Source organism: Mauremys reevesii, linkage group 18 (genome assembly GCF_016161935.1).
Source record: "Mauremys reevesii isolate NIE-2019 linkage group 18, ASM1616193v1, whole genome shotgun sequence".
Taxonomy (NCBI): domain Eukaryota; kingdom Metazoa; phylum Chordata; order Testudines; family Geoemydidae; genus Mauremys; species Mauremys reevesii.
Window position 1 is genome coordinate 26,257,378 of NC_052640.1, and position 209,491 is coordinate 26,466,868.

At 49.9% G+C, this 209,491-nt stretch overlaps 7 protein-coding genes and 1 long non-coding RNA gene across 14 annotated transcripts; 5 read left to right on the forward strand and 3 right to left on the reverse strand.

Annotated features, from left to right (window-relative positions):
• Positions 1–7,480: 7,480 nt before the first annotated feature.
• LHX5 (LIM homeobox 5) lies at positions 7,481–21,238 on the forward strand. Its single transcript, XM_039505910.1, has 5 exons — positions 7,481–8,100; positions 10,658–10,881; positions 12,721–12,998; positions 15,636–15,801; positions 20,049–21,238. Exons 1-5 carry the CDS (start codon positions 7,928–7,930, stop codon positions 20,414–20,416), a joined length of 1,209 nt encoding a protein of 402 aa, XP_039361844.1. The 5' UTR covers positions 7,481–7,927; the 3' UTR covers positions 20,417–21,238.
• A 21,690-nt stretch (positions 21,239–42,928) lies between these two features.
• On the reverse strand, positions 42,929–63,298 carry SDSL (serine dehydratase like). 4 transcript variants are annotated; one of them, XM_039504436.1, is made up of 10 exons: positions 60,172–60,212; positions 59,463–59,559; positions 57,314–57,527; positions 55,232–55,417; positions 54,741–54,780; positions 53,405–53,544; positions 50,770–50,858; positions 48,837–49,064; positions 44,143–44,267; positions 42,929–43,342 (listed from the first exon to the last, which is right to left on the reverse strand). In XM_039504436.1, the coding sequence occupies exons 4-10, from the start codon at positions 55,397–55,399 to the stop codon at positions 43,149–43,151; spliced, it is 984 nt and encodes a 327-aa protein (XP_039360370.1). In that variant the 5' UTR covers positions 55,400–55,417; positions 57,314–57,527; positions 59,463–59,559; positions 60,172–60,212; the 3' UTR covers positions 42,929–43,148. The 4 variants fall into 4 exon arrangements, with proteins under 4 accessions (XP_039360370.1, XP_039360372.1, XP_039360369.1 ...); XM_039504438.1 differs by lacking the exon at positions 57,314–57,527 and having other exon boundaries at positions 60,172–60,206; XM_039504435.1 differs by lacking the exon at positions 60,172–60,212 and having other exon boundaries at positions 59,463–59,886.
• A 10,059-nt stretch (positions 63,299–73,357) lies between these two features.
• LOC120385934 (L-serine dehydratase/L-threonine deaminase-like) lies at positions 73,358–86,847 on the forward strand. Its single transcript, XM_039504550.1, has 8 exons — positions 73,358–73,533; positions 76,869–77,029; positions 77,753–77,792; positions 78,325–78,464; positions 78,657–78,748; positions 79,822–80,049; positions 80,817–80,941; positions 83,507–86,847. Exons 2-8 carry the CDS (start codon positions 76,877–76,879, stop codon positions 83,713–83,715), a joined length of 987 nt encoding a protein of 328 aa, XP_039360484.1. The 5' UTR covers positions 73,358–73,533; positions 76,869–76,876; the 3' UTR covers positions 83,716–86,847.
• Positions 86,848–91,203: 4,356 nt separating this feature from the next.
• Positions 91,204–107,287, reverse strand: PLBD2 (phospholipase B domain containing 2). Its single transcript, XM_039505356.1, has 12 exons — positions 107,001–107,287; positions 102,539–102,632; positions 101,563–101,721; positions 100,637–100,737; positions 99,080–99,294; positions 98,591–98,685; positions 98,071–98,231; positions 96,282–96,377; positions 95,096–95,167; positions 94,214–94,366; positions 93,112–93,274; positions 91,204–92,835 (listed from the first exon to the last, which is right to left on the reverse strand). The coding sequence occupies exons 1-12, from the start codon at positions 107,207–107,209 to the stop codon at positions 92,521–92,523; spliced, it is 1,833 nt and encodes a 610-aa protein (XP_039361290.1). The 5' UTR covers positions 107,210–107,287; the 3' UTR covers positions 91,204–92,520.
• A 10,868-nt stretch (positions 107,288–118,155) lies between these two features.
• On the forward strand, positions 118,156–136,110 carry SLC8B1 (solute carrier family 8 member B1). The gene is made up of 15 exons (XM_039504564.1): positions 118,156–119,421; positions 124,299–124,451; positions 124,789–124,841; positions 125,523–125,580; positions 126,594–126,699; positions 127,302–127,469; positions 127,648–127,755; positions 127,869–127,931; positions 128,330–128,460; positions 129,372–129,513; positions 130,408–130,529; positions 130,971–131,124; positions 132,066–132,146; positions 133,502–133,566; positions 134,085–136,110. Exons 1-15 carry the CDS (start codon positions 119,230–119,232, stop codon positions 134,280–134,282), a joined length of 1,794 nt encoding a protein of 597 aa, XP_039360498.1. The 5' UTR covers positions 118,156–119,229; the 3' UTR covers positions 134,283–136,110.
• Positions 136,111–136,170: 60 nt separating this feature from the next.
• On the reverse strand, positions 136,171–194,078 carry TPCN1 (two pore segment channel 1). Of its 2 annotated transcripts, none has more exons than XM_039504562.1 (27): positions 193,044–194,078; positions 171,901–172,031; positions 168,502–168,678; positions 167,047–167,160; positions 166,388–166,518; positions 165,734–165,822; positions 164,023–164,057; positions 163,108–163,166; positions 162,229–162,328; positions 161,604–161,720; positions 160,781–160,905; positions 159,044–159,092; positions 158,761–158,824; positions 157,419–157,463; positions 156,229–156,285; positions 156,087–156,140; positions 151,421–151,493; positions 150,936–151,043; positions 148,546–148,617; positions 147,231–147,320; positions 146,575–146,690; positions 145,577–145,623; positions 144,594–144,662; positions 143,868–143,952; positions 142,687–142,823; positions 141,395–141,475; positions 136,171–139,023 (listed from the first exon to the last, which is right to left on the reverse strand). In XM_039504562.1, exons 1-27 carry the CDS (start codon positions 193,153–193,155, stop codon positions 138,907–138,909), a joined length of 2,454 nt encoding a protein of 817 aa, XP_039360496.1. In that variant the 5' UTR covers positions 193,156–194,078; the 3' UTR covers positions 136,171–138,906. The 2 variants fall into 2 exon arrangements, with proteins under 2 accessions (XP_039360496.1, XP_039360497.1); XM_039504563.1 differs by lacking the exon at positions 193,044–194,078 and adding an exon at positions 188,900–188,979 and having other exon boundaries at positions 138,888–139,023.
• On the forward strand, positions 142,262–145,817 carry LOC120385950. The gene is made up of 3 exons (XR_005589448.1): positions 142,262–142,315; positions 143,378–143,525; positions 145,511–145,817. It is a non-coding gene; the product is annotated as an uncharacterized LOC120385950 (long non-coding RNA).
• Positions 194,079–194,662: 584 nt separating the features above from the next.
• On the forward strand, positions 194,663–204,738 carry IQCD (IQ motif containing D). Of its 3 annotated transcripts, none has more exons than XM_039504565.1 (5): positions 194,663–194,787; positions 195,412–196,285; positions 200,533–200,766; positions 203,001–203,072; positions 204,286–204,738. In XM_039504565.1, the coding sequence occupies exons 2-5, from the start codon at positions 195,563–195,565 to the stop codon at positions 204,556–204,558; spliced, it is 1,302 nt and encodes a 433-aa protein (XP_039360499.1). In that variant the 5' UTR covers positions 194,663–194,787; positions 195,412–195,562; the 3' UTR covers positions 204,559–204,738. The 3 variants fall into 3 exon arrangements, with proteins under 3 accessions (XP_039360499.1, XP_039360501.1, XP_039360500.1); XM_039504567.1 differs by having other exon boundaries at positions 194,730–194,787; positions 195,531–196,285; XM_039504566.1 differs by lacking the exon at positions 194,663–194,787 and adding an exon at positions 194,921–195,411 and having other exon boundaries at positions 195,531–196,285.
• The last annotated feature ends 4,753 nt before the right edge of the window (positions 204,739–209,491 follow it).

Sequence of the window (209,491 nt, forward strand, 5' to 3'; positions counted from 1 at the left end):
AGGCTGAAAGATCTGGCCCACCGAGTACATGCATTGCTCCTCTGTGTGTGTGACAGCTTCAAAGTCAGTAACTGAAATCACCCTAAAATACCGTTTGCGTCCGTCCCCCCCCCCCAGCCTCTCCCGAGCCCCCCGGATACACCAGCTGCTTAAATCCGAATCCAGCCACCCCGGAGGAGCAAACGAAGCGTGCCGAGGGTGGGTGGGTTATTTTCTTGTGGGTGTGTGGTGTCATTGTGTTGTGTTTGTCTCTCAAAGATCCAGGCGAGCTGTTTATTTTAAAAAGAGCCCAGCATTAATGTGCATCCGATTTTTACACCGGTGATAAAACACGGGGAAAGCCATGTCGTGCCTCGCCCTTCCGATTTTCTTCTTCAAACGGTATTGATTTAATTTGGTCTGTTTGAGTCTTTCTCTCCCCCGCGCTAGTAATTCAACCCTGCGCCTTTCAAAGTCCTGTTGGGGGCTTAGTTGGTTACCTTCATCTCCCACATCTTCCTCCGAAACAGACTCTGCGGGAGAGCCCGCGGCCGCTCGGAGAGAGAGAAAGATAAAGGAAAGGAAAAATGACACCCACCCACCCCCATCCTTTTTGTCTCGGTAGCACATTCATTCCGTAGGTGAAAGAAATGCCCATTTAAGGAGACAATTAATTACCAGGATTTAATGTATTTGATTTGGTTAATCTCCCACCCACCCCCGTACCCTTTTTCCTGGCATTAGAAATTTAAAAAAAAACGGAACGGAAGATGCCAAGAAAGAAAATCGGATTGGAATTCAGAGGTTGCAGGAGAAAGTCTCCCTAACACTGCAGACCTGCCCAGCTCCAAATGGCTGATGGGCTTCCAGATTCTTATCAAATATTAGTCCAGTTTGTATTTGCATTTAGCCTATAGAGAGAGACCATAGGAAAGACACAGAGAAACACATGTCCTGGGTTGGACAGAGAGATCTTACAAAAATGTGTGTATACACACTCAGGGAGAAAGCGGTCCCTCTGGACAGATGTTTAACTGCAAAGATCTGTTACAATATTTTGCTGTAAATTACTAATCTGAATGCTACCTTTAGAACTACACATTTATAAATATATATGCCCCACCCTGTGCAAAAACACGTGTGTCTTATATGCAGTATAATTATCTTGTTTTGTGTTTGCACATGTGTGTGCTGCAATCGTTGAGGAGGTACTGCAATTATTTTGTGTTGTATATGTGTGCATGCAAGGGTGGGTTATTTTCTTGTGGGTGTGTGGTGTCATTGTGTTGTGTTTGTGCATGAGTGGTGTGTGTGCAGTTATTATTTGGGTGTATGTGAAGACGTGTTATCCTGTTCTGCTTGTGAGTGTAGTGTCACTGATTTTTCTGGGTGCATCCATGTGGTTGCACATTATTATTACTTTGTTTTGTGTAATGTAGTAATGTTATAGTTCCTTGTTCGTAGGTATGTTTCTGTGTGCAGTGGAATTATTGTAGTGTGTGTGTGTGTGTGTGTGTGTGTGTGTGTGCACTGAAGTTCCAAATTCCCCAGCTGCCTTTCCTTTAACCTTGGTATTAATTTAGGACAGATCTCTTTAAACGCTCCTGTAATGCATTCATACGCTGTTGGGGGTTTATCTTTTTTGTACCGTGGGTTATATTTACACCCAAAACAAAATAATTACACTTTTGTTGGAAAAAGAGAGCTGGTGATTAGACTCCGGCTCTTTGCAGCAAAACCCTTTCTCAGTGGTACACCAGTACAATTTTTCACGGCTGGCTGAAATCAAACGCAGGAGGTAATGAATCCTGTGAGCAATTTAAATTTACAATTTGCAACGCAGCCACTCAGAAAGCGCCTATAGCCCAGCCACGAGATTCTTGCTGGGTTTGTTTAATGTTAAAAACTGCACCGTCCCTTTACCAAGGGAAAGGAGGAGATTTTAATGATGAAAATCATGCAAAAAATGTGTTGCCTCTCGAATGACGCAAGTGGGGAGGGGGGAGGTTTGCACAGCATTACCAACGAACTCAAATCGCTTTCACATCACCCTCTTCCAAACTATTATTCCAATGCTTCTACCAAAGCCACTTTTGCAAGAAGGAGCAAATGCAATTTCAATGCAAAATGGGGGAATCCGTCTCTCGGGTTTTTTTAACAGTATTTCAAACCTCCCAGTTGTTCGAGGGGAGCTGTCTTCAGAATAACACTCCCCTGCACAAAATCAACGCACAGCTGTTTAAAGTAACACGGCTAAGATAGACCATTGATGATGATGAACCACGACCAAAAAAAAAAATACTATGAAATATCAACAAACTCGTCTGTGGAGCATCCTAACAGATAGATAATTAATTACAAAACACAAGGGGGAATATGCAAACTGCATATTACAAATTCTACAGGGCTTAACTGATTGGAAACAGATTATTATCTTGTTTGTCTTTTGTCTGTTTTACTTATCCCTCTGCCGTCTGTTGTGTTGTAATGTTGATACACTTAACTCTTGAAAGGGGATTTTTTTTATATAGTAAATTCCATCAACATCTTGTATAAGTGACACTGCTTCTCCATGCATTACCCTGTTAAGACACAATAGGTTTATTAGTTACATATAGGAGGACATTATGTTGCCTGAATAACCATCTGTCACCACTGTTAGCATAGGGGGAATGTGCCCGATAGCTCTTGCTGGGGTTTTGGTTTCTGGCATAACTTGGGAGATTTCCCAAAGAGAAAGCAACCCCCTTTTCCCAAAGCGAATGGGGAAGAAGGGTTTGCTGAGGAAAGCAGTTGCGGGGGGGGGGGGGCTGATGGAAAGCCACAGAACCAAATGACGGTTGTTATCTGCTAGTTGCAGGTGCTGATTGCTCAGGCTAGAGTGACTGCATATTTATTCTCCACATTACCAGTCAAAATAAATACCAGGTGACACAGAGGGACTGGACCCGGGACCTGTAGAGGACACGTTTACTGCGCTGAAAGGAAAACTTCACCTGAGAGGACACACGAAAGAACGTGTGTGTGTGTGTGTGTGTGTTAGAATACTATGTGTGGGTGTCATGTTGCTTGTATCAATCTGTATATAGCATGTGGGTTTAACAGACACAACACCCTATTTGCACTGTTCTTGGCCCATAGTTCTGTTCTTTCTCTGCATTGGTACATACGCGCCAAGATGCAAAGGAACTCACCATGGGTCTAGATTAGTGTGCATATAAGGATGTATGCGTGTGTTTGTATAGAATAGGTGCAAGAACACAGGACAGATATCATCTGAAATGCAGCTGTACATATATAACCGTCTAGACACACATCTCTGCGGTTCATTTCTGCCTGTAGTCATCAGAAAATATTTATAATATATTAAAATGATAGCGAGAGAATTACAACATATGCAGTCTGATGAATACAGGCTGAAATGAACCTCGGATGTGTGTATAGACGGGTACATATCTATGTGCATTATAGGTCTGTATTTTACAGAGCGAGCTAAGACGAGTTGGATAATGGAGCTAGCGGGCTTCTCCTTTTATACCCTGGCAATTTAAACACGCCTCAGTTATTCGTCCGCAGTCTCTGCAAGGCCGAATGCAGAGCGGTCCCCCTTTCTATGGGTCAGACCCTGTGAAACTCTCTGCCCCAGCGGCTCCCCCTTCGCAGTAACGCCGGGCAGGGACATGCCAGCCACACACCGCGTAGTCCGTACGCGCTGCTCGTGGTGGGATTTTTCAGCCTAGTGCGTTTGTGGCCAGGATTAATGAGAAACCGAAATCAATCCGCCTCCTTTCATTTATGGTTTTAACGTCCCTGGATGTGTCCCTGGAAGTTAAAATGCTCCGTGTGAGGGGGGTCACCTGGAGCATATCAAAGACCACAATTACGAGTCTTCCCGGAGTGCGTTTCCTTGAGGGGGCGGGTGGAGGAAGGGCTCCGGTCATAAGACAATCAGTGTGAATTATTTCGTGGTAAATGAACGCACTCACAGACCCTGAGAATAGCTCGGACCTTGCAAAGTACCCGCAGGCTTCGCTTTAGCGGCCTTTCCTGCTCGCGTTATGTGCACACGATGGTAAAATAAATTCTTGGCGTGGGTATCTGGATAGAGCGCGGAGCAGCTTTCCGGGAGCTGGCTGGTGGGTGAAACGTGATGGCTATATAAGGTGCGCAGGTATAAGTGTTCGGATATTAGACATGTGGCCAAATAAACATGAAAAATCGGGATAATTGTTATATTAGGTTAGCTAGCAAATGTGTGTGAATATATGTATAGTAAAGTGTGTATGAATATGTAACAGCAGCGGGTTTAGACTACATACGTCTATAAATTATATATTAGTAAATATTTTATATGTACATAGACAATGAAGCAAACAGACCAAGGGGTGTGTGTGTGTGTGTGTGTGTATATATAATTGTGTGTGTATGTATATATAATTGTGTGTATGTATATATAATTATGTGTGTATATTATGTGTGTGTATATATACACACACACACACACATTGTGTATGTATATATAATTGTGTGTATGTGTGTGTGTGTATATACACACAATGTGTGTGTATAAAAATTGTGTGTGTTTTTTAAATATTCACACATTTGCTTTGTATCTCCAGGAAGAACTATTCCATTGCAAAGCAAAAAACAAAACCGAAAAAACCCACAGGAATTTCCGTGTTGCCCCGAGATACAATATTTTGACCTAACCATTGTAAAAATATTCCCTCCGATTTTTCTCTCCTCCTCCCTCGCGAGACTATTCCCCTGTTTGTGAATTTCAGACTCTGCTGTTTGCTCTGGCGAATGATCCGTTTGTTTATATATTGGACGCAGAACATTAATGGCTATTGACTTGCATTTATCCTACCAGGGGCACCTCTCCGCTACAATGGGGAATTTCCCTATTGACATATTAACTAGTGCAAAACATTCATGAAATACAGGTTTCTGACGTCCCGAGAAGGTGTCAGACACGTTTTTGGTCTCCCGACTTTTAAAAATACAAGAAAACCAACGAACAAGAAGAAACCTCTGTGCCTACAAATAGTTGGCAGGACGCGGTCCTGAAAGAAGACTGGGAAGACTCTCCAGGGGTTTTATTTCCCTTTCCTTTTTGCAGAAGGAGAACGGTATCACCAAACCTCAAGCCAATTACTTTGCCCTCGAAGAAGGGTTTTTAGGAAGTGTACAAGGGAATCTATTTCTCTTATCGAGCCAGCGATGCAGCTGACCGAAGGCTTCTCCCTGCACACCCACCTGGGTTTCTAACGGACCTCGTTTGCTGGTGGTGTTCAGGCGCTTGAGAGAGAGATTATTTTATTTCTAGCAGGATTGCTCCGAGCTGCGTTTAAACTCTGCCCCTCACCCGCTCCTGGCCCCACACGGCTCCCGAAAAAATGCTGCTCTCCACATTGGTGTCTCTTCATTACCAGACTTAATGAAATGACTAACTAAACATTTGGGCACTTCTCCATTAACAATTGCTTTGTGCAACACTTGTCCGGCCCTCCCCTTCTAGAGAGGTGGGAATGGGGGGGGGCACGGACGGAGCAAGAGAACCTTATAACTTAATCTATTGTGCCAGCATTGTCATTTGTCCCTCACATGACAAAAGGAGGAGGAAGCAGGGGATCGGCCTTCCCAACCCCCTCCTCCCCCCAGACACCTAAGTAACAACAACCAAATCCTGCAAACAAACCGTCCCCCCTTGTTTAGCAGGCCAGCTGCAGCCGGCCTCGCTCACTAAGCCATTGTGGATGGATTAATTGAAATACCTGTCTCCAAAACTCGGATTTACACACTTTCAATGCGCTCTTACTGAAACATTTGCAAATATTAGATTTATTAGGTTCAACAAGTACATTAATCCAACGATGCTAAGTGAAATGTACTGATGTCTCTATAGCTATACAGATTCACCTACCTCTAGGGAGATCTATCTATCTATCCATCCATCCATCCATCCCTGTACACTGATAGATTCATAGATTCCAAGGCCAGAAGGGACCATTGTGAACATCTAGTCTGACCTGCTGTGTAACAGGCCCGAGAACTTCCCGCAAAATTCCTAGAGCAGAGCTTTTAGAGAAAAAAAAATCTCATCTTGAGGTTCTTCACTATTGTTGTGCATTTGTATCTGTTTAACTGTATTTCCATCTATCCATCTATGGCTACACCCACTAATCTGTCTATTGTTATTTATTCTTATCTATCCTATATCGATTGCTGTACCTTCTCAGATGGTCTCCCCAAACATTCCAATCTACCTAACCATCTATAGACATTCTTCACTCTGGTTATACAGTCTGATCTAATTAATTTTCAGTCTATTTCTCTGTTGCTAGCTAGATCATCTATCAATAACATTTTATCATCTAATCTATTTTATCTATTGCTATAGCTTATCATTTATCTAATTGCTAGATAGATGATCTCTCAACATTTTATCATCTATCTATTGCTATACCTTCTCATCTATCTATCTATCTATCTAGCAGTTTAAGACAACAACTTTTATTTTAACTCAGACATATTTTCAGCTCTAGAACATTTCTTTAAAAAGGTTAATTCGTTCGAGCCATCACCTTGCGCACAAGGTGACTGGGTAATTTAAAAGTCCGCAGGACCTGAAATTAAAGAGAAAAATCATATACAACAGCACAAGAACAGCGAGGCTCTCTCTTTCCAAAGGGGGGTTGCTTTCCTGCTTCTCCTCCCTTCGTTCTCATGTTGACTCTGGTTTTAAAGATGTTGTAAATTACTCAAAGTAAATCTTTTTTTAAATGCCCCCTCCCGCCCCGCAATCTGTATAACAAAGGCCAACTAGCTCGCCAGGGGGTCAATTACCTTCATATCAGAGAAGTACAAAACAGATAACTTTTCATTCCAAGACATTGTCTGAACCTGCCTTCTCCTGGGGGGCCCTCCCCTCAGCATGCCAGTGGCCTAAACACCCCCTAGATCGGGGTCCTTTGGCTTTTCTCTTTTTTTATTTGGATTCATGGAGATTACTTGACAAAAGAGCAAGAATTTCCACCTTTTCTGCTTATGCAAAGAGGCCATTAGCTGCTTTCACTGGCTTTCTGTTGACACTGAGGCGAAACAGAGTTTGTTTTGCAGGTGCGGTGACCTCCCCGAGGTCTCATTCCCCCCAGCGCCCCCAGAAGAGAAAGATAAAATATTAGCCCCCCCCCCTCCACCGCAAAAAATAATTCGAATCTGCACCCACCCACCCCTGCAAACAAAATAAAGGTAAATACTTACTTAGCCCCCGCACCAGGTAAAACCTACTACTCAACAATAGTGGTGCCTTGTTTTTTTCCCTCTGTGCCAAGCACAAGGCTGGAGCCAATTTAGATATGCTATAAATTAAGAGGTTGCCATGGCCACCGCCTTCTCATTGGCCCTCGGCCTCGCTACGTTCCGCGAGACGTCACCAAATCTGAATAAGGATGCGCGAATTACTAAACTGGGAGACAAAGCTGAAGATGGGAACAGCGTGAAAGTGGAGAAAAGTCCCAACCAGCCCTCTCCACGCAGGAACACGGGGCTCCTGGCTTTTTATGGTGATTGTGTGTTGTTATTAATCCCGTTCGTGGACCGGCTGCTTCCACAGAGGCGCTGATGCTGCTCCAGGCCGAGATGCTGCTAAATTGAAAGGCACCGGGAGAGTCACCCCACCGGGATATCTTTGCTCGCCTTCCCCCCACTGAACCTGCTGGAAGAGGTGCGAGGGGCGTGGGGGAAGAGAGGCATCGGCCTTAGTGGAGGGGGTCTGGAAAGCCCTCGCGGCACTTGTCGGCTGCCCTCAGGGCGCCCGGGAGAAGAAGGCACGAAGCTGCTAGCGGTGTTCTCCGTTTCCACCCCCCTTGCGATCGCTTGCGGCGGCGGGGTGGGGGTTGTCTTCTGCTTTAGTTTGCCGGTCTCGCCTTCCTCTGCGGAGGTCATGATGGTGCATTGTGCAGGCTGCGAGCGGCCCATCTTGGACAGGTTTCTGCTGAACGTGTTGGACAGGGCATGGCACATTAAATGCGTCCAGTGCTGCGAATGCAAGTGCAACCTGACTGAGAAATGCTTCTCCAGGGAAGGCAAGCTTTATTGCAAAAACGACTTTTTCAGGTAAGTCCCGCAAGAAGGAGGCAAACCCCTTCCTCAGCTGCTTGGCTAGCATAGCGGGGCAAGGTTATCTAGCGATACCCTACTTGGGTGCTGCGCCTAGGTTCCTAGCCACACGCTGAGAGCTCTCGGTTATTGGCACATTGCTGGAGTCTGCTCCATCGGTCGCTGTGGACTGCTCATGCTGCAAAAGGTGTCAGATCTATATGCCACTCCATTGCCCCCAAAGGAACCCCATATGTTCCTATAGGGGGTATCATTTATTATCCGCCCGCCAGATCGGTTTCAGGGATTTTTAAAATCCGCGGTACCTATTGTCAATTTCCTCCTTTTGCGATATTCCCCAGAGTTTTCTGTACAGAAGGGAAGATCCTAGAACTGGGGGAGGGGGGCACATGACTCCAGGCTCCTTGGTCGCTCGGTAACCCGATTCGAATGTTTTTAATTTAGGTATATGCACGAGGTTGAGCCAGATCCGAGCTGATCGTATGCCAGGCGAGAGGGCACGGGTTTGTAGGTTACTTAAAAAAAAATCATTCTGGTGTGGAGAAGAATAAAACTTTTCTCAGCAGAAAACTGATTTTCGAATGCTCCGGGCTTTAAAAGCAAAGCCACCTCTATTGCGGAGAGGCAGAGCAGAAATCAGAATCAATCCCAACTAAAGTGCACAGAGAAGAGAGAGCGGAATATGGGGGGGCATCCACAAACTCCTTTGCCCCGACATTCCAGCCTGACTTGGGAATTCTCAAACGCACACGAAAGTTCCTAGCAAGACTTTGTGGTTTAATTGGCTGTGCATGCACAGAGCAAACTTGTCCTGCACCACCCCCCACACCCCTTTTCTTTTAAATCAACAAATGAACTCATTGAAAATGTAAAATCGCCCTAAATATCGCCTGGCCTTTTGTTTCTGGCTGTAATTGAGGTAAATGTGGGCATTTGTTTAGCTAAAGGGTGAAAAGCTCAGGGGGTGATTAATACAGAGGGGGGGAGACGGCAGTTTTCCTAGTCCTGTAGGCCCTAATGAAGGTGAATTTGAATAGGTTAAGTGTCACACTCGCCTTTACACATGTAAACTACTTTTAATGGCCCCTATGCATTCAGCACCCCTCCCGCTGCAACTCCTTAAATGCCTTTAATGATTTTTGATAAGGTGCAGATGAGCTAATTATGCTCCAGGATAAGACAAAAAAAATGACTTATGACTTCTAATGTTTTCACTAAATCAACGTCATGGAAAGTGAAGCGGTTCGAAGTTGTGTTTAAACAAGGGAGGGAAAAACAGTTTTATTTCTCCCCTTATCCCCCATCGTCCACCCCACTTCCACGAGTGCCCCCCAAACCTCCAGGGAGCCCGAATCAACGCCCCAAAGTGGAAACTAAAATATCTGCTTTGAAAAAACAGGTAGGATCCTGCTGCTTGATAGTGATCATTCACTAGGGAAAATATTCCCTTTCTGCAATGCAAAATAATCATAATAATAATTAATTAATAACAACTAATAAATAAATCGGAGGGGTCTGGAATGCTGAATAAAAGGAGGTCAAAACTCGAACCATTTTCAGCACTGGTGTGGGGAAGGGGGAGACCATTTTTAGGATCCTCACATCCCCTCTCCCCACCCGTGTTTTGAATTCCATAAGCAGCCCCCTGTGTTTCTCTTCTGGGTCTAACCACCCCGCTAACCAAAGTGTCCTGGTGGCCGAAAATGACATAATTGAAGAGAACACGAATATTCATACGAATTATGACTGTGCGGGAAGATCCATTGGTTACCTCCTGTGCCCTCGCGAAATGCAGCCTGACAAAAGGATGCAAACGCTCTGCCGCTTTCCGGTGCATACAACGGGGTGTAAAAATCGCTCCATAAATCCCGCGAAACCAAAGCGGGTCGTTATTTTTTACACCGACCCGTGGCTGCTCCTTGAAGCGGCCCACCCGGAGCACACGCGTTCTCGCGCCTAGATAAGAACCTGATCCCCTTCCCTCGCCTTCTGCGGAGCTGCAATCTAGCGCCCTATTTATGTCTGCCCCAAAATACAGCTCCGAAAATGGGCCCTTCGCCTTCCAACTTGGGCGCCCCGGAGAGAAGGATTGTTCCTTCCTCCGCGCCGTGTCTGAGCCAAAGCTGTAGGTAAGGTCGGGCCCGCTTTTTACCTGCCGCAGATATGGGGGGGACCAAACAAAACAGACACCCCAGAATATTTCCCGTGGAGAGGGAACTATTAAAGTGGGGGTGAGGGGGTGTCCATTTGTATGGAGTCAAACAAGGGCAGTCACGCGTAAATGCGAGTCCTCTCTTGGGCTGCTTGAGACGCGCTTTGCTCGCCACGAGAGGAATAATTTTGCGCACGCATTTTGCAGGCGACCAAATCCGCTTTCCTTTCATTGTCGCGATCCAGGCAATTGCTTTAATGGCCTCATCTCTCGCCCCCCTCCACCCACGCGCCTGCAGTTGGGGACGAGGCACTTATAGACTGGAGGGGACTCTGAGGCCGGGCCGCGAAGCACCCGGGTATTTATCTTCCTCCCGTCTCTCTCTCTCGCTCCGTTTTTTAGGAGGTTCGGTACCAAATGCGCAGGCTGCTCCCAAGGCATCTCTCCAAGCGACCTCGTCAGGAAAGCCCGAAGCAAAGTCTTTCACCTGAACTGTTTCACGTGCATGGTTTGCAACAAACAGCTCTCCACGGGAGAGGAACTTTATATCATAGACGAAAACAAATTTGTTTGCAAAGAGGACTATTTGAACTCGCCCAGCTTAAAGGAAGGGAGCCTCAACTCAGGTATGGAGCCTCCGCCAGCCTCTAACCCGGTGCGGGACCTTAGAGCATAGGTGTGAATTCAAAAAAGCGTCGGGGGGGGGGGTTAGTTTCAGATTCCAAGTCTTTTTTGTATTGGTCTCTCTCTCTCTCTCTCTCTCTCTCTCTCACACACACACACACACACACACACACACACACACACTGAGCTATAGCTGTCGGATACCCACAACCGTGGGTGTGTTGGGTGGGGGGAATCCTTTCCCGATTTATTATTTTCGATCTTTATACACACATCTGTCCCCCCCCCCCTTTTTTTTCTTTTGTCCTATTTCTGAAAATATTTGCGGTTCAGAGAGGGTGGAGGGAGAGTAGAAAAGTGGACTGAAAACTGGAGGGGAGGGGGGAAGGCGCTGGAGGGGAGGAGGATGGAGGCCTTCCAGGATTGGAAGTGGAAAACGAAGAGATATTTCCATTTTAAACAAAATCCAGGCCGCTCCTTCAGCGGGTGCTGGGGGAAAGCGGCCGTTGTCAATTGCATCTACAGACCCAGCCGGGAACGTGTGACCAGCCCGGGGAAGGGGATGTGGGAGTTTGGGGAGACAGGTGTTTTTTTCCGGGTTCCTGTTTGATTTGGCCACCAACATTACCTTCCCCTAAACTCCCCCCACGCTCTGCGATCTTACAAAAAGCCCATGGCCTGGGATATTTTCCCGGCTTCCTTACATGTGAAGAGAACCCAGACAAAGCCCCAAGCCCTCAGGGGAGCGATCCGGTCACGGCCATGGGGCTAACGGCGTCCGAGGCCTTCCACCTCCTCCCTCTACAGAGAAACTTCCTTCCTTTCCCCTAGAATCACATACAACTCCTCCGATTTTCCTTCCTTTCTTCCTCCCGCTCTGCCTTTCCCCCTGTGGCGCCAGAGCCCCTCAAGAAGGGATCTGAATACCCCAGCCCCCCAGCTCTGTTAGTCTGCTATGTCCGTGTCTCATCGGGGCGGGTGTGGACAGAACAGGCGAGTCACCTACCCATGAGCACGCGTTGTGGACCCGATCCTTGGAAGTTGTCTCTGCATCGGGGCGGCGGGATCGGGCCCTCACTGGCCCAGCGGTCTGTGCCTGGGGCCTGTGCTCAGCCCCTTTCCCTGGGCTCTGTCTCCTTTCAGCACCTGCGGCTGCATCTTGCCAGGCGAGCAGGGGTTGCCCGGCGGGCTTCACATTAGGGCCCTGTTTGGGGGTGGGCCCATTTCCGAGCCCGGGGTCAGGGGTTCGCTGGCTCCGAAGCGTGGGGGGATGAGTCAGGGCCAAGGCGGTGAATGAACTCCCCGAGGCCAGGTGGCTACAGCCAAGGCTTAAATTGTGGCGGTGGGTTCTTGGTCCCCAGACGTGGCTCGGTTTGTGCCTGAAAGGAAAACGCTCAGCTGGTCCAAACGAAAGCGCTTCCTTCCCCAGTGTGGGAGCCTCGGGCCTGGGACAGCTCCCTCTGAGCCAATGGGCTGCAAATCTGCCATCCGGATCCAGTCACCCTGGTGTAAATCCGATGCGACGCCACCGAAGCCAGGGGTTTCACACCGGAGTCACACCCTCTGCCTGCTCCAGTGGCAGAAAAGGCCAGGGGTGCTGTGCGGCCCTGTTGCCACATAGACCGAGGAGCCCGTTTTGCTGCTAATTCAGACCCCTCGTTAACTCTTGGTGGTGTTCACTGGGGAGTGATTGACTCGTGTTACATTAGCGCAGAGAGGCAGGAGGATCTGGCCTCCAGAGAAGTTCAACCCCCTCGGCTCCCCGGCCTGGGAGGGACAGTGGGGGTGAGGGTCCCATCTCTGCCCAGAGTCATCCATCTCCCCCTGCCTCTCCCTTGCAGTGTCCTCCTGCACAGACAGAAGTTTGTCCCCGGATCTCCAGGACCCCATGCAGGACGATACAAAGGAAACAGACAACTCCACCTCCTCGGACAAAGAGACCACCAACAACGAGAACGAGGAACAGAACTCGGGGACCAAGAGGAGGGGGCCGCGGACTACAATTAAAGCCAAGCAACTGGAGACGCTCAAGGCTGCCTTTGCTGCTACCCCCAAACCCACCAGGCACATCCGGGAACAGCTGGCCCAGGAGACGGGGCTCAACATGAGAGTGATCCAGGTACAGACAAGCCCGGCTACAAGGCGGGAAAAGGAGAAAGGATCAAAACCAGGGACTAGCGTGACCGCCCATAGCATCGCCATCTGCTTACCCAGCTGGGGCGAGCACTTGTACTAGCCATTCCTGCCTACCTCTCCATTGGGTCACAGCGCCCAGCCACCTGCTTTTGTTACATCACAGCCTGTCGCCATGGAGATGACTGTGACGTCCCAAGCGCAGCAGTGTGACTTCAGGTGGACCCGTGGGCTGTGAGAGGGGGGAGGAAATGGTGACATTTAAAGAAAAGGGATCTGGCAAGCTGCCAAAGTGTCGGAGGAAATTGGCATATAAACAAAGGCGAGGCCAAGCAGCTCTTTGCTGTGAATATCTCCCCTTTGTAAACATTACGCACGCCCCTTTAACAGGCTTTAGGAATGAGGTCACCCCCCATTTTACAGCTGGGGAAACTGAGGCAGGGAAGTGATTGGCTCAGGCGCACCCCTCTGGCTTGTGGCAAAGCTGGGACTCGAGCCCAGGGCGCCTCACTCCCACCCCACTGCTCAGTTCCTACTGTATCTCCCGCGGGGTTATCAGGATACTGAACGTTTCCTCTCGCCTAGCCAAGAGGCCAATTTCCTGTTGTCAATATTATGATAACAGGTCTAGTAACTGGTCACTGTTAGTACTGGCGATGGTGATCAGAGATTTTGTCTCTAGTTATATAATTGTTTTCTTCATCTGGCGCGTCCTCAGGCAAAACCCAGCGCTCAGTCTCCCTCTCAAGCGTTCTCCTCCAAAGCCCAGTGAACTCAATGGAAAGACTCCAGCCTCTGGCGCTGGCCCTTACTCCACCCACGCAGGCCTGGAGCTGTGGGACTCAGCCTCCTCGGTGGGAGCTGGAGCCCCCACGCACTCCGGACTCTTGAGTGAGCGCTCCAAAGTGGAGCGACTCCCATTGACTTCAGTGAGCTTTGGATCAGACCCAAGTTCCCTAAGGACCTGACTCAGCTCCCCTTGAGGTCAATGAAACGGCTCCGGTTGACATCAGTGGGAGCTGAAGCCAACGAAAATGGAGGCCATAACCAAGCAATGGTCCCCCCTGACTCCGGGTCTGCCGGCTGTATCTGGTGCTGGGTTACACCTCCAGCCAACAGCGGGTGGGAAGTTCTCCCAAGCGCGGTGCCAACCTGCAGCCTCAGCCTCCCTTCGCTTTCCTGCTGACTGATCTGAAGCCCTGTCAGTTCTTCACTAAAATCTCTTGCTCCTGTACTTGCCTGGAGGAACTTTCAGGCTAAGCCAGTCAGCGCAAGAGAGATCAGAGCCCCTCCCCCCAAAAAACATATTTCCATGAATCATAAATTACAAGTATAAAAAAAACCCTTTGTAAAGCATAGTGGGGTCTAGAGAAGAAATTAACTCCAGTCCTTTCAACTGGGTCAACCCGAGAGCTGTCTCCATCTTGACATCTTGCAACAAGATATAGTTACAGAATTGGTTAAGAGAATCTGCACGTTTATATTAACGTGGAAATGGGCGGCGGGGGGGGGATAGACACAATCCCCAAAACAGAGGCAGATTGAGAAGAACCAGAGAAGTATGTTCGGGTCTCTTGCTACTACTAAAGTAATATACGCGTTTTTGCTGTACTGCGGGCAAATATACAGTGTTGAGCGTGTGAAAAAAAAATTGTCTCAGGCCAAACAAAAGGGGGGATGAAGGGTTCTGGATTTCATCTCTGAAATCTGCAAGATGGGAAAATGTCCAAGAATTCCCCCCTCCCCCCCCCTTTAGCATCGGGCGCTGTACATATTCATTCCTTTACCTAGGTCTCTGTGTTCTCATTGATCGCTATGCATTTCTGTCTCTGTTGCTCTACGTGTCTGTCGATGGCTGGATAGCTAGATTAGGAAAGCAGGCACCCCCACAGCTGTTTGTAGTTTGAAAAGTCCCTTTAATTGCCTTTATGAATATGTCTTCCAGGCTTTAGGGGAGGGGGGTGGGAAGCGCACTTCATTATAAACCTCTCCAAGGGTGTGCAAAAATCCTTCACTCTTGGATGGTTCTGAGTTCACTCGCAACTTTCCTCTTCTTTTTAATTCAAAGCCAAGCTGCTGCATTGGCTAAACTGCAGAGTTTAATCCCCCGGTTGAAAGTTTCTCCTCATTTTTCTTCAGAGCCTCTTCGCCTGCCTCTTGTAAAGGGTCCAGAAAGTACCCAGCCTGTCCAAAGCATGGAAAAGCGGATCTTCGGGGAGCCTGTCAGTTGGCGGGGGGAGGATGTGACTTGCTGCTGCCTTCATCTGGCAAATCCTGCAGGGAAAAACTTGGAACGTCTTGGGGCGATCATGTGGAGGGAACCCGCCTCTTAGCTGGCATCCTCTTAGCACCAGCTTCCTGCTCTGGCTGTGTATGTGTGCACCGCGGCAGATCCGCGCGCCCCTGCGTTACAGAGCTCAATCAGCGCGTTAGTCGATTAATCTAGAGACACATAGTGCAAGAGTCAGGCCGGGCCGGTTAAAAGCGGGCAGATCCGAACAAATGAATCACCTTGTGCCTGCCCCTCCAAAGCGCCCGCGTGGCTTGGCAGGGCCTTGGGAGACGGCTGGGCTGGGGGTGGGTGTTGTCACCACGTTGCTGAGGTTGTTGAATTTGCCCGCAGGTTTGGTTCCAGAACCGAAGGTCCAAAGAGAGGCGAATGAAACAGCTGAGCGCGCTGGGGGCCAGGCGGCACGCCTTCTTCAGGAGTCCGCGGCGCATGCGCCCGCTGGGGGGCAGGCTGGATGAGTCTGAGATGCTGGGTTCTACCCCTTACACTTATTACGGAGGTAACGAGCGTTTTATGGATCACTTCCGGGATGACCTCCTAACACTCCTGGTAGCCAAACATTGTAAAAAACCAGACACACACAGATCCCAGCGCAAACAAATGAAGGCTGCAGGAGCCTTTCTGTCTGTCTTCCTTTCTTGATCATTTTTCATTCTTTCACTTTTCTTTCTTTCATTTTTATTTGATCATAGTTCTATCTTTCTTTCGTGTTCATCCGTTCATTTGTTCGTTTGTATTTGATTATTGTTCGTTTTCATCTTTCTTTCTTTCTTGTTCATCCATTCATTTGTTAATTTTTATTTGATCATTGTTCATTCTTTCATTTTTTTCTCTCTTGTTAATCGATGTATTTGTTCGTTCTTTTCTATTTGATCATTGTTCTTTCTTTCTTTTGTTTTCCTTTGGGTCATTTGTCCTTTCTCTCTCGTTTCTGTTTATTCTTTCTTTTGCCACCTTTAGAAATGAAGCCTCTGAAGTTTGAACTCTACCGCATTTTAGAGCGTTTCACTGTGTCTTTTCAACGGGAGAGCCCGCTGCTCGCACCCTGTGGTAGCTGGCCGTGAGACTCTGGAGTTTGTCTTTAAGGGAAGGTCTTGATGCTTTCTCCCAATCCGGTTCACGCCCCTTCTTCCTTCCAAAGTGCTAGCTCCGGATTCTGTTCATTGTTTTCACCTTTCCCGGCTGGGCACGGGGGAAGGAAGTTGTGGGTCTGGTAAAGTTGTTACCTTCTGTGCCCTGAACCGAACCTCGTCCGAATCCAGCAAATTCTGGCGCGTAGGCCTTTGTCCGATTGCCGGGAGCCCCGCAGCCCGGAGAAGTCGGGGAGCGGGGTTTCTCCAGGTGTGTCTCCTTCTACTCCGAGGTTGTACATCGACGGGAGGAGGTGCGTTGGGGGCGGGGCTTTGCCTCCCGTCCCGTGCCCCTAGGGTTAGATCGCACCCATGCGCTGCCGTTGCAATCTGGGGTTCCCAAGAGAAAGGGACGAGTTAACCTCCGGCTAAAGCCCCTCTCCGTCCCGTGCTGGAAGGGGAGGCTCCGGATTTCACAGGAACTGTGCGGGGGGGGGGGGCACAGGGAAGCTCCGCTGTGATGCCGTAGGGCTCGCTCCTTCAAACTTTACTACGGGGAGTAAATTTACTACTCCGGCGCGCGATCCTGCCCTGGTTACCTTACTCCTGTCCACAGCCAGGGGCCGGATTCTGACCTCAGTTACCCCTGGTGTGAATCCGGAGTCACTCCGGTGTAGCCGACCCCGGATTCTGGCTCTGCAGGACTCGTCGCCCGAGTAAAGTTTACTCCCGGGAGTAAACGCTCCGGATTTAGACCCATAGCTGTTAAATGATCATGAAAACCGCCGCACAGACAGGAGGAGAAACATTCCTTCCCTGCGGCTTGGGGGCTGTTTCCTGGACAGAGGAGAGGCGCAGAGGGGTGGCTGTGTTTGTGTCGGTTCGGTTTTTGAGGCGGAAGGGGGTTCCCTTGTCTTCCCGTCCCTCCCGTAGAAATACATCGCATGGCAATGGAGCGCGCTCCTGCCCTGACACAGCTTGGGTGGGTTTTTAAGGAAGCAGCATCTTTAGAGAAAGTAACGCGTGAAAGGCGGGGGCCGCCCTGCTCTGCCGCTGCTCCCCAGCAGCGAAACCCGGGGGTGTTGGGAGTTCACTCAGCGCCCCGCTAGACTCGCGCTTCTGCAAACCCGCCGCAGGCGCTCGGCGTCCAGGGGGGCCGGGCAGCCACAGCCCTGGGTTGTAGCGGAAACTTGCTGGACCCCAGGAGTTTAAATACAGCATCTTCCCGGACTTCCCCTCTTCCCATCCCTGCACCCTTGTCTCTTTCCTTCCATCCCTCCACCCCTTCTTCTTTCCTTCTTCTCATCCCTTCCTCGTTCTTTCCATCCCTCCATCCCTTCTTCTCCCCATCCCTCCATCCTTGTCTCTTTCCTTCTTTTCACCCCTCCATCTCTTTCTTTCCATCCCTCCATCCTCGTCTCTTTCTTTCTTCTCATCTCTCCTTCTTTCTTTCCATCCTTCCATCCCTTCTTCTTTCATTTTCATCCCTCCATCCTTTTCTCTTTCTTTCCATCCCTTCTTCTTTCCATCCCTTCTTCTTTCTATCCCTCCATTCCTTCTTCTTTCTTTCTTTTCATCCCCCATACGTCTTTCTTTCTTTCTTTCTTTCTTTCTTTCTTTCCATCCCTCCATATCTTCCTCTTTCTTTCCATCCTTCCAACCCTTCTCCATCTTTCCTTCACTTTCTTTCCACCCCTCCCTCTCTCTGTCTCTCTCTTCTCACCCCCCCCCCCCCCGCTGCTCATTGGCCCGGAGATACCGATCACGGATCATTCTCGCCCAGAAACCAACGCGCTAAGGCCTCAACTGGCCAAGGCAGCGGGTAGGAGGGAAGGTGAGGGCCGGTTGCCATGACTTTGCCACCCTTCCTGTGGCATCTGTTTGAAGGGTCCCCCCCCGTACACACACCCCGCCCTCCCTCGCCTTGAATGCGAGCTCAGCTTGTCGAGATCCCCTCTAATCCCCCTGTTAGAGATTCCGTCCGGTCCTTGGCCAAGTTTGCACCCCTGCAGCAAGCAAGAAAGGGCCATTGTGATGAAGCTGTCTGCCTGAACAGAGCCCCGCTCCCGCCCGGCCCCCGCCCCCCCCGCGTGTGTGCCCGGGAACAAAGCTCCAGCTGCACCCTTTTGTACCTCTTTCAGACGGCATTTGTTCCAATTACCTCCGCGCTCCCGGAGCATATGGAAGGTCACTATCACAGGGGCCGGGCCCCGCGGGTTTGCTCGGTCTTTGCTCCCCCTCCCCGCTCGGGCCATGTGGCCCCGGGAAATCCGGCACTTTCCCCACATGCGGCGGCCGATCTCTCCCTAGCGGCGCCTGATGGGGTGCGGGGGGGGGGCACTGAAGGCAGCTTAGGATGTGGGGGGCTGCAAGTTGGAGCTAGCCCTAGCTGGGGGGTGCCAGCCGGCCTGGCTGCTGCGTGAGCCGAGGGCTTAGAAAAATGATCCTTCACTTGCACCCCTGCCATTGCTGAGCGGGGGGAAAACCCTCCTTTACTTTCCTTCTGTGCCAGCTAAATAAGACATTTCCCCCCATCCAGCCATTTGCACAACCCCGCCATCCTGTGTCTAGAGAGACCCCCCCTGCAGTTGTGAGTGTCGATTTTTTTTTTATAGACAGTGACACCTTTTCTAGTTCTTTTTAATTTTCGGTCAGTTACAATTCCGGAGACTATTTTGGTTTTAGGGCTGGAAAGAAATTCAGCGCGTTCAGCTCCTCCCGCCCCCAGCGGTTTCTAATCAGGTCCCAGATTTCGCGACTTCCGCTATTTTCAAAGATTCCGACTGCGCTGCTGCGGTTTTGGGGGGTATTCGGGAGTGTTCGCTTGTCAGGGTGACCGCGCAATCAGTGGCGATGTCACCGAGGCGGTTAATCGAATTAAACACGCCATCTTTTCCCACCCGCTCCTGTTGATTTCAAGCAAACCCTTTCAAAATGATAAGCTGACCCCCTCGCCCAGTTCTTAGACGGGTTTTTATCGTTCTCTCTCCTCCGCAAGAATTTCCGCTCTCTCTGGTTAGCGGAAGACGTTGGCTTTATTAACGGCTACACTCATTAGTGTCCGGTTAGGAATCTATTTAATCTGTTGTTTTGCACATGATGGACGGGGGCTACTCTGCAGCTTAGTGGCTTCCGAAAAAGCGTGCAAGTGTCCCATAAAAATCTCTGCCACTGCTCAAAATGTGCCGGGTTCTGATCCTAGCCCTTGCTGGCCCGGGATAATGGTAGGACCCCAGCAACGCGTTTGGTCCAATCCCTTCCTGGCTTTTATCACCGAATCTGGCAATCGGGGTCATTAGGCTGGGGGAGGGGGGGCAGCCAATGAAAGAAGCAGCCGGCAAATAAATGCCGATCGCCGAGCTCCACCGGAGAGTCGCTTTCATGAGCTGCTCTTCTGCGGTGGAGCAAAGGCGACTGGCCAGACGGGGGATCCACCCCTCTGCGGGCGAAGGAGCGGGGTGACCGGGCCCGCGGCCGCCTTTGTGGGCGCGTTGCAGAGAGGTGCCCGCCTGCCCCTCGGGGCGCGTCCCTACGCGCAGGCAGGTCGCAGCCGCTGCTGGGGGTGGGAGGCTGGGGGCCGCTAGCTCCGAGAACCCCTCGGGCTCTGCGCTGGGCTGGGGAAGCTCCGGAACGCCCCGGCCCCGCCTCACCCTCCTCTCTCTCTCCCCTGCTCCAGATTACCAAGGCGATTACTACGGGCCCGGCGGGAACTACGATTTTTTCCCCCACGGGCCTCCCTCGCAAGCCCAGTCCCCAGCAGACTCCAGCTACCTTCCGACCTCAGGGCCCGGCTCCACGCCCCTGGGGCCCCTGGAGCCCCCGCTGCCCGGACACCACGCCTCCGAAAACCAAAGGTACACCGACATGATCTCGCACCCCGACACCCCGAGCCCCGAGCCGGGCCTGACCGGCTCGCTGCACCCCATCCCCGGCGAGGTCTTCAGCGGCGGCCCCAGCCCCCCGTTCTCCATGTCCAGCAACAGCGGCTACAGCGGGCCCCTCTCGCACCCAAACCAGGAGCTGAACGAGGCAGCGGTGTGGTAGGGCTGAGCCAGCCAGCGCGGGGCGCGGGGGACCCCCGGATCCCTCTGCCCCAGGCAGATCCCGCCTCCTCGGCCCAGCCCCGGCTAAGACACCGGGAACCAAAACCGGCCGCCGGACACTGATGCCAAAATTCTCCGGGGTCCCCCCACGCCCCAAGCCAACAGGACCGCAGGCCGCTGGGGCTCCCCGCACTCAGTGTCTTTCTTCCTCGCCACGTGTTAGCGGGCACGGTGCCGAGACGTGCCAGTGCTGACTAACCTCTGCAAGCATCTGAAGCAGCATCTCTTGGACCAAAGCTGAACTGGACTGGATCACAGATTTCCTGACTGACTGAACTTCATACTTTTCGGGGGAGGGGCGGGGGCTTTTTCTTTCTTTCTTTCTTTTTGCTCCATCCAGAATTGCATCTTTTTTAATCTTAATCTGGAAAGGGGGGGGAACCCCTCGTAATCCACTTTTTTTTTTTTATTGGAAGGTTGGTTTTGTGGTGATGGAGGTGGGAATGGGAACTGGTGTGTCTTGCAAAAGGAAACCTTCACTGATGACAAGGCGCCCCCTCGTGGTTAGTTCTGGCTCAGCTTTCCAGGACTTTTAATGTTTGGAGAGACTTCCATTGGGGTTTGTTTTGTTTTCCACTGGGCAGAAATATAACTAAAACTACCAATAAAAAAGCGATCCAAGTCTGAATGTCTCTGGCAAACACCACTTCAAACCCAAAAGTTTATTGGAGGCTACACGGATTGAAGGATGTATTATAGTTTTTGCTTCTAGTTTCTTTATTTTGTATAAAGAAGAAACAAATAAAGTATGTTTTTGTGTTTACTGCTTATTTATTGTACTTTAGTCAACTAATGCGCCAACATTTTTAGAGTTTGAAGAGGGGGGTGGGAGGGGAGTGACAGGAAAGAGGTTTGCCGAAAACAAAAATAAAAAAGGTGAATCATTTTTTAAAAGAAAAGAAATTGTTTTTCCAAAGCGTTGTGGATTTCCTTTCACCACGGCCTCTTTCAGCTGGTGCCAGCGTGACTAGCTTATGTTGTTCAGGGTGAAAAAAACAAGCCTGTTAGTTAACTAATCCTCATTCACCTGCTCCCTTTTTTTAAGAAAAGGAAAATAGCAGCCGTGGTTTAAAAAATGCAGCCACGATAGCTTTAGCTTCTTTTTTCTAAGGTCTTCTTGATATTGTTGGAAAAACTCTGGCATGAGACCGTGTAACTAAAATATAGTGCAGAGATCATTCAGCTTTACAATATACTTTAATTACACTGCCTAGTGTCAGAGGTATTTATTCATTAGCGTTATTCTATCCCCGCTCCAGCACTCTGCAAGAAATGTATAGAACAGGTGGGGTTTAATCCTGCAATCCTGACTCAGCTGGGTAGCCCTTACTCATGGAAGTACCCAATTTCTATAGTCCCATTAAAACCCTTATGAGTCAGGAGAACTCCAATGACCCTGCAGGCTCGAATGCCAATTCATCATCCCTCAGAGACATTTGCCAGGCTTTCTTCAAACTGCCTGATTGTAGGCCTGAGCCCAAGCCCATCCAAGTCAAGACTTTCGTTGGCTTCATCAGTGGGCTTTGGCTCGAACCCCCTGTGAGATTCAAGGAGGAGCTGCTTTCAATTTGTTTTTGCCTCTTGAGATTCATATTAGCTTGAGGTCAATGCGTGCACAACACAGGCAAAGAGTGATAATAGATGTTTTGATTATCTTTTCATCTTCTGTGCAAACCTCTTCCCCCCCCCCCAAACAAGGCTGCAACCCTACCCAGACATTGAAGCTCTATAGGAATGATTTACCAAGTGAGCGCCGCACTTGTCACAATAGCCCGAGAAAAGAGCCGGAGTGAGACCATTTTAATTAGGCAGCCACATTTCTCTCCTCCTCATGCCGCAGCAGCCCTAGAGAAGCAGAAAGCCCGTTCAGAGAGGGATGAATTGTGCACATTCTAGCTCACCCAGTAATGGCGGAATCAGTAGAATAAAGCTGTGGGCTTATGTAACTTCTTAGTGCCGAGGCTCTATAACTAGCTAGGTAATCGTTTTTGTTAAAATAAAATTGTCTACAATGATTGGTTTAGAAGTGTGTGTGTGTGAGAGAGAGAGAGACAGACCTCAGTGTCTCAGCATGAATAGCTGAAGGATGGCATTCAATTGTTTTATACACATCATTTCTTTACATGCATGTACAAACGCACCTGACATAGATGCGCAGCTAGACACGCAGCCAGAGACACCCAAACCCCGCTTTTATTTTCTATGTTACTTTACAATTCTGGAAACAATTGCCCTGATTTTTTGTTAATCACCCCCATGCAAACAAGGCCTCACTCTGCTAAGAAGCAAACGCTGCCCAAGGGGTGTTAGGAGTGAGGCTTGGGGGTGGGGGTGGGATAGCATGGGGAGCTGTAAGACACGTGGATTTCAAACTAATGGTCGCGGCATGTCATAGGCGCGGCGTCAGTGCAGAGGTATTGGAAAGGCTGGTGCTGTTTCCAAAGGCTGATGGTGGTAGCGTCTCAGCCCAAGATGGCGGGAGAAGATGGGGGTACCTGGGAAACAAGAACTGAAAGCCCCAGAACCAGCGCTTAGCTTGTCAGTGTTCCTGGATCTTTCTTGCAGTTGTTTGTTAACCCCCTTGAGCTAAACTCATTCTGCCAAGGAGACGGGGCAGGGGAAACGGTGCAGAGACCGAGGCCTTTTTACACGGCTCATGCTCCCTTTCAGCGTGGGTGAAAAAGACCTTCTCCGGGCTGGAGCAGGGGTTTCTGCTGTTGGACACCTCCCCCCGCAGGGAGCCCAGGGCTGGTGCTGGCCCATACTGCCATGCGGTTGCCACAAGAAAGGGCAGCTCCCGCTCTGTGGGTGTTGGGGGAGGGGGTACAGTCAGCAGCCCCGTCACTGCTGGAGAAAGCGAGTGGGGCTGGTGTTGTGCCGTGCTCGTTGTCTGGGGTCCGGGCAGGGAAGGCGACGAGGAGGCGGCTGGGGCTGAGGGGTTGATGTGAAGTTAACCTGCAGTAGCCAGGAACCATCCCTGATCCTCCCCAGCCCAACGTTTGAGGGCATGTGGTTCTTGCGTATCCAGCGCTGTTAAAGGTTCCTTCTCTGAGGGCAGCCCAGCTGCCCCTCGTGCTGGAAATAGCCCCTGCCCCCGTGAGATAATCGAGGCACCCCTGGGTGAGGTGACCCTTTCTCGGGCCCGCACCGCTCACCAGTAGCAGTTGGTCGAGTAAACGATACAGCCTCACCCAGCTAGTCTGTCTCCTAGCCTGGGCCCAACATGGCGCCTGCAGGCGAATGGATGTGACTGACCCCAGGAAGGCCACGCGGGGCTTGTCGCAAATGCTGCTCCTTCACACAAGGCCTCGCTGGCCCCTCAGTCCTTTCGCTGGGGCCTTCTCCCCACTGTAGGCTGGGCTGACTTTCTCACAGGAACCCCAAACTGGTCACTTCCCTTAGGGCCTGACCCAGTGCCCCCTGAAATCAGTGGAAAGTCTCCCCGGCTCAGCAGGGCCCAGGAGACTCTCCGGGGTCCCCCATCCTGACCCGAAAAGAGGGCCCCAGATCAAAGACGGGAGAACTGAGCTTTTCACACTATTCTGGAGCTGGGGCGTTGGGGCACAAACCAGGCATCTGATTATGGCAGTCATCATCAAATTAATTTTGGACCATCACTGGCTATTAGCCAGGATGGGCAGGGATGGTGTCCCAGCCTCTGTTTGCCAGACGCTGGGAATGGGTGATAGGGGATGGATCACTTGATGATTCCCTGTTCTGTTTATTCCTTCTGGGGCACCTGGCATTGGCCAGTGTCAGAAGACAGGATACTGGGCTAATGGATCTTTGGTCTGACCCAGTATGACCTTTCTTTCTTTCTTTCTTTCTTTCTTATTGTCTTCTTCTCTTCTTTTTGTTCCTGATCTTTCATCATTATCTATCTATTGCTCCACCCACCCCACCCATATACCTTCCCACCTATCTCTCTACTTTCATCCTTCCATTCCTCCCTCTAATCTGTGAAATGACTTCAGAGGCCGGCAAGGCGGGGGGTGGGGGGGCACGTCTTTAACAAAACAAGGACCGTTCTAAGACAGCTGGCCTAGGTGCAAGGCTTTAAAGCCCAGAATCTGGGCGTTTTCTTTATCCTGCCTTGCACAGAGCTGTAATTCTTAATAAGATGTGGCAGTTAAACTACATCGATTCCAGCCCGTATCACTCACGCAGCCCTGCTGCCAAACAGCCAAAGAGTCTCTCCTCTTTTCTTTTTTTTCCGCCCAGAGATATAAATAAATAAAGGCCAAGGAAGGCTGCAGCTCTGAACTAATATTTAAAATGCAAAATCATTGTGGAGTTTTTTTTCCCTTGTCTTGCAGTAAAAAGCTATAAACAGAATAAATTACCTTCCCTTGGTGGATTATGAGAATACCTATCTCCTGACCTGAATTTTAAGTCCTAACTCGATTGTACCACCATGCACTAGTGATTTATGAAAACCCAGTCACTTCTCTGCATATTTTCTCTGTTCAGCCAAGTGATGGAATTTATCCTTCCTATATTATTAAAGATTTTTAACAACTGGGTTACCTATCGTTGTAAATGAGCCGTTCTAATGATGAACTGAAACCTACGGGATTCCTGAGGAATGCGATTGTGTTCTCACGCCTAGTTTGGCCAATGCGTCGCTTTTAGGCAGCACCTGTCTATTCTAGTACCTCAGGTGGGTGAGTGGCTTTATCCCATAATACTTAATACTTATTCCCATAATATAAGAACTAGGGGTCACCAAATGAAATTAATAGGCAGCAGGTTTAAAACAAATAAATGGATGTTCTTCTTCACGCAGCACACAGTTAACTTGTGGAACTCCTTGCCTGAGGAGGTTGTGAAGGCTAGGACTATAACAGTGTTTAAAAGGGAACTGGATAAATTCATGGTGGTTAAGTCCATAAATGGCTATTAGCCAGGATGGATAAGGAATGGTGTCCCTAGCCTCTGTTTGTCAGAGGATGGAGATGGATGGCAGGAGAGAGATCACTTGATCATTGCCTGTTAGGTTCACTCCCTCTGGGGCACCTGGCATTGGCCACTGTTGGTAGACAGGATACTGGGCTAGATAGACCTTTGGTCTGACCCGGTACGGCCTTTCTTATGTTCTTATCCCCGTTTTACAGGTGGGGAAACTGAGGCACAAGATGGCGCTGTGATTGGGTGGGTCAGTAGGAGACCTGAGAGTAGAACCCAGTGGCCTAATTTCCTGTTGTGTTACCCCCAGTTTTATGCTAGTGTTTCTTCAGCCTTACACCTGAATAAGTCTCCAGGTGCAGCTGACGCCTATACCGTGGCATAGCTACTGGGTACCCAACCCCCCCCCCAGCAGTCCATGCCTGGAAGGCAAGCCACTCTCGCTAGCAGGTTAAACACAGTAGAACCAGATCCTCAGCTAGTGTGTCTGCATCACTCTCTTGACATCTCTGGAGCTGCACCAATTTATACCCACTGAGGCTCTGACTCACTGGACTGCACCGATCTTGGCTCAGGGTTAAATAGAGCCCATTCCCCTTTTTCATGTTGTTTGTATTACTCAAGTAACAGGCATTTTTATAAGGGGACTGAGGCAAGTTTCAGGAGTTGTTAAATAACTTTTTTCAGAGCACTCATATGGTGATTATAAAGCAGAGGAGCAAGGTCCCTTCCCAGGTTATTAGCTGGGGACAGAACCTCAGGTTTTTATTTTGTCATTTTAAAATATATATATATATATATATTTATTTTTATTCTAAGGAACCAAACTGAGCTCCCCAATTTCAAGTGATTTTTAAGCAAAATGGGAAATTGGCACCCGCTTCATTGCAATTACTGGGGCTGCTTATTTCCTTCTCCGTCACCGTCCCCATCTCCAGCCGCACGCGTTTTCCAGCCCATGCTCCGGCTAGCCAGTCAGTCGGGCTCCGGTTCAGGGACACACATAAGGTCGTGCTTAGCCAGACACCTGGGAAAGAATTTGCTGCAGTAACTCAGATAGGCTGCACCAGGTCTTTTTGGCTTAGCATCCAAGGTTGGCCTCAGATCGCAACCAGGGCCTTTGCCGGCCCGTCAGAGAAAGGGGAGGACTGGATCGTTTCAGATCCCCCAGTCCTACTAGCCCTACATGGAGACCCGCAGGCCGTGGCAGCCATGTTTCACACCATAAGAACAGCCATATTGGGTCAGACCAATGGTCCATCTAGCCCAGTATCCTGTCTTCCGACAGTGGCTGGGCCAGATGCTGCAGAGGGAATGACCAGAACAGGGCAGTTAGAGAGTGAGCCATCCCATGTCATCCAATCCCAGCTTCCAGCAGTCAGAGGCCTGGGGACACCCAGAGTATGGGGGTTGCACATACCACTGCATTTCCTGTTGATACAGTGTGATGTACTGAGAACTCTGTTAAAATTGTGATCTATCACTTTAAATTCTCAGGGGGGTTCCTGCTCCTGCTTGCAGGCAAGAAGCTCTGCCGGGAAACATGTGATCTGGCCAAGTATTAGCAGTGGTCAGTTTGCAGCCAGGGTAAAGTGGGGTGAGTAGAGTGTCTCTATTTTTTTACAGCATCGCCTGCTTGGCTGGCTCTGTTTCGGGGTTCTTGTCCTGCATGCTAAGAAATAAAGTAGCCTTCTGCTGCAGCCTGCCAGCAAGAATGCTTATGTGTTATCTGACGTCTCTGTGGGTGTGCCGCAAACAGAACCGACAGAGTATGGCCAGAATATGGCACTGTGGCACAACAACAACAATAATAATAACAGGTGATAATTACTATAGGGCCTGATCTAGCGAGGGGCCAAACACCCTCAGTTCCATTTTGGCTTCAACGTGAATGTGTGCCAAACCTTCCAGCATAGTCTGCAGCCCATCCTGAAGGGCTCTGGGTACCTTGTCAGAGGATCACTGAAAACGCACTGCAATCAATAATGCTGATGTCAGTTTCTGAAGCGAGGGTGCGGACTAGTGGTTAGAGTAGAGGTGTGGGAACAGGGGCGTGCACAGGAATAAAAATTTGGCTGCTTTTGGAGGGGCATTTTCTGTGCCTCCCATGGCGGAGGAGCTGGCTGTCCCCTGACAGCTGGAGTAGCTGCCTTCCCAGCTGTGGTCCCGGGGCTGGTGGAGCTTGCTCTCACCCCAGCAGCCAGAGGGGCTGGATCTCCCCCTGCAGCCCCAGGGCTGGAGAAGCTGTCAGGAGTTCTTTGCCCTAACTAATTGGGGGCTGGGGGGCAGGCCCGGGCTTGCCGCCCCTTGTGCACGTCCCTGAGTGGGAGTCAAGTCTCCTTGGTTCTAAGCACAGAATTGTTGTTGGATTGGCGGATGACTTTGGGCAAATCACTTGACCTCTCTGTGTCAGTTTCCCCAGCTGCAGAATAGAGCGTTGTGCCCCATCCTACAAACACTGCTGCAGAAAAGGACCTAGGGGTTACGGTGGACGAAAAGCTGGACATGAGTCAGCAGTGTGCCCTTGTTGCCAAGAAGGCTAACGGCATTTTGGGCTGTATAAGTAGGGGCATTGCCAGCAGATCGAGGGACGTGCTCATTCCGCTCTATTCAGCATTGGTGAGGCCTCATCTGGAGTACTGTGTCCAGTTGTGGGCCCCACAAAGGATGTGGAAAAATTGGAAAGAGTCCAGCGGAGGGCAACAAAAATGATTAGGGGGCTGGAGCACATGACTTATGAGGAGAGGCTGAGGGAACTGGGATTATTTAGTCTGCAGAAGAGAAGAGTGGGGGGGATTTGATAGCAGCCTCCAACTACCTGAAAGCGGGTTCCTAAGAGGATGGATCTAGACTGTTCTCAGTGGTACCAGATGATAGAACAAGGAGTAATGGTCTCAAGTTGCAGTGGGGGAGGTTTAGGTTGGATATTAGGAAAAACTTTCACTAGGAGGGTGGTGAAGCACTGGAATGGGTTACCTAGGGAGGTGGTGAAATCTCCTTCCTTAGAGGTTTTTAAGGCCTGGCTTGGCAAAGCCCTGGCTGGGATGATTTAGTTGGAGGTTGGTCCTGCTTTGAGCAGGGGGTTGGACTAGATGACCTCCTGAGGTCCCTTCCAACCCTGATATTCTATGAGCTTAACTTTAAATGGGTGTATGATTTCAATGGGAAACATTGCTACATTATAACAGAATTTAGCAACACGGGTTGAGAGCAGGGTCCATTGTTCCAGATCATGAGACACTTCCTGCCCTGAAGAGCTTGCAAATTGAATACCCCAGAGTAGGAGGAGAAACGGTGTGGTGAAATGAATTGCCCAACTTATACAACACAGTAGTGACAGAACTGAGGCTAGACTCCAAGTCTTCTGGGTGATAAACCAATTTTTTAGGCATGGCCCCATTATGTCTCTTGAAAGCAAAGGCCTTTGAAAATTTCAAATGAGCCTCACTGTTATGACATCATTCCACTGCTAGCAATTAAAAGTGCTAACGACCTGATATGTAGGCTCCTACCCAATACAAAGTGACTTATGGTAAACCCATGCTGCCCGCTGATCCAGATGAGAGTTTTCAACATCGTTTTTAAGAGAAACTTTTTATATTTGTTCTGAAACATTTATGTTATTTTCTGCTTTTTTTGGAAGGGGAAGGATTGTGGAAGGTAGAAAATAATCAGTTTTTGGACTTAAGATAAAAAATTGCTGGAGTAAGTTGAGTTGACTTCTTATAATTAATGGCAGGCCTTGTAATAGGATTCTCCAGCCTTTGGCGCTCTGTGGAAACACCTTTTTACATAAGATATTGCCCATCATGGAGCAGCAGGGTTTTGATTTATGGGGTTCCATCCTCCGGAAAACATCTCCTCGGGTTGCCTGACCAGTAAAATTTATCAGGGGGGAAAAGAAGGGACATAAAGTAGGAAAGATCCTTTAGTGAGGGTTGCAAAGTAGGCCCCCAACAAAATCAACATCATTCAAAAAAAGAAAACATAGTAGATTGCTCCTCTTGTCATTTAGCTCGGAGAGGTCCGGCCTGGACAGCCACCGCTTGTGATCTTTCACCTCCAGATCTGACAGCAGCTCTCTCATGGGCAACAGCGTGAAATCTACAGCTGTTGTTGCTGTTTATTATTTGTATTACTACTGCCTGGAGATGCTGACTGAGACTGAGGCCTCCATTGTGTGAGGCGCTGTACATAAACATAACAAGAGAGTCCTAGCTTTCAAGGCCAGAAGGACGATGAAGACCATCTAGTCTGACGTCCTGTTTAATACAGGCCAGAGAACCCCACTTGATTTTTTTCCCCATCAAGCCCATGAGTTCTATTCTGCAGCATCTCTTTTAGAAAGAAACCCAGCCTTGACACAAAGACCATGAGTGATGGAGAATCCACCATGAAATTCCTGCCCTGGAGACCTTACAATCGAAATAGGCAAGACAGATAAAGGAAATATGACCCCCATTTTACAGATGGAAACTGTGACAGAAAGAGGGTAAGCGACATGACCAGGGACACACAGAAAGTCTGTGGCAGAGACAAATATAGATTCCAGGTATTCCAAGTCCAGTGCCTTAGATACCAGACCATCCGTCCTCTCTACTTGCACTAATGCAGAGGGACAGTCATAACAACAGCAGCATAAAACAATAATGGTAGATTATCTATCCTAGCTGGTATCTAACTTAGGTTTCCTATCATGCCTAAAGTGTGTGCACTGTAGTATCTAAGCACTTAGCAGATTTAATATCATCCTCACTGAGCACCAAATGCACTTCCCAATTACATGCAGACAGCCCCACCAAAAACTCCTTTGAGGGTGGAAGATATCAGGTCACGCAATCTGCTGCTGTTAACTAGCCTGCCTCTGGAGCATGACACCGGTGGATTCACTCTGTCACCCACTGCCCTTTTGGATACACCTTATCACCCACATTCTGCAAGATCCATGCACCGAGGCACACAGGGTTAGTATGCGGGAGAGATGGAGATGGTGTTGTTACTATAGGGTCGTACAGCGCCTAGCACAATGGGGCCCAACCTGGCTGTGCCCTTTAGGTGGAACATGCCGCAGGTAATATAGGCAGGTGAGTTTGCTGCAGAGAAGTAGCCCTATGGAAAGAGGGGGTTATAATGGGTGGGAGTTTGCCACGTGACCAGCGCTACCACAAGTACTTTATTAAACAGCCAGTGCCCCCAAACAAAGCCTCTCACTGGGCCCAAACATGCCTAGTGCAGAGGGCCCTGAAATACTAAGCAGCCAAACCCAAAGGAGCTCAGCAAACTCCAATGGGCGTCAGGCCCCAATAAAGGACTCAGGATCTGGCCCCTGAAGGAGCGCACACCATTCAGGATCAGGCCCACGGGCGTAACCGAGCAGAAAGAGGCTGCCCAAGCAGCAGTGTGATCGACTGTCACAGCCTGGCCCAATATCGCCCCGGAGCTGCAGCCAACCAACACGCCAGGGAGGACGCCACGGGCTGAAAGAGGGGCAGGGTTTGCCCCCCAGCCAGTGAGCATGTCATGTGCCAGCCAGCCCCGCTACCAGGAACTGACTGCGCCCCCCACAGGACAAGCGGCCTGGGCCCCTGGACTCCTGATACAGGCAGGACGCCTAGAAAATAGGTCCTTCTCAGCAGCACTTTGACGTCTCCTTGAGGTGTGGCCTTTGCTTAAACAGGCTAGGGATGGTCACATTGCAGCTTAACTGGAGTGAGCCAAACCTGGAGTGCAAGTTATTCAACTGGGGTGGGGCGGGGGGGGGGGGGTCCATGCCTGGGTAGAGGGGTTGGCTCTGTATGTGTCTGTGTCTGTGTGTTTAGAATGTGTCTGTGTTTGTGTGCATGGGTAGAGCGTCATGGGATAAGAGGGAAGATCCATTCATGGCTTGAGAACTGGTTAAAGGACAGGGAACAAAGGGTAGGAATAAATGGTAAATTTTCAGAATGGAGAGGGGTAACTAGTGGTGTTCCCCAAGGGTCAGTCCTAGGACCAATCCTATTCATCAATGATCTGGAGAAAGGGGTAAACAGTGGGGTGGCAAAGTTTGCAGACGATACTAAACTGCTCAAGATAGTTAAGACCAAAGCAGACTGTGAAGAACTTCAAAAAGATCTCACATAACTAAGTGATTGGGCAACAAAATGGCAAATGAAATGTAATGTGGATAAATGTAAAGTAATGCACATTGGAAAAAATAACCCCAACTATACATACAATATGATGGGGGCTAATTTAGCTACAACGAGTCAGGAACGAGATCTTGGAGTCATCGTGGATAGTTCTCTGAAGATGTCCACGCAGTCTGCAGAGGCGGTCAAAAAAGAAAACAGGATGTTTGGAATCATTCAAAAAGGGATAGAGAATAAGACGGAGAATATCTTATTGCCTTTATATAAATACATGGTACACCCACATCTTGAATACTGCGTACAGATGTGGTCTCCTCATCTCAAAAAAGACGTACTGGCATTAGAAACAGTTCAGAGAACGGCAACTAAAATGATTAGGGGTTTGGAACGGGTCCCACATGAGGAGAGATTAAAGAGGCTAGGACTTTTCAGCTTTGAAAAGAGGAGATTAAGGGGAGATATGATAGAGGTATATATAATCATGAGTGATGTGGAGAAAGTGAATAAGGAAAAGTTATTTATTTGTTCCCATAATATAAGAACTAGGGGTCACCAAATGAAATTAATGGGCAGCAGGTTTAAAACAAATAAAAATAAGTTCTTCTTCACACAGCGCACAGTCAACCTGTGGAACTCCTTGCCTGAGGAGGTTGTGAAGGTTAGGACTATAACAGGGTTTAAAAGAGAACTAGATAAATTCATGGAGGTTAAGTCCATTAATGGCTATTAGCCAGGATGGGTAAGGAATAGTGTTCCTAGCCTCTGTTTGTCAGAGGGTGGTGATGGATGGCAGGAGAGTATTGGTTGATCACAGGATGACTATGAGCCGCCAATGTGATATGGCCGTTAAAAAAGCTAATGCGGTTTTAGGATGCATCAGGCGAGGTATTTCCAGCAAAGATAAGGAGGTGTTAGTACCGTAATACAAGGCACTGGTGAGACCTCATCTGGAATACTGTGTGCAGTTCTGGTCTCCCATGTTTAAGAAGGATGAATTCAAACTGGAACAGGTACAGAGAAGGGCTACTGGGATGATCTGAGGAATGGAAAACCTGTCTTATGAAAGGAGACTGAAAGAGCTTGGCTTGTTTAGCCTAACCAAAAGAAGGTTGAGGGGGGATATGATGGCTCTTTATAAATATAGCAGAGGGATAAATATCAGGAAGGGAGAGGAATTATTTAAGCTCAGTACCAATGTGGACACAAGAACAAATGGATATAAACTGGACACTAGGAAGTTTAGACTTGAAATTAGGTGAAGGTTTCTAACCATCAGAGGAGTGAAGTTCTGGAACAGCCTTCCAAGGGGAGTAGTGGGGGCAAAAGACATATCTGGCTTCAAGACTAAGCTTGATAAGTTTATGGAGGGGATGGTATGATGGGATAGTCTAATTTTGGCAATTAATTGATCTTTGATTATTAGTGGTAAATATGCCCAATGGCCTGCGATGGGATGTTAGATGGGGTGGGATCTGAGTTACTACAGAGAATTCTTTCCTGGGTGCTGGCTGGTGAGTCTTGCCCACATGCTCAGGGTTTAACTGATCACCATATTTGGGGTCGGGAAGGAATTTTCCTCCAGGGCAGATTGGCAGAGGCCCTGGAGGTTTTTCGCCTTCCTCTGCAGTGTGGGGCCTGGGTCACTTGCTGGAAGATTCTCTGCACCTTGAGGAGGATTCTCTGCACCTTGAGGTCTTTAAACCGCAATTTGAGGACTTCACTAACTCAGACATAGGTTAGGGGTTTGATACAGTTGTGGGTGGGTGAGATTCTGTGGCCTGCGTTGTGCAGGAGGTCAGACTAGATGATCATAATGGTCCCTTCTGACCTTGAGTCTATGAAAGAGATCACTGACTTGATCATTACCTGTTAGGTTCGCTTCCTCTGGGGCACCTGGCATTGGTCACTGTCGGTTGACAGGATACTGGGCTGGATGGACCTTTGGTCTGACCCAGTACGGCCGTTCTTATGTATACATAGAAGGTGTGTCAGTATGAGTGTGTGATCAGAGGGGGGAGGGGTGTGTGTGTGTGTGTGTGTGTGCGTGTGAGAGAGAGAGATTGTGATGGGGGTTGTTAAGAATGTTTCTGTGTGGGAGTACAAATGTTTGTGTGCACGGTGCGTGTTTGTGTACACAAATGATGTGTCAGTGTGTGTGTATGTGTGATCAGCAGGTATGTGTGTTTAGAATGTTTTGCTGTGTGTATGCTTGTGTGCATGGTTAGAAGATGTGTCAGTATGTGTGTGTGATCAGAGGGGGTGTGTGTGTGTTTAGAATGTTTCGCTGCTTGTGTGCATGGTTAGAGGGATGTGTGTGTGTGTGCACACCTGCATAGCAAATGGGCATGTCTCTGTGTGTGTATATCATAATTTGTACTGCATGTCTGTGAATCTGTATGTGCAAATATGGATAGAGAGTTGGCTGTATGTTTGTGTGTGTCTTCATGATGAGAGAGAAAAGAGACTGTGTGTGTGTGTGTGTGTGTGTGTGTGTGTGTGTGTGTGTGTGTGCACACATGCGTGATTAGAGAGTATGTGTTGGTGTGCATATGGTCAGGGGGGTATGGGTGTCTGCTGCACGGTGACAGGTGGGTGTCTGTGGTGGTGGGGGGGGAGAATACGGGTGAGTTTGAAATATGGCCGTGTTTTAAATACTGCTCATGAACTCAACCAATAAATCACTGTAACAAGCAGGTCTCTGTGTGTTGTTCTCTTCTGACCAGAGACCGCACAGCAGGACTGGGAGAAGAGTGTAATAATTAATAATAATTATAATAAAAATGCAGAAAGACAGTGGCAAAGTAATTAAACTGAGCCAGAGCACTGGCTAATGAATGCAGGGAGCTGCAGTCTAAACAATCTGACTGAGGAGAAATATCAAGCGTAAGAAACAACAATACTCGCCCTGGCTCACAAGCCAGCACCAGTTACCGGCTGTACATGGGATGCCGTTGCTTTGACTGCTGTGCTACACTGGGAACTCCACTGAGTTCAGTGGGGCTTGGTGGGGACCTGGGAGGCTGGAGGGACGATATGAAGGAACAAACAAGGCTCTAAGAGCCTGCCTTGGGGTCTGTGCTATGATGCAGAGCACTCTGTTTATAAAGGGCTGCAGCCTCTCCCACGGTACATCTACACGGCAGCTGGGAGGCGATTCCTAGCTTGGGTGGACGTACACATGCTAGTGCTGGTCAAGCTCACATGTGGGCACCATGGCACAGGCTAGCCGCCCAGGCAAGGATCTGGGCTCGGATGCAGCACCGCCCATGCTGCAGCCACAGTGCTATTTTTAGCGCCTTGGCTTGATTGAGGCTAGCGCCTGTATGGCTGCGCGAGCTGGAAATCACACGTCCAGCTGCAGCGTAGAAATACCACCGAAAGGTCCAGGTTAGGCCGGAGAGTTGGATTCAGTTGGGATTATGCTATGGCTGGAGACCTGATAGCTCCGAAAGGTGCCCAGATACATCTGCCAATGGGTGTCAGACTCAGTGGAAAAACCCTGGTCGGTCAAGCCAGCGCACTGACTGTTCCTACCATGGGAAGTCAGCAGCCGGGGTGGAGGTGTTTGGTTAACTCCCAGGAGAGCTGAGTCCCACTCGTGACTGCACCACTGACTGGTGGTGTGCTCATGGGCAAAAGACACGTTGTCCCGTGCCTCAGTTTCCCCATCTCTAAAATGAGACTAATGATACTTACTTTGTTCAACGAGCTAACAGGAGGCTTCACTCATCGACAGGTGTGAAATGTTGTTCTTGTCCTAAACAATTGCATATCCATTGTGCTGTGCTATTAAACAGCTTATACAATCCACCCCAGAGGTAGCTGCTTTTCAGTGGGCGGCTCAGTGAGTTATGCATAGAACAAAGGCATAAACAAAGGGATGGTCTAGATAATACTTAGCCCTGCCATGAGGGCAGGGGACTGGACCAGATGACCTCTCAAGGTCCCTTCCAGTCCTATGATTCTATGATAAATAGGCCTATACATTAGCTAGCTAGACAGACAGACTGTAAAACACAGTATTTATATGACTGTGCTAGGAGCTGTACATACACATCACGAGACAATCCATGTCCCAAAGAACTCACAGTCGAAATAGACATGATAGAGAAAGGCTGAGCTCGGAAATGACACAGCAGATCAGTGGCTGAGTCAGGAATGGAACCCAGGTCTCCAATTCTAACCCCTAGCCCATGTGCTAATTGACAAGTTATATGTAGCATCAACGCCATAAAGTGTGCAGGATACACCTGGATGAAATGTGGAACCATAACATCGCATTAATTCACCCAACAACACGCCAGGGCCCCTGGCAACACACTCACTGAAGCCAGTGGTGTGATGCCAGTTTACACCAGCTGAGCGTGTGGTCCCATATATTTCATTATGTCAAATCACTTACCAAGAGACGCCTGGACACATGAACGTCCGCCATGATCTTAAAGGTTCCTGGGTGAAGCCGAACTGTGGAAAGGTATTGAGGAAAATTGGCCTTGCTAATTATTCACGTATCTCTATGTGAGTTTTAAGGGAGAGGTTTAGCGGGCATCTGAAAATCTCCCCTATTTCTAGACAACCGGCTCACACACCACTCACAAGTTATGCAGCGCTGGATCCTTGGTAATTACCGGCCGCCAATGAAAATTACCAGTAGAAATGCCAGTGAAAACATGCAAGAGATGATGGCTAGAACAAACCAACAGGCCAAGTTCTTCGGGAGAAGGCAAAGGATGCTGGGAAGGATGAGCCAACAGCCCACACAATCCTCTTGCACCGGCCCTGTTTTCAAGAGTCCGCCCTCTGCAGAGCTTTGCTGGTTCACAATCCCCGCCCGAGAATGGGAGAGTTGGTCTCCCCGCAACCTACCGCCTCCAGCAGCCCCATGCCCCACTCCCCTGCTCTTTCCGTCGTGTGAAAACGGCATCTGTTGGCTCAGGTGGACGGGAGAGGCAATAAAGCCGGGGCTCCCCGTGCTCCTGTACGTGAGCTCCATAAACAGGAGACAGCTGAGAACAGCTGTTGCAGGGCCCAGGGTTTCACACAGCAAACAATGGGGGAGCGGAAGCCTAGCAAACAGGTGAGAGGAGCTGTGGCGTGATTCATCCAGGAAAGACAAAGCCTCAGGAGACGAGAACGTGCAGAGGGGAGCAGGGCTGAGTTATTTTTATACCTTGGAACAACAAGCCGTCCTGGCATCAGCCGCTAACTGCGTGACACTCAGACGGACACGTGCCAGGTTTGCCCACTGTGCCAGCTACAGTTTAACCAGGGGGTTGGCTCTGCTATGCTGGCCTGTGTCCACAGAAACCAGAGTTGGCCTTAAAGTCAGTTGCGGACGGGGAGCTGGATGGTTCGTGAGCGCCAGGCCCTTTCGTCTGGCCCGTGCTCAGCGCAAGTCACGGGATGCCGGCCAAACCTCTGTGGGCTCCTAGTGGATTGACCAGGCCACAAAGCCACTGGTGCGGGTGGCAAGAACCAGCCGACCTGGTGACTAGGAATGGTGGGTGGGACCCACTGAAGCTACAGAAGGGGGGGCACAGAACTCAACTGCGTATGGGGTGAGGGGAACGAACAAACAGGAACCGGTGCTAGGGTGACCAGACAGCAAGTGTGAAAAATCGGGCCAGGGGGTGGGGGGTAATAGGAGCCTATATAAGAAAAAAAAAATTGGGAGTGTCCCTATAAAATTGGGACATCTGGTCACCCTAACCGGTGCAGATCAGAGGGTCAAAATGAGGAAACTAGAAGGGGTTAAATCAAAGGAGCAATAGAATTTAAATGTATCAGAGGGGTAGCCGTGTTAGTCTGGATCTGTAAAACAGATCCTGCTTTTACAGAATTTAAATGCTGTACTAGGCCTAGGTGGGATTTGAACCCAACACCCATTGACAGGCCTGACGACTTGTAGCAAAGAGATTCCAGGGAAAACAGCCGTGCAGGCTTGTCGCCATCCCCAACCCTGCTGTGGAAGGAAAACCTCTGCTTCCTTGTCTACACTGCCAGAATCTCTGAACGCCTCCTCACTTCAGTGTATTTATCCTCCCCACCCCCTGCATGGTAGGGCAGGGCTATCAGGCATAGAGAGACTTTGGGAACATCTATGCTGCAAAAAAACAACCACCCCATGGCAGCAAATCTCAGAGCCTGGCTCAACTGACCAGCAGTGCAGACATTCCTGCTCCGGCTGGAGCCTGAGCTCTGAAACCCGGCGAGGGAGGTGGGGCTCAGAGCATCCACACAGGAGGAAGCAATTATTGTTTGTCAAGGTCCAAAGTTCTTGGTCAAGGTACAGCCAAGGGCTACACTCCAGAGAAAACAATACAAAAATAACAGATGTTCCATTCAAAAGCGTCTGGTGGTCCCGATTTGGCCCATTAGGGATTATCTTGACATTATCTAATTAGATAATTAGGGATTATCTTGACACTGCTGTTTTTACCCCACTCTGGGAGCCCCACGAGCCTGAGTCAGTTGACCCAGGCTCTGGGTTTTGGGGTTTTTTTTTGGCTGTGTAGCCATACACGAAGTGACTTGCCCAAGGTCACAGAGGAAGGCTGTAGAACGGCAGAGAAATGATCCCAGCCCTGCTCAGTCTGAGTTTAATCCCCTGACCCAGCCTTCCTCCCACTTGCCTTTTCATCCTAAACTTTCCCATCACTGGTACATTTCCCCACCTGGAGGGCGGGCTAGGGTTGAAAGCAGTCGGGCAGCTGCTGTCATTTTACCCACGGTGTCACGTCGAGTTGTTGGGAGGCGCCAGCACGGCACTGGCTCGAATTTGTCTTGTTCACGCTGTCGATCTCGGGCTCATGTTTTCAATGCTGCTTCTAGAGACAAGCAGATGAAATAAGTGTCATATAATAAAATCAATACTAGCGCCTAGCTCTTGTGTAGTGCTTGTCATCAGCTGGTCTCGGCGCACTTCACCGGGAGGTCAATATCACAGCAGGCTTTGCTTGATCCCGCACAGGCATGATCATCTGAGACGGTCTCTATACTAGAGAGGTAGATACACCTCTATCACCCTTTTTGAAAGCGTGGGCTAGCCATTAGGGAAGATGGGGGAGAGGTACGCCTACACAGCAGTGTAAGCCTAGAGTTAGTGGGAGTCAAGTCAGCTGACCTGTGTCAGGGAACCCTGGCCTTGAGCGTCTACACTGCATTTTAACCCCGGGTTAAGGATTTTCTAATCCATGCTCAAATCTAAGGCTCTGGCACCCACACTGCAGTGCACAGATCCGAGTCAAAGTAATCCTACCCCGAGCGCCCAGCGCCCCCGCCCCAAGCGTGGACACTCTAGCCCTATGAACGTGTTGTACTGTGGGGAAACTCTACTGCTCCCCCGGTTTGCTAACTGCGGTGGTGCTATTGATGGGAGACGGGTGCCATACAGCACATCATGAACTCCATTGATGGCCGTGGCAGTCGTGAGAAGGCTTTATCCTGACCTACCATCTAACCCGAGAACTGGGCTCTGCACCCCTAGGTGGAGTCAGGCTGGCTGGAAAATGCCTGGGTGTGCCTGGCCTGAGGGTAATTAGAACATCAGGCCCCAGGGCTGGGAAACTAGTCAAATGAAACATGCAATTCTGAATTTTCAAACGGGCTGGTCAGTGAAGGGGGTTTGGTTGGTGGGTTTTTTTTATTTATTTTTGTCCAGTTGTGTTGAAGTTTGCCATGAAATGCAGGTTTCAGAGGAAAAACCCAGGCTGGCTGCTGCCGGCTGCGGCGCGGTGAAGTGCATCCCCAGGGCTCGGGGTGCAGTGTGCTCCAGCCACACCCCCCAGGATCCCTTCTCCCTGCCCCCACCCCAGCCTGAGAGGCAGGGCTGAGGGATCCCCGGGAGGCTGTGGGGGAGTTTGGGGGCTGGCACCCACTCCCCAGCCCGACAGTGCCCACTGCCTCAGCACTCACAGCCCCAGGGAGCATGGGGGGCCCAGGAGCTAGGGACAGGGGGTGTAGCAGGACCCACTGGCCACCCTGCAGAGAGAGAGAGCAGCAGAGCTCCCAGCTCGGCACAGCTGGGGGATGGATGACCCCCAACATCCTGGCAGCCAGGCGCCACCTCCCACCTGTCAGCTTTGCTCCCTGCTCTGGGCAAGCTCTGCACAGCAGCAGCTGGTCCCGTGGGAGGCTGCTGGGAAGTTTTAGGGCTGACTCCCACTCGTCTCCCTGACACCCCTGCACACGCAGTCCCAGGGATGGAGAGTGGCTGGGGTGTTGCGGGATCAGCCCCTCCATCCATGCTGAGCTGGGAGCTCAGCCACACCTGCTCCCAACAGGGAAGCTGCTTGGTCCCCACTCCACTTCCCCCCCGGGCAGGGGCATCCAGGCCATGTGCCCCAAAATCTGGCTGCGCTCTCGTGACCGGGCAGCAGCTCTCTTTGCAAAGAGTCTCTGATCAGCCGCCATCGCAAACCCTGGCGTGCAGCAGACGGTAGGTGGTTAACGCTGATCGGAGCTGCTGCCATCTGCAATAGAGTGCAATAAAGTGCACCCCAGATTGTTGGCATAGAGAGGACTAAGGAAATTGCCCCCAAGGAACTCTGGGATACATCTGGAGGACTGGTGGGACCCAAGTCAAGCTGAGCCCACATGCATACAGGAACAGGGGTTGGCCCCTAGGTCCCGCTTTAACACAGGCCTGGATCCTCCATCCCCTCAGGGCCCTGGGCCCCTAGGTTTGAGCGCTACCTTAGCACAATTGGTGCGTGGCCTCAAGGGGGGTTAGGCTGAAGCCTCGGCTCACACTGCTGTGGACACATACGTCAGGACTCTTGGGTCCGATGCTGTGACCCCGCTGTGCCTCCATTTCCTCCTTAAAAAGGGACAGTGAGACTTGCCCACCTAGCAGGTGGCTGCCTGCCTCAATCAGGGTTTGGGAAGTTGATGCAAAAGCCGCAAAGCATTATTATTATGACTGAGTCTGGAAATTAAAATGGGCCTGAAATGTATTCAAAGAAGGTCTGATTATTCCCAATTGTTTGCAGTGGGGTTGTAGCCATGTCGGTCGCCTTCCTCTGCAGCATGGGGCACGGGTCACTTTCTGGAGGATTCTCTGCAGCTTGAGGTCTTCAAACCGCAATTTGGGGGCTTTGATAACTCAGACATAGGCTAGGGGTTTGTTATAGAAGTGGATGGGTGGGATTCTGTGGCCTGCATTGTGCAGGAGGTCAGACTAGATGATCATAATGGTCCCTTCTGACCTTAAAGTCTATGAGTCTATGAGTCTATAAGGTGGGGGAGGTAATTTATTGGACCAAATTCTGTTGGGACGAGAGACAAGCGCAAACAGAAGCTGCTCAATAAGAGATACTGCCGCACTCACCTTGTCTCTCGAATTAGTCCCAAGACAAATATCAAAACTGGATCTGAATTGGCCACCCGCCCTAGTTCCTGAAAAACAGAAACCCTTAAGTTCCTCACTTACTTCTTCATATTTGGGGCAATTTTCTGCTCTTTGATCTGCTGAGCGGAACTCAGCCGTGTGCTCTGCAGGTATGGAACTTCCAGGTAGGAGAGACTCTGCTGCCCCCTTGTGGACTGAAATCGTATAATTTCCTTGCATCAAAAGCTTATTTCTTCTCTCCAGTACCTGCTGTGACTTCAGGGGAGTGTATAAAGCAGGTTTCTTGGGACCTGGGCCCAGCAGTCTGAGGGGATCTAATGTAGCAGTGAGGCAGTGGGAAAACCCTACAGGTCTGATTTTCAGAGATGCTGAGCTTCCACTCCTCTAATTAAAGACAGTGGGAGCTGCGAACGCCAAGCACCTCTGAAAAATCAGGCCCTGTGCGTCTATGAGGAGGGTTGAGGGAACAGTAGCAGGGAACAGAAGATCAAGGAGTACCTTGGAGGATACAGAGTGGGTGTGGCTTAAGAGGGAAGGCTATTTAGGGGAGTTTGGCGGAAGAAGATGATGTGTCTAGGGGTCATTACAAAGTTTTGGTGGATTTAATAATACAGGAGACGCACAAAGGATTCTGTTTAAATTTGTTTGAGTCCTGCTCCTTTCTCAGCCCTGAAAGGCTTTTGTTTTTAAATATTTTTTTTCTAGCTTAGAAATATAAGCAGTGTTGCAAACGCCAAAATGTGTAAGTTGCACTTTCATGATAAAGATATTGCATTATGGTGCTTGCATGAGGTGAATTGAAAAACACTATTTCTTTGTTTATCATTTTTACAGTGCAAATATTTGTAATAAAAATAATAATATAAAGTGAGCATTGTACACTGTGTATTCTGTGTTGCAATTGAAATCAATATATTTGAAAATAAGAAGAGCATCCAAAATATTTAATAAATTTCAATTTGTATTCTATTGTTTAACAGTGCAATTAAAAGTGTGATTTTTTTAATCGCGATTCATTTTTCGGAGTTAATCGCATGAGTTAACCGTGATTTATCGACAGCCCTAAAGAAAAGCACAAAATAGCATGAGACTTACAATAAAATCATCAGAATGGGCAACACAGTATCTGGAATAGCCAGGCCCGTTTTGCTAGAGGACTCCTTTAATGGTCTCAGAGATGGGTATTGTCAGATCTGACATCTTAGTTGAGCAGGCCGAGATGTTAGATCTTTAACAAAGACTTCCTTTCTCCCTAGTGTGCAGGCAACTGTTGAGTATTCATGAAAATGACCATGAAGCCAGAAGGGTTTCACAGATTTTTAGCACAAATATTCATTCATTGGAGCGTTTGGCCTGTGAATAGTGCTATGCAGACTCCATCAGTCACTTTCCTTTATTTGCTAGCTAGACAAGTTTCAGTCATCCAACCAGGAAGCAGGAACAACTCTATTATGACTGGTGACCAATCACCAATAACGAAGAGCTGACATGAACATTTTGCCTCACTGTCTGAGAATTATTCAGCAAATAAACCTCTGTGAATAACAGAAATCAGGGTCAGCCGTGAACGATTCACACTGAGAACGATGGGTTAAAACCACAGTGATGGATGGTCACAATCTATAACTTGCCTACCTCCAGTGAGTGCCCTAAAGTACCTTCCCAAATGGCACAGCTCAGAGAGCCAACGTTGCTCAGCTGACTCCTCCTTCATTCCTACCCAGGACATGCAGAGCAAGCAGCCACACCCAGCTGTATTAAAGCAGTCAGTGGGGAGCTCAGGATCCAAGAGTAGCTTGGTATTTATTCTATAAACTGCTTTGAATTCAATTAGATTCCACTTACAATAACCCAACAATATGATGTATTAGTGTCTGCCTGGGATCCCATGCACCCCTGCCCCGTGAGCTGTCCAGGCATCAGCATCCCAAGCAGGTGCTTGGGGCGGCACTCTGCAAGGGGCGGCAGTGTGAGTGTTTTTGCCGCCCCAAGCAGCGTGCCGAATTGCCGCCGGATGACGGGGAAAGTCCGTGTGCCATTAGGGCGGCTTGCACATTTTGCAGTGGCGGCAATTTGGCAGCAGCTGCTATGTTCAGTTGCCCATGGTGGCAATTCGGTGGCAGCTTCTGTCTTCAGCTGGAAGACAGAAGCCACTGAACTGCCGCTGCGGAAACGCGCGCGCCGCCCTAACAGCCCACGGACTTTCCCCGGCGTCAGCGGCGGCAATTCGGCGCGCTGCTTGGGGCAGCAAAAGCAGCAGAGCCGGCCCTGCCTGGGGTCGGCATCCGCTGTCATTTCATGCCCAGCTGGGTTTTCAGGGCCTGGAGCCCAGCCAGCTGGATGCTGCTTCCCCCGCACACGATGATGACAATGGAATCCAGGTCCGGGTTCAAGTGCCCTTCCCGCTGCAGCTGTTGAACACGACCCGTGTAGAGCAAGGCCAGAGGGGCGCCACAGGCCGGCTGGACCAGCATCCGCTCATCATCTGGGCAATGCCGGCAGGAAGGAGAAAAAAATCACAGAATATCACAATTGGAAGGGACCTCAGGAGGTCATCTGGTCCAACCCCCTGCTCAAAGCAGGACCCACCCCCAGATCCCTAAATGGCCCCTTCAAGGATTGAAGACTCACAGCGCTGGGTTTAGCAGGCCAATGCTCAAGGCATCGAGCTATCCCTCCCCCCATAAAGGAGGAACCCCGCTATGCAGCGGCAGTAGGCTGTTATCCTCACAGGGGGATGCCACTAGAGGGAGGAATGACCATCGGCACTAATTGGAGACTAGCCCTCAGCTGGTCTACTGCACATGCCACACACTTGATCTGTCCACTAACGTTCAGATTCCCTACCATTACACTGTGCTCCAAGCCAGTTGAGGAAGCCCGTCTCTGCACTTAATTTCTTCAGTCCTATGGCACAAGTCCTTTAGTGGCCATAGCACAGTTTGGACCCCTCTACTCGGGTGAAACCAGATATCCATTATTAGGATACATTAGGGCCACAGCTGGGCCGTCATTGCGTGGCACAGCGGTAGCTGTAACATAGATGGGTCTGCCAGTGCCTCTGATCCCTGGAGCCGATTTCCCCAGACCCATTTGACAGAAAAACAGTAACTAAACCTACGTTCCTATCCTGCAGAGAATTGGCAGAATCAAGGGTCAACAATTTCCCTCTCCAGAAGGGAGAACTCGGGGCACGAAGCACCTCTGACAGGCGTTAGGTGGTGCTGTTGGCTCGCCGCAGTCAGCCAGAGAGCAGCATCAGCACCCAGCATCTGCGTGACTTACCCAGGAACAGCTCTATGGCTTGGACTGCTTCCACATCCTCCACCAGCTGGGAGATGACCTGGCATTCGCGGGCACATTCCAGTGCCCGGGCAGACACCCTCTTGGCTCCCAAGCATTTGGCCACGCTGGGAAATGGATAGCAAAGGCGAGAGCCCCCATTAGCACTCCGGGCTGGGGACAGGGCGGCTCTAGGCACCAGCGCTCCAAGCATGTGCTTGGGGCGGCACTTTCCAAGGGGCGGCACTCCCGCCCTGCCCCCACCCTTTTTTTTTGACTTGGGGAGCAAAAAGCCGCTCCCGGCCCTGAACCAAGATGTTCCCTCTCAGCTGAGGCCTTCAGGCTGAGCGGGAATGACGCTGCAGTTCTGGCTGCCCTGCGGCTGGGGAGCCCGAGCATCATCCCCCGGAGCCGGCCCGGGCTGCGGGGCGAGAGGGGCTCAGCTCCGGGGGCGATGCTCGGGCTCCCCAGCGGCAGGGCAGCCTGGGAGTGAGGAGCCGGGGAGGGAGGGAGGGCAGCGGGGCCCGGGGTGCAGGGAGCGGGGCGGGGTCCTGCTGCCGCCACCGCTGCTGCGCTGCTCCGAGTCTCCCCAGGGCGGGCGGGCGGCGTTTCCCCGCGGGAGTGGGCTGGGCAGGGCGCCGCCGGGCTGGGCAGGGGGCGTGGCTCCCGCGCTGACGGGCCGAGTGGCTGGGCAGCCCGAGCTGCCAGGGAGCTGCCGCCTCCTGCCCCCGGACCCAGCCCGCTGCTGCCTGCCCTGGGCGGGGAGAGGCAGAGCCCGGCTCCGAGCCGGGCGGGGGGGGGGGTACTGCCCTGCCGGGGGACCCCCATGGCTCGGGCACCTCGGGGTCAGTGTCCGTCCTCTCGGCTCTGCCTGCACGGGGCTGGGGAAGCAGCTGTCAGCGCCTGCCCCTCTCAGCCCTTGCACCCCCCATCCCGCTCGCAGCCCCTCCCCTTGTACCTCCCTCCATCGCTCCTTCGCTGCACCCTTCCCCTTGTACTCTCCCTTCCCCTGCACCTCTGCCCCGTACCCTCCCCCAGCCCTCTCCTCCCGCACCTCCCGCTTCCCCTAGTACCCTCCCTTCCCCCGCACCTCTGCCCCGTACCCTCCCCCAGCCCTCTCCTCCCGCACCTCCCCCTTCCCCTCTTCTCCTGCAACCCTCCTGATACCCCCTCTCCTCCTCCACCCTCCTCTGCGAGTACATCACACCCCGCTTCTCTGCCAGTGTAGATCCCCCAAGCACCCCCACACCCACTCTGCTGCCTGAACCCTCTTTACTAGATCCCCATCCCTTTCGGGGTACAAGGTTTGAGGGTTAGTCCCTGTGCTTTCCATGTGCATTTGGAGCACTAAAGATGGGGTTGCGGGGGACAGGGGGTGAAATTTATACTAAAGTGAAATAAAAACAGAAGAAACAGTTTGATCCTCACTTCAAGTGTAAACGGGGATTGCTGTGGTGAACGAGGTCACGTTTGTCGGGGGGAGCCCAGGGCTGGGGTGGCAGGGAGTACGGGTGGGGGGGAGAGCGCCCAGGGCTGTAGCGGCAGGGGGTGCAGGTGGGGGAGTGCAGTGGTGTGGGGCGGGGGAGAGCCTAGGGCTGGGGTGGGGGGCAGCCAAATTTTTTTTTTTGCTTGGGGCAGCAAAGAAACCTAGATCCGGCCCTGGCTGGGGAATCCAGCCCAGGCCAGAGGGTGGGGAGAAATTCACCCCTTTATCTCTGCAGCTAGGACTTCGTGGTGGTGCAGGATTCTAGGCTGGCACCCCTTGAGGAACGACATTGACCAGACACAGCACGGGACAGCTGTGAATCCCACCAATGAGCCTCAGCCTTGAGTAAGAGGAAACCATCACAAGGCAGGAGCTTGGTCTCCAGGGCCCATTCAGTCTTTTGCCTCTCTGCTAGGATTGCCCCCAAGGTGGCCAACAGTGTTGCTGGGTTTTGGTGATGTGGAGCCCTGGGTTGAGGCCTGCCAACTCATTGCACGCAAGGGCCACCAAAGGGTCAACAGATGGAGTAAGAACTTGCCGTCATTACTGACTCAGGCTGGATCTGAACCCAGTGCCCCTAGAGGTGGAAGGTGCTGGAGCTCTGCAACGTTTGCATGCTGCTGCAGACCCAGAGCATGAGCAGCAGCCCAATCTATGTCTCACTTAGTGGTGTTCTGCAGTGCTTGTTACAAGTTGGATCACCCTGACTGCAGCAAACCAGAGCACTGTCCACTCATTTCATCCAGAGCAAAGAGATGGCCACAGGTGGCCTTTGAAGTCCAAGGCTGGGATTCCCGAAGGATCCTGCGGAGTTGGGCTCTTAGCTACCAAAAGGTATTTCCACAGTCCCTCTATTGTAGTGTCCGAACACCTCATGAGCGTCAATGGATCTGTCTTCACACCAGCCCTGGGCAATACTCTTAGCCCCATTGTCCAGGTGGGGAACTGAGACACACGGAGGCTAAGAGACTTGCTCGTGGTCACACAAAGTCTGCAGCAAAGGAGGGAACAGACCCTCTGTCTCCCCAGCCTGAGGCTACACCCCACCACTGACCCAGCCTTCCTCTCCTAACAGGCTCACGCTGTTCTGGAAACCCCAGCCCGGGGAAGGAAGGCTCAGGTGACTGGCTGGCTGGCCAGTTCGATCAGCTCCTCATGGACAAAATTCATGGCAGAGAAACTCTTACGGGAGTTCAGGAAACAGCCCCAGTATCTCCTTTGCTCATTTTGGCTGAGGACATGGTATTAGCTCCCCAGATCCCTGAGAAAACACCCTGCTCCAAATCTTAGCGGGTTTCTGGCCAGCTCAGTACCTGAGAGGCCACACCAGGCCCAGAGAGTGAGGAGGTCACTGAAGTCTGAAAGCAGGACCACCCTCACTTATCTACTACTACTACTACTACTGGTCACTTTTAAAAACCAAGGGAACATTGTGGGTTGTGGTTTTAAGTGCCTATCCTAGCACCTCCCTAAAGTTTTGACGTGTACAACACACTGATCTGTGTACAAGCCAGGGAATATAGTCCAGGGACACCTCTGAGATTCTCTCTTGAAGTGAATTGGAATTATCAATAATTAGAGGATTGGGCCAAAAGAAATCTGATGAGGTTCAACAAAGACAACTGCGGAGTCCTGCACTTAGGACGGAAGAATCCCAGGCACTGCTACAGGCTGGGGACCGACTGGCTAAGCAGCAGTTCTGCAGAAAAGGACCTGGGGATTACAGTGGACGAGAAGCTGGAGATGAGTCAGCAGTGTGCCCTTGTTGCCAAGAAGGCTAACGGCAGTTTGGGCTGTATAAGTAGGGGCATTGCCAGCAGATCGAGGGATGTGATCATTCCCCTCTATTCGACATTGGCGAGGCCTCATCTGGAGTACTGTGTCCAGTTGTGGGCCCCACACTACAAGAAGGATGTGGAAAAATTGGAAAGAGTCCAGCGGAGGGCAACAAAAATGATTAGGGGGCTGGAGCACATGACTTATGAGGAGAGGCTGAGGGAACTGGGATTGTTTAGTCTGCAGAAGAGAAGAATGAGGGGGGATTTGATAGCTGCTTTCAACTACCTGAAAGGGGGTTCCAAAGAGGATGGGTCTAGACCGTTTTCAGTGGTAGCAGATGACAGAACAAGGAGCAACGGTCTCAAGTTGCAGTGGGGGAGGTTTAGGTTGGATATTAGGAAAAACTTTTTCACTAGGAGGGTGGTGAAGCACTGGAATGGGTTATCTAGGGAGGTGGTGGAATCTCCTTCCTTAGAGGTTTTTTCAGGTCAGGCTTGACAAAGCCCTGGCTGGGATGATTTAGTTGGGGGTTGGTCCTGCTTTGAGCAGGGGGGGGGGACTAGATGACCCCTGAGGTCCCTTCCAACCCTGATATTCTGTGATTCTTAAGTTGGGCCCTGGACAGAGACCAGATCCATCCTGATTTCTGGCTTTTTCTGTCTTGAACTGCGAGACAGGGTGTGCAGGTCGCTGGCTGGCTGCTGGCATTCATAAATCAAGGGAGTTCAGAGTGGGACTATCATTCATAGAGGGAGGGTGGGACTCACATGGCAGGGCTGCCCCAGAGCTGCAGACCCTGGAATCCCAGGGTGACTGTCCCCAGCCCCAGGGCAGCCTGCATGGCGGGGCACTGCAGCATCCAGCCAGGCAAGCTGGCAGGGAACCACGCAGGTTCCCAATGAAACCAGGCCCGTGATTCAGCAAAGCAGGGGTGTGCTGCAGCAGCAGGAGGTGGGGAAGGGAAGCCTGCCCTTGAATATCCTATTTGAAAGCCAAGCAGAGGATTCCAGCCTCCAGAGCTGTCAGTCCAGGAGCTGATACCAGCTGCAAACTCCCCACAGGAGAGTGAGTGAGGGGCATCGGCCAAGAGGTGCAGGGGAGGGGGGAAATCGGGGTGACAGCCCCCACCACCACATTGGGTAAGGGCCACGCCTCTTCTGAAGCACTAGCTTGACTCTTATTGGTCCCCCTTGCTCCCTTCCCCACCCACCTGCTCGTATGTCGCATGCCATTTCCCTACCCTGTCATTGTAATGAGTTTGTACAGCCCCTAGCACAACAGCCAAGGCCCTGCACCCCCTGCAGATACTCCCCCCCACCTGCACCCCCTCTGAGTCCTTCCCCTCCCTGCACCCCCTGCAGATCCCCCTCCCCTGCCACCACCCCCTGCAGAGCCCCCTTTGCCATCAATTCCCTCCTGTCTCCGCACTCACCTGGTTATCTCCGGCAGGGTGACCAATCTCCCAGCCCTGAGCGCTGCATTGAAGCTGTCAGCTCCTTTGGTTTCCACAGCAATGATGGGTACATCCTGCCAACCCACATCCTGCAGGCCAGCCACTACTCCAGCCAGCAGCCCTCCACCACCCACCGCCAGGACGATGGCGCCCGGCTTGTGGCCTAGCAAATCCTTCAGCTCCCTGACCATGCTGGAATGGCCTTGCCTGTGGGAACGGGGGTGGGGACAGCGAACCGACTGTGAGAAACCAACCAACGGGCACTTGGGTGTGACGCGTCCCTGCCGGGCCGGGCTCTGACAATGGGCACGTGGCTGGGCACCCCCTAGTCCCAGGCCAGGGCACATGCTGCCAGCTGGGCCAGGCAGCGGCAAGAATCTTGGAGGTAGCAGAAGTCAGGAGAGGTGAGGCGGGGGCTTGGGACCATGAGAGGAGGGATGGATAGATGCACAAGCACAACCCGGGGGGGGGGTCGAGGGGCTCCCCAAATGTCCCCCTCAGAGCAGTGGCAGGATTTCAGGGTTTAGCCACACCCTGCCTAGCAAGTCTGCCATCGGTACAGCGCTGCCCGCCTCCATCCCGCCGTGCCAGCCTCGCATGGAACACCCGCTCCCCCAGAGCTGGCGGGAACCCCCCGCCCGGCTTCCTGCTCCTGCCCTCCGCCCGTTGGACTGGGCGGTGTCGGAGACGAGACCACGCGGGGCTGCTGCCCCAGGGTCTGAACCAAGGGCGGGGAGACCAGCCTGGCTGCGTGTGACCATTAGGAGGGTGCCCAGCCCTGCAGGAATGGGCCCAAGGGCAAGGGGCACCTGGGCCAGTGACTGAGGCCGGAGGGCCACTCGGTCTGGTTGTTTGCGGACAAAGCTGCTGGAGTGATTTGGGGGGGACTCTCGCCTCCCCGAAGGCTGTCAGAGGCAGGGGTGGGTGTTCGGAACAGGGAAGCCGCCCCCCCCTTTATTCCCTTGAGCCCCGTTCCCCCACACTAGCCCCTCAACTCGTGCTGAAGTTGCGCACCTGCTTCAGCCTCTTCTTCAATCAGGACCTACCAGGTCACGTTCTCCCACTGCTCTGGGGCAGAGAGACACTGGGGCGACTGGCAGGACAGGCCCAGCTAATTCCCCTAGGAGACACCCAGCTGGTGGGATTCCAAGACAACCCTCCTGACCCGACAGCTGCCCCAGAGAGCGGAGATCTGGTCTAATGAGCAGCTCCTTGCTCTGGAGCCGGGCTGGGCCCATGCCCTTGCCAGCTCAGTCGAAAGGGAGGACAAAAGGGCTTGACCCACCCACACTCCCACTGCACACACAGTCCACCGGGAGCAGCTGGAACGTGGAGAACCCAGCAACCTCGGGCAGTTCTCTCCCTCCCGCGCCACCTCTTGTGCACCCTGCCTGGCTCCTTGCTCATCTCACCACGCGGATCCCGCCGCAGCCCGAGCTCAGTCAGCCTGGGGCCGCTCGGCAGTAACCCCCTGGGGGCTGACGGAGAAACCGTGCAGTGGGAAAGGGGACACAAGCCCCAAAGCAGCACAGGGCAAACCCTCTGCAGCCTGATTACACCAACAGCACCCCAGCGATGAGCAGGGCATTTGCTTTGTAAAAGGAAGAAAGGGGAAGACACAGAGATTGAAGGTGGGGGGGTGGCAAGACCCCAGGTGTGGGCCGGGGGGATGGGAGGAAGGATCCCGGCGAGGCCCCAGGCGCGGGCCGGGGGGATGGGAGGGAGGATCCCGGCGAGGCCCCAGGCGCGGGCCGGGGGGATGGGAGGAAGGATCCCAAGGAGGCCCCAGGCGCGGGCCGGGGGGATGGGAGGAAGGATCCCAAGGAGGCCCCAAGCGCAGGCCCCAGGGAGCAGGGGAGGGATGGGTGTGGTGAGGCCCCAGGCCTGAAGAGACAAAGCGCCAACCTCTCACCAGATCAAAGGATGGTCGAAGGGGTGGACGCTGACCCAGCCGTCGGTCTCCGCTAACGCCAGGGCTTTTGCATAGGCATCGTCCCAGACCTGCCGACACAATGATGCAGGGAAGGATCCATGACCTGCCTGCCGCTGCCAGCTTCAGCCAGCCCTCGCTCCCCTGGCTGGCTAGGAACGGCCTGCCCACCACTTAGACTGCGTGCTCTGTGGGGCAGAGACTGTCTTTCCTTGATATGTATGTGCAGCGCCGAGCACAATGGGTGCTGGCTGGTCAGGGGAGGCTACGCACCAGGTCCTGGTTACCATCTCCTGGCAGGTCCCATCCAGTGCAATGGAGTTACACTGATGGAAAACTGGGGGAAGAAGAGAATCTGGCCCAGTGACTTTTAGCGGGTGCCTCTGTGTGTTTGGTCTGGTGCGTGGTTGTGCCTGGGTGTGAGAGGAGAATCAGGCCTCCAGCTCTGTGAGCACGTTTGTGTGCATGTGCCAGGCCTGGCGTTCAGCCCTGCTTCTGTGACTTGCACTGGGTTGCGTGCCCACGGGTGAATGAGGCTGGAATTTGGCCTCTTTTGTCACCTCAGTCCAGGGGTAACGGCTGTTTATCTGAATTTCAATTCTGCTAATAGCCTGTGTCCTCCCCACAACCCAGCCCTAGTGTGTTGCTCACCGGCTGAGTAACTAGCAGGAAGGCTGCAGAGCTGCAGGTTGGAAGGGGAAGCAGGGAGAGGGGAAGCAGCCGCAGGAGAGAGTTGCCGGGCTTCTGTTGGCCCCAACGCCCTGTTATCCAAGGGTGTCAGATCCGCCCCAGGCCATTCAGATAAATGGAATTCACCCGGATACCTTGTTACTAGCTCCCCATTAGCAATGTGGGGCAAGTTAAATGCCAGGCAGAGTGAAAACAAGCAGCTGGAGATGGACCCTTGGGGAGGTTCTGAGCCAGATGGAGCTATCCCAGAACCCCACTGGTGCCCATCGCTGGCCTCTAGCAGTTTTACTACCCACTGCCATTCTGCAGGGGTTTCCCGGGTGTTGTTTTCCCCCATTCCCAGGGCGCAGGCGTGACCAAGGTGAGAATTTTCTGTACTGTTTTTATGAACTATCCATATGACTCTCCCTGTCACTTTGGGATTGCTAGGCAGTGAGTGCAGAGGGGTTCAAACGCTGCTGGTGGGCAGACCAGGAGACACGAGGGGTTAGCTCAGGGGTAGGCAAACTTTTTGGCCCAAGGGCCACATCGGGATTGTGAAACTGTATGGAGGGCCGGGTAGGGAAGGCTGTGCCTCCCCAAACAGCCTGGCCCCCGCCCCCATCCACCCCCTCCACTTCCTGTCCCCTCAGAACCGCTGACCCATCCAATCCCCCCTGCTCCTTGTCCCGTCCCGGGATCCCCCGCTCCTAACAGCCCCTGGGCCCCCACCCCCACCCAACCCCCCTGCTCCCTGACTGTCCCGACCCCATCCATACCCCTGCCCCTGACTGCCCCCATCAGAACACCCACCCATCCAATCCCCCCTGCTCCTTGTCCCCTGACTGCCCCATCCTGAGATCCCCCGCCCCTAACAGCCCCTGGGACTCCACCCCCTATCGAACCCCCCACCCCCGCTCCTTGTCCCTGACTGCCCCTTCCCGGGATCCACCACCCCTAACTGCCCCCAGGACCCCACCCCTATTCAACCCCGCTCCCTGTCCCCTGACTGCCCCCTGGAGCCCTCTGCCCCTTATCCAACTCCCCACTCTTTTACCATGCAGCTCAGAGCAGCAGGAACTTGCAGCCACGCTGCCACGCTCCCCGGCAGGAGCGGCAGGCCAGAGCGCTGGCGGCACAGCGAGCTGAGGCTGCAGGGGAAGGGGGACAGCAGGGGACAGGCTGGGGGCTAGCCGCCCTAACCGGGAGCTCAAGGGCCAGGCAGGCCGGTCCCTCAGGATGGATGTGGCCCCGGGCCATAGTTTGCCCACCTCTGGGTTAGCGTCACATGGCTCTCTGGGATGATGCGACTAGGTCGCTGAGGACTGGCTAGAACCAACACAGATCAATGGAGGATCTGGGAAGCCAATAGGAATCCCAACGACTGAACCACTGACGGGTAGCGATGGCAAGATCCGGCAGGCAGAACATCTGAACTCAGCCTGGACCTGCAGGCTGAGGGCAATGGGCCGAAAGGTCTCAGGTATCTGGGGTAAGATCTGAGCCCATAGACACACAGGAGCTCTCACCCGGCACTGACAGACAAAGGGACAGAGAGAGAGAAAGATCCAAGATGGTTCCTCCAGCATGGCTGAAGCTTTGCCTCTCCGTGCTAACAGAAGGACTTTTGGATTCTGGAGGCCATGGGACTAAGATATTGTTACCGCGTCTGGAAAAGGCTGTCGCTGCAAATACTTCCTGGGAGCAGGGCGCCCCAAAGGGGCCGATACGAGCCTCCCGCCAGAGTCTGGCTCAGCTGCACTGGCTGCAGGAGCCACAGAGAGAGAGACAGAGATTGCTGGTGCCTGAAGGCCCAGTTTCAGTGTCATGGACTCCATGGACCTGCCCTGTGGTCCTTGGGGTCTGGCCTGCTACAGGGGTCACTCCCAAGGGACTGGTTACAAGCTGGGGCACAGACCAGACCCTGTGCATCCGTGACAACAGGTACCTTCCCAAAGACCTGCACCTCCGTCCCCTGCTCTTCCAACTTCTGCACTGTGGCCTGGGGGGTGCTCGTTGGCACGATGATGGTGGCAGGGATCCCCAGCTTCTTGGCAGAGTAGGCCGTGGCGAAGCCAGCATTCCCCCCTGTAGGGACAAGGAGACAGGGGTCGGTGACGAACAGTGGGGAGCTTGGGGACCCCACCGCGTGGCAACGGAACAATGATCCAGCGGGCTCTGGATTCGGGCCCCACTCAATGAATCAGAAACAGACCCAGGTCTCCACATCTGGGTCCACGCATGGATTCCGAACACACCGCAGATGAGGGCTACTTGGATCCAGGGCTTGAGTCAAGCTCCCCCCTACCATGTAGGGAACCCTAAATCACAGCATGAGAACCCATGCTGCTCCCTTGACACAAAGATCGCAGCATCAATCGCTGCCCCCTGCTGGCTTCAGGGGCAGAGCTGGAAGTGGGCGCGTGGAGACAGGCACCCCAGGTGGATACCGAAATGCGCAGTGAATGGCACCAGCGCATTGGCTCCAACCTGCGACAGAATCTGGATCAAGCAATTCAAATAAAAGAGCCTTGATGTGTCAGCCTGGAGTGGGCTCTAATCCCCAGCCCTCTTCAGTGACAGGTACCCACTCTCCCTGGCAGAGATCAGGCAGGCAGGCAAAGGGAGAATAGGATTGTCAGATCTGTTCGCCGTCACACAGCACAGAATAACCCTCTTTGGGGCTATTTCCCCACGTGGATTTACAGACTCCCCACTCACTGGACTGTGGAATGAGCAAGATCACGCCAGGCGCAGTATAATACGGACCCACCAATACAGGCCAAGCCCCCATGCACCCTCCCCCCAATATATCCTGCGGTCAGACTGAACTCGAGTGCAGGGAGTGTGGTGGCTAGCGCGGCTGAGAGGGTGAACGTCCGGCTTTCCACCCTTCAGATGACCAGCCGTTTCTCCTTCCCTCTGTCCCCCCAGACCAGCTGCTCTCTGTTTACTGCTGAGGCTAGAAAGCTGAGTCATGAGACTGCGTCAAGACACAAACATTATGCCCAGAAACGATCCACTGCATCATTTCACACCGCTTCCCTCTCCTTGGGTTCCTGGCTGAGTCCCAAATGTGTCTTCTGGCCTGGATCTGTAAGGCCGGATGCCCTCACCTGGGCCTTGGCAGGGTGAGAGCTGATGTCCCACTTCCCCTATGCTTTAAAGAAATCTGCATCCCCATGGAACGCCTAGCTCACCTCCCCAGGGATCAGGAGATGGAGCAGAACGGCCCTGTCTTGCTAAATATCCCACGGGAGAAGAATAGTTTGAAGTAAATTTACCTGTCGAACAAACAAAACGTTTGCAGCCCTTCTTGGCAGCCTGAAACCAACGAGAAAGAGAAAGTAGAACTTGGAATTCACTTAACTCACTTCTCAGGGCTGGTCCTGTACATCAGCCAACACACTTTGGCGGTAAAATTAGTGATACAATTACAGCTATAATACTGCAGCGTTTGGACTACACACCCACACCCGAATGCATTCTGTGCCATATACACACAGGCGTCTGCACCACCACATACACACCCCAATGCATATTGCACCCATCCTGCACACACATACACACTAATGTTTCCACACCATTTTGCAAGCACATACAAGTGTGTTTTACAACACGCACCCACGCTAGTGCAGTCTGCACACACCAATGCATTTTGCACCACCCTACCCACACATCCTTTTTCTGGGCATACTGATGGCACATGGTATCAGTCCCCAAGCTCCTCCAAAGATCACAAGAGCAAGGGCTAAGGTCCCAGTGCTGGGCTCACCTCCTGACAGAAGTAGCCAATCCCCCGAATCTTGAACGAGCCGGTAGGTTGGACGTTCTCCAGTTTCATGTAGACCCTGGTCCCTGCAGCCTTGGACAGGGCAGCACTTTCCAGCACAGGAGTGAGGATGTGGAACCCTCTCCCGTCTCTGTCCAACAGGGCTGCCATTGGTGTCAAAGGAAACACCTGAAGCACAGACAAGGCATGTCCCAAGGCAATGAGACAAGGCAAGAGATACCAGAAGCCAAATCCTACTCTCAGTTAAATCTGGAGCATTTCCACTGATTGGAAGTTAATGGATGGGCCGTCAGATATTGTGGTGCCCTACTCAGGCCTCCGCAGGAGGCGGGGTGTCCCCAGGCCTCCACAGGAGGGGAGGGCTGCGCCCAAGGTCTGTGGGGGGCAGCAGCAGGCTTGGGGGCAGGGGGGAGTGCCCCCAGCACGAGCTGGCACAGTGGAGCAGGTTGGGGCCGGCTCACTCCACTTCCTGCTGCCCGGTGATTGCAGGGCGGGCCCGACCCCACACTCACAGGGTGGCGGGAAGTGGCGTGACCCGGCCCCAGCACGCACCGCTCTGCCTCCCTGGCTCCCAGCCATGGGACTTGGGGGTCGGGAGGAACCGCCCCCGGCACTCACTGGCAGCATGGCTGGGAGCTGGCGTGGCGGAGCGGAGCGGGCTGGGGCCGGGTCACGCCACTTCCCGCCACCCGGTGAGTGCAGGGTGGGCCCAACCCCTGCTGCAGTCCCCTGGGACGTAGCTCAGGGAAAGGCAGGGTGGGGGCAGCTTTCCTGGCCAGCTCAGCCAGCCGAGGGATCGGGCTGGCCGCTGGAGCAGCACGCAATTGCCAATTGGTGCCCCAAATTTCCCAGTGCCCTACGCAGCTATGTAGTTTGCGTATGAGTAAGGACGGCCCTGGAACTACCCTGGATTTGCACTGGCGTAAGTGAAGGAATCCAGCCTTTCATGCCACGCATGCATAAGGGTGCAGGGAAAACCTAAGAGGCCAAAATCTGCTTTCTCTGCCCAGGGAACCAAGTAGGTAGGTGCAAAATGACTAGTACCAAAATACAAGGGCTTTGTCCTTGCACAGAGGTGTTGTTCCATTCTTCAGAGGGTCCATAGGCGCCAACTCCATGGGTGCTCCGGGGCTCAAACACCCACAGGGAAAAAAAAAACAGTGGGTGCTCAGCACCCACCAGCCACAGCTGTTCGGCAGGGCCGCCAATCAGCTGTTTGGTGGCTGCCAGGAGGTGCTTGTGGGAGGGTGGAGACAGTGAGCAGCGGCAGGGGCCTGAGGGAAGGGGGTGGAGCGGGGGCAGGGCCTTGGAGGAAGGGGTGCAGTGAGGGCAGGGTCTCGGAGCACCCCCAGGGAAAAATAAAAGTCAAGGCCTATGAGAGGGTTAGAGTTGCAGGATCTGGCTCCAAGGGAAGGATATGCCTTGCAAGCTATTTGCAAGGACATCTGAATGGCTGAAATTGGAACATTTTTGCAGTTCATTGCCAAGTTGAAATCCTCCCCACTTTTTTTTTCAAAAATGCCAAGAGTGAGCTATTTTGAGTGAAAAAGGGCCTCTGTATTTGAGCCAAATTGCTATCACTGTAACAACATGGCCTTTGGTAATTTTGCATGGCTTTTGCTGCTAAATTGTTGCTTTAAAAAAAAACACACACAAAAAATGACAGCACCACAAAAACAGATGAAATCAATACATTGTGGAACATGTCATGAACAAACTGCTTGAGAAATTGTCTGCCATTTGCCTAGTAATTAACAGAACCCAGATATTCTTGTTCCAGGAGCAGAACCTCTTCCCACTTACGCTAAAATTCAAGGAGACTCTCCTTTAGCGAAAGCAGTATAGGACATATGACACACACAGTTATGCAATTTTGATATCATGCAGTAGAGGACAGTGGTGACACCTGGACACTAGTCTGCTTATTACAATATAAAATGTAAAATAAAATTCTTCTCTTTTGGGGGAAAAAAAGAACATTTAACAATTATTTATTGCAGTTACTCTGGATAACTGCACTGACATCAATAGTCAATAAGTTGTTTCTTGGCTTTCTTTACTCACGTGGGACCAGACATTTGGCTATTATAAATCAGCAGAGATCCATTTACTTCCATTGTGCTTCGCTGATTTACGCCAGCAGAGGATCAGGCCTGTGTTCTTTCCAGATCCGAGCATCCTGCACAGAGCGCGCCCGGGTGCCAGTCTCACTTCCACCGATACGAACTGCCTCACTACCGGCCAGGGAGATCTCTCCAACAGCTGGGGCATTTAGGGCCTTAAGGATCAGACCCAGTACTTTAGGCTTGCCCCAGAAATCACTCAGCAGATCTCAGAGGGTGGGTGTTGTGGGCTCCCTGCGCTAGGCCCTGCTAACCGCAGCTCCTGTGTTCTGTGCTAGGAGCAATTTCCCAGTGGTCCTGATGTGCAGCCTCGCAACGAACCCTTGGCAATGATGGAGACAGGAAGGAACAAACCTAGGGATGACTAAGCGTGGCGAGCTCCCACGGCCGAAGGAAAGGACTGAACCTCTGAGCTAAGTGCAGGTAATAGGAAACGCGCATATCAGCAGCCGCAAGCTGGGAATCCAGCAGCAGCTGGGGATGGAACAAAGTGTCAAACCTCGGAGACAAGTGATAGACGCACCCTGTCAGCCATGGGTGCTGCTGCAATCTCTGCAATTTCTCCTGGCATGTTCCCTATCACCCCCCTGGTTCATAGCTAGCCAGCTGCCTCTCTGTTAGACACTGGGGGCTTGAGACTCAGTTAGTCTGCGCCTACTCTGCGGGCAGGAATGGGGGGCGGGAAGAGATTTTAACCATCTTTGTGAATCCTTTAACCAGCCATGTTTCTGGGGGCTCTGCAGGACCCTGTCCAGTCCCTGGTGTAAGTTAGAGCAGCCTCAGAGCTGCTCTGATTGAGGATTTGCCCCCTGCAGGAGCAGAGAGTAGTACAGTGCACATCAGCCATGCTCCCTAACATGCCCTCTATGGCAGGAGCTGGAAGTAGGGTCATTGCAGAGCTCTCACGCTAGTTCCACATCAACCCAGGAGAACCTCTGCACAAGGGGGTGTTTCATTCCTTGCCCCCTTACGCTGCCAAGAGGGCACTGGGGACATTAGAGTCAGACCCCAAGCAAGCCCCTCCGATGCACCTTGAGAATCAGAAATCTGTGTGTCTATCTAGCCCGTCACCGGAGTTATCAAACACGCTGCTGAGGGTGACAGCACTGCTGCAGAAAAGGGCACCAACTGCCCACCTCTCTGTCCCTGCCATTTCCTGAAGATCCTTGGGCCCCAATCCTCGAAGGTAAGTAGATGCCTAAATCTCTGTGAGGATCTGGGCCTGTCTGAGTCCACGCTGGATCCTTTCTCCTGATCCATTCAGGAGCTGCCCTTCATAGTCCCCAGGCAGTTTGCTTCGGAGAGCACACTCATGTGAAAGCTAGAAGATGGCCATTGCTAGCAGAGGCGGCTCCAGGCCCCAGCATGCCAAGCTCATGCTTGGGGCAGCAAGCCACGGGGGGCGCTCTGCCCATTGCCGCAAGGGCGGCAGGCAGGATGCCTTCGGTGGCATGCCTGCGGAGGGTCCGCTGGTCCCGCGGTTTCGGCGGACCTCCCGCAGGCGTGCCGCCGAATCCGCGGGACCGGGGACCTCCCGCTGGCAAGCCGCCGAAGGCAGCCTGCCTGCCGTGCTTGGGGTGGCAAAATACCTAGAGCCGCCCCTGATTGCTAGCCACACAGCTTCAGCCAACGTCACCCAGGGATCGAGGGCGGCTGCGGTCAGCGCGGCCTTCGGAACCGGGGAATTCTTGAGAGCAGAACCTTTGACCAGTCGTCAAAGGCTTGACCCGCCCGAGGGCTGAAGAAAGAGGACAGAGTTCACTCACTCATTTATTATTTACTGACGCGGAGTGTGAGCCCGGCACATATGCACGACCTACATGCACCTAGGGAAGTGCGTCAGACTCATGCAAGGGTTAACGGGTATAAACAGATAATCCCAGCCTAAATTGAAAATATTATCTCCCTAAAAGAACAAGGCTGTGTCCTTAGCAAATCCCTCTTGAGTTAGACACACCCCCTGCATGCAAGACAGGATTGGCTCCCTGATCTCAACTCTCCCCAGCTATGTCCTTAGCAGCTTTGCCTGTCAGTTGGGTTGCACAGCGACAGGCCTGCTGTGCCATCTGCTTCGTATTTGGAATATTTACCTTGATTCTGGCTGGGATCTCTTGCCTCCTCGCCCCAGGCCCGAAAGGCGATGCCCTTCCCCACGCATACAGATGGGGAGGAGCCGGTGATTCCAAACTGCAAACAGCGGAGCAAAGTTTAAGAAATGGAGGCGGGGAAACAGAATTAATGAGAGTTACATTAAAGAGACCCCGTCATCTGGACGAGCCTGCTTCTGTCCAGACAATGTTTCATGGGCTCTTGTTGCAAACATCACCGAATAAAACAGAACCGGACGAGATTAGAGAAGAACGGATTACGCTCTAGTCTCCAGTCTATTTACTTGGTGTTTTGCATTCTGTCAGTTTCACTGTTTAGTCAGAGGAACATTTTCCAAAGCACCTGAGTGACTAAGCTGCCAAAGCCCCATTTCCACAAGTGATTAGGGACAGGGCCGGCTCCAAGTTTTTTGCCGCCCCAAGCAAAAAAAATTTCCCGCACCCCCCTGGCCCTACCCCAACTCCAACCCTTCCCCGCCCCATTCCAACCCCTTCCCCAAATCCCCAGCCCCGCCTCCTCCCCCAGGCGCGCCGCATTTCTCCTACGCCTCCCTCCCAGGGGGGAGAAGCGGAGCCGCAGTGCGCTCGGGGGACGAGGAGGAGGTGAGCTGGCGGGGGGGGAGCAGTTCCTCTGCCCCCCCCAGGGTTACTTCCTATGGCCCTCCCCACGCCCCCCACCGCCGCAGCTCACCTCTGCTCTGCCTGCTCCCCTGAGCGCGCCGTCGCCGCTCCGCTCCTCCCTCCCAGGCTTGCTGCAAGACAGCTGATTCACACGGCAAGCCTGGGAGGGAGGGGGGAGAAGCGGAGCGGCAGCGCGCTCGGGGGAGCAGGCGGCAGTGGAGCAGAGGTGAGCTGGGGGGAGGGGAAGTTCCTCTGCCCCCCTCCCTGGGGTTACTTCCTGCGCGCCCCCCCCCCCCCCACACCTCCCACTGCCGCAGCTCACCTCCGCTCAGGGCCGGCTCCCGGCTTTTTGCACCCCAAGCAAAAAAAAAAGAAGAAGCCGGAGTGCCGCCCCTTGGAAAGTGCCACCCCAAGCACATGCTTGGAGCGCTGGTGCCTAGAGCCGGCCCTGAGCAGAGACCACATTTTCCAAGTTATTAGGTGTGTAACCTGGTGTGCCTGGGGCAGCCCTCACTGAAAATGCCAAGGGCAGCGCAGGCTGCGAAAAGGGGAGCAGATTCTCCCAAAACTGGCGGTTAACACGGAAGCTAAACTTACCAACCTGCCACAAACTGTTTCTGATCCCCCCATGCTGGTTATCAAGAAGAAGAAGAAAAAAAAGAAAGAAAGAAAAGAAGAAAAGAAAAAGAAATCACGCAGCCCCCTTTATTGCATTCCAGTTCTCTGGGTCCCAGTCAGCAGCTAGGTCCTGCACGGTGAGAAGTTATTTGAATACAAAGTGCTCTTCTGAACCCCAAAGGGCGTCAAGATTAGGTTGGATCTTACCCAAAATACCACGCTGCCAGCCAATCCTTTTGGGTTTAAAAAAGAAAGAACAAGAAAAGAGCTGTTAAACGATAAAGCACCTAGATCAGGGCTCGGCAGCCTCTCAGAAGTGCTGTGCCGAGTCTTCATTTATTCACTCGGATTTAAGGTTTCACGTGCCAGTCATACATGTTAACGTTTTTAGAAGGTCTCTCTCTCTAAGTCTAAACGATGGTTGTATGTAACGTAAACAAGTTTTAAAAAATGTTTAAGAAGATTCATTTAAAATTAAATTAAAATGCAGATCTTCTCAGTTTAGTGCCGTGGTTCTTAATCTGGGACGCAGGCACCCCCTGGGGCAGGGCCGGGGCAGGATATTTTGCCACCTAGGCGAAACTTCCACCTTGCACCCTCACCCCCCCGCACATCGGTTCATTGAGGGGCAAATCCCCAACAAGCCTTTATAGACCCCAGGGGCCAGCCGTGCCCAGGGGCTGCTCCCCAGACCAGGTTCCCCCCTCCCCACCCCCTGAACTCCCCTGGAGGGTGCACAGCCCCCCCGCGAGCCCTCCCAACCCCACCCAGGTGGGCCCCGCCCTGAGTCCACTCACTGGCCTTGCCGGGCTTGGGCCGCTGCAGCAGCTCGGCAGAGAGGAGCCGCCTTCCGGAGGCACCGGAGAGCCAGAGCGTCCCGCTTGCGGCAGCAGCGAGCCCCAGCCATGGAGGAGCCGGCACGGTGCAGGGGGGCAGGAGCCCTACAAAGGCGGCGCTAGCAGGGAGCAGCTGCGCCCCCCCCACCCCTCCTGCTCCCACGCCCCATCCAACCACTCCCTGCCCCCTGACAGGACCCCCAGAACCCCCAACCCATCCAACCCTCCTCCTGCTCCCTGACTGCCCCCCGGGACTCTCCTTACCAGGCCCATGCCAGTGTACTGAAGCAGCGGGGGAGGGTGGGGGGGAGCTGTGGGAGGGACAGCGGCCGCGGCAGCTCACACTTCCGGGAGCCGCAGAACCCAAGCGCGGTGAGGGGAGAGCTGGGGGGCGCGCCTGCCTGGGCTGTGGCCTGGTGCCCCCCCCCGGGGGGGCTCCTGCAGTGGATGCATGTGGACAGCGGGCCCTGTGCGCCCCCCGGCTCCTCCCTCGCCGCGCTCAGGCTCTGCAGCTCCCGGGAGTGTGAGCTGCCACCGCGCCTCCCGCAGCAGGCTCGGGTCCCCGTGCCCCGGCAGCTCACGCTCCTGGGAGCCGCAGAACCCGAGCGCGGTGAGGGGGGAGCTAGGGGGCGCGCCTGCCGCCAGTCTGGGGTCCCGGCCGCCGGCCCCGCTTCACTCAGCCGGCCGCACGTGCTGAGCGGGGCCGGCGGCCGGGACCCCGTCCGGCAGCCGCGTGCCAGGCAAAATTGGCTTGCGTGCCAAAGGTGGCACACATGCCGTAGGTTGCCGACCCCTGACCTAGGTACATACAGAGACTACAAAGACCATAGATCAGGGTCTTAGCAGTATTGATGAGTTTGCTGACTTGAAAGTCTCTCTGGAACACATCCCCAGCTGGGATGGGCCATTCAGTCCTTTGTTCAGAGCTTCAGTTTGTAGCAAAGTTCCTCCCGAGGTAAGAAGCAGGAATGAAGACAAAATGGAGATGATGCAGCTGCCTTTTTATATCCTTTGCCAATGTGGCTTGTACTTCCCGGGTCCTCCCAAACATGAGCTTCACAGCACATGGCATGGAAAAGCCTGAGAGTTCTGTCCATAGGCCTGCCCCTACATGCCTGGTCTTCTCTCAGTGGGTCTGTGCCACCTGCCATACTGGGGTTCCACCCGCCTGGGCTCCCTCACCATGTCCTGCTGCCAACACACCCAGGAGGGACACACCCAGCTGTAGAATCACACAGAGTCTGCAATCAGGTCTGTGTAGGAAGACTCAGCTCAGGGATTGCCCTGCACTCAAGTGCACACACTCTCTGGAGCGCAAACCCAAAATGATATTGTCTTGCGCTGTATAGAGATCTATACAGCGTCAGCTCGTGAAATTTGCTCCCTCCCTCAATGCGGAGGAAGATACTCACAGCTTTTTGCCCTCCCACCCTTATGAATTGCACAAACTGGGTTTTAGAAAACAAAACAGGTTTATTAACTACAAAGGATAAATTTCCAGTGATTATAGGGGATAGCAACAGATCAAAGCAGATCACTGAGCAAATAAAACAAACATGCAAACTAAGCTTAATACACTAAATTAACTGGTTAATAGAAGCAAATTCTCACCCTCAGTGTTGTTTTATGCAGGTTGCAGAGTTCCCTTGCAGTTTAACTCTCCAGGGATTCCTTTCACAGGCAAGATCTTTCTCACCTGGGCTCAGCCCCAGCCTAGTTCCTTTGTTTCTTCAGGTGTTTTCATCAGTCTTTCTTCTTGGGCGGGGAGGCAGTGGAGAAGACCAAATATTAACTCATTCCCCTGCCTTAAATAGGAGTTACATATGGTGGGAACCCTTTGTTTCCCAGTTTGACGCTCACCCCCTTCCAGTGGAAAAATACCAGCAGATCAAGATGGCTTCCTGTACCAGGTGACATGATCACATGACACTGCAGTGTCAAAGCAGCATCCCAGGAAGCTTCTCAGGAAGGTGAGAAATTAGTATCTTCAAAATCCTATCGTCCTTCCTAATGGCCCATCCAGGCTGATTGTCTACTGTCCGGTGGGCGCTCCCCAGGTGCAAGCACTTTTGTAATTGATACATAGTCCATATTCCTAATTTCAGATACAGAAATGATACATGTATACAAATAGGATAATCATATCCAGTAAATCAGAACCTTTCCAATGATACCTCATTTGACCCATCTTGCGTAAAACATCTTAGTCATGCCATATTCATATCATAACAGTGTTTCTATGAAGAATATGGGGCGTAATGTCACAGGATCAATTGTATAGTTGATGACCCTTGATGAGCCATCGAACAGGCTAGGCAGTGCTGATGCCAATGTGTCTGGAGGTGTCACCCAGAAACACAGCACAAGTTTGGAAATACAGATATACCCTACATATCTATAACAAAGGTGATGCAAACAAGATGATCATACTTGGCAAATCATAACATCTTTATAGATATCTTACATGGCATATCTAGCACGATTCATTGCAGTTTTATAATATTGGTACTAATAATATCATAATGTGTTCCACATATTCCATTCAGCATCACCAGGTGCCTAAAGATGCAGATAGGCACCTACGTGAGTTTTTTTAAAGCATTGAAATCAAGGGGAGTTTGGCACCCAGCTGCTTCAGAATATCCGCTAGGCACTGATCTGGATCTTTTGGTGCCTAAATACCTTTAAAAATCTGGCCCTCAGGACTTTCAGGGAGACTTAGGATCCTATAATTGCAAATAATACAGTATAAAAACAAATGCCCAAGTCACTTTTGAAAACGGGGTTTAATCTCCTAAATCACTTAGGTGCTTTTGAAAAATATCACCCTCAGTTTCTCCTCCTGTTTGTGTGGGTCTTTCCTGCAGCAGCAAGGGAGAGGGAAACCACAGAAAAATATGGCTATACATGCACGATTAGCACAGAGGAAGGGGATGCTTTGGGGGCAGATGTAGCACCAGAAACTACTTTGAACTCATTTTGTGAAATTAACCAGATTTCAGTTTGACAATCCCTCAGCAGCCATGTGTGGTCCATGTAACTGTCCCCCCTGCAATCCAAGAGCCACTCCTGATTTCCACAGTCTGGCCTAGTTCCTGCAAGCCAGGCTTTGCCCGGAAGTTAATAAAACTCTGGGTTTAGTTTGGAGCTTGTGACACTAAGCTAGGATTCATCTTCACAGCATCATGATGCAAAATTGCCATATGAGTACGCAAACATCCTGGCATCGTGCTCCAGTGACGGACAATTGCAACCGTTATTATTTTGCTCCATTGATCAATAGATGGCATTCCCTGTCAGGGCATCACAGTATTTTCCAGTCCTCATGCCACTGCTGCTTTGCCAGGCATGCACCAAATAGCCACGCAGCACCAAAGAATTTCCTCAACAATTCTAGGAACTTTAACCCCTTCACGGCTGGGTCTCCATCCTTCCTGCTGTCCAGCTGTTGTTCTATTAACATACCATGGGACTATTTAGATAGTGGGATGCACTTCCCAATATGTTCAGGAACTCAGCAGGTGCCTCCTATCAGATATCTCTGGAATGTTTGGCTGCACAGAAATAAACTAAAATCCATAACCGGGGTGTGGTGCATGTGCATTCATGAGGACAACGAGAGAGCCACATGTGCAATCCCCACAGGCATGCGTATGCCAGAGAACTTTGGTGTGCAAAACCTGCATTTGTGTGCACATGCAAAATGCAGGGAAGTGCTTGTGCACACATGCACACATGCAAACGCCACACGTAGCCATGCCAGCTAACATAGAGTTGCTTGGCAATATGCACAAGCAGATGCATAATTTGCTGGTGCCGCTTAAGGACTGAGTTTTGGAAATTTAGCTCTGAATGCTGCCAAACTACCGGGTCCCTAAGTCCACTTGTAGACCCTCCGGCTGCGGGCATTCCCAACAATGGGCAAGTTGAGGGCATCAGCTCAGCAACCAAAGACACAGGCCCTGCTCTGCTTTGTGAAGCGTGAAAAAAACAAGAGCGCCACACAAGCTCAATGCTGCAGCAGGGTCTGACCGACAGCTGGAGGGGCAGGTCTGAAGCAGGGAGGGAGGGATCACGTACAGTATAGCCAGGGTCTAGGTGCAAGTTATTTATTTGCACAATAATGCTTCAGTCTACACCATACACACAAGTGTACTTGGACGCTACAAGAGCTGCGTTTTCTAATCAGGCCCAGTGCATCAGGCTGGGTGCATCCAGTTTTCCTGAGCTGCAAAGGACGGGAGTGGTAATTATCTTTGCAGCCAGAGTACTCATGGTTTTGGCCTGTGGTTGTCACATACCTCAGTCTGAAAATCTTAACGTTCTGTTTGATCAGACATGCACACGAACTGTCCATCTTCTTATAAAGTAAACGATGCTTGTGCATTTGTGTGCATACATGTGTGACAGCAGTTGTGTGCATGTGTGTGTGCATATATGTTACTTGTGCGCACATATGTGTGCATGTGCATGTGTAGGTAGTGAATGTGTGGGCATCCACAGAGTGCAAGCTGGTGATTGTATGTGTGCATATGCATGGACGCGCCTTTTGTTCACGTGTGTATACATATATTTATACCATCATCTGTGTGTGTACATATATGTATGCGTAAATTTGTGTGCATGCATATTTACACGACTGTGTATGTGTTTATGTTTGCAAGCATATGAGGGCCTATATGCATGTGTGTGGATACATATATGTGCGATCATTTGTGCATGGATGAGTGTGTGTGTGTATGTGAGCATATGTAGGTTAATATGTGCAAATACATGTGTGTCAGCACCTGTGTTCATGTATGTGTAACAAATCAAGTGTTGTGTAGGGGCTTGTCTACACGGGGAAGTTGTTCCACAGTAACTTTAGTTTACTCAGCATAAACTGCCTCGCAGCTACACCCAAAGTGTTGTTTTCAATTTATCTGGAGTCTTAGCCCACTTTAATCAATCTGCTTTGAAAGGCAGCATAATGCTATTTCAGAATGAGTTGTACGGCGCTACGGTTCCTGTGAACCCACCCCTAATTTGGATAAACTATACAACCCCCTGCTATCCCATACTGCATTGCTTCACACCTGAAACAGCCCCTCCCTTTACCTGGGTGCCCCCCTCTGCTCATCTTGACCAGATGTCACCTCCTTGTTTAAATCCTGGCACACACCTTTGCGATTCCAGCTCCTGGCTGGTTCACATACCCAGAATACATTATAGTGACCACGCCCTGTGCTCCTGCACGGTTACATCTGAACAGGAGTCACCGAAATGCCAAGCTCTACAAGCAGCTACAAGCACAAATGCAGGGATGCACCCTGTACCAGGCCAAAGCCGGGGAGTTGAGGCAGAATTATAAAAACACTAGAGACAAAATGAGACCTCCCAGGACATTTGCTTATTACAGGGCACCGGATTTTTTGCCAGGGAGGCCACTACACCCCACTACATCGTGGACAGTTTGGAAGGCATCCAGGTGACTATGGGCTCTGAGGAGACCCTCTCCCTGCCCCCAAATAGAATCATAGAGTATCAGGGTTGGAAGGGACCTCAGGGGGTATCTAGTCCAACTCCCTGCTCAAAGTGAGACCAACCCCAACTAAATCATCCCAGCCAGGGCTTTGTCAAACCTCTAAGGAAGGAGATTCCACCACCTCCTTAGGTAACCCATTCCAGTGCTTCACCACCCTCCTAGTGAAAAAGTTTTCCCTGATATCCAACCTAAACCACCTCCACTGCAACTTGAGACCATTGCTCCTTGTTCTGTCATCTGCTACCACTAAGAACAGCCTAGATCCATCCTCTTTGGAACCCCCTTTCAGGTAGTTGAAAGCAGCTATCAAATCCCCCCTCATTCTTCTCTTCTGCAGACTAAACAATCCCAGTTCCCTCAGCCTCTCCTCATAAGTCCTGTGCTCCAGCCCCCTAATCATTTTTGTTGCCAAAAGTCTCTGTGAGCCACCCAACCCTGAGCCAGAGACGGTACCAGAGATGGTCCCCAGGTAAAGAGACAGCTGGACAGTGCTGCTGAGGGGGCCTCAACCAGCAAATATTATACACCTCTATCTCAATATAACACGACCTGATATAACACGAATTTGGATATAACGCGGTAAAGCAGCGCTCCGGGGGGGGAGGGGAGGGCCGGACTGCACACTCCAGTGGATCAAAGCAAGTTCGAGATAACGCGGTTTCACCTATAATGCGGTAAGATTTTTTGGCTCCCGAGGACAGCGTTATAGCGAGGTAGAGGTGTATCTTGTATTACAACTAAGCCTTTCCCCCTGTTTTTTCTAGGGGTTCAAGCCCCACAGCCCCCTGGAGTTGATGCCAGTGGTTTTATTGCTCACACTTAGCAATTCCTGTGGGAGGAACTCAAAGCACTTTGCAGCCATTAATAAGCGAAGTCTCACAACAACTCCAGTGAGACTCCAGAGTATCGTTATCGCCATGTAACAAAAAAGGGAAACCGAGGCACCATGCGGTATCACAACTTGCCCGAGACGGCTCTAGAACTGTAGGGCAGAGCTGGGACCACATTTTCTAGCATCTAGCCCTGCACCTAAACCACAAGACTATCCTCTTTCTGGGTATGAGCACCCAAGGTGTCTCAAAGCATGAGGCAGACAGAGGTGGGACCATGCCTGTGCACTCAAACACTCCCACCATGTGTGAGGCCTGAATCCCGTTCACTGGATCCGGCCAGATGACAGGGGTTATGCCCCTGTCTTTCTGAAGAGACCCATCTGAGTTTTAACTTCCACCATCATGGGCAACAAAGAGTTACTGCTCCCCTGCAGCATTACCCCACTGGGCACGAGCCCCGCTCTGGGAGAACCCATGATCCGATACCCGGATACCAAGCCACATTAGGGCAATACATAGAAATCCAAGAAACCCAAATTACTCTGATGTAGACGGGCCATTCCATCTTATTCACACCGGTGTTTTCTGTCTCTCTGCTCAGGCCAGCAATGACTTTCTGTTGCCAATACCCTTACTGGGGCTTTGTTTTGCCTTTAAATTTGTCACTGTTGATAGCACTACAATCAGCCATGCTCCTCCACCTCTCAGGCAGGAATATCACCCACCGTAGGTGCCGACTCCGTGGGTGCTCTGGGGCTGAAGCACCCATGGAAGAAAATAATGGGTGCTCAGCATCCGCCAGCCCCAGCTGTTTGGTGGCTGGGGGAGGGTGGAGAGCAGCAAGCGGGTGGGGGCAGGCGGGAGCCTCAGGGAGGGGGCTGAGCAGAGGCAGGAAGAGGTGGAACGAGGGCAGGGCCTCGGGGGGCAGAGTGAGGGCAGGGCCTAGGGGAGGGGGAGGAGCAAGGGCGGAGCACCCCCAAGGAAAACTAAAAGTAAGCGCCTATCACCCCCACAATCATTAATGTCCTTCGTCGACTCTTGCACATTATTATTATAGGCCGCACACCACCACCTATAGTTAAGGTTGCCCAACACCTTCCATTGTAAGCCCCTGTTTTCAGTTGCTTACAACTCGCCAAACTTTAATGATATTTTCCACACCAGGTGTTTGCCACAAGATGATTATTTTTTTTAAAGGTTTCAGAGTAGCAGCCGTGTTAGTCTGTATCCGCAAAAAGAACAGGAGTACTTGTGGCACCTTAAAGACTAACAAATTTATTTTAGCATGAGCTTTCGTGAGCTACAGATCAGTCGTTTCTGCCAATAAAGCTAGGGGCAAATATGTTGGTTTGCCCGCATTAAAAAATTCTTAGTTTCCCTGATAATACACTAACAATCTCCATTAAAGTTCACAGCTGCTTCCCACTGTCTCGGTGAGGCACAGACTACCTTAACTTCCCCTCCCCGCCCACAGAGCTTGGACAGATCCCTAGGTACTAAGAGGTCAAAAGTGTGTGACAGCTCAGAGAACTGACTCCCAACCAGCTCCTGCTGAAGTCCGAGGGAAAAACCTTTGGACCAGCCCAGGGCCAGGGGCAAATATTTATCTAAGCCGTTTAGTGCAGGATCCCTTAGGAAATGACATCGCTTGTCTCCTGTTTCGCTGGCCTGGTCCTGCATCTCCCGGCAGAAGGAGGGGGCTCCACACACTCAGCCCCTGGCTCAGGGCAGGTTTCCTGATGAGCTTTTCTTCTCTTAGCTCAGTTGTCAAGGGAGAGCGAGGCTGGCACAAGCAAATCCAGCAGCCCCAGCTTCCCTTCCGCCTCCCTCCAGCTGTGAGGCACAATGGTCAGAGGGCAGCACCTGGCATTCGACTGCTCTGCCATGCTAGCTGGGGTGGGGGTCAGTCCTGCAGGGAGAGGAGAGAGCGGAGGAAAAGTGGAAGCGGAGGAAGAGAGGAGATGGAGGTTGACTGTTAAACAGAAAGCTGGGGAGAACTGCAGTAAAGGGGGAGACACCCCGAGTCTGTAGGGGGGCCCCCAGTTAGCACGATGCAGCTCGCACTCTGCCCCATGGCGTATGAGCAGAATTATGACACTCCATCAGCTGGGTGAGAACCCCTGACTTCCCCAGGGCAGCCTGTCTGAGCTGGCCTGGAGGGTGTGTGCTCCTCCTTGGGGTTAGAAACGAAACATCCCCATTTGTCCCTCCGATGTCCCCACCGCCCTCTCTTTCCTTTGCCTCCTAACTCCTCAGCCCCCTCCTCACATTCCAGCCCCTGCAGCCCCCAGTAATGGCCTTCTCCCGGCAGAACAGCTCAGCAGGAAGGAGATGGCTTGAAAGCCAGAGCCAGATACTCACGTGGGGCAGCAGCCGGTGGCGGGTGCCCTGTGTCCGACGAAACGGGCCAGGTTTCGCTCTACTCTTGCATTGCAGCCACTCGTGGGATCCCCTGCTTCCCCCGATAGCTTCAAGCTACAGCACAATTAAGGCCTGTTCACTGGAACAGTCTCTCCAGGTGCCCTGCTCTCTATCCAGTCATGCACTGAGAACTGGGGCCGGGGTATGAAAGACTTGGGGATCCCAGGGCATGGGTATCTCAGTCCTGGAGACCTGCACTCTCGTCCTGCTCTAGGAGCTGTGGCAGAGTCTGAGCTTGAGGTGGGTCAGCAGTGGGGGACCCAGGGCAGGGAGAGCAGCAGGGGGGCTGCGGGCTGAGGAAGATGGCCAGAGCTACTGTAGGTGGGGGTGCTGGAGCGCAGTAGGGGAGGAAGTATTGTCTTGTGGTTAAAGCACAGAGCTGGGCATTGGGAAGTCCGGATTCTTTGCCTCTGTCTGCCACAGATATTAGGTGCCCCTGGGCGAGTCACCTCACTCCTGCTGTCTGTTGCCTCACGCTGTGCATTCCCCTCCCCTTGGGGATAATACAGCTCTTCCGAGGCAGGTTGATTTGCCGCGGCTTCGGGGGGGAAGCAAAGCACCTGAGCAGTCTTTGAGAACGACAAATTCCACAAGAGCTCGAGCACGGCAAACCCAGAGGGCCGACAGGGCACCCGCATGGAGATACCCAACAGGCACGAGCTGGGGGAGCAGCTTTGTTGGCGGACCCCATTCCCCTGCTCACAGCGAGATACAGCAGAGGCCTCCTGTAATGCAGTTCAGCGTCCCAATCAACAGAGGCTTACAGGGCAGAAGCCTAACGCAACTCTGAAGTGGAGCCTGGAATCCCCGAGCCCAGGAGCAAGGCGGGACTCTCATTCTATTCCTGGCGTTTCACTATGTCCAAGGGGGTTTCGGGCTGAGTGAGGGGTTGCTACTGCTCAAGCCCGGACAATGACACAATGGGACACGTTAAGGTGTACGGAATTCAGGGTGGAGAAGGTTGATCCAGTTGAATAATATTTGTATTTGATTCTGCCAACCACTGGATACTCCTGACCCCCCAAAAGCCATAACGGTGAGCGGAAGGGCCCATCAACAGCTCAAGACTCGCAGCCCAAGAGGGTAACTGGTCCTCCACCTGCACAGCCCTCAGCCGTAGGGCTCCAATCCCACCCCCATTGCCAGTCGCCACCTGCATGAGGCCGTGGGGGGAGCTGGGGAGATGCTCAGGGCAGCAGTGCCAGCAGGAGGCAGTATGCCACACTTCTGGCTATCGACGGCCCTATCTCCCCACTCGCTCAGCCAAATTCAGCCCCTGGATAAAGAGCAGCTGGCTAAGGCCGAATGCAGGCGAGACAGAGGGGAGGTCAGCAGGAAGGGAGAAGTGCTTTGAAGAAGCTGCTGCCTCCTCGGAGCAGGGATCACCTTTCTGTTCTGTGCCTGTACAGCGCCTGGCACAGTGAGGTGCTGGTCCGTGGCTGGCATTATGGTAACGCAAATAATAACAGCCTGCAACGTTCTCCACGATTGAGGGCACCTGCCCTCACACTGCCAAATCCTTCTGCAGCCTTACGATCTGTTTGGGCTTGTCAGTGCTCTTAGCTGCTCAAAGAGTGCCCGAAGCACCCACTTCCAGCTGCCACTGACCCGTAGACTGCATCCCAACCCATTGGTCAGAGACCTGCCCATGGCGAGCCGTACACTGGTGACATGTAGGCATGTGTATTGCAACTCACTGGACCAGAGTCTGGTCCCTACACCAGTGTCAATCAGGAGTGAATCTTCATGGAAGTCAGTGGTATTACACTGGGCTCAGAGTGGGGTAAGTGAGACGAGACTCCGGCCTCTATGTCTACAACACTCCCTGAAAAAGCACCAACTGGGACAAAATGCAGCAGCCCCCTGCTAGGCCATCATGTGCCCCCCCGTATCTGCTCTCTGTACCATGTCCCCACTGAATAGCAAGTCCAAGGCAAGGCTTCTCAGCACCCTCCCTGTGACTGGCCCAGGCCACCTGAGTGATGCCACCATCACAGCCACACAGAACAGCTAAGCCCGCCCAGAACTACATACCTGTGAATGTATATGGGGAGGCTCAGAGTGCAGGAGACAGAACTTTCAGACCAGCTGGAACGCAGACTTTGGAACTCCCTGCCACAAGAGATCCCAGGCTCACCTTTTTGAGAACTAAATTAAAAAAACTCTCTCTGACTGAGCTTTCCCTCAGTGTGTTCTTCCTATTCAATACACCCGCGCTGTCTAGCTCACCTCCCTCCCCAAACAGAATACCAAACCAATCCAGCATTTGCTTCTACAGGCTGGGAATGAACGGAGATTATTATTGCTTTTTCTCTTTTGAAATAGTTGGGAGGTGCCGGTAGATGGAGAGAGGAGGCCCAGCAAAGCTAACTGACTTGTCCCTGATCACACAAAATCAAGAGCAAATAGAACCCTGAAGTCCTGCCCCATTTAATCATTTCATGACACTGCCTCTTAAAAAGTAACTAACTATAGAGCTGCAAATGTTCCAAAGTCTGGTGGCGAAGCGGGAGTGAGAGAAAGTTGGGGGTAGGAGAGTGAATAAAAAGAAGCCAGGTTTGGAGAAGCAGCGATCTCCGGTTTATGAACTCCCTTCAGCTGTTCCACGGCTTACGTGCATTTCTCGGAGAAAGCAAGGGGACTGGCTGGCCTTGTGAAAGCAAAAGGCCCCCCCCCGTCTTTCCCCCTAATCATAATTCCAGACCTGGCTCCTCAGCCTGGTTTGAGCCGGCTCAGAAACATCTGACTCAAGGAACCTTTGTCTGAGCAATGTCCCTCCCCAGTGTGCGTCACCCTCCTTTGGGCATGGGAGCGCCTGAAATAGGCTCTTTTCCTTTTGCAAAGAGCCTGAAGAATTCCCCCTCCCTGACCTCTTCCTTTTGGTATTGTTGCTGCTGGTTTCCCTTTAGCTGGAATCTCTCTGCTGAGCAGGGGAGGGGAATGACATCAGAGGCAAGGGGGTGTGGGGGGGTGCCCCATTCCCCAATTGGCCACCAAGCAGAAACCATGGGCCTATAAAACTTGCCAAGGGACTAGCATCCTCCAATGAGACCGTGGCTCCACAGATTTCCCTGGCTGCTGAGAGGGGACCACAGGAGACCGGCAGCCTTGCTCACTCCTGCACTGAACAGCTGCAGCCTCCAAGCCATCAGGGCATACATTAGCTAAAGGCCCTGCCGCTCTGCTCTAACCGCTAACCGGTAAGTGCCTTCACTTTCTTCCTTTCCCAGCACTCAGTGAGATTATCAGCTGTTACTAACACATAAAAAGGAAGGTGGGATCAGAGCACAGGGCTGGGAGCACTCCTTCTAGGGTCGTAGGCAAGTGACTGCATCATTCCGTGCCTCAGTTTCCCCATCTACGCATTGATGATAACAGCATTTCCCTGGCTCGCAGGGCTGTTGGGTGGCTGGATTCAAGCTTCAGAAGAGAGGTTTGGTGAGCTGAATTAGGGAAGGTTTCGGAAGTGCTCCTACTCACCTCTTCTGCTTTCATCGCCTTAGCAGCTGAAGATCTTTGAAGACGAAGGACGGTCATTTTCAAAACTGGCCCCTGATTTTTTTTGATTGTCTCGGTTTCTTTGGTGCCTGACCTGAGATTTCTTTTAGGTCAGAATAAGTGGCCACTTCTTCACAAAACTGGCCCTCAACTGCTTTGTCCAGTGCAAGTCCGGTAATTACTGAGCGGGTTCCCGTGACGGGCTAGGCAGCTGCTCAAACCTATGTGGAGTCAGGCATCTCCACGGGGCCCCGCACACTTTTAACAGTAATACGCAGGATTCCAAAGGAGGTTGCTTCGCTGCCCCATGCCTCCCTTTCCCTGCTGGATCTCTGGGGACCCCTCCCCCATTCCTCTCTTCCTTTCCCAGCTTTTAACTCCGAAGTCCCTGCACTTCTGCCAGTGCCTGTCTAACCAAGAAGGACTCACTTTGGTGCCACAGTCAGCCGGATGGCCAGAGAAGATGCTGTGTGGCAATGGTGTAGCCTTCTCCTCTCTTCCCTCCTCACCCTCTGTCCCAGCCCCACGTGCCAAGCGACTTGCCTTCACGGGGATGGTCTGTTTGTGTTCCCCTGGCAAATGACCCTCCCGGGGGATCAGCTGCAAATGGGATGGCACTGAGTTATGGCCCAGAGCTAAGAGAAGGGTTTACAGCAACATTGCAGCAAGGGGGGGAGCTCTTTCAGCTCAGAGATGGTGTCCCCCCTGCAAATAGGTTGTCCCTGAGTTAGCAGCAGGATCTTTGCCTTGTTCATGTCTACAGAATGAAGTGCCCCGGTTGGACCCATGTCTGAAGACAGATGCAGTGCGGGCAGTAGCAGGGCTAGTTTCACACACACATGCCCCAACACGGTGCCTCTGTCTCCACTTCTGGGACGAGATAGGAGTTCAGAACCGTGGTATGGTCAGACCTCTACCTAGATGCTAACGAGGCCCAGCTAGGGGGGTGGGCTGCGGGACAGAATGGGACTGAAACCCCCAAGTCATTCCACCCAGAGCTAGGTGGGAATGCTACACAGGAGGCCCTGATCTCTACAGCTGGTTGGGAATTTTTCACCAAAACATCCGAAAATGCTGATTTGTCAAAACAGAAACTTTTCCTGGGAAAAGGTCAGTCTTGAGAAATGTTTCAACTGAAAAAATTTTTTTAACAAAGTTTCAAAATTGCCAAAATGTTTCATTTCGCCATGTTCTAAATAAAAAAATGTCAGTTTGCCAACTCAAAAGAACTTTGTTTCAACTTTTAAGCTAATTATAAGTAAAAAAAATGAACAAAACATGTAAATTGACCAGAACCAAAATTTGTTTCAGATTTTTAATTTGTGGGAATTTTCAAGTTAGTTGTTTTGTCCTGATCTGGGATGGGAAAATTTTTTGATATCGCAAAAGTTTTCATGGACCAGGAAAACCATAGTGCTGGCCAGATCTACTGTTTACTAATAATTACTGATTCGTGACACTGGTAACAACAACAACAAAAATCACAACTTCCCCCCCATCCCACAACAAACAATGGCTTTTTGACCAAATCAAAAAATTTTGTTTGGCTGAAATTTTTCAAAGAAAACTGAGAAACATTCATGTGTGTTTCTTTTGGATGCAGTGAGAGGCAAAAAGGGGGCAAAAAACCAAAAAGCATTCCATAAAATTCTGTGGAAAAAATTAGCACAAAATGAAAACAATTTCAAGTTTCTCATGGAAGCACTTTTTGACCAGCTCCACTGATACATCAATTCTGTGCATTCTAAGGAGATTATAGACAAAAATGAAGGGAGCTCTTTGCCCCACCGAGAACCTACCTTCCAGACATACAGATAGACAAGGGATAGGGGGACAGTGATTGAGGGTGCCAGGTTAACAACTTATGTCTTATGTCCCCCTCTAGTGGCTGGTCCATGTAGAGGATAAAAGCTCACTACCACTGTTAAGCTACTGTAACTCAAGTGGCAGCAGCAAGGACTTTTTTTGGTCCTGGAGGCCCCAATTTGCAATCTGGCTGATAGCCTGTGGTGGGGATGTTACACAGGCATCTTACTAGTTCCATGGTCTGCTTTGCGGGTGTCATTTACTACCCGTCATTGAGGGGGAAAGGGTGGGTTTATAGGCCTCGCCGTGTTTTGAGAAGATTATCGAAGGGTGAGAGAGGGCAGGAACATGGCAGACTGTGCTCACGCCTAGCAGGCCACGTGGAAGACAGAACAGGAGTGGAAGAAAGACACAAATGGACGATGGGGCTTGGGATACAATCTCCTGACGGACCTGGGATCACATGGGAGTGGCACTCAGGCCAGCTCTGGATTTGGCCTCTCAAGCTGAAAGGCTCCATATCCCGTTCCCCCCAGCGCAGTTCATCTTTCACACACAGGGACACAAAGTGCTTAGCCAAAGGGAGCCATAAGCTAAGGGGCAAAGGAAGGTTTTAATGTGAAAATCCACAGAGAGAATGGGACTCAGAGAAATCCGGCAGACACAGTCCAGCATGGCCTGCAGCTGGGGAGCACAGAGGGGACCAGGTCTACACCAAGAGCTGAAAAGAGGGAGTGGCTGGACCTGAGGCCGCAGTGGTTGGATAGAGGTGGCCAGAGAGAGACTTGGGAGGGTGACATTTTGGGCAGGGACCCATGTACTCCAGGGCAAGTTGGGTGTAGATTCTGCAACAAGATCCCTTGGTTATTTGATGTTGGTTTTCATTGTGACACAGATTTTTTTGCATTGTCCACGTGGGAGAAGGGAGAAGCTGGAACAGCTGGGTAGGGGGAGTTGGGGCTTTTTATGCCTGGGGAGGAGGTAATTTGGAGGTGAGGCATAAATAAATTAGCTGAAATGATCAGCAGTGAAACAGTTAACCATCCCGACATTTGAGCCATCATTAGGCTTCAGTGTCAACAGTTCATTGAAACGAATGGGCAGCTCACACCTCTATAAAATGGGGGCTGAGACCCCGGAGCATAAATCCATAATAAGAAGTGAGTTCCATGGTAAACCCACAGAATACCCTGGGTCCTGATGATGGGTCTTATTTCCCTTATTCCCTCAGAGCCCAGCATGACTTCTGCCAGGAGCTTGCATGTGAACACACCCCTGAGGGACAGCGTCCCGCTCTCCAAGGTGGCTGGCACCAATGTCTACCTGAAGCTGGACAATGCTCAGCCCACGGGCTCCTTTAAAATCCGGGGCATCGGCCACCTCTGTAAAACGGTACAGACACCAAGGGCACAGTGTTCGATTGGTGGGGAAAGAAGATTGCAGAGCCAAGCTGGAGGGGGCGGGGGCAGAGAGACAGCGGGTAGCTGGGAATCTGGGATCCATTTGCAGCAGGCACAGCAATCCAGTTCGGGCATTCCCTGCAGCAATCCCATATACTGCAGGGAGCATTAGTCCATGAAGCCTGACCTTTAACTAGTGGTGACTAAAGATAACCTGGCCTGGATTCCTGTGCCCACCTGGAATGGACTCTGGTGCAACCCCTGGGAGGGGAAGAACCTGGCCTGGATTCCTGTGCCCACCTGGAGTGGACACTAGCTATGCTCCCTACATCTCTCCAACTGGCTGCCGTTGAGCAGCAGACTACAGCAGTCCCATAGCAGAAGATACCTGATCCTGGGCATGCGCCCACCAAACCGTCTGCTCTCAGACTGGAAGAGGAGGGTGGAAATTGCTGAGACTCTGCATTATTGGGGCTACGGGAGCAGAAGGGAGGTTGCTGCTTGGCCTTGCGTGGTCATGGCGGCTTTGTTGATGATGCAGAGACTCTATGGAAGGGGCAGACGAGAGGGATAAAAGGAGCCCCCGGGGAGAATGACCTAAGTATCAAAGGGGTTGGAGGGGTTAGACTGCAGAAAGAGGAGCAGCTCTCGTGCGGTCACCGGCTGAGGCCACGTTCGCTCCCACTCACTCCTTCCTCTTGCTTTGTCTCCACAGTGGGCGGAGAGAGGCTGCAAGCGCTTCGTATGCTCCTCAGGTGAGATACACCCACCCAGGGCCCTGGCTCCCTGAGGGGGCTGGAGGCTATGTCACACCCAAGCCCATATTGCCCCAGAAACTCACGGGCACTGGCTCCTCTCCTTGGGCCTGGATGTAAATAATGCCCACTAGGATGGCCAGGAATCCAAATCCAGGCTGCATCCTGCTGGCTGGTGCTGCCATTGGTGGGACAATTGCCCAAAGAAGAGAAGCCCCAGGGATGGTATTGGTGTGGGTCATGCGAGGGTGGCCACAGCGCTTTAGACATCTTTGGTCACATGGGAAATGCAATGTTGAGTTCCTGGGAGGTTACAATCCTCCCCACCTCCCCGCCACACCCTGACACTGTCTTTCTGTTGGGGTGCTGCATGATTCCCACATCTCCTGAAACTCCTGGGCAACCCCCAGGCTTGGGGAGGGATGGAGAGGGCTGAAGGAGAAGAGGGCAGAGGGAGACACTGCTTTGGGAGGCACCGGAGGCAGCACCGTGGGATGCAGGAAACCATGAGGCCCAATGTGGTTGCTTTTAGGTGGCAATGCTGGCCTGGCAGCTGCCTACTCTGCCAGGAAACTGGGCATCCCAGCCACCATCCTCGTGCCCACGTCCACGCCAGCTTTCACCATCGAGCGGCTGAAGGACGAAGGGGCCACTGTCTGCATTGTGGGAGAGGTAGGTATGTGCATGGCTGGGTGAGGGGGTATACAAGAGAGAGCAGACTGCCTGCCTGGGGTGAGAGCCTCAATATCTCCCCCCACCATGACTGGGACAGATCTGCGGAGGGAGCTGCCCCACTGGCTGTGAGGTTCATGGTTCTGTGCATAAGCCGCTGCGAGTGGCTAATAAAACGTCTCTTCTCTGCAGATGCTGGATGAGACCATAGAACAAGCCAAGGAGCTGGTGAAGAACAACCCTGGGTGGGTCTATGTGCCCCCTTTCGATGATCCCCTCATCTGGTATGTAGCCTGAGGGAGGGGTGGACGCCAGAGGCTGGAAGGCTTCGCTTTAACCATTGCTGTCTATTAACCTCCCTGCTTGCCTGAGTCACCACGGGCCGAGATTAAAGCCGGCTGCATGCAGCCCCGACAAGGTCATTCTGTGTTGCACACAAGGGGGTGGACTATCTAAGCAGATTTCAGAGGGGTGGCCTTGTTACGCTGTATCAGCAAAAAGAACGAGGAGTCCTTGTGGCACCTTAGAGACTAACAAATTTATCCGGGCATCAGCTTTCACCCTCTGCTTAGACTGCGTTAGTGTGGCCACCATTTCTTGGCGCACCAGGTGTGGGATCCAGCATGAAGCTTGCTGGAGAGAGAGTGCACGTCTATTGACCACCCACTGTTGTGGCCTACGCACCACATGGGGAATCTCTAAAGTCAGCGCATCCACAGAAGCCGCTGCCACCACCCTAGCCTGGATAGCTGTGCATTGAACCTGGGCTGGGAGCTAAAGGACGTAAGAAAGGGAATCCAGGCCCATTTCCATGTTCATTAAGATCTGGGCTTCCCCGGCACCACTGCACTGATACGCCCCACCCCTGCCCTAAAAACAGCAGCTGCGTCTCAGTACCACTGGGACAAGTGCCTTAGAAATTCCTATAGCTGGGAAGCCTTACAGGGATCCTCCCATCCTGGACGGAGGCGGGACCTTAGTCTGCTTGTCCACACAACCCCTTGCCTTCTAGTTCTCACGCCTGGGCCTGTTCTGAGGTGTCACTCGTCCCCACAGGCAGCGAGATGCAGCCTGAGCCGCATGACTCTGGAGCGCAGCCTTTTAAAGCTGAAATGGTCTCAGGCTGCTAAACCAAAGTATCCCAGACGGGGGGAGACCCAGCTTCTCCGATGTTGGAGTGAACCAAGAGTAACTCCGCTGAACTCAGTGGGATGACACTGATGTCGCTGAGAAGAATCAAGACCTGTATTTTCCAGGTTCTTATAGAGAAACGTGGCCAGGACTGTTGATCTCGGGTCATCTCTAGCCATGGCCTTCCCTTCCCCTGGTCCCAATCCCTCTTGCTGTCTCCCTGTAGGGAAGGCCACACGTCCATAGTGAAGGAGCTGAAGGAAGACTTGGACTCCAAGCCTGGGGCGCTGGCCCTGTCTGTGGGAGGCGGCGGGATGCTGTGCGGAGTGGTCCAGGGCCTCCGGGAGGCAGGCTGGGAGGATGTGCCCATTGTTGCTATGGAGACCAAAGGGGCGCACAGCCTGAATGCTGCCATGGCTGCTGGGCAGCTGGTGACACTGCCAGAAATCACCAGGTGAGTGAGGAGAGGAGGGCGAACCGGAGCGCTCGGCCTGTGCCCCGATGTTAAGGGAGAGGAGCCGTGGCTTGGGGTGGCCTAGGCAGAACCACAGCTTGGGGGCTGATGGAGGAGAGACTCGAGGCGGCAGCCTCATGATTCCCCTTCCTTTTCTCTACTCTGCAGCCTACATGTCTTGGATGCTCTTTGGTTTTGGCTTATTCCTCCTATGGGGCTCCTCCACCCAGCCCCATCCTGTGCATAGCACAATAATGCTGCCCCACAGGGGCAGCGGGGGGCACAGTTCTCTGGGCACTGCAGATGGGCGTACGCACTTGGGCCCAGATCTGCAAAACTAAGCTCCTTTGTGCTCTAGGGCGAGGTAGGAACCAGGCTTCACCAGCCGGGAACTCATGCCACGGACAGTCGGTGGCAGCAGGGGAGAACCGAAAGGGCTGTCTGCCCAGTCAGAGACAGGGGCCAAGGAAAGATGCTCGGACAAGGGATTGCTCAGTGCTACCCAGTGTGGTAGCAGCACTAAAGCTGGGACACTCTGTCCTGTACAGAGAGATGCAGCATGAATGCAGGGATCCCTGCTCTGGCAAGGGGAATGTGGGGGTCAGTGGGGACTCCACCCCAAGATCCCACAGGGCCCTGCCTGAAAAAAACCTGTCTGCCTGCATGCTCACAGGGATAGGGAGCGCTGACCTTACAAGGGTACGCTGTGGGGACTCCATTATCACCAGCTGGCGTCTCTCTTTCCTCTTCTCCTCTCCTGGATGCAGCGTCGCAAAGACCCTTGGGGCTAAGACGGTGGGAGCGGAGACGCTGAAGCTGGCCCGAGAGCACCCCGTCTTCTCGGAGGTCGTCACGGACCAGGAGGCAGTCATGGCCATCGAAAAGTTTGTGGGTACGTAACAGCCCCCTCCCTGTGTGTGAGGCCTCACCACCACTCACAGACGCCACACGCCAAAGGTGGGTCCTTTGTTCCACGGCATTGCTGCTCCCCAGAAGTGAATAGTAACATTTATATAGTCGCGCTGACCATGGCCAGGGGTTCTAGTCGCATAGCATGGCAGGGACAGTCTGTGTCCCATTCATTTGCCAAGTCATCCCCACACAATGGCTGACCATCCCCTTGCAAGTTTCAGGCTCCTCACCCTTCTGCCCATCCCCAAGCAGGTGCTGCCCCAGTACCAGATTGTGCCTGTAACAGGTCAAGGTCTCCCGCTGCCTCCTAGTGGGAGGTACACATCTCTGCAGGTCTCACAAATCATTATAGAGCCCACTAGACTAGAGAGACAACATGGGTGAGGTCATAGCTGTCACTGGACCGACTTCTATTGCTGAGAGAGACAAGCTTTCCAGCTACACAGACAGAGCTCGTCTTCAGGTCTGGGGAACAAGTGTCAGAGCTAAATACAAGGTGGGACAGATTGTTTAGCATAAGTAGTTAACATCTATTTCAGGGGACCATTCAAGGTAAAGTGGCCCATTAACACCCCTCCAAGCATGGGAGGAAGGGGGAGAAGGCAGTGGGAAGGGGGGGTTGTTAATGGGTTACAGATTGCTGTAATAAGCCATAAATCTAGTGTGTCTGTTCGGTCCATGATTTTTAGTATCTAGCAAAGTGACGAATTTAAGCTCCCCCACTCACCGTTTGAAAGGGTTGTGCAGGTTTCCTTTGAGGAGGAGGGCTGAGAGGTCAGCTACAGAGCGATCACTTTGTGAAAAGTGTTCCCCCACGGGTGACAGGGTGTTTTAAAACCCACTGGAAGAACCTGGCCAGGGCTCCTTTATTGGGTTACAGGGGCCCTCTCCCAGCCCAAACCATACTCTTAACAAAAATTTCACCCGGGACTGCTTCTCCAGATCCTTCCTAAACCTCGGGCCACTCCCCTTCCTGATGTGCAGGAGCACTGGATTCTCCCCTTCCCAGTCACCCCGACAAATGAAGCTTTTAAACAGTCCTCCCCATGCCTTGGCTTTTAAACCTGAACCCCAAACAATTACTCCCACCCCCCCAGCTTGCCTCTGAGATGCTTTCTGCCTGCTGCCACCCAGACCTTTGCTCCAGGCATATATACACCAGAGGAGGCCAGCAGAGACCATCTCAGCCTGGGTCCTCTTTATAGAAAGCACACCTGGCCCCACCCAGCTGGGACAGATGCCACCAATTGGAGTAGAACCAGGTGGGCTAAATTGACCCCACTGAGAAGCAGCACAGGAACTGTTCCCCTTGCCTCTTAAAGGGGCAATGCATCCTCTGACCGCCAATGAGAATGCCTCTCCTGCCACCCGCTGTGTTCCCTAGAGCCACAGCTGTCCCCGAGTCCCTGACAGGCTAACAAGCCTCCCTCCAAGTGCTGATCCTATCCCCTCCCTCAGGGTCGGTGCAAAGATGTTTCGCGCCCAAGGCGAAACTACCACCTTGCGCCCTCCCCCCCGTGCCCCTGCCGTGAGGCGCTCCCCCCTCCGCCCTGAGGTGCCCCTCCACACGGCAGCTCCCTCCCTCCACCCTGAGGTGCCCCCATTGGGGCAGCTCCCCACCCCCCACTCTCCACCCTGAGGCACCCCCACCGCCCCAGCTCACCCCTGCTCCGTCTCCACCCCTAGCACGCCGTGGCTGCTTCACTTCTCCCGCCTCCCAGGCTTGCGGCGCCAATCAGCTTAGGCACCGCAAGCCTGGGAGGCGGGAGAAGTGAAGCAGCCACGGCGTGCTCGGGGAAGAGGCGGGGCAGTGGTGAGCTGGGGCGGGGAGTTCCCCTGCGTGCCACCCCCTCCTCCCCCATTACTTGGTGCGGGCGGCCCTCCCCGCGCTCCCCTGCCCCAGCTCCCTCCGCCTAAATGCCGGCGGCGACCGGGGCGGCCGAAGATCCGGCCGCTGCAGTCGCTGCCAAAGAAAATGGCGCCCCCCCAAATCCTAGTGCCCTAGACAACTGCCTGGGTCGCCTAAATGGTTGCACCGGCCCTGCCCTCCCTGCTTCCTCTCTCAGAAACGGCCTGTGGTGCAGAGGAGGGGAATCCGGCAGAGCAAGCGAGAGCGCCCCCTGCTGTTCTCATTACCCCAGGGGGTGGTCAGTTAGATCCGGCGTGTCCCTGACTGCAGGGGAGAGCAGTGGCTGCTTTGACCGTGGCCAAAGAGGTCATTCTCTCCTAGCTTTGCCCTCGTGGGGGGGGGGGGGAAGGAAGAACCCACCACAAGTTTTTCCAGCCCTGTTTCTGGCTTGTTCTCTCCATTGGCCCTTTCCCCGAGAGCTGTCATGGATAAGGCCAAACCCCCCACCCCCAATCGACGCCTTGAAGCTGGTGACACCCCTCCCCGTTCATGGGCCAGCAGCGAGCTCACCCCCCATGTTACCCCCCACCCTTGCTAGCTGAGGCCTCCTGCCCTGCGATGGGCGAGTGACCCCACGGCCGCCTGGAGCACCAGCTAGCCCCTCCCCCATCTCTCCTCCTTCCCCCCCCCGTGCAGACGATGAGAAGATCCTGGTGGAGCCTGCCTGCGGGGCAGCGCTGGCTGCCGTCTACAGCGGCGTGGTGCAGAGGCTGCAGGCGGAGGGGAAACTGAGCCGTGCCCTGGGCTCCCTGGTGATCATCGTGTGCGGGGGCAACAACATCACGTTGGCCCAGCTGCAGCGCCTCAAGGAGCAGCTGGGCATCCAGAATGTCATGGCGGCCTAGGCTGGCAGGGCACCACATGGGGGGGAGGGACGGGAGCTCTGGAGTTTTATCCAGGGCCTTATTTTAAGTGTAGGATGCTGGTTTTAATAGTCAGCACATTGGCAAAGATGTGCGTTTCTAACTAGTGGTCACGTCACGTCGCCTCGAGCGCTGGATCACACGGGCTGAGGCTAAACCTGGGGCTTCCAACCTGCCTACAGCTTCCAGGCATGGGTTTGTCCCCAGCCCCCGGGCAGGAAGGAATCTCCCCCAAGGCCCACACTTCCGCACACTGCTGTGCATTATCAACATCTGTTCCAGTAGCCCCTCCAGGCCTGCTCTGAGATCAGGGTCCCGACGTGGCAAGCGCTGCCTGGACGCGTAGCGAGAGACAGACCCTGCTCCCAGAGAGCTGGCAATCTAGCCCCACAAAGGATGGGAAAGAGGCCTGGAGAGAGGAAGTGACTTTGCCCAAGGTCACACGGCAGAGTCAGGAATAAACCCAGGTCTCCTAGCTCCTTATCCACTGCTCTGACCACCAGGCTATGCTGGGTAACCGACTCACCTTCTGCAACAACGGGGCAGGTTTAGTCTGAAGAAGACTTGGGGGGAGTCAGGGACCTGATCGCAGTCTTCAGATATTTTATAAAGAGGCTGTGATCACTGTTCTCCATGTTCACTGGCAGTAGGACAATTAGAACGGGGCTTAATCTGCAGGGAGGGAGATTCAGGTTAGATATTAGGAAAGACTTTCTAACACTAAGGACAATTAAGCTCTGGAATAGGCTTCCAATGGAGGCTTTTAAAGACAGGTTGGACCAACACCACTCGGGGTGGGCTAGGTTTACTTGGTCCTGCCTCAGAGCAGGGGGCTGGGCTCGAGGTCCCATCCCACCCTCGATTTCTGAGATTCTCAGAGGTGAGCTCCTAGGGCTGGAGGGACGGTAGCTCTGTTTTGGCATAGCCGGGAGACCCGCTACCAAACTAGATCAGCCACCGGGTTGGTTTGATCTGGCCTGCCGCAGTGGGCTGATCCTTACCTTGATGAAAGCTTGAGCTGGTGTAAAAGACCACTGGGATGCCTCGCCTAGCGGTTGCATAGCCTATGCCTTCTGGGGAGGGCCCTCATGCCTGCTGGCTTAGCATCGCTGTCTTACCAGCCTGGACCTCTTAGCACGGGGGCGGAGAGCAGGCCGGGCCAATCTCTCTGCAGCTACTACCTCTTTCACTTCACTGCCTACGCTGCCGGCTGCAGTTGTCAGGAAAGGTTTTGTGTAACGCGAGGTTAGTCTGAGGCATGAGTATTGGATGTTGTAGCCAGAATTCAGCACGCCCTAACATGCTGGCTTTTCTAATAGTGTCCACTATTTAACTTTTTGCATGTAAAAAAAATTCTGTATTTCTATAAGGCTGCGTCCCTCGTTTGTTTCCAGACAGAGCTGCACGGCCATTTTAAGTGAGGGTGCCCCGGTGTCACCATCTTGGGATTTTATCTCGCCTCTACTGCTTGGAGAACCTGAGCACCTCATAACAGCCCTGTGAAGCAGGGCAGGGCTGTTACCCCATTGTACACATGGAGATCTGAGGCAGAGAGAGATAAATGACTTGCCCAAGGTCATCCAGAAAGTCTGTGGCAGAGCAAAAAATGGAACTCAGATCACTAGCTGATACCCTAACCCCGGACCATCCTCCCTCTCTGTTGTGTAAATGTAACATCTCTTTTCCGTAGGGGTTTTAATCCAGAAACTTTTGTACCAAAGCACAGGCCCCTGCCACCTGAGTTAAGGGAGTAGCTCCATTAGCTATGGGCAGTAGTAGGTTTTTATCCTTTAAGTCAGTGGTTTCTCACTTTTGCAGCCTGAAGGCTGAACATATTGTGACACACAAGGTCAAGGGTCAGAGTTTATAATTTGGGGAGTAATTCTTGTGTCCTGATCTGCACCCTTTGTGCTGCTCAGTGGGGCAATGGGAAGAAAAGTCTGATTTCCACCCACACCCCAATGTAAGACTGTCCCCATTGGCACAGAGCCAGTGTAGCCGGCTCCTCTACCTCCCTCTTTGCAAGTCCTGCAGTGTTAGGGAGAGCGGCTGGTTTCTGGCTGTCTCCAGCTAGGAGGCTGTTGCCATTTAGTGAAAGGCAGAGCAACCCCAAGGCTGCTCAAACCAGAATTGAGGCAAAGCCTCTTTCCTCACCTCTCCTGTGATGGCCTGTGTGGGAGATAGGAGGTACTGTGTGCAAGGAGCATCCCTTGGCTCAGGCAGAGCCAGTAACCCTCCTCTCCTACTCTCCCATGGGCTCCCACAGCCCAGCAACAGAGCAGAAAGAATCACTCTCACCTCCTTCCCCCGCAATGCAGCAGGCCACCAGCTGGGGCAGTGCTGAGAAACTGCATTCCCGGCTCATGCAGTAGCTGCTACAGGGGCAGCAGTGGGAGATGGCTGGGGATGGGTGGCACCCCCTTCTGTTTCCCTGTAGCAATGGGGCTTATTTAAATCTTACAGCTTAAAAACAAACAAACCCACAGACCATGGCTCAGGGAACACACTTCCACTCACAAGGGCCACAGGTTGGACACGGTGGCTGTATATGGACCCAGCCACTAGAGGGAGACAAAACACACTCAGCCAGTGAGTCACAGGAAGTGACACAACAGCCATGCCCCTCCAGCATTTAACAGGGACAAACAGATGTGGGTGATGTTTAGTAAGTGACCAAACCCATCCTGGAGAGACCGCCCTGCTCTGTTTTCTCTCACCCAGAACCACCTGCATTTAAGGTGGGAGGGGAGAAAAACAAGAGAGGCCTCAAGCAAGATCACCACTGGGGAGAGCACAGGGTGGTGTTCTCCTCTGTAGCAGGCAGCATGTGCACTGAATATAAAATGGCAGCTGCCTGGCACTGTGAAGTTGAGAAAACAAGACTGTGTCAGTAATAAACCTCCAGAATTGCCCAACTCCTCAGAATGATTCGTTACTAATCTCGTGGCCTATTTTCTAATGCTGCAGGCCTGAAGGGCTGGGAGGATTTCTGCCAGTTAAGTACAGTTGCTAGGCACACGGAAAGTGTTTGCAATCGAACCATTGCAGCAGTGTGAAAGTGCATGAGCACCTACAAGTGAAAAGCACCGGGAGCCCAGGTGCCAATCCCAAGCATCCACCATATCATTAGAATGACTTAAAAATCATGACATTAAAAAAATATAATAAAAAACATTTTTTTTTTTTATAATTTTGTCTTCTGATTTCCTAGCCTTCAGGATGCACTACTAGGGTCAGATTTTCAAGCTTTCTCCTGCAACCAGGAGCACTAAAAATTTACATATTTTAAAAATGAAAGGTTTTCCTCTAACCACCTGTGACCAGAAGCTGGGGCTTTGAGCAGCACAGCTGATATCTCAAGAGTTGGCCACACTGCAAATGTGAACGAGACACACACATCTATTTAGATTCTTGATGAGAGAAACACCGGGAGGAAACAAACAGCATAAATAAGTGCCAAGACTCATTAGCAATCCCGCTGATTTGATGGCATTACTGATACTAGGATTTGCGTTGATCTGTAAAGGAGGGTTTTTGAAACCCCCTATGATCTTTCCCTTTTTAATCCCCTTGAAATCAACCCATTCTGCTCAAACAGAGATGTGTGTCTGGGAACACTGGGTGATGTCTTTGAAACTGCTGTCCCTGTGCTGGGCTCTTACAGCTAAGGCAAAATTGTCCTGTCCCCTTCCATTCTATGTTTCCTCCCCTTCTAGGGAGGAAAGAGATTGACCAGTTCCCTGTGACCCCACCTCTCCCCCGCTTCTCTTGCTCAGCTGTTGCTGGATTTAAAAGCAGGCACTGAGATTCCCCATCTATACCCTACATCCATTCTGCCATGGAGCTCTCTGCAGCGATCTCTTGGGGTTTCCAGAGGAGGGAACTGCACAGGCATGCCCTTTGGGTTGACAGCAATGGACTCTCATGGCATTAGTGTAAGCTGATGCCATTGGGTGGGTTGTCAGCACGGGGGTTGAACCTGTGACTTTGGAATCCAAACACATGAGCTTCTTGTGCCAGATCAGTGAGGGGTTGTGCAGATAAATACATTACACATTGTGAGGTGCTCAGAGAACTGGCTCCCATCACCATGCTAAGTACCATCCCTCACTTCATCGATTATAAGGGATTATTGTGAACATTGAATCTGACCTCCTGTATAACAGGCACAGGATGCCCTTGAATTAATTCCTGTTTGAAAGAAGGCAGCGCTTTAGAAAAACATCCCATCTTGATTTTATAAAACTGCAGGGATGGAGCATCCACCACAACACACAGTAAATTGTTCCACTGGTGAATTAATCTCGGTGTTAAAAATGTACCCCTCATTTCTCACCTGAATTTCTCTAGCTTCAGCTTCCAGCCACTGGATTTGTTACACCTTTGTCTGCTAGTCTAAAAAGTCCTCTAGCTACTGTCAAATTTCTTTTCCCTATATAGGTACTCTAGGTAGATGCACAGACAGACCGAGAGTCTGAACAAACGCTCTTAGCTTGGGTGTCCTTCACCCACCCAACCCCGCCTGAAGGGCTGACCGAGGCGAGACCACTGAAGGGTGAGAAGTAAAACAGGGCAGGAAATGCTAATTATTTTGCCAAAACACCAAAAAAGTCCATTGTTTTCTTAACTGGCCCATGCACATTTTTCAGTTTTAAAAAAACCCTGAAAACATTTAAATTTTCTGTACAAACGTTTGGGTTTCAGAAAAACTGGGATTTTGACATAAAAACCTAAACAGCCCCCCTTACAATAAAAGAAATTCCACATGCAGTTTTGAATTTTTCACCAAAAAAGCTGTAAAATGTTTACCAAAATAAAAATATTTCACTAAAAATGTTTATTCAGTCAAAAAAATAAAACAGTTTTTGTTTAAAGACTAGAAGGTGCATTGAAACACAAGAGCCCCCCCCCCTCCAATTCCGCAGGAGTAGCATTTAGGGCAGCTGACAGCAGAAACTGCTGCATGGAAAGATGCTGGTAAACCAGCTAAGGGCTTGACGGGGTTCGAGGTAGGAGGCTGGTGACGCACAAGGCTCTGAGCTGGCTCCAGAGCGGTTGGAAAGTGGGGGTTCTTTTGGGCCCCACCTCCAGCCATCTGCTGAGGCCTAGAATCCCCCCACCCCTCCAAAAAGACAAGAAGAGAGCTGGGGGTGGGCAGAATTTGATGTTCAGTTCTAACAGGTTTGGGTGAAGGGGGTATCTGGAGTCTGTCCCTTCCCTGCTCTCCTTAACCCATTGCCTAGAACAGCTTGGATAAGTCCCCCTGCCTGCCAGAGGCTGGAGGAGTTTCTGTGCTCGTACCACACAAGCAAGGAGCCCCAACCCTCCTCCCCTTCCCATCAATCAACAGCCCCCTTGCAGCAAGTGCTGGTCCCAGCCAGAGGAAACCGGCTGCTGGGCAGCACCTGGGATCGAACGCCTGCTGCCTTTCCAGCCGTCTGCACTCTCCCAAAAAGGCCACGTATGGAACATTTCACTACTGGCCAGCCGGGTTTGTTCTTTCAGAGGCACTGCTGGAGAACGCGCCTTTAATAACATCTCACAGCACTTGACAAAGGAGTTTAGCATCATTAGCCTCATTTTACAGATGGGGAAACCGAGGCACAGGGGGCGAAGTGACTTGTTGTGGAGTCATTGGAAGGGCTGCCATGCAAGTAAAGGACCCAAGCCCATGGGAGTCTTCAGAGGGCTTTGGATTAGGCCCTAATTGAGAAAGGAAGAGTACAAAAAAATCCTGTCTGTTACCGCCTATTCAACACAAACACCTGCACCACACTGAGGGGAAGAGATTAGGGCTGAGAAGGCTCCCAAGGCTGGATTCTCCTCTCGCCGCACATCCGTCAAGAGAAATGAAGTCACACCAGGGTAAGCAAGAGGAGAATCAGGCCCACAGCCTTGATCCCCAAGACCTCCCAGGAGTCCTCCAGCAAAAACCAGCCAGACAAAACTTGACAATTCTCTAGCACTTGTGCATAGAGAATCTCCCTCAGCAGTTAGCAGCGTAGAGACTATGATACAGAAAGCGTGTCTCTTTCACCAACAAAAGTTAGTCCAATGAAAGATAATCAAGTAGTTTCTTCCTGTACGTTCCCACGTCTAGAAAGATGATGTCAATAAGGAGAGATCTGGAGGGTGTGGATTCTTGAGCATGGACTGAATTTACGGCGAGGCTTTGCCCGAGCCCTGGGGGATTTTGAAGGGCACGATGGACACGTTGCCACTCGTTTGCCCCATTCCCTAATCCAAGAATCTAAACCAGAGGGGGCAGCTAATTAGCCAAAGTTTAAAGCCTCCCAAAGGAAATCCCTCCCTTATGGTCGAGTTTCACTGTGGAGCCAGATGGACGTAGCCCTTCGTGAACCCTTTATAAAAACCTTCAACGCACTTTATAAACATTAGCTCATCAGTCCCAACCCAATGAGGTGATCACTCCCAACTGCTCCCTGCCTGCCAGAGCAGATCAAGGAATCTAGAGTAAGAGGACTTTGCAATCATTTTATGACCACTAGAAATCTCACGAGCAGGCCCCGTGCCCCTCGCTCTAACTCTGGTACTCTCAGGTCTCCCATCACTGAATACTTCCTTGTCTTTAAGGTGTTTATCTTCATACCACCGCTGAGAGGTAGGGCAGGGCTATTATCCCCACCTCAGAGATGAGGAAACTGAGGCACAGAGCGGTTTCCTCACTTGCCCAAGGCCATACCGGAGGTTTGTGCTGGAATGGGGAATTGAATGCAAGTCTCCAAGCTGCCGGCCGGTGCACTAACCCAGGGGCATTCCTTGCTCTTCTCCAAAGCAGTCCCAGGTGCTTGGCTGGGCAGACAAGGGTCTATGCTAGAGGTCGGCACTAAAGCTGGGACACAGCTGCTGCCCCACACACTTCATGGCCGTACCCTGCTTTGGCCCTGGCTCCAAGACAACCCTCGGGCCGCAGTCGGCTTCTAACACAGCTCATCTGCTGCCCCCACGGACCTGAGCCTGTGAGTTGGGTTAGCCAGGCCTCCCACCTCCCAGATCTTGCTGGATGACTGTCCCCAGCTCTTGCCCCTGGCCCCAGCAGCTGAGGCAGGAAGGGATGACTGCCCAGCTTTTCCGCCCCATCACGTTCCGGCAGTTGAGCAGCATGGACCGAGCGCCCCAGTTGTGCTGAATTGCTGCTTTCATGGATGCACCCAACTGTGCGAGCAGTAAAAGCATCAGAGCTGGGGGCGAGGGGAGGGGCTGAGTGATGCAGGTGCAGGGGTGTCTGCACGCTCACGCCAGAAAGGGCTGGTGGGGTTGTGATGGCGAGAGGAAGGAGCAGCAGACAGCAGCTAGGAGCCCTTGCTGCTAGCTGGAAAAGCGACCTCATGGGAGATCTTCTGCACCCCATACACGAGCTCAGACAGAAGTTATGGGCCTGGAGCAGGAATCCCAGGGCGGAGTTTTCCCGCCTATGTGCTACACGGTCAGGCTGGATGGTCAGAACGGTCCCTTTGGGCCTTACCAATCTAGGAGTCTTCGGGGCAGCTGAAACCCCACCCCACCTCCTCTCATCCCGAGAGCCAGGCAAGAAACAACTCCGCGAGTTTTATTACTAAAACTAAGCCAAACAGCTCGTTTAATCCTGCTTACACACGATCCCAGGACTCCTGGGTTTGCACTGGAGACCCAGCACAAGCCACTCGGAGCCAGCTGGCAGCTAAGCCAAGGGGGTGAGAAGGCCTCTGGCCAGGGAGCATCTGAGGCTGGCTTTAAGCCTTCCCTTTTCAAGGGGAGTGAGGTCTGCCCTGGTGGTCCCCTGACGAACTCTGCTCCATTAATGGGCAAAGACCTCCTCACATGCACAAGCCCCAGGCCTGTGGCGCCACGTGGGTCCAGACCTAAGAAGGAAGTGGGCACAAGAGGCGAAAAGCAGAAAGATTTCAGGATGAGGCCGTGCCCTGCAGGCAGCCTGCGGGGCTTTTCCTCTGGACTGACGCCAGCAAAGCAAAGGGCAAGGGCATCACCCAAGCCACAGCTGCATCAAAGAGCAGCGGAGGATTCAAAGGCAGCGTGAGCAGAACAGCAGCAGTCACCCCCGGGCACTGGAGTGCGGTGCAGAGAGACGCAGCCCTCCCGCCCCCTGGAGAGCACTTCCCCAGCGAGCCTCCTGGGGCTGCCAGCCACCAGCTGGGACGACGCACCCCCAAGGCCCAGCGCTGAGGGGTGGGGGATGGAGAGGCAACCCCCCTCCCCCGCATTACATTCAGAGGGGACAGCTCCACCTCCGCTACCGAGAACGCTAGCGCTCCTTCCCGTGGGTCACCCCCAGGGTTTATACCGTGGACCCTCCCGCTTCTCGGTGCCACCACACAAGTTGGCAGCCCATGGGGGTCCCAGCTTCACCATCCCAGCAGGCAGCTCCTCCTTCCCCGGGGACCTGGGGGCAGCTCCGGCCTTCAGAGGCGGGAGCGACAGTGACCGAACCACCAGCGGGGCAGGGAAGGAGGGGAACTAGGGGGAGTAGAAGAGGCTGGGGTTCCCCTGGCTTCTGGGGAGCATCACAGTTTGTTCAGAGGACGAGAAGCCAGCTTGCAAGTTAAGACAATGCAGCAAAATGACAAGCTATGTCCACTGGGCCAAACCAAGGCCTGGCAGAAGCAGGTGCAATGACCATCGGCTTCACCGAACTCCAGCCACTTACGCCAGGGCTACATTTGATGCAGTAGCTGCACTGTACCCAAGATCGTCATGCTGCCCCCTCTGTCGTTTTCCCCCACCCCAGGTATCCCCTGTGCTCCCCCTGCAGAGAGATACATTCTTCCCTTATTGCTCAGGGGAAAGGCAGCTGGGGGTGCAGCAGCCCCACAGGAGACAGGCCAGAGTCCAGACCAAAAGGAGACAGACAGGGAGACGGGACACACCCCTGCTCCAGCCCACGCGGCCACATGCGCCAGGGGATCCAGTCTCCACTTCAGTCCCACCAGATCTTGATGGGGGGAACTTCCAAAGGTCGGGGTGCCCCATGTGAAGCAGGTTGCTGTAGGGAGAGGTGCTCCACTGGAAAGGGGGGACGTCGTCCCAGGTGGGCCCGCTGGCGGCAATCAGGCCGTAGCCCTTGGCCATCGCAGAGGATGTGATCTAGGGAAGAGAAAAACAAGCGTCTGATGATTTCCGCAGAGTCAGCGGGAAAATCTCAGGGCACAGGTCCTGCCGGGCGGCCTCCAGCCACGCGGGGGCAAGACCGGCGGAAACGCTCGGACTGGGCTGAGTCCATGAGTTGTCAGCAGCAGGAATCGAACCTATGACCTCTGGATCCACCGTCAGAGCCAGAGGCTGCAGTAGGTTCCCCCCCGTGCAGGAGCATGAGCTCACCTAACACAGACTCCCCCATCACCTCCTCCCCGTGGCTCTCACCTTCATGTCCGTGCCCCCGTGCGAGCGCTGGCGCAGCGCGGCGAAGGGGTAGGTCCCATTGGCGGGGTTCAAGTCCGACCTGGCGGCGATGGCGTTCTCGGCGTTCTGGGGCGGGTCGCAGCCCTGGCAGCGGGACAGCGGGTCCTTCAGGAAATCGTTGAACCTGAGAGGCAGCACGAACACGTTCAATGGAGGCAGCCCCAAGGGGAGGGGAGCTGGGCCCCGCCAGGTGCAGGCCTGGATTAGCCACTGGGGCAGCTCTGCCCTGGAAGGGAGGGGGACAGACCCTAGGCTGGGTTTGAACTGGGGATGGAGGGGTGCGATTCTGCTCTAAGTTCTTACACCAGGCTCATCGCTGTAGCTGCCCTCAGAGCCTGACCCAAAAAGCCAATGTTGCCAGGGCAGAGTCTTGTCACCTTCAGTGAGCGTTGGATCAGGCTCCTGGAACTATGGAGGTGGGATCTAACCTCTGCCCTCGCCGAGGTTAGACCGCGCTGGATTAGGGGGCAGAGGGAAGTTGAGATTGTGGTCAAGGGTCATCAGGCGATCAGCCCCGGGAGGGAAGCACTGAGAGCTGAGCCTGGTAACCAGAGACAGTCCTCAGGAAACCCTCAGGATCCAAACATCTCCATGCTGAAGGATGCTCCTGATCTGGCTTTTTGAGCCCACCTCTCTGTGTAACTGCACCTGCCCCAGCCGTCCCCTGGCCTGACACACAGGAGGGGCTGGCTCCTTTGAGACAACAGCCATAGTGCATCATTGTGCCGTGACACGATCACCGCAGTGACAGCGCATCCGCTCCAAGGATGTGCTAGGACCCATTGTTAGCATTCCACGTGGCCAGCACGCACAGCTGCCTTGTCAACATCAGGATAAGCGGCAACCCTACAATAATAAAGCCCTTAACACTCTCCCTCTGCCCTCACACAAACACACCGCTTGGTTCCCCGTCTGTGCCAGTCTCCCCTGCAAACCTTTGCCCACGCCAAGGTGCCAGGGCACATGGAGCGCTTGTGTCTCCAGGGCCGCTCTTCCCACGAGCGATACGCCCTCCCGGCACGAGACGTCGCCAAGCTCCCTCTCCCCACAGAGAGGCCCTCACCTCATGAGCCGGATCATGGAGGCCAGGTCTTGGACGAGCGTCTGATTGCGCCTGAAGATCTGGGCTCGGGGGCTTTTGTCGTAGGTGAACCAGTCGCCGTATTTCTTCACCAGCTCCAGCTGGCCGCTGGCGTTGAAGATCTGCTCAAAGTACCTGGGGATGGGGGGGAGGAAGTAACACACAGGTCGAGCAGGGACCCCTCCTGCCTTTGTACATGTGCCTCAAGGAATCCGGCCCCCACCCCAGGGAGGCCAGGCCAGGCACCAAAGGGATGGGGGAAGGTAACGGATGGCTGGGTGATTAGAGCACTCGCCTAGGACTTGGAAGTTCAACTCCCTGCTCTGTCCCAGACTTCCAATGTGACCAGAGGCAAGTCATTTAGCTTCTCTGTGCCTCAGTTTCCCACCTACAGAAGGGGGAGAATAGCCCGGCCCTGCCTCAGGGGGGTCATGTAAAGCACTTTGAGACCCACTCAGTGAGGTGTTATTAGAACAGCCTATCAGGGCCAGGCCCTTTCTAAAGGGGCATTTCCACCCGGTTGTCACCGAGCTGCCAAGCCCAGCCCATGCCAACCGCCAGACAGCAATTAAAGGCGGAGTCTCTCTTAACAGCTGAGTGCTGCCCCCTTCTGGAACCAGGCAGCACAGCTCCCCGAGAGCTCAGCACTCCCTGCCCTAGCTGGCGGGGGAGCAGGGGAGAACGCTCCTCGTAAGCCCAGCGGGGTTTGGATCAGGCCTTCAGTGCGGCTGGAAGAGCACCCCATGGAGGGCAGTGGGGGAGACGGCACCAGGGGTTGGGTGCCTATTCACCCAGCTGACCCTCCCCTCCCCCCACCTCCCTAAGCCGGGGGGTTGGACTGGAGAGAGAAGAGAAGCTCCTTACGGCACATTGTAACTGGCCCAGTACCCCTTCTGGTACAGCTCCTCTGTCTTGTCAGCCACGACCACCAGCCCCCTGAGGGAGAGCGAACGAGACGGGGCATGAGAGACCAGCACACAAATGGGAAGCAGATTGCATGCTGGGAAAGCAGGAGTGCAGCCTCCATCTCGGATAACCAAGAACCGGGACAATCAGGGGGCCAGAGTACTGCCCAGCCAGTGCCAATGGGCAGCTGCCCCGAGGCCCCCGGCTCAGCAGGGCTTCCGCGTTTGACCTGCGCCTAGAAGGACTGACCCTCAACCCAGCAGGGGAGCCCAGCCAGGTGCAGAGCTGGCCAGCCCTGGGGGAGCCAGCCAGATCTCCATTACCAGAACCATCCCCCCCCACCCTCCATCTCTATCCAGGCGACAGCCTCAGCATTAAAGACAAGGAATGTGACCTCGTCTCAGAGCAACAGGGGAAGTCTCAGCCAGTCAAGGCTGTGCTGTAAACACAAGGGTCACAGCTAGACCCAGAGCAGGGGAAACAGGCTCCTTTGTGGCGGGGGGGTGGGTGGTGGTGGAGCTGTAACAAACCAGGCATCATCCCATCGCTCTCCAGAGCCCATGAGGAGGGCTGGGACAGGGAGCGCGTTCACAGCCTGATAACATTACAGCTGGATAAAAACAACAAGCAGTCCGGTTGCCCCTTAAAGACTAACAGATTTTTTGGGCATAAGCTTTCGAGGGTAAAAACCCACTTCTTCAGGTGCATGGAGTGAAAGTTACAGCTACAGGCATGAATATACTGACACATGGAGAAGGGAGTTACCTCACAAGTGGAGAACCAGTGTTGACAGGGCCAATTCGATCGGGGGGATGTGGTCCATTACCAATCCTGGAATTGATACCTCCTCATCAATTACTGGGAGTGGACCACATCCCCCCTGATCGAATTGGCCCTGTCAACACTGGTTCTCCTCTTGTGAGGTAACTCCCTTCTCCATGTGTCAGTATATTCATGCCTGCATCTGTACTTTTCACTCCATGCACCTGAAGAGGTGGGATTTTTTACCCACGAAAGCTTATGCCCAAATAAATCTGTTAGTCTTTAAGGTGCCACCGGACTCCTTGTTGTTTCTGTGGCTACAGACTAACACGGCTGCTCTCTGATACATTACAGCCGGATGTTCCCTTTTGAAGGCACTTACGGGATCTGCTCCAGCACCGTGAGCACCCCCTGCTGGAGGCCAGCTTTGCCCGGCAGGAAGGTGTTATAATCCACTATCATCCACTGGTTGTTGTACCTGGGCAAGAGATGAGAGGGGAAGCATTTGGCGTTCAGTGCCCTTGCGCCATGGTAGGAAATGTCAAGTAACAGTCCTGGTGTACTTATGCTGTCACCACGTGGCTACACTCTTTGGCGTGTGATTTCCTTACTGTTAATAAATGTACACAGTCAACCTGTGGAACTCATTGCCAGGGCGTGTTGTGAAGGCTCAAAGGATAATGGGGTTCAAAAGAGAATGAGAAGTTCATGGAGAATGGGTCCATCAATGGCTGTTAGCCAAGATGGTCCAGGGTGCATCTCCTTGCTCTGGGTGTCCCTAAACCTTGGGCTGCTGGAAGCTGGGAATAGATGATGGGATCACGTGATAATTTTTTATAGGGAGATATACCTACCTCATAGAGCTGGAGGGGACCTTGAAAGGTCCTTGAGTCCAGTCCCCTGCCTTCATATCAGGACCAAGTACTGTCCCTGACAGATTTTGCCACAGATCCCTAAGTGGCCCCCTCAAGGATTGAGCTCACAACCCTGGGTTTAGCAGGCCAATGCTCAAACCACTGACCTATCCCTCCCCCCCCCCCATTGCCATGTTTTGTTCAGTCCCTCTGAAGCACCTGGGACAGGATATGGTCAGGGACAGGATACTGGGCTAGATGGACTGTTGGTCTGAGCCAGAATGGCCATTCTTATGCTCCTGTTTGAAGGGTCCCTGTGTGGCTACAGTGCAGGCAACTCTCACGTGACTGCAGTGGACAAACGGACACCACAGTGAGGAACAAACTGAACACAGTCAAGGTTTCAAACAAAGAGATTCCCTCCTACTCTGGTATTTCCACTCATCTGCCCCCGCTTCTCACCCCCGCGCCATGTCAGGTCAGGACATCGTTTGGGGCTGGTTTCAGAACAAACTGCAGAGCAATCAGGAGGAGTTCTCCCATTAGCAATGCCTGCAGCATCACAGGCGGCTCTGAGAGCCAAGCAAACTGCCCTGTGGCCAGAGCAATGGACTCACTTATTGTTACAAATCCATGGAGACCTAGGACCTCCCGATGGTCCCTGGACCAACTCACAGAGGCCGAGTTTCAAAGCAACAACGGAGACGGAACTCAGGTCCTTCTCCTTCAAAACCAGAAGTCCCTTTTATCTGCATAAGAGGAGAGACTCCCTTAGCAGTACAGGTCCTATGACACACAGCTGAACAGTTCCAGTGTTCTGTGCCTTTCCCCTACTCTTGATCTACCTTGGCTATTTAGCGTATAAGTTCCTCATGGCAAGGACTGTCTGCTACTGTGTACGTACAGCATGTGGCACAAGGGGCACTGATCTTGGCTGGGTTCTCGACATTAGAGTAATAAACAGGACGACAATGACGATTAAGAATAATTCCACCAGCAGCGGTGAACATACAGACCAGCCACAGATTAGCAGCATCTAAAGTCTGCTGCTTGGTCTCCGTGCCACTGACATCATGCAATGTGCCAAAACTTAACACATTAACTAACACGTGGCACCACATGGCCAAGGCATGTCACAAGGTCATGTGATGCCCCATGATATTGTGCCATCACCACAGAGCGCCTTGTGCAAGAACCTGGCATCAGAGACAGGTTAGATCTTCCTGCTCGACTGAACTCACCCATCCCATCACTGCTAAAAGGAGGGGAGTGAGGGGGACACAACAGGAGGGTCTGGATGACTGCTAGTCAACTTACGTGCCACTGTTGAACTGCTGGAAGATGGCAGCCCACTCGGCCCCGCTCCTGGCTAGCCGGTTTGCCACTATATTTCTCAGCCACTCCAGGACGCTCCCTTCCGGATGGATGTACTTCCACAAGGCAGCATTGCTGTTCCCGATGGTGGTTTCCAAAGTCACCTGCAAGGGACAGAACAGAGCCATAAGCGAATCCAGGCAAGGGTGCGTGTGACCTAACAGAGGCCAGACCTGGGCTCCTGGCAATGGGGCAGGGGAGTGACACAGGCAGAGCTGGAGGGACAATCTGCCTCATTGCCCATGTGAAGAGTGCAGTAGCAGGGTAGTACGTAGGCAGAGGACGATTTTGGTTCTGTACGGGGGTGATAGGATTCCTGGTGTCGACAGCAACCCAGGGCCCTGCTTTGAATCCCAAAGCAGCAATGGGGCAGGAGGCTCAATCCCTAGCCGGCAGAACTCAGGGACAGCTGGACCACGGGGGAGGGAGGCAGGGGAGGAGGATCCAGGCAGCAGCTGCTCACCAAGCCACTGCTCAAGATGTAGAAGTCGTCTCCCGAGAAGATGGTGCCGGGATAGGACGAGAATGTCTGGACGTGCCCCGAGATCATGTCATCACCTGGGGGAGCAGATGGCAGGGAGCCATCAGGGGTGCAGAGGCCACGCCCCATCACCTCCAGAGACGGGCCCTGCCAGCTTCCCACAGCAAACTCCGCCCCAGAGTGGCGGCAAGATCCAGCGGCAGGGGCAGGGGGAGCGGGAACCTTCTCTCTCTTCGCATAAGGAGCAGGAAAACTTACACAGCATCTTTGTGGGGTCTGGAAGTGCCAGTCTGGGGCTACCTTCCCACGGGGCAGCCAGCAATCCCACTTCCTGGTAGCGGGACACATGCTTACTCCTGCTGTCTTATCACCCCCTCGTCCTGCCTCCCTCCTCCTGCCCAGGGCTAAGGAGCACCAATCCTGGCACCGACCCACACGGCTGCCTCCCAGGCCCCTACCCAAATTACGCACTGTGGGCCGAGGTCCGGAAGGGCAGCGTGTACTTCTTGATAACGCGCAGCATGGACTGGTAAGTGTTCCAGGTGTCATGGGAGACCAAGAGCTCCTGGTTCCCCGGCAGCAGCTTGAGGAGCGCAGAGCAAGACCCGGAGCCCAGCGTGTGCTCGCTTTCCGTTCGGTTCAAGGCCGATTCCAGGTCCTCCAGGTCCCCACCCAGCTGGAACAAGCTGGACCGGGGTTCGGGGGGAAGGAGAACAGACACACCTGGGTTCATAACAATCCCCGGCAGCATAGACAGAGGATTTGCCAAAGCAGAGCAGACCCTTGGCCCACCTACCCTCACCCTGGCTGGAATCCTGCTATTGGTTACCCCAGCTATGCCCACTCCCTGGGCTGGAGGAAGCAGGAAACTCCACCCTCCTGGTCCTGGCCATTTGCATGCGATAGCCGGAATGATCCCTTCTTTGTCCCCACAAGTTCTCCCTGAAGCCAGGCCTCCCTTATCTGACCATGGATAAGCCGCAAGCCCTAGTGATGGGTCATTAAACTGCAGCCTGAGGCAAATGCAGACACAGGGCATGGGGGGCAGAACTCCCGACCTTTGGCTTCAGTGACTCAGGCCTCGCCTCAGCCCCAGGGGCTAATGAAGCAATAGCACATTGTTCGAGCCCAAGGCTGGGAGCATGTGTGTATTTGGGAGCGATCTGCCTGGGTATAAATGCATTGTGGTTAGGAAGGGCTAAGAGGGTCCGGGCAAAGGTACTCTACAGGAGCTGCCAGACTGCATTATATTTTAATTAAAATGGGAGGTCCTCTCCATGTTGGGGTGTCGGCCCAGAGAAGTCATCCAGGCATCATGCAAACGTTAACAAGCAGTTCTCAGCACCCTCGGAGGAGGCAACTCCTCTCCCTGGTTTACAGATGGGGAAACTGAGGCACAGAGACAGGCTGACTGGGAGGGGGCCTACATTCAGAACCCAGCGAGCGATACGCGAGGCAGAAGCAAATCTGGCCTCACCCTTCTTCAGCAACCTCGGCTCTGCAGGGCTGACGAGAGCCAGGGCACGCTGGCTGGTCGGCAAGCTAAGTAGATGCTGGGGGGCGGGGGGGTTCTGCAGAGACAGGGGGTACAGCAACAAGTCCCCATGTCCAACCAGGACCCTGTAGTTTAAAGAGCATGTGGTGGGGGTGCCATCTAGGGCTCAGAGCTCCTGGGTCTACTCCCAGTGCTGTTGCTGACTCGCTATATGACCAAATTACAGCACCTCTCTGTGCCTCGGTTTCCCTCTGTAAAATGCAAATAATAGTGGGTCCCTAAAGCCTACAGCTTCCCTTTGCTGCATGCCTAGGGGACGCAGCCCCAGCTCTTCCCTACAGCCACCAGCGAACTGCAGCTGCTGAGCACGTACCAGGCCAACACCCGTCTGCTTCCCCCAACCCCACTGCGCTGGAGCCGCCCCATTCACTCCACCCCATCTCTCCAGCTCCCCCTTTGCTCCTGACATCAGCCAGGACCGAAAGGGTTAAGTCCAATCACCCAGCTCCCGCCTCACGCCCAAAGGGACTTACAGGAAGCCAAACGGGGCGATCGAGAATCGTCCAGTCGGGAAAGCCACTCGCCCGTTATAACCGTCCTCCAGGCCCTTGAGCTGCAGCAGAGCCAGACGCACCTGTAGGGAGAGGGACAGGCACATGGTGAGACCCCCATGCGCAGGGCCCCACGTGTGGAGGGGAGGGGCTGGTAACAAGAATTGGAAAAGGGGAATCTAAAGGGAGGGGCAGTTCTACTCTGAAAAACGGACATCCTGCTCCTCCGTGTTTAATTGCATCTCAGTGACTCCAGATGACGCCGCTCAGCCTGCAAGATGGATCTCCCCCGAACCTCTAGCCCAGCACCTCCGGAGACCCCCAGAGCCAGGCTGAGAGCGCTCCTCCACCAGCATTAAGGGTTCTGCCGGCCAAGTGAGGCCACTGGACCGAGTGAGAACTCAGTGATGGATCAGGCTCTCTATGGCTCACCCCCGAAATCCATCCTCCTGCCCATACAGAACGACCCAGACAATGCTGCCCGTGCAACGTCCTGTAGGAGGGGAAGTGAGGAGGAACTTCTCCAGCTCACGCTGCAGAGGAAAGAGTTACGAAGGACGGATCCACTCACCCCAGCTGGAATCTGGCCAGGACACCCACGTTAACTTCAGTCCTGCATTTGCTTAAAAAGCCAGGGGGCCTCTAATGGCCATAAGTGGCCAGGGGTCCAGTTTTACAGCTGATGGCACCAAGTGACATCCAGTTCCTGGCTACCCTTTGTATTTAAAGTCAAGCAACACCCAGGTTTTCACTGGCAGGTGCCTGGTCTGGGGCCGCTGTAGGAGAGCGGTGGGAACTGGTGTCTCAGACGCCAGCCCTGGGCCCAAAGAACCTGTCCTTTCCTGACAGCGACCGGCACACCCATATAAATGCAAGGCACTGCCCACCCCCTAGCAGCACCCACTCACCTGGTACCAGTACTCCGGATCGTCCCCTTTCTCCATCTGCTCCTCCATCCAGGCCAGGTTGGTCTCTATGTAGCTCTTCAGCTTCTCGCAGTAGTCAGGCTGGTATTTAAAGGGGCCGCAGTAGCCCACCATGGTGTTCATCCAGTGCATGTAGATGAGCTGGAGGAAGAAGGGGGCACAGTGTAACCATGGGCCTGCTCACCCCTTTCCATCCACTTAACGCCCCAGAACGAGGGGCTGGTTCTCCATCACCCCTGGGTGAAGCCAGGCTTTCCTCACTAAGGCATCTCCCGTTGGCTGGCTGGCTGGCGAGCCAGGGACAAGCCACAGAGCAGGAGGCGGCTGAGGCGCGCAGAGAGGCAATCCAGCCACCCTGCAGTTCTACAGGCTTCAGTCTCGGGCAAGCTTAGCTCACCTGTGAAATGAGCTTGAGAATCTCAGCCTCCCCCGCCCCCCCAGACACAAGTGAGCCGTTGGCCAGTGGTGCCACAGGTTATCTCTGATAGGAGAGGCCCAGGAACGGACTAAGCTGGGCCTGAGTCTAGGTCAGGGGTCGGCAACCTCTGGCATGCGGCTCGCCAGGGTGAGCACCCTGGCGGGCCAGGCCGGTTTGTTTACCTGCCTCATTGGCAGGTTTGGCCGATCACGGCTCCCACTGGGTTCGCTGTCCCAGGCCAATGGGGATGGTGGGAAGCCGCGGCCAGCACATCCCTCACCAGCGCCGCTTCCCGCAGCCCCCATTGGCCTGGGACGGCGAACCGCGGCCAGTGGTAAACAAACTGGCCCAGCCTGCCAGGTGCTTACCCTGGTGAGCCGCGTGCCAGAGGTTGCTGACCCCTGGTCTAGACTGAGGGGCAGTGGCATAGCAGGGCGGGGGGAACCTAGGACTGGGACACCAGGGGGCTCTACAGACCAACCCTAGCAGAGCTCCAGGCTCCGTGGGTCTGACTGTCCCCTGCCATGCACCATCATTTACCTGCTCGGACACAGCGGCTTCAGCCAGTCCCGCAGCATAGGCCTGCAGGCTGTCGTTGTACCTCTCGCTGGTGGCCAGCTCCAGGAAGGACCATCTGCACCAAGCAAAGACACCGATTGAACAAGGGAAAAAAATCACACACAATGGAAAGTCTCCATGCGGCCCATGGCAATGCACTCCCTCCCCCTGGGCTCCCATCTTACTTTATCTGAAGTGTCCTTCAGATAAAGGCTCCAGTTCGAGACAAAGCAAACCCCTCCCTGGGCCTATCCGTGCTTTGCTTCTTGTTTGCCTTGTCTGGAGCTGCCCCCAAGAACCCCCCCGCGCTCTGCCCCCACACAGCTGGGGCTAAATGGGAGCCAGGGGAGGTGCTCACCGGGGTATTCCTCCACAAGGGGGACATCAAGGGCAAGAGGAAGAGGATGGGGGACCAGACAAGCTTCTGCTCAGCCTTAAAGGATCTGCACAATCATTGCCCCTTACGTGGGGATTAGCATTTCCATGGTACCCAGCACTGCAGGGGCTTCTACACACAGGGCTTTGCACTTGCACACGCGTTCGCTAATTCAACCCCCCCCCCCACAGCAAATAAAACCCCCGGCCAGCAGCACCTGGCACGTTCCGTACCCACAGAGCTACTGGGTCTCTTTGGAGAGAGGAAGGCACCTCCCCCAAATCACAGAAAAAAACCCCAACCCAGCTCATTCGATCACTTTGACGGGAGAAACTGGCCGTTTCCAGCCTCCTGCCGCTGACCCCAGCCTACAGAACAGGGCCAGGAACTCATGCCCCAGCGTCAGCCCTGCTGGGATCAGTGAGGAAAACTCAAGGCCAGCGCAGGAGGGCACCAGCCACTCCGACTGGCTCAGGCAGGCAGATAGTCACACCGAGATAACGCACGGCTCCACTGCGGCTGGCTAAGCGCCCGCGGAGAAGGAGAGTTATTCAGTGAGTTAGTTATCAGAGAAATAGCGCTGGTGCCAGCCCGACTGCCCTGGAGACGGAGGGCCCCTAGGACGGGTACGGTGGGGTGCTGGCACGGTGAGCTTCCCCCTACTGGTGCTAGAGTCAACCCAAAATGGGATCCCACTTGTTAATGCAGCGGGATCCTATTAGGGGTGACTTGATAGTACAATACTCATCCAGGCATGACTGGTGCTAAGTATTTCAGAGTGCTAGGCACAACTTAACCCCTCCGGTATTAGGTACACGGAAGCGGCTTGACCAAGGTCACACAGCAAATCAGACCTGAATGCCACACCTCCGCCAGAACCAGCGGCCAAACTTCCTTCTTCCAGCTGACCTAGGTATGTCCCCGTAACATCTAAACACAGCAGAGCGGCTGCTGCCCCTGTGCCCTGCAAACTGTTCCAGAGGGAGCAACAAATGCAGTAGTGCCAACTCCAACGACGCTGGGTGCTTTTTGTGAAGCCCAAGCTCCTGAAGTCATGTGATCACAAGACACACAGCTTTTTATTTGTCATTTTTATTTTATTAAAGGTAAGTTTCCAGGCCTCACAACTGCAGAGAAAAGCTTGAAAATGTGACAGCCTCAAGGCTATGACACCAGAAGACAAATAAAAAGAACTCTAAAGGTTTGTTTGTTTTTTAAATCTCATGATTTTTTATACCACTCTTGTGATTTTTGGAGGGTTTGACATGACTTCTGAATACTTGGGATTAGCAGCACGGACTGTTCTCTCATCTAAAGAGACTAGATTTATTGTTTTGCTTAAATCTGAAATAAGCCGCCTCTTGCGGTACGGAGGGATTGCTCTTTACATGCGCACGGTGAGGCACAACAACCATTTCTGCTACCCCGGGTTAAGGAAAATGCCACACATGACAGCCCTGGGGTGGGCTAGTGAAATGCCGTTACTTATTGCTCTCGGGGCCAGCTTTGGACCTGGGAGAGGGGACTGCCCAACATGTCCACCCTGACCCAGACAACGAGAAGTAGCCTCTCGCCTCAGTAACCTTGCTAATTGCACTGAAGGGCAGAAGAAAGGGGCATTTATCATCCGCAATCTGTTGCTTTGCTAGACCCACACTGTGACTCTGCTCGGCTAGCTGATGTCCCACAATGCATTTCAGACAAACACCCGTGGCTAATCAGGGATGCTCACCCAAACCCTAGAACATCCAGACTCCATCAGTAGTGGACAAGTCAGGTCAGGGCTGTCCTAAGGTGAGTCATAGACTTTAAGGTCAGAAGGGACCATTAGGATCGTCTAGTCTGACCTCCTGCATGCAGGCCACTGAATATCACCCACCCACTCCTGTATCAAACTCCTAACCAATAGCTCAGACACAGAAGTCCTCAAATCGTGGTTTAAAGACCTCAAGGTGCAGAGAATCCTCCAGCAAGTGACCCAGGCCCCACACTGCAGAGGAAGGCGAAAACCCCCCAGGGCCTCTGCCAATCTGCTCTGGAGGAAAATTCCTTCCCAATCCCAAATATGGCGATCAGCTAAACCCTGAGCAAGACTCACCAGCCAGACACCCAGGAAAGAATTCTCTGTAGTAACTCAGATCCCATCCCATCTAACATCCCATCGCAGGCCACTGGGCATATTTACCGCTAATACCCAAAGATCAATTAATTGCCAGAATTAGGCTATCCCATCCTACCATCCCCTCCATAAACTTATCAAGCTTAGTCTTGAAGCCAGATATGTCTTTTGCCCCCAACTGCTCCCCTTGGAAAGCTGTTCCAGAACTTCACTCCTCTGATGGTTAGAAGTCACTTAATGTCCTAGCCTGCTAGCAATACCAGATCATCTCACCTGTCAGACAACTGAAAAACTGAAGCAGCTTCAGTTTCAAAATACTCATCATGACAGCAGTGATAGATCTGTACCCCATCCCCTTTCAGACTGTTATTCTGGACCAGTGGCTCTCAACCTTTCCAGACGACTGTCCCCCTTTCAGGAGTCTGGTTTGTCTTGCATACCCTAGAGTTCCACCTCATTAAAAAACTACTCGCTTACAAACTCAGACATAAAAATGCAGAAGTGTCCCAGCACACGACTACTGAGAAATTGCTGACTGTCTCATATTTACCATATTATAAAATAAATTAACTGGGCTATAAATATTGTACCTACATTTCAGTGTATAGTATATAGAGCAGTATAAACAAGTTGTTGTCTGTATGAAATTTTAGGTCATACTGACTTTGCCAGTGCTTTTTATGTAGCCTGTTGTAAAAATAGGCAAACCTCTAGATGAGTTGATGTACCCCTGGCAGACCTCTGTGTACCCCAGGAGTACACGTACCCCTGGTTGAGAACCACTGTTCTAGAGACCATAAGCTCTTCAGGGCAGGAGCTGTCGTTTAGCATGTCTTTGTACAGCACCTGACACAGCTCCAGGCTCTAAATGGTTGATGCTCAGATACCATGGTGACAGGCAGCAGCATAAAGCTTTACGACAGGCTCAATCCCAACTGGAGCCTCTTGGTGCTACTGCAATAGGAATAACGTCGAAAACTCAGAGGAAGAGCCATGTGACAGCATCCCTGTCACGAGCAATGCAGAGAGATGTGCACACACCGCAGCTGGCAGCCTGCTTCCCACTGCAGGTAGCCAGCCTGTTCGTTCTGCTCCAGCCAGAGCACTGCAGGTAGCGGCGTGGCCTAGCGGGATATGCACTGCGAGGGTCGAAGGGATCCAGGCACTGTACTTGGGCGGCTAGCCAAAGCCCCCACCTGCCCCACTGCTATTGCTAGCGCACTCGCTCCAGCGCAGCGAGCTGCATCCATCGCCCTGCACTGGAAAGCACCGTCCCAGCTGCCAGGTGGAGGTACCCAGAGCAATCTCAAGGGTGGAACTGCACGGATGCCACACACGCCGCTTTACTCCCCCTTTAACGGCAAGAGGGGATTTCCCCTCACGCCAGCGATTTGCAGCGGGCTGTGCCACAAGCGGAACGCAACAACCGCAGTGGAAAATGAATCAAACGCGCGCGGGGCCACTGGGCTGGAACAAAAGGCCCCGGCCGCCGGACTGCGGGAAGGGGGCGCGAACAGGCCGGATGCTGCAGAAGCGGCGGAAAACAAGCGAAGCGGGATGAGCCCCGGGTTAGGGGCACTGCCGCGGCACTGAAAAGCAGAAGCGAAAGGGGGGTGAGAAAAGCCACAGTTCGAGCTTGTTGCCAGCACAGGGCCCGGGGGGGGGAGGAGATGGAAAAGGGCCAGAGAAACCAGCTCGAACAGCCCCGGAGCACAAACTCCCCCAGGCAGGGCAGCTCCAGGACCCGACCCTCGCCCCCACCGCCCCCCAGCCTCGAGAGCTGCGGGGGGGGCCTTCAAAGGAGCGACCCCCCCCGTCCGGCGATGGAGACCCCAGCCCCGCAGCGCAGGCTCGCTCGCTCCCAGCTGCCGAGCCTGGGCTCGCCCGGGATCAGCCGGATCGGGCCCCGGGGTTTGCATACACCCCCCCCCCCGGCCAGCCCCGCCTACCCCGTGTCTTGGATCCGGTCGGTGAGGTTGGCCCAGGCGACGGCGGCGGGGTCCCAGCGCGGGACGATCTGCAGCTGCCCCGAGGCGGGGTCCAGCAGCACCGAGCTGCGGCGCGTCTCGGGCCCGGCGAGCGGCAGCGCGGGCGGCAGGAGGCTCAGGAGCAGCAGCAGGGCCATGGGGGCGGCGGCCGGGCAGCTCCGGCCGCTCATTGCCCAGCTCCGGCTGCAGCCGCCGGGACCGGCCTGCTCCGGGTCCTGGTCCGCCCGGGCTGTGCACGCCCCCGCCCCGCCGCGCAGCGCTGCACGGGCCGTGACGGGGTGGCTGGAGGCGGGGCGGGGGCGGCCCCTGGTAAAGCTACGCCCGGGGCGAGCGGCGGAGGAGCTGGCGGAGGCCTCGGAGGGGGTGGGCCCCGGGCAGGGCTGTGTGAGGCTCCTCCCTCCCTCCCCCACAGGCATCTTCTTCCAGTGCCTGGGCCCCCCTGGGGCTGTCATCAGACCCCCCGCACCCCATCCTCCATGGGGAGCCCAGCCGGAACGAAAGCTTTCCCCAGCCTCCTCTTCTGGCCTGGTCGGAAGCGCCCCACGGCCCAGGACACCCCAACTCAAAGCGGCACCAGACCCTGCCAGAACAACAGATGCGAAACCTGCAGCCATCTCGCCACTGCTCCGGTGATCAACAGCCCCATTAGCACCTTTCGAGAGAGCCCAACATGCGGGGCGCTGCCTCCAGCGCACCAAGTGCCCCAGTAACAGCTGGGTTGGTGGAACCAGACAATCAGGATGCTCTCGAATGACCTCACACCAGGAAATGATAAAAGACAGACTGGACTGGAAGGGACATCGAGAGGTCGTCTGGTCCAGGCCCCTGCATTTAAGGCAGGACTAAGTATCATCTAGACCATCCCTGACAGGTGTTTGTCCAACCTGCTCTTAAAAATCTCCAATGACGGAGATGCCACAAGCTCCCTAGGCAATTTATTCTGGTGCTTAACCATCCTGACAGTTAGGAAGTGTTTCCTAATGTCCAACCTAAACTGCCCTTGCTGCAATTTAAGCCCATTGCTGCTTGTCCTGTCCTCAGAGGTTAAGAACAACAATTCTTCTCCCTCCTCCTTGTAACAACCTTTTATGTACTTGAAAACTGTTATCAGGTCCCCTCTCAGTCCTCTCTTCTCCAGACTCTTCGCCTATCACCTGAGGGGGACCCGTCTCTACAAAGCGATTGCCCTACATCTGACCTGTCAGTCCGCGTCCTCAAAGGAAACCTGCACAACACCTTCAAAAGAGGAGCCTGGGAGCTTAAATTCATCACTTTGCTAGACACTACATATCACGGATCAAATAGACACACTGGATTTATGGCTTATTAGAACAATCTGTAACCTACTAATAACCCCCATGGCTGCGTCTCCCCACCATTCCTTTTCTCCCTATGATGGGGGTGTTAATGGGACATGTTACCCTGAATGGTCCCTCAAAATGTGCATTAACTACTTATGCTAAACAATTTGCTCCACTTATATTTACCTGTGACACTCTGAGTCCGTTTCCCAGAGCTGAAGAAGAGCTCTGTGTAGCTGAAAGCTCGTCTCTCTCATCAACGCGAGTTGGTCCAGTAAAAGCTATGACCTCACCCACCCTGTCTCTTGGCGGCACCAAACACAACTGCAGGGAACTCGAGTGCCGGTGTTGCCAACTCTCATGATTCTGTCATGAGTCTCGGGATAATCAGTGTTTTCCTTAAAGCCCCAGCTCCTGGAGTCAAGTGGAAGCGTGATGATTTCAGCCTTCATTCTTAAAGAAAAAGTAAGTTTCTAGCCCTCGTGGCTATGGTGAAAGCTTCAAAATGTGACCCCAGCATGGGCGGTGGGTGAACCACCGGCTGGGGGAGTCTAGTCCCTGCCTGGCCATGCCCCCCCCGCAGCCCCACCTCTTTCCCCCACTGGAGCCTGGAGCCCCCAGCCCTGTGGTTGCCAGCCCCCACCCTGAGTCCCAGAGCACTGGGTAACATGTGGTCCTCCCGGCCCCCAAGCGCAGATCAGGCAGCGCATGGCTCCCCCTGACTCCCCCAGTCCCAGTGTCTCCAGCCCCAACCCCGAGCACCATGCGGCATGGCCCCAGCCCCCATCCTCCCCTCAGTGCTGGGCGGCCCCAGCTGCCCCAAGTCCCGGCAGCTCCAGCCCCACTGAAGAGGAGCAGCCTGGCTGGGCTGGGACCAAGGGGGACAGGGCAAGCAGGAGGGGGATTTGGGGAGGAGCACGGGTGGGGTCATGTGGGCTGTTTGGGGAGGCACAGACTTTCCCAGCCTATTGGGCGTTCCCCCCCTGAACCCCAGTGCCCCCTCTGGGCTCAAAGAGCAGAAGGGAATAAAGAGAACAGCAAATCTAGTATTTGTACATAATCTCATGATTTTAAAGCCAATCTCAGGACTGTTGGTGAGCCCCACACATGATTTTTGAACATTGGGGGTTGGCAGTAGAGCAGGCCGAACAGGGAGAAGCCAGTGGCAGAGTTGAGTTGCCAGGGACAGAGGGGCAAGGCTGTCCCACAGATGGGCCGTTCCTTGTCATCAGGGTTGGTTCTTGGCTTCTTTCAAGATTCTGTGACGGTTAAAGCCAGTCCAGTCTCCCAGCCCCTGAGCAATCGGGAACATCTCACTGGGTAAGAGGGGCATGGTGTAAGGATGCATGTGAGTGGGTCCGAAAGGTCCCGACTGGGCAGGGATGCAGTGCAGCCACGCAGGTGAGAGCCAGGTCAGCCACAAGATGGCCCACAGGCAGTGAGAGATTCATGCACCAGGGAATAAGCTGTTTTATTACCTAGCTCCAGTGCTACAAGGCCTGGCGTACAGGCTGCTTTGTGCTGATGGGGGTAATACCACGGAGGGTCCAGGTGATATGAACCGAGCACGCCAAGCAGCCCTGGCAGAGCAGTTTGGGCAGGGAGGGTGGCACAGTGCATGAAATCCTGGAAAAACCAGAGGGAGTTTTGTCCTTGACTTTAATAGGGCTGCGTTTTACCCCATGCTCGATCTTGGCTCCTGCCACTACAGTGCGATTGCGTGGTTTGAAGAGTGCCTGAGATTTGCTTGAACCAGCCCTGCCAGCTGTAACAAAAAACATGCAGAGACTGTATCCACTTGGGGGAGACGCCTGGTGCTTCAGCTATCAGAGGGGTAGCCGGGTTAGTCTGGATCTGTAAAAAGCAACAGAGAGTCACTTGCGACCTTCACTGACTCAGGTGCACCTGAGATGTGGTTTCCAGGGCCCTCTGCTGGATGGACTCAGTACAAACACCACCCACTCCAGCATGTGTTGGCTCTGGGATCTGCACTGGGTCCAGTATGTTTCCAAGGGGAATGGTTTTAAAGCCCTCAGTCGTTCGGGACCTGGTTGTCTGAGAGCTGCATCTCTCCCCATGCAGCTGCCCTCAGTATGGGCACTTGAGAAAGAAAGTGGTTTGAGCATTGGCCTGCTAAATCCAGGGTTGTGAGTTCAATCCTTGCGGGGGCCACTTAGGGATCTGGGGCAAAAATCAGTATTTGGTCCTGCTAATGAAGGCAGGGCGCTGGACTCGATGACCTTTTGAGGTCCCTTCCAGTTCTAGGAGATGGGTATATCTCCAATTATTTAATTAAAAAAAACAAGAAATGTCAGGCTTTTGTGAGAGAAGCCAAAGAGGGCACATGGGTTCTCAGCCTCTCTCCCTGGTCTCAGCAAGCAGCAAAGAATCCTGTGGCACCTTATAGACTAACAGACGTTTTGCAGCATGAGCTTTCGTGGGTGAATACCCACTTCTTCGGATGCAAGCTTGCATCCACGAAAGCTCATGCTGCAAAACATCTGTTAGTCTATAAGGTGCCACAGGATTCTTTGCTGCTTCTACAGAACCAGACTAACACGGCTACCCCTCTGATCCCTGGTCTCAGGCAGTCCCTTGGAAGTACACTGGCCCTTTAAGACCTTGCTCAGCTCTCCTAACCTTGTAGTTCAGTGGCTCTCAGCCTTCGTAGATGGCTGTCCCCGTTTCAGGAGTCTGATTTGCCTTCCCCCCGCTTCACCTCACTTAAAAACGACTCGCTTACAAAGTCAGACACAAAAATACAAAAGTGTCACAGCCTCACTATTACTATACAAACCCGGGGTGCGAGTTCCAAGCTGCTTTGACCCACAGAATCCACATTCAGACCTAAAAATAGACCCTTCTTCCTCAAATATTTCTACATACCGGGTAAGTTTTCCTTCCTATCTTTCCTCAGTTTGCTAAACTCGTGGCTGCTGCCTGTATTTTAACATACCTTAAAACAGTCAATCTCTCTTGACTCAGCTCTCCCACCTCTCCCCACTTCTGCTCTCTCTGTTTTAAAAGTTTAAAGTTTTATAGTTTTTACAAAAACCTCCCAAACATAAAGCAATTTAAAACTGAACAAAACAACCACCCAAGAGAAAACAAAGTTAAAAACGTTACTTTAAATAAATCCCGTAAATTAATTATTTTAGCCTTTCAGAAATGCAGCAGCTGGAATTACTCCTAACTTTCTTAAAGATATGGTTGCCAAGCAACAAAAATGCAGACTCTGCTTCTAATCCTAACCACTAACTAATATTTGAAACATGGGCTTTCCTTATTACCACATAGCAAAGTTTTAAAATAAAGTTAATATAAAGTAATAAAAAACGCCTTAAGGTACTAAATTAACACAAGCAGAGCTGGGACAGCACACAGAAATACTGTAAAATAGTAATTATAAAATTGAAATATAACTATTGTACTTACATTTCAATACAGAGCCGTATAAACAAGCCATTGTCTGTATAAAGTTTTAGTTTGTACTGACTTCGCTAGTGCTTTTTCTGTAGCCTGTTGTAAAACTAGGCAAATCTCTAGATGAGTTGATGTACCCCTGGAAGACTCTGTGGACCCCTGGTTGAGAATCACTGTTCTAGTTCAACTCTAGTTATCCTCAGGCTCCTAAGTCATATCGTGCCCCCTCAGGCCTGCCAGCCTATTTTTAATGAGCCTTATTCGTATTTGTTATTGCTATTCTAGAAGCTCCCAAAGGCCCCATTTAAAACAGAGATCCCATGGTGCTGGGCAAGCATACAGCAAGGGACAGTCCCTGCCCCGGAGCGCTTACAGTCTAAAGAGACAAGTCAGACGGCGGGTGGGAGGGGAAACAGACAGGCCCAGAGAGGGGCAAATTGCCTGTGTCGGGGCAACAGAACCAGGTGTCCTGAGTGTGTCCAGCTGCCCATGAGCAGGAAATATTGCTCAAAAGGGTGAGTTCATTTTTGCCACTCCAAGCAAAAAAAAAAAGAAAAAAGCCACTTGGACTATACCCGCACTGTGCCGCCCCAAGAATGGACAGACTGCTGCCCCTTAGCATATGCCGCCCCAGGCATGTGCTTCCCCTACTGGTGCCTGGAGCCGGCCCTGCCCGGGGTGAGAACTGCACAGCATGGAGAAAGCTTTCCTGACATTGCATTGTGATGCCCTTGGCATGGAGCAAAGAGTGTTGCTTTGAAATCACATCAGCGGTTGGAGATCCTGCTGTGAGCTCTCTCTGATGGGCACCAGGCCACATTTTTGCAGTTCTGAGCTCTCAAGGAGGCTTGTTCTGTACGGCAAAGGCATTTGTAACTTTCCTGAACACAACAAACCCAGTGCCCCAGGGTGGCTGGGTTCATTCTTTGCTCAGTTAAAAGCATATTTTTTCCCCCTTAAAGGCATGTGATTTTAGTGGGCAATTTAACAAGGTGGGAAATTGACCCTTTAAGCTCTTAAGGCTCTTATGTCGCCAACAGCCAGGCTTCTGTTTTCCCATTATCAGCTCCCTTGGCGGCCTGAGAGGTCTCTTATCTGATCAGTGTTGTCCCATGAGCACTGGGAGGGGGAGGAAGCAGGAAGCACAAAATCAAAGCCAAGCACAACGACTTGGCCTCACGCTGGCAATGCAGGAGAATCAATTGTGGTGGACGATCTTCTTCCCAGCCTGGGGAGGTGGGAGCAGGGCAGGCTGGAGATGCAAGATGGTTTAGGTTTGTTTGGGCAGGGCAGGGCCAGAGATGACAGCAGCGCCTCCTGCTGGAAGATCCATGAACTAGTGCCCTTGGCAAGACTTTCTGCCTTGTAATGTGGAAGAAAAAGAAGGTGCCATTTGGGGTGAACCAGCTCATAAAGAACACGCCACCCTCTCCCCCTGAACAGGAGGTAGCTGGCTGGGTCCAATACTTGCTATGGACCATTCTAAAGCCAAGGTCTCGACAGGCATTGTCCCAGGCCCTCCTGTTTGTTCAGCATGGCCTAGCAGCCCGATGTGTAATATCCTGATAGCATGTTCTCCGGGGGTTCAGCCATCATGGGGATGAGTGTAGTCCATGAAGCAGAGTAGAACAACAAGCAGGGCTTGGGTTGTGACCTTTCATGCACAACCATCCCAGAATGTATGCTGAGCCTAGTGCATGACAGGAGAAGGCATTAGGGATGGCTGTGTGGATACCTATGCAGACACCAGGGACTCTCCAGGTGAGCTGTCTTTTTGTCCTGTGTCTGTACAGCACCTAGCACAATTGTAACTGGGGCCTATAGGCCTGACATCAATAATAGTCATTAACAATTAGCTACCAGCGCCTCTGCCCCAGCTCCACCCATTTGCTCTATGGAGGGGCTGAAGACACAGTCAGTGATGGTCCCTTGTCATCACCAGGCCCTTAAGCTTTGTTCCAATCCCTTGGGGTTGCTGCTGCTCCCCAGAGCTAGGAAGGGAACTGACTTCCTGTCCCCTGCTCTAACTGCTAGAAAATGCTTCCTTCTCTGGCAATCTTGGTTCATAAGAACTTCAGACCCAATGTTGGGATCATCCCAGATTGTCCCGGAAGGATCTGGAGAAGCTCTATGTACTGTCCTCAGGGAAGAATCTCACATGATGGGTTGAGTGGGGCACGAGTGCGGGTTTAACCAATTGGTGGAGGCCCCCATCTGGTGACTGCTCCCGGTGCGTGTGTATCCTGCATGTGACTGTCACGGAGACTCAGTTCAGCACCCCTGAGGTTTGCAGACACAGCGTTACTGGGGCAGTTGGAAAAGCAGAACCTGTGCTGAAGTTGGAAGCACATTGGGGAAGTTGGAAGAGCGGAACATGGGAGGGATGTGCCTTTGGATTGCTAGCTGTGTGATAGTCAAAGGGGTCGCGGTTCACACAATCAGCCAGGCAGTGTCCCATTTACAGCTGCTCCAGTGTAGCTACAGTGATACAAACCCTCATGTAGACAGGCAAAGTCTCTGTAAGCTGTGATGTGCACTGGTGGATTCAGAGCCACCCCACGCACCCCCCCACGCTTCGAGCCAAGCTATCCAGCTATTGCTAAAGTGTAATAGATGGTGACATTGTCTGTCCGTCAGAAGCCAGGACAGCTCGTCCAGAGCCAGATTTTAAAACGTAGGCGTTACAGAGTGGCCATTTGCCAGGCACACCCTTGTGGCCCTCCCTCTGCCCATCTCTCCGGGGATCCCTGGGAGCGCTGTATAGGCTCTCTCAGGGCCCTCTCTCAGGTCAGGAGCCCAAAGTAATTCAAAATAATCCTCAGGGTCCCAAACGCGAAGTCCACCATAGCAGCGCCAGAGTTCACACCCGTCACCAACGCTCCTGTCTTCCATGGACCCCATTCTCCTGCTCGGCAGCAGCCCAGCCTCCTGGCTCAGCCTTCCTCCCTCTGTCCCTGTGCATTCTTTCCAGAGGGAAGCTGGCATATATGGTACAAGCCTTCTGAAAACCTCTCCCGGCTGGCTGGAAGGCGGGGGAGCCCTGCTCCCAGCCTGCACTACAGGGCTCCCCATCCCAGGCCTTTAAAGTGACAATGCTCCATCCCGTTGCTAACTCCCTGCGACCACCACCGTTTTCTAAGCCTGGGCTCACACCATCCTCCTGGATGCAGGGTCTTCTTGCCCCCCTAAGGCTTAACCGACGCCCTGTCCCATAAGGCATGGAACCCCAGATGCAGAACGTGTCTGCCGTGACCGGCCTCATTTGCATATGCAGCTATCAAGCCTGAGCCCATGATGGGGTTGCCTGTGCTAGCAGGAGACTGGATTTGATGACCCAGGGAGGCCCCTTCCAGCCCTGTGTTCCTAAGCAGTTTGCAAATTGGAGGCACAAATAATCAGAAGCCTGTGAAATGATCCGATTTGCACGTCCAGTCACAGTAATTGTGCTTGCAAATTAGGCATGTAGCAACGGGTGCCCACAGATTGCTTGCACTGTTGTACACCTGAGTCATTGGGAATCCTAGCCCCAGGTGACTGCTCAGGTTAGGGGTCACAGTAGGGTTTGGGGTCTTATCGTTTAGCATTTTACTGCCCTTGGCAGGCAAAGGAACGGGCTGCCCAACCCAGACCTGGATGCAGGAAGGAGTGAGGGGCTGCAGTACCAGGAGACTATGCTGCATTGTATCTGGAGTAATTCTGGGCATTTTCCATGTCCCCCAGACCTGTGAAAACTAGGACATTGTGTGAAGGGTGGAGGGGGATAGGGAGAGGTATGAATTAGTGACGAGGGGACGGCAGCACCTAATCACAACACCGTCTCCCCCTCGAGTTCAGACAGGCTGTCCCGCCACTGACAGCCCCACCCTCTGGAGTTCAGGGAGGCAGAGCAAAGCAAGCCAAGTGAAAATTCCAGGAGCTGAAGCATGGTGGAGATCAGGAAACTGGCCCGAGGGAGAAAGGCGTGTACAGCTCGGCCAGCAGCATGGGAGCCAGGGCTGACTCACAGAAGGGCTCTACAGTTTTCAGTGTCAATAACTTCATTGGCATGACAAGGGTGCGGATTACGGAAGTGCTTGGCTGCCAACTGGAGTGATGCATTTTTAGGCAGTCTGTAAGGTGCCTCTTGAGGGCATTTCAATGAGACGCGCTGAGTCTTTCTTCCTGTTTCATCCTGGGGTCTTGGGAACGGTGGTTTAGTTTCCCAGCCGGGAAATGTGCTGCCGAAGCCCCCGTTCTGTTATGCAGAAGCATGGGAACTGCATCGCCGAAGAAAGAGGATCTCGTTCAAGCACATTGTGCCTAGAGTGGCTCCCGAACACCACGCATACTCCACAGCTTAGCAGTCCCTTGTACCTATCTCATAGAGCTGGAAGGGACTTTGAAAGGTCATTGAGTCCAGTCCTCTGCCTTCACAGCAGGACCAAGTACCATCCCTGACAGATTTTTGCCCCAGATCCCTAAATCCTCAAGGATTGAGCTCACAGCCCTGGGTTTAGCAGGCCAATGCTCAAACCACTGAGCTATCCCTCCCCCCTTGTATATCTCTATAAAGCTGGATTGATCTATAGCTATGTGCAGCACCTAGCACAATGGGTCCGGCACTGGCACTCCTACAAATAATAATTAATATGGGGAATGTACTGCATATAGTATCAGAGGGGGAGCCGTGTTAGTGGATCTGTAAAAGCAGCAAAGAGTCCTGTGGCACCTTACAGACTAACAGATGTTTTGGAGCATGAGCTTTCGTTGGATACAGGACTCTGTACGGCACATACTGGTGCATACACATGTAGAGGCAGCCATCCACCATGCTTGGGCAAGCTGGGATGGCCTGAGGCCTCCTGGATTTCAGGCGCTCCAGTATAACTGTCCTACCGTGTGCTATGGTGGAGTCCTCCTAGGCCCCCTTCTGCTGTCACAGCAACAAGAACGGATCCTGGATGCAACGCAGTTAAACGCCGTTCTGGAGACGGGGCCTAACTGGACTGCCATGATCGGGCTAATAAAGCCTGGCCTCTCGAGGGTTTGACTGGAGCTTGGTCTTGGCTATGTAGCTTTCAAACGCAAGCCCTCCTGGCTCATCTGCAGGGGCAGCGTTGCCAGGACTTTCCCTACACGGCTTCCCTCAAAGCAGAGCTGCAATGTGCTTCTTGCAGTGCAATGAAGCAAGCCTGGGTTTTTATTTCTAACTTCCTTACAAAGGAGTTTCACTATGAGTCCCTTAGGGTCAGGTTCTGTTTATTGTAAGGTTTCATTAAAATTAGGGTGACCAGATAGCAAATGTGAAAAATCGGGACAGGGTGGAGGGTGTCTATATAAGAAAAAGACCCCAAAATTGGGACTGTCCCTATAAAATCAGGACATCTGGTCACCCTAAACAAAATACAGTCTGGTATAGGCCCCAGTCCCGCACGTGTGTTAACTACTCCCATGAGCACTGGCCATTTGCAAGCTCAGGGCTAGAGCCCGTTGGGAATTTTTCATTGGCAAAGCCAGTTTGCCAAAACTTTTCGTAGGCAATGGTCAGTGCTGACACATTTCTCAACTTGAAGAATGTTTGAAAAATAAAAAGCTTCAAAATCAGTGGAATGTCCCGTTTTCAACATGTTCTACATGAAAATGTTCAGTTTTCTAGTTTGAAACAACTTTCAGATTCAAAAAGTAAACGACATTATAGGACTTTCAGACAAATAAACAAACAAAAATGGTTGAAATCAAAACAAAAGTTTTGGATTGACCTGAACCAACTTTTGGAGGGATTTTCAGTCTATGAACATTTTCAAAATTTAGTAAAAAACGACAAAGAGTCCCGGGGCACCTTATAGACTGACAGACGTATTGGAGCACGCGTCTGACGAAGTGGGGATTCACCCGCGAAACCTCATGCTCCAATACGTCTGTTAGTCTATAAGGTGCCCCAGGACTCTGTGTCGCTTTTTACAGCTCCAGCCTAACACGGCTCCCCCTCTGATATTTCAAAATTTAGATATTTCATCCCACATTGGGATGGGAAAAACGTCCAAAATCTCAAAAACGTAACCGAATGGGGAAACCGTTCCCCGTCCATCTCCAGTCAGCTCAGATGCCATCCCTAGCTCTGTCACTGGCTGCCTACCTGCTGTCATCAGTGCCCTGCTCCGTGCCTCAGTTTCCCCCTAAGAAGGAGGAGGGTGTTGCTATTGACCCACCTTTGTAAAGCAGGCTGAGATGGCTGAGGTGATTATTGTTAGAGGAGTAGGGGGAGGCGTAAAGAGGAAAGTTATTAAACTCCAGAGGCATGACCCCCCCCCCACCCATTTCTGTTCGAAGTTTGTGTGGAGATCTGTGGGGGTGGGGGGCAGCGGGAGGAAAGGGGAGCCTGGCCCTTTAAGAGAGGCTGGCCCTGTCCGTGTCTGAAGAGGGAGGAGGCGGAGGGGCTCGGCAGCCCGGCCACGCGTTAGCCCGGCCCCGTGCAGGAAGCCAGCGGGCGAGCATCGCAATTCAGCCCGGATCTGGCTGCGGGGAAGGAGGTTCGCTCGGGCCCCGGCCCGGGGGGTTCGTATTTGGAAAGTTTATGGCCCGGATTAACCGCGCCCGAGCTGCCCCGGCGCCGCGGCTCAGGGTCCAGAGCCGGTGAGCTCAGGGGTGGCCCGGTTCAGCTTTTGCAATGTCCAAGTTCTGTCCCGCCGCGCGGGCGCCCGGGGTCACCGCTGACAGCCCCGCCGGGCCCCCCCGCAGCCTTGTTTGCTCCCCGGCGTGCTGCTGAGGCGGCCGTTTTGCAAGCCCCGGGGAGGAAGAAAAGTCCACAGGCTTCGGTGACACCTTTCCAGCTGGGGGGACCAGATTTCCCTTTGCCGTCCTGCGGCCTGGATATAAACCCCCGGCCCGGTCACCCCTGCCTCCCCTGGGCTGCACAACTTCAGATGAGAAGGGGGCAGTGCAGGGAAACCGGGCTGCGACTCCGCCGCCCCAGCCACAAAGTGCAGGAGGGCCCAGGCCTCTGCGCCTGCAGAATGGGCCGGGGGGTTTGAAGGATCCTGGGGCTGGTCAGACAGGAGCCAGCCACGTTCCCTGCCATGCTGCGGGCAGGACAGTGCTGGGCCGACGGGGAGGACATTCTGCCTGGTTTACTTTCGCTGTAGTATTTTTTTTTAAAAAAAACTTCCTTGTATTTGTTCATCTTTGGCTCCTGCCTGGATGCTGAGAGTGGAGTTAAGGAGCTCTGCCTACTTTAGTGTCTTCGCCTTCTTCTCTCCGCAAGGGAAGCGGCGTGTAAAGGAATCCCAGGCATTGCGGCGGTAAAAAAAACATTCATTAGCCGCTGGGTTACTTCTCTGTTTCCATCAACGGCTGAAATTGCAAAACTGACCAAACATCCTAGACACCCAAGGAAACAGATGTTGGAGGCGACGGATCCAGGAAGAGAAGCTGAGGTGCCGTAAGCCCAGGGCCTGGCTTTAGGGGGAGAGCCCAGACACTGCATCGGGATGGCCCTGGGGCCTGTGGGCCAGAGGGCTTCCTGCATTCTGGGGGTGCTTTGGACGCTGAGCTGCGGGGCTGGTGCTTCGGGAGCCGACGCTGGATCACGGGGTGTTGGGAGCCGAATGCCCCCCCAGCTGGAAATCGGGAGCAAGTCTGATGGCATCCGGTATGCCCAGCACCAGGACAGGCCTGCAGATGTAAGTATCTGAGATCTTTGGGTACAGGGACAGTTCAGATTGACAGAGCCCTAGAAAAGTGCTAGAAAACTTCCTCAGGATGTTAAAGATCTGGGGCCAGATTCTCCACTGGTGTAAATCAGCAGTGCTACATTGGCATCAGTTGAGAATAACTTCTAGTGCGTGGCTAATACAGCCCTCCCTGTGGTACCTAATGTGGCTCCTCCAGAGGAGGGAATTGCTCCAGCAGAGCATAGGGGTGGGACTGTTACAGGTCTTCACTGGGGCACTACAACCTGACCTATTTGTACAGTGCTCTGAGCCGTACTGGTGGAAAGCACCAGCGAAGAGCTGGTATTATCCTGGAGCAGCAGCCGTGCTGCACTTGGTTTGCAGAGACCATGAGAGCTTAGCTGGAAGTGAGCGCAGCATTTGCAGTTCCAAGACAAAACGGGGGGATGGCATTTGTGCCTGCACCTACCCACAAGCTGCCATGGGCAAGCGAGCCGGCAGGCTACTGACTGGGCACTGCACGGGTCACATCTGTATTAGTAAGAGAAGTGAGGTCAGTGTTCATGCTAGTAAATAAATGAGCGATAGGATAGGAAGGGTGAGCGACCTGCCCCTGCCCACAGTCCCCCTATCGAGAGGCCTGGAGGGAAGAAATAGCAGCCTCTGGTCAAAGCTCATTAACACATGGACCTGTCCTGCTTGATTTGGTCACAGGCCCCCGCTGAGTCACCAGGTCGATGTCAGACCCAGGGAGCAGCCAGCCACGCAGAAGTTCCATTTACCGATTTGTTAGAGTGCAGTGTAATATTATGCCATTGAGTAGAGCATTAAGAGAGGAAATGATTGAGACAGGCTGCTGGGGAGCAATGCAACTGCTTCCCAACCGCACATTAATGCTCTGGCGTTAGCCATCATTGACCTGATCGTGGGACAACATCTCCCTGAATTACAGGGTTATGAATTCCCCAGGCTGGCTGGTGCTGGCGGCAGTAATCCAGCCCCTCCCTTGGCTGGATGTTCTCCCCCCCACCCCACCGCTCCAAGGCTAGCAGTTGCAGAAATTTGCTGATCCTGTATTTTTTTTATGCTGGTTTGGCAGGCCAGGGACTTTTGCCACAGTCTTTCCATGTGTTTTTTGTCAGGAAGTTGCTCTGAAACTGGTGCTAAGCGGAAGTGACCTGTTCCTTCGTTATCGGGCGGGTGGTGTATGTGTGTTAAGACTAGCGTTCTGCCAAGCACATGATTTTTCCAAATGTGCTAAAATCCACTTGCATACTTGGATGGTCTTGAAAATTGCTGGCTCGGGTGGGATCCAGGGTAGCATTAATGATCCAAATTTGAGTTCATTTGAGCCAGGCCGCTTTAAAGATCCTGCCAGCTTGAAAGAAATAAGTGATCCCCATAACGTCAATATTTTATGGTTCTTATAACTTTTTATACCGATAAGACACTGTGGGAGGTGCTGTGACCCAGTGAGTTAGAGAGTGTGTGGATGCAGGACGTGGGGCATGAGCCATGTGTGGAGGGCATGAGTTAGATATTAGCTGTGGAGCTAAAGAGCTGTATTCTAATCTTGGCTCTGAGCCTTGCCTGCTATTGGACAGTATCAACTCTAACCCCCGTGATTCTTCACTCTCAGCTACTGGTATAAATCATGAGCGAATCCTCTGAAATTGCTAAAGCCCCATGAGCATGAGAGGAGAACTGGGGTCCTTTAGCAAGTAATAAAAAGCAGTTGTAAAGGGTGGGGTTACATGCTGCTTTTGGAGGGGATGGAGCATTAGTTCCTATAGCTGAGGGTGCCTAGAACACCCACTGGGGTAAGCTCTAGGGAGGTAACATGGAAGAAAGACTAATCAGACTGATGGGATTAAAGTTTCTTATCCCAAGGCAGGGTCAGGCCCGAGACAGATGCTTTATGCCACTGGAAAGCACAGATCCAAGTCTAGCTCTCCAGATTTGCAAGACCGCTGCCCCTTTTAAAACTGGGCTGTTGCAGGATGGCGCTTTGCAAACTCTGGGCTTTGCTGGCCCAGCACATGGCTGGAAACCCATCCAGCGCCTTACGGCTGATGCCTCCGGCTTGTTTGTGAAGATCCCCAGCAGAACCTGTCCTTGCGGAGCAGAGCGCGTGCGAGAGAGAGCTGTGCATTCATCCTGGCCTCTCGGAGGAGGAAGGACTTGGAAAGGATGCCAGCAGCATCCACAAACTTATGGGAGTTCCTAGGAGCTTGAGCTCTTCTGACAGTTAGCCTGGGCTGTCCCGTTAGGTTCAGTTCGTTAGCATCTAGCACTAGCTCAGGACTGACTGACGGTAGGCCGCCTTCCCTCCCCAGAGCTGCCTAACTCAGCGGCTGAAAACAAATCTGTGCAGCTCTTCCTTGGGGGTGCCAGGCCTGAGGCGGACTGGACCGGGCGTGTACTGGCTTTAGTCTTCCCAACTCCCCCCTGCAGTGACATTTTCATACCAAAGACACCAAGCTTCATGCAGTGCGAGACAGCCATAGAGGATGGCTTACAGGGCGAAACATAAAGTTTGAAACAATAAAGCCGGGGGTTCGAAGCCCAGCGGGGTTGACCTCGCTGCAGGGTGGCTGAGTGGATAGAGGGCTGGGAGGCGGGAGACCTGGGTTCTGTTCCTGGCTCTGACCTGCTGCGTGACCTTCAGTCAGTTCCCCTCTCTGTGCCTCAGGCCTTGTGTACATTTGAAACGCTCCAGCACAGCTGTGTAGATATTCCCTGCCCAGGAGGAAGGGGTGCTCCGGTCCCTGGAGTTAATCCACCTCCCCTGGAGGCAGTAGCTAGGTCAATGAAAGAGGGGCAGGGTCAATGTAACTACATCACTCAGGGGTGTGAACCCCCTCCTCCCCCAAGCAATGTAGCTGGGTTGATCTAATTTTCTAGGGGAGGCCAACTATCAGTTTTCCCATCTGTAAAGTGGGGATAAAGATCCTAACCTTTGGGATCTACTGCTGGGAGGAGCTAGGTAAGAGCAACGTGTTACCCTTCACAGCAGACTGCCAGTGCTGACTCACTTCTGCCCCATTCTGACTGAACCAGGTGGCTTCGTTTCTGCCCTCAGTCGTCAGGACTGCAGCAATCAAACCCATCTGTGACCGGCTGCTCCCCGCATGTGTGGGAATGCAGTCAGGCCAGGCAGTGCTGGACCTGCCTAACCGGGCACAGTAGCTAGGTGTTTCTCAGCTGGGATCAGATGATTAACGATGCCGGCATTGTATTTAAATGGTGAATAATGAGGCTGGGAGGTTAACGCCCCTGGTCACCTTTATCTTTGTGCTGGAATGTCTGGCTGGATGCAGGCTGTAAACACAGCTCTGCCTGGGTGATCCTGTCTCCGCTGAGGACTTTCTAACCCAGCAGCCAGGCAGGCTGCACTCATGTCACAATGTCAACGTCCTGGCTTCCCCTCAGTCGCTCATCATATCCCACTGGCGCATTGCATGCTCCTGGCTAGGCAAACACACCCCAGCATTCCCCGTGCGCACACTCTCCCCTGATGTGCAAAGAGGGGGGAGCACCCCCTGCCCCTACCCAAAGCACTGCCCCAGCGACACTTGCTGTGTTCTGGCTGGCACAACGGTCCTTGAGAGAGAGAGAGAGAGAGAGAGCGCGTGCATGAGTGTAAAATGGTCCCATGAAGCCAGGGCTGGAAGAATTTAAGAAATTCCTTCACCTAGACAAGGGCTCTGAGGGTGAAAAATTCTCATCAGGAGCAGTCTGCCCTAAAAACACCACAATGTCAGGGAACCTGACTGCAGCTCAGTTGCCCCCCTCGCCTAGTTACAGACCTGGTTCCTTTCTCTGGTGTATATCACCAACACCCACTCAGGGTGGTGCTCTGTCCCCTCTCCTCCCCCCACCCCGAGGGATTGTCTTTCCTTCTTGTGTTTGTACAGCACCTAGTGCAAGGGAGTCCTGATCCATGACTGGGACAGCACCTAGGCACTACCACAATACAAATAATAAATCATACCAGCAGCAGAGGCTCCTGCGTTAAGATTCAGAGGGCCCAGGTTCGATCCCTGCTGCCGCTGAGGTGTTCTCACGTGCTGTGCCTTCGCTGTAGCTAGGCCAAACCAAAGCGGACAAAAAGGGACCTGTAATTCTCCACAGAGGTGCAGCTCCACAGGCAGCGGCCAGGATGGGAGAAGTGGGGTTTTCACCACACGCTCTGGCCAGCCTTAGACAAATGCTGGAGCCTCGTCTCCACAACAGTGACGCAGTTGCCACTTCCGGGGTGCAGCATGGCTGGAAAATTCCAGGTCCCCCTTTGAGCAGTGTCACTGAGGCCTTCGTCAGATACCACGGTGATGGGCACCTGTAACATTGCCAGCTATGTCATGGTGCTGGTGGGTGACCTTGGGGAAGTCACGCCCCCCTCTCTGTGCCTCAGTTTCCTTTCCCTCATTGTCTTGGCAGTTTAGATTGTGTGCTCCTCAGGGCAGGGAGTCCCTCTCACAGCTGCTTGGCGCCTACTGTCATACAAGTGACATGAGTGAGTGCTTTGAGAGCACTTTTCAGCCCTAGAAATCAAAGCACTTGACCAGTGAAGCCACTCTTATCATCCCCATTTTACAGGTGGGGAAACCGAGGCCCAGAAAGCAGTGACTTGCCCAAAGTCACCGAGCAGGTTAGAGTCAGAGCCAGGAATAGAACCCAGGTCTCCTGAGCTGCAAACCAGTGCCCTACCCACTAGACGATGCTGCCTCTTAATGAGGGTAATGGTACGGGGCAACAAACACCATCCTGCAGCCATTTACCTACCAGCTCAGAGTGCCCAGGCGGCCGAGGCTTTTCCAGGTAGGCCTCAGCTGCACCCTGGCTTTCGGCGGGAGCTTGATCTGTGACTCCTCCTCTGTTGGCAGTGCTGGGAAGTGCGGACCCGGAACAGCTCCGAGTGGTGCCACTTCATCCGGACCACCCCAGACTGCCAAACGGACAGCGGCTTCCTCAACTACCTGAACGGGGTCTTCTGCCTCTTCCCCTCGGGGCTGCTGCCGCTGGCGGTGACCCTCTATGTAAGGATCCTCCCCGGGGAGGCCCTGCAGGGAGGGTTGTGAAGGGAGAGCTGGAGGGAGGAAGTGACTCACCCGCTGGCCGGTGTTACAGACAGACAGGGCATTACACACCATGGGGTGACCTGGCCCCTCGCCCTATGGACACCCAGGGGTGAGCAGGGAGAGGCTCCGGAAGTGCTGGGGGCTGGGTCCAGCTAAGGGCCCAACATTAGCTGCTTATCCCCGTCCCCTTTTTCTCCTGCTGTTTTTTTTTGGGGGGGGGGGTTACCCAGAAGCCCCTGGGTTTCATCTTTGCCCCTGTCCTGCCCTTTGCTAATTCACTGTTGGCTTATTGCAGGGGCTCTGGCTGCTGTATCTGTTCCTCATCCTGGCAGTGACAGCTGAGAAGTTGTGAGTAGCTGCTGGGCCCGGTTCCTCCCCCCGCATGGGAGCAGGGTGCTGCGGGCAGAGAACCCCCCCGGCCAGGACAGCTTCAGTTCTCTGTCCAGCCAAGGTTAAGGTCTGAGCAGAGCTAGAAACTGGCACGTTCTAGTGGCCAGCAGGGTGGTTACACTCCCTGCAACCGCTGCCCTGGATGCCGTAATGGCCAGAGCTGCCTCAAACCCTCATTCCCCAGGCACGGCCCCCTTTGCGGTGAGAGAGGGATGGCAGATCCGTGCTCTGCTGGCAGCGTCTGACTCCTCTCTCAGGAGTCCCCTACAGAGACAGGGGCTCCTAATCTAAGAAGTCACAAACCGAATGAGGTTGACGGGCTCTGTGGAGGACCCTCGTGGCTGTTGGTTTGCACTTAGGATGCAGGGGGGCTGCAGGTTAGGACTGAGGGGCATCGACAGAGCTGGATGTGGAGGGAGGGTGGGACTGGAGTAGCGGGGTGGGGGTGGGGGAGTCCATGCAGTGAGGTGCAGGAACTTTCCACAGCACCTTGTCTACACCTCACTGGGTCACCAGCCCCTGCCAGGCCCAAGCCTTGGCATTTACTCACTGCTAAAACGCAGACTGGATTGTCCCCGCGCTGGCTCCAAGACTTGTGAATCGTTCGATTGTACCTGCTTTTGTCTTCTCTCTCTCCAGCTTCTGCCCCAACTTATCTGCGATCTCCACCAATCTGAGACTGGCCCACAACGTAGCAGTATCCTTCCGCTCCCCCATCTCCCGGGGCACGGGCTGGGGAAGCCAGTGAGGGCCAGCTTCAAACACAGAGCAACACCACCACCGTGGAGGAAGCTCCTGAGGAAGTGAAACGTGCCGAGAACGGACTGAGCGGGAACCCAGCCCTGGCACTGCTGAGTTATGGGCGAGGGGGGCATTTGTGGCAGGGCTGTGCTAGAAGGGGCCACCTGGCCAAAGCCAGGCGCTGTTTGATACGTTTTCCAAGCCGTGGAAATGATGGCTTGCAGGGAGCCCATTAGAACATTAACCTTCATGCCCTGGGCTAGCCAGTTACTAGCCCCAGGACAAACCTCTGAGCCAAGAGCTGGTATGTAAAAGTGGGGCAGGAAAAGAGGGTGGCCTCCATGAGTCCAGGTGCAAGGGGGTCTTGGCTGCTAGTCACCCTCCTTTGCAAAGAGTTCAGAGGTCTACAGCTGAGATGGCGTAAGGGGGCAGGGGATTTGCAAAAGCCCTCAGTGCTGGTCTGACTAACTCTGCTCCTGGTGAAGCCACGGGGAGTTTTGCCCTAGACTTCAATGGAAGCAGAGCAAGGTTGGTGCTGTCCAGACTCTCATGCACTGTTGCAGAGCCAGGCTGGGGGCCGTGTGGCTCTGATCGCTGTGGTAGTGTCACTCTCTGGTCCCCTGCACTAGCTTCCATGCAGAGACATTTCCCAACGGAGGACCGCAGCATTATCCCCATTTTACAGAAGGGGTAACGGAGGCACAGAAGTCACCCAGTAGGCCAGTGACAGCGTGGGGAGTGCAACCTGGAGCTCCTGATTCCCAGTCCAGTGCGCTGCACCCTAGATCAGACTAGCTCTCAGCTGTGCTCCCCCAGTGGGAATTCCTCGGGAAGGGCCTGGATTGCTGGAGCAGGCAGCAGCGCTTCTGTGGGCCCGGGGCGGGCTTGTCTGCACGTGGTGGGAGCGAGGGAGGGGAATAGATTGGAGACAGTGAAGTGTCAGCCCTTCCTTGACGTTCTCCTCTCCATGGCGTCACCTTCCTGGCCTTTGGGAACGGCGCGCCCGATGTCTTCAGTGCTGTGGTGGCATTCTCCGACCCCCGGACTGCCGGGCTGGCTATCGGCGCTCTCTTTGGTATGGAACGGCACCTCCCCCTCCCAAGGACCCCCCAGCTGGCCCAGCCACAGCTCGTCAGTCCCTCTCCCTGCATATCTCCTCCCTCCCTCACTGCCCATGGCTCAGCTTCCTTCCTGGGGGGTGTTTTCCCTTGATCCGTTCCAGGCCCGATGGTTTCATAGCACCAGCCTGCAGCACGGTGCCTTGCTAACCAACTCTCCCTCGCCCCCAGCATCTTGGCATAGACTATCCTTACGTGGTGGGCATGGTGTCCTGACTTCTGTCCCCCCAGCCCCACTCTTCAGTAGACCGGGGGGGGCCTCCTCTGAGATAATCATTGGTGCTGATGCAGGGTGTGGCCAGCAGGAGGTGCTGTAGGGTCAGCGTGCCTGTGAGCTCCTTGCTCTGAGGGCTCTGGTCCCCCGCGGTAGCAGGAACTCGGCGGTGGCTTTGCAACCCAGTCCCTCTGCCCTGGGCTTGATGCCAGGTGTGTTCCATTCGCCAGCTGCCCACCCGCAGACGTGCCAGGGCAGCGGGAGGTGGCCAGCGGCTCAGTGCCAGGGAGACGGTTTCCTGCCAGCTGCCCAGCGGTGCTGACTGGGCCCCGTTTGTGTTCACAGGCGCAGGCGTGTTTGTGACCACGGTGGTGGCTGGTGGGATCGCCCTGCTCAAGCCCTTCACGGTGGCCTCCAGGCCGTTCCTCAGGGATGCCATCTTCTACATGGTGGCCGTGTTCCTGACCTTCACGATGCTGTACTTCCGGAGGATCACGCTGGCGGGGGCGCTGAGTAAGTCACCGGCCGGCAGATCTGGGGGGGCGAGGAGCCAGTGGCAATAGCCACCACCAGGGGGAGCGCTTTTGGGGAGTGCAAAGGGGTGGCTGGCGGAGGGTGAGATCCTGTGGCTGAGGGGGGCGGCGTGGACGGGGGAGGCTGAGAGTGAAGCTATTTCCCCCTCTCTGTCCAGGCTACCTCGGGCTGTACATCTTCTACGTTCTGACAGTCGTGATCTGCACTTGGATTCACAGGCGGCAGCGTGGGGAAGGGTTGTCCCCTGCCGGCTCCGGACAGCCAGGTAAGGGAGCTGCCATGCAGGGAACCCATCAGGCCTCTTGGGTCCCCACAAACCACTCACGCTCTCGAGCTCCTTCAACATACCCACCTCCGTGCTTCTCTCATCTCCTCCAGATCGTGCGTCCGACCCGGAAGATGAGGATTCCCTCTCCTCCAGCGTTCACAGTGAGGAGTACGGTAGGTCTTTTCCTGGCCAGGTGGGGCTGCAGGGGCCAACCGGGACATGCTCAGCATTGTCCACCTCCATCATCATGAGTGGGCCGTGAGCATCTGTGCTACTTCAGTGGCTCCCCGGTTGGCCATGCTTGTGCTCAGTCAGTGGGAAGCCTGGGGCTTGGTGAACAGGGAGAATGGATTTTCCTTGCGTGTCAGGACAGAGCCGTCCTAGACCAGAGCTGGGCTGAGGAACGAGCACCTACACCCATGTCCCCAAAAGGGGCTGATCACGCACCAATCCCCTTGGCAAATTTTGGAGAGAAGAAGAGCCTCCCAGGGACGTAGGGTCCAGCAGGGTCCTTATAGTCTGTGAAGCTTAAGAAACCCAGCCCAGCTCAGCCTTTGCGCCTCTCTTGCAGAGGAGGAATACCGGCCCCTGCTCCCCTCCGAGGAGGGGACTCTACAGATCCTGACCAACTCCATGAACCCTCTGGATCGCAGGAAGTGGAGGAGGAAATCCTGCTACTGGAGATTCCTCAAGGTTTTCAAGGTGCCTTGGTCGCAGCCCCTTGTGACTCCTCTAGCGTGTGGGGCGGGAAGCTGGGCTTGTGGTGCAATCTGGGGTGTGCCGTAGACATGGGACACCCCAGGAAACAGAACATCCTTGCTGCTGACACAGACAGGTCCCCTCTCTCGTTCTGCCAGCCCACTCCCAACGGGGATAGAGAATCATCCTAGGTCTCCCTTCAGCACAGGGAGGGGACCAGCCTCTCAGAGTGCTGCTCGTGAAGGCTGGACACTTGAGCGATCTGGCTGAGCTGTCAGGAGCCTGCTACGATGCATCTCCGGAGCAGCGTGCCCTGTAGCTGCTGGACACGAACGTAGGGTTGCTGGTCCAGTTGGCAAATCTCTCAGAGCTGGCCTGGATGTGAACTGGGGATAGAAGTGAAGGCTCCCAGCTCCCACTCCACCAGTCGCTTTCTAAGGCCTCACCCCACATCCACCGGCGAAGTGTCCGGGTCACTCACAGGAGTCCGGCTGGGGCCCCCAGGGCTGCAGTGAGCTCTTCACACTCCTCTTAGCCGAGAGAACTCTCCAGGCAGGGGAAGGCCAAGCGCAGAAGTCGCAGCCCAAACAGTGAAACTTGGGTACCTAAAGGGAGGCAGCCCAAATCCACGGTTGGGCACCTCTGTAAATGGCCTGTTTTCAAAAAGGGAGTCCCCCTCCCCCCACTGAGAACAGGCCAGCACCAGGCCGGCAGGGATCGGCCTTTGAAAACATTGGCCGGTGTTTCTGTGGGGATCTGCTGGGGGCCACACGAGAGCTCTCCCCCCAAACCTCTGGCTTTGGAGAGAGGGAGTTCTGCGAGGCTGGGGTCCGCGTGGAGAAGGCTGCTCTCTAAAGCCCACCTGCAAGTTCAACCTCATGTAAGCTGCCTCCTTGGGGGCGGTCTCTTCCCAGCTGCCGGTGGAGTTCGTGATGCTGCTCACGGTGCCCGTGGTGGATCCCGATCAGGAGGACCACAACTGGAAAAGACCGCTCAACTGCCTGCACCTGATCACCAGCCCTTTGGTCTGCATCCTCACGCTGAAATCTGGTGCCTGTAAGAACCTGGCGTGCTCCCAGCAGTACCCCCTTGGCAGAGCCCTGGCCCCACGTGTGGGTATTCCACAGCCGTAGGCGGTGCAGCTCGCCCGGCTTTGCAGCTGGAATCGAAGGGAGCAAGTGCAGCAGCTGCACCGTGTGTCTGGCGCTAAGGCCGCTGGAGCGATCGCTCAGGAAGTCGAGGCATTGCTCAACTGATCCTCAGGCTGTGGGGCTCATTTCCCTCTCGAGTCCCAGCGTCTGCTGGGCGCCGCTCGGCCGTTCTCGGCGGTGAGCTAGAGGAACTGAGCACTGTGCTGGGGGCTGCCAGGAGAGCAGAGGCCCTGTTTGCTTTGCCGGGGTAGGAAAAAAAAAAAATCAAGACGAGGGGTTTTAGCCCAAGATGTCCCTAATCCAGTATAGTTGTGCACTGTTTCTATCAGCACTGTACCTCCCCCCCCACACACACACCCACCCAGAGGTGGCTGCATTTCAGTGCTGGGGGAATCCTCAGCTGCTTTACAGCTGGTAGATTTGGCTTTGCTGCAACCGCTCTGACCACCCCACCCATGCAGGTGGTGTTGGGGGAAGAGGTGGGGTGAGTGCGGAGTGCATTGGACTCTGGGAGTCCGCACCAGCAGAACTGCCCCTCAGGGGCCAGAACAAGCTCTTAGGCTAATTTAACTTGTACGAAGGATCCTGACCAGACACAGGTTCGGGGGCTTGGAGGCCCCTGGCAGCCCATCCTTGAGCGCAGCTGAGGATGGAGACCCTGCTTCCTTCCATGGGTCCCTGGTGGGTCCCTCTGTGCTCCGAGGGGCAGTTGGCGCCCACCTTGCCCAGTTGGCATTAGGCTTTCCCAGCACCTAGACGTGCTGATCCTCACTGTGGCTCTCTCCCCCCCTCCCTGCAGATGGGCTGTATAAAATCCAGGGGGTCTTCCCAGTCTGGGGCCTGGGAATCCTGATTGGTGCTTTCCTGGCTGCTATTGTCTTCTGCACTACAAAGAACGAGGAGCCGCCCAAGTATCACTGTGTAAGGACCCCTGGCATCACAGCCTCCATCCGCCCCTCCCTGCCCGACAGCTCTGTGGCCGAGGGGGACACCGCCCCTCCCAACCCTTCAGCTCTGTGGCCGAGGGGGACACCGCCCCTCCCAACCCTTCAGCTCTGTGGCCACGAGGACCCCACCCCAGCCCATCTGCCCCTCTTCCACCCAGCCCATGTCTGGGAAGAGCCACAGGCCTGGCTCATGTTCTGGCTGCCTGTGGAGAAAGCCAGGCAGGGAAGGGACCCCAGCCTCACTGTGAGGCAATGCTAGCTGGTGAACTGCCCCTTGAGAGAGGGAGGGAGCCAGGCCATGCCCCAGCGCTGGGGTGAGGAGGACATTACAGAGCTGCCCCAGAGGCTCTTCCACCCAGCCTGGAGGCACTGATCTCAGTGTGGCCCTGCGCTCGCTTGCTCTCTCTCCTGGCAGGTGTTCGCCTTCCTGGGTTTCTTGGCCAGCGCCCTGTGGATTAACGCAGTCGCCACAGAGGTGGTCAACGTCCTGCGGACCTTAGGCGTGGTCTTCCAGCTGAGCAACACCGTGCTGGGCCTGACGCTGCTGGCCTGGGGGAACAGCATCGGCGGTGAGCGGATCCATGCGCGCGGCAGAGAGGCGGATTTCCCAGCACAGGCTGGACGGTCCTGGGCAGCATTTGCTGGCTCTGGAGCCAGGGGCAGGCCAAGCAGCAGGGACTTTAATCTGGGTCCAGCGTGTAGTCAGCTGTATCCAAACCCCGGCACAGTGACCTTGGCAGCTGGTGTGGGTGGAGGACGCACGCCTCTCTGATCTCCAGCTGGAGGACGTGGTGGGTTAAGCTTGGAATTCATGCCTCCCAGTGGCAGTATCTATGTGGCTTCCATTGCCACCGTTACACCAAGAGTAGCCACCAGCTGTTTTGCACACGTGGCATCCTTAATAGAGGATGTCCCCTTCAGTCCCGCCACCGATTGCTACCACTGATTCCCCATAGCACATATGCTGCAAGGCACGAAGGCTGCCATGTATTGGGAAATCCAGGATTTTACCACTGTATTGATCTCGCTGCTCTTGATGGTGGTAGCTACGTGGTGGCATTTCCAGCAGGAGGTTATGGCAGGGAAGCAGCTTCCAGTGCTACAGACCACTTAGGAGCTGTTAGCCTGTGTCCTCTGCTTGTCTCCATGGAGGTGCCAGGGCTCCATTCCCAGCAGGCTGTGCCAACTCATGCACGAGAGTCATGGTTTTCTGGTGCAACCTGCATCTAAACCAGGAGGTGAGGGCTGCATCTCCCCCCAGGACTTTTCCAGTGCACCTTTGGATACACACCGTGTCTCTGTGCAGCATGGCTGGGACTGCATGGCTGAGGAGTGAGCCAGTCCTCAACCACAAAAGCATTCATGCAGCATCCAAATCCCACTTAGGGACACCTCAAAAGAAGCCCATCTGTAGAGATTGAGCCTTCCTCACGCTGGGTCTCATGAGCTTAGAGGTTGCCATCTGCAACACTGGCACATGCAGACGATGTTTGTTGTTCTTCCTTTGCAGACACTTTCTCGGACCTCACCATGGCGCGGCACGGATACCCCCGCATGGCCTTTGCTGCTTGCTTTGGGGGCATCATCTTCAGTATCCTTTCAAGCTTGAGGCTCCTCTGGGCAATTGCTAAATCAGGCAGCATGGCCTAGTGGATAGAGCTCTGGACCGGGCCGCAGGAATCCCGGGTTCTGTTCACAGCTCTGTCACTGACTTGCTGGGTGACTTTGGGCAAGTCTCCGTGCCTCTATTTCCCCATCTGTAAAACAGGGATAACAATACTGACCTCCTTTGCAAAGCGCTTTGAGTGCTGATAAAAGCTAGGTGTTATTAAACTTGTAAACTTGTGCAGAGGAAAATCCCTAGGCACAACTCCCTGTTTTTTCCATCTAGCTGTGTAGCTACAGGGGGTCAGGATCACGGACTTGTGCAGACCCCACACTCGTCTCTTAGGAGTGTGTAGCTCTGCATGCTGACACGTATAGAAGTCCCATGCAACTGCAGTTGGTCCAGGATCCCTCACAGGAGGTGTGATGTGGGTAGGGTGGCTGGATGCACGAGCCCTCTGTTTCCAGAGTGAAGCCTAGGTTAGGAAAAAGCCTTGGGGATGTATGATTGAGGCATGTTGGCAGAGCTGTGCCAAGGAAACTTACATGGACTCTGCCTGGTGTTAGCATGGGCTTAGCTTTGATTTTTAGTGCAATGACCCACCCGCCATCCCTGCCCAACATAGTCACAAGCCGAGCCAATCGTAAATCACAGATTAAGTTGGACTTAGAACTTCAGGTTTTCAGTGTGGCAGGCAGACTGTTAACCCTCGTAGGATCCAGGGCTGGTAGGCAGCAGTGGCCATACTGCACGGTTGGGAAAACGGGGGTGGAGGGGAGGAAAGCGATTGTGACTTGGCCCAAGCCACATGGCAAATTAGTGCCAGGGGCAGGATTAGACCCCAGGAGTTCCTGGCACCACGGCCCTAGGTTTCCCCCGGCTGTGCTGAGAGATACACGTTCAGCACCTGCAATCAGGGAGTCTGGCTAGGAAAGGAAAACCAGGCCCATTTGCCCAGGGGAGGAACATGTGCACCCCAGGAGGAGCCATCTGGACCCAGCACTAGAGGTGCCCTTTTTACTCCTGCTCAGTTGATCTCTCAGGTGGTTGTAGGGTCCCCCATTATGGTAGCAGCTGAGAGCTGGGGTGCAGCCGGCCTGTAGCCAGGTCTCTGAGCCATTTGCAGGCCCTGGATTGTAGGACTTTGTGGAGAAACAAGCCCTTTCTCCAGGGAATCAGGGCGGAGAGGTCTCAGCTGTCTCTTCCTTCCCTCCTTCGCCAGGTTAGACTGGTCAAGCCCATGTCTCACCAGACAATCCAGCTGTTTGTTGGCCCACTTTTGCCCCCTAGTGGCTAGTTCCATTTCCTGCAGGGTTTTTTTTCCCTGAGCCTGGCCACAGATATGCTGGTGGGAGTGGGACTGGGCTGTTTGCTGCAGATGACAAGCGGCCAGCTGGTGGTAAAGGTAGGGCTGTCTCTCGCTGACTTCATGCACCTCCTGTGCGCCGGAGAGTTGGCTTGTCTTGCTTTTACTCATCTGCTCTGAGCAGGGTTAGGTGATGCACTGGCTTAAACAACCAATGTCCATGTTACAGCTTCCACTTCTGGGCTGGTAAATGGTCGCTTTGAATTTTCCCCCCCGTGTAGTTGTACGCTGGGGGTGAACACCCATCGCTCTACGGTGGGAGCTGTGGGTGAAGACACAGCTGAGAGAGGAGGGAGAGACCATTTCCACATCTAGAGTCAGATAGAGCGGTGGGCCCCTCATTGGAGACAAGGATTATCCTAGCCCTTTTAGGATTTACTTTGGGAACCCCTGTTCTTGGAGTCTCAGAAGGGAACCTATTTCTGGCAGGTGGCTCCTTGCTGTACAAGGTTGGCTGGTGGTATAGAAACCCAAAGTGCTGATGCACTGTATTGATGTACTGACCCCTGAAGTAACCACGTGGCACCAAGAATTAACTCTCGCCTTTCCCTTCTCAGCTGGAGCTGGATGGTCTTCTGGTCTGGATTCTAGCTGGAGCACTGGGGCTGAGCCTGGTGTTTTCCTTCATATCAGTGCCGGCTCAGTGCTTCCAGCTGGGCCGAGGGTATGGAGTCTGCCTTCTCCTCTACTACCTGACATTCCTCACGGTAGCTTTGCTGACGGAGTTCAAGGTGATCCGACTCCCTGCCCTCTGACGGCATCGCCGCCGGACGCCATCTTGTCTCTTAGCACCTCTGGTGAGAATGGTGGGAGCGGGTTGATGAGCCTGCAGGGCCAACCTGCTGATGGTGAAGGGGCAAGAGGCGACGGTGGGACGGGCCAGATGCAGGTGAGCAACTGGCATGAGACTTTCCACATTGGCTGGCTGGGCCAGTTCTATTCCCAGTGACTCACTGAAGGACACGCCACTGGGAGGTGAGGGAGATGGAGCTCCCTTCCTGGCGAGCACAGCTCTGGAAACGTATCTATTTCTCTACGCTGAAGGCATGACGACCATTGGAACGTCCCACCTGGAGGGCGCGTGCTTTGGATCCTGTACACTAAGGTTCGCGTGACCCTGCCGCCCCAGGAAAGGAAACTGGAGCAGCAGGAGTTGAGGCTACATTGCTGCTCGGTTTAGACATCCTCTAGCCCAGAGGCTACCCAGCCAAATGAGAGCTCAACCCAGGGCTGCCTGGACTTCGTCCCTGGGACTCCACTGCCAGTATTGACTTCCAATTGATTTTTGTAAGGAAAGGGATTATTTAGATTTAGAATAGGGGCTGGTTTGTTAATTAAAGATTGGTTTTCAGAGGAAGGCTTTGCATTACATTTTAAGTGGGGATCAGTTTAAATCCCTGCTGCCGTAAGTGGCATTTTGCAGCTGCACGGAAAAGGGGGGCGTTTTTTAGCCTCCCCCCTATAGGACAAGTGATCATTATTCATGGCACAATAAAGCGATTCTGTGAAATGACTGTTTCAGTGCAACTTTGAACGACTTCTCAGAGTTCCAGTGGCTTCGATACGTACCCTTTCAGCCTCTGGAAACCTGGGTTAGGCTCAGATGCTTTATGGAAGGGTTACAAAACAAAACATTCAGTGCTTTCTGCATAGTGCGGTCGTGGTCCATGACTGGGCTCACAGGAGCTATTACAGCACATCTTTCCAGCCATGGAGCAGTGGGGAAATACATCGCTACAGGGGCAAATGCAGCAGCGCTGTGGCACAAGCTTGTACCATACCCAGCTGTGCTGGGAGTACATTTAACCTGCTCTAGTGCTGACGGGAAGTAGCAGTCGGCTCCCTTCAATAGTGAAGGACCCCTGAACAGCAGTCACATGTGGATTAGTTTGCCATTAAAGAAAAAAACAATCCTCCTGGTTTCCTAGGAAATTGCATTGTCATGGCTTTCTTTAATCCTGTGTCAGCACTGTGCTTGGACCGAATGACCACAAGGGTTAGTCACTGGGCCTTGTGCAACAGGGATGGCAAGAAGCCTGGTGAAATAAACTTATCCATCAACACACAGGCAGCCCAGGGAGTGGAGACAGCACGAGGGGGAGAGGAAATAGTGGTGAACATGGATAAAAGCACCCTGCTTAAGGGTTCGAGTTGTGGCTGCTTCAAATGCCCAGAGAAGTGAACTGCACAGTTCTAAGAGATTGTTCTCAGGTGCCAAATCTGCACAATATTTAAAAACCATCTGAAAAAGGGATATTTGAAGAAAAAAAAAGCCCATTTTCAAAAGTGACAGGCACTTCGGATCTTAAATCGCACTGAAAGTCAGTGAGACCTGGGCTCCTAAGTCACATACAAAAATGGGATCTAGGCACTTCTGAAAATTTCACTCTAGACCACAAGGGACAACTCCGGTGGGTTGGAGAAAGGGAGCAGCCAGTTTACAAACTCCTAGGGTTACTTAGCATTTTAAATGTAACGCGCAGAAGTTTCCGGCAGCTTTTAGAGTGGGGGCAATGGGGGGGTCTCTGCGCCTAGCAACTGCAATCTAAGGAGAACAGGGATCCTCTCAGTTTGCCAATAGCTCACCCACAAGCCAACTAGTTCTTGAAACGGACACAGGAAAGAGGAGCTGAGGCAACTTTCTTTATGTAGCAGAGGATGTTTTTATTAATGTGCCTGAAAATCTACAGACTGTTGTACAGACATGTCCATAAAGTTATTTATAAACAAACCGCCAGCATACAAAACCCTGCAGTGTTTCCTCCCTTATCCCTACAAAATGATTGTCTTTGTAGTCACGGTAAGTCAGTGTCTAAGAAGGGGATGGGGAGGACAATTGGAAGGGGATGCCCCGTACTCAAACTTTTTTCCTTTACGACTGTTAAGTCATTTGGAAAAAGTAACTTCTACAAACCTCCTCAGTTTAAAAAAAAAACAGTGCATATTTCAGGCCAGATCAAAATCTCAGCAATAAAACCACAGAAGGCAGAGTAGCACTTTTACTCTGGAACACGTCTTTCAGCAATCCTGTGCTCCTTTCATCACGAGGTCTCTCCTGAAAACTCCATGTTCTGCAGGTTCATACCCCCTTTATATAGTCCCGTGCCCCCCCAGGAGTGCAAAAAGGCCTGAATGATGGCTTTGAAAATCATCTTTTTTTTCCTTCCCTAACAGCTGCATTTGTTTTTAACCCTTACAATCCTGGTGCTTTCCATCCTGCCAGCAATAGAAGTTGTGCTTCTGCAGCATCCAGAGACTAGTGTAGAGTGAAACACCAGAGTTACGATTCCATGTGTAGCAGCAGATGTGCTATTTTCAGTGCTGCTCATCAGTGAGTGTCCTGGACGTGATCTACACAATTTGGAAAATGGCCCCAATTTCTCAAGAGGGAAGCTTGGCAGGGCTCAAGTGTCACGTCGTAACTCTGGAGTCCATTGCACACAAAAAGGAAGCAAAGAGTTTCATTTGAGTATCCAATGAATTCCAGAATGCAGCAGTGAGGACAAGCAGCATGCAATGGGTGCAGGCATGGTGACTACCATCTCATTCACTTAACCAGAACACTTTGAACCACTACCCATAGAGGGGGAGGTTGTCAAAAGCATGTGAGACAAGTCTTCGGGAACTGGGCTCTTAAGACATTAAGATGTTTTTGAAAAAAATCTCACCATAGGCCATAATGGGAATGACAGAGCAGCTCCTAAATGAACAGTGCAGCCAGCTGTGGAAACGCTTTCCCTTCCCTCAATATAGTGCAATATGGTCCTTCACAGTGGGTCTAACTCCAAGGATGAGGGGGTATTACCTTACGATTAATGCTGTCTGATTTAGGAGGGAGGCAGTTTCCTATGCAATAGCTTTGGAATGCAGATTGCCAAAGGGATTCCTAAAAAGCTCTCACTTCATTTAGAGGGACCCACCCACCCAAGACAGCAAATTTAAAAGGAGAGATGCCATGGCAACCTCTCCTTTGACCTGCCAATGCACATGTGCCATGACAACATGTTTTTATAATACTGAGCACTTTTCATCCACAGACCGTGGTGTGCTTTACCCAAGTGGGTTTTGTTACTCCCAGTGTGTGGAAACAGAAGCACACAGAGATTAAGTGACTTTGCCCATGGTCACGGAGCAAGTCAGAGCAGAGAACAGAGGCTGACTCTGTATGATACAGAAGGGCAGGTGGATGGAAGAGTTTTCCACATCTCTAAGTCCAGTTCTCCCATTAGAAAAGCTTCCCAAACTGGCTCTGATTCATAAAATAGTGGTTCCCAGAGCTGGCAAAGTTTTTGCAAGAGAGAAGGCAAAGAAGGAGAAAAGTTCCTTTGTGGTCAAATCAACCTGCCTGGGAAATCAAAGGCGACATTACCCTGGTGGTGACTGCACAGGTGCGCTGTGCAGGCACATGCGCACACACCTCCCCAGCACTTCTCAATCCAGCCCCACATGAAGCTCAATCACTAACCTTGTGCTGTCTCATTCTCATACCAGGCAAAGATCTTCCGCTTATAAACTGGAGGGTGGAATGGCAAAGGCTCAGAATCACCGTCCTGTGGAATTTGCATCTCACCTACTAACAGATCACCAGAGTTTTGGGATTTGTCAAATGGCACAGAACACTAGAGAGAGAACTTGGATAGCTTCAACAAGGGCATTGCTCCAGAACGCTGTCAAGTTTCATAACTTTTTAGTAAGGACCCAAAGAACTACTGGAGCTCAGTCCTACAGCCATCCTCCAAAGAACAGATTTAAGAGGTTGGATGAGCTACTCAGGAATGAAACGGGGAGTGTCTCTAGAATGGTCACTAAGCCTAGGTAGTTAGGAAGAGGCAGAACGGGTGTAGATTAAAGTGGGAAACTTCTCATCCAACCCCACCTTGCTGGATACTAGTTGGGGAGGGAAATACAAACTTGCTCCCTGATTCTTTTATTTAAGAATTAAGGGGTTAAAGAAACTATATTTTAAGCACAGGACTTCAATATTAGCAGCTGGGTTCAGTATTATTTCCTTTTTCCAAAGGATTAAATATCCCTCCCCATGGTTTCCGACTGGTAAATCTAGTCGCAGGCCCGTGTTGGGGAAGCATAAGCCAGGAAGAACCACCGAGTATTCTGTACCAGATGGTCATCAGTCACAGTTGCAGTGATAGGGTCTTGCTGAAGGGTTATATTATAACTTTATATATATATTTTTGGTTCCAGCCGTCCTATTTTGAGTCCTCTGAGTCTTTGCTTTTCATTTATTCAAAGCAACTCATGATGTCTTCCAGGGGAAGAGATGTTTAAAACCAAAATGTGACTGATATACTGACTATATCTATATAGATTATAAAATACTATGGGATTATTGCATAGAAGAATGGTTTGCACTAGCTTGGCCTAGATAACCGTCTGCGAGCGCTGCCTGAGGCCCGAGGACAGCATGCGGTTGCCGGACGGGAAGACATCTTCTTGCCACTGATCGTCTTCTTTTCTGGAATGCTCTTCATACCACTCCTGAACAGAGGGAAGAACACACCCAATGAGAGAAGTCTCCTCGCCATACCATACTACTCTCCCTCAGGCCCCTCTCGTTGTCCTGAACAGCCACCCTCTCCCCTTTCCCTGTGAAACACAATACATCTCAAGCGCTTTGGCAGTAGTAAATAGCGAGGGCTTAGTTACACTCTCTCTTTTCAGGCTTCTATAAAACTCTGTTTTTCCTCCACGGCAAAGTTTGGATACAACTGGAGCTGCTGTCAGGAAAGGGTTAACTAGAGCATCACTGTAACATTTGCAGGATGGAAGCCCTGAGCCCTCAACTCCTGGTTAATGCTTTGAACCCATCGCCCCACATGCAGTTAGCCACAGCAGGATGCACTGGGAAATCCTGGGGAGGACGTTTAATCTTTCAGTGACATGCCTCCTTTGCAGGTGTTTAAGATTCATTTGCTAAGGGCAGACTGGTCATTTCACTCGCTATAAATTAGAAGAGTCTCAGCAGATTCTGACCAACACTAACGATAAGCACCAGGGTTATAGTCATTGTAGGAGCCACAGGTCATCCCACTGCTAGCAAGAGAAGGGACACCAAAAAGATGCAGAGATTAACTCCTTTGGTATCCATCATCATCAAATTAGTCATGACAAATTCCTGTGGAGTTAATGGCCCCTTCCCTCCAGAGAGGGATTTTTCTGGTGCACTCCTCTCAGTGTACGAGCCTACCAGTGTTTGAAAAGGCTCCTGATGTTTAGAGCGTGTCAGCAGCTTTTCAACAAGAGGTTTTTATTAAAACCAAAATTTTGTGGAAATGTTTTGGTTTTGCCTGAACTTTCACTGGGGAGCACAAGTGCCCACGCGCCCTTAGAACAGGTAGTTGCCCGGTGGTTTCGTAGGAGATCCCGGTTCAAGTCCCTGCTCAATCAGGCAGGGCAGGGTCTCGAACGTGGAGATGCCCTAACCACTGGGCTATTAGGTAGCTTGGAGCGGTTGGTCAGACTCTTGCTCTCTCATTTCTGAAAGGTCTTTGTTTAGTTCAACATTTGTGAACCATGTCAAACTGTTCATTCTTCATCAAACGGAATGCTTGTTTTCCAGTCAGCCCTGGTGATTTCACACTAAGCCTCCAAGGAAAGAAAATGGCCAGAGTGCACCCACAGTTTGCACTGCTCATTAGTGAGCCCCCGCCAACTGACCCAGGAGAGGTGGGGCGGGGGAGGGCAGGCTCAAGAGAAGGAAGGATGATGCCACTCCCGACTTGCTCAAGCGGTGAAATTAGTCTATGCCCACAGCTCAGACAGACAGACTGACTACGGAGGCTTCTTTGCCAACATGCTCCGGATTAGCATGATAGGAGTACCTCAGGGTTAAGAGGGGAGTTCAGCCTCCATAACCACTAAGACCATGGTCTCTCCATCTGACACGGACAAGGGTACCCTATCACGGTGCTATTTAATGGAGTAAATAAGACTAATTGACGAGAAAGAAATTGGTAAAGATGGAAGCATGAAAACAACTGTCCTTTGCAGCAGAGACCTCCTATGGTTGAAGAATATTAGCAGGAACTGCTTCATCAGTTAATCTAGGTCCACGTTTACACTACAGCCTATGTTGGTATAATTTGTGTCACTCGGGTGTGAATAAGCCACCCGAGTGACTTAAATTATACCAACCTAAGCGTTGGTGTAGACGGTGCTGTGTGAGCAGGAGAGCTTCTCCTGCCACTCATGGTAATAAAGTAATTGCATAATGGAGTAATTAAGTTGATGGGAGAACTTTCTCCCATTAGCTCAGAGCAGTGGTTCTCAAACTTTTGTACTGGTGATGCCTTTCACACAGCAAGCCTCTGAGTGTGACCCTCTCCCCATAAATTAAAAATGTTTTTATATATTTAACACCATTATAAATGCTGGTGGCAAAGCGGGGTTTGGGGTGGAGGCTGACAGCTTGCAACCCCCCCATGTAATAACCTCGTGACCCCCAGTTTGAGAACCCCTGGCTTAGAGCAGCTGCACCACTGTAAGCTGTGTAGCGTAGCCATAGCTTAGGTGTTTCTAATCCTTATTCTTCACCTCCTGCCCTGAACTGCCAGGTGGTGTTGCTGGCACTGGTAAATGTGTGCTGTGTTTCAGCCTGGAGCGCACTTCATTTCAGTGGCACGCACAGTTTGCGAAGCACTTTGGCCCGTAAGGGGCTACATAAATGTAAGAAGTTATGAATATTGTTAGATGACCTTTATATACTGTATATTCTGCAGAGCATCCTGCTGTCTGGTTCTTCTGGGTGGAAGACTCCCAACATTTAAAGAATGATTAAACATTCTAACTAATGGAGAGTGTCCTGCTAATCAGAAACTTATGAGGACGTTTGCAACTTGATGTTTCCTACCTGTATCTCCTCCTCGTACATTTTCATACTTAAGTCACTTTTGGTCCTCGATCTCCGTCCCAGAAACAGCATCGATGTTTGCTGAGAAGACAAAAGTAGAGATATTAATAACAATGGGAAAAAGAACCCAGGTCCTTCAACAACTCCCTGCCCCACTAGGTCACAACTAGGTCAGTGGTGAGATGAGAATCCAAGTTTCCTGAGGGAGACTGTGCCTAACTAAACTTTCCTCGTTCACCCATACCCGCTAGCTTACTCAAGGGATCTTGTTAATTTCAACCCATACAAGCAGAGAGTAACAGCCTAAGTTACTGTGAAACCATTTTGGGTTATTTATAATTGAGAAGTATTAAGAATATCCTTACAGTTATTGGTTTAACTTTCTTATTTGAACTGTTATTTAAACTTTTCTTTTAAATGGACATGGTTGAGGTTAGAGCCATTTTTAGACCGAATATCTTGAAAACTGCCTCTTCTTTGGCAGATATAACTGTCAAGATTCCGGATCTGAATTTTATCTGTGCGTACAATTGCTCAGCATTTCAATACCCCAGCAATGAGAAATGCAGCAAGCCAACTGATGCAAATGTGCTGTCATCTAGTACAGCAAGTCTGGTGGCTACAAATTCAGGGGGTGGGATGGAAGGAGCAAATTCCAGCTATTACAAAAATCAGTTTAAAGTCTCCCAGCATCATAAGACACAGAGCTCTTGAAGGGAAGAGTTTTCAAGGTCATTTCATTTTCAGGCTTGACAATATCCCTTTTACGATACCAGTGGTAAAAGTAATTGCCACTGTCTACAGAGAAGCAAGCCTGAAGCTTGGAACTGACAGAGTTCTATTATTGCACAATGCTTCAGAACTGTATGGACACAATGGTACAGAAGTGCGTCAAGTAGAAAAAAAGATGGGGCAGCACAGGTGAATTACAGGATAGTAACTGCTCCTTCCAGTGGGGTCAGCTGGCCAGGATGGCTCTTAGCAATGTTTATTCTGTATGGTGAGATAGGTCTTGATCAGTGCTCTCTGGAATACAGTGGGAATTCAGCCCAATGCCCTGGGAATTCAACTGCAGTTTCTTCAGTGCAATGAGTTTTAAGTGCTAATCTGCAGGGCACCGATCCAGAGTCCCTTCAACAGAGCAGATTGTAACAAGAACCAAAGGCATATGTAGAAAGAGGCTCCTGCTGCACCCTAGCAGAAGAGCTCCTTTAAACCCCACAGCTGTGCCCCTGCATGTTGCACCACAGAAGTGCAGGGATTGTGGCCTGAATCTCAGCTTTTCTCTTTACCTCATATTTGTCCATTTGTGCAATGACCTTCTGCAGCGGGGCAATTTCAGAGGCAGCACAATTCCGTCTGTAGAGCTCAATTACGCCTGCCATTTCCTCCTTAGAGATCTCCTTCTCCAGGACAATGCCATTGTCTTCTTCAGAGGGAGGGAAAAAACAAGGAGAAAACATTGGGAAGTCACAGTTTTAATCAGCAATGGCAATAATCCTAAAGAGTTTTCAGAGATTATAAGGCCAGAAGGGACCACTGTGATCATCTAGACTGACCTCCCATATAGCATAGGCCAGAGAATGTCCCTGAATTCTTGTTTGAACTAGGGCAGATCTTTTAGAAAAAACATCCAGTCTTTATTTAAAACCTGCCAATGATGGAGAATCCATCACAATCTTTGGGAAATTGTTCCAGTGACTAATTACTCTCACTGTTAAAAGTTTACTCCTCTTTTCCAATCTGAATTTGTCTAGCTTCAGCTTCCAGCTGCTGGATCTTGTTATATCTTTGTCTGTTGGGCTAAAGAACCCGTTATCAAATTGTTGTTGCCCACGTAGGTACTTATAAACCATCATCAAGTCACCCTTTGGCCTTCTCTTTATTACACTAAATAGATCAAACTCCTTGAGACTGTCACTACAGGGCTTGCTTCCTAATCCTTTAATCATTTTTGGGACTCTTCTGTTTATTCCTGTACAGCCAGCTTTGTGCTATGAAGCTTCAGGAGGCCAGTCAAGGTGTTGACTTATTCCTTTAGAGGCATATGCCCAACCTCTTCAGACTGGGAGCTGGCAAGAGGAGCCACATCTTACCAACAAGTTAGAAAAGAACGATCAGGAGATGGCAAGTAAGTTGGACTGGGAGGGTTTTTCTAGTTCCTAGGATGTTTGGGGCCAAAGGTCTGATTTTTAAAAAAGGACCTATACTTCATAGCCTATTTCGTGTGCACTCAATTGGGAATGCAAATAACCACAGTTACAACTGCTACCATTGGATATTCAGCTACCTGAGCTGGGTGCAATCGGGTAGCTTGATATTTAAAATACAGCAACTGCAGTTATTTGCAATCACAGATTTGTTGGTTATAAAATCAGGCCTTTCCCGTTCAGTCGTTTTCTCTCATATGCACAAGCCAGACTTTGGGAGCAAAGATATACAGACCAGCAGGCTGGCCAGGCCTGGCACTAACCTTCTGAACCTTGGTTCTTTCGGGTGTAGTTCATGCGGAATACAAAAGCCTCCAGTATAAAGGCCACAATGATCGTCATCACCACCTGGGAAGGGAGCCAGAATGAATAGAGCGCGTCACAAGGTTTGGAACTGCAGCGTCCTTCCAAGTCTGGTTCTAACTGAACTGCACCTGAATTCCTGCTGCTTCCCCTCACCCCTCCTTTCAGCAGAGGGAGGGTACAAATCCTAATCCATGAGTCTAGGTGGCGTGTTTGTGTAACAGCCTGCCAGTAAACTGGGAATGGGCGGTATGACAAGATGGGGGCATCGCTGCGTACCACTATAACTCCCATCCAGATACAGATGCTCCCTGGGTTGCGCAAACCCAACTTACAGAAATGCGGACTTACGGAAGAAGTCTCATAACCTTTTTTTTTCGGGGGTGGAGGGCATAATTGTCAGAGAGATGTTCCTGACTTACATAAAACGACTTACGCAAGGCATTCCGGAATAGAACACTTGCATAAGTCAGGGAGCTTCTGTACATAATGGGTCGATTCTGGCAACACTTGTCGTTTTTGCCATACCAAAGTTAGTGAAAGTGATTTGGACACCTGCCTCTTTCTGACCTACGTTTCATAGAGAGGAGAACTTCCCTAATTGGCCATGGATTCTTCCATTAGAGTGCAGCAAGGCTGCCGCTGGCAGTTAGAGATTTTCCATCACAAGTGCACTGAGGACCTACCATGGTCACGATATAGAAGATCATGAAGTAGAGGCGGCTCCAGTGAGAGGTTTGCGAGGTCACCCCTTCCTAGGGGCGAGAGAGGGAGGAGTTCAGCGGCAGGCAAAGAGGAGGGAAGCTGCCATTAGTCCCCTTGAGACCAGACAAAGCAGCAGGCCCCCCCAAATATCAATCTGTACCTCATGACATAAAGGACATGTATCTAACCCCAGGGACTGCCTCCACCATACTCAAAGTCCCAGCTGGCCCCTGCCTGAAGCCCTTCCCCTAAAGGATTGAACACAGATTCCCATATAGTACTCTGAAGTGTAAATACTCACACAATGGTGATGAGTGCTACAGAAAAGTGTAGAGACAGCGGTCTCTCTACATATCTAGCTAACAATATACAGCATGGTGCCTGGGAAAACAAGCTATAATACAGAGGTGCTTGAAGAGGGAAGTCACTAACACCCTTACACGGAAGGTACAACAGGTCTGCCATAATGCATTCAGAATTCATTACATCAGGGATCCTGAGGTTACTCCTAATGCAGATTTCCTGCATAGCATTACAGAGACTGGCGGGTCATTCAACAAGACATAGCAAGGTGGGAGGGTGAGGGGAGGAGGAGAGAAGAAATCAGAAGACTGATGAGAAACCTCATTGAGAAATACATGAAGTAAAAGGGCAGCATTCAGAATCTTCCATCTTCTCCCTAAACCATTCAGAATTGCTCAATAGCTGTCACATGCTGTACAAGAGCCAAAAGGTACAGTGCTGAGCCAGCCAGTGGGGTCAGAATACCCGAGTGATGGTACTGGGGAGGACAGCTCCTGGCAGGCAGCTAACAGTGCCACCCGTGTGAGGCAAAGCTGGCCATTTTCCATCAGAGTGATGAAAAAGGATCTGTGCTAAAGAGAATCTTTCCCTGCAGAGTGATGAAGAATTGATGACACAGCCCTGGTGCTGACTACATTTAAGTATCCCAGGATCTACGTACCATGATGATGTACCAGTCATTGACAACTGTCAACTCAAACAGCGTAACTGTATGGAGACACAAAGGACAAAACAAGTGCTTTAGCCAGCCTGACCTGTTTCAAAGTCATTTCAATGCCTCAGTTTCCCCTATTACATGCTTTCTCCCATTTTCTTCGTAAGACACCTCATTTCAGTATAGCCAAATACTTGAGTGCTGATGACAGGAGACAGATTCTGCTCTCAGTTACAATGCAGTGAATCTGAAGTCACCCTATTGAGGACAGTGGAGTGACTCTAGAGTTATAATAGTATAACAGAGCACAGTTTGGCCCATATTTCTTAGTGGAACCAGAGTCTGCCATGCCAGTCCTCACTAAGCAAGACTCTGGACAGATCCACAAAGGAAAAAAAAAAATCACCACTATTATTATCCTCCTCCTCCTGCAGGCCTGACTCATGTTTAAAATCAGAAAAAAAAAAACACCCAACCCACAGAGTGTCAGAGGCTCAGCAGGGTAGTGGAGTTGTTCTCTTTATTCATCTCTGGAAACATGGATACAAAACTGGTTCAGATCACATTTCAAAACAAGTCGGCAGGTTTCATGCTGGTCTCCAGGATATGTTTACCTTGTAAAACCACCACACAGTTGGATTCAGTTAGCCAGCAGCAGAACCCAGGACAGGTAAGGGATGCTGCTGCAGGTTTGAGGTGTACAGTATAAGCAGAACTGTTAGGGATCCAGAGTAAGGGCGCTGCAGGTCATTTGGCACAGCCACACGTGGGCGGCAGGGTTAGAACGGGAAGGGGTACTGTGGACCAGGACTGACACTCATTGGTAGAATTCGGTGGACTAGAAGGAAGCATGGATGGGTGTTATGCAAGCTAGGTTAAGAGTCTCACCCCTACATAAGCACCAAATTCACACAGGGTCGTTCTGCATTCAGCAGCAGTAGATGCGAGGGAGTATGGTCAACAGTTATCCTGGATAAGAACCAATGTGTAAATATTCCTCTTACCAAAGCTGTTCAAAATGTTGTCAAAGTTGTTCAAATAGTAGTAACCTTCTTCCACCACGGTCTTGTTTCCAACTGTGTGATTCACCCAGCGATAGGCATCTGCAACTGTACTCGTGCTGATTAGAGAAGCCAGCACAAACATACAATGAGAGGTGCTCTGGAAAAATGTGCAAAGCTACAGGTCTGACAGACACTGGCATGCTTAGAGACCTCTGGGCAGGGAAGCTTTTTTCGCTTTTTGCCAACACTTGTTGCATTTTGAATGCCGTTCTCTAAAGTGGTACCTCTGACAGGGACACTGCAGCATCCTACATACCACATGGGTGCTTTGCTGTGGTGCCATTATAGAGCAAACATCCCAGCCCAGCTGCTTCAGGCAGCGATTCAAATACTCAGCACTACTAACTAGCACATTGCTACCCCTCTCCATTCTCAAACTGCAAGTAAAGATCATTGCACTGAGTCTCAGCGAGAGAAGTGGTAAGTCTCCCTTTTAGTGGGAATCCCAATTCAGACCAACCACTCTCAGTAAACACACATCCACTGGCCTTTTTTTGATAGAAAAATACAGATATGAGACACAATGCTCCTGGCTTGGCATTGAACCAGGCTATTAACAAGGCCATTTCAGAGGAAGGGGGTTGCTGGGTACTCACTTGCAGCAGTTTGGGTAGACAACCCCAGAGAAGAATTCCATGCCGACAATGGCGAAGGAGTAGTAGAAGATAAGCAGGGTTAAGCCCAGGCTGGAGGAGAGAGAGAGAGAGAAACAAAAGTAAGGCCTTGTCTACACTGCACCTTCATCATGAAAACCTTTGTTCCTCAAGGATGTGAAAAAACAACAAACCACCCCTGAACAACAAAAGTTTTAACGATGAAAAGCACCAGTGTGGACAGCACTCTGTCAGCGGAAGACACTCTCCGGCCGATGAAGCTACTGCCCCTTGTTTGGGGTGATTTTATTTTGTCGGCAGGAGAGCTCTCTCCTGGTGACAGAGAGTGGCTAAACTGCGTGCCTTACAATGGTGCGGCTGTAGCACCGTTGTAAGGTATGCAGTGTAAACACAGCCTAATTCTGTTATTCACCAGTTGGTAGGACAGAGAAAAAGCCAAGTCACTCAGACTGGCTGTTCTCTAAGCAGTTTTCCATCTCTACCATCTACAGCAAACCCCAGTGTAGCATCTAGACCACCTCCCTGCAATGCTGTTTTGTTGCCTATGGAACATGTGTAGTGTTTGTCTCGACTAGTTTTAAAAGTTCAGAGTCATGGAGTTCTGTACCACTCCCTTGGTGAGAAATAAGCACTGAGAAACTTGAAGAGAACCCTTCTTTCCTTATAGACCTGCTCCTTTCCATTAAGCCATTAAATATTTATTCCCCCTCCCCACCACCCAATTTCTCTAATGAAGCACAAGCCAACGTTGCTCTATCCTCTGTTTCCTCGACCATCAGCAGTGATGTCAGAACAGCTTCAGAAATAAGCCTAGTTGGTTAATGTCTGAACACCTAGCTAGTTCTGCAGCAGGGGAATAAGATACTGTGATGTCATACACAGACAATGGCTACTTATCTCAGTGACTAATTAAACAGGCATTCCACATCACTTCGCAATCATTGTAACCCCTCTGGTCCCCTATTGTACCAAGGACATGAGGAAACATCTCCTTTGTGAAACCTTCTTTGCACAAAAACCATCATCACTTAAAAACCAAACAAGTGCCATAGTGGGGTTGCCCTTGTGCTCAGGAGCAAAGGGGTTAATGTGGACCAGGTGTTAGGCCTAGTGTGCTGGAGAGCTCTTTATGTATTTTTTTGTGTGTTGCACTGCAAAGAAAGAAAGAAAAAAGTGTTCGCTTCTACTCTGACGCCAGCCCAGGTATTCATTACCCTGGAAATGGCAGAGCCATATTAGTACATGCTTCTTTGGGATGTTACCCATTTTTCCCCCTCCAAGAAGGGCTGTGCAATACCTGGCCATCCTGGGGAATAACTCAAACATTGTGTCCAGGACATTCCTGTAGCGCTTCTTCAACTTAAAGAGCCTGAAGCAGGGATGAAAAGCCAGCGGTTACTTACATGAGGACAATTCCTTCCTGTTTTGTTATTAGCTGCATAAAGACAAGCAGCATGTACAAGCAAAACAAGGCCATGAGAGAAGCATTTTGAATACTGGTTCAGCCAGGGTCCATGTGGAGGCTGCACCAAAGTAGACCACCAACCATGTACTTTCCTCACTGTGATGCTACTAATGAGAACCTGCATTTAGCCAGGGAAGTACGGATAGAAGAAAAAGATAAAACATGATCCACTGGCTGGAAATTGAAGCTAGACAAATCTGGATCTGAAATACAGCATAAATTGTTAACAGTGAGGGTAATTAATCATTGGAACAACTTACCAAGGATCGTGGTGGTTTCTCCCCCACTAGCAACTTTTAAATCAAGACTGGATGTTTTCCTAAAAGATCTGCTCTAGGAATTATTTTGGGAAATTTCTATGGCCTGTGTTCTACAGGAGGTCAGACCAGATGATCACAATGGTCCCTTCTGGCCTTACAATCTATGAATTATTTTGCACTTCCATTATTCACCAATAAATTTCCCCAGCGGTGGAGTGGGACAGGATAATATCATCGCTCTTTTCATCAGTAGATCTCAAAGCACTTCACACAGGAGGTTTGTATCATTATCCTCATTTAACATATGGGGAAACTGAGGCACGGAGCAGCGGAAGTGACTTGCCCAGGTCACACAGCAAGTCAGTGACAGAATCAGACACAGAACCCAGGTCTCCCAAGTATCAGTCCTATATCCACTAGGTCCCACTGCCTCCCTTCACTTGGTTGGGATATTTAGACTTTAGGCACATCAAAAGTGGACAGGTAAGGCCCCCCAGTTCCTGATCCAGACCATCTTTACTCAAATAGTCTTTACTCCCGTGGGTAAGCCCCACTGTCTCATGTGATGAAGGACAAGGTCTACGAATAAGCATTTGCAGGATTATGCTTCTTAGGACAAGGACAGTGTTTTACCAATAAAGCATCATGCATAAATAATTACATTTATAAATCGTGCATGCCTACATCATTAACACGTGTATGCTTAGCATTTACGGAACACATTTTAAAGGTGAGCTCACTTACCGAGACAGAAGCTCAGTTATCTGTTTTTTTCCTGCAACAATCAATGGGAGAAAGCTGCATTCCTCACACATCAACCATTACAAGAGAAAAACAAACTTCCAAGTGCAGGCTTTGGCAGGTGAGTACATTTTAAAAGAAACCATTTTCTCCTTTAATTAACCCAATTTTTTAAAATCCTCACATGTGCTCCATTAGCAAGTGGGGATCCTAGACAGTGTGACCTAGTGAATAGAGAATTGGACTGGAACTCAGGAGACCCAGGTTCTATTCCCAGCTCTGCCAGGCCTTCCTGGTTGACCTTGGGCAAGTCATGTCTCCTCTTTGGGCCTTAGTTTGCCCATCTGTAAAATGGGGATAATACAATGATACTGACCTTCTCTGTAAAGCACTTTGAGATCTACTGGTGAAAAGTGCTATAAAAGAACTAGATATTAGTTCACCTTTAATAAAAGAACACTTTGCCCTTCTATGGAACTTTCATTTGATGATCTCAAAGCACTCTACAAGGATGAATGAATCTTTACAAAAACCTTGTGAGGCAGACATTATCATACCCATTTTACTGAGGGACAGAGATGTTAAATTACGTGATCAAGGTGTTACTGCAAGTATCAGAAGTGAGAAGAGAACTCATGCAACATGCTCTAACCAGTAGACAACAATTTGCCTCAGTGATTGGCATTTCTGGGAGCTACAGCACTCTGCACATAGGATTCTAACAGAAGCTGGGTTAAGCCCTGAAGCATGAGCTTTAATATCCCTTCTGAAGTTTGTCATAATTAATTCTGATAACTCAAGATAATCTCATTATCCATATAGGGTTCCAGTTCCTTTGTGATACAGTCACGTAACCATGCAACCCTCCTAGTTGGGTCCTGCCAGTGAGCTGAGCCCTGGATTGGGTTGAAGGAAAACAAACCTCCCTCTCTCTGCTACTTTGAAAACAACAAGGAGTCTGGTGGCACCTTAAAGACTAACAGATTTATTTGGGCATAAGCTTTCGTGGGTAAAAAAAAAAACCTCACTTCTTTAGGCGCATCTGAAGAAGTGAGAGCTTTTTTTAAACCAACGAAAGCTTATGCCCCCCCAAAAACTGTTAGTCTTTAAGGTGCCACCGGACTCCTTGTAGTTGTATTGGATACAGACTAACATGGCTACCCCCTGATACTCTGCTGTTTTGGTTATTTTCCCATTCCCCATGTGCCTTTTCTGTCTCACCTGAGCAGCTGAAGGGGTCGCAGGACGACGATGAAGTAGAATGGCTCCATGTTAAATGCCAGCGCCAGGAGACCCAGAAATGCAAACAGAGTGACTGAAAAATCAAAGCTGGAAAAGGAAGCGGGAGAGCAGAAATGGCCTGGTTTAGCCTTGTGAGGGGCAGAGTGCTCATGGCACTCTAGTTCAAAAGAAGACAAAGGGAAAGGTGATGGGGTACTGGAATTTCCTGCAGAATCTCTATTGAAATAAAGTTTTCTAACCTATCGGCCTAAGGCCATTTTTGAAAGAAGGCAACTATATCCCAGCATCTATCACCATACCCCTCAAATCCTGCAATTTTGAGTTCTCTCTCTTTAGATCCCCACCAAATTCAGCTGATTCAAATTCAGATTGCTCAAGTGACACTGATGCAATGCAGGTTAGCACAACAGCTCTGGGTGTTATGCCTCCAGCCCCCATTCACTCTTCATAAGCAGCACACTTACAGATTCCATCCAGAAGATAGATACTCAATGGGTCCCAGGCCACTGGTTTTCAGGAGCAGCTCTACCCCATAGACTGCAAAACAAGAGGGAATCTAATATCAATCCTTAAATGAGCCACACCTTAACCATTCCTTATGTGCAGCTTGAACATGTAGGTTTGACGACTGTAGGTTTAATAAGCTCCCATTCCCTTCCTTCATGTTTATCCTCAAGGGGATGATAAGTGGGCCCCACTTTTCTTCTAGATCACTAACTTCTCCCTTAGCTACTGTGCCAAACATTCAGATCTCTGGACAAGAGTGAGTGCCTATAAGAAAGGCTAGTCAGTCATCCAGAGGAACTTCAGGGCACATACTCACTCCCACATACTCGCCCAATTTAACCTCAATGGAATGTAATAAAGAATCATATCTATGAGCTCATCAGACCACGGGAGATAGTTTCAAACAGGGTGGAGGAAGGCTGTTTGTTTCATACACTGCCACGAGGGCACTCTGTGAAGTTCTTGAATTAGTAGAACATTATGACATCAGGCAACCGTTCAGTGATCAAAGTATTTCTATACATCTGGGAATAAAAACATAAGAACGGCCATACTTGGTCAGACCAACGACCCATCTAGCCCAGGATCCTGTCTTCCAACAATCACCAGACCAGATACTTCAGAGGGAATGGACAGAACAGGGCCATTTATTGAGTGATCCTCTCCAGCTTCTGGCAGTCAGAGGTTTATGGACACCCAGAGCAAGGGGTTGTGTACCTAACCATCTTGGCTAACAGCCATTGATGGACCCATTCTCCATGAGCTTATTGAATTCCTTTTTGAACCCAGTTCTACTTTTGGCTTTCACAACATCCCCTGGCAACAAGTTTCACAGGTTGACTGTGCACTGTGTGAAGAAGTACTTCCTTAAGTTTGTTTTAAACTTGATGCCTATTAATTTCATTGGGTGACCCTGAGTCACGTGTTATGTGAAAGACTACAAACACTTCCTTATTGACTTTCTCCACACCAGTCATGATTTTATAGACTTCTATCATATCCCCCATAAATCTTTTCTAAGATGAACTGTCCCAGTCTTTTTAATCTCTCTTCATACAGAAAATGTTCCATAACCCTAATCATTTTTGTTCCCCTACCCTGTACTTTTTCCATTTCCAATACATCTCTTTTGAGAGGGAGTGACCAGAATTGCACACAGTATTCAAGGTGTGGGCATACCAGGGATTTATATGGTGGCATTATGTGTTTTGTCTCATTACCTAGCTCTTTCCTAATGGTTCCTAACATCCTGTTAGCTTTGACTGCTACTGCACACTGAGAAGATATTTTCAGACGACTACCCACAATGACTCCACGATCTCTTTCTTGAGTGGTAAAAAAAAATTTAGACCCCATCATTTTGTATGTGTAGTTGGGATTATGTTTTCCACTGTGCATTACTTTGCAGTTAATCAACACTGAATTTCATCTGTCATTTTGTGTTTCAATCATCCAGGTTTGTGAGATCCCTTTGTAACTCTTCGTAGTCAGCTTTGGACTTAACTATCCTGAATAATTGCGTGCCATCGCAAACTTTGCCACCTCACTGTTCACCCCCTTTTCCAGATCATTTATCAATATGTTGAACAGCACTGGTCCTAGTATAGATCCTTGGGAGAACCTATTATTTCTCTCTCTCCACTATGAAAATTGACCATTTATTCCTACTCTTATGTCCTGTATTCTAACCAGTTAATGATCATGAGAGAACCTTACCTCTGATTATTGCCTATTTTGCTTAAGAGCCTTTGGCGAGGGACCTTGTCAAAGGCTCTCTGAAAGTCCAAAGTATATTACATCCACCAGGTCACCTTTGTTCACATTTGCTGACACCCTCAAAGAATTCCAAGACTGGTAAGGCATGATTTCCCTTTACAAAAGTCATGTTGGCTCTTCCCCAACATATTATGTTAATTTATGTGTCTGATCATTCTGTTCTTTACTATAGTTTCAACCAATTTGCCTGGCACTTAAGTTAGGCTCATTGGCCTGTAATTGCCAGGACTGCCTTTGGAGCCTTTAAAAAAAAAAAAAAAAATTACATTAGCTATCTGCCAGTCACCTGCTACAGAGGCTGATTTAAGTGATAGGTTACATACCACAGTTAGTAGTTCGGAAGGAACTCAGATGTGAAATTGCAGAACTCTTGGGTGAATCCTATCTGGTCCTGGTGACTTATTACTGTTTAATTAATCAATTTCTTCCAAAATGTCCTCTGTAGATACCACAATCTGAGACAGTTCCTCAGATCTGTCACCTAAAAAGAACTGCTCAGTAGGAATTCCCCTTACATCCTTTGCAGCAAAGACCGATGCATGAAATTTATTTAGCTTCTCTGCAATGTCCTTGTCTTCCTTGACTGCTCCTTTAGCATCTCGATTGCCCAGTGGCCTTCGATCATCCAGTGGCCCTTGTTGGTAGGCTTCTAATGTACTTAAAGAATTTTTTGCTGTTAGTTTTGGGGGTTTTGCTAGCTGCTCTTCAAGTTCTTTCTTGGCCTGCCTAATTTAACGTTTACACTTGACTTGCCAGTGTTTACACTCCTTTCTGTTTTTCTCAGTAGGATTTGACTTCCAATTTTTAAAAGATGTCTTTTTGTCTCTAACCACCTCTTTTAGTATGTTGTTTAGCCATGGTGGCTTTTCCTGTTACCTTCTTTTTTTTGGGGGGGGAGGAGGAAACTTTTAGTTTGATCCTCTATTTTTTAAAAAAAGTTTCCATGCAGCTTGCAGGCAGCTCCCTCTTGTGACTGTTCCTTTTAATTTCTCTTTAACTAGCCTCATTTTTGTTTAGTTCTCCTTTTTGAAGTTAAATGCTACTGTGGTGGGTTCCTCCCTACAAGGATGTAAAATGTAATTACATTATGAACATTATTACTGAGTGGTTCAGTTATAGTCACTTCTTGGACCAGATGCTGTGCTCACTTAGGACCAAATCAAGAACCGCCTCTCCCCTTGTGGGTTCCAGGACTATCTGCTCCAAGAAACAGTCATTAACAGTGCCTAGAAATTTTATCTCTGCACCCAATCCTGAGGTGACATGAACCCAGTCAATATCGGGATAAATGAAATCCCCCATTATTTTTGGATTTTTGGTTTCTGTAGCCTCTCTAACCTCTCTGAATATTTCACAATCAGAGTCACCATCCTGGTCAGATGGTCAGTAGTATATTCTAACTGCTATACTCTTATTATTCAAGCATGGAATTTCTATCCACAAAAATTCTATGGTACTGTCTGATTCATTTAAGATTTTTACTATATTTGACTCTAAGCTTTCTTTCACATACACTGGCACCCCAGCACAACCTACTCTGTCATTCCTATATATTTTGTACCCTAGTATTATGTGTCCCATTGATTATCATTGTTCCACCACCTTTCTGTGATGCCTATTCTATCAATACTCTCATTTAATACCAGGCACTCAAGTTCACCCCTGTTAGTATTTAGACTTCTTGCATTAGCATACAAGCACTATAAAATTTGTCAATATTTAGTTGTCTGCCTTTATGTGAGGTCAATAATTAGGACAGCTCCAGGGGAAACAAAAACAAGTCACCACATCCTCATAAAACAAACAATGGACATTTTCTCTAACTCCAACTTTTCTGACAACTCCTCTGCTGGCAACTGTAGCCAAAGAGCTCTCCATGCAGTTAAGTGAGAGGTTAGCAAACAGGTATTTGGATTCTCCCAACGTCACATTTATTGCAATTGTCAGCTTTACTTAGTAACAGCTTTAGCTCTGTTTCAGTAGAATTGCTCAGTAGCAGCAGTGAAAAATAATCACCTATAGGAGAGGATGAACTAACTTGGATAAGTAATGAGTTCCATGGCAGAGCAACACACTGGCATATAGGGACCTAAGGTCGGACTCACTCTTGCCTTGCTCTGTTCAGGAGTGCTAGAAGACAGTACAGTCAGCCTCTGTGGGAGGGGCAGCAGTATACTGCTCTCTCAAGAGCGCCTCTGATTTGTCTGAAGTGGTGCCAACAGGCTCAAAAGAGTCGCCACCTCCAAAATGGAAGGAGGACTGCTCAGACTCAAAGGTAGGGAATGGCAGTACCATGGAGGAAAATGGAAGGAGATTCCAGGTGAAAATAATTAAGGGAAGAGGAGGATTCCACAAAACAACAATAAGCAGAACAGGAAATAAATAGGGTCTTGGTTCAAGATATGTTTTCAATATGATAATTCTACCAAGAGGGCTATGCAATGTACCCAGTCTGCGCTGACAGTAACGTGAGTGTGGACGGGGGTCAGTAAATGCCCAACAGTTTATGGCTGGGGTGAAAATGGAAGACCAGATGGGTGTGTGGTTCTGGGGCAATGTTACTAGGGGCTGAGTCAGAACTACATTCCCATTTAGCTGCATCTCATTACATACATAGCAGGGGTGCAAGAGGTTCCCTCTTCAGCACACCAAGGTTACCAGAGGTATTTCTTACAAGCAAGCAAGGCCAATAAAATCTGTTCAGATCCAGGCACTGAGAAAAATGGCTTCCAAGGAAATGGATACTTTAAGCCCTTGAATGACTAAAATGCACAACTGAGAAACCCCAATATACCCTTTCGCAGCTGTAATGGAACAAGGCAGTGCTGGTCTGGTGCAGCAACTTACTCGTGAGGAAGATGATGTAACTCCACGGGACATCTCTGGGGAAGAAGTTCCCACCTGCAAGGCACAGAAACAGCGCCTTCTCAGAGGGCTGATCAAACTTATGGAAGACAACAAGTCAAGAAATGAATCATGTATATCCTACCTTGCAGCATGAAGGTTTGAATTAGAATCCAGATCCCATTCACAGCTACCACAGTATCTGGAAAACAAAATACACCAGTGCAATGAAAAGTTGGTGGATAATCAGATGTTAATTTTCTAAACTTTTAGGCAGGCAGTGTGGTCTAATGGTTAGGGCACAGGCCTAGGCATCAGAAGATCCAAGTTCTGTTTCCAACTCTCCCAAGGTTACGCATCCCATTCACTATGAAAGCCCCCTACATTCTGTGCTTCAGTTTCCCAGTATATCAAATGAGTATAATAATTTATCCACCTATGTAAAATGCTTTGAGATCCTCAGAAGAAAAAAAAGTGTATTGTTGAATCTCAGTCTAACATACAGTTATTTTTCCTGGTACATTATCCCCTACATTGCCCTAGTATTACTTCTATATTCCAGTTTCTTTCCATCTCTGCAGAATTGTTCCAGGACCTCCTAGCTCCTAGCTCAGTTACAATGCAGGAAGGATACAGCACCATCACAAGGCTCCTACAGGCCTGCTTATAGCGCCCACCATTAAGCCATTGGGACACAGAGGATCCAAGATGTAGGAACTCTCCCCTTCACTCTTTTTCTCTTCCTTCATTTTACCGTCATAATCAGCAACAGAAGCACTTCTCTTACGGAATAAAACTCAATCAAAATTAGAGATTAGCAAGTGGGACAAGGAGTCAAACATGCCCTCCTCTCTAGAGAAGCTTGACAGCAATTCTGCTGCTCTGCTTAGTACAAACTCCAAGCAATACCCCTTGGAATTAAGCTGTTTGCACTTTCTGAAGTACAGCAAACCACGGGAGCATTGTGCGTCAAGTCAGGTCCTTTTATCAACATCCTCAGCTGCGGTGTCAAAACTGAAAGCATGTGAAGTGTAATCACGCACCCTCTGAAATGCAACAGGATGCAAGAGCCGGCTTCTGAAGAAACCAGTCCCATAAAACACACTTCAAAATACTGTATACACTAGTCCTTATGAGAATCCCACATGCACACACACATGAACTCCTTCCCTGATCGCAGATAAGCATAGGAATGATTTTGTGTATTGTGGCTCCAGTCAGAGATCAGGTTCCATTGCACTAGGCAGTGTACAAACACACAGCAGAGAGAATCCCCGCCCTGAAGAACAAAGAGCTGAGTAGGGAAAATCATGATATTTTGTTTTTCACACTTACACATGGCATACTGGAATGCTCGGGACTTCACCAGAATGTTAATGCCTGTATGAAGAAGGGAAATATTACAAACAAATAGATGTTCGTTACAAAAAATACTTAAAAATAAACTCACACGGGTACCAAATACTCCCTCTTCTTCCTCCGTATCTATTTAATGACCTCCCCGACATTAACTGGGCTCATTTTTCATATCCATTCTCAGCACAGGGGCTAGGTAGCACAGTGGGCAATAGTGCACTTACATGGTCTTTCACTTCTTATGCCTTGAGTTCAAATCCTGACCTAGAATTCAAGTGACAGTGATGTGACAGTTCTCACCCTACTGCAGTTCCAAATTTGCCCACATCTTGAAACTAGTGCACAGTTCAAATGGAGATGTCAGTCACTGCCCAGTCCTAGAACAGGGGAAGTGTTCTAACACCGGGCTAAAGTGCATTAACACAGCTGCACAGGGATCTTGTACCAGTAACTGCCTGCACTATCCTTGGTTCAGTCTAGCTGTCCCTCACTAACCTACATATATATTTAAAAAAAAAAAAAAAAACCCACTTATCCAGGGATACAAACTGGTAAGGAAAAACTGGGACACTTGCAACAGTGGCATGTAAAGGATATATTACGTTTAAGGCTGTATCTAGGCCACATTATAACCTCTATTTTCTCCTTTACAGCAGCTGCACATGCTCTGTGCAAATGCTGCATCCACCAGAGTACGAAGACCAGCAACCCCTCGGAGACTGCAAATCCACTCCACTGCCCGCTGCTGTTGGAGGAGAGCTGCAGCCTTGGATACTCAAACCAATCTCCTAGACTCCGCCAGTCCCAGCAAGCTGGACCGCTGCATCAGACTCCCCTGCATGCTGTACCAGAAGATGAATCCAGCAATGGGTGGGTTCAAGGTATTTGCTAAGAAGCTTTCCTTATTTTATAAAGTTGGTTTCCAGGTCAGTGTACAGAATATATATTTGTGTGACAGATATTCTGGCCTGTGGAGGAGGACACCGTGCCTTTTGAGTGGAATGGCAGTTAGCGACTGTGCCTGTCTCAGCAGTTTATCTGGAGTATTTAGACTGTTACTGTATTTAAGCTAGGGGTAGTGTACAGAGAATGTGTTCTTTCAGAAGGCTTCTTTTTTTAAAAAAAAAAAGATGATTTTTGAACAAGTACATGCTTCTGCACATGTTGAATTTAAAACATAAGCCCATAAGAACGGCCACACTGGGTCAGAGCCATGGTCATCTAGCTCAGTATCCCGTCTTCAGACAGTGGCCAATGCCAGATGCTTCCAAGGGAATGAACAGAACAGGGTAATCATGAAGTGATCCATACAGCAAGTTACCTTTAAATATAAGAAACGCTGTCCGTGGAAGGTCATCAAACCAGTGCTCGCGGTTTCGTTTTGCCTGGAAGTGGAACAGACCTGATCAGCAGGACGTATGAGCAGAAATTTATTAAATTAGGTCAAAATTACATCCATAAGAGAATAGAGCAAGACCCATCTTCTCCCCATGTCATTTCGGTCTTGTTCCACAGTCTTAATTTCTCCTCCACCTTCTCTCCATAAACTTCCCTCCAGTCCTCATCCCCTTCTCTCCTCACACTCTCCTCCATTTAACACTTGCCTTCCATTTTAAGCCAACAACTTCATAGAAATTGTAGAAATCCTTTAGGCTGTAAGAGAGAAAGATAAAAGGGTGAATCAGATCAAATCTCGGTGGTATTTGGATTTTGCCATCATGAGTACCAAATGTTTCACTATTTAAGTAAATCAAGTGCCTAACTGTGTCACCTGATTGTGGGAGGGGGGGAAGGTTTTCCATGCCAGACCTTCTTTTCAGAAGTTGCCTTAATTTCTCTTGTTAACTCCTTGTCCAAACTATATGAAAAAATCAGCATTCAGCTCATCCATTGTTTGTGTCACAGGTTTTCCTAAATGCAAGTGGGCCTTAGGAGAGAGTAAAGGCTACCATGTTTCTGCAACAAGGCCTGACAAAGACTGATACAGTCTTAGGGTGAAATCTTGGCTCCACTGAACCTCAAGGATAATTTTGCTATGGACTTCAGTGGATCCTAGATTTCACTTATATTGTAAGCTCTTAGGGGCACAGTGTTTACTTGCATGCACTACATGCATATAAATAAATAAGGTAAGATGTCACCAATATTAAAGTTTGCATAAGCCTCCTGGCTGATAGCTGGGTGATCAATTGTGTCGTTTGTAAAATGCCATTTACAAATAATTGGACCTGAACCGTCCTGGAAGCACAACTATTCCTTTCCTGCTAGGTGTTGGTTGGTTGTTTTAAAAAGGTAGTTTTAAACTTTTGAGCAACAATAAAACTGGTGCAAAGACATGAGATAAGAGACCCCTGTAAGCACATGCAGTAAAAGTGACTGACAATCAGCCTGGCCCAGATTTTTAATGGTGTTTGGATGCCTAAAGATGCAGATTTGAAAAAAAAAAAAAAAAAACAACTTACTTGGAGCCTAGTTGCACCTTTAGGCACCCAAAATCTTTAACAATCTGACTCTTGGCCCCTATCCCATCCTCAGAGCACACAGATGCTGAACTAGCATCTAGATTCACTCCCTTCCTGGGGGTTTAGTTTTATCGGGAAATGAAAACCATTATCTACAACCACATAAGCGTCACCCTAAGATTTCACCCCAAGCTTAGCTATGCCCTGAGTTTCCCTTCAGAGTTTCCTTGTCCTATCATTCTAGGTCTCTCTCCCCCAAAGACACACTCATCTCTTTATATCCAAATTGGAGTTAACTGGACCCACCCAACAGCATGATTCAGCAACAATTACTCTGACTCTTAATGCAGGGTTCTGCAGTGTATTTTGGAACTCCAGGAGAGTGGTGCTTTCGTGAAATGCCAGGGGACATAATCAATTGCCGGTCAACTGGTAACACGTTAAGCTAAAGTTGCATTGCATGTGCAGAAGTTTTCCTTTCTTTGGGTGTCTCATGTCCAAATAGGGTCCTCTGTTTCCCCACTCTTTTATTCCAAGGACCTCTGTCTTCCACCTATCTCCTTCTGCTTAATGGCTATCATTGCAGTACTGTCTCTCCAACGGGGCAGAAGGGAAAGCCACTCATTGATGGGCAGATCATAAAGCAGCAAGGGATCATCACTCTGACACCTCTTTCAAGCCTAAATTCACCTCCAATAGCCCAAGAAAGCAAGAATCCCAGAAGTGTTCCCCGACCCCAGGTTGCATCTAAGCCTGCATTCTGGGATTGATTTTCCTTGATAAGCCACACCATTCCCTCTGACATATGGTATGGGCCCAGAGTGTCATGAATCCTGTAGAATGTCGCCCCTTTTCTAGGTTACAGCAGCAGCATCCTACCTGACTAAAGTTGTATTGCTTTGATTCAGTGCTTTGAAAGTTAGATAACGCTCTCTGGCGCACATCCGAGGCTTATAAAACCGCATCAGCCCTTCAAACTGCTTGAAGGAGATACCAGATGGTCTCTAGAAACACAGAAAGGGGTTGCCATAAGTGATGCTGTAGGAGGAAGCATAGGAACATATAGGCATATAGGAACATATAATTCTCTCTTAGGACTGCTTCTAAGCAAGATTTAAATGTCAGGACAAGATGCCATTGCTACCACCTCTAGAAGGCACACGCTCACTTATTACTCTAGAACCTAGATAGAGGAAGTCTCCTGGGATTAGCTCCTCTGCTTGGTCTCCAGCTCAGTGGAAGAACAGAGAACAATCTGGCACTGAAGTTCTGTCCAGTTCAAGTGCCAAGCAATAGGGCTTCCACCACTTCCCTTGGGAAACCATTCCACAGCCTAAAAGAGCTCACTGCCCGGATACTTTTACTGACACTTAACCTACGCTTTCCCTTTTCAATTTCATTCCATTACTCCTCGTTATACCCTCAGTTCACCATGCTAAACCACCCCTCTTCTCCCTGAGTGTGTACAACCTGCAAAATATATTTATAGGCTTATCATTCCCTTTAGTTGTCACTTAGCCATCCTGTATCTATTGAATCCTTCAGGTTTCTGACCACACTGAACTCTGTCATCAATTACTGGTGGTGGAACACCACCACTTTAAACACTCAGTGTCTTCTGATGTGCTACTGGTGGGTGTCAGTGACAGTTTCCAGTGACACAGGCTGGGTATTTCTTGCACACACAGAGAATATCCCCTACCTGCTTGCTGACAAGCAGGCGGTAGGCGTGTTGTATGGCTGTGCGTTTGTGCAGCAGCAGTGACTTGAACTTCCTCTTTTCAATATCACTGAAAGTGTCAAACACCACAGCAAGAAGCTGAAAAGAAACAGATGAGACAAAGCGGAAGTCAGGCTTTGATCGCTACAGCATATGGCCTCTTATGCCACATGGCGTCTGGACACTTATGAATAAGCACCAGAGAGAGGCACAATAGATGCCAGCAGTATAGATTTTGCTAAGTGCTGTGCTAATGCAAGGTATAGTAGAGTTAATAAGAATCTCTAAGCAACCTGGACACCAAAGGGTTAACGAGAGCACACACCCACAGTTACATTTTTAAATGGTGCATAGGTATTTGGCTACACAGCTCCCATTACCATTAATGAGTCACATAAAGAAGTTTGTACAGTGCCTGTTCATACCAGGACAGTAAGTTCAGGAGAACAGGGGAAGGGGGCTAATTGTTTTTAATCAGATAGACCCTGTCACAACACCACAAAAGATTACAACAGGCACTGTTACCAAACCATTGTGACAGGTGAAGAACTCTACTGCAGTATCAAAATGAGAGGAAGGGGAGTCCCAGCTGCAGTAAGAAACTTACCAAGTTCATAATGAAGTAGAGCTCAATGGAGAGGTACACTATGAAGAAGACACAGGACCAGGGGTTCCGGGAGTAAGATGGCATCATCACATCAGGGAAACTGCCCCCCAAAAGATACAAGCCAACTTATTAGCAGCCAGAATAGTCTCATTCATACAGCGTTTCACACTGACTAGATGATCATACTATGTACAGGAACTGTGTATATGTATACACAAATCAACATCCTCATATGGTTATGCAGACTACGTAGCTATACACAATATACACATTATGAACCTATACATTAGCTGCAAGAGTTTGAAATGCAGTGAAGATTATGTATCCCTAAACATTCCCAAAGTTTGGATGGGCAACAAGGACATACAAAATAGCTATGGTTTATTTATGTTTTAATCAACAGTAATATTTTGCAGTTCTACAGAGATCTTATTCCAAGGATTTCAAGTTAATTAATCCTCACAATCATCCCAGAAAATGCCCAAGCATCATTATCCCCATTTTACAGATTGGAAAGAGAGGCAGAGAGAAGTGAAGTGACTTCCCCATGCCTGTATAGTGTGTTAGTGGCAGACAAAGGAGCTTAACTCAGACCTCTGTATTCGGAGACTTGTGCCTTAACAATGAGACCATCCTTCCCCTTTAGTGGCTTCATAATACTTAAGGGTGAACTAGAGCAGTTCCTTCGGGGCGGGTCACTGAACATTAGGCTGCAGTGAAGTACAGGTTCCCCATTGGGAAACACGGCTCTCATGCTACGGAGAAGAGGTCACAGCGGCAGACCCAGAGGTTTCACAGATAAAAGATCTGCTGAGAGAGACTTTTTCCCACAGGGGAGGGGAAGGGAGGCAGCCCCAGTAAAAGGAAGCATGGACTTACTTTGAAGTGGTCAGAAGAACAAAGAGATTCACAAGGCTGTTCTCTAAGGTACTGAAATACTGAAAGAGAAAACAAATACAAACCAGCCCCACATTGACAGAATTCCTTAACTCATCTCCTAACCTCTCTCAGTAGCTCTTGACATGTAATTGGGTGCCCCTTCTGCAGGCAAACATAAAGGTGTGGCATGTGAAGAGTTAAAAAAATTAAGCTTGTCTGCACATTCCTGTAGGTTACCACCAATAGTGGTCAGACTTGGCAGCTGGAACCTGTGGCTGTTGAGCAGTAAGGCCATCATAGGTTGGGAGGATGAGAATAGGGTTTCTTATACCACTCTTTCACTGCAGACCCAACTGCCTCCCACTTGGGATGGAAAAGTACTATTTCGCTTAGACCTGTGATCCAGTGTCCCAGTTTTGGGGTATCACAAGAGGTTGCCAGCAGCTGTGCTGGGATCACAACTCTTTATTGGGGATATTCACTTACTTATCCAGGCAGAAGCACTAATAGCAGGGCAGCAAGGTACATCAAGGAAATTGATGCATCAGCCCGCAGGTGCACTAAATATGCAGTTGCGTGTAGTGGGTGATGTGGTTTGCCCTGATTGGATTGAGACATCAAGAAGAGGGGGTGACAAATGTACTGTCCCCTTTTGGATTTCCTGACATTGAGGGGGTATCATTTACTCTTTCCCATTGGGGTCTGATCCTTGGTTAACGACATTAAAAAAAATAAATGGTCAGTCATGGCCCTCTGTCCTCCTTATTGCTAACTCCAATTAAAAACTGCACCGCCAGAGACAATCCATTCAGGAGAAAAACAATATCAATACCATATAGACGATCTGAATTTGGTTTTCAAGATGACCAAATGGATCTTAAAAAGCTAAGTCTGAAGAATTTGTTGTTTACTTACGGGATCTGAGTGGTTAGAGGAAAACAGATAAAAACCTAGAGAAATGGAAGAAGGAAATGAGAAGGTGGGGCGGGGAGGAGAAACACATTTAATTTCAAGCAACAATATAACGAAGAGTCACTATCCTCAAATCGTGGCTATAAAACTCCAGAACATCAGCTAAATGCTCTGTTATTTAATATCTGTATGCAGCAAAATGCATGTGCACAGTGCTTTAGAGAGGATGAAGATATAGGATCTCATTCTCCACTGCACAGGCACCTTGTGTCAGCATTTATACCTATGCTAAATGGGTGCAAGTGAGTGGGGAATCCTAACTTGGTAGCACTGTACACATTTTTATACAATTGTAAAGGACAAAAAGGTGTGAGAATCAGGCCCACAGTCCCCATCCCAGATTAATCTGGAACACTGTTCTAAACATAAGGAGCAGCATGGAAGATGACAGACGGAAGGTATCAGGAGAAAAGGTGGCTAACGGAGACAAAAAGGTGCCCATGCCCTTGTCACCAGCACTGACAAGGAGGGATAGCTCAGTGGTTTGAGCATTGGCCTGCTAAACGCAGGGTTGTGAGTTCAATCCTTGAGGGGGCCATTTGGGGAACTGGGGCAAAAAATCTGTCTGGGGATTGGTCCTGCTTTGAGCAGGGGGTTGGACTAGATGACTTCCTGAGGTCCCTTCCAACCCTAAATATTCTATGATTCTAGGACATGCTTCTGCAGAAGACAGCAGGATTTGGTGAATCCTTTTTTCCTGATTCGCCATTCCATCCCTCTTTTCCCCGCTTTCATTACTGATTTTATTCCATCTTGTTTGGTTTTATTTTCTCTTCCCTTTCTCAAACCTCTGCTTCCTCTCTCCTTCCCACTTTTCTTATTCCCTTTTCTCCCCTACTCTCTCTCCCCTTCTCCAAAACAGCAAGAGGTTCTTCAGTCCAAAGATTTGGCACCTGCCCCCATAGTTGAAGATCCCCTCATAGCCTTTCCCAGCTAGTGCTACAAAGGGTCAAGAGACCCAGAGAGCACGCTTTCATTTCACAAAGTCCCATGATTTGACTGAAGACCTGGCATGCTATAAGCTTGGACACACTGGCTGACCCTTAGTCTGGGCAGTGACTGTTTTGCAGAAGAGGCACTGTGTGCCACAAGCTCACCTTCCTTGGCATACTTAGTCACACAACTGTTAAGCTCTCTAATACCATGAAGGTGAAAAGGTATTGTATATGCTAAACAGTGCCAGTTCCGATACTGTAGACTCCTTGTACTTACTAACATACATTCAAATGACCCCTCTGAAAAGCAAATTCTCTGAGACTCTCCAAGGATGGCATTGTACAAGGCACAGTATAGACAGTAATTTTCAGAAGTTTAAATTGAACCTGCAGACTGAAGTTGCTTAAGCAGAACTTGGAAGTCGCACACACAGCATACAATAACTCCTTTTGGCAAAGTTCCCTGTTTCCCTTGTCACTTGTGATGTTAACTTATGGGGCGGAAATCCCTGATTCCTATGTTTTCCAACTCTTCACCTGCCCTCATCTCCCAGATAATTATGAAATGAATCAGACAGAAAGGAAGTGAAGCACTCATCAAGACATCTTATGTCTATTCAGCTTTACATTCCCCCCTGCTCTTTTGTGGCACATAGACAATTATTGCAAGGTGCCATACAAGAAAGCAGATAGCTTAACTTTTCACAAAGGCAACTTACCTAGGATGGCAAAAATCACCATGAAGAAAAGGAGGAGGAGGAGGATGTCAATGAAAGGAGGGAGAGACTGGAAGATCTGTCGCAGGTTTCTGAAAAGGAGGAAACATTTATTCCAGATTTTAAACTGAAACCTGTGCATGTGCACCAGAAAGTGAGGATAGATCAATTCTACATTGGCAAGTGGATAAACTGGAGAATCTAGTCAGTCTTTTTCCATCTCTGACTTCAATGACTGGGAATGGAATGCTCAGGATTTCTAGCACAATAAGTTCTGTTAGCTCTGAGAAATAAGAATCTCAAACTCATTCCCTAGACCCAGGTCTCCCATGCAGCAGTACAATGCTACATGGTCCCCAGAACATCAAGTAATTTTCCAAGCCATATTTAGTTTCTTTGCAGTCAGTTTTCAGGTAATGCATGTGATACAAGTTTCACCATGTCAATTTCTTTCTGCAGGGTTAAGACATACAGCCTCCCAATAGGGCCAAAACAGGAGACTTAAAAGGTACAGTAACATTTCTGAGACTGCCTTGCTACTATTCTGCTCTCTCACACGTCTCTATGAAAAAGGCCTGGACAATCACAAAGCTTTAGTTTGATCTCCTTCTCAGTCATGACTGCAGGAATCAGCCAGTTGGCCAGGTAGCCAGTCACCTTCTGACCGCTCCACAGTAGCGACAGTCCACCAAGAAGATACACCGCAAAGCTCGTGTTATCCGGACGTGCGAGGTCTGACGCACCAAAACCACTATTGCTTCTACAAACTGCACTAACAGCACACAGGTCTGCAAGGAGGGGGAAAAAAAAGGGAAGTGATCAGCATTACAAAAGGTAACTTCCTCTTCTTCCCTCCCCATTCCCGATTAGTGAGACAAAAATCTTAACGTTGGCTGAACTGTACGTGTGACAGCCAGTATAGAGAAAAGCAAAAGAGCAGAGTTGTAGTGTTCAGGCACAGACAGAGAAAGCATGGCCTGCATTACTCTTATGCCATTTCCCAACAGCCAGACAATGGAATAGCATTCGCGGAGTGGTTGTGAAAGTGTATCCTGAGTGGTACACATTCATAGATAGCTGGTATCCCTGTGTACTGTGTTCCACAGTTTTGTAACTGTGATAACCAGGGAAAGAGATTTTTAAGGCGGTGAAAAGAACCCCAAAATTCAGACATGGACAATAGCTCACACAAGTTGGGAGACAACTCAAATGCCCTATATTTAATAGCCCAATATTTATTCTGGTTCTTTGGTTACAGAAGACATTGAAGGAGAAATAACATTGAAGACAGTCAGGCAGTGGGGCAGGCAGCTTACCTTAACCATGGTTCGTTTGTGTCTGATATAGGTGTAGAAGCCCATCCATCTCATCTTCATAGAAAGTTCAAAGACCACAACCACTAATGCAAAGAGCTCCAGGGTGGCATGGATCTGCAATCAGACCACCAGTAAATTTTACCTCTCATTTCCACTGGTTCCAGAAACCAGAGTTTTACCCTCCCTTCTCAAGAAGCTTGTGGCTTCTGTAACAAACCTCTGCTTTGTAGCAGTCAAGCTTTTTCTACAGAGATAGAAGACCTGAATATAGATTGAAAACATCTGCACAATCAGAACAAACAGTCCTCTGTCTGTCTTTTAAACATTCTTAAAGTTAGCCTTGCACTAATATTCTAAGGGTTAGATTAATGTTCAGCATTAACTGACAACAGCTGCTGAGCACTTTGGACAAATCCAGCCTCATCTCACTTAGCACTTTCTCTAACAAGGGTTACCTTTGATTGAAAATGTTTTCTGTTTGGTGTTATCCCAGAAATAATGTGTGATAAACAGTCAATGAAAACTATTTTGCCATTTTTGATGAGCTACTGATGCGTGATAAGTATTTCCATGTAAATTAGCTCAGCACACTTTTTGCACATCTCAAAAGGATGTAGCTCAGAAATGGCTTTTTTTTTTTTTGGGAAAGATCCAAGTTGGCATATACCCCCCAATGCAGTACGGGAATAAGAGCTGGATGGAGAAAGAGCTTGCATATATGAAGAAGTTATGGATGATCAGAAATAGCACCCTGAACAACCATGGTTATAAGCCTTAGCACTTAATTGTTAGGGTCAGCTTCTCTGTTTGCAGGTGCAAGCTGCACTCACAAATCAGAGTGCTTGCACTTCTCACTATCTGATCTGTAGCCACAATGAGGTAGACACACAAGTCCTCTGATTTGCACTCATAATTCATTTTTGCAGACACACTGCACCCACAGAAAGGGAGGCTAGGCCTTTGAAAAAAATCTAACCATAAAGCTTCAAGGCACTTTAAAATGAATTCTCACAAACAGGGAAAAGTAAATATTTTTATATCCATTATAACCCTTGGGAAACTGAGGCACAATGCTTCAACGACTTGTCCACATTACAGGAGGAATCTGAGCAAGAGCTGGGATTAGAATGCTATTCTCAAACATACCATGGGACAAAGATCTGAAATGTTTGCATTCTAAGAGCTGCTAATGATTTTGTTTGAATACATCATGGGTAGTATGGTCTGGGATGATGGCGGCCTTTAAAAGCATCATACACATGTCCTGTCTTGCTCGTTGACCTGAGTGAGCCTGATGTCATGGAAAAGGAATTCTTCTCTATCCATATCCAGTGCAAAACAACACTGCTTCTGCGCCCCCCATGCCCTTAAACAAACCAGATGGTATTTCTGGTGCTGCTGCCTTCTCTCTGTGCCCATCCACTCACGTCATCATTCTTTGACTGAACTACGTACATAGATGCCCAGACGAAGCATGGGGACAGCAGGGGCCTCGCAGAGGGACAGCAGCAGGAGCAGCAGTGCCGTGATCAGCTCCATTAGGTAGAAAAGGTGATTGTGTACAAAGAGGTAGGCAGCCAGCGCTTTGGCATTCTTAGGGTGGGTGAAGAATTTATCATTGTTTTCTCCTTCCTGTAGATAATAATAGCAGCAACATTACTAATGTTTTACACTACAAGAGCACCTTCCAACCAAGGAACACAAATCTTACATACATCGAGTTAGTTTCATAATTGCCCTGTGAGGGAAGTAGTGTTATTCCCATTTTACAGACTGGTAAGCTGATTCATTGAGTGGTTAAGTGTCTTCTTCAAGTGGCAGAGATAGGACTAGAACTCAGAAGCTTTGGGTCCCAAGGCCTTGCTCTAACCAGTAGGTAACATTGCATATACTATACATGAGGCACACCCCATTTTTTCGTGTGTGTGTATATATATATTTCAGTAGTACAAAATACATTAAGAGCTGTGAGCTTCCCTTTTAGAAAGCTACTAGTTTCTTAGGAAAAGGAAGTGTCCAGGTCATTTTGCAGGGTAGCCAAAGAAACTTAGCTAACACTTCAAATAAACTCTGGGGTTTTATTTTTAATTATTTCCACATTTGTGACTTCCCACATCAAACTGATCAACTTATCCTGGACAGAACTCTAAAGAACTCAGATAAGCTCAGGGCCAGCTGGTTAACAGTCATGGTTTCTTATCGTGACCTCACAAAATGATTGTGCAAGGAACATCCTTTTGTAGAACACAAATACTGTCCAGTACATTCTGGAAAGGAATGTGGGAAGCTGGAGACCATGAAAAATTAAAGTAGTCTATACGCTGATGTGTCATTCCCTCTTGCTTCAGGATCTTAACAACATTAAAGTTCAGTTACTCCACTCCAACAGTTTGCTTGCAACCGATTTACAGCAGGAGCTTTATTAGTACTTTATCTCGTAAGAAAAAGACTGCTGTGGTTCCAGTGAGCTTATGTTTAAATAGCTCTCAGTCTTTCAATGTAAGACCATCAAGGGCGGCTCTAGGAATTTGGCCGCCCCAAGCAGGGTGGCACGCCGCAGGGGGCGCGCTGCCAGTCCCGCGGCTTCAGGGGACCTCTTGCAGACGCGCCTGCGGAGGGTGCGCTGGGAGGGCGGCAGGCGGCTCCGGCAGACCTTCCGCAGTCATGCCTGTGGGAGGTCCATCCGAGCCACGGGACCAGCGAACCCTCCGCAGTCATGCCTGCGGGAGGTCCCCTGGTCCCGCGGCTCCGGTGGACCTCCCGCAGGCATGACTGCGGAAGGTCCGCCGGAGCTGCCTGCCGCCCTGCCGGCAAAATGCCGCCCCAAGCGCGTGCTTGGCGCACTGGGGTCTGGGGCCGGCCCTGAAGACCATCAAGCAGCCACTTCTATTGTTTAAACTAGAGGTTCGCACACTATGGACCAGTGGTGACCTGCAGAGCACTTGCTGGTTTGTCTGAAGTTGTCACCTGGTGCTGGCTAGTTTTTTCCAACTGGGACTGTTAAATATGTCCGTAACATTACATTTCTAGGTAAGGCAAGCAATTGCTGCAGTTATTATGAGGATGTTAAGCAATTATGGATGGGAAGTTGGTACTTGTGGTCAGGAGTGGGAGATGAGGTCAGGTCCACAGAACAGTTTTTCCATTAAGAGGTGATTGACACTATAAATGTGAGCTAACAATCCCAACTACACATATAAAATGATTGGGTCTAAATTAGCTGTTACCACTCAAGAAAGAGATCTTGGAGTCATTGTGGATAGTTCTCAAAAACATCCACTCAATGTGCAACAGCAGTCAACAGCGAACAGAATGTTGGGCATCATTAAGAAAGGGATAGTGAATAAGACAAATTACCATATTGCCTTTATATAAATCCATGGTACACCTACATCTTGAATACTGTGTGCAGATGTGGTCGCCCCATCTCAAAAAAGATATATTGGAATTGGAAAAGGTTCAGAAAAGGGCAACAAAAATTATTAGAGGTATGGAACGGCTGCCATATGAGGAGAGATTAACAAGACTAGAACTTTTCAGATTGGAAAAGAGATGACTAAGGGGGGATATGATTGAGGTCTATAAAATCATGACTGGTGTGGAGAAAGTAAATAAGGAAGTGTTATTTACTCCTCATAACACAAGAACAAGGGGTCACCAAATGAAATTAATAGGCAGCAGGTTTAAAACTAACAAAAGGAAATATTTCTTCACACAATGCACAGTCAACCTGAGGAACTCTTTGCTAAAGGATGTTGTGAACGCCAAGACTATAACAAGGTTCAAAACAGAAATAGATAAACTCATGGAGGATAGGTCCAGCTATTAGCCAGGATGGGCAGGGATGGTGTCCCTAGCCTCCGTTTGCCAGACACTGGGAATGGGTGACGGGATGATGTCACTTGATGATTATCGGTTCTGTTCATTCCCTCTGGGGCACCTGGCATTGGCCAATGTTGGAAGACAGGATACTGGGCTAGATGGACCTTTGGTCTGACCCAGTATGGCCGTTCTTATGTAAGAACTTCATCCCATGTAGTCATCTCACAAGGAAAGAGCCAATTCTCAATAGTTAAGTGCAAGCTCATGTTCTGTTTAACTGTTAATATATTAACAGTCAGTTCGGTGATCCAGATTGCAAACAAGACAAAAAACCTAAACCAGATGAAACAAGCTCCCACTCAGGGACAGAGCTAGCTTTACGTCAGCAGGGCATTCTTATCCAAGCCTTACCAAAAACAAACTTGCAGAATGAAAAAAAAAAAGAGCCAAATTCTGCCTTTTGGTAACTAACCAATTCAGAACATTCTCGGGCTGCTAAGCCCTCTTATTCAGATAGCAAACTCTAGCCTGAAGCTGCTAATTCAGATACACAATCTGAGTGCTATTTAAGTTATGTCTACTTCATTTCAAGGACATCATCAATATGGCAATTGGTCAAGACAGCAACAAGAATAATTCTTGGATCTCTATTGTATGTGTCATAATCAGACAGACAATGTATTAACTCAGCAAACTTCCAAGATAAACATGAGTTCACATTAGACTTGAATGAGGTTGAATGATTTTCTCAGGATCACACAGTGAGTCTGGCAGAGTTAGGAATAGAACCTAAATCTCCCAAGTCCTCATCTTTTGTTCTAACTATAAAGAGACATTCCCATATAGAGAATCAACCCTGCAACCTCGAAACTTCACAAATACAGTTTTCTATATTTAATAATGATTATGATTTAAAAGTCCACATTACCAATTTACACATCAAAGGGTTGCTCCCCTGTTCACAAGCCTTTGATGAACAATTTTAAATACAGGGTGGATACTTCTACCACAACATTGAATAGCAGGCCTCACCTGGAGGTAGATTGCTGCCTCTTGGTAGTTCATTTCCCAGTTGTGTCTAGCAGATCTTTGCTGAGAATGGTAGTCCCCTGTTGCTGGGCTAGACACATCATTAACAATGTCATAGCTGCCTCTATCTGTATCTGTAGGATTTGTGGGGGGAGGGGGAGAAGAGGGAAGAGAGAGATAGATATGTACAATTAAGTAGGCCCAATTTGATCAGGGAGAATGCACCAGCCTTGTCTGGAACACAAGCAGGTCAGGTATCATATAATAAGACAAGTGACAAGCATCAAGTGACACCTGAACACAAAGTGACAATGTAGACATTGGCTAAATGATTCTTCACAAGAAGCAGCTTTCAAAAGCTAGCATGTTATGATCAGCTCTCTTGAACTCAGCAGTTAAGGACTTCTGAATGCTTGAACATGAGCATCTTAAAATAGGATATGCCAGATTCTCCCAAAACAGAGTCACCTGCCCATTTAAGATAAGAAGATTGTCTCTTGGTTCATGACATTAATGCTTTCAGGTTCATACCTCTACCATAAAGAGCAACAAATTAAGAGGAGATGGCAAACTTCTGAAAACCTCTTAGGGGGCATGCAACCCAGAAAAAAACCAAAACAAAAATACTGCAAAACTTTATTTTTAGACCGAATACTAGGGAAGACTAAGGAAGAGTAATGGGCTACAGCAAGCAACAGAAACTAAATCATAATACTTAACATTGATAGACAGTGTTATATTTTCAGAGTGCTCTATAGTCATTAATTCATCTGCCCAACACTCCTACAATACAAGTAAATATCAATATCCCCATCTTACAGCCTAAGAGAAAAAGTTAATTGTCTATCTTCATTGTTCTAGGTTACTTTAAAACTTTTGGGGTCTTTTTGTTTGTGTGGCTCTTTAGAGATTAAAGAGTGCTCTACCATTTATATAAGATTCCATAGACAAAATCCTTGTATAAAAAAGGGTATTAGGGATAACTGCAATATTTCCTCCCCAACTCAAACCCTAAAAAACAAGGAAACAAGTTATGGGACACTACATAGCAAACTTCCTATGACAGTGACATTGTCGGTGGGCATGTGTGAAAACCAAATACTTCCTGACATGGAGGTTGTAATTGCACTACAACAAAGACAACACCCCCATGTCCAACAGGATCATTATCCCTGTTTTACAGATGGGAACGGAGGCTTAGAGAGGCTAAGACTTAATTTTTCAAAAGTAATCAGTGATTGCAGATGTCCAAGTTTTTGATGGTTGCTCAGTCAATCCTTTTTGAAAATGAGGTTCCTTTAAGGTTTGGATACCCAAAAACAAGACAGATACACCGCTACCTCGATATAACGCCACCCGATATAACACAGTAAAGCAGTGGAGGAGGATGGGGCTGGGCACTCCGGTGGATCAAAGCAAATTCAATATAACACGGTTTCACCTGTAACGTGGTAAGATTTTTTGGCTCCCAAGTACAGCGTTATATCGAGGTAGAGGTGTACCAAAAATTCACGTGTCACCTTTTTAAAATGTTAGGTCTAAGTAACTCACCCAAGGTCACACAAGAAGCCCGTGGCACAGCAAAGACATGAACCCAGTTCCTCTGAGTTCCAGTCCAGTACTTTAACTACAAGGTCAATCTTCCTCCATGGTAGTTTCCTTACAGAGGTACACATAAGAATAGTTTTGCCAAGTCTCAGCATGGGAAGTAGTTGGATTTCCCTCTACAAAAGCCCCAGTCCTGTTGTTTCAAAGTTTCTATGCAGCAATTCCTAACCTCTGTGTTAGGAGTAGCGCCCTACCAAATTCACATCTGTGGAAAAAAGTGTCACGGACCATGAAATCAGACCTCCCCCATGAAATCTAGCTATTGTAGGGTAGGGACAGGGCTGCAGGGGGCGTGCCAACCGAGGGCTCCTGCCATGCCCTCTTCTCCAGCTTCCCTTGCACAGCCACTCTGGGGAGGAGATCAGACCCGCCTCTGGATACCTACCCAAGCTGCATGAAGTTGCTGGAAGTGGGTCTGATTTCCCCCATGCTGCTGGGAGCACCCTAGCCAGGAGCTCCTAGCTGCTAGCCCCAGCCGGGCTGGGGAGGGACAGGACTTGCTCTTCTCCCTCCAAGTGTGGCCATGCTGGGGATCAGACCCACCCTCCAGGTACCTCCTGCAGCTGCAGGAAGCTCTGGGACTGGGTAGCAGCCCAAGAGGCTGCCAGAGGCGTAGGTAGGTCTGATCTCCCCCAGAGAGTGGCCATGCAGGGGAAGAGCAAGTCCTGTCCCAACTCACCCTGGCTGGAACTAGCAGCTGGGAGCCCCTGGCTGGGGCGCTCCCAGCACGGGGGAGGATCAGACCCGCCTACACCTCCGGCAACCTCCTGTGGCTGCAGGAAGCTCCAGGGATGCTGCCTTCAGATCCCATGTCTAAAGCAGCAGAGAAGTGAGGGTGGCAATCCCACAACCCGCCTACAACAGCTTTTGGACACCCTCCCCCCCATGACCCTCTTTTGGGTCAGGACCCCCACGGTTATAATACCCTGAAATTTCAGATGTAAACATCTGGAAACATGCAATTAACTAATTTTCAAATCCTATGGCCGTGAAATTGACCAGAATGGACCATGAATTTGGTAGGGCCCTAGTTATGAGACTAACTGTGCTTTCATTTCTTCTCTCTTTGCTATAATGTTCATGCAGATTTGCTGAGGCACTTTGCAGTAAGGTCCTTCTCAAATGCCAGAATAACCCCATAAAACTGATGATTCAGTTCCTGTAGTACCCCTCTGGAAGCACCGGGGTAGACCTGACAAATATTCTGGAACACACCAAGGAGAAGTAATTGAAAGTAACTGCCTATAAGGACATGGCATGCAAGGGACTGACAGCACTTGTGTCAATGCAGCATGACAATTGCATTCTAACCTGGAATCAAACGAACATAAACACAGCTGCAGAGTGACTATAAAAAGCTTTGAGATCCCAGACTTCAAAGTGATCTAAACATGCCATGTTCAGTCAGTCTATTCTTTTTTCTTTTCTTTTCTTTTTTTTAACATGTGGATGAATTTGGTGACTATTTAATCCTCTCCTCCACTGAAGCTTCTATGAATGCAATGCTACAGAATCCTGAAGCCCAAAGTTTTCTATTTATCCACGACAGGTGCAGCATTTTTTAAATGAAAGATTATAATCTGCAAAAATTTCTTAGAGACCTTTAATTGTGGGATCTGCTTTATTATTGTTTAAAAGGATTATGCGTGTGTGCATATTTCAAGGAGACCAACTTCCTTATGTAAATTTTAGCCTGACAGGAGAAGATGCCAAGTATCCTGGTCAGAGAGAATGTTTAGTGGAATTACAGAGGGACCATGGTTTCATCAGTATTTGCTAACCTCTCAGCACATATACATTTTTCAGTCAATATAAAAGAAAAACTTTATATTTTCAAATCCCCAGCCCAAAAGACCTCATTGGGAACTCTGCCCAGCAGAAGGTCCAAACTTCATCCCACGACCCAAATGAATGAAGGGTTTTTTTCCAGTTACACCCACCCACCCCTCTCTCTTGGAGCAGAGACTAAAATGGAAATTTCAAGCCCAGAATGGTGAAATGTTTAGAAAAGTTATTAGCATGCAAAGGAAACAGAATTATAATGGAAACCTAGTTTGTTGCCTTGACTACACACAGTTTTGTAACTGGCACCTACTACTTCTGCATTTTTTAAGTGTTTAAATTCATAATTCTAATAATGCATTAATATGTGTCTTTGCTAAATACATTATTATAATTTGCTTAACACCCATGAGAACAAAATTTCTGAAAATGTATCCTGCAAACAAAATATTAACGGAAGTGGAAACTCAAAAATGAACTCAACACATTAGCAATAAACATCCATTTGACCTATGGCAGGATGTTAGGGATAAAAAGGGACCTCTGAGAAGCTGTAAAAATTGACCCAGAACTGAGGGTAGGGGGTGAGCTGTGAAAATCCTCTTAACTGCTGGTATCAACTGGCTGAGAGTACATGGCTACTTTCTGGAGACAAGTATATTTATACCGTTCCTATTTTTCACCACTGTGAAATATCACCAGGACACATGGGCCAACTGCAGTTTGAAAGCAATTTCACTTTATTTACTTCATAGACTGCAGCTCCTTTGTAGGCTGCGCTTGTGTCCAGGTGCCTCATCCACTCACTCAGACTTGCCCAGTTTGACACAAGTCCTAAAACGATTGGAAGGCTTTCAAAATATCAGAACTGATTTATTTCATTTCTCTTCTTCAAAAATATTTCACCACCACCAAAACTTGACAATACCCACAAGATTTAAGAGCATCAAAATCTAAGGTCAGATCAATTTAGTCACACCAACATTTTGAATGGAAAGAAAAGGCAGCACTGGGTTAAACAAAAACTTTTCCAACATTTCATACACAAGATGCTCACTGCTGAAATACAAATGAGATGTCCCTGGGGGAACAAGTGCAAAAACAACAACAGCTCTCAGAGCCATGAGTCAGAAACAAAAACTTTGGAGACTGCTATGTCTTCTCTCTACCCAAAACAAACATCTCCATGCTAGTCTCACACAGAATGGAAAACTGATTAGTGAAGTGTCCCATTGCAGAACTCCATTTACTCTATCTGCTTATTCCCTTTGGGTTCCAGAAGGTTGATCTAGAATCCCAAGGCACTAGTATCATCTGGCTAGAATACTAATACATTTAAAATGTGACTCTCTGACTTTCGCTTGGCAGCCATCCAGGTAGCTAATTTCCTCAGCTGCTCCCCCGATAACAATGACACAGACTAATGCAACCTTTCACTCTGCTCCGATCATGCTGTGGAACAGCCCCAACGGCATTTACCATTAGCGTCAGGCTCAGTCAGATAGGAGGATCTCTCCACGGGACTCTCGGAAGAGTGGATAGCAGACTGCTTCCACCACTGCATGTCAGCCTTTGCCTCAGGACACAGATGCAGGATATTTGGAGATAGCAGAAGGAGAAGAGTCAAACAATTTAAGTTCTCCCCTCTCTGTTGTCTGAAAGTTTCTTTTCACCTTCAGAGCTTACTCAAAGTTTTAAGAAAAGCTAAACACACTAGATTCCCTTTTACTCTCTGCAAAACAAAACCCACAAATAAAACAATTTGTTCCTGTGTGGAAAGTGGCTCAAGGCTCCAGATAAAAGTTCATCCCGGCCATACCAGAGACAGGATGCTTTGATTTCTCAGAAGGCTTAGCCACTGGATGAAGAGTTTCTAAAATTAATTCTAGTTATAAAGCAAGGACTCATTTGTACTTCCCCCTTCTTTTCTTGGCACGCACCAGAATCTGCTCACCCCCACAAGTGTACTGCTAATGGGAAACGATTCCGCACAGTGCTGAGTGATCCATGTAAAGGACCTCCTCTCCCCACCAAAAACATCTGAACATTGTTTGGAAGTTCATAGTACAAAGGGCGCAAAGAAATAAGCCAGCTGAACTGCTCACACAGATGGTAATATTTCCTCTACACTGATGTAACTTATCACAGACATTCCCTGGCCTGCTTACACAAGGCATCTGGAACGATACTGCAGGGATTCCAACATTTTCATTCACCAGAGCAAAGCATGTTCCAGTGTAAATAGCTTCCATATGCCATCATTAACAATAAACAAAATGAGAGAGAAAGGAGGGGCACAAAGAAAACTTTCCTCATGCCAAACAGCTCCCTTTAGTAAACAAAGTTCCCTGCCATTGGTCAGCAGCGTAAGCAACTTCTGCCACTGAGATTTGGGCAAGAGGTACGCAGCTTTCAGAAATGGATCAATGCCAACACAACTTACACACGGCCATGTGTAAACTAGCATTAAGTATGCTGGTCCATATGACAGAACGAGGAGCGGAGCAATGAAAAAGGAAGTCCCCCTGTGAGTTGGGACAAATTTCCTTCACCATTCTGCATTTCAATCCAAGTTGATATCAATTTGGCAAAAGTCTTCAACTGCATTTCTTTGACGTAGGGTGGTTTGTTTTTCTTTAAACCCCTCCTCCCCACAACGAGCAAACTGATAAATATAAAGTTATATATAAAGAGTCTCTTTCATATTTCCCCAGATCTCCATGCCTGGCTTCTGCTTACCACATCCCCTGTGACTTTCTCTTTTCTGGATGTAACACACCATTTAAGGTGTTGAAGCAAAATAGCCTTAAGCTGCTTCTAGTTAGCTCCTCAGCTGACTACAAACCCTTGCTAGGAATTAACAGCCATTTAGTACGGCCACCTCCTAGAGGTATCACTGATGTGCCTTATCAGGGTTTTTTGATTGCTATCTTACCTACCATTTTCCGTACATATGCCCACTTCAAAATTCCATTCAATCTGAGGTTTATCTTCAGTGTTTGCATTGTTACCATTTGCCAGTGCTCAGTTATCTACTTTGGCCCACCATTCCTCCATCATGTTGGAATATTTGACTGTCTGAATCAACTGCTGACAGATCAGGAGTGCTCCCCTGAGGGAGGCATGCATCCATTAGCACTCAATGACAGGCACTCGAGTAGGGAAACAGTTCCAGAAACATCTGAATCTCCTTCTCTATAATATTTTGGATCCCTTGCAGTCAGGCACAAAGACAGCTGACTGTTCTGATGATCGATCTCCTTGCAGCTATGGACAAAGTTCAAACATCCTGGCTAATGCTGTTGGCTTTACTGGTGGCCTTACCTCCCCTAATGATTTGGTAAGGATGGATGTGATTGCACTAGGCAGGCTTCATTCATTTCTTTCAGAGAGGTGTCAGAGACCGTTCTTCTCTGAAAGCCCTTACCAGTAGAGGGATCAGCACTATTGGTCCTTCTGTTCAAACACATGAAGCCACTGGAAAGACACTGCAAGAAAGTATGGGACTGTAGTAGATCAACATCCTGCTTAAATGCAAAACAGTACAGAGGCCCTTCTATCCCAAAGCCTGAAGTAGAGACCTGAATAAAATAAGAGTTCAATCCAGGCAAAAACAGAGGTGATGCCTGTTGACGGGAAGAAGCATTAGGAGCGATGAAGTTACATCAGCATCATGAAGAAGTCTGCTTTCCAAATGCCAACATGGATCTTGATGGAATTCTCTCTGCTCCTGGACTCTCCAGCTAAGAGACTGCGCTCGCTCTTCTCAGATGCTGTCTGAGTCACGATAGTCTATACTTCCGACATTTCAAGACTAGTCTCACCCCGTGGGAGACAACACTGAAACCCACCTGGAAAGCACTGCCAATGTGACATTTAGCTGACCATCGTATATGTAGTGTGGGCCAATGAGAGCACAACTCACCAGTGCTGTTTGCCAGTTACATTTTACATCTCCCTCTCCTATTCATATATACACATATATACACACACACACACACACCCCAGATGAAGGAGGAACAATCATTGCTGGGCACTATGGGAAGCAAGTCACCTGAGGTTTTTTATTGGTTTGTTTAGGTTTTGGTTTTTTGAGCCAGTGGCTTGGTTATTGGGGGGCAGGGGAGGAGAGCCATGGTCTTGTCTGGGAGAAGACCTGATGTACTTTACATTCATATGATGGTACCTGGATCCTATAGGTTGAGCACCTTAAATAGTAAGTGCAATAAGCATGCATGGGATCCATCTGGAGCAGGGATTAAAAAAGATATCTAGAGCTGCCTGAACAAATTACTATTGTAATTTTGGTGCCCAGAACATACAGCGTTTCCCCAGTGACAGGCACTGTCAAGCCACGATGTTTCAAGAGAAATAATATGTTGACTTGAAAGGTTAGCATGATATGCAGACAGCGTGTCATTAAAAAGAATGGTTGGTTTCAGCCAATCACAATTGTTAGCAGCCACAAAGTATGCAAATCCCTGCCAATCATTAGCTACCCCCCAGACCCTCTATAGGCAACAAAATAATGCGGTCACCTCAGTGTCTTTTAATGCAGCTGTCTCAAAAAGATCTAATTTTCAGCTATTTTAGCATAAAACAACTGGATGGTACTTCCTGTTAACAATAACTGTAACCAGGACTATAAAGCAGCCTCGCCTTCTGCCTCAGTGTTTAGTCCACAATACAATTACCTCATAAAAATGAGGCACCCTCAAGTTAACATCCAAACGACTGGATTATGAAAATTTTAAATGGGAGTTGAATATACATGCTGAAGGATGAACAGACCCCCTCTCCAGCATGGAAAGCTATTTTAAATATATTATCACCTCTTTTATAAACCATGCTGCCTAATTTCTCATATCAAAAAACAAACAAACAAACAAACACACCCAGAAACTGCACTGTTTGACTAGATGAGTCTATGGTATCTGCGTTAATGTTTGTGCTATACATACTTAAAATATTGGTATGCTAACGTTAAAATGTTCTAGGGAACCAAAGACAATTCTCATTTTTGGTACAACCGTGCTCCTAGTGCACTACTGTAGTAGGAGGTACCATGTTATCCGATGTACACATTACATCTTAATATTAAATCAGTTTGTTTAATGACTTGTAAACAATTTCAAATGATAAAAACATAAGAAAGATCCTTTTACAAACCATCTCCTATCCAAACTTGTTTCCCTGTGGCAAGTACAGTGAATTTTCACATGAAAAAACAATGGAAAGGACAGCATAAAAGAGCAAAGACGAAAATAAAATCTTAACCAAGCAACCTCAGTTATTGCATTAAGACATGTACAACCCCCTTATGCATCTGTGCTGTTTGTTGCCTCATTTTGGGTGCTGCACTGATGCTTATTAATACACGAGTACACGAACGCATGAAGTGGGCTGTAGCCCACGAAATCTTATGCTCAAATACATTTGTTAGTCTCTAAGGTGCCACAAGTACTCCTTGTTCTTTTTGTGGATACAGACTAACATGGCTGCTACTCTGAAACTTATTAATACAGAATCCCAACTTGTTGCCTGCTCCCTCACTCTCCCTCTCTGAGTCACTCTGTGGTTTGTCTCCTGTAATTATGCTGACTGCCCAGTTTTGATCACAGGAAAATTTGATCACTGCTGAATTTTCAAAGACACATCCTAGATTCACAGCAGCCATGCAGGGCCTACAGAAACATGTTCCCTCTTTCATTTAGCTGGTCCAAAACACCTCTGGAAACCCTAATGAGTCCTAAACTACACTACAACTATCCCCAGGCATCATTGACTGAACACTGACTGATGCTGCTACATGGACCAATACCAATTAGAAGCTTTCCCTGGACCACTGGTATACACATACTACAGTTTGAGAGCCACGCAGCTCATTCATAGTTAGTATATAAAAGTATGAAGATCATTGTTCAATTTATGAAAGGTTGCACCCGATTAAAAAAAAATATTGTTACTTATCACCAGTAGTTCTCGCTCTCCATCTGTATTGCCTTCACAGAGCCGCACACCTAGCCCTTTTCCACAGAACCTTTTTCAGCTTGGCATTCAATTCCTACACAGAGGCTTTCTGGATGTAATATCACAAGGGAGAATATTAACTACTATAAGCAGGGGCAGATTTCAATATTCTTACATCCAAAGTCTGATGATAAAGAAGTACCTGCTCCTTTCTGCATTGCTCCAGTTGCTGAAGTCAGATGTTGTTTGAATTCAGGGGATTCTGACTAGCAAAATACATAGCCCCACTTATTTTGACATGTTGGGGTACAAAAGACAAACTAGATCCTTTTTGCATATATTTAAAATCCAAAACTACTTTAAGTTTCAGATCTTTTATTTTGACCATAACAGATTAAAATCAATCCTGCAAAAAGGAGAACCCTCAAACCACAATATAAAATTAGTCTCCACAAAGTGATTTTGATGGCCATTTTGTCAGTTCTTTCAACTGGTAGTATGCTTATGTAATCCTATTAGACCTCTGATATCCCATTATAAATACATACATAAATTCTTATAACTGACAAATCTTAACTCCTGAGGTGAAGACAGGGTCTGCAAATTTGTTTCCAACGGGGGGGGGAGGGGGGAGAAAATCAACTTAAGTTGTAAGATCCATGTTTTCAAGACTACTACTTAAGCATACAGCTATCCTACCGTAAAAGCTATCCTACCGTGTTCAGTAGGAGAAAGGCAAGCTCCCTCTAACAGTGTAAATGCAGAAGGGTCAGTCAAGGAATCCAGAAAGACAATATCTGAACTCCCCCACTACTGTCCATCTTTAATACAGTAAGTTAAAATGAATGTTAGATATTCTCTCCAGTTTTGCTGCTCACTTCTACTGTAATGCTTTCAGATGTCAGCACTGACTATTTCTTAAGATGAAATCAGAATGAAGTAATCCAAAATTGGCAGTGAAAAGAAAAATGTGATATTAACACCTGAAGAAAAATATAGACTGGAAAAATCTGAAATTTGTAAGTTTTGTGGGAAAATCTGCATTAATCAGTAAAAATGGAACCCACAAGAACCTGTTTATAAATTCTCTCTCTGCTAGCGAAACTCAGTTTTACAAAGTATACACCCTTAATTATAGTGATAAATCTCTGTGGTATTAAAAATATGTTCCATCTTGCGATACTTGTGGAACACAACCATTATCACCTCCTCTTCCTTCTCTACTCTGGCAGAACTGGGGAAGAGAAGTTGCTAATAGCCCATGAGGCTGTATAAAAAGGAATAAGGCGAATCCCTGACTTCTTGTCTCACTAAACTGCTGCCCAAGGAAAATAAAGAGGAACTGCGTAAGATCAGCCCCAACAAGATTTAACAGGGAGTAAAGATACTATCTTCCAGAGGCTTACCCACAACTGCAAGATTTATAAGTTTTTTTAGGTCATGAGGGATCATTATAAACATCTAATCTGACCTCTTGCGTGACTCAGGTGATAGGACTTCCCTGAACTAACTTCTGCTTATCTGTGGTTGCTAAAGCATATAATTTAGAAAAACATCCAATCTTAATGTAAAAATTGCTAGTAATGGAGAATCCACCACAACTCTTGATAAAGAGAACGAGGAGTGCATGCATCCGATGAAGTGGGTTTTAGCCCACGAAAGCTTATGCCCAAATAAATTTGTTAGTCTCTAAGGTGCCATAAATACTCCTCGTTCTTTTTGCTGATACAGACTAACACGGCTACCACTCTGAACTCTTTATAAGTTGTTCTAATGATTAATTGCCCTCACTGTTAAATTTTTTTCCACAGTATTTCTAGTCTAAAGTTGTCTAACTTCAACTTGTAGCCACTGGCTCGTTATACTTTTGTCTGATTGTTCAAAGAGCCCTTTAGTACCAAATTTCTGTTCCACATGCAGATACTTACAGGCTGTGATCAAGTCACCCAATATCTTTCTCTTTGATAAAGTAAATAGATTTAACTCCTTGAATCTTTTGTTGCAACAGACAGGTTTTCCAATCCTTTAGTGGTTCTCGTGGCTTTTCTCTGAACCCTCTCAAATGTTTCAACATCCTTCTTGAAGCACAGACAACAGAATTGGACAAAGTATTCCAGTAGCGGTCACACTAGTGCCAAATACAGAGGTAACATGAACAGGGGAGCACTGAGTTTAAGCATCTAAGGATTGCATTCACCTTTTTGGGAGCATTGCCTTGGGAGCTCGTGTTCACCGGATTATCTACTATCCCCCTCAAGTATTTTTCTAGAATAACGGATTCCCAGGATACAGTACCCAATCCTGGAAGTATGGCCTACATTCATTGTTCCTAGATATATGACTTTCAATATGGCTATAGTGAAATCCATATGGTTTGCTTGCACTCTGCTTAACAAGTGACCCAGATCATTCTGTATCAGTGACCTGTCCTCTTCATTATTTACCAGTCCTCAATCTTTGGGTCATTGCAAACTTTAACAGTAAGGATTTTGATTTTCTTCCAGGTCATTGACAAACACGTTCAACAATGTAGGGCCAAAAATCAATGCCATGTTGATTTTATATTGTTTTAATTTCTTAATCAAAATGTCATAATGCTACCAAGTCAACTGCCCTACAGAAGTCTATTACATCAACACTATTCTCTTTATTAACGAAACTTGTAATGTCATAAAAAGATAAGGTTAATTTGACAAGATTTTTTTCCCCATAAACCCATGTATATTGGCATTAATAAAAAAGAGTTAGGTAACAGCCATTCCACTATTTTACCTGGGATCAATGTCAGGCTGATTACAGGCCTATAATTACCTGGGCCATCCCATTTACTTTTTTTAAAATATGGGCACAACATTAACTTTCTTCCAGTCCTTTGGAACTTCCTCAGTGTTCCAAGACATATTGGGTTAAAAAAAAAAAAACCACCAGCATTAACGTTTCAGAGAACTTCTCATCCAATTCTTTTAATATGTTTGGATGCAATTTATCTGAACCTGCTTATTTAAAAGATGCCCACCTTTAATAGCTGCTGTTTAATATCATCCTTAGTTATTGTTGGAATGGAAAAGTGTATCAACATATGATTTGAATACATCATCTGGCTTTTCCCCAAATACAGAACAGAAATATTTACTGAACACTTCTCCCTTTTCAGCATTAATGAAAATTCTACCATTTCCATTTAATAATGGACTAATCCTATTGTTAGCATTCCATTTTTCCTAATATACTTAAACTCGTCCATATTATCCTTAACTCTGCTGGCCATAGATTTGTGTGTGCTTTTGTGCTTTACCAATTTTCTAGTTTCCTAACTTCTAGTTTACATTCACTACTACCAATTTCCTCCTCCCCCCATTTGTTATGTTGTTTATTTTATAGCCGGTTTTACTTTCTCAAAAGCAGAACACTTAATGTACATACAGGTTGCAAAGCAGAGTCAAAGAATAAAGTGACATGGCCACGTAACACCCAGCAAGTTTGCAGTAATTGTTGTCACATTTCCAGTTGTTCTGGAATGACCATCACACTACCAAGTCTCTGCCCCACCCAGGCGTCAGTAAAGAGGTGTGACTGTCCAATACAAAGCATACTTTCAAGTTTCAGTGATGACTTACTGTTGACAAATTAATATAATAATCAACTCGAGTTAGCAGTGTCACCTTGTAAGAACATTGCGTGAAGAGGATAGCATTTGGACCATGAATAGCCTTCCTCAAGATACACTTTTGTGAAGTCATTATCAACTGTCGTGCCAAGTGCTGCTCACCCCATCCAGGCAAGCAGTCCCACTGACATCAACAGGACAACTTACATGAATAAAGCAAGCAGGATTAGACTATGGCTCAATACTTCAGTTACTATTGAAGAAAGCACCAGAGATTGATACCCTCAAGCAGGGTTGCCAGGTCAATGAAGGAAGTGGGAGTGTGTGTGGAAATTAGGGTGACCAGACACTGTCCCAATTTTGAGGAGTTTGTCCCACGTTCCGACCAGAGTACGGTCAGAATGCCATTTGTCCTGATATTTTGTTTCCTGGTCTTCGGCGGCAATTCGGCGGAGAGTCCTTCAGTCGCGAACAGTCTTCGGCGGCGGGTGCTTCTGTCTTTGGTGGCAAGGTTTATTACCCGCCGCCAAAATACCGCTGAAGACCGTCCGCGACTGAAGGGCTCTCCGCCGAATTGCCGCCGAACTCCCGGACGGGTGAGCTTAAAAAAAAAAAAAAACCTCATAAAAACCAAATCATCTACTCCTTGGTCACCCAAGACATTCACTAAAGTTATGAGAGTTTTCAGTAAACAATAAAAAAAATTCCTAATAGGTTTTTTTGAGGCTACTCCGAATACTGTGAATGATTAGGTTTTTTGGTAAGATTTCAGGCTCCAGCAGGAAGAATACAGAGCAACTGCTATGGATAGAAAAAAAATAAAATAAAAACCCTAAGGGAAAGAGTTCCCATGTCTCCTCCATGGCATGTGAGAGCCTGAGCTTTCCATTCAAACGCTCAATGGGTACCAATAGAATCCCAGAGCCACTCCACAGTTCATGTAAAGTAGCACTTAAAGAACTACTCAGATTTATATTCTAGGATGAACATTTCCTTTTTATTAAACATATTGCACAATCGTGCTATAAACACATGGAAACCCTTGGAAGGTGCAGATCTAAAGTCAGAGCCTGTCAGAGAAAATGGAGACCTCTCAAACTCATTCCACTTTCCCCATTTTAGAAAATCAGAAATTGAGTGTTCTGGGTCATAAATTCTACTCCTGGTGAATGTGAGCTTAGAACCCCAGAGGCAATAAGGAAAAGGCAATCAACAACAACTCTAACCACTGCACAGATGCTGCTGTTTAGTTCATACAGCGCTTCTTAAAGCATTCGGATGGATAAAATGGGATTTCAACGCAGGGGGGCTGAGGGCAGCAGGCAGGATCCCTCAGTGAAGACACCAAGGGCAAAGGAAGTTCTGAGGAGCATCATATTGGTTATGATGAGTTAACTCAGCATGCTCAGCTTTTGTTCATTTTAATCTGCCAGTAAGCAAACTTGGCCATACCAAACATCCTGCTTCTAAAATGCTCTAAAAAATCCACAGGAACCATAAAAAAAAGAGGAAAAACAAACTGATGTCTTCCCTGGGAAGCCATGAAAAGCTAATAACTATTTGTTTCCAACTGTTGTTGGGTTTCCTGTTGTCATTTCAGAATCACAGTCTGAATGTTTTCTAGCTCTTTAAAGCCTTTTATAGTTCCAGGACCACCTGTTCAAATACTCTGACACCACTACACATGTGCACTTCTCTGTGCATCCCTCAACACAAGCCATCAGCCTGGGAAGGAAACACTTAACCTGTTTTTCTGTTCTCCTATCACGCAGAGCCAAGATGTGCTGAAGAAAAATGCAGATAGCTTTCTCAAAGCATCAAGGTCATTGCTGGCTTCTACACAAAAGGGGAGATGAGTGGCTTCCAGATTCTTCAATCCCCATTTGTCATACCCTTAATGACTTATGTTATGTGTGTATAAAACTGGGTATGTGTTTATAATTCTGGGGGTAGAGTGGTGAAGAGAAGGGTTTTACTTTAGCATAATTACTCCAGGGGGAATTATGTGCCAAAAAATTGAAAATTCTGCACACTATTTTAAAATTTTGCGAATTGTATTTGTCAAAACACTATATAATCATGCCAGTTTCAATTATTTTGGTAATTTATTTCAAAATACCTGTCAGCAAGTATGTCTGTTGCAATACAGACACACAAAAATTCCCCAAGAGTAGAGAGTTAAAGAAACCCCTATGACAACCCAGTTCCCCCAGCTGGGCTCTGAGGGGTAGGGGGAAGAGAAGCTGGACCAACACTCACACCCCCTACTCCCCAGATGCCAGCCATGGGGCCCTCCCCGGCCCAGACGCTCACACCGCCTATTCCCCAGAGCCCAGGGATCCAGAAGGAGAAACAGCTAGATGCTGAGTCCCAGGCTAGCACGGTGTCATGTCACCACCTCTTTCCTTTAGGGCATGCTGGGAACTGCAGCTACTGGGAACCCTCCAGTTCCCTCCCCATCCCTCTGACCTTCTATTTGTGAGCTGGGCTCTGCTGGGTCCAGCGGCCCCTATTGGCAGCCAACATCTCTGCAGCGCATTTCTGTGGGGCAATAGGGAAATTCTGCACACACAACATTAATTTCTGCAAAATTCTGCATTGCGCAATGGTGCAGAATTCCTCCTGGAGTAAATAATGGAATCCTTTATAACACACCATGAAATGATCTTGTGCATCCTACTTCTGTGCAGAACAAGTAGGATGGGGAGCGGGGAGGGGAAGTTGGACCATTCAAAATACCATTGGGGGACAGACAAGACAGTCACTTATGAAACTTATTATACTACATTCAACAGTGCAGCTGTTCTTTTTCAACAAAGTGCCCTACTGTGAAAGGCACAATGTCTGAATTAATGTAGATCAAGGCCCCCCCCCCCCCCGACTGAAAAAACAAGACAAACACAGTGAGTTCATACTAACTGCAAGACAATCCTTCATAGTACTTGATTAAGTCGAGAGTTACTCTTCTATAGTTACCATGCACTGTGGTCATACATTACTTCTTTTTTGTGTGTGTAATGCATGGACACCACATTAAATTCAAGAGAGTGTATATATTTAAAAGAGTAACAATATTACTCTCTCTTACGACAACAATTATGCATAATTACAAACCCATACCCAAAGCACTGCTGTCTCACTAAAGCAGAGACACAAGGAGATGATGTGTTAGGAGTCTAGCACACAACTGTGTATTCTTCAGTATCAGAAGACACACAGCAGCTCCTGAATGGAATGCAAGTTGGAAACCAACCTTTCCAGACTTCATCTGAGTTTACAGGGCGTGGGCACATCACACCAATAATCAGTGACAGGGGAACAGTGTTGAGAGAGAAATCAGTACATTCTGATGTTTCATGTGCTGATTTCTTCTGCTGTAATTTCCATCTCCTACAGCAGTGTTTCCTCAACCTCTCTCTGCTGGCAACCTCCCTATTTGAAAAAATTGAGACCCTCTACCTACCTTAAGCTTGGCCTTCGGCTTCAGCCCCCCCGCTACTGAAACTATGTAAACTGGCAGGAAGCAGGGCAAAAGCCAGGGGTCCCGCAAAGCTATCTAATGCTGACTGTGTTTGCAACCTCCCTAAACCCACTCTGTGACCTCCGCTAGGGGTCATGAACCCCAGGTTGAGACACTGTCTTAGGAGCCATATTGCAATTTGCTTTTCTAAAAAAAAAATAAAAAAAAAAAAAAAAAAAAAAAGAGTTCCATTGTAAGTTATCTGGGCTAGATGATTATAAAAACCCCAGCAGACATTCAGACTGTACAGTTGTGAGTTTGGGAAGAGATTTTTTATCAGTTTGATGCCTCTCATTGAAAGTCAATGGGAATTAGGCACCAAACTGCCCTATGCACTTTGGAAAAAAAAAATCTCACCCTTAAATAAATATAACAGAATAAAAATACATCATCACTACAAAAAAAATTAGTCCTTCATAAAACACTAATTACTCCTCCCAGACCCATTGTGAGGTAGGTGTAATACACATTTTACCAATGAGAAAACTGAAGCACGGAGAGGTTAAGTGACTTACCCTAGGTCAAAGAAGGAATCTGTGGCAGAACTGGGGCTGGCACGCCTAAATTTCTGGCTCTCAGTCCTGTGCTCAAGCCATGATTTATCTCCAAATGAAGTAGCTGAAGCACCACTACTGGAACTATTTAAGAGGAGATCAGTGGTACGAGAAGGCATGTTATAGGAAAATATACTGCATGGTATGTAGAAAGTTTAAGGTTCTGCTGTCAGAGATCTCATGAATTACCAGGTCAAATGCAACCACCTTGTCTGCCCTCTCTCCTCCCCCGCCATTACTTTAGTCACAGTCCTCAATTTCCACATAATCTGTGTGCTGAGTCTGCAATGTCACCTTTCAAATCTCTCACTGCCATTTGGATGATCAATATCTTCATTTCCTGGTAGGTTTTCAAAGTCTTCCACAAAACTAACTTTTAGTATCCATTTACTTTCAAAGCCAGCGAAGTCAAAGACCTCCTTGACAGGGAATCTGTTTCCTCAATGAACAGAGTATTATTAGCAGAAGCACAGATAGTTTGCTGGAGATTATAGTATTTCCAAAAGAGCCAAAAAGCTGTTCCCTACTTGTTCCCGCTAGGAACATCAGAGGATGTGGTGCAATTTCACATCTGGGGAACTCTCATTCACTGGCTGCACTATAAAAATTACATTTTTAGATGATAAGGATATTTTCTAAAGAGATGCTAACTGTTCAGATATGGTATCCCTGCTAAGTATGAAGGGAAAATCCTTTTTCTTTCACTGCTGACACAAATACGTTCTTGAACCAGAATTTATACAAGTAAATTTGTATTCCTTCAAGCTTTATGCGGATTACAGGAGTCAGCAAGTGGATATTCACATCCCTGAATGCTTGTGTATTTCAGCGGAACTGTGTCAACCATTCCTTGGCTAGATTTTAGGCCAGTGCTTTGGGCACGTGCCTACAAGTGGCTAAGTAGATAAACTATTCAAAATGAACTGGTTTATTGTACATGATGTGCCCTTATTCCATAATTATACTCTAAAACTGTTCTGAGTTATTTGGACAGAGCATCAGCCAACTGCACATCTGACAACTTTGCTGAAAGAAAAATCCTATCAAGGAACTAGGAGACTGTAATGAGGCTAATATCAAGACCAGACAGTACTTGATAAAAAGAACTCCTTTATTCCCAAATTCTTATGGAAGTGTAGCACTTTCTCCAATACTTTGAGAACCTTTGATGAACACTCACGCAGTAAGTACTGCAGCACAGCTTCTTATAACTGAGGAACTTTGGATTCATAATCTTCATGCAGGAGGGTTATGCACCACTGTGCATTTCACTGTGAAGTGTCTGTAGCTTCCTCCTTTGCAGGTCTTATGCCATAAATTTCAGGGTGGCCCAGAACATACTTAGAAGTGAGCTTGGGTAATAATTCTCTATTTTCCACCCATTACAAATTAAACGGAATGGCTCAGGCTTTCTAAAGTTTCCTTTGATTCACCTTTAAGTAGAGCCCAAGTTTGGAAAGGCTCAGCAAAGGTATGAGTGTTTTTGCAAAATTACAATTGCCTGAAGACAGGACGCTTCATTCAAAATCTAGAGTGGAGGCTGACACTTCTACTAGAATTTATTTTTGCCTCAGTAGCAATCAGTGTTTTTCTTGTTCAAACCACAGTTTGACTTTTTCCACTAGCTATAAATCCACTAGCATGGAAGTATTGTGGTAACATAGTACAACATTGTTGCCTATATAACATTTGTACTGTATGTTCTGCTCTGAATGCACTGGACCTGCACTGCTAGTATGTTCTGCTCTGAATTCATTGGACCTGCACTGTTAGTTGATGCAACAGGAATTTCCATATAGAAAAGTACATCTTGAACCTCAGCTAACATGAGGGTAAATCATCATATGTATATGTATGTATGATTTATTGCCTATAAAGCTCAAGAGAGATGCTGCCCAATACTTGCAAGGCTTATATATCAGACTTTGAGATATGACGGAAGAACATTTTTAAAATTCAAGATTTTCATCAGTAGATCTCAAAATGCTTTACAAAGGAGAGCAGTATCATTATCCCCATTTAACAGATGGAGAAACCGAGGCACAGAGTAGAGAAGTTACTTTCCCAATTTCACCCACTAGGGCAGAGGCAGGAATAAAATCTCTATCTTCTGAGCCCCAGTCCAGTGTTCTTTCGACTAGGCCAGCCAACTATTTAAAACAAAGAACTAAAAGTCAGGAGGTCCTGGGCTATTTTTTCCACAACTGTTAGTGACTGACTGTGTAATTAAGGTCACTTAATTCCTGTGCCTCAGTTTTTCCCACAGTAAAATGAGGGTAATAACACTCATTTAACTCACAAAGGAGTTGTGAAGCTTAATTAGTGTTTATTCAGCACTTTGAGATCCTCAAATAAGATGTGCTAGGGAAAGACAACTTAATAATTTCTTTAAGCAACAGACTCAAGTGATGACAGCACCTCTCTCCCTTTCAGTCTCTTGCAACTGCTGGAGTTTTGAAGACTTACTATCAAGCCTCACAATTCTTTTTGTTCAGACTGCTGCCTGCATTGTGGGAAAACCTCAATACTGCATCTGTTAAGATCAAATTTCTAGTCAGCTTTGCAGAACTCTGACAATCTGGTGAGAAAGACAAGTGATAGCAGCCTGGAAGACATGATACTTCAGAGTATAATATAAAACCCTGCCTTTCTTAATCTCAATCATTATAAGCCTTTTATGTAGTCCTCACTCAAGTGTTTTCCTCTATTCAGTGTTTAAATAATTAAATAGACCAGGGGACATTTTGTCTTTACATTCTTATTTTAAAAGGAAATCCAGCTTCTATCTTCTCATTTAATTTTCTTTAAATTCCAACCTTGTAGCATTAACTATCCAATAAAAGGTCCCACCTGCCCACCCCTCCTGCGACAGTTTTAAGAAACACACCCCTGTATTTAAGTTACAATTTTTACTTTGTATCACGGTTTTGAGAAAATTGGCATGTAGCTACTTACAAAATATTGCAGTCTAGTTTTTACAGACTATCAACACTAACAAAAAACCCCCCACAGGTCTGAAGGCCCAGTTGCAACAGAGTTAACATGTCCCCAAGTTAAAAAGAGTTAAACAAGGGCCTAAAACAGATAAACTATGGTTCTGTGTTGTAAAGTAGATGGGACCTAATTGTGTTGCACCCACATACTTGAATTGTGCTACAACGTTGGGACAGATCAGAACTATAACATGGTTTGGGAGTATGGGTTAAACCTTGGAGATATTCCATCTACACAGCAAAATGGAACTGTTGTAACTCAAGGATTCTCAACCTACAGGTTGTGGCTAGGTGCCAGGAGGTTGAAACCAGGCAGCTCTATCCATATAGTTACAGGGAACAGGACTACTGGCTACATTGTAAGGGGCAGTCCCAGTTTAGAAGAGGCTGAGAACCACTGTTTTTGAGGACAAACTATAAAGTAATTGAGCCCCCCGACATGGTTGTGTTTACACTACAGAAAGGCCCTTAGAAATCTGAGATCAGAATCACTGACAGGTAGACCTTGTCATGTAATTCCTCAGAATCCCTTTAGTTTTGCTAACATTGCTAGGACTAAATTCACTCATGGAGGCGGACAGAGATTGAAAAGGGAGCAGAAAACAAAGAAGGAAAGAGGTCTTTTGTTTCCCTTTTTTGGTCCTCTTTCCCTACGAATAGTGACTGCTTCTACTCACAGCTTTCCCCAAGCATCCACAAAGTGAAACAGACATCTCTAGTCAACTTTAGAGTTATCAACAGGGTTCTGAAACAGGAACTTCAATTAACGGGCAAGAAAGTCCCAATTTATTACCTGAAAGTATCAAAGGCTGCATGACACACAGACTCATAAAAACCAAATCATCTACTCCTTGGTCACCCAAGACATTCACTAAAGTTATGAGAGTTTTCAGTAAACAATAAAAAAAATCCTAATAGGTTTTTTTGAGGCTACTCCGAATACTGTGAGTGATTAGGTTTTTTGGTAAGATTTCAGGCTCCAGCAGGAAGAATACAGAGCAACTGCTATGGATAGAAAAAAAAAATTAAAAAAAAAAAAAAACCACAAACCACAATTATGGCATCTGACTGAAAATAAACCGTGCGCTCCAAAAAACATAAAGTGGTCTTACTTTCATTAGGCAGGTCCTCCCGATCCAGCTCCTCGTCGGGTGCTGAGGTGTTGCTTCCACTCTCATCCAAAGTGAGAATGAGGGGATCATCATCATCCATGCTCACAGCCATTCTATTTCCTTTCAGGCTCCTCTTCCAAGAACTTGAAATAACGTCTTTTGCAGTTCACCTTTCAAAAACACTTTGTCAAAAATATTCCTCAGAAAGTCCTCCATCAGGTGCATCTTCTAAACTTAAAAATATGCAGAAAGATACACCCATTTCCAGGGGATCTCAGTCCAAAAAAAGAATCTACCAAGCTGTTTGCTAAGAGTGGTGCAGAACAGCAAGTTCACTAGCAACATTAGTTTATATCCAGCCACTGGCTATTAAAACAAAAAACTTTATCTAACTTGAGCTACTTATCCGCAACCACAATACTCATGATCTTAGCTGCAATAGTCATGATTTAATTTAGAACAGAAGGAAAATAATTCCAGGTAAATCCCTCAATGTTTATTAATAACAAAGAATAGGCAGGGACTACATATATATAGTTAACATAACACTGCCACTTTCATACATGGCTTCAAATCCAAAACTATTCTGTTTTTCCATTTCAAAACTCCAGACTCCAAGGGGGGAAATGGGAAAACGAGTCGGATGAGCGTGCACACTCATGAATTCACTAATAGAACTTTTCCTCCACTACACTTGTGAATCCCTAAGAACCCAGAAGTTACCCTAAAAGTGCCTTACTAATGCTACCAGCCCTCCATGTGGTCATGGTGTGGCTCTTTTCTGGGGGCCGAGGTGATGGCTGGGGGGAAGTCACAGTGAAGGCTGGGGCAGGGGCGGAGGTAAGGCCGGGTCAGGTCACACAAACAGTAACGTGGTCCCAGGACAAAAAGTGCAAATGTGCATTTCCGGGCAGCGGTGCCACGCGACCAAGGGAGACGTGCTGCCCGGTGCGGGGGCGGGGGGGGCTGCTTTGCAGCTTGCCTAGCAGAGGCGCAGGGATCCCCTCAGCCGCGCTGGCTCCGCACCTGCCCAGCGGCTCCCTGGCGCGCTGCACGAGCCCTGCACGGCCCCCCTCCCCCACACAGCGACCCCTCCCCCCGCCTGCCAGGCCGCCCGTGTGCACGTTTCACGAGGACTTTTCACGCCGCGCCCAGCCCACGCGAGCCCCGCGCGGAAGCCAAGGTCCGCTGCCCGGGGAGCCCTGAGCCCCAGCCAGCGGGTCCGGCAACAGAACCGGGCCCCTCAAGCCACCCCCGGCCGCTGCGACAACTCGCCTCAGCCAGCCACCGAGCCGAGCCCCGCCCACCGGCACCGCCCATTGGCCGCCTCCCTCCCGGCTGCCTTCTGATAGCTCCCCCATCCCAGAGACCCACCAATCGCCCCTGGGCACCCTCTCTGCCCCGCCCTGCCACTGCCGCGGCGCAGGGAAGGAGATCCGGGTTTCTCCCCTTTTGTCCTGCCATTGGATGGAGGACTCGCCCATCAAAGTAGAGGTGAGCGGTGACGTTTCTGATTGGTCAGAAGGCTCGGTGACACACTGGACACCCCGCCTTTCTCCGGAGATGGAAGGGGCGGGACTAAGCGTGCTAAGCGAGGGCGGCGATTGGTTACGGGGGGCGGGGGAAGAGTCAGAGAGGATCTGTCCCCGCCGTCTCCGTTTGGGGTTAAAGGTTAGTGACGCAGTAACCTAGCAACGGAGACACGCTGGAAATAGACCGGACGGGAGGCGGCGGCGGCTTTGATGTGAGCATGTGGCGAGTCAGGGAACCTCCCCGGGAGCCCTGCCCCCAGCCCGACCCCCGATCCTTGAGGGGACCCCCAGGAAGACGGGGAAGCCCCTTCACCCTTCTCCCCCTCCCACCCCCAAGAGACTGGGGAGCCCCTCGCCACAGTCCGACCCCCCCCAAGAGAGACCGAGGCACCGCTCTCCCCACCTGCCCCGTGTCAAAAATATCAGCCCCCCCACACCCCAACTTGGCCACCTGCTCGGAAAGACCAGCCCCTGTCCAACCCACCTTCAGAGGGACCCGGGAGCCTCTTAATCCAGACCCTGAGAGACCGAAGAGCTTCCCCATCCCCTAGAAACCAGGGATCCCCACCACCACCATCCCAGTCTCTTCTCAGAACTGGGGAGCTTTCCCGCCACCTTTCAGCGTGGGGAACAAATAGCTCATCACTCTGTCTCAGTGCCACTGGAGGCTTAACATATAGTTTCACCTCCAGCCCAGAGACAGGCTGTCAGAGGTGTAAGGACCCAATATCCTGAATGTGCTTTTAAACCTAGAGACAGCCCCAGTATAATTCAACATTCACAATTTTTACCAAATGATATCGTGTTGCTAATGCTGAAATCAAACTTTTTTTAAGGTAAATTTTGTGAAAGAAGAGCGTGCAGCTGAAGCACCGGGAGGATCTAGATGTTGTTTGATTGAGATGTCCTCTGTGGCCCTACTCATATAGAAGATTTTTGCTCCCTTTCACCTTAGAACACTCAACTTCTAAGCATTTGGCTGAGAACATGGCAACAAAGGTGGCTACCATGCTTCAGTTACCATATGAGTCTACTGATTCAAGCAGCAAGTCCTCGGTGGGACACAGTCAGACTCCAAAAAAGTCAGTGATCAAAACAAGCCCACTAAAGCTCTTGGATCCAGGTCGTTCAAAACTTACCACTGTTGAGACCAAGAGGATCATATCTGTTTTGGATGAGGCCATCTTTAAGATAGAACTGATCAGTCTGATCTCTCACATTACTGAATTTCTGGATAGTTTAAGCACTATACTGGGATCTGAGCTCATGGGTACCCTTAAGGAGCATGAGCGGCTTTCAAACAACATGGAAGCTCTACTTACCCAGCTTCAAAGAGAAGGTCTCCTGAAGCAGGAAGATGGAAGAGGGGACCTTGTAGGAACTGAGGAACAAATCCGCCATCTTCAATTGCATCAGCAAGCTGTAAAAAGCTCTATCAGAAATATTCTGAGACTCTTGCAGGCTGACCCTCTAGCTTCTCAAGCCGTGAGAGATGAGGCCTATGCTAGGGATTTATCATCTGAAATGTTTATCAAAGGCCTTTCAGAGTTCCGGGGCTTCTTGCTTGAGAAACTCCTGACTAGTCCCTTAGAAGAACAAGAAAAGATTCAATTCATGGAAGAAATCTCCCTCCGGGATAAGAAAAACACTGAAACCATTGCAACTTTAGAGGCAGAACTTGCAACAGCAATCCAGAGTCGAGACGATGAGGTACAGTGGTAGTAAGACTAAACATCTCAGGCTAGAGGGGAAGATCATTGAAGGAAAGGCCAGTAAATTAAAATATAATCTGTTGCCTCTCATAAAGTGGAAGTCACTGAAACATTTTCTGAATTAGAAATAGTTGTTATATTCTAAATATAATTAAAATAAATCATTGCATATTTAGATTGAGGCTTTCAAACATGGTTCTAACATGTTTTGACCCCATCTTTATTGGCCAATTCAAACTCAGTTCACCCAACCACTGAGTTTAAATAGTATTTAAGAATGGTTAAAAACAGTTGAATGTCTCATGTGGACAGGGCCATATAGATAGATAGATTAGATTAGATTGAATTTAAAGTGACAGTGAAGTCAAGCATGTTAGTCTATGGTTCTGAACCATTCAATAGCTAAAGGAAGGGCATTGTACAAATCCATAAGGGAACCAGGGTGCAGCCTGCAAGTATGTGGCCTATATCTTCTAACTGACCACCATGGCAAAGAGAGAGTCACAAAGGCCCCTCATGATCAGGCCATAATGTCAGCTCTCACTGAGAAGCACTAGCACCATTCACTGTAACTGAGATAGTGAAACAGTGACAGGCAGTTCTAAAAAACTATTTAAAAAAAATCCATGTTTAATACAGACTCCACATTCACTATTTAACATATTTGTTATAGGCATTTTCTATGGCCTTCATCATAGTATCTCTGTGCCTCATGAACATTAATGAACTAAGGCCCACATCCCCAAGGATATTCCTCAAATTACCTACAAGGATCTGGCCCTAAGGCTCAGAACCTTCTTCTGAGCAGTATTGTTTCTTCATTTTACAGCTGTGGAAAATGAGGCTCAGATCACACTACAGGTTGGTGGGCAGAGCCAAGACAGGAACCCAGATCTCCTGACTTCCAGTCCATCGTTGCCTTATACACAAACTATTCCTTCCTCCCTAATTATTTAACTAGTCATTTCAGTTTTCATATGGGGTACTGATAGGGTTGCCAACTTTCTAATCACACAAAACCGAACACTCTTGCCCCGGCATTGCCCCACCCCTTCTCTGAGGTCCCGCCCCCACTCACTCCATCACCCCTCCCTCCGTCACTCGCTCTCCCCCACTCTCACTCACTTTCACTGGGCTGAGGCAGGGAGTTGGGGTGCGGGAGGGGCTGAGGGCTCCCGCTGTTGGTGCGGCCTCCGGGGTGGGGCCGGGAATGAGGGATTTGGGGTGCAGGAGCGGGCTCCAGGCCTGGAACCAAGGGGTTCAGAGTGTGGGAGAGGGCTCAGGGTTGGGGCATGGGGTTGGGGTGCAGGAGGGGGTGTGGACTCCAGCTGGGGCTGGGAATGAAGGGTCTGGGGTGCAGGAGGGGGTCACGGCTGGGGCAGGTGGTTGGGGTGCAGGAGGGGGTGCGGGCTCCGGGAGGGAGTTTGGGTGCAGGAGGGGCTTCAGGTCGGGGGTTGGGGGTCAGGAAGCGATGTGGGGGGTGAGCTCCAGGAGGTGGTTCCAACCTGGGGCAGGGGGGTTGGGATGAGGGAAGATGTTCGGGGTGTGGGCTCCAGCCAGGTGGTGCTTACCTCATGGGGCTCCCAGTCTGCAGCGCAGCAGGGCTAAGGCAGGCTCCCTGCCTGCCCTGGCTCCACACAGCTCCCAGAAGTGGCTGGCATGTCCAGCTCCTAGGCGCAGGGGCAGCCAGGCAACTCTGCGCGGTACAGGGGCAGCCAGGCAGCTCTGCGCAGTACATGCGGCCTGGGCCCGCAGGCACTGCTCCTGCAGCTCCCATTGGCCGTGGTTCCCAGCCAATGGGAGCTGCAGAGCCAGCGCTCAGGGCGGGGGCAGCTCATGGAGCTTCCCTGATCGCCCCTGCACCTAGGGGCCACAGGGACATGACGGCTTCTTCTGGGAGCCAGAGGGAGCCTGTCTTAGCCCCGCTGCACCACCAACCAGACTTTTAATGGCTTGGTCAGTGGTGCTGACCAGAGCCACCAGAGTACCTTTTCGACTGGGCGTTCTGGTCGAAAACTGGATGCTGACAACCCTAGGTACTAGTCTATCTTGTAGGCTTTGCATAAACAATGAAAGAAAACAGAAGTAAGGAAACAGATTAGCAATGGACAAAGCGTAAATTCACAAGTGAGCTTGTAAACAACATGTAGTTATTAGATAAAGAAATAGTAAGAAGAGTGATGTGTGATAAGTTTACAGCTGCAGCTTTGCTTACTAGCAGTTCCGGATCTGTACAGAGGCTGGCTACAAAAATGAGTAAGCCAATTATAAATCATGATGCAATGTAAAATGTAAAGCACATGCGTTAGTTTGTTTCCAAATACGTATAGAATCTGATGTATTATTATATGCTTTGTAACTGTGGTAAACCTCCATACCCACCCCACTGCATTTGAGCTTGATCACCTCAGCATAGTGTTGCTGTGTGTCAGTTAAAAAACTCTTCAGTGATGAGTCCAGATTTGAGTTAATTTCTTGGGAACCAAGTGGAAAAGGCCTCGGAGAAAATCCCAACATTTCTACTAAACTTCTGTAATATAAATGTATGTTAGTTTGTTTTAATGCTGGGAGCAGTTTCCAAATTACTCCTTTCTGTCCAAAAGACCTCCACAGTGACTACTTAAAACCACAATCTAAATGTCCATTACTGCATTCCAATCAGCATTCCAAACAACATACACATACGCGCCTGCATGCCAACCAAAATCACTTCTCTTTCTGCTTGACTTTCCAAATGTAAGGTAAATACACAAGCTTTGAGGAAGAACATTGAGCAGCTATTCTAGCCAGGCCATTTGACATGAGGATGTTCATTATGCAGCATTCAGGATTCCCATTGCTCTGAGAAAGGATTCATTAAAAAGTCATTTTAATCTCTTTCTTTTAAAATTAAGAGTACAGTAAAAATAGCAATACTCTTGTAGTAGTTAATTAGACCAAAACCAGTTAAGATCCAGCGTAATCTATTAATCCAGTGTAAATGATCTGACATCCAGTGTAATCTGTTAATACAGCCTTGCAAAAGTCTACCCACCCACTCATCTGGAGTGAGAAATATATTAGTGGGGTCAGTGATAGGTCCGATTTTTCATCATCATCATCATCATTGCAGGGAAGAGTAGTTGAGTAGCTTTTGGGCTTGGACTGGTACATTTCTGTGATGATTTTATAGGGATCTATTAGCCGCAACACCTAGTTATTTTTCTTTTACAATTTAAAGCTACGATCCAGCAATCGGATCCATGTGGGCAGACACTGCATTCATTTAGAGCCCCATCAATTTCAGTGGGGCTCTGAACAAGCCCTAAGGTCCACTGGAAATGGTCCAATTGAATGATTGGGGTCAAAGTGTACTTAGCAAGGCAGTAGGCCAGGCAGGATAATCATCCTTTTTTTCGCACTTGGTGGATATCTACAGAGGAACTGAGGCATCGGGGGTGAGTTCTAATTTTCAAGCTCAGGTCAGGCATGCTGGTAATTCAGTGCACTCATTGTTTTTAAGTGCAGTTTAGCAGTTCGCTCAGTGCTAGCAAGGAAATACGTTTCACTTGTCGGGACTGTATTTTTGTCTGTTCTAGACGGCCAATAGGACTGGTCGCCCAGTCTAGCCGCAGAACAGGCACAATAAGCCTGATCCCAAGCTCACTGAATTCAGTAGGAGTCTTTTGCACTGACTTCAATGGGCTTTGGATCAGGTCCAGTATGGATAGCAGCTGTGCCAGCTTCCCTGTGCTGCACAGCCGGTGTTCTTCAATGCTGCCCGTTCACTCCTTGGCCTGTCTGCTAAACTTCCAACAAGAGTCAGTGAGGAGGGGAATTTCACTCTGGTGAAGACGCTCATTGCCACCCGGAGAGAGCTCGCCCATTGGCATAATAAATCCACCTCTGTGAGAGGCGGTAGCTATGCTTGTCCACACCAGTGCTTAGGATGGTGTAATTTACATCACTCAGGGGTGTGGATTGTTCAGGCCCCGAGCAATGTAAGTTATACTGTAGTAAGCGCTAGTGTAGACCAAGCCTCAGTGTCGGCCTAACTCTGCTCCCTTTGAAGTCACTGGGAGTTGCACCAATAATTATGTCAGAGTTCTGTGCAAATGCAGTGTACTCACTGTCATTGGAATGTAGTTACTTATCTTAGGACACTGGTGTCTTTGTAACTAAGCCTTAATTCTCCTGTAGGTTTGATCTGAAAACCCCTTGACGTACCCAGCAGTTCCTTATGGTGCCTCTTTTTCCTGGCTTTAGATTATGAAAAAGAATGTTGCAATCAGGGATCTCAAAAGCCACTTACTTCATCTGGAGAAGTCCTCTGAAAGCCACATCCAACGCACGAAGCAGGAAGCAGAGAAACTCCAAAAAGGGGAGCTGCGAATTTCCCAGGCAAAGTGTGCCAAGATACAGCAGGATATACATCAGCTAAGAGCACAGCTCAATGTTCTCATCATAGACAATCGAGACTCAGAGCTGGCTCTCAGAAAGGTATTGAGGGAGGGGAATTCTAGAGAAGCAAGCAGACCTGTTAAAGTGCTGTGAGTTCTTCATGTTGTCTGCTAAGCTTAACCACTTAACTGCTAACAAAAACGACAAGGGGGTCCTTGTGGCACCTTAGAGACTAACAAATTTATTTAGGCATAAGCTTTCATAGACTAGAGCCCACTTCATCGGATGAATGAAGTGAAAAATACAGGAGCAGGTATAAATACATGAAAGGATGGGGGTTGCTTTATCAAGTGTGAGGTCAGTCTAGCGAGATAAATCAATTAACAGCAGGATACCAAGGGAGGAAAAATAACTTTTGAAGTGGTAAGAGCGTGGCCCATTACAGACAGTTGACAAGACTTCATGCATCTGATTAAGTGGGTTTTAGCCCATGAAAGCTTATGCCCAAATAAATTTGTTAGTATCTAAGGTGCCACAAGGACTCCTCACTTTTTTGCTGATACAGACTAACACGGCTACCACTCTGAAACCTGTTAACTGCTAACAGACATTCCTGGCAGAATGTACCTGCTGTGCAGCTGAGCATATCAGTTATGATCTAACATGCCACTAATTTCACTGGAAAGCAGCATCATAGCAACCCATCAGCAAAGGGTCTTATTTGTAGTTACCTATAGCTTCCACCGGACATGTACATACTGGGTGCCAGCCTGCCTCGGAAAACACTTGCAATATATAGCACAGGTTACACAGTGCTCTAGTAGGCCAATGAAGCAGTCAGAATTCATAGCCCGAAAATGACTACTGCAAAGTGCAAGGGAGACAAACTTATTCTGAGAAACAAGGGAAGAAATCTGAGACCATCAGAGGAAATGACATCAGTCAGACAGCATCCTCACTTTCCACTTAGCTAGGTGCCCTCCCAATCACCAACATCTCCAAGGCCTCACAATACGACCCTAGTGGTATTGTTCCTGCTGGAGAGTGACTGAATTGTGCAGGAAAAATCTATAGTGTTAAAAAACTTCACCTTTTCTTTTCTAATCAGTGCTCAGTCCAAATGGGCAGAGACCAATTTGCAGGCAGAACATATTACATTATATATCTTCTCTAGCTCTTTCAAAACACTGTACAGTCCAAGGCAGAATAAAGCTTCATAGTGTAGGGGCTCTGCCAACGTGGCAAATGAAAGTTTCCAAAGCAGTATGAAATCCAAGCAGCCCCATCCATTGTAGGCCTGCTTTGTCATCCAGCTCAAATTCAAGCTGCAGGTCATTTCTCTGCTTTCTGTTAAAAGCTGCTCAGCTCAATCAATTATACATGTTGAGGGAGTAGGGGAAGAAAGAAAACACACTTTCTCACCACTGAAGTCTCCTTTCCCTTCCTATGTGCTCTTCTCCTATGACCCAATGTTTTAATTGGATTGAGGAATTCATGTGTGAAGGACTGGGAACAGTCATAGTGATGCACTGGAATGGGTTACCTAGGGAGGGGGTGGAATCTCCTTTCATAGAGGTTTTTAAGGCCAGGCTCGACAAAGCCCTGGCTGGGATGATTTAGTTGGGAATTGGTCCTGCTTTGAGCAGAGAGTTGGACTAGATACCTCCTGAGGTCCCTTCCAACTCTGATATTCTATGATTCTATGATAGGCTAATGTACCTCACATAAAGGCAGGAGCTGGTCATCAGAGTCTGCCAAAAACCTGGCTCTTATGCCATCCATGCAGAAGAGGTGTGGTCAAATAGGGAACTGGGTCTCTTAACAGTGAATGGGTAAGCTTAACTGGTGAAATTCTCTGCCCTGTAATATACAGGAGGTCAGACTAGATGATCTTCTGGCCTTAAAATCTGAGTGGTTCTACAGAGTGCAGATACCATCAGCTTGAAGGAAACTCTCTAGGATTCCATCACACAGTGAGGTCAAGTTATTTTCAGCTCATTTTCCATCGGTCCAAAATATTTCTGTATTTTAACCATGCCCATCATTACAATCAGTCTAGTGTCTCTGTGCTGCAGCTGAATCCTAGCCACTTGCTGTAGATCAAGCATGCTCCATATTCTGTAGGTGAATGATGTCTGCTCTCCATTAGAGGCCCAGAGTCGGAGAAAAAGACATCTCGGACTGAAGAACCTTTCCGAAAGGAGCAGGCATCACTCAAGCATACTAGCTGCTGGGATTCAAATCTACAGCTCCTTTCATCCCAGCATACTGCATGTTATATTTCTATATTCAGCTGCCTGTAAATGTCATTTTTCCTGTGTCGTTTATTTTAGAAGAAGTACAAAGTGGAGATGGAAATCGAGAACTGGATCCAGAAATATGATGCTGACATGGGAGAAAAACAGGTACCCTCAGTGGTCAAGACAGTTGGTTCTTCTTTGAGAGGGCTTGTCCATGTGGATCCCACACAAGGGGTGCATGTGATGTACACAAACAAGCCATTTCAAAGAAGAACCACAGTTATTATCAGGCATGTAATCATTTTTCTGCCCTGCTTTTGTGTTCAGCTGCTCTCTGCTGTATAGGCATTGTTGAGAAGGGTCATGTCAGCTGCAGAATCCTATCCTATTCTAGCACTGGATGATTGTTTTCTCAGTGTATTGGATGGAATTGCCGTGTTAGTTTCCTTAGCCCTACTGGCTCCACCTAGTGTACAGATCAAGTGCTCTTCCACATCACTACTAACTTGTTAGACAGATAGTTCAGAGTCTGGAGAGTGACAGCAAATGCATCATTGTCTATCTTCCACATTAAGCTTAACAGTCTTAAAATCATGTCCACACCACCTAATCCCTCCTAGAATCCACTAATTCCTCACATGTTCCTGGCATCTTAGTGGATGTTTGCTTCATTATCCAGATCAAGACAGGGCGCTTGGTTAACAGCAAAGCAAGGGCCCAAGGAGGGGGACCTGGAAAATTGTTGTTGATTGGCCTTAATAGTAGGTCCCTGCCTTGTCAACCTTGTAATAGGAAGCAGAAATGAGCTCAGTACATGAAGACTTGTGGCACCAAGCCCTGCTGGTTCCTGGCTGCCCATGAAGCCATCATCATGAACGCAGAGGCAGAATTTGATAAATAAGGGTTGGTAGGTCTGACACACAAATGTTGCTGGTTCCCCTTATCCTATCATGCGAGCATGTTATCTCCCTACAGCTGGGTTATAATGACAAGAAACCACCATCATCCAGCTGATTGTGTTTATACCATAGATAAAAAGTTGCTTAATAAGTTGAGAGTTGCCTGGCCTTGCAAGGCAATGGATGGTAACAACTGGAACAATGCAGGCAGTTTTTAAAGAAGCCTAAAGGAATTGGGAACCCGGCTCCCACTGGCGTTGGGTGCCTCCTTTTAGACCTCTTTGAAAATTCCATCTCAAGAGATGAAAAGAATAAGGGCTGCAAGTGGCCCTGCACGCATTTGTGATGGATGAAACGATCCCTATTCATATACAGTCTGTAAAGCTTTTTGGGATCCTTCTGGAAAGACACTACCTATGCTAAATATAGGGTGATATTATGAATGTCATTTATAAGTCTGGTGTTTGCTGTCCTACCAGACTGAGTTCGAGGAAGTCGATGCTGTCTATACTGAAGAGAAGGCCCAGCTAGCTGAGCTGAAGGAGAAGTATGCTGTGCTTGAACAAGAGTATTCTCAGATCAAGGAGGAGAGGAGGCGATCCCAAGAGAAGAAGGAAAGAGCTGAGAGGGAACTGGCTATCATGGTCCGTGCTGCCACCCACATTCAGGCCTTCTGGAAGGGCTACTTGGTCAGGTCACTGTTAAAGTCAAAGAGAAAGAAGAAGGGAAAAGGCAAGAAGAGCAAGAAATAAATTAGTTCCGTCCTTTCCCCTCGCTCTCGCTTCCCAACATTGCAGATGTTTCCCCTTGGACCTCAGCTATCTAGGGTGTCTTCACTTCAACCAACCAACCTCTCCAGGATGTCTATGGTTTTTATATACACAAATTTGGCATGTAAAAGTGATTCTATCATAAATAAATGTCAGCCAACATGTGAGACTTCCAGGTGGGATATTTTAATTGCTTTTGGCCCAGATTTAAGAGAAGAAGGATGATCTTGTAGTTAAGGCACTGGACTGGGAGCTGGGACTCCTGGGTTCCTTCCCCAGCTCTGCCACACATGGACTGTGTGACCTTGTACAAGTCACTTAGGGCCCACTCCTGCTCCTGCTGAGGCTAATGGCAAAATTCTCACTGACTCCGGCACCGGTCCCAGTACAGCCCCCAGCAACGGTCCCATGTGACATACCCAGAGTACGATCTAGACTAGGTAGTAGCTGTGTCACCTCTGCCCTCTAACTTGGGGTGTCCTTTGCACTGCTTTGCTATTGTTGCCTGCACTCCTGGATTGCTCACACACAGCTTTTGGCATGTAAGTCACTCCTAGCTGTGTGTGTGTGCAATCATAGGCACCGACTCCGTGGGTGCTCCGGGGCTGGAGCACCCACAGGGAAAAATTAGTGAGTGCTCTGCACCCACTGGCAGCCAAGCTCCCCCCCCTCCTCCTTCTCCTCCCCCCCCAAGCGCTGCGTCCTTGCTCCTCCACCTACTTCCCAGTGTTTCCCGCCCAGCCGCAGCCAAACAGCTGCTTGACGGTGTTAGCAAGCTCTGGGAGGGAGGGGGAGAAGTGGGAACGTGGCATGCTCAGGGGAGGAGGAGGGGCGGGGATTTGGGGAAGGAGTTGGAATAGGGGCAGGGAGTGGGCAGAGTTGCGCGGGGTGGGAAAAGGTGGGGCGGGGCCTCATGGAAGGGGTGGAGTTGGGGCAGGGACAGAGTGGGGGGTCCAGCACCCAGGGGAAAGCAGGGAAGTCGCAATTGCAGCCTTACACTCAGGATTTCACTAGCCTGACTTGCACTGAAGGGTGACTCCAGCACACTCCCAGTCTCAGACTTCCCCCAGAAATGTATGTCTTACACTGCCCAGCTCGCGCCCGGACAATACAAACTCCTATAAAGTCTGTCATTTTATTAACAGAAATTATAGGCACAAGTCTTGTTACCCCATATGGAATTCTCCAAACACACTGGTTTAGATAAAACAATAAAACAAGTTTATGAACTATAAATAGAGAGATTTTAAGTGAATACAAGTAATGTGGCAAAAAAGTCAGAAATGGCTACAAGAAAAAGAGGAATTTACTCACTTTATGCAGTAACGATGCTTGTCCCTATGGGTGCTCCACTGTAGGTGTATCTGCGCCCCTGCACCTCTACTCGGAGACTTTAGGTAGCAGTCTCCATTCAGCCCGCATATGCACCCTTGCTCCTTGTAGTTTGCCTCAAAGCTATCTAGCACAGGGGTTGTCAACCTTGTTCTTTCCGAGGCACCCCCCAACATGCTATTAAAATCCCCATGGCCCAGCGTGGGGAGGAGGGAAACTCAGGGCTCTAGGCTGGGAGGGGAGGGGACTCTTGGGCATAGGAGTAGTTTGACTTCTATTTTGGGGGGGGGGGGCAGAGGCCAGCGGGGCCCAGGCCAGCTCTGCATGGCAGGGTCAGGGGAGGGAAAGGCACCTCCACCCCCTGACTCACCTAAGCCGGCCACCCAGCCTGTCTGGGTTGTGTTTCGGGGGATGCTACCAAAAATTATAACTCAAAGCAGGAGGGTTCAGCTGGCCCTGATAAGAGGGCTGGGGGCCAGGAGCAGAGGGAGTCTCACTCTAGCCCTGGAGGGAAAAGGGCCTGGCTGCCTGGGAGCAAGGTACCTGAGGTGGAGCAGTGCTGGGGAAGGGCAGAGGGAGCTGGGGAGCTCCAGCCTGGTAAACCCTCAGACCGCCGGCCTACAAAAGGTACTGGGGCTGCAGAGGGGCAGCCCAGGGAAAGGCAAAGGCAGCAGCTCCTAACCCCTTGCCAGTGATGAGTGGCCTTTACAGTCTGCAGTTTGCCTCAGCGAGTGGGGGCTCGATGACGACGGGCAGTAGCTACTGAGGCAAAGTGGGTGTAGAGGGTTGGAAATACTCTTCTGTCAGTATCATGAAATTCGTCCATAAGCCTAGCTGAAAAAGGATGGAAAAGAGTGCGGGAGCCAGCACACAGCCTTGTCTGGTGCCACCGGTGACCGGAAAGGGGTCTGCAGTGAAGACCAATGCAAAGAATTCAGTTAGCTTCTGCACAACAGCTGTGTCTTCCTTCAGTGCCGTTTTAGCACCTCAATCATTCAGTGCCCCTCCCCCCACCCCGATTGTTTGGCAGGCTTCCTGCTTCTCATATACTTAACTTTTTTTTTTGCTGTTTGGTTTGTGTGTCTTTTGCTAGTTGCTCTTCAAATTCTTTTTTGGCCTCCCTAATTATACTTGTACACGTGACTTGCCAGAGTTGATGCTCCTTTCTATTAGATAGCAATAGAAAGCCAATATCATACTGATCATTGTATGGAGAACAAAATCTAAATTACAGATGTATTGGGAATTATATTATCAAAGTGTGTCTGCCAGGCAGGGCTGAAGTTACCCCACCTTAGATAGAAGAATGTGGTTCGGTCACCTGGAACGTATTTCCAAGGTACATTAAGAGACACTGGGAATGCAAATTACATACAAGGTAAACAGGACCATCAAGACAGCAGGGAGATTGTAGGAAGAAAGTCACTTTGCATTTTAGCAAACTTCAGCAGGAGAAGAAACCAGCATGGAACGTCCTTCACCATGAGACCTCATGTCGCCTTCCTCACAGCTTGAATGAACTTTGCTTTGTGTGTGTGTAGGGGGGGGTGACCTTCAGAAGGATCCATTTTAAAGGCTCACTGGACTATAAAGAGAGGGGCAGAGAAACACAAGACTGTAGTTTTGTTAACTCTTAGCTTCTAGAAAGCATTTTATTTGCTTGTGCCCATTTTTTATATTTGAACTCACTTAAAATCCTGTCCTTTTTGTTACTAAACTTGTTTTACTTTTAATCTAAACCACCCCAGCGCTGTGTTTGATTTAAAGCGAATGTTCACTCCAGTTAATGTGGCAAGTTGCTGGGTACTGTATCTTTAAAGGAACAAACAAACTTAATCTCTCTCTCTCTGGTCCAGGAGAGGGTTAGACATTGCAGAGTACATGGTTTGGGGAAAATCTGGGACTCAGAGTGTGTTGGCATCATCTTGCCAGGTGTAACCAGGGTGTGGTCAGTGTGTAACAAGCAGGCATGTGCTGGAATGAGAATTGTTGAATCAGAGCTGCTTAGCTCACAGACACTCAGTGCAGGTGTGTATGCTGGCTGGGAGCATCTGGGCAAAGGCCGCTACAGTAACCGAGCCTTCTGAGGCACGTAAGGTTACAGGCCAGGCAGTGACAACTCCTCACTGGTCTGCATTAAACCCCAGAAAGCGACAATAACTAATTTTTAAAAAAGTCAATGGAACAGGGGTACTGGATGCTGGGTGCGCTAGCCCCCCCGCTATAAAGTCATTCTTGTGTCTGTGCCTTCTCACTCTCTCGCCTTCTTTCCCTCCTAATGACTTTAATTAGTTAGCCAAGAGGCCTGCCTCAACAGGAGAGACTGAGGGATCCCTGCTTCAGAATATCCCAGTCTCCGTCATCGCTAATTTTAAAATTGAGATTGGATGTTTTTCTAAAAGTTATGCTCTTGCTCAAACAGGAATTAATTCAGGGAAATTCTGTGGCCTGTGTTATGTAGAAGTTCAGACTAGGTGATCAGTGGTCCCTTCTGGCCTTCTAATAAATAAGTCTATGGAAAAAAATTCCCCCCCCCCGCTGCCTTATTCCCAGAGAAACTGACAGCCCACATCCCATCCCACCTGCAGCATCACTTCCACAGAGACACTGATGTCATATCTCTAACTCACCACAGGATGGCAGGGTCTGTGCACCTCTTGCATGTGTCTAACCCCTACGGGTAGTAGCAGGGTCTGTAAGGTTTTGTGTCATGTCTCAAAACTACCTGTGTGTGTGTTGCACGGTTCTTTCCATGTGAGAATACCAGGGGACAGGGTGCAATTGTTTGATGGACCACTGGAAAGGCCACGGATTCATGTGCAAGGGACCAGTCTCAGATCCAGTCTCTCAGAAGTGATTAAAAAAAACCCAAACTGATGCCCTCTTCCTAGCTTCTTTCCTTTCAAATTTTACACAGCCCCATGATGAATTTTATTGCACAGTGGCTTGGCTGGTCTCATGGCAAAGCTTCCTGCTTTGTTTACAAATGCTCCCAGAATCCCATCCTAGCTAGGCTCTTACAGACACATTCAGTAACTTCTTATGTGTGTATATATAGAGAGAGAGAAAGAGAGAGAGACACTCCATGATTTATTTAGTTCTTCCTGTTATATCCAGGAAAAGGCTGGGTCAGGAGTAACCGCATCTAATATTTTAAGACTCTAGATTCCTACCCCTGCCTTTTTGTGTGTGGCACAAAATTAGAGGCCACGGATTCATGTGCAAGGGACCAGTCTCAGGCCCTCTAAAGAGACAAACTGGGGTTGCTGGAGTCCTCGGGTATGTCTACACTACCCGGATCAGTGGGTAGTGATGATCTATTGGGGATTGATTTATCGCGTCTACCAAGCCTTAGCTTCAGTGTCCCTTACTTTCCTATCCTGACAGCCTGTTGCAGCCTGGGCTCCCCTTAATGGTTCTTTCTGGGGCCTCTGTTTTTAGGTTCTTCTGTGTTTTACTGTGTGCTCTGTCAAGTATCAGAGGGGGAGCTGTGTTAGTCTGGATCTGTAAAAAGCGACAAAGAGTCCTGGGGCACCTTAGAGACCAACAGCTGCAAGTCTCAGTCTTAGTCTATAAGGTGCCC

Excerpts from the sequence above, each read along its gene's own strand:
- TPCN1 (XM_039504562.1), bottom strand. The coding sequence starts at position 193,155 with ATGGCTGTGAGCATGGATGATGATGATCCCCTCATTCTCACTTTGGAT. Across the intron at positions 168,679-171,900 it reads AGGCAGCAATCTACCTCCAG|GAAGGAGAAAACAATGATAA; the intron begins GTGAGGCCTGCT and ends TATTATCTACAG. Across the intron at positions 156,286-157,418 it reads AGCATTCCAGTATGCCATGT|ATACTGTGGTAGCTGTGAAT; the intron begins GTAAGTGTGAAA and ends TTTGTTTTCCAG.
- PLBD2 (XM_039505356.1), bottom strand. The coding sequence starts at position 107,209 with ATGAGCGGCCGGAGCTGCCCGGCCGCCGCCCCCATGGCCCTGCTGCTG. Across the intron at positions 102,633-107,000 it reads GACCGGATCCAAGACACGGG|ATGGTCCTTCCTGGAGCTGG; the intron begins GTAGGCGGGGCT and ends TGCTTGGTGCAG. Across the intron at positions 98,232-98,590 it reads ACATCTTGAGCAGTGGCTTG|GTGACTTTGGAAACCACCAT; the intron begins GTGAGCAGCTGC and ends TGTCCCTTGCAG.
- LOC120385934 (XM_039504550.1), top strand. The coding sequence starts at position 76,877 with ATGACTTCTGCCAGGAGCTTGCATGTGAACACACCCCTGAGGGACAGC. Across the intron at positions 77,793-78,324 it reads GCGCTTCGTATGCTCCTCAG|GTGGCAATGCTGGCCTGGCA; the intron begins GTGAGATACACC and ends GGTTGCTTTTAG. Across the intron at positions 80,942-83,506 it reads GGCCATCGAAAAGTTTGTGG|ACGATGAGAAGATCCTGGTG; the intron begins GTACGTAACAGC and ends CCCCCCGTGCAG.
- IQCD (XM_039504565.1), top strand. The coding sequence starts at position 195,563 with ATGGCAACAAAGGTGGCTACCATGCTTCAGTTACCATATGAGTCTACT. Across the intron at positions 196,286-200,532 it reads TCCAGAGTCGAGACGATGAG|ATTATGAAAAAGAATGTTGC; the intron begins GTACAGTGGTAG and ends TCCTGGCTTTAG. Across the intron at positions 200,767-203,000 it reads CAGAGCTGGCTCTCAGAAAG|AAGAAGTACAAAGTGGAGAT; the intron begins GTATTGAGGGAG and ends CGTTTATTTTAG.
- LHX5 (XM_039505910.1), top strand. The coding sequence starts at position 7,928 with ATGATGGTGCATTGTGCAGGCTGCGAGCGGCCCATCTTGGACAGGTTT. Across the intron at positions 10,882-12,720 it reads GGAAGGGAGCCTCAACTCAG|TGTCCTCCTGCACAGACAGA; the intron begins GTATGGAGCCTC and ends TCTCCCTTGCAG. Across the intron at positions 15,802-20,048 it reads CCCTTACACTTATTACGGAG|ATTACCAAGGCGATTACTAC; the intron begins GTAACGAGCGTT and ends CCCCTGCTCCAG.
- SLC8B1 (XM_039504564.1), top strand. The coding sequence starts at position 119,230 with ATGGCCCTGGGGCCTGTGGGCCAGAGGGCTTCCTGCATTCTGGGGGTG. Across the intron at positions 127,470-127,647 it reads CACGCTGGCGGGGGCGCTGA|GCTACCTCGGGCTGTACATC; the intron begins GTAAGTCACCGG and ends CTCTCTGTCCAG. Across the intron at positions 130,530-130,970 it reads AGCCGCCCAAGTATCACTGT|GTGTTCGCCTTCCTGGGTTT; the intron begins GTAAGGACCCCT and ends CTCTCCTGGCAG.
- SDSL (XM_039504437.1), bottom strand. The coding sequence starts at position 55,399 with ATGGCAGCCCTGTTGGACAGAGACGGGAGAGGGTTCCACATCCTCACT. Across the intron at positions 53,545-54,740 it reads ACGTTTTGTTTGTTCGACAG|GGGGGAATGCTGGCTTCGCC; the intron begins GTAAATTTACTT and ends TTGTCCCTACAG. Across the intron at positions 49,065-50,769 it reads TTCGACCATCCTTTGATCTG|GCAAGGCCATTCCAGCATGG; the intron begins GTGAGAGGTTGG and ends CCGTTCCCACAG.